This window comes from Hibiscus syriacus, unplaced genomic scaffold (genome assembly GCF_006381635.1).
Source record: "Hibiscus syriacus cultivar Baekdansim isolate YM2019G1 unplaced genomic scaffold, ASM638163v2 tig00110462_pilon, whole genome shotgun sequence".
Lineage (NCBI taxonomy): Eukaryota > Viridiplantae > Streptophyta > Magnoliopsida > Malvales > Malvaceae > Hibiscus > Hibiscus syriacus.
The window spans coordinates 1,885,340-2,137,893 of NW_024062747.1; the positions used below are offsets into that span (position 1 = coordinate 1,885,340).

General features: G+C 33.2%; 21 protein-coding genes, 4 non-coding genes and 7 pseudogenes across 28 annotated transcripts; 13 read left to right on the plus strand and 19 right to left on the minus strand.

The window, feature by feature from the left end:
• Positions 1–4,111: 4,111 nt before the first annotated feature.
• LOC120126910 lies at positions 4,112–5,570 on the minus strand (annotated as a pseudogene).
• Positions 5,571–6,058: 488 nt separating this feature from the next.
• Positions 6,059–27,121, minus strand: LOC120126837 (annotated as a pseudogene).
• A 5,402-nt stretch (positions 27,122–32,523) lies between these two features.
• On the plus strand, positions 32,524–35,192 carry LOC120126838 (CCR4-NOT transcription complex subunit 9-like). The gene is made up of 9 exons (XM_039144907.1): positions 32,524–32,652; positions 32,965–33,036; positions 33,414–33,503; positions 33,881–33,923; positions 34,040–34,146; positions 34,302–34,397; positions 34,546–34,745; positions 34,847–34,916; positions 35,082–35,192. Exons 1-9 carry the CDS (start codon positions 32,524–32,526, stop codon positions 35,190–35,192), a joined length of 918 nt encoding a protein of 305 aa, XP_039000838.1.
• Positions 35,193–35,483: 291 nt separating this feature from the next.
• LOC120126839 (probable inactive linolenate hydroperoxide lyase) lies at positions 35,484–35,888 on the minus strand. Its single transcript, XM_039144908.1, has one exon. It carries the CDS (start codon positions 35,886–35,888, stop codon positions 35,484–35,486), a length of 405 nt encoding a protein of 134 aa, XP_039000839.1.
• Positions 35,889–50,516: 14,628 nt separating this feature from the next.
• Positions 50,517–52,672, minus strand: LOC120126840 (fatty acid hydroperoxide lyase, chloroplastic-like). The gene is made up of 2 exons (XM_039144909.1): positions 52,392–52,672; positions 50,517–50,885 (listed from the first exon to the last, which is right to left on the minus strand). The coding sequence occupies exons 1-2, from the start codon at positions 52,632–52,634 to the stop codon at positions 50,517–50,519; spliced, it is 612 nt and encodes a 203-aa protein (XP_039000840.1). The 5' UTR covers positions 52,635–52,672.
• A 1,199-nt stretch (positions 52,673–53,871) lies between these two features.
• Positions 53,872–59,837, minus strand: LOC120126961 (annotated as a pseudogene).
• A 2,511-nt stretch (positions 59,838–62,348) lies between these two features.
• On the minus strand, positions 62,349–65,454 carry LOC120126977 (annotated as a pseudogene).
• Positions 65,455–65,891: 437 nt separating this feature from the next.
• Positions 65,892–67,201, minus strand: LOC120126842 (ribonuclease 3-like protein 3). The gene is made up of 3 exons (XM_039144911.1): positions 66,776–67,201; positions 66,307–66,453; positions 65,892–66,167 (listed from the first exon to the last, which is right to left on the minus strand). The coding sequence occupies exons 1-3, from the start codon at positions 67,199–67,201 to the stop codon at positions 65,892–65,894; spliced, it is 849 nt and encodes a 282-aa protein (XP_039000842.1).
• Positions 67,202–70,402: 3,201 nt separating this feature from the next.
• On the minus strand, positions 70,403–71,302 carry LOC120126760 (40S ribosomal protein S27-2-like). The gene is made up of 4 exons (XM_039144857.1): positions 71,187–71,302; positions 70,933–71,034; positions 70,804–70,832; positions 70,403–70,720 (listed from the first exon to the last, which is right to left on the minus strand). The coding sequence occupies exons 1-4, from the start codon at positions 71,187–71,189 to the stop codon at positions 70,594–70,596; spliced, it is 261 nt and encodes an 86-aa protein (XP_039000788.1). The 5' UTR covers positions 71,190–71,302; the 3' UTR covers positions 70,403–70,593.
• Positions 71,303–75,377: 4,075 nt separating this feature from the next.
• On the minus strand, positions 75,378–78,790 carry LOC120127069 (serine/threonine protein phosphatase 2A 59 kDa regulatory subunit B' gamma isoform-like). Its single transcript, XM_039145075.1, has 2 exons — positions 76,986–78,790; positions 75,378–76,062 (listed from the first exon to the last, which is right to left on the minus strand). The coding sequence occupies exons 1-2, from the start codon at positions 78,237–78,239 to the stop codon at positions 75,622–75,624; spliced, it is 1,695 nt and encodes a 564-aa protein (XP_039001006.1). The 5' UTR covers positions 78,240–78,790; the 3' UTR covers positions 75,378–75,621.
• Positions 78,791–79,652: 862 nt separating this feature from the next.
• On the minus strand, positions 79,653–83,847 carry LOC120127071 (annotated as a pseudogene).
• Positions 83,848–84,626: 779 nt separating this feature from the next.
• LOC120127070 (pseudopaline exporter CntI) lies at positions 84,627–96,944 on the plus strand. Its single transcript, XM_039145076.1, has 10 exons — positions 84,627–84,956; positions 85,519–85,672; positions 86,771–86,945; positions 93,990–94,105; positions 94,210–94,269; positions 95,272–95,422; positions 95,647–95,713; positions 96,327–96,398; positions 96,515–96,580; positions 96,778–96,944. Exons 1-10 carry the CDS (start codon positions 84,762–84,764, stop codon positions 96,910–96,912), a joined length of 1,191 nt encoding a protein of 396 aa, XP_039001007.1. The 5' UTR covers positions 84,627–84,761; the 3' UTR covers positions 96,913–96,944.
• A 1,327-nt stretch (positions 96,945–98,271) lies between these two features.
• Positions 98,272–98,362, minus strand: LOC120127190. Its single transcript, XR_005516523.1, has one exon. It is a non-coding gene; the product is annotated as a small nucleolar RNA snoR77Y (small nucleolar RNA).
• A 31-nt stretch (positions 98,363–98,393) lies between these two features.
• Positions 98,394–98,539, minus strand: LOC120127186. Its single transcript, XR_005516519.1, has one exon. It is a non-coding gene; the product is annotated as a small nucleolar RNA snoR2/U65 (small nucleolar RNA).
• Positions 98,540–98,725: 186 nt separating this feature from the next.
• Positions 98,726–98,791, minus strand: LOC120127187. Its single transcript, XR_005516520.1, has one exon. It is a non-coding gene; the product is annotated as a small nucleolar RNA U49 (small nucleolar RNA).
• A 1,054-nt stretch (positions 98,792–99,845) lies between these two features.
• LOC120126906 lies at positions 99,846–102,014 on the minus strand (annotated as a pseudogene).
• A 6,761-nt stretch (positions 102,015–108,775) lies between these two features.
• Positions 108,776–111,018, plus strand: LOC120127144 (glucan endo-1,3-beta-glucosidase 12-like). The gene is made up of 3 exons (XM_039145137.1): positions 108,776–108,884; positions 108,962–110,290; positions 110,761–111,018. Exons 1-3 carry the CDS (start codon positions 108,818–108,820, stop codon positions 110,793–110,795), a joined length of 1,431 nt encoding a protein of 476 aa, XP_039001068.1. The 5' UTR covers positions 108,776–108,817; the 3' UTR covers positions 110,796–111,018.
• A 6,003-nt stretch (positions 111,019–117,021) lies between these two features.
• Positions 117,022–120,216, minus strand: LOC120127168 (importin subunit alpha-3-like). The gene is made up of 2 exons (XM_039145155.1): positions 118,441–120,216; positions 117,022–117,146 (listed from the first exon to the last, which is right to left on the minus strand). Exon 1 carries the CDS (start codon positions 120,199–120,201, stop codon positions 118,474–118,476), a length of 1,728 nt encoding a protein of 575 aa, XP_039001086.1. The 5' UTR covers positions 120,202–120,216; the 3' UTR covers positions 117,022–117,146; positions 118,441–118,473.
• Positions 120,217–127,926: 7,710 nt separating this feature from the next.
• LOC120126843 (1-aminocyclopropane-1-carboxylate oxidase 3-like) lies at positions 127,927–128,773 on the plus strand. The gene is made up of 3 exons (XM_039144912.1): positions 127,927–128,044; positions 128,145–128,371; positions 128,449–128,773. Exons 1-3 carry the CDS (start codon positions 127,940–127,942, stop codon positions 128,771–128,773), a joined length of 657 nt encoding a protein of 218 aa, XP_039000843.1. The 5' UTR covers positions 127,927–127,939.
• A 16,901-nt stretch (positions 128,774–145,674) lies between these two features.
• On the plus strand, positions 145,675–148,757 carry LOC120126844 (zinc finger CCCH domain-containing protein 3-like). The gene is made up of 3 exons (XM_039144913.1): positions 145,675–145,746; positions 148,306–148,475; positions 148,605–148,757. Exons 1-3 carry the CDS (start codon positions 145,683–145,685, stop codon positions 148,755–148,757), a joined length of 387 nt encoding a protein of 128 aa, XP_039000844.1. The 5' UTR covers positions 145,675–145,682.
• Positions 148,758–156,711: 7,954 nt separating this feature from the next.
• LOC120126812 lies at positions 156,712–158,711 on the plus strand (annotated as a pseudogene).
• A 4,829-nt stretch (positions 158,712–163,540) lies between these two features.
• LOC120126845 (homeotic protein female sterile-like) lies at positions 163,541–165,818 on the plus strand. Its single transcript, XM_039144914.1, has 3 exons — positions 163,541–163,678; positions 163,769–163,974; positions 165,117–165,818. Exons 1-3 carry the CDS (start codon positions 163,561–163,563, stop codon positions 165,666–165,668), a joined length of 876 nt encoding a protein of 291 aa, XP_039000845.1. The 5' UTR covers positions 163,541–163,560; the 3' UTR covers positions 165,669–165,818.
• A 5,530-nt stretch (positions 165,819–171,348) lies between these two features.
• LOC120126846 (glycine-rich protein-like) lies at positions 171,349–171,876 on the plus strand. The gene is made up of 2 exons (XM_039144915.1): positions 171,349–171,467; positions 171,576–171,876. Exons 1-2 carry the CDS (start codon positions 171,349–171,351, stop codon positions 171,874–171,876), a joined length of 420 nt encoding a protein of 139 aa, XP_039000846.1.
• Positions 171,877–174,222: 2,346 nt separating this feature from the next.
• Positions 174,223–178,142, plus strand: LOC120126848 (dormancy-associated protein 2-like). The gene is made up of 3 exons (XM_039144916.1): positions 174,223–174,392; positions 177,607–177,698; positions 177,850–178,142. The coding sequence occupies exons 1-3, from the start codon at positions 174,223–174,225 to the stop codon at positions 178,140–178,142; spliced, it is 555 nt and encodes a 184-aa protein (XP_039000847.1).
• A 3,074-nt stretch (positions 178,143–181,216) lies between these two features.
• LOC120127139 (growth hormone-regulated TBC protein 1-A-like) lies at positions 181,217–184,283 on the plus strand. The gene is made up of 7 exons (XM_039145130.1): positions 181,217–182,007; positions 182,540–182,656; positions 182,951–183,129; positions 183,257–183,350; positions 183,470–183,547; positions 183,649–183,750; positions 183,982–184,283. Exons 1-7 carry the CDS (start codon positions 181,516–181,518, stop codon positions 184,114–184,116), a joined length of 1,197 nt encoding a protein of 398 aa, XP_039001061.1. The 5' UTR covers positions 181,217–181,515; the 3' UTR covers positions 184,117–184,283.
• Positions 184,284–184,657: 374 nt separating this feature from the next.
• LOC120127138 (fimbrin-5-like) lies at positions 184,658–189,443 on the minus strand. The gene is given in 16 exon segments (XM_039145129.1): positions 184,658–184,814; positions 185,198–185,289; positions 185,524–185,620; positions 185,711–185,856; positions 185,969–186,094; positions 186,097–186,167; positions 186,263–186,415; positions 186,717–186,928; positions 187,237–187,353; positions 187,466–187,534; positions 187,699–187,737; positions 187,847–188,018; positions 188,108–188,340; positions 188,525–188,695; positions 188,969–189,089; positions 189,361–189,443. Coding segments are annotated over 15 exon segments (1,800 nt in total). The 5' UTR covers positions 189,056–189,089; positions 189,361–189,443; the 3' UTR covers positions 184,658–184,799.
• A 1,010-nt stretch (positions 189,444–190,453) lies between these two features.
• LOC120127141 (fasciclin-like arabinogalactan protein 7) lies at positions 190,454–191,686 on the minus strand. Its single transcript, XM_039145131.1, has 2 exons — positions 191,638–191,686; positions 190,454–191,436 (listed from the first exon to the last, which is right to left on the minus strand). Exon 2 carries the CDS (start codon positions 191,417–191,419, stop codon positions 190,625–190,627), a length of 795 nt encoding a protein of 264 aa, XP_039001062.1. The 5' UTR covers positions 191,420–191,436; positions 191,638–191,686; the 3' UTR covers positions 190,454–190,624.
• A 4,509-nt stretch (positions 191,687–196,195) lies between these two features.
• Positions 196,196–197,437, minus strand: LOC120126777 (rho GDP-dissociation inhibitor 1-like). 2 transcript variants are annotated; one of them, XM_039144872.1, is made up of 6 exons: positions 197,290–197,436; positions 197,152–197,256; positions 196,992–197,058; positions 196,629–196,847; positions 196,427–196,551; positions 196,196–196,350 (listed from the first exon to the last, which is right to left on the minus strand). In XM_039144872.1, exons 1-6 carry the CDS (start codon positions 197,356–197,358, stop codon positions 196,270–196,272), a joined length of 666 nt encoding a protein of 221 aa, XP_039000803.1. In that variant the 5' UTR covers positions 197,359–197,436; the 3' UTR covers positions 196,196–196,269. The 2 variants fall into 2 exon arrangements, with proteins under 2 accessions (XP_039000803.1, XP_039000802.1); XM_039144871.1 differs by having other exon boundaries at positions 197,152–197,437.
• A 7,931-nt stretch (positions 197,438–205,368) lies between these two features.
• LOC120127185 lies at positions 205,369–205,449 on the plus strand. Its single transcript, XR_005516518.1, has one exon. It is a non-coding gene; the product is annotated as a small nucleolar RNA snoR35 (small nucleolar RNA).
• Positions 205,450–213,227: 7,778 nt separating this feature from the next.
• On the plus strand, positions 213,228–213,965 carry LOC120127160 (brain acid soluble protein 1 homolog). Its single transcript, XM_039145149.1, has 3 exons — positions 213,228–213,317; positions 213,519–213,875; positions 213,915–213,965. Exons 1-3 carry the CDS (start codon positions 213,303–213,305, stop codon positions 213,954–213,956), a joined length of 414 nt encoding a protein of 137 aa, XP_039001080.1. The 5' UTR covers positions 213,228–213,302; the 3' UTR covers positions 213,957–213,965.
• A 3,826-nt stretch (positions 213,966–217,791) lies between these two features.
• On the plus strand, positions 217,792–241,862 carry LOC120127159 (heterogeneous nuclear ribonucleoprotein 1-like). 3 transcript variants are annotated; one of them, XM_039145146.1, is made up of 5 exons: positions 217,792–217,798; positions 236,483–236,487; positions 238,335–238,559; positions 238,897–240,091; positions 241,246–241,862. In XM_039145146.1, exons 3-5 carry the CDS (start codon positions 238,341–238,343, stop codon positions 241,257–241,259), a joined length of 1,428 nt encoding a protein of 475 aa, XP_039001077.1. In that variant the 5' UTR covers positions 217,792–217,798; positions 236,483–236,487; positions 238,335–238,340; the 3' UTR covers positions 241,260–241,862. The 3 variants fall into 3 exon arrangements, with proteins under 3 accessions (XP_039001077.1, XP_039001078.1, XP_039001079.1); XM_039145147.1 differs by lacking the exons at positions 217,792–217,798; positions 236,483–236,487 and adding exons at positions 237,589–237,833; positions 237,974–238,071; XM_039145148.1 differs by lacking the exons at positions 217,792–217,798; positions 236,483–236,487 and adding an exon at positions 237,589–237,833.
• On the minus strand, positions 219,560–220,009 carry LOC120126849. The gene has a single exon (XM_039144917.1). The coding sequence runs from the start codon at positions 220,007–220,009 to the stop codon at positions 219,560–219,562; it is 450 nt and encodes a 149-aa protein (XP_039000848.1).
• Positions 241,863–252,554: the final 10,692 nt, after the last annotated feature.

Genomic DNA, 252,554 nt, shown 5'->3' on the forward strand with positions numbered 1-252,554 from the left:
TCCGATTAGATGCAATGTCAATGACTTTACAACCATTAGTATCAAACATGACATTGAATCCCTTATCGTACAATTGACTAATACTCAGTAGGTTATGCTTTAATCCATTCACATATAAAACATTCTTAATTTATATGGAAGAGGTATTACCTATAGTGTCTATACCTTCAATGTGACTTTTTGAGTTATCACCAAAAGTCACATCTCCTCCATTTTTGGCGTTGAGCTCTATGAACCAGCTTTTGTCTCCGGTCATATGTCTTGAGCATCCACTATCAAGGTACCATGAATTTGAATTTGTTTCCCTTGCCTTGTAGTAATTCTCATTTTCCTACAAACATAAATTAATTTTTTATTTTTGGTACCCAAATTCTTTTGGGTCCATATTCATTAGTTTCCAAAATCGTAGTCCCCTTAGGTATCCATTTGTGTAGGATATCTTTATCTTTAGTAGTAATGAGTTGTTTAGGAACCCATATACTTCGAACGATTTTTCCATTAGAGGTTCTTCGAGGACCTCTATGATTGTAGTTTTTAAAACTTTTTCTAACAAAGTTGGATTTTGATTTTTCTTCATTTTTAAAATGTTTTGTTCCAACTTTATCAAAAGAAGCTTTAAGATCATCAATTTTCTTTTGATGATCATCATTGACTCTTGAAAGTAGATTATGCAAATCAATATTTTTCTTTTCAAATTCATTTAGTTTGATTTGCAATTCTTTGATCTTACTTTCAAGATTATTGTTGGTTTTGGACATAAGTCTATTTTCACTTTTTAATTTTGAAATATCATTTTTGTATTTTGAAAATAAAGTCTTATAATCCGAAGTCAACCCATTATAATCCTCTAATAACTCATCATAAGATAATTCATCTGAATCGAATGAGTTAGAGGTTACCTTAGAATCTTCCCTGAATGTCATCAAGCACAAGTTTGTTACTTATTGTTCCTCTTCATCGGAACCTTCTTCATCGCTCCATGTAGCCACGTGAGCCTTGTGCTTATTCTTTGATTGACCCTTTCTCTTCAATTGTGGGTAATTATATTTTGACATGCCCCGACTTTTTACATTCATAGCAAATGATCGGGTCTTTCTCTTTTGGTTCATTCTTGAAGCCTTCATTTCGTTTGAATTTTCTTCCTCGGTTTGGCCTCATTAATTTTCTGAACCTTTTGGCAAACAATGTCATTTCCTCGTCATCGTCATGTTCATCTGAATCACTCTCATCTTTTGTTGATTTAAGAGAAACTCCCACGTTCTTCTTCTTCTCCGTCTCCTTCTTTGGCTTCTCTTTTCTCAAGGTCTTCCTCTTATTTAAGCATCATTTCATGTGTGAGGAGAGAGCCAATAAGTGTCAAGGATTTTAAGTTCTTAGCCTCGATGATCGCCGTCTTCTTTGATTGCCAAGCTTTTGGAAGAGAGTAAACTAACTTCCTTACAAGCTTGTCATTTGGAATAATTTCTCCATATGATTTGAGACTATTGACAATCATGAAGAATCTATCCGTCATAGCTTTGACATCTTCATCCTAAAAATTTTTATAGCTGTGAGTTAGAAGACTAATTTTAGATTCTTTTACCTCGTTTGTGCCTTCATGAGTGACTTTTAGTTTGTCTCATATCTCCTTGGCGGTTGTACAATATGAAACTCTCCCGTATTCATCCGGTCCAAGAGCACAAAATATAATATAGATAGCTTTGGAGTTGAGCTGGAACATTCTTGTCTCTCATTCACTCTACAATCTCGGGTGAGTTGAGGGTTTGATGTATCCATCTTCTATGACATTTCATGCTCCCATGTCACTTGCTTGAATGAAGTACATTATTCTATTCTTCCAATAAGCATAGTTAGCTCCATTGAAGAAAAGAGGCTTATTGACGGGCATTGAATCGAGAACGAAGTCGGAGTTTGAAGCACTGACCATTGATGACTTGAATATCAATGTAACTCTTCCTGAATCGACTCAAGAGGTGAATAAACCTTCAAATGAGTGAGGCTCTTATACTAATTGTTGAGTTAATCGATCGATGGAATTAGCCAAGAGGGGTGAATATGCAATTAAAAATTTCGGTGGAAGCTTTTGCAGAAAATTGAAAATAATTGCACAACAATTTAGAGTGGTTCGACTTTCTCAACCAAAGTCTACGTCTACTGCCTTAGCTATCCACACTAAGGATTTTCCAACAAATTCACTAATTTGTTCTTTCTTTTGAGGCCAAAGAGATAACCTTACAACTCTCTCAAGAATATACCTCAATTCTTGAGAACGCTATTTCTCAAAGAGAAGATTACAAATTTACAAACTTAATGAAAAACCTCACAAGAAAAATGTGTTTGCACAATTCTAGAACAAAGAAAGAACACTCAAGAATGAATACAATTGAGTACAAGTAGTATTCTTGAAAGCAAAATGAATATTGAATGAAAAATAGGCTTGAAATGCTCAAACAATGAGTTTGATGCTTTCTCATTGATTCTCTCTTGATTCTTGTTGATTGTTGTTTCTTGTTGTTGATCAATGACTTCTAAGCTTGTTTAAATACTACTTCAATTGATTCTGAACGTTGGGGATCATTAGTGGAGTTAATGGAGTCGTTATTGTGTGAAAATAATTAATAAAATCAGTTGGGAGTGTGGGTGCATCGATGCATAGTCAAGGTGAATCGATGCATAGTCAAAGTGCATCGATGCATCAAGTGTAAAATTCAAATATTTCGACTGCTGGAACACTTAGTGCATCGGTGCACTAAGGGTGCATCGATGCATAAATTGCTTTCGATGTTTCAAACTAGCATGGAGTGCATCGATGCATGGTATGCGCATCAATGCATAAAATGAATTTGATGTTTTAAAAAAATCCTGAGTGCATCGATGCATGACTGTGCATCAATGCATAAAATGCATTCGAAATGGGGTGTGCATCGATGCATCAATGAGTGCATCGGTGCATCCTTCACAAATTTGATATTTGGCTTGTTTTTTGTTCGAAATACTTTGTGAAAATTGTTTCAAAAATATTTTGAGTATAAAACACAATTTTACACTTTAGTAAGGATTGAATTTAAACTTTGAAAGACTTGGAGTAATATTTTGATATTTGAATAATTGTATTGAATATACTTAGAAAATCATTTGTAAAATCTTAAAATTCATTTAACTTACTTTGTTATATCGAAACGTCAAAATGTTTTCAACACACATAACACAAAATAATTGATGATGAGTAACTGCATCAGTAGGTTGTGTGCGTTTGTCAATAATTAAGAAAGATTATGAACTAATACTACCTTATAATCATCTCAAACCATTAAAAAAATAAATTACATGTAAAATTTAATTATATATATATATATATATATATATATATATATATATATATTCAATTGTACATAACACAAAATAACAGATGATAATTCTATTTATTTGATAATTTTTTTAAATATCAAACAATTTCTAACCACTATAAATATTTTTAATAAATTATGTTGGATAATAGATTAAAATATTGTATATAAAATGTTATATTTTGGAGTTGAACTCCGGAAACCTCCAAGCATTTATTAGACTAAATTTGTTAAAATTATCAATATCCTATCAGTCAAGATCTCTAACATGCAAAGCCACTAACAAAGCATATATCTTTCGAATATATATTTCTAATCGACTACAATATATAAATTTCTAATTTATTCACGTGGCTTACTAAAACATAATTCAAGATCTGACTAAATATCTTTAACTTATTAATCTACATATAATTATATTAATCTTATATCTAGTACATACATTAAAATTTATTATAAATATTTCTAATCAAAACTAAACGAGATTGATCATTATTTTAAAATAAAATAAAAATCAAGACTAAAAAGGGTTTGGTACCCTAACAATATATATATATATATATATATATATATATATATATATATATATATATATATATATATATATATATATATATATATATATATATATATTTAAGAAATAAATTTAAATGTAACCCTTCATCCAATTAAAAGAGATGATAAAATAAATTTATTTTCATTAATAAAATATTTATTGTATGTTATTAATGACATCATTAATAAAACGGCATAACATTAAATGTGAAGAACCACCGTTCGCCAGAGTTTCCCTACATTTATCACTTATCTTTTTCATTCTCTTTCTAACATTGCTATCTTGCTCCATTAACAATCAAATACCTTTCTCTATCTTCTTCGCCTTCACAATTTCAATCTCACCGTCATTAATACTATAGTCCGTTTTAATCTCCACCGCTAGTCCTAACTCTCTCACCATAGTCAACGAGTTCATGTGTTGGTCTGCTTTAAGCGGCCACGCTGCCATTGGCACTCCAAACCATATACTCTCCAACGTCGAATTCCAACCGCAATGTGACACAAAACCTCCTGTCGCCGGGTGACCCAAGATGGCCACTTGTGGTGCCCAACCGATGACTTTACCGATCCCGACAGTTCGATCTAAGAACCCTTCCGGCAACGCTTCCGCAACATTCTCGTAATCAGCCGGCCTTCCCATCATACCTTTACTTGCTTCGTTGGTTGCCGTAAGGACCACAAGAACCGGTGTCCACTCTGCTCGAGCGCGTAGGCGATCTCTGCCACTTGATCCGCACCGAAACTTCCTTCGCTCCCGAAACAAAGGAACACTACCGATGAACGAGGTTGTTCGTCGAGCCATTGCATTATTGCATTATAATTTTGATGGGGCCCGCGTGAGAATTCAAGATTCAACATTGGCCCCACCGGGTAAATAGGTGGAATTTGAAGCTTACCCCTAGAAAGGAAGTTAATCGCATGCAATTCCAGCTCTAAGAATGTATTTACCATTATACCCTTCATTTGTCTAAGCCCTTCCGTGATATCAAGGAAGAGAGTAAAACCTTCAGGCTTGAGCATTCCAGTGGGAAATAATTTAATGGAAACCGGGTTGACATACGTTGAAAAGTTGAACTCAATGTCCGAGCCTTGTAACTCGGCGAAATCAACGTTCTGCTCATCATGAAGAACACGAACGTCGAACAGGAAGCCAAGAAAACTAGCACCCGAAGTGTAAAACGAATAGCTAGGAACGCCGAACTCGTTAGCCAATTCCAAGAAAGGAGTTAAAAACATGTCAAGAACGAACCCGGCGAGTCGAGGTGAGTCGGGAACAGAGTTGGAGTGTTCAACTATGTTGGCGACGGCCTCTTTCACGAAGGGACCCTGGGTTTGAACTAAACTACTCATAAACTTGGAAGCATCGTCTTGGTCAGATTGAGGGAGGTCGATGAATTTGAGGTGGCTGGTGGTGGCGGTGGTTATATCGGCGGTGAGAGAGTCGATGAAGGCGGTGATTTTGGAGTCGTAGGGTGGCTTGATGTTGAGGACGGTGATGAAGAGGTTGGGGTTGAGATCCACTAAAAGCTTAGCCACTTGAACTGTGGGTACCAAATGGCCCATTTCAGGCAGTGGAATGAACACTAGCTCCGGTTTCTTCAGCATCGAAACTGAAAAGAAAAGTTAAATGTTGAACAAGGCAACAGTGAAGGAAGAAGATAGATGGATGGCAATGTTTGGGTTTGCCTGATTATTTATAAGATCACTAAAATAATGCGGTGTGTCGGTGAGTAAATGTTGCCAAGGGCAATATTAAACTCATGTCATTATCACAGTTAAATACAAGATCCAAAATTAGAAAGCCAAAAAATTCATGTTCGATCGTTAAAATTGGAAGAGTATTTGCATCTGTGTGGTGTCAACATAAGGGTGTCTATACTTCTTTATGGGGGCAGACGTCGGGCAAAACTGTAGACACCACACCCTTCATTTTCATGATACGTGTAACAATTGACTCAAAACGTGACCATCCATAAAAGTTAGTTATGTAACTCCAAGTCAAACTAGCCTCACCATTATTTAAAGATTAAGAAAAAAAATTCTTCCTCAAACGAATAAAAATAATAAAGAATAGAAGGCCATCTTAATTTATTCTAATTTGTAGCAAAATTACTGGAATTGCAGATTTTCTTTTGTTGCCATTGCTCTTGCTGTTACTGATAGAGTGGTGGTGGTAGTGGTGACATTGCTATTGTTGTTGGTGGTGGACGGGTTTGCACCGTTATTATTTGCGATGTTGCTGCTATGAGAACTCCCGAAAATAGAAGTGATCACGGCGGCCAAAGCAGCTGTGAAGTTAGAGTCTGCTGCCATAGCCGCGGTGGCTGTGTTTACGGTGTCGGCAAGTGAATTTTGCTGGCCTTGTTGCAGCTGGTGATTCATCTGAGGTTGTTCGATATCGTGAGACATTTGCATGCGAGAGAATTAGGATTGGTTGTATAGCGCCTGGCCGAAAATCTGGGGCAACAATGCCAACGGCGAGGCCTGGGAATTGGGATGCAACGGTGGGTTCGGGAATGAGACCTGGAATTGGCCTTTGGTTCTGGGGAACTATAAAGGGTTCGGGGACTGAGTTAAGTCCAAGGTGACGGTGGGGAATGGGGCGGAAGCTGATATAGTTGCCATTGCTAGAAGAGCACGGGAGAAGGGTTCTGATGAGGAAATTCGAGTTCATTAGTCCATCGGCACAGGACAGTGAACCGGACAACATCATTCATGCAGTTGAGGATGTCGTCGATGCCATTGCTGCCGGAGGCAAAGAGTGGTTGTGATTGCCCTCGTATGTTTGTCGTAACCGGTTTTCGCCCGTGCACGAATTTTGTACTTACTTGGCGGGAAAAGTGATTTGAATAAATTAATGATTTTGATTTAAAAAAAATATTTTGGGAGTCGCCATCGGCCTTTTGGGTCAGGTAGGTCGAATACCTAAAAATCATCCTTTAAAAGAGTTTTTAAGAAAACATCGATTAAAAGATAAACTGATATGCGTTTTAACCAAAAATTCATTCTTTTTTAATAATAAAAAAGGATTCGTGGTCGGTTACGTTTAGGGAAGGATTAGCACCCCTACAACGCCCAAAATTGGTACTTTTTAATTATAAAATGTCTCTATTATTAGAAATTTAAAAATTCAAAATATATTTAATTTATAATCCTATTATTTCAAAATTATAATTATGAGAAAAAAATAATTTATATAAAATATTTATTTAATTAGAAATATCAGAAAATGACTTCTAGGTGCCTTAAGACAGCTCTTTTCTTCGATAAATATTAATATAATAATTTAAATAAAATTATAATTTTTTTATAATATTTAATTTTAAAATACCAGAATAGGACATCGAGTTGTATTAAGACTGCCCTTTTCTTCGATATTGAAAAATAAATAAATAAATATTGAAATAATTTATGTAAATATATATATATATATATATATATATATATAAATTATTATTTATTATATATATATTTATATGACTATATAATAATAAATATAATATTTAAATATATAAACAAGTAAAATTAAAACAGTAAAAATACAATTAGAACTATATATCTAAAAACAGTAAAATAAATGAAAATATTTAAAATTAGTGACTAAATTATAATAAAATTAAAATTAAAACCTAATTCAATATTAATTATTTAAAATTATAGGGATTAAACATGCTATTTTCCTTATTTATTAATTTAGTGACTAAAATAAAATTATATAAAAATCGAATATCAGATTAAAATAAATTAAAAATATAAACTCAGGATTAAAATATTATTTAATAAAATTAAGGGACTAAATATGTTATTTATCCTAAATATTTATAAATACAGTTAAGGGCTAAAATATAAAAAAATAAAATTTAGAGACCAAATTAAAAGGTTTATAAATTTGATTTAGTGACTAAAATGTAAAGATTACAAGTTAGGATGGTTGCGGACGGAATTTAACAATTAGTTAATTACAAACAGACCCCTCCCCAAAACGGCGTCGTTTGGGGAGGGCTATTTAAGTCCAAAACCGGCTGGCCCAAAGGGCCAGCTCTCATTTCTCCTCTCTTCCCTCTCTCTCTCTTCTCTAAGAGAAAAAATTCTCTCGCTTCTCTCTAAAACCGAGAGAAGCACACCGGCCGGTAGCCGTTCGTCGGCGTTGACCCCGTCGTCGACCACCGTCAAAACCGCCTTCGGTGGCCGGAAAAAGTTTTTTTCTTACTAAAACGTAGATCGAACCGTCCTAATGACGGTTTCGGTGGTCTTTTCTTTTAAATAGCTCCCGATCATAGCAAATCTAAGAAAATACCTTCGGTTTTCGAATGTTTTTGGTGACGTTTGGAGGCCGGTGGTGACTCCGATCACGGCGTTGTCTTCCCCGGTAAGTTCTCTTCGTTTTCTCCTTGCTTTTTTCTTGTTTTTTTTCTTTGCTCTGTTGGTTGCCTCTCTTGCTCTCTGTGGCTCTCTCTTTTTTCTTGCAGGGGACGGTGGCTTTTATAGCCACCACCGGTGATGGCTTCAGACCGGTCCAAATGATGAAAGGCCCGGTGAGTCACCAGTGAGTCACCATAGCTATGGTGGTGACTCACCATAGGGCTCAACGTGGGTGGCTTCATGACGTTCTGGAGTGTCGGCGAAGCTGGTGTCGTGGCAACAATAGTGTCGACGTGGGGCGGCTGGAAGCTGAAGCAGCGCCGCGTGGTCTTCTGGAAGCTACGGCGGCGGCTGGGACGTGTCCCTAGGGTATCATCACCCTAGGGTTTCCTGCTGGAACCATCTGGACCGTTGGATCTAAGTTAGATCCAACGGTTGAGAAGCAAGGCGGCTAGGGTTAGATCAAACCCTAATCTGTTAGGGTTTAGTTGGGCCATTTGTAATTGGGCCAGATAATATGGGCATGTTTGTAATTATTATTATTATTATTATTTTTTAATAATAATAATATATATAATAATTATAATAATAATAAAATGGGTAAAAAATTTAGTATCTTCAGCTGCCCCTCTTTGCTCATTCTTGTATTAACAAGAATAGGGCAAAGACGAAAAGATAAATTTTTTTTATCCATTTGGCTTCACTTGATTATGATGGAGATGTTGAATAAATTCTTCTCTTTCTTCGGATGAGTTCTTCTCATTATGAACTTTTCGTTGGGGATGATGTTGACCTATTTCCTTCTGTGATAGAGTCATTCAAAAGGTTGAATAAGCTCTTCTCATTATGAACTTCTTCTTTCTCCTTCAGATGAGTTCTTCTCATTATGAACTTTCTCTGGAAAGGTTGATGCTAATCTATCTGCTTCTGTGATAGAATTATGCAAAAGGTTGAATAAGCTCTTCTCATTGTGAACTTTTTCTTCTTCAGATGAGTTCTTCTCATTATGAACTTCTCTGGAAAAACTGATCCATCAAGTGATGGATTTGAGCAAAAAGTTAAACAAATTCTTCTCATTATGAACTTCTTCTTCCTTTTTCAGATGAGTTCTTCTCATTATGAACTCAAACTGGAAAAGCTGATCCATCAAGTGATGGATTTGAGCAAAAGGTTGAACAAATTCTTCTCATTATGAATTTCTTCTTCCTTCTTCAGATGATGAGTTCTTCTCATTATGAACTCTACCTGGCAATATTAATCCATCAAATGATGAATTTAAACAAAAGGTTGAACAAATTCTTCTCATTATGAACTTCTTCTTCCTTCTTCAGATGAGTTCTTCTCATTATGAACTTTTTCTGGAAAAGTTGATCTTCAAATGATGGATTTGAGTGAAAGGCTGAATAAATTCTTCTCATTATGAATTTCTTCTTCCTTCTTCAGAATGATGAGTTCTTCTCATTATGAACTTTCTTCAATGTTAATCCATCAAATGATGAATTTAAACAAAAGGTTGAACAAATTCTTCTCATTTTGAACTTCTTCTTCCTTCTTCAGATGAGTTCTTCTCATTATGAACTTTTTCTGGAAAAGCTGATCCATCAAATGATGGATTTGAATCTTTGCTAAAATCTTTGAAATTCCTGTCAAATTTCAACATGGATGAGAATGAATGAAAATGCACCTATTTTTGCAAATACCTAAATATGATGCATGATTGTTAAGTTATTTGATTTCAGATTGGTGAACTGAGTATTTCTTCAGTTGTAGAAACCCAATAAATCTTTCTTCTTCAAATCAGAGAATCTATCATCTTTGACAAATGTAGATGTAGATATAATGTCACAAAACCTCTTGAGAATAAAACTCAATAGTATAGGCTCCTGAAAAGCTTGCATTCATGCAACATGTTGATTCTGATAACAACTCATCTGATTATGAAGTGATCTTTCAAGATGATTTCGCAGATATCGATAGTTCTTTTGATACCGAGGAAATCCTGAATTCTGATTCTGATGAGGAGAGTAAACTGTTATACTTGACAAAAATAGGATATTCAGAGGTTGAGGCTTCAATAGCCATGAAGAGATGTGGTTCATCATCAATTGCAAAATTGACAGATTTTATATGTGCTGCTCAAATGGATAAGGCTGCTGACGCATTTCTTCCGGTAAAAGATAGGAAGCCATTATGCAATGATCTAAATTACAAGAAAAGACGAAACCTGGGCTATGATTTTTGGGAAAGGAATAAGCGGAAGAAGCTTGAAAAGAAACTTCTTAATGAAGACGATCATGCAGTTCATCTTTTAATTCCAATAATTGGTTTTGTGGTTCCTACCGAACCAGATCAAATAACTCAAAGAACACTTCCAGAAGATGCTATTGGGCCTTTTTATTTCTACTATGAGCACATTCATCTTTCAAATTCAATGATTGGTTTTTGTGGTTCTTACCAAACCAGATCAGATAACTCAAAGAACACTTCCAGAAGATGCTATGAGCACATTCATCTTTCAAATTAAATGATTGGTTTTTCGGGGTTCATACCAAACCAGATCAGATAACTCAAAGAACACTTCCAGAAGATGCTATGAGCATATTCATCTTTCAAATTAAATGATTGGTTTTTCGGGGTTCATACCAAACCAGATCAGATAACTCAAAGAACACTTCCAAAAGATGCTATGAGCACATTCATCTTCCAAAAGATGCTATGAGCACATTCATCTTCCAAATTCAATGATTGGTTTTTGGGGTTCATACCCTAGATCAGATAACTCAAAGAACACTTCCAGAAGATGCTATGAGCACACGGCACTTGTTCCACTTGAATCTGATGAGGTGGAAATACTTCTAGGTTTCCCTAAAAAACCATATACAAGGATCTGTATAGAGACATGTTCCATGGTGGTATCAAAGTCCTGTCTCTTTTCTCTGGGATTAATGATGCAGAAGTTGCCTTTTACTGTCTTGGCATACTTTTGAAAATAGATGTGCAAGAACTGAATGATGATCGCTTGGAGCAATTGATGAGTAGTTTTAACGGCCTCGACCTTGTTGTCGGTGGCATCCAGTGTAACAGCCTTACTAGAAGAAATAAACATCATTCATGGGCTTGAAGATTCTTGTTGGTGCATTTACTTGCAAGGATTGCTACAACAAACTGTGATGTGAGCACGTTTAGGGCCGGTTTTCTCCATGACGAAAACCCCTCAAGGACGTTCTACCTTATTAACTCTAAGGGAGTAATTCCTTACTTTATTACTTATTTACTTATTTATGCATTACATTGCATATTAGTAATTAAGTTGTTTAGTATGTTAGAGTAGCTTTGCATATCATGTTTCACATTTTCGTTCAATCATCATTCATGTCAAGCATATTATTGTATCATATTAGTTAACCGACCATTTACCATCACATTTACCACCGTAAACTATCCATTTGTTACCATTATCTTATGCAGGTTGTTTCGCTTCCTTCCTAGATCCACAATCGATCGTCGAGGTCCGATCGTGATCGCGTCAAACTGTCTCTTCTGCTGCTCCAATATATTCCACTCTTTTCGAATCATGGAATGGTTTAGTTGACAGTAAAACTTGTCATCTTCAACTTTTGGAATACTGTAACCAATGTTACCCTATATAACCAGAGTGCAAATAATGACTTGTTCATGGCTTTATGATGGTGATGATTTGCTTACTTTGTATTCCATGCCTTTAAAAGTATTAACATAAAGTGATATTCAGAAATCTTTAACTTATTTCAAAATTATGTTAATTCATAGAAGAATAAATTAATTTTTGAAAATAAATTGAACTTGAAATAGATAGAATTGTATTCAAAGTTATGGCAAGCACAAGAATGATAAAAATTCAAATGACTCAACAAATTATTAGCATAAGTATTTCTAAATTAATCAAATTGACACAATTTAGAGTAATGATGTAAGCTTTTGTCTGGAAGATCTCAAACGTTGTCAAAATGCTTGTAGATGTGAAGTTTCTCCCAAACTGTCAAAATCTTAAGAGGGTTCAATTGCCAGATGTCTAATATCAATATGCATTTGAGCTGCCCATTCAGGTTTTCAACTCAAATCCTTCCTTTGGTTACAAGATGCCCTTTGCGAGTTTTCATCTTGACCCCCTTTTTTTCCTTTTTTTCTTTTTTCAAGCATAATATTTCTTGACAGAATCCGAGTTTATTGGATTTCTCAGAATTTTTCCATCCATTTCTGCCAATATCAATGCTCCTCCGGAAAAGGTCTTTTTCATAACGTATGGCCCTTCCCAATTATGCATCAATTTCCCGCGGAAATCTTTATGTATATGCAAGATCTTTTTTAGTACTAGATCACCCTCTTGGAATTCTCTTGGATGTACTTTCTTGTCATGAGACTTCATCATCCGTTTCTGATACATCTGTCCATGGCAAATAGCTTTCAATCTTTTCTCCTCAATAAGGTTCAATTGATCAAATCTAGCTTGGGTCCATTCGGATTCATCCAATTTTGTTTCTCTCAAAATTCAAAGCAATGGAATCTCAACTTCAATTGGTAAGACTGCTTCCATCCCGTAGACTAAAGAAAAAGATGTTGCCCCAATAGATGTTCGAACAATAGTTCGGTATGCATATAAAGCAAAAGGTAACTTCTCGTGCCAATCTTTGTAAGTTTCAGTGGTCTTTGTAATGATTCTCTTGATGTTCTTATTTGCCGCTTCAACTGCCCCATTCATCTTTGGACGATATGCCACTGAGTTTGCATGTTTGATCTTAAACTGTGCACAAAGTTCGGTCATCATTTTGTTGTTCAGGTTTAGAGCATTATCTGTAATGATCCTTTCTGGTAGGCCATACTGGCAAACTATCTCTTTCTTTATGAATTTGCAGACTGTGGACCTCTTAATATTGGCATATGAAGCAACTTCAACCCATTTGGTAAAATAATCAATTGCCACAAGGATGAAGCAATGTTCATTCGATGCTTTTGGTGTGATTGCACCAATGACATCTATTCCCCACATAGAAAATGGCCAGGGTGCTGTCATTACATGTAAAGGAGATGGGGGTACATGAATCTTATCTGCATATATCTGGCATTTATGACATTTCCTTGCATAATCAATGCAATCTGTGTGCATGGTAGCCCAATAGTATCCATATCTCATTATTTTTCTGGCCATGAAAAGACCATTTGCATGTGTTCCACATATTCCACTGTGTACTTCTTTAATGATGCTTCTAGCTTCGCTGGTATTTAAACATCTCAATAGCATTTGATCATTGCTTCTTCTATACATAATCTCTCCATCAAGAAAATATCCAGCAGCCATTCTTCTCAAGGTTCTTTTATCAATTTTAGATGCATTTTGTGGATAACTTTGATTTTTGATATATTGTAGGATATCATGATACCATGGTTTACCATCTACCTCTTCTTCCACACTATAACAATGTGCAGGAATTTCATATACTTGCATTTTGAGTGGCATCATATCAACTTTCTTAGTTGCCTGAAACATAGCAGCTAATGTAGCCAAAGCATCTGCCATTTGATTTTCTTCTCGAGGAAGATAATTGAAGGTGACTCTCTCAAATTCTTTCACTAATTCGAGGGTAAAATTATGATATTTCAACAATTTGGGATCTTTTGTTTCCCATTCTCCTCGTAATTGATACACCACTAACGATGAACCTCCATATATCTTGAGACATTTGATTTTTCTTTCTATAGCTGCTTTTAATCCCATTACACAAGCTTCGTATTCCGCCATGTTATTGGTGCAAAAGAACTCCAGTCTACTTGTAAAGGGATAATAAATATTTTCTGGAGAAATTAACACTGCCCCGATTCCTCGTCCCAAGGCGTTGGATGCTCCGTCAAAGTAAAGCTTCCAAAATGCAGATGCATCATTTGTTCTGACTTCTTCATTCATGGATATGCACAACAAATCTTCATCTGGAAAATTGAAACTCAAAGGCTGATAATCATTTGATACACGACTGGCCAGAAAATCAGCTATGACACTTCCTTTTATCGCTTTTTGGTTGACATATACAATATCAAACTCAGATAATAACATTTGCCATCTAGCCATTCTGCCTGTCAAAGCTGGTGATTCCATTAAGAATTTCAAAGGATCAAGTTTGGATATCAACCAAGTAGTATGATATAACATATATTGTCTGAGTCTTCGAGTAGCCCACACCAAGGCACAACATAATTTTTGTATTGGTGGATATCGAATTTCACAATCAGTAAATTTCTTGCTCAGATAATAAATAGCTTTTTCTTTTCTTTCAGATTCATCATGTTGTCCCAGTACACATCCCATCGAATTTTCAAAGACCGTCAAGTAGAGAATCAACGGTCTATCAGGCATTGGTGATACTAAAATGGGGGCATTGGATAAATATTTCTTAATAATATCCAAAGTTTCTTGACATTCATCATTCTAGACTTCAGGATTGTTCTTTCGAAGTAATTTGAATACTGGATCACATTTGTCAGTTAATTGAGAAATGAACCGAGATATATAATTTAATCTTCCCAAAAAGCCTCGAACTTCTTTTTTTGTATTGGGTGGTGGAAGATCTTGAATTGCTTTTACTTTATCTGGATCAATCTCGATTCCTTTTTTGCTGACCACAAATCCCAAAAGTTTCCCGGAAGTTACCCCAAAAGTGCATTTAGCGGGGTTGAGCTTTAATTGATATTTCCTTAATCTCTGGAAAAGCTTTCTCAGATTTTGAATATGATCTTCTTCAGTTCGGGATTTGGCAATCATGTCATCTACATATACTTCAATCTCTTTGTGCATCATGTCATGAAACAAAGTTACCATGGCTCTTTGATACGTTGCCCCTGCATTTTTCAATCCAAATGGCATCACTTTTATAGCAGAATGTGCCCCACATGGTTACAAATGTCGTTTTTTTCCATGTCTTCAGGATTCATTTTTATCTGATTATATCCTGAAAAAGCCATCCATGAATGAAAACCATGCGTGTCCTGCAGTATTGTCCACCAAGGTGTCTATGTGGGGTAATGGAAAGCTATATTTCGGACTGGCTTTGTTGAGATCTCTGTAATCCACACACATTCGAACTTTCCCATTTTTCTTTGGTACGGGAACAATGTTGGCTACCCATTCTGGGTATTTGGCTGCCTGTAAGAAACCTGCATTAATCTGTTTCATCACTTCTTCTTTGATCTGCAACAACATTTCTGGCCTCATTCGTCTGAGCTTTTGTTGGACCGGTTTATATTCTGGATTGATTGGAAGCTTGTGCATTACTATATCTGTACTCAAACCAGGCATATCTTGATAAGACCAGGCGAAGATATCTTTGAACTCTTGAAGAAGATTTATCAATTCTTGTTTTATATGGATTGTCAGAGTAGTACCAATTTTCACCTCTTTTATTTCTTCATCTGTTCCCAGATTTACAGTTTCAATCTCTTCTTTGTGAGGTAGAATTTGCTTTTCTTCCTTTTCTATCAATCTTAATAATTCAGTAGGAACATCACATTCCAGTTCATCCTCACACCCATTGATTTCTTCCAGACATATGGGCTGCTCTAAATTTATCTCTTGATTAAATTTAGGAATAAACATGCTATTAACATGGTGACACCTGCAAATTTAAGTCGGACATATTTCCGAAAGAATATAGTAAATTTATAAATAAATGGATGTAAAACTGTAAGAAAATGTAAAGAATGATTGTCATCTGAAAATTTTAAAGAAAATTTCTTATATTTAATATTAGGTTAACATAATTTCCTTTGCAAGATAACAAAAAGTTTTCATACTTTTGAGCTAAACATAAAGATTAGTTCTGAATATTACTCTGCGTTAATATTAAAAACTATAGGAAGATATTCAGTGGTCCAATTGTTGAGTGTTTCTCCAAGAAAACATGGGCGAATCCTATCCAAGTATTTGCCAGTCTTGTTGTCATTCATGATCATGTTGATAAATAATCCATTCATAGCTTTTTCAACTATGCTTTGATCTTTCGTCAACTTTTCTTCTTTAAAGGCCTCAACAAGCTGTTTTTCTATATTAATTGTTCCCCCTGATTTGAATGTGGTCTTCAACTGTGGGAAAAACATGTGTTCCCAAAGGATTTCTTCCCCTTTCAACCTTGTCTTTCTATCTTCACACCTTCTTTTCATCTCTTTGTTCTTTTGCTGAAAATTGGGCTTAAATCCAAGACCAAAACGATCTTTCTTCATCTTTATACTTACAGGAACTGAAATACCTTGAAGATTCTTTCCTAAACCTTTCCCAGCTTTAGCTCCGATGCCTAAAGTTTATCGTGTCGTCATCTTGGTACAATCAGATAATCTGGGATATGGAATTTTGCTTCCTTCTGCAATAAAGGTTGTATTGACAAATTCAAGAGCTCGAAAAGAGCATTCCAGAGCATCATCATTAGTTTCAATATATGGAACATCACTTATTACAGACGCAATGATTTCTTCTTCAGCTCTGACGCATATTAATTGTCCATCAACAACAAATTTCAATTTCTGATGTAATGAAGAAGGAACGGCTCCTGCTGAATGAATCCATTGCCTCCCTAATAAACAATTATATGTAGGGTGGATGTCCATCACCACAAAGTCAATATTGCGACTGGTCCAATTAACAACGGTATTTCTATTTTCCCAAGCACCTCTTTTGAGTACCATCAAAGGCTCGTACTACATTCTGATAACTCTTCATGTGTGATTTATCCACATGCATTCTTTGAAGTGTGACTAGAGGCATCAAGTTGAGAGCGGATCCATTGTCAATCAATACTCCTGGCAAAACATGACCATGACAATGTGTAGTGATATTCATAGCTTTTACTGACCCTATTCCGTCTTCAGGTATTTCATCATCCGTGAACGTTATGCAATTGTCAGCGGCTATATGTCCCACAATTCTGTCAAGTTTATTGAGGGATATATCTTCAGGGATAAATGTTTGATTAAGCATTCTCATCAAAGCATTTCTATGTGCTTCTGAATTCATCAATAGATCAAGAATAGAAATTCTCGCTTGTTGTTTATGTAGTTGTTCAACCACACTATACTCACTATGTTTCAAGAATTTCAAAAATTCTTGTGCTTGTTTTTCTGTTATAGGCTCATTGAATGCTGGAGGGGATTCATCATTAAATACCTTTTGGGGTATTACCATGGTTTTTCCTTTTGTTTTCACTTGTTCCGCGGCATTGGATGTTTCGGGAGAGTAACATCTCCCACTTCTTGTAAAGAAACCGACTTCACTCACTGCTTCAGATGTCGAACCCAGACTCTGTACATTTTCTTCTGTTTTTTCTAGAGAAACAAATCCTCATACCATTGAAACATTGGTAGTATAATTCCAAGGTACTCTGCGAGTATCTTTGTATTGAAATGGTAGAGGAGTGGTGATAACTACTTTCGGCTTTATTGGTGCAGGAATCACCGTAGATGATTTCACATTAATGATCACATGATCATTTGTTCTTTGACTATGTTTAGAATCCTCTAATGAGCAAACATCATCTTCTTTTTTCCCTGGTTTTTCTTCAAAGAATTCTATCTCTCTGCTATTCATCAATTTTTGTACCAAATCCCTAAACTCAGGACATAATTGAATTTCATGCCCCTTCTCTTGATGATATTCACAATAATTCTTGCCTTCATTATGATTTGGCCTGAATTGTTGTGGAATTATACCGGCTAAAGATAGTTGTTGGAATACCCAAACAAAAGGAGATTTAATTTCAGAAATGTCAGTTTTTGCTTTCTTTCTGTTCTCTTCCTGAATTGCATTCACGTTTTTATCTCCATGATTTGGCAATGGATGATTTGATGTAGATGGTGAATTGAATTCCAACTTTCCAGTGTTGATCAAATTTTGAACCACCCTTTTGAATGCCAAACAGTTTTCAATAGAATGACCCGTAATTCCTTCATGGTAAACACAGTGTGCCTTTACATCATACCATGGAGGGAATGGTGGTTGCATAGGAACCAAAGGATAGGGCCGTATGACATCTGCTTTTATCAGTGAATCATAGATCTCAGCATATGGTACTGGTAAATGTGTAAAAGACAACCTTTCATTTTCCTTTCGAGATCCTCTGGACTCTGCTCGATTAGTGTTTGTTTCCTCTTTCTTAACCCTTGGCTGGGTTATTGTAATACTTTTCGATGAATCCTTGTTGTAAGAGTTTGTATTGTTGATTTCATTCTCTTTTTTCCGGTACATAGGTCTTTTGGAACTAGACCCTTCATTTGATTCAATTTTGCCACTTTTCAAGACATTTTCAATGAGTTCTCCAGAAATGACCAAATCTACAAAATTTCTGGTTGCATTCCCCATTAGATGATTTAAATAAGGAGCTTTCAATGTATGGACAAATATTACTGTGGCCTCTTTTTCTGACAAAGGTGGTTGAACCTGGGCTGCCGTGTCACGCCATCTTTGAGCATACTGTCTGAACGTTTCATTATTCTTTTTCTCCAAATTTTGGAGAGTCCATCTATCAGGGACTATATCTGTTACGTGGCGGTACTGCTCTAGGAATGCTTTAGCCAGATCTTTCCAAGATCTAATGTTGGCTTTGGTCAATTGAGTATACCATTTTAAGGCTGGTCCTGTCAAACTATCTTGAAAGCAGTGAATTAACAATTTCTCGTCTTTCACATATCCTGCCATTCTGCGACAAAACATAGTAATGTGGGATGAAGGGCATGTGGTACCGTCATATCTATCAAATTCGGGAGCTTTGAACTTGATGGGGAGGATTAGGTCTGGAACCAAACTCAACTCACTAACGTCAAACCCATAGAATGATTCAGTTATTTCCACGGATTTCATTCGTTCTTCTAAGCTCTTGATCTGTCTGGTCAATTCTTCATTTACCTTTTCTTTTTCATTCAGCTCATTCAAATCTGGGATTAAATGCTCAGTATTAAAATCCCCTATTTTCACATCTGATATAAGTGGATTTTTGCTTGAAGATGCAGGATCCACTTGTCGATTTTCATGTGATTTGGCTTCTTGAAATGCTGATGTGCGAGCATTGATTTGTATAGATGTAGTACCAGAGTGATAAATTGGTTCTGGTGGAAAACCTAAAGGATACATAGGTTCTTGGTCGAAAGATACAGGATTTTCATGCATTTTTCCAATGATAGCCTGCCTTTTAAACATGTCTTCTATTTTCTGCATCATGTTGTCTTGTGAATTTGCAATACTGGCTTCAATTTTCTCTAACTTCATTCTCATTTCTGCTTGTTCTTTATTATGTTGTTCCTCAATACGTTGTATTTTATCCTCCATAATTCTCTTAGTAGCTTGTCTAGTACCGTAGTGATGTTGTATTTCTCTTTTGGCCAGAATAACTGTGATTGAAAAATCTTCTGATATTATTAAAATTTTTTTCAAATTTTAATTAATGAATTTTATCTTAATAAATAAAATTATACATAAAGAAAATAATGCAATGAATAATGAATGTATGCAAAATGCATGTATGCAAAAAGGTATTGATCCCAAAAAGTTAACTGTCATAGAACAACTTTCATTGGCATACAAAAGTTTCTTTATAATAGTTCATAACTACAGATAAGGCGTGGCTTTCCTATTAAGCTCTATAATTTCTTTCATTAGCCATGACACCTTCTTTCCGAACTTAGAAACTGGATCAACGTGATGCTCAATTATTTTAGTTTCAACAGCTAGTTCTCCAACATATCTAGCAACTTCGCTCATTTGTACCATGGCCTCGAATACCATATTACTTCTTTCTTCACTTCTTTCTACATAGAAATCAGTTGACTTTTGCCATTGTTCATTAGTTCCTTCAAGAGTTTGCTCTAATTCAGTGATTCTGACTTGACAATTGTACAGAGTTTTTTCAAGATCTCTAATGTGTCTTCGCAGTGAAGCACTTTCCTCATTACTTTCTTTGAGATCAATAGGTCCTAGACGAACCTTTTCTTGAAATAATGACTCTTCAAGTTGCAAAATGTAAGCATTAAACTCTGCATTTTTGTTTCTAGACTGATCCAGATCTTCTTCAAGTTTTGTTCGTGCTTCTTGCGTTCTTTGATTAAGCTTCTGGATTTGAACATTCTTGTTTCCGCATCTTTGCATCCAATTGCTAGCCACTTCTTGCTCTACCTCAAGTTTGGTGTTGAAATTCTTTCTTTCCACCTCCCATTTTTCTTTTTCAACATTGAACTCTTCAATCTTTTGGCCTCTGACTTCAAGTTCGGCAATCAGCTGGTTCATTTCAGATTCAAATCCCTTGAACATGATATTTTTCTCACCCTCAAATTTATCAAGAATATCACTCTTCATTTCTTCTAAATCTTTGGCTCGATCCCTTTCTCTTTGTATTTCATTCATGATTTCGCGGTGTTCAGCTTTGTGTTTTATAATTCGCTCTCTTCTATCAACCTCAAAATCTTCCATTTTTTGCTTTCCTTTCTCAAGGCTTTTGAGTAGACGGCTATTCTTTCCTTTCAGATCTTCAACTCGACTTTTCTCGATGTTCAATTCTCTGGTCATCTGTACTGTTGATCGGCTTGGTCCTGATGCTTTCTGGGATTTATATAACTCCTGGTAATTTTTCTTTAATGCTCTAAATTCACCATCAACTTTTTCTTTGTTTTCTCTCAACATTGCACATTGGGATGAATGAAAGTCAATGTCAACACCCAACATAGCTTTATCTCGTCTCATTTGCTCTAATTCTTTCGACCAGCCTTCTCTTTCTGCTTCAAACTCAGCTCTCAGTATTTCAATCTCTGATGGAACCACCTTAATGCGATCTTCCATAGAGATATCCTCATTTTGATCTGGTAGAGGAATATTTTCATTTTTCCTGACAGATCTCCATTCCTCATAATCAGGAGTTAGCATTTCTTTTGCTGCTTTAGCTCGGATACAAAAAGTTGTTTTCCAAGCTGTAACGGCTTCCATGATATTTCTTTTATAATTTTTACTGTGGAATGCGAACTCAGATGAATGTAATCCAGCGGTGACAGGTACAAATTGTCGACCTTCATACTGTCTTATGACCAGAAGTGGTGCATATCCAATTCCTCCCCACAATCCGAGCAGCATTATCCAGTTGTAATCACCACATTTGTAAAAGAATTCTCTTTGGATTTTCCATGGGGCTCGCCAAACAATGTCATTGCTTTGAAGATTTCGAAAGGCATTAATCCACATATCTTTCTTAATTTCCTTCGGCCATTCTTGCTCCAGGAATTCTTTTAATGGTGAGTAATCCGTATTAAAGCGTCGGTATGAAATCTTTTCTGTCCTCCATAAATGGCTACGGATCCAAACATATAACAACTGGGTACACCCTGAGAATCGTCCACCTCCTAGCTTTCTACAAGCATTTAACGATCTGAAAGTCTCTGCTAGAATTGCAGAAGCAGGATTAATCTTTTTTGGTAGCTGCTCAAACAAATCTACTACTACAGCTTCAATATATCCCAATACTTTTGGGAAGATGACCATACCATACATACCCAGAGCAAATAGATCTAATCGTACTTTAGTGTCTGGATGACTCTGAATAAGTTCTTTAATGTTGGTCCAAGCAATGCCTTCGCTTTCGCCCTTTTGTTTTGTACGGGATGCCACCCATTCTTCTCGTACCCCGGCAATCTTTGCTAATTTAACTCGAAAAGGTTGAGTTTTAATTGACTTTGAATAAATTCGATTCTCCAAAGCCCCTTCTATATGTAACAAAGTTGTGTACTCTTCAATAGTAGGGACCAAGTCCTCCTTATTGAGAGTGAAGCAATTGTACCCTGGATTCCAGAATTGAATTAGGGCTCGAAGTAAGTCATCATCAACTTCTACATAGAGCAAATATGGGATGTCTCCGTAAGTCTGATAAAACTGCAACTTTTTGTTTGAGTCCCAACTTTCCCAAATGCTTCGCAAATCTTGCATGTCATTTCTTTTTAGTGAAACTGGAGCATAACTGGTTAAGTCAGATACATAGTCATCTTGCAGACTGTCTCCTCCTTGTCTTTGTAAGTCCTCAGCCCACTGTCTTACTTCTGAGTTTAGAATTATTTGATTTGAACACTTTTTATCCATGGATGAAGGCTTTCCAATGAGACAATTAACACGAGGATCAATGCCTTTTATCCTGTATGATGCTATGCAAACAGAAAAAATAAAGAACACACAAAAAGAAATGAATTAGTTTACATAATAAAGAAATTTAATAATAATATATACCTAAATATCTTTATTTAAACATGCTTTTTTATAATTTAAATAATTTAAATTTACATGTAATTTAATCAGTAAGAAAATAAATAAATAAATTAAAAGGAAAGTTAGAATTCATTTCTCCTGTGTGTACACCTATTTTGGACAAAATTTCGGCATGGCTTCAGATCGGAAGGATTTCTAGGGTTATATGCAAGGTTTCAGATCTAAGAATAAAGGTACCCGAATTGTCCTTGTTAGTGCCCTCTTGGGTTGTTAACCCTCAATCCTAGTCCATCACAGACTAAAGTGGATCGAGTTCAATTCGAGGGGATACATTTCTCTATGCCTGACACGGAGAATAAATTCTCACGAAGACATAGAGCATATGAACCCCGAAAGTTACTTGCTAGGTCTGACACGGAGAATAAATTCTCACGAAGACGTCGCTTTCACTCCCACTTAAAAGGGACAAACTCAATTATAGAGCTTTATGTTATGCAATGCAAGTGTTGTGTGTGAGGAGAAACGTTCAAACCTCTGACAGAAAAAATAAATAATGAAATAAAATACTTGCAAATAAAATGAAATATTAATAAGAAAATATATAAATACTATGAAAATAATAAGTATATAAAAAAATTTGAAAAAGAAAGAATTATAAATCAAATATATGAATTTTTTAATTTATAATTAATAGAGACAATTTATAATTGATTTTAAAGTTTGACCAGTCCCCAGCGGAGTCGCCAAGCTGTCGTAACCGGTTTTCGCCCGGGCACGAATTTTGTACTTACTTGGCGGGAAAAGTGATGTGAATAAATTAATGATTTTGATTTTAAAAAAAAATATTTTGGGAGTCGCCATCGGCCTTTTGGTTCAGGTAGGTCGAATACCTAAAAATCATCCTTTAAAAGAGTTTTTAAGAAAACATCGATTAAAAGATAAACTGATCTGCGTTTTAACCAAAAATTCATTCTTTTTTAATAATAAAAAAGGATTCGTGGTCGGTTACGTTTAGGGAAGGATTAGCACCCCTACAACGCCCAAAATTGGTACTTTTTAATTATAAATTGTCTCTATTATTAGAAATTTAAAAATTCAAAATATATTTAATTTATAATCCTATTATTTCAAAATTATAATTATGAGAAAAAAATAATTTATATAAAATATTTATTTAATTAGAAATATCAGAAAAGGACTTCTAGGTGCCTTAAGACAGCTCTTTTCTTCGATAAATATTAATATAATAATTTAAATAAAATTATAATTTTTTTATAATATTTAATTTTAAAATACCAGAATAGGACATCCAGTTGTATTAAGATTGCCCTTTTCTTCGATATTGAAAAATAAATAAATAAATATTGAAATAATTTATGTAAAAAAATATATATATAAATTATTATTTATTATATATATATTTATATGACTATATAATAATTAATATAATATTTAAATATATAAACAAGTAAAATTAAAACAGTAAAAATACAATTATAACTATATATCTAAAAGCAGTAAAATAAATGAAAATATTTAAAATTAGTGACTAAATTATAATAAAATTAAAATTAAAAACCTAATTCAATATTAATTATTTAAAATTATAGGGATTAAACATGCTATTTTCCTTATTTATTAATTTAGTGACTAAAATAAAATTATATAAAAAATCGAATATCAGATTAAAATAAATTAAAAATATAAACTCAGGATTAAAATATTATTTAATAAAATTAAGGGACTAAATATGTTATTTATCCTAAATATTTATAAATACGGTTAAGGGCTAAAATATAAAAAAATAAAATTTAGAGACCAAATTAAAAGGATTATAAATTTGATTTAGTGACTAAAATGTAAAGATTACAAGTTAGGATGGTTGCGGATGGAATTTAACAATTAGTTAATTACAAACAGACCCCTCCCCAAAACGGTGTCGTTTGGGGAGGGCTATTTAAGTCCAAAACCGGCTGGCCCGAAGGGCCAGCTCTCATTTCTCATCTCTTCCCTCTCTCTCTTCTCTGAGAGAAAAAATTCTCTCGCTTCTCTCTAAAATCGAGAGAAGCACACCGGCCGGCAGCCGTTCGCCGGCGTTGACCCCGCCGCCGGCCACCGTCAAAACAGCCGTCGCGTTGGCCGGAAAAAGTTTTTTTTCTTACTAATACGTAGATCGGACCGTCCTAATGACGGTTCCGGTGGTCTTTTCTTTTAAATAGCTCCCGATCGGAGCAAATCTAAGAAAATACCTTCGGTTTTCGAAGGTTTTTGGTGACGTTTGGAGGCCGGTGGTGACTCCGATCACGGCGTTGTCTTCCCCGATAAGTTCTCTTCGTTTTCTCCTTGCTTTTTTCTTGTTTTTTTTTTTCTTTGCTCTGTTGGTTGCCTCTCTTGCTCTCCGTGGCTCTCTCTTTTTCTTGCAGGGGACGGTGGCTTTTATAGCCACCACCGGTGATGGCTTCAGACCGGTCCAAAGGATGAAAGGCCCGGTGAGTCACCAGTGAGTCACCATAGCTATGGTGGTGACTCACCATAGGGCTCAACGTGGGTGGCTTCATGACGTTCTGGAGTGTCGGCGAGGCTGGTGTCGTGGCAACAACAGTGTCGACGTGGGGCGGCTGGAAGCTGAAGCAGTGCCGCGTGGTCTTCTGGAAGCTACGGCGGCGGCTGGGACGTGTCCCTAGGGTATCATCACCCTAGGGTTTCCTGCTGGAACCATCTGGACCGTTGGATCTAAGTTAGATCCAACGGCTGAGAAGCAAGGCGGCTAGGGTTAGATCAAACCCTAATCTGTTAGGGTTTAGTTGGGCCATTTGTAATTGGGCCAGATAATATGGGCATGTTTGTAATTATTATTATTTTACTTTTTTTTTATAATAATAATAATTATAATAATTATAATAATAATAAAATGGGTAAAAAATTTAGTATCTTCAATGTTGTTATTAGAATTGTTCGATCTTCCACACATCTTTGTACCTGTAACATGAAGTTAACATTCAACGTTAGGTTAACAACAATATAATTTATTTATTTATTTTATATAACTTCTATTTTTTTTATAATTTCTTAAATTCTTATGTAAGAAGTATTGTTCGATTCTTTGTGTATGCAGAAAATCTTCGTTAGGAGACTCACTCATCACAATAAGATGTGCAACCGGATCGATCTGAATTACTAAAACCAAATACTTGAAAAGCGAAAGAAAAAAAAATTCTATCGTACCAATTTTTTTACTACAAAAAACTATCAATGATTAGTCTCTATTATGTTAGTGTTAATTAAATCCGGATTTTTAATTATAACTAAAATTGATTAGGCATTTTCAATATGATGACTAATGAAAAGTAACCTGCTTTCTAACAGGGCAACCAGCAACCATGGTACATCGATAATATGCTCGAAGACATGGATTTCCTTTTGCCATTTTCTGCCCATACTTTCTCCATTGGCATCCATCCGTGATCTTTAAAACCAAAAACAAATATAAGATCATAAATTAAAATATATATATTTATATGATTTGATTTAAGATAAAATCACGTCTACCATGGTAGCCTATGATCTTGCTCTAACGGAAACTCGTGCCTTCCTCATGGTAGCCTCGGTTTGATCAACAGTTTTCGAATAATTAAACCTTGGAACCTTATTACATCCTGACTATCTTCCCTACCAGTTTCCCGACCTTCTTCGCCACTCCCACACTTCCTCGATCTCAAGTCCTTCGAGGCTACCTTTGCGTTAGGCCACCCGGACTGATCCCGACTCCTTCCTTCCGTCAACGACAGCGACGGTTCTTCCGTATCAACTTCAGCTGCAGCAACGGCTAGACCAAGATCCATAAACTGTCCTGGGACCATTACTTCTCCATTAGATTTCTTTTTTTCATCGTTTTATTCACCTTTTCCATCTTGCTGTTGCTGCATAATGGTGACCAAATGTTTTCGAACCGTGTTGTAGTTGGTCGTAACCTGGCTCAACATCTCCCTTAATCTTTGATTCTCAGAGTTCATTCGTTCCAGTTAGATTTGTAAAACAGCTAGCTGAAAAAGAAATCAATCAAAATCACGAATTCTACAGATTTTAATCAAATAAAATACCTCATTTTTAGCTCTTTTATCATCCATGTTTGAAGAGATCCCATCATCCGCTGTGGATTGATCGCTGCTTGTCACAACTGAGATTAAAAAAAGGGAAAAGAAACTGTGAGCACTTGACTTACGTTAACGTTAAGCTCGAGAGCAGTTCAATCAATGGAGTCATTCATGTCGGCATTGACATGATCGGAATCATCGACATCATCAGCGAGTTTACGATTCCTTTCCGCAAAGAAATCCGTTTCGCCGGTGACCCTCCTAGGGTGTTCACCGTGAGAACAGTTGAGATTAATGGGGAACTGAATGGTGGTGGGTAGTGGAGGAGACATGTTTGCTGTGGAAGCATCATCCATGGCGGACACAGACACTTTGGGACAATAGTTGGAATTGTCGTTGATGATAATGATGGACGGTTTAGTGTCTTGTTGTTCTGGAAAAGAATTAAGGACAGTTGGGATGTGAAGGAAGAAGGAAAGATTGGGATCAATGGAGAGTTCACTGGGTTTGGCCATAAATCAAGAGAGAGAGGACGAGAAGAGAGAAGTCTTTGAAAGGGGCAACGGATCAGGCAATAAAAAGGGAGTTGAGACTTTAGAAGAAGACCAAACTGTAGTAAATATATTAAGTGTGTGAGTTTTTTGTTTTTCAATATTTCTTCTTCTTCTTTCCATTGTTTTAAGGTTTATGGTCATAAAATCTTTAATTATAACAAGAGAGTCAAAGTGTCAGACATAATATATTTACTAACTATGATAATAAACCTCACAAAAATTTCAATAAGTATTATAGGTGCGATTAGTCAACAACAACAATAATAATAATAATAATTAAACTATCTAAAATTTAATATTTAGAATTTAAGTGTAATGTTTGAGATTTTAAAGAATAGAGTTTAAAATTTAAAGTTTGTGACTTAAGGTTTAAAGTTTTAAATTTTGATATTTACGATTAAAATATATATATTATATAAAATTTTATATTATATTAAATAATAAGTTATAATAATATTTGACGGAGTAATGCAACACATTACACTTTTAATGTAAGAATTTAAATTTAAATTTTATAAATAATATTATTGAATGAGATAATATTAAGTTTAATATAAATTATAATATTATATTTTTTTGTATTTTTTTAAAATAAAGGAGAAACATGGGAGAGAAAATTGAGATAATGTATCTATATTTTTCTTTATTTTGATGAGTACATGAACCTCATATATATATATATAGGGGTGAAGAATGTTCTCTAATAATTATAATACATGTGAAGAGTTAAGTCATTTGACGTTTCATCTTCTCAATTCATTGAAGAATGCTAAAAGTCACATTAACTAATAGGAGTAATAATGGAATTCACACAACATATTTATAACACTCCCCTTGGATGTCCATTATCTAATTGTACCTCGTTAAAATTTTATTAGAAAAAACCTAGTGGGACAAAAACTTAGTGAAAGAAAAGAGCATATAATTGTACGCTTGACATGCTGCCTCATTAAAAACCTTACTTGGAAACCAGAGGAAAAAAACAAGGTTAAGGGAAAAAGAGTACAACGCGTATTTACTCCCCTAATGGCTACATCAGTTGAAATATCTAATGTGACACATTTCAATGTAGTGTATTAACTTCTAAAACACAGATGTAGGAAGTGCCTTAGTGAATAAATCTGCCAAATTCTCACCTAAACTGATATGATTAACTTATATCTCTTTAAGCTTCTGAAGGTCATGAATGAATAAGAATTGAAGTACAATGTGTTTTGTTCTATCACCTTTGATGTACTCACTCTTGAGTTGTTCAATGCATGTTGTATTACCTTCAAACAAAACAGTAGCAACTTCTTTTTCAAATGATAAACCACATTTATTTCGTATGTGTTGAATCATATATCTTAGCCATATACATTCACAACTAACTTCATGGATTACTAAGATTTCTGCATGATTAAAAGAAGTTGATGCAATCGTTTTCTTGGAGCGCCAAAAGATTGATGTACCACCATATATAAAAGCATATCATGTCTATGATTTACCATTATGAGGATCTAACATAAATCTTACATCTGTAAAACCAATCAACTCTGTTTTGGATTTATTATGGAAAAACAGACCCATATCTTTTGTGCCTTGGAGAAAACAAAATACTTGCTTAACTCCAGTCCAATGTCTTCGAGTTGGGCATGAGCTAAATCTTGTCAGCAAATTTATAGAAAATTATATATCAGGTCGGGTATGACTAGCAAGATACATCAATGCCCCAATTGCACTAAGGTATGATACTTCGGGACCAATAAAAACATCATCACCTTCCCGAGGACGGAAATGATCTTTACTTGGTTCTTACAACCATTGGGGTAGTAACTAGATGTGTCTTATCCATATAAAATAGTTTTAACACTTTTTCTATATACGTTGATTAATGCACAAGGATTCCATATTTTAGGTGCTCAATTTATAACCCCAAACAAAATTTTGTTTTTCCAAGGCCTTTCATCTCGAATTCTTTCTTCCAACAATCAATTTCAGTTTGAATTTCTTTAGGAGTTCCAATGATATTTAAATTTGTAATAATAATGTATCCAGTTCTAGAATTCTTAATAAAAATGCATGGGAAAACTGGATCATTCTTATAACCCTTTTTAACAAAAACTCGTTTAAGTGATTATAACACATATTCTCCCCTCCTTTTAAGAAAATTCGTCCTCGAATTTTTATTGCACACATTGATAAGAACATATCTTCTAATGTTCTCATGTTACTTCCCTTACTTAATCTTTCTTGTCATTATTAAAAACTTGCTTTTCAATCTTATAGCTTTTCAACTTTTACCACATGATAGTACCTACTAGAGTTTATTATTATTATTTGAATCTAATTTATTTAATATGTCTAACTTATTTGGTTCCCAATGCATATTCCGAAGCATAGTTTAATCGTTTCGATGGCTCTTCACAACAGATTGTCTACCCGAGACCATTTGCAAAATATGGGAATTATCACAGATTTTTTATGCGTTAACTGCAGAAACTCTCAAGAGACCCGGAAGCACTTATTTTATGATTGTTCACTTGTTGTCTGCTTATGGAATTCAGTTTTGAACCATAGTGGATTAAACTCTTCAAATTTGTCATGGGATGAAATGGTTGACAGAGCAAGCACATCATGGAAAGGAAAATCACTTATCACCTTCATTTTGAAGATAGCGTGGTCTGCTTTCATCTATTTTTTATGGAAGGAAAGAAATCAAATAATTTTCCAAGCTCGATCTAGATCTGTTGAACAATTGTTTACTGAAATTTCTGATGTTGTTCGATTCTGTCTTAGGGGAAAAGCTTCAACCGGCTAGATAGCACTAACCTTTTCCTTTGAAATGCTTGGGGTTTATAATTTTACCAATCATTGATTTTGTATAGGTTGTGCACTGATTTTGTATAGGCTGTGCAGATTTATTTTGTTTGGTTGATTGGTTTGTGGTAATAATATCTTAATTATCCAAAAAAGAAAGTGAATGTGAAAACACTAGTTTATTGTGGCTAATTAAATAATAGTTTCATTTTAAAACCTATTTTAAAATAATATGTATGGCGCCGGGATGAAATATTTAATTGGGTGGATACTAAAATTTTATTTAATATTAAAAATTATATATTATTTTTTAAATCACATATAAAAAGCCAAATATGATTATTACATGATAAAAATGAATAAATACCATAATTTTAATGTCGGTGATCATATATATATATATATTTGACCGGAAAAAAGAAGAATAAGAACTGAAGAAGAGTTGTTAAGTATGAAACCATTGAGTTAGTACACTGCTCGTAGTATTACATGCTTACAGTCCATGCAAATAAATCATTAGTCACGTAAAATTTAAGTTCACATTCAACCACCAACATTTTCCCCCCTTGAATGTGGCCATTTGCCGTGACCAACCACATTTAGCGTTTTCCACTTTGTAATAGGTTGATTATCATGATATAAGTTGCTAAAAAATAATAAAAATGGTTAGTAAAATAATAAATTATAGTTTAAGCATTTAATAAAAGATGAGTGATAATGGATAGATAAAGAGATTTTGTTTGGATATAAATTTTAAAAAATAAATTAGTTAATCAGTGTAAAATTATATTAGGACACATCTATTATTTATACGAGTGAAAAGATTAAAAAAATTCTGATACATCTATGACGTACAAATACTTGTATAAATTAAATGGTATATTTATTTTATTAATTTGGCTCCTATTAAATATGAAAACAATGAAATATGGACAAGCAAAACAAAACAGATTAACCTAGAAATGAGCTAAAAGATCAGATTGAAAAGAAACAGTAGCCCGTTTCATATCGGTTTGAATACATGCGTTGAGTAGAAGTCCAAGAAATTAGTTAAACAGTCCAACCCCCAATTTTCTCCATTGATCAACTTGTTGACCTTACATGTGCTAAGTTCACAATACCAGTTTACCAAAATAAAAACACATTATGTTAACAGATGTACACTACAATGATTAAGGGAAAAAACACAGTGTACGAAGATAAAATAATAATTTCAAATTTCAAATAAAATTTAGGATGAACTACATTAATATTACTTAATTTTAGAGTTTAAATAAATCTTATCTTAGATTTTTTATTCAATTATAATACTAATCTTTCGTTTTGCTTCAATACAAGCATTGAAGCGTTAAAATTTAAACAGTATAACGGATCTTCTATCATAGTAATGACATGAACAAAAATATAGTGGGGTTTTACAATATAAATAAATATATATATAATGACAAAATTAATTCTCAATGTTTACCTAAATGATTACTTTGGTCCCTATATATAGTGATGATGTGACATGTGTTGCATGACCAATTAATCACGTGTGAAAATGTCGTATCAGCAACATGTATCGACTATCAATCAATTAATGATTTTCATTCAACGGGGGCTATTTTGATCAAAAATTAAAATATTGAAGGCTAAAATCTTCAAAAATTAATAATGAAGACAAAAGTGATCATTTGAATAAATACCGAGGGCTAATTTTTTTTTATAGATCTAGGCCATTTTGGTTAAATTTAGAAAGAAAAAAGATTGAATTTAGATTTAAGAATAAATAAATCAAAAGATGTATTTTGTGAAATTTCGATCGATGTTGATGATAATTGATGATTGTGAATTGTGATTGACTTTGATGAACGTTGATAAATATGATTGGGCTTGACCGATTTTTAGACTAAGAAAAACGGGGGGAAAGAAGAGAAATAAAACGAAGAAAAAAATAGCATTTATATAATTCTAAAAAAACTTCATTGTTTTAAACATCAACAATCACATTAAAGTGATGTTGTTTTGTTGAACGTATATAAATATGATTAGTCTTTATCTCTAAAGTTCGAACAATTACGTCTTTAAGATATGTATGTATTATCAATTTAATTAGAAATTGTGTTGTTTAGATTTTATTGATTGAATATTTAAATTATAAAATTTTAATGCTATAACTGAAATTAAAAAAAAAATCAATGGAAAATTCAATTTAAAACGAGTGACGGTGTAGTTTAACGTAAAATCTAAACAAACAAACATTTACCATATCTGCTCCACTCCAAAGCGCCATATTCGATTCGCATTTTATTTTTTAAAAAAATAACCCTGAAATTGAGGTACAGCGGATTGAAGCAAAATCAGCGAGTCAGGTTATTTGAGTGTGAGTGGGTGCCTGTTCAAGAAAACGTACGACTCGCTCTCTTTGTCATTACTGTTTTCTACTCTTCTGTTTTTTCTTTGGTTATTTCCTTGTGCAACTCAGACTAATAAATGCAGTATTAGAAAATTTCATATCTATAAGAGAAACATATCACCCACAGATTTCACTCTTCTTTTCTAGTCTCTACCCAACGGAGGAAATGGTTTCAGGAGGGGCGGCTCCACCCTCATTCGACCCCTCCCACAACGATACTGCTGTCATCACTCGTTTGATTCGTGGCCTCCATTCTGAAGAAACTCGAGAGCAGTCTCTTGACCTTCTGTGTAAGGTATCAGGTTCAGCTTTCTTTGTTTGGTTTCTAGTAAAAAAGAAATACTCGATTCAATTATACACTTGAATATAAAGATTATATTATATGAACTAATCTTCAGATGATTGGTAGAACCATTTTTAAAAGACTCACTATTTTTTCCCCATGATTGTTAGTCTCTTTTTTCTAAGAAAAATACTTTTCAAGTTATTTTGACATCTTATTTCACCAAAATTAGGGCTCTGATTATTAGATAGTTATATAGCTTTCTAGTAATAATAAGTTCTTATGATATTTTGGCTCATTTGTAATCTTCTCTTATCTCCCCAGAATAGACAAACTTGTGACAAGTTGGCAATTTTATTATGGAATTCTTTTGGTACTACGAAGATCCTTTTAGAGGTAGGCCGTTTTGCTATTTCATTCTATGTTACTTTGATTTTTTATTTTTATTAATTTTAAGCATTAGGGTTGGCATCCGATTTTTCAAAGTATCAGTGTTTATATCATATTTAAATTTGAGTAACATTAAACACTACCCTAATACATGCTTGTAACTAACACTCGCCATCAGATTTGAGTAACATTGATCTCATTCATCTAGTGAGCATGTTTTATGTATCTATTCTCATGCAATAATCAATTCTCATGCATCTCTAGAATACTACTCTTTGTCTACCATACCAATGTTATTATCCAAGAAAATCATAGATTTGCAAGCTTTATTGAGGCCCACGCCAATTCAATACTAAATGATTGTTTACCTTTTCATTATTCAGGTAATAACTTCAGCTTACCGTCCGTTATTATCCGATAGCCTTAAAGAAAGAGCGGTAACACAAGTTTGCAATGCCATAGCGCTTCTCCAGGTCCATTCTTCTAGTTTCATTTTTGTGCATGAACATTGACAAGTTTTAGTCTTTAACTCATTGGTTCATTTTTCTACTTCTATCTTGGAAGAACTTTCATGGATATATGTTTTTCAGTTTCAGATATTATTTAATTTCATTCTTTTTCTGGTTCATTAGATTTATCTTAATTATCGCTGTGTTAAGTATTCAATGATTCTATCAATGGATACTGGTACAAACATGTATTATAGTATTGTATAAAATGAATTATTGTTATTGTAACATACTTTAATATCTTAAGCTTGGAGCTAAGAATTCGTTTCTGTATTTTTACATTATGCTAATTTCTATTTCTTTGAAAAACTTAATTACATCCATTCCTTGTATCTTCACAGTCTTTAGCTTCTCACCCTGATACAAAGATGCCATTCATTAGAGGTAATTTCACTTTTAGTCCTCTAAATACGTGAAGCTTTGTGTATCAGTATACCTTTTATAAAAATCTCTGTTGGTTGCATCATAAGAACTGCTCTAATTGAAATATTTCTTTGTAGCTACTCTGCCAGTGTATCTTTATCCCTTCTTGAACACTATGAGCAGTGAAAGGAACTATGAATGTCTAAGGCTCACCAGCTTAGGTGTCATTGGCTCGCTAGCAAAGGTACCCTTCCCTCACATCTTCTCTTCTGTTTTCGTGTCAATCTCTTGCAGAATAAATACATCATTAGAACTCATGGAATTTTATTGAATGGTTTTTCATTTAATATATTTTACCTTCTTTCGATTCGTGTTTTTCTGAGTTTTCAATTTATGCAGGTTGATGATCCAGAAGTGATTGAATACCTTCTTTCTACCCAAATATTTCCTAGTTGCCTACGCTGCATGGATTTTGGCAGAACGTTGTCAAAAACAGTGAGTGACTCCACTTTCTTCAAATCAACAATACTTATTGGCTTATAAAATTTTCAGGCTTGATAAATTACGGATGCTTTAGGACCAACATACTTTGCTATATTCTTGAAGCCAACATTATCAGCCGCTAATATAATGAACACTGCAGGTTGCCACATTTATAATTTACAGAATCTTACTGAATGAGGAAGGTCTCAAGTACTGTTTCACTCTTGCGGAGCGATACCTTTCGGTAAGCCAATGTCTGGCAAAATTAGTAGAGAGACTTGGTGAAGAAGATGAAGAAAATCTACTGCGCCTGCTGAGAAACGTCATCGGTTGCTATCTCAGGCTCTCGGAAAACCAAAGGTAGCCAAAAATACATGTTGTCCATGTACATGTGTAATATATCCATATGTACCAGTTTATTCTTTGATTGTTTGAATTTTGAAACTTCTTGTTACAAGTAGGACACGACCACAATTGTCAAGCTACATTCCGTGGAAGTTGATGGATTACAAATATGTCAATATCCTTCAAGTAAGCTTCAGAAACTTCATGTCTTGCATCGGGTTCTTGTGAAATCTCAAGCAGAATAAAAGCTTGGATTTGAGTGCGAAATGTGAATTTGGGATTTAGCTATGTGTTTCTAGAGAATAAAAACGATGCCTTTTGAACTATTCCTCGTACTATTTTCCTTTCCAGGGTGATCCAGAATCCCTTGGTAACCTGCGACAATTGATCTGCAATCTAAAAATCAGACAGAGCTCCACCACTCGATCTACCGGCGAGTCGCCGGGGCCATTCATTCGATGATGGAGTGAAAATTACCTTATTAAGGCTGGTCGAGGCACTCACTTGAAATAGACAGTACACAATATCAATACCCCATACATAACTTTTTAGACTTGTAGAAGTATCTATTGAACTCGAACATAACTTATTTCACAATTTTATCAGACAATTTGATTTTACAAATTTTATTATTTAATGTTTATGAATTTGACACATCAGAGTTTGAAGTGCCAATTACTTGGCCTTTTCAACGGCTGACTTTACCAGATCCTCCACTGATTGAATCATACCTTTGAAACACGTTAGCTAGAATTAACGAAGCCGACGGTGTCCGTAATCCTTTCCTGCACATTGCTTATTTGACTCACTAGGCGACCCGGTCTGAGGCCCGTTCGACCAGAACAAGCAACTCAGCAATTCCTTCCCTTTCCCCACGAACCAGTCCGGCTTGAAACTCAATGGCTCATCGAAAACTCTACCGTCTCTCATAGCTAACGGCTGATACCCACACAACAACTCACCCTTTTTTATGTCGAAAACCGAGTCATGAGAAGTGAGTTCAAAATCCTTCCTTGCTCGTGCAGATTGAAGCGTGACAGGCGGATTGAACCGCAACGTCTCGTAAACAACTGAGTTCACCAGCTCCATATCTTTCACCGAGTCAAAACTCAAGCTCGTTGATGGATCGGATAGTTTTCTCACTTCTTCTCTTAGCATGGCTTGTAACCCGGTTTTATCACTAGCCACAGTGTTAAGCAATGACGGTAAAAAATAGAAAAACCACCAAAGGCATTGAACCCAAGAACGAAGATCAAGTTACGGATTGCTTCCGATAAAGGAAGGCTGAACTCTTCCGCGCCGCGCCGCACAACTTCTCTGCCGTGCTGTTCGATGAAGTTGTAGAGTTTTTGGTAGTCCCCTCTTATGAAGGTGAAAGGGTAAGTGTTAAGAGTGAAGGAATATCTCTTCGAGGGGATGAATTTTTGAAAGCGTAGGTGGGCACTCGATAATTTATATAACTCGAACTATTAATGAAACGAGGTAAAATACGTTACAACGATGTTACCCCAATACTGCAATACTACAACACTAATTGCGGATAGTTTATAAACACAACTTCGTTATTCTATAACACTAGTTGCGGCTAGTTTACAAACATAAATTCACTATTTTTTGCTAAGCTTTACCCTCTCTCTAATAACTTTGTTAAGTTATCTCTCATTCTTTCTTTTCTAAGCTTTTCCTCATTTATATTTCTTGTATTTCATTCTAAACTAAAACTATCTAACCATATTTATAGAAGTATATAACCGACTAACTTTGCTGCTAATTTCTTCTTATATTGTCACGTTTTTCCCCTTAATTATTAAGTATGAGTATGTTGTCAAAACTACTAAGAAAGTTGTTGTCACCTCATTGTTGCTTGCTACAATTGAATACGCTTTGCCGCCTCAAACTTTCCTTCACATGGTCATTATACGTTGCTTGCCTTGTTGAAATTCTTCACTTTTCCATAGCCGTAATTTTTTACTTTGTTAGAATTAAGTTTGATTTCTAACACTCTCCCTCAAACTTGATTTTCTATTCCGAGTTTTTCTCCGCTTATCATCTCCAATTGATTCTTCATTTGTTATGAGATCACTCTTTTCAAAGAGACTAAATAATGAAACATTATTTAATTCATAATCATTGTACCTTTCTGGTATTCTTCTCTCTCTTGTGGATTTTCAAACTTCTGTGGGAGATGCTTCAAAATTTTCTATTATGTTGCTAGCACCGCTGCTGCTGCTTGACGACAATGGTATATTTTGTTGAGGACCTTGATCATCAACTTGTGCATCTTGATTGATAAGATCGTCATCTTTATCTTTATCTTCATTAAAAAATAGTCCTTTAACTTTCTTTTCTTCTTTGCTCCATCTTCAATATTCTGCTTCATCGAACTCGACATCTCTTGAAATTATTACCTTATTAGTAAGAGGATTATATAATCTGTAAGCTTTGCTTCTTTCATCATAGCTGTAACACCCCCAACCCGTACCCGACCCGGATACGAGTCTGAGGTGTCACATTGACTTTTCAAACTTTGACTCTTGACAAAATTCAAAGAAAATTTAAATCTTTCATTAAAGTAAAAGCGGTTCAGTTACATAAATTGACGACAATACCCAAAATCAATCAGAGCATAACTAATTCAACCAATTAGTACATGCCAACTATACTCAAAATAACCAAAAACATTTAAATCCTCTATTTTCTGATCTGAAATTTTGTAAGGGAGGTGCTGACCTATCTTACTCTTCTTCTCTTCTCTTCTCGCTTCTGTAACCTACGTGTGAAAAAATCACACGCTAAGTCGATGACTTAGTGAGACATAAAAAAACACATATAATGAAATTCATACCCACTAATCATGCATGACTGTTTTATGCTATCAAATCATATAGCTCATTTACATATGCATCAACATATATATGCACTTGTACCATGTCATGAGAAACACACATATCATTATATCAAAATATACATATTTATGTACAATCATTTCTATTATTATCAATTTGTACATTAGTCCTTATAATTTTATACTCTTATCCATAATATCCTTAATTATCACATCATAGCACATATATCAGTTCACAACGAACTAAACATATAATCATACCAACTTTATTTATCTTATTATTTTTATTAGCCCATGAACACATGTGAGAACTATAGATATGTGAGTTTATAGAGGTTGTGCACTAATGTTGTTACCACAGCTCGTATAAATGCACCGAAGTGCCACGTAGAATTGCATCGTAGTGCCGCGTAGAAATGCACCGAAGTGTCATATAATAATGTCCATAAGGACCACATATCATTCCTTAAGAATCATATACATATACTAGGGATCAAGTATGTGTCTCACAAGACTTCACACATGTTCCAAAGAATATATATATGTCCCAAAGGACCGCGTAGACCCTCGACTCTTGGCATGCCAACTATACCCCTAGCTCTCATGACACATAACATGGGCATTATCATTTGTCATTTCACATGTTCACATATTCATATTACATGGGCACGTAGTCTCATAGTTTTTGAACATAGCTCATTATCACATTTTCATATAATCACATAGTCACATAGTTCACTTACACGTAGATCATTTCCATATAATTCACATGTTACATATCTCAGGTTATTGTATTCATATAACATATAATCACATAGATTACTTTCACATATACATGTTCTCATATAGTTTCTATCATTTCTCACACAATCACATTTATTCATGTATAGTATTTCATCTAAACCGTATAATAATGGCATATACTCATATCACCGAATAACTTCACCTGAATATATCTTTTGTTTATTTCAATGCTTAAATCATATAACACATAAGTTTTCCTTATGTCATTGAAGCTACTTATTCATATAATCTTATGTTATCTCCTAGGTAAATGCTACCTAACTTATCTCATTTTCCATTTATACCAGTTTAATCTATTTATTTAGTTAAATTTTACTTAAATCCTATATCATAATTCTCTTTAAATATACTTCTTCTCTATAACACTTATCTTATAGTTTGGAATCATCATTTATACTCAATTCCCTTCACTAATATATTATTCTTATATTACTCTATAGTCTAATCTTATTTAACTCATCACCCTTCTCCTGTAGTCATATAAATCTATTATATTGATTCTTATAATTGATCATATTTACTATGTAACATGTATGGTCACCTATCATATAACCTATTTCACATTCTCATGTAATCATATAGATCATTCATATTAATTCCTATAACTTATCACACTGCATGTATTCACAAAAATCATTTAATACATACTATAATATATATATCACATATACCCAAATCAAACATATGCATATGATCATACATTCAGGCCTTCTAATATAGGAAATAGACTTGTCGCAAGTCTTATTTCCGTTAAACATCATAAACTAACTTATATGCACTCACCTGGCCTCACTAGTCAATTCCAATCTCTTATCTTTCCCCTTGATCGATCTTACTTGTCAATGATTCCAGAACTTGATTAGGCTCTGAATCTACATAATTATACATTTTAAGACAATTATTAGATATCTATACCTTGTGATTTGATACTAACAACTTAAACGAACTTATTAAACCAATATTCACAATTTTCCTTTAGGGGGAATCGGTTCCCTACTATGGGGGTATCGATTCCCTCATGACATTCTGGAAATTTTTGTTCGTTTGAAGGGGTATCGTTCCCCTTGAATGGGTACCGATTCCCCTTGCCCAGAAATCATATTTTTAGCTCAAAAATCACTTCATTTTCAGATCAACACTTCATACTTCACTCCCTTTAATATTCCTAATTTTCATACACATACTTAAACTCATTTCTACTCCATAATCACTTCTTTAAACTCAAAATTCTATCATTTACATGGCATTCAAGAATCACACTAAATTTCCAACATGTTCTAAAACCCATTCTATCACTTCATATCTCTTAATTTAACCCTTGACAAGTCAAATTAAACTTCAAAATCTATTAACTCCTTCTATTTCAAAAATTCACATAAAAACTCATTTTTCTTAATTTCTCATAACTTGCTAATCTTTGAGTTTTAAGACACCTAAAGCTTTCCTTAATCTTTCTTAACATCCCAAGAATCAAAACAAGCTTTAAAACGAAAGAATTAACCAACTGAAGACCCACTTACCTTATACAAGGCTTCACGGTGAAGAGGAGGAAGAAGAAGACTGAAGAATACTCTGGAGAAATTATCTCCTTTCCCACGTTTTTATATCCCTTAAAAGAGAATAAAAAATATCTTCTCTTAGAAAAGACCATAATACCCTTGTTATTTCCAAACTTTACCATTAAATCCAACATCAACTTTCTTCAATTAAATCCATGAACTTTTAACTTATTTCGAAATCGAGCACATAGTTTTTAAAATTTGCAATTTAGTCACTGACCCTGATTTAGGATGTTACAAATCTCCCCTCTTAAAAGAAAATTTGTCCTCGAATTTTCACTGCACACATTGATAAGAACATGTCTGCTAATGTTCTCATGTTGTTTCCTTTACTTAATCTTTCTTTCCCTTAGTTCTTCAACTACTTTTTTTACATCCCTTATCACGTCACTTATCATATAACCAATATCATCAGTTCTTATCACTCAAAATCATCAATCAATCAAATTCCTTATCAATCTTTAATTACCTTGCAGTAATAACGAACTTTTATTCCATCAACGCTTAATTACTTCTTAAATTTCCTTAATACATATAAATTATTCTTTATTCCTCTGACTAAATCTCCTTGACCAAGAAACATAACCTTTATCACATCTGATTCTTTAAACTTTTTCCTTTCATTTCCTTATTCCATTATTCCTTTATTCATTCAAAAATCAAAATCTCCTTATACACAAATCATATATATTTTCTTTCATGCTCACATACTCTTTTCCTCTCACTTATGCTCATCTCTGATTACTAATCTTTATCATCTCTTCATAACTTTGATAATCAACACTCCTTGCACATACATTATTCTTCATAAAGTCCTTATTCAAATCATAATACACATATACTTTACTTCCTTCAAACATGTTAATCCTTTACTCTTTCCAGTCGAACTAACTCAGCATTAATTTATTTGACTCATTCAACTCACATTCTTACTCATTCACAATGCAATTCCTAGGTTCAAACTCAGGCATTACAATTTCTTTTATCTTATAAATCAATCATCAATGCACCTATATCACTTGATCCTTTTTAAATAATTCTACTTTACCTATTTTCTAGCAGAACTTTTAATCCAATCCATTACTTTCCCTTCTGACTTAACTTTATATTCATTCTTAACTCCTTATTTAATCTTCCAGTACCAGACTCTACTATTCAAGTGTATCTGTCTTTCATCAAGTTTTGATCCTTTGTTATGGAATACAACTAATTCAAACCGAGTCTGTAATTGACAATCATAATCTATGTCTCTCTTCGATAATGTCAATTTTTATGAGATACTAATTCTCTTAATTCTTCTGAGATCTCTCTAGATCTTTAATACAATTCATCACTTCTTGAAAAGAACAATTTTAACATCAATAATATTCTTTTCGTCTAGGCACAAACCCTCCATACCTCACTTACATACATCATTTTTCCTTCAAATAACTTAACAATAATTTCTTCGACTTATCAAACTACATTCATATCCCTACACATTCTGATTCCTCTGTTTTCAAACTTAAGCATTCTAACTTTCTCTGTCTTATAAACTGATTGCTGATATATATTGATGCTTAAACTTTTCTATTACTTTATAAATTTCCTTAACCATACGAATCTGTTTCTCCTTCACTACATCACAATTACATGATCGAGATACACAACTATATCCATATCCGTTTCATATTCGGTTAAATTATCCTAACAATATATTCAAATCTTTTAACTCCAATACACTTTTCATCACATAATATGGTTAGCCAACGCTAACTCTTTTCATCTAGAATGCAAACCCTTATAATATCCACATTTTGGCTTATACACAGTACTATCTCTTTGTTTCAAATTCATCACACTGTTTGCATTTATCTTATAAACTGGTCATTGATTCACTTATTCTTGAACTCTTCTACAATTCTAGCCACATGCTTAAATCTTTTAACTTTCTTATGGTGATACTTGTTCACCATATTCAATCGTATCCATGAAATAATAAGAATACTTCATATCACTTTTTTAATTCAGACCTGTGAAAACTTTCTATCACTATTCTAATATGATTTCAACTTTCTGAAATCAGTATTTGATATTACGAGGCACTTCCTGAAGTGTCCGCTTTTCCCCCTGCCTGGCCAGAGCAGGTGAATTGCTATAACAATCAGTAATATCACCTCTTACTTCACTTCGAAATTACTATAATCATACTTCTATTATAACTTAGCAATCTATTTCTATTAGCAAGACAACACACTCCTTACACTATCATATCAGAATTTTTCACCTTATGTTGGCATGTACACATTTTATGACACTTTGGACTTCGGTTTATACCGAGAATCGGCTAAACCTTAGATCTGATACCATTAAATGTAACACCCCCAACCCGTACCCGACCCGGATACGAGTCTGAGGTGTCACATTGACTTTTTAAACTTTGACACTTGACAAAATTCAAAGAAAATTTAAATCTTTCATTAAAGTAAAAGCGGTCCAGTTATATAAATTGACCACAATACCCAAAATCAATCAGAGCATGACTAATTCAACCAATTAGTACATGCCAACTATACTCAAAATAACCAAAAACATTTAAATCCTCTATTTTCTGATATGAAATTTTGTAAGGGATGTGCTGACCTGTCTTACACTTCTTCTCTTCTCTTCTCACTTCTGTAACCTACGTGTGAAACAATCACACGCTAAGTCGATGACTTAGTGAGGCATAAAAAACACATATAATGAAATTCATACCCACTAATCATGCATGACTGTTTTATGCTATCAAATCATATAGCTCATTTACATATACATCAACATATATATGCACTTGTACTATGTCACGAGAAACACACATATCATTATATCAAAACATACATATTTACGTACAATCATTTATATTATTATCAATTTGTACAATTGTCCTTATAATTTTATACTCTTATCCATAATATCCTTAATTATCACATCATAGCACATATATCAGTTCACAACGAACTAAACATATAATCATACCAAATTTATTTATCTTATTATTTTTATTAGCCCATGAACACATGTGAGAACTATAGATATGTGAGTCTATAGAGGTTGTGCACTAATGCTGTTACCACATCTCGTACAAATGCACCGAAGTGCCACGTAGAATTGCACCGTAGTGCCGCGTAGAAATGCACCGAAGTGCCATATAATAATGTCCATAAGGACCACATATCATTCCTTAAGAATCATATACATATACTAGGGATCAAGTATGTGTCTCACAAGACTTCACACATGTTCCAAAGAATATATATATGTCCCAAAGGACCGCGTAGACCCTCGACTCTTTGCATGCCAACTATACCCCTAGCTCTCATGACACATAACACGGGCATTATCGTTTATGTCATTTCACATGTTCACATATTCATATTACCTGGGCACGTAGTCTCATAGTTTTTGAACATAGCTTATTATCATATTTTCATATAATCACATAGTCACATAGTTTACTTACACGTAGATCATTTCCATATAATTCACATGTTACATATCTCAGGTTCTTGTATTCATATAACATATCATCACATAGATTACTTTCACATATACATGTTCTCATATAGTTTCTATCATTTCTCACACAATCACATTTATTCATGTATAGTATTTCATCTAAACCGTATAATAATGGCATATACTCATATCATCGAATAACTTCACCTGAATATATCTTTTGTTCATTTCAATGCTTAAATCATATAACATATAAGTTTTCCTTATGTCATTTATGCTACTTATTCATATAATCTTATGTTATCTCCTAGGTAAATGCTACCTAACTTATCTCATTTTCCATTTATACCAGTTTAATCTATTTATTTAGTTAAATTTTACTTAAATCTTATATCATAATTCTCTTTAAATATACTTCTTCTCTATAAGACTTATCTTATAGTTTGGCATCATCATTTATACTCAATTCCCTTCACTAATATATTATTCTTATATTACTATATAGTCTAATCTTATTTAACTCATCACCCTTCTCATGTAGTCATATAAATCTATTATATTGATTCTTATAATTGATCATATTTACTATGTAACATGTATGGTCACCTATCATATAACCTATTTCACATTCTCATGTAATCTTATAGATCATTCATATTAATTCATATAACTTATCACACTGCATGCATTCACAAAAATCAATTAATACATACTATAATATATATATTGCATATACCCAAATCAAACATATGCATATGATCATACATTCAGGCCTTCTAATATAGGAAATAGACTTGTCGCAAGTCTTATTTCCGTTAAACATCATAAACTAACTTGTATGCACTCACCTGGCCTCACTAGTCAATTCCAATCTCTTATCTTTCCCCCTGATCGATTTTACTTGTCAATGATTCCGGGACTTGATTAGGCTCTGATTCTACATAATTATACATTTTAAGACAATTATTAGATACATATACCTTGTAATTTGATACTAACAACTTAAACGAACTTATTAAACCAATATTCACAATTTTCCTTTAGGGGGAATCGGTTCCCTACTATGGGGGTATCGATTCCCTCATGACATTCTAGAAATTTTTGTTCGTTTGAAGGGGTATCGTTCCCCTTGAATGGGTACCGATTCCCCTTGCCCAGAAATCATATTTTTAGCTCGAAAATCACTTCATTTTCAGCTCAAAACTTCATACTTCACTCCCTTTAATATTCCTAATTTTCATACACATACTTAAACTCATTTCTACTCCATAATCACTTCTTTAAACTCAAAATTCTATCATTTACATGGCATTCAAGAATCACACTAAATTTCCAACATGTTCTAAAACCCATTCTATCACTTCATATCTCTTAATTTAACCCTTGACAAGTAAAATTAAACTTCAAAATCTATTAACTCCTTCTATTTCAAAAATTCACTTAAAAACTCATTTTTCTTAATTTCTCATAACTTGTTAATCTTTGAGTTTTAAGCCACCTAAAGCTTTCCTTAATCTTTCTTAACATCCCAAGAATCAAAACAAGCTTTAAATCGAAAGAATTAATCAACTGAAGACCCACTTACCTTATACAAGGCTTCACGGTGGAGAAGAGGAAGAAGAAGACTGAAGAATACTCTGGAGAAATTATCTCCTTTCCCACGTTTTTATATCCCTTAAAAGAGAATAAAAAAATCTTCTCTTAGAGAAGACCATAATACCCTTGTTATTTCCAAACTTTACAATTAAATCCAACATCAACTTTCTTCAATTAAATCCATGAACTTTTAACTTATTTCAAAATTGAGCACATAGTTTTTAAAATTTGCAATTTAGTCTCTGACCCTGATTTAGGATGTTACAATAGCCAATAAAAATACATTTTTCATCTCTGACATCAAGCTTATTTCTGGTATGTTCAGAAACATGGGCATATGCGATGCATCCAAAAATCTTGAGGTGTTCATCTCCTGGTTTCTGTCCACTCCATGCTTCGTTTGACGTCATATACTTCACACTTTTTGTTGGACATCGGTTCAATAGGTAAACTGCACATCGAACTGCTTCAGCCCAGAAATTTCTCGGTAGTTGCTTACCTTTTATCATGCTTCTTGCCATGTCAATAATTGTACGATTCTTTCTTTCTGCAACTCCATTTTGTTGTGTCGTGTATCTAACTGTCAGCTGATGGACGATGCCATGCTCTTTACATAATTCTTCAAATAACTTTGATGTATATTCATCTATTCTATCTGATATGAGTATCTTCAAATATTGACCGCTTTGTTTTTCCGCCATTGCTTTAAATTCTTTCAATTTTCTAACGCTTTAATAATATCCCAAAATCTGGGCTAGTGACTAAAATAGAAATTTTGAAACTTTGGGGGTCTGATTTTGAAATATTTAAAAGTTCATGAACTAAATTGGAACATTTAGAGGATGATTGTTGGTAATTATTAAATTAAGTAAATGGTAATTTTGCAAGGAAAGATTTTTCTTTTTTTTTTCCTTTTAAGGGAGTAACCCACGTGGATGAAAGGAATAAATATCCCATCTTCCAGAGTCCTCTTTTTCTCCTTTCTTCTTCATACGTGGGAGCTCAAGGCAAATGTGAGAGTTCTTATTAGTTGATTTTCAGTTGAATTTCAAGTTTGGTTTTGATTATCAAGTGACTCTTAAGCTTAAGGAAAGCTTAAATTGTCATAAAACAATTAGAGGAAAGGTATAGAAATGATTAAAGGAAGTAAGTGAATAAATGAAATCTTGGTTGAAAGACATTTATTAGATTTCCAGACCAAATTTGACTTGTCAATGGTCTAATTAAGAAGTTAGAAACAATATAATTGAATTTGGAACACGTTGAAAATTTAGTGTAATTCTTGAATTACATATAGAGGATAAGATTTTGAGGTTAAAAAGGTGATTAATGAATAGAAATGAGTTTGAATATGTGTATGTGAGTTAAGAATATAAAAGGGAATGAAATATGAAGAGTTGAGCTAAAAAGAAAGTGAATTTCGTGCTCTAACTGGAATTTCTGGGTTGTGTGCATCGATGCACATTCAATGTGTACCGATGCACTCTTAAACAAATAAACATCGAATGCAATTAGTGCATCCATGCATAAGGAGTGCATCGATGCACCCTCTTAAGATAAAAACATCAAATGTGAATTGTGTACCGATGCATAGATAGTGCATCGATGCACTCGTTAAGGAATGCATCGATACATTATAGAGTGTATCGATACATACCTTCATTAAGAGATGAAGTAGCCTTTCTTTTAGTGTAAAAAGTGATAGTTTAAAATATATCAATTAGTATACTGATATGTATCAATGTATTGCTATATAGATTTAGAGCGTAATACTGTTCCGGAACAATCGAGGGAATAGGATCAAATCAAAGCAAGCAAGGCTAATGTGAGTGCATAAAATAGGTATAAGGTCATGGAAATAAGACTTGAGATAAGTCTATTTCCGAGATAAATGTCATAGTATAATAATATGAACATGCATATATTATAGTTTGGATTAAATGTGTGTAAGTTATATATGTTTACATATGATTCACCACATGTTATATGACTTATATGAATGTACTCAAATGCTTGTGTGGTAGAGTATGAGATGGATGATTATATGCATATGTGTTTATATGTTATAGTGAATGTTACATGATATAGATATGTATATAAATTTATGAACTTATATGACTATGAAATATGAATGTGATATGTGCATATAGAGAAGACTGAGTGATATGATCTATGTTATCATATTTAATATGTGATTACATGCACTTGTATTACATATTATATGATATGAGAAGAGTTTTACACATACATGTGGTATGTGACAGAAGAAAATAAATATGTCATTATAAGATCAATGATTACACGTACATGGGATACGTGATAGAAAAGAAGATATATGTGTTTATAAGAGAATGATATGAATAAGTGATGTTAATATGTGAATTGATATAAATGATAATACTCATGTTATGTGATTTGAGAGCTAGGGGTATAGTTGGCATGCCAAGAGTCGAGGGTTTACCTATGTCTTTCGGGACATATGGACAATTTACCTATGTTCTACGGGACATATGGATAGTTTACCTAGGTTCTTCGGGACCTATGGACAATTGTCGAGGTTCTTTATGACCTCTGGATAGGTCATTCGGGACATTTATACGAGCTGTGGTGACAGCATAGTAGTGCACTACCTCAATGTACTCAAATACCTTAAGTTCTCAGTAATGTACATGAGCCTATAAAAGATATGAAAAGAGTTTGTATGATTGTATTTTATCATGTTACCATTGCTTGTATTAAATCACGAATGCACAGGGATTAATAAGGAGATTAATAATGATCTATGCATATTTATTTATTTATTTATTTATATGTAATTTGAGATGATTTTGTTTGAGATAATGAAATGAGTTTGGATAATATGATAGAATATAGTATGCCTATATTGTTACATGTTATAAATGTATTATATGTTTTATGATGCCTCACTAAGTCTATGATTTAGCGTCTAAGTGATTTACACGTAGGTACCAAGAATCGGGAAGAACAGAAATATGAGTGGCAAGAACAGCAGCACTGCTAGAAGATCATATCAGAAGTAACTGATAAAGTATGTTTTTTGATGGTATATAGTGTGTTGGCATGTAAGAAAAGTGTTAGTAACAAATGCTCTGATCCTTTTTGTCTTATTTTGGTTAACTTGTATAAAGTAACAATGTTATTTTAATGAATATTTTAAATTTCCTTGATTTTCGTCAAGAGTCAAAGTTTGAAAAGTCAATGTGACACCTCAGACTCGTATCCAGGTCGGTACAGTTTGAGGGTGTTACAGCTTCTGACTTTTCTTTCATGATATAAATCCAACATTTTCTATTAAAATCCTCAATAAAAGTTAGGTAGTACCTGTTACCGCCAAGCGATGGTATATCAAAAGGACCTGTTATATTTGTGTGTATTATCTCAAGTGGTTTTCGGGCACGCCAAGATCTACCAACCTCAAAACTTTATCTATGTTGCTTTCCTTTAATGCAAGCCTCACATAATTGATTTGGAGGGTTGATCTCTGGTAGTCCTTTCACCATGCTTGTTTTTTTTAACAGCTTCAATCCAGAAAATCCAAGATGTCCATATCTTAGATGCCATAACCATGAATCATCTTTGATCACGGTCTTCATGCACTTGACTTCTCCCAACTCGATATCAATTGTAAAGAGACGATTTCGAGTCATATCAACTTGGGCTATCAATTCTCCTTTTTTATTTTTGATGGCAAGCGAGCGATTCTTTATCTGCACTTTATATCCTTTTTCCAGGAGTTGACCAAGACTGGTGATATTGCTTTTCAATGCAGGTACATAATAAACATCTGAAATGTATTTCTTTTCTCCATTTTTCTGAGTAATCATGACTTCGCCTTTTCCTTTTAGTTCTGTGTGCGAGTCATCTCCGAACGTTACTCGCCCATGGATTGTTTCATCTAATTTCACAAACAGTTCCCTTTGACCACACATATGGTTGCTGGCACAATTATCAAGATACCCAATATTTTTCTTGAATTCTTCATTTCCTTTATAAGTGATGAATACATGAGATTTTTCAAATTTTCTTCTTCAACTGCTGCTACGTTATTTCTTTCTTCTTATTTAAGAGCAGATCTACACGCATAACTATAATGACCATGCTTATTGCAATTATAACATTATACATGGGATTTATTTCCTTGTTGATATATGCATCTACCTCGGCCTCGGAATCTTCATCCACGACATGATGTTGGATTGTTTTCATTTATTTGATCGGTGCCATATGATCGACAACCACGTCTACGAGTTCCTCGTCCTCCTTTGTATCTTCCACGATAACCACCATGATTTCCTCGACCTCATGTATAGCTGCTGCTAGCTTCTCCTTTATTGACATTCATCTTGCTTTGTAGAGCTTGCTCCAAATTTTCAGAATCTTCATTTTGTTTCATTTTCTGCTCATGGGCTTGAAGTGAACCCACAAGCTCATCAATCAATATTTGGGATAAATCTTTAGATTCTTCGATTGCCACAACCACCTAATCGAATTTTCTTGTTAATGACCGTAAAAATTTTTCCATCACTCTAACATCGTCGAGTGATTAACCATTTCTTTTCATTTCATTTACGACTGCTTTCACACGACTAATATAATCATCGATGGTTTCTGTATTTTTCATTTTTAACATCTCAAACTCAGCTCTGAGAGTTTGTAAGCGTACCTTTTTTTCTTTTTCAACACCTTGTAGAGATTTTTGTAAAATCTCTCACGCTTGTTTTGCGGTCTTCGCATCAGAAATTTTTTCAAAGGTAGATTCGTCTACTCCTTGAAAAATAAAGAACAACGCTCTTTTATCTTTTTTCCGGGATTCTTTCAATACCTTCTTTTCTTCATTGGCCAGGGCTGCTTCTGCTACTACATTTTCAGGCTCAGTGTAACCACCCTCGATGATATCCCAACAATCTTGGGAGCCTAGTAACGCCTTCATTTGAATGCTCCAATTGCCATAATTTGTCTTTGTCAATCTCAGAATTTGAGGTTGAATCATGTTGGCCATCTTCTCCTCCACGTTAAACTCGAACCAAGCTCTGATACCACTTGTTGGAAGCATAGATGGGCTCTCAACAATTTTTATAACTCAAAATATTATTAATATTTGGTAAAATATGTTACAACGACGTTATCCCAATATTACAATACTACAACACTAGTTGCGGCTAGTTTACAAACACAACTTCACTATTCTTTTCTAAGCTTTACCCTCTCTCTAATAGCTTTGCTAAGCTATCTCTCATTCTTGCTTTTTTAAGATTTTCCTCATTTGTATTTCTTGTATTTCATTCTAAACTAAAACTATCTAACCATATTTATAGAAGTATATAACCGACTAACTTTGCTGCTAATTTCTTCTTCTATTGCCACGTTTTTTTTTCCTTAATTATTAAGCATGAGCATGTTGTCAAAACTACTAAGAAAGTTGTTGCCACCTCATTATTGCTTGACGCAACTCTTTGTCGCCTCAAACTTTCCTTCACGTGGTCATTATACTTTGCTTGCCTTGTTGAAATTCTTCACTTTTCCATAGCCGTAATTTTTGACTTTGTTAGAATTAAGTTTGATTTCTAACATGAATGACGTGGAAGGGCATGACGGGGAGGAGTTGGAGGGCGAGCCACGTGTTGAGGTGGAGGGAAGGGACGATGACTTCGGGGTCGATGGCGAGGTCGGCGCCGACGAGGGACTTGGTGAGGAAGTTGAAGATGAAGTTTTGGAGATGTGGGGAATAGGATGAGCTGCCTCCTTGGCAGTGTAGAATTCGATGGCGTCGAAGAATTTGTGGAGGTTGACATGGAGTTCTTTCACCCACACCTTGGAACCCCGCTTCAGTATGTCTATGGCAAAGCTCTTGATCTGTGGTGTTTATCAAATTATTTAAATGCTCATGAATTAAATAATAATAATACAAGTTAGTAGAAATTTTTAATTATAAAAAAATAATAGTTGTTATATTATTTATGTAAAACTGTCCAAACAAACATTGCTTTAAAAATTTATCTCATATAAGATGTTATAAAAATTATTATTATTATAAGATATTACAAAAAAAATCTTAATTATTGTATGATTCATGTATATTCTCAAAAAAAACTGTGTGAATCGGAACATTTTTTCAGAATTATGATATAATTCGAGCATCTTCCCATTGATACATTATATGAATCACACCGGATGAAGAAAATAGTTTTTTCACAAATCCCTTTCAACTAAACTTTTGCATGTCTTTGGCCGGACGGGATAATGAAAATCTTCATGTCTTTACTTCAGTTGTTTATCGTTCATCAATTGCTTTAATTATCTGCTTTATATATATAAGCAATTACATGTTTGATATATCTCTAAAAAAGTTTTAAAAAATAACATTGAAATTTGTCAATATATGTTTCATAATTCATATTAAATTATATTTTAATAAGATATTTGCAAATAATGTATGAAATAACTACTCCATTTTCCCATCCTTCTATTTCCCTTTTTTCCCTTGGCTTTTCCCAAGATCCAAGCAAGGTATTTACCAATCACATAGTTAACCTTACGAAAGGGTATCAATCTACACCTTTCTAAAAAAAATTTTATACAAAAACTAAAAATAAAATTTTAAAAATTTTAAAAATTTTAATACTCATAATTTATTCTTATTTGTCTGACAAAATATCTCTAGTTTTTTTTTTAATTTAGCATCATATATTTTTTTAATAGTTTAAAATGATTATGAAGTTGTATTTATTCAAAATCTTAATTAACTATTGATAAACACAAACTTAATCGCTTGAGCTCAATACCTCTAAAAAATAATTTTCTTTTCTTTTCTTTTTTTATTAATTTGGGGTAAGTATAATTTAATATATATTCAAAAATAACTCTCAATCTCTCAACATTAAACGCTCACACCCTGACATCCTTGATGCTCAAACTCAAATCTTCAAAAAATAATAATTCTTTTACCATATACCATTTGGTTTGTGTAAACTATTAAGACCTATTCCCAAGTTCTTTTAACATCTAAAATTTTCTGATTCGGCCTATTATAGCTAATGTTTTGTAACCAAAGAAACGAAGGGATCACCTATATAAACTAATGTGGTCCCTATAGGTAACAGATTTATCCATCTTTATCAATATGATTTATGAACATTATAAACTAGCTTAATACATTTTAATAACTATGATATATTCATGAAAAATATGATATTGGACTCATGTTTTTTTTATTATTCTCGAAACTACAAGAGATATTATTACAGTATTTGTGAGTGAACCGAATAATTTTACTTATTGTGTTATTTGTTAAATTCAAATTCTTGAAGAAACATCGAAGCTCTCAAGTTAAGTAAGGAGAAAAAGAAAATGAAGAAATACCTGGGCGTGTTTAGGTTCAGAGGTATCAAGATAAGCGCAAACCCTGGTGTCGCCCGTGAACTCGGTGCTAGGCATGAAGTCGCCGACCAAAACATCTTTTTTCTCGACAATTTCCATGTCGAAAAGATGGGAGAAAGACTTGCAGTCTACGATGGCGATGACGTTGGGGTTTACCGATCTCGAAAAGTAAGGGAAACTCGGGGGAAAGTTGGTACGGAAAACAGTGCAATTGTGCTTCTCCATTCTCGACCTGAAGAACGTGTCTGGTCCTTGAACCAGAAGTAGTCGAGATGGTCTGATATTTGTCCTATCAAAGGCCGGCCGTGTGATCCTGGGATTGTACGGCGTGGGAGCTTTGATGATGGTGGTGCTGATAGAGACTCAGTTGCCAACGGTGGTGCTGATGATGATGATGATGATGGGGTTATGTTCATCATCATGGTCGCCATGGCCACGAGAAGCAAGAAGGTTTAGTTTGGATAAAAAATATTGGTTCTGTGGTATTGGTTTTAAATTTTAATAATCTCATAACTGGAAATTGGTCTCTTTATAGAAATTGTGAAATAGTTTCTTTGTAAGTCGGACTCAGAAGGCAGACAAAACAAACAGAAAGAAAAGGACCTATCGAGACCCACCAAGTCTGAAATAGTTCTATCGCTGACAAAATATATACACGTATATAGTTCATCATGCCCACGTTTACTATTTTCACTTCTTTTTTATTAAACTGTTTTCACATTACATGCACGTGATTATCAAATATTTCTAGCCATCAAAAAATTATTTATTTAAGGGTAAATTATAAAATTTATCACTCAAATTTGTCTTTATTTTATTTTGATCATTAAAACTTGCTTTTTTAAATTTAATTATTCAACTTTTTAATACTATTCTTATTTTGATAGTATGTTAAATAGAAAATTAATGGTTAAGTTTCTAAACTATTGCTGTTCGGTGAAGATAACATAGCACAACTCTTCTTTTCTCTAAATTTTTCGTCTTAGCTTCAATTTTTTTTATCTTAACATTAATTTTAATATTCATCTTCCATTCATAATATTACTTTTTTTCCTCTTTGTCTACACTTTTATTTTAATTTTAAATAATTTTTCTTTATAACACGTTTTTATCTATTTTATGATACGCTTTCTTTAATTGTTCACACATTTTTTAATAGTTCCACTTTATTTTTGTCCGTTGTTCTTAGATGTCCTAGATTCAAGTAATCGTATATACAATATGTATGTTTTGTGAATAGTTAAGAAAAATTAACACAAATATCGCTTTTAATCACCTCAAATTTTATAAAAATAAAAGTAATTTCATTCAATTAGTAATTAATAAAAATTATAAAAGCTATTATTAGTCTCATTCACAATTTAATTTATCTCAAAATTTTAAATATATTCAATTATTTTTAATTATTTACTTAACCTTAATTATCCTACATAGTCATCTTTAAGATATGCGCGGGAGACGAGTATGAACAGCACCGTGTTAACTTTGAAAAGGCAGAGGCAATTTAAACAGTTTAACCTCCCAAAGACCTAAATGTGCAAACTACAAAGTGAAGGAAATATGATCAAAGATTAAAGCATTTTCGGGTTTTGAACTTCATGAAGGGAGGGAGAAGGACGATCCACCATGTTTACTAGAAAACGGCGTAGATCTCTTAGACGTGCGTTTCGTAGAGATGAGGGAAGGTTGCTCTCCCACTCTTCCATGGCTACATCGATGTCGTCATCGTCGGAACTTCTGAAAAACGGGTGCATATACGCGTTCTGAAGGAACCCTTTCAAGTTCAAATTCGGTTCCCTTGCTCGCTCCAATGTATCCTTCATCATTGCTTTCTACAAACTCAAATAACAAGTGTTGGACTCGGGAATGTTTGAATTACTTCTAGTCATGTAAGATGTGTTTAACAGAGAGCAACCTGTAAAGGATATCGTACAAAAGCCGGTTCGTAACGCTCTTTGCAGAATCTGTGGAACCATATGGTCAATACAGGAAGTGTGATAAGCCACGGCGTCGATGAAGCAGCTTCTTTTGTGCTCAATAATCCCATTAGTAGCAGCTGCGAGACGATTAATGCGACAATGATACGCAGATGAACATTGGGCCAGAATGCAGCAGCACTTTCGTATTTTTGATTGTAGACATTTATGATCTACAAAAGTTCATTTAAGTAAATATTACAGCAGGAATTTACAAGAGAAGATAAAATAGATAAAAATCTGTGGTTAATCAATTGGAACTATTTAACTTTTCTTCTATAATCTCGATATCTCCATGAAGTATCTTCATGTTGACTTAAGATTGAATCTTAAATTTGATACCCAGTAAGTTTTAATCGAAATACACAGAACAAGTTCGTGATCACTAAATCAAGCATTGGTATCATTGTCTTTTCACTACCGATCCTAAACATAATGATCCTACTCTGGAAAGATGTAAGTTCTCACCTGATGGCGGAATACGACATAAGCCAACCCAAAGAACACGATTATGAAAGGAAGCAGGATAGGAGTAACTACAGCATAAACAAGACCGAGTAAGAAGTAAAGCTGTATTTGAGGTTCTCCTGTATTGAAACCAATGGATCCAGGATCCATCGCCTCTTCCCGGTCCTTTTCGGTTTTAACCAAGAAGAAATTCTTGAAGTGATAGATTATCAAGGGTTTCAGCCTCAGTATCTCGGCAGCAACTCCAGCCCAACCGTCGACCATTATATAAGTAATGAAGAATGTTGCCTTCATTGGAATTGAGGCACCAATTGTCTTTGGTATCCTACAAGTAAGCCATATGATATCATATAAGAGAAAACCCTTGAATGAGAACTTAATATTGCTGATAAAACATACAAGTATTGTATGGTCTCATGATCCACACAAACAACATAGAAGTTTTTGGATTACATTGTAGAAAAAGTAATCAGAGTAATGATGAAATGAAAGAGCAAAGAAACTTCTTGAAGCAATGGTGTATTCAGGCATTGGTATGGAGCTTTTGACCCTCAAGTACATAAAAAATCATTTTAAAATACTGAACACATCCGTGATAGGCACAATCATATCCAACATTGACACCCGGGTCCAAATAAATAAAGAACTAGAAGCCACTAGATGAGATGAATGGCAGGAATGAGCAGTACTAGAGCAAATCTGGCTGTGTTAGCAATGTTATCACTGCTAAATTAGATCCTAAACTCTAAAGCCACTAATAAGGATAAAACAGACAAGATAAAATATGAAAATAAATACTACAACTGCGGATGCACATAAACGTAAGCTTGTCAAGTGATAGTGCTAAAGAGAAGAAGGCCTGTATGAGAACATACTCGTGAGCAGACTGATGTATCAAATGATTTAGTTGCTGAAATGCAGTTCCGGTGATTATGCTCCCAAGAAACACGTTGTTAAATTGGAAGAAATAATATCTACTTGCTGATCTCCTTTCCAGAGCAGATAGGCTAATAAATCCTTCAAACTTCGACATTATCATCAATATTGTGGGCAGAAATATAAGAAATATCTTCAGAACAATCCCAGGAAGAAAGCCTTGAATGAATGACTTTATGAATTTCCTGTTGTTATTTTTTTGCGATTGAACAAAATGTTTAAAACAATTGTATAAGCTAAAGAAAATTCTAGCAGCTACAATAGCTATTTGCTAATAAAGCTTGGCCTAAAAGTAATAAAAAGACAGTAACAATTTCCTTTGTTCTTCAATGCAAGGTGAAGAAATATTATAACAAGGAAGAAGAAAAAGAAAACTCACACTTCAATTATAGGTTTAAGGAAGGGAAGTGCTTTCTCAATGCTCTCTATATTAGCAAGGGACTGTACGATTGCGATAGGAATCATGAAAAAGAATGTAAGGAAGAAAAAAGCAACTGCAACAATGAGCCTCCGAATAGTGAGAAAAACAAACGGAATTGCAAGGTTTTCCCAGTACACTTCTCGTGGTTCCGGGGCCCAGTCGGTCAACCATATAGTTGGGTTCCTACATTGTTGAGTTTGTGCACAAACAGCAGCTCCCCATCGAGTTTTGAAGGAAACAAAGGCTGTCGGCATGATGGATTTAGGGTTGTTTGTAATTTTCTCCCTCTCAATGGATATCTGGTAGTCATCGGGTGAACAGAAGATTAACAACACACCTTCACATTACACATTACAATGTAAGCATGCGTGCATGCAGTTTAAAACTAAAAGCTTTTGAGCATGCTTAATATTCAATAATTATCATAAGCTCTAAGTAACAACTAACCAGTACATTGGTCAACAACTTGGGGATGTCAAAAAGAGTACTTGGGGTTATTGGCAAGTGATAACTAACCAATGAATGGAGAAGCGGAACAGAAAATAATCAGAAATGTGTACTAAATGCATAGGCCAGCTTCAAATAAAACTCGGGGAAGATTAGCATGCAAGAGTTTCTTGATTGGAAAGCAAAAAAAAATTTGAAAATAAAACTGCAGTCAGTAGAGATGCTATAGAGCCTATATTACTTGGTTTTGTTGTGAGTATCCGACATAGATATGTGCTCGAAACAGGTATGCTAAATCTTTTAAAAAATAATAATGTATTTAGAGTCTTTGGGGGATCATATCCCTATACCTATGTCTAGACATTCAAGCATACATCAATACGATGTTGGACACAGGTACTTCAAAAAAAGAGTGCCAGATCAACATAGTTGATCTTCTGAGTTTCAGGACAAACAAAATAAAGGGAATAAAAAGAAAAGTTACTTACGTCTCTAGATAATCTCTCAATTTTCGCTGTATAAAAGTCGACTGCATCTACACTTTCTCCCCAAAGGCCAAGGAAACCCGTCTGCTTGATGGAAGAGAAATTCATCACAAGATGTCAGATATCCAGAAAAACACACACACAACTATGATCTCATCAGCTTTATTTTTAGTTGAATTCTAAAAGTTAAAACAAATTATTGAAGGCAACTTAATAATGTAAAAAGAAAGCTTAAAAATATATTTTCTAAATGTTAATAGTCACGTTATTTGCAAGAAGTTTACCTTCCATAAAGGTCTCTTCGATTGATTCCTTTCGTATTTATTTTGATAGAAGTCAAGCCAATTCTGAATTTTCTTCTTCTCCTTGACCAATCCTGAAAGCTTGTCAGCATTATAAACAACCTGCAAGCATAACGATTATGACAAAAAACCAGAAAAAGATATATTTCAGCATTCAAATGGGTTAAAATGAAGCTTATAAAGTCTAAATAAATATAAGGTTATCTTGATGTATATGTATAATATCAAACCTGATGACTGAGATAGTGATCTGGATGGTTGACAAGAAAGAAATGTTCGACAAACTCACTAATTGATTCATTGGGATCGGGTGGGACATTTCTTACCAGTACCTTCACCAACAAAATGGTGTTAGAGAAAAATAAATAAATTTCCTAACCGGCAGAAAGAAAGAAAAAAAAGATTTAAGATGATAAATCTTCAGCAACAAAAAGACCATCTGACTGGCTTTTTCTATTGAAATCAATAATATAAATCTCAATAATTGCTTGGGGTATGCAGAATTCGGAAAGAGGAAATTCAGCTTCATATATCACCTTACGATCAAAATAATAGTTGAATTGTTCTTACTGTAAATTGGTCCGGGCGCCGATGTTCTGATGCAAGGAAATGCAATCTCATTGCTGCCACTATCTCATACTCCTGTTTCAGTGCATAGCATGTCCAAAAAGTAAAGGCATAAGCCATGACCAGATGTATCCAATATCTGCAATCAAAAAAATGTATTAAGAATGTAAATAGTTATGGAACTATGCCTGGTATTTTGTAGAAATCATAAATTATGTCAAAGAGTTCTTTTTAAAGCTAAAGGGAAAAGAAAAAGATAAAGCATGGAATGAGAATGTTCTACATACCTATCTGATCCATTTGGAATATTTGATATCGAGAGCTTATCAATATCGCTGAATGTTAAGCCTGAATGTTCCAGGGTATTATTGGTCCAATTAACTGGCACCATGATTGCAAATGCTAAGAACGCAATAGGAACAAAAATTTTCAGCCTGCACTTAATGAGAAAAGAAGGGGGAAAAAAGCACATTAGTCCAAGACATAAAAGTAATACAAAATATGTCTTTGCAATAGAATTACAGATTTACGGCTCAAGCATCCATGGCTATAGGATTCTCGTGCGTTGTGAATAGTTCAGATTTCACTAAAGGCAGAAAATCTTGTACACAATGTATTCACTAAAGCCAACTTATGGTCTATAGAGCTGGAAAGGAATTGACCAAGCAAGAACATACATACCCCAACAAGTAAATCCTTAAGTAAACAGCGGAATCCAATCCGGCATGGTCGATCAACTCGGTCTCCGGTATTTGGAGTGCGGCAGGCATCCAGTTGAGAAATCTGGCGTATGACCTGAAGTCCAAATTCACGAACTTGCTTGCAAACGCACCATTGGCCAAAGGTGAGTACCTTAAACCTTTGATATACCATTTGGGGAAGTAAACTCTGTCATTCATTGGTTGAATCCGAAGAACTGCAAATGCCAAAAAGAAGGCAAATGCACTGAGAATGTTGATAGCCGCTGCAAGTCCAAAATCACTTAGAGTAACCATGAATTTGCTTCAACGATGAACAATGACTACTTCCCTGAAAATAGAAAGGAAATTTTCTTTTTTCAGAAAACAAACTTTTTTTCTCAGAAAATGGGTAAAGCTTAATCTATGCAATTTGAGGTAAAAGGAGTCCCAAAAAAAGTAAAATTTGTAGGCCAAAAATATTTATTGTTGTGATGTTTAGCTACTTTTGACTTTTGTGTGATTTTGGGAAGATCGCCCCCCCCCCCAAATCCATTGTACCCAAAACCAGCAAAAGTTGAAATCAGATTTACTATGATTTATGAACAATAAATCCAGTCACACTTAAATCCAGAATTGAAACAAGAATTTATGAACAATGAACATGTAAGCATGAATAACCGAACAACAGTATGATTAAAAGGATAAATGAACTGTCGATGTAACGTGCAGTGTTTGAAGTCCCACCCTCTCAGCAATGAAGCAGACACTAAAAAGATAAGACTTTATTACCCTTATTTAACCAAAAAAAAATGCGTTTGAAGTCCAATACAGTTTTGAACTTCTCGCCAGAAGAAGCTGAAACAGCTGAGAAAACCCAGTAATAAACAATTCAAAACCCTTCTTTTTCAGCTCCTATTGAGGGGGGGGGGGGAAGAAGGAAAAAAAAGGAAGAAAATCCAGTTTTTCTTCCTTCTAATTATGAGGTTAAAAAGAATCAAATTGAAGTTGAAGCAGATTTACGACTGGAATCGGCACATAAATTCCTACTCTGTTAGCGTTGTCCAAAAGGGCGAAAGATCAAAGAATAAAAGGAAAGTTGGATGGAAGGCAACAATTACTGTTTAAATATACAGAAAAAGAACCAAAGCAATCGTAAAGGTAGAAGAAACTATTTATAGTCATTTTGTTTATTGATTGCATTTATTTGTAATAGAAGTCGTTTGTCGGTAAATGGCATGTAATAAACGTACGATATTTGTTATTGTAAGTAGTAATTACAGCATCTGATTTTAATAGAAAGAAATAATGACACTTTCTATTTCTCATATTTTTGTTCTATAACTTTCACGTTTACGTGCTTTATTTAATTTTATTTCAACTCTAAATTACTTTTGTGTTTTTTTAATAATTTAATTCAAAACGACCAACAACATTTGAAATTTTTCTCACAACTTTCTTTTGAAGTCATAATATCAATCTTCATTAATAAAAAAATTGATTCAAATTAATTTCTTACCTGATGTATTTCCTTACTTTTTATTTCACTATTTTTTTTATATAAGCCTATTGTATAATTAAGTAAGTACACAAATGGTGCCCGGAAGTGTTATTTTGTTGAGTCACACGACTACTAACAGTTACGAAATTATTCCTTGATTATAGAGTATTACTTTTTTGAGTCCTCCAATTATTAAAAGTTACAAAATGATCATTCGACATTCATATGTTTTAAACTTGTCATTCTCTATTAAAAATTTGACGACAGTGTGAGCTTGGACGTTAACCTGCTGACTGTGATATGATAAAATTTAATCTCAAAATTTCAAACGACTGTCAATGGAATAACGTCTAGCTCAGGCTGTCACTAATTTTTTTAATAAAAAATGACGAGTTTGAAACATATGAATAATCAGTAGATTATTTTCTAACTTTTAATAATTAGGAGACTCAACAAAGTAGCGGTCAATAATTGAGAGATTATTTATGTACTTTATCCTGTAATATATTATGAGATGGCTTTTATTAATAAATTTGTAGCTAATAATTATTTTGTTTATATTTTTGTTGAAGAAAAATAGTTGAATTAATTTTTTCCCTTGATTGAAGCAGGTTTTAGAAATCCGTCCTACTATCAAATGGGACAAAGGAAGAGCCCTAGAATTTTGTTGGAAGCATTAGGTGACCATTTACTAAATTTTCAACCTTTAAAAATTATTTTATTACCCACTAAATATTATAATAATTTTTCTTTTATTAATGTTTTAAATTCTTTAGGATATGTCAATCCACCAGATGATGTTTTATCTATTTATATTAGAGATGATAAAACAGACGAAAGATGCTTTTAAGGTATCTATAATTGTAATTAAATTAAAAAAACATTTCATATATTGTCATGTAAGATTAAATAGATTATTTATGAATTTATTATAATAAAATTATTAATAAAATAAAAAAGATATGTGATTGTATTTAAATATTATGTGTGCAATTAAAAAATAGGGTAAAGCACACAAATAGTCCATGACTATACGATACTATTTTGTTAAGTCCTCTAACTATTAAAAATTATAAAATGATCCTCCGATTATAAGGAGTTGATTTAAAAATATTAATAAAATAAAAAAGATATGTGATTGTATTTAAATATTATGTGTGCAATTAAAAAATAGGGTAAAGCACACAAATGGTCTCTGACTATACGATACTATTTTGTTAAGTCCTCTAACTATTAAAAGTTACAAAATGACCCCACGATTATAAGGAGATTTTTTTTGAGTCCATCGACTATTAAAAGTTACGAAAAATCATCCGACTATTCATTATGTTACAAACTCATCATTTTTTGTTAAAAAAATTAAAGGTCGTCTGAGCTGGACGTTAACATACTGAGATATGATAGTCGTTTGAGATTATGAGATTATGAGATTATATTTTATCATATCTCAATCAACATATTAACGTCCAACTCAAATTGCCATTAATTTTTTAACGAAAAAGTACGAGTTTGGAACATAATGAATAGTTGAGTGATCATTTTGTAATTTTTAATAGTCGAGAGACTCAACAAAGTAACTTCCTATAGCAAGCAATTTTATAACTTTTAATAATCGAAAGATTCAATAAAACAGTATATTATAGTAAGAGAATTATTTTTATACTTTACCCGATTAAGAAACATATTGAATGTTTTCCATCGAGTCAAGATTGTATTATTTTTTAAAGAAACTTTTTTACGCAAATCCAATTTTTAAGTTTTATAATTTATATTATAATAATTTTTTAAATCTATTTTTTTATTTTTAATATCTTTTTTTTTAATATGAGCAATTAGATTCAGTCCTTGGTTTATTAGTGCCAAGATTAACCGGTCTTACATCATTGTATAAAACGATGATTTGTTGAAAATTTGACAATTGAATTATTGATGATTATGACATACATACATGGGAGTCCAACGTAACTCATCGTTAAGTACCTGAATGATTGATGGTTATGACGTATATTGTTTACACGTGTACCAGTTTATTTCTCTTAAGAAAAAAATCATTGTGTTGCCAACGCTTACCAAAGCAGGATTTAATCAATGGTTACAATAATGATGTTTGTATTACGATCTACTGTATTACTATTTAAAATATGTTAACAAACTATTGATATATATTACACATCTTTTGTGTCGTTTTTTAATTTATATTTAGAGTTGACGATCAGTTCTCCTGGTGAACGGCGATCTGGTGGATGTCCATGTCTTTCAACATTACGGAACGTCCACAAGAATCACATGGCGCGGTCCTTGAGCCACAAATGCTCTCATGCTCTGAAAGTCCTCTTAATCTGTCGCCAACATCTATGGCAGAGCTTCCAGCTTGAATCATGTCTCCACAAAACCGACATGATCAAGCGAAGGGGCCAGCCCGAGGCTTAGTGTTGCACCTCTCCATATCAAATCAAAGTTAAGTTTTATCTAAAAGAAGTGCATAAAACCAACTAATCACTTCCATCAATTGGTCTAGTGAGATGACATATTAATTTTTTTAACAAGATCATGATTTGAATCTTGACGTTGTAAATGAAGCAAATTGGACTAAGATGGTCACTCTCGTAATATGGACTTCTACAATATCTGAATCATATTAACAATACCTCAATAATAATGCCCTAGTTAATTCAAATAAAAGTAAATTGAAATAAATTTACTACAAAAAGGAACGTGGCTTACCATGTCTTCCTTCTCAAGGACTACTCCACAAGGACACCTAAGTGGTTCATGAAACACTTTCATGTGCTTTTCCATCTCTCCTGATTGAAAAGCTTGCCCACATTTGTTGCAATGCACATGATTTTTGGCCTCATCCATCCTAAGAACTATTCCGCAACCAGCATGTGGACAAACAACATTATGTCTACTACGGTATGCTTCATGCAGCGCTATACTCCTACTGAGTATAAAATGCCTGCAATTTTGACACTCCACAGTATCCACCTCCAATGAAAACGAATGCATGGCTTGTTGACCCACCTTAAACTTGATGTTCTCTTGAACATGCAGCAATACCTCGTACTTGGTGGTTCCTTTGAATCCATAGACCGCAACGCTGTAAGTACCAGTACCCAAGTTATTATCTTTGGAAGTGAGGATCAAAGTCTTCGAAGCAATATCATGGGAAGACCATGCATGTTGGTGCCGGTTTGGGAATATTAGGGGATGTCTGGATACATAAAGGTCAGTATCTCCACCATTTGTCTCTGCATCTTATCTTAACCTCTATTTTGACATCATCAGAAACATTTTTTCCCATGTATCATCATCAATTGAGAACTCATAATACATGTAATTTCCCTCCTCAACCGATTCAGATTCTGATGCATCAAACACAAGTGGTTTTAGGACATACTGATCTATCCTCTCTGATTCAACACCGGGGTAGACAATATCCACCTCAATGTCAGTTTCCAAGACAGACATGCTTGAGGAGGGTTTCAGCACAAGAACACATAAACGATATAGGAATTCCCCATACTTAACTGTAAGAACATCATCTTGAGAAAGGGCAGCATGCTGACGAAGGCTTGTTTCAAGGATAGCCTTGTGATTTGGTAAGTCAGAAAAGCCTATTCCATCATGTTGAAGTTTAGTATATGTACCTTTTGGAAGTCGAACATAAGGACCCTCAACCAAGAGAACCTTTGGAGTGTCCACAGGGAACAAAATACTATATACATGGGGTGGAATCGCGACAGAACCTTCATCTGCAGTGAAATCCAAAACACCTGAATGAGTGGTCCTATTGTTTTCCTTTTCTCCACCCTTAGCATCTGAAGAACCCACTTGATGAACCAGCAACAACTGAAAGTACAGCGGTTCCTTGTCAAATGCACCTTGATTGGACAATTCTGTGAAACAGGATGGTGTCAATTTGATCTTATCTCCACTACCCTGAAAAGGTACAGCTTCTAAGACTTTATAAAACACTATTCCTCGTCCCGCAAGTAAACTTGCTTCCATATGCTGTTCAGCGTTGTAGGGATAAAGAAAGTAAAATATTAGAAATGGCATTACTAAACAGTAAATATACCAAAAAATATCATAATGCAAAATTATTCTACTCATTTTTTTAAGCATCTATGCAAGCAGCCAAAAACTAAAAGATGTCAAAATGCAAACTAATTTAACTCATGTTTAAATCATCTATGCAAGCTCTCTACACATACATTGCATGAAATCTTTTAATCATTATAAAAGTTCATACCTAAACCATGGTAGATCGGAATATAAAAACAGAATAGTTAAGTCAAGATATGTTTGAGAATTTAAACTTAAAATCTTCCAAAAATGTCATAATCCAAATTAGGGTTTATGGAAAAGACGAATACCTTTAAGCGGTGCAAAGAAGGCCGAAGCCTAAGAAGGAGGGTAGAGGTAAGAAATGCTAGGAGGGTACAAAGAATGCTACATATTACTAATACGGGTGGTTGCACAAACCAAATGAGCTAAACCTGGTTGTGGAATGACGAAGATTGCTCCTTACTATTGTGTAAGCCAAAGAATGATGGGCTTTCATATTCTTTTTTTTCCCAAAACCAACGCCAACATATAATCAGTTACAACATTATTTCCGTACTAAAAATTTGATAAAGATTCTTCTATTTCAGACCCAAGATTCTAGAAATTTCAAGTAAAGCGTTTGCCCTATCGAAATTTTGATGCGAATCCACATGATACATATGACTTCAATAAAGCAAAATTAACTAAATAATTCAACAACTCACCACATAAAACAGTTTCCATCTAATTGCCTAACAGAGACAATGAAATTTAATTCCAGATCAAAAAAGAATTACTCGAAAATTCAAACGACGGATCAAAAGATATATACGAAGAAACCCCAATAACATGAATTGGAACCGGAAAGCAAGGATAGGGGATAATACCTTGAGCTGAGCTTCAATGGCATCAAGCCTTCTGGATCTTTGAGCAGCTTCAATGGCATCTCGTTGATTCTTAGCCTCTTCTTTTGCTTTCCTCCCTCTAATTTCAACTTGGCCCTTTCCTTCCTCTCCCTCTCCCTCTGTTCTTTATCAAGCTTCTCCCTCGCTTTCCTTAGCTCGAAATCCATAACTCTAAAATATTTCCCTTAATCTCTTCCAAGTTAGATCGTAAATTATGGAATGAGTTTGCGTGTGCCTGGGATTTTCTTTGTTTTACAAAGATTGTTTGAAATTTGTGAAGTTTAATCAATTTATAAAGGAGTTGTAGAGTTGGATTCGGATTCGGATTCGGTTTTGATCGGGATTTCAGTCAAGGAGTAACCGAAGCGTAGAACTGTTTGGCTTTTTGGGCTTCTACATGAGTTCGAGAAAGGTCTGGGCCTTTCTTTCTTGATATTAAAGGTTTATAATTTTTAGTAGATCGAAATAATTATAAGATAATATTTATATATTTTTTTTTTCAAATTTATTATAAAATATATTACAGATATAACTATTCAAACGTAGATCATTTATAGAGAATAATATTTCTTTTTATAGAGAACAATATTTCTTTTTATTATTGACGTCAGTTAAGAGGTTCTAAAATTATAATATAAATATAACTAACATATATAATACTTTAAATATAATTATAAAAACATAAGTGGCTGGCATGTGGAAATGTACATAATTAAATACAATGATGGGAACAAAAAACATGGATGATCAAATGGAGTGTACATCCTTTGCATCCAAGATTTTCCAAATATTATCCAAAGCATCTTTGGCAGCTCTATTGAGCGCAATATCCTTCTTGTCTCTACATGAGCCTCTCCCTATGAATTGGTTGTCTACGAACACATCAAAACTCGTCTCTTCTCTCCATGAATCCACAAATTTCACCTTCAAATTCCTCTTCTGACACACCTCATACAATTGGGTCACCGGATGTATTTTTAGGGTTTCGGGTCTAATTATGGGCTCTAACAAATATTTGAATACCTAACATCCAAAACAAATTTCATTATTCATAAATAAATAATTTTACGTATTGAGAAAAAAAAACACTATTATCAATCGAAAATTCATGTTTAGCCGCTTTATATATATATGACAAAAAAATATTACTACATATACGTACCTTCCAAACAATATCAATGGAGGAATTGCTGTCAATGAAAACAGCACCAATTATGGATTCAACAAGGTCTGCTAATGCCTTTGGCACTTCAACCTGTCCATTTGAATGCAAAGGATATCGCCGTATTTTTTCAGAAAATTGTCGAATCTGTCGCCGTATAATTATTATCTTAATTAGTATCGGTTTTATTTAAGCAATAATTTTGATTATGCTATGCACTGATAAATAAAAAATTATAATAAAGAATGTTTATTAACTGCTCGTAAAATCGAACGTAATTAAAGTAAAATGGTGAATGTATTTTAATTAAACCTTTACAGAATATTTGAAAGTCAACTGAGCGAAAGTCTAAAACACCATTAACGTTGACCTTGCTTTGTTTTGGTATATTTTGTCTATAGAAACTATCATGGTATATCTTTCATCTGATCTGACCTAAATATAAACCCTAAAGGACAAAACGACTTACTTGTTCTTCAAGAAGAGGTTTCTTATGACGTAAAAACCGATGCAGACCGTGTTTAACGGCGACGCGAGCCAGCTTATCGGAATCGACATTAGCCGCCCTCAGTCTGGTCAAAGTCCCCGGCGACAAATTGGGGTATTCAAAGTACTGCTCTTTAGTAAACACCAGATTAAGAACGGAATCGCCGACGTACTCTAGCCGCTCGTTGGAGATGCTTTCGCCAAGAGAAGCATGCGTGAAAGCTTCTTCCAACAACTGTTTGTTCTTAAATTCATAGCCCAAGATGGTTTCCACTTCATCGAGACTCGGCGGCGTTGACGATTCTATAAATTTCCGGGTTGACTCAGGCGAGTCGTTCGTGTTTTCATTAACACGCAGCTCTTGTAGAGCACCCGTTGTTTCTTGCTCTAGGTTTTTCGTGGCTGTCATTGGAAAATACAAAAAAAAAATATTACGAGATTGAACTGTTGGTATGATTATTTATATAGAGAAACTTGAACGAAAAGAAACCATCTTGTCATATATATATATATACATATACTTATCACTACTAAATAAAATTACTTATCATTTAAAATTAATTATAAAATATTATTTTTAACTTTTTATGGATTACAAACTATTATATAAAAGAATTTTTAAAAGAAAAAATACACTTCTATCTATTGTACTTGTACAATTTTCTATTTTAACGAAATTAATAAAGAAGAATAACTTATATTGGAATGAACTCACCCACCAACAAAATCATGTAAACTCAAAAAAAAATTGAAGGACATAAATGCACTACTATGCATTCATCCATGTCTAATGCATCCTCTTAAATCAATTTCACTTCAATTAAATTACTTAAGAACAATGCTTCAATCCCCTTTAAAAACCCAAATAAATTTTTACTTTTTAAATATTTATTTAAAAATATAATTGGAGTTAAATTCAGTTAAGAGACTATAATATGGATGAATATAATATTGTTTGTCTTTAAAATTTAATGATTTGATATAATTTTAATTTTAATATAAGTAATTCACAATAATAAAACTATGTTAACGTTTTTATAATAATATTAGCTCGTTAAATATTTAATTTTAGTCCAATTAAACCTGTGAAATAAAATTAAATCCTTTAATTTGAGTATGAAAGTGATAGGATAACCGATAATGATTATTTTATTAAAAATTATCTTTCTTCACAATTAAGACTTCCTTTTTTAAGTTTAATTTTATAAGGTCATGCATTTGAAAAGGCTGCCAAAAATGCTTATAGCTGAATTTGTATTGATATATACAATAATATTTTTAGAAAATTGAAAAGATATTTAATTATATTTGTTTAGTTGTGCCGAAGGAATGGAAATGCTGCAAAGGACCACAAGCATATGAGCTCAGTTTGGTGTGTATTTGCATCAATATAGATATAGAGGGAGAGAGTGTTTGAACTTTGAAGCTTTTTTTTTTTTTAATTTTGTTTTATCTTTGTTTGAAGCTTTCTAATAAAGGCAGCAAAAAGGCATGGATAAATGCAGTATAAATGGATTAGAACATTAGAGATGCATCATTTTGATTTGACAATATGTATATTTACATTATTCAATATTTCTATATAATTTTCAATAATTTTTTTATTTTTTTATTATTAAATAGAGAGATATTATATTTTCAAAGTAAATATCGAGATTTAAATTCACACAAAATAAGATAACATAAACAATATTAATCACTCTATCAATTAATAAATTCTGTAAATATTATAGATCTAATTACGTCGTGGGGCTTAATTGGAGAGAATGAAAAGTGAGCGAGATGTGATTTATGCAATCCAAGTCACAGCAAGTTGGATGGATTGAAAAATAGAAATTACTTGTTTATTTTAAATTGATACGTTAATTGGATACATCGAGCATTTTGGGACGGCTGGTGTGTACAATGTCATGTGTGGAAGTACCGATGAAGCTTTCCATTACTTGTTCCCCAAGGACAACCAAATCTATGGTGCTACACATCTCTATCGCAGCCTTTATTAATAGCCTTTTCCTCTTTTATTTATTTTTATCTTATTCTAAATAAGTTAAAACCCTCCAACCAACAATTTTATTAAAATCAATTTTATTTATCCATCAAATCATCTTAGATCCTTAAATACTTCTTGGATCATTAGCTACGTATTTTTCTTTCAAAAATAGTATTTCTATAATGTTGCTTTCCATATAATAGTATCTTCATAAAAATTGAAGTCAAATAGTCATAGTAGACGATAATACGATTAGAGATGAATTGAACTCAAAAGAAAAAGACATAATGATTTGATATAAGTGAATGTTCGATTAATAATTGATTGATTTGGGAGTAGAAACGATGTAACAGGAAGAGGAACATGGGCGGCAAAAGATCGACAGTAGAGAGTCCAATTCAATGAAAAGATATATAAATATGATATTATTAATAAAATATTAGTTAACAGTTGCATGACAATTCCAAAATTAATAAGAAATGCCAACAGAGTGCCATGTCGCTAGAAAATAACTGAGGTAGAGAACTGAAAAAAAATGCAATGTTTAATGATTAAATTATTTTAAAAAAAAAATCTAATGACCGAAATAGAAATGAGAAGATACTTGGGTAGTAAAATCTATAATTTACCCCAAGTATAAAGCCAAATTCAAATAGAGTCGACTAACATCAGTAGTCATGGTATAATTTTAAAAAATATAAAAAGGCTTCTAACTGAGCTCTTTATTTAACGAATCAAATTTGAGTGAAACCAAGAAAAATTGACGAGTCAAATTATTCAGTTAATTTGCAGAGAGCAAGCAGAAACATAAAAGGCAGGTTCAAACGTTAGATATAACCACAGGGTGGGGGTGCACAGAGCAAAAAAGACATCTATCATAACACCAATGCTTGCAGAAACTGATAATAACAAACATGGCACATGTACAGAGTTTACTACATTTCAAGCTATATTTAAAGTCTCCCACTTACAATTACTCATTGGGTCATACAGAATCTACAATGCAAATAGTACTCATGAAAACTCTATTCTACCAGGAACTAAGTGTAGACATGTCAATTGTGATCTTAAACGGACTCAACTCGATTTGACTAGGAAAAAAGTAACAACCAGAACCCAAAAATGATCCAGACTCACAATGATCCAAATTCAAAATGATCCCATAACTTTAAAACTAAAATGACCTAACCAGTCTAACTGATAGGTATGATTGTATACGGGCATGCAAGTAGGAAAAACAGAAGCAGGCTTTATCCACATGGCAATTGTAAGGAAACTGCAACTAAAATGTCTTCTAAAATAAATCTCCGAGTGGATCCCCCCATATGCTTCTAGCATACAAAGGAATAAGTAAACAGTCAAGGATCAAGAAGGCTTTACAAAATCAGGGGTGAGTGGAAGTGTACAAGATTGCCCTTGTACCGTGCCCAAAATAAAATGTGCAGTCTACTTAACCAACCTAAATTGTCACTATCTACCAATCATACAACCAAAATCAGCCATTGCAATGTCTTTATAATGCAATCAGAACAAGAAAACAACTTTGAGTTAGTTAACCAAAACAAGAAAAATATTAACAAATTATCAGGACAACAATGGGAAGACTCTAAACACGGCAAATAAAGATATTAATGTTTATATAAAAGATCATAAAACCAACCAAATGTAAAACCAAATACTCATTTAAACAAAAAAATCCATGGCATTAATAAAGAAGTAGCATAATCTTTATAAAGCATTGATAGTGCTATTAAAATAAAGGCATTTTAACAAATCAAAAAGATACCCAGAATGGGCCATATGAAACAGATTTAGTCACCCTTTTTCCTAAATGAGCACCCTTCGGTAAGTCTAGCTTTGCCACCAGTTGGTTGGCATAGAACTGTCTGGCAATTACCACACACTACCACAGTTTGAGAGTGGCTAAATACAGTTGTGCTGCAAAAAAAAAGTATAAACCCAGAATTTAATATACGAAATACAACTTACAAAGGTAAATCTAAAATCCAATGTAAACGTACATGTTGAAGCAGCCTTGACATTTAACATCCTTTGGAAGAGAGAACAACAGAACGAAAAAAAAACGTTAATATACCATATAGACTAAATTGTTGACATGGAAATGAAGAGAGAAAGGTCAGATAACTTACCATGAAGAATGAATTGGGAGACTGAACGAGACGCTTGAGTTTGTGCTTCTTCTTCTCGATCTCCGCTGGGGGATTCAACAAATCTATATCGTTTTGGAGAACCTAAAATCATAACAAAACACAAACAACAATAACAACCCAAATCCAGATGTTATCGGTTCAAACATAAGAAAAAAACAATGAATTAACGAGAGAGGAATTGCAGAAAATGTATAACGTTAAGTACAAGATGAAAAAGATGAAGGGAGATTTACCATGTTGGGGATGTGGTGACGGATGTGGCGCTGGGACTTCGAAATTGAAGCTGCGGAGTGAGGAGCTTTTTCAAGAGACGGAGCGCTTTCAAAGGATTTTAGGGTTTTGATAGTTAGAGGCTAGGAGTGTTTTTATTTTTTATTTGGGCAAATTACTTTAAATACCATCAACTTTGAGCGTAGATTCGTTTATACTATTAAAATTTTAACACTAATGTTTGTTTTTAAGTACAATTATATTACTTCGACGTTAATAACTTAATAAGATGACGTCGTTGTTGACGTAGTTATCTCATTAAACGATCTTTTTAACACGATTATTTTAATATTTAAAAAAACTAAAAAAAATTATTTTATTGATGAAAAAAATACTTTTTATATTAGTTGAACCATAAATCTTTAAGAATTAATGTTAAACACCCAACCTTAAACTAACTTAAAAACTAACTTGTTATATTCGTAACAAAACTAAAATATATGTTAAATAGCGTTTGGATTAATATCGTCTATTTAATATTAGTTTTATAATTTAATTAAGTAGTCAGAATCATTCAAATTCAGAGTTTCTTTTATTTTTTTCCTCTAAAATAACCTAGCACTACTCTTTCCTTTGCTATTAATGGACTTCAGTTCTTCAACATTTGCTTAACTTTTCCTTGTCATCATTAATCTTTCCTTCTTCTCCCTAGAATTTCACCAATTCTTTCCACCTGTACTCTTGGGGAAGAAAGGAGTGTTTCTTGTAGGTCTATAACTCCTAATCTTAGAAAATATAAAAGAATAAAGATAAATAATTTAGTTAACCAATCAAATATACTTACTATTATTTATATAAATTTTAATAAAAAAGTTCATGTAGTTTTAATTAATTCGTTTAATTGTATCTTATCATATTATTTATTTTATTTTGTATTTTTTGTGTGTATACATGTATAAATTTTCATGGGGCATCGGTTGTAATCTCATAAATATAAAAAATAGAAAATAAGGAAAAAGTTGGAAGGTTTTGCCGGCCGTAAGGATCCCACTCTAACCCCTTCTCTTTTACATTTCAACATCGCATCATTTAGGACAAGAAAAAAATTCTTAACTTTTCTATAAAACAACTACTTTTTAAAACCAAAACAAGTCTGTGTGTTGGCTTTTGGTCAGTGTACAATAAGTTTCATATATATATATATATTATTCAAGGTTCGACTCTATTTATAATATATAATGCATATTCTAAGAAAAATTCATTATTTATTACAAAAATAATCCATGAACAACTGAAATAATTATTTATTATTTGAAAGGTATAATTATGAACAAGATTTATATAAAATAAAGATATCTACAAAAATGTTCAAAGCATAATTATGATATAGAGTGACGGCCTTTGAAAAGTCTGTACAAATCGTATGATTCAAAGTCTCAAATACTGAAACTCCAATATCCATGCATTTATAGTGTCTACACTGTGCAATGGTCAAGCCTTTTATAGTTTTCCTACAAATATAATAATCGAGTGCGTGGGTGTAAAAACATTGACCTTGATTCATGATCTAGACCAACCCAAGATGCTCTGATTAATAAACTTTTTCAATTGTCAATTGGTCATAATCTAAAAGCAAGATTTGGATTTTAAAAATACATATAAAATTATATCTAAACCTTATGATTTATGTTGGAATAAATTATATTTGACGGCGAACGTTTTTCTTTCCTTCAAGTTCTTACATATTAGGTCGGGTTATGTCGATTTCTGGTTTCCTTGTCCCCGTCTCATATGCTTGATCCCTCGCTGTCCATTCTTGCATTTCACCGTGACAAAGTCTTCCGGTCTAAGATCACACACACATATATATAGTAATAGTATGGCTAAATGCTACATGAGCCTAAAACTACCTTTCCATATTCTCAAGGAAAATATGAAACGCATTCAACTTTGGCACATCCCTGTGATTCTAATCCTTGTTTTGAATCACCGAAGAAACGTGGTAACATTCGAATCATCGGGAAGAGGAACCGTACAAGCTGGCCGACGGGTTTTTCGTCCACGGTTTAGGGGCCAAGCGCGGAGGCAGTTCAAGGAGAAACAAGAGTTCCGACAGGTTCAAACCCACTGCACAACAGGTGATTATGGTTATAGGCAAGAAGACCCCAACTCAAGGTTGATCAGATAACACGTATGAGCTTTGCAATTCCAGCATCTTCTCTTGTGCTATATTAACATAAATTTAAGGTGATTTATACATATTGTATAGAAGGTAGTAAAGATAAATCGAGGGCCGACGGAATCGAACTTTCTCTTATAAAATTTTAAGGTTTTTTTATTTGTTATTAATAATTTATTTTACTTTATGAAACTTTATACATGTACTATCCTAATATAAATGCGTACATCACTAAAAGTTAGGAAGAATGAATGATCGACCGTTTATATATATCTATATCGTCATCTTCATCTTTTGTTGGTAAATGTATGCAAATTTGATTTTAAATTTAAAATTCGTAAATAGATTTTGCAACGGGGCAAAAGCTCATAAATTATCATTTGAAATGATCCGCTCTTGTTTTTCTTTCAAGAGACTCAAAGTGTATGTTTCGAGGGAGTGAGTTGGGCGGTTTCTCCTAACTCGCTGACTCGGTTCTAATGACAGTTTAATTGCGCAACAACCATGTCATTAAGTTCGGATAACATATCTCTACAACAATGGAATGTAAGCCATTGGGCCATTATTGACCGTTCACATTTATTGCTTCTGCATCTTATTTATTAAGCTTACTTTTATTTTAATTTTAGTCTAGTTATATTTTGACCCTTCAACTTAAAAAAAATCATTTATTAAGGTTTCTTACGGAATTGTCAAAGAAAAAGATGTGTTAACAACACTCCTCCCCATTATTATTAATTAAAAAAAATGAAAGCCATCAATTTTTTAGATTACACAAAATGACTAGTTCACATGATCAAATTAAGATAATTTTCTTGGAATGCAACTAAAAATTAAGAAGAAAGTTGTTGATTGGACCAAATAGGATATAACAGTGATAATCAATTTAACTCTCTTTATTTGAATAGGGAATTGTAGTGATAAAAAATTAATATTGGTCGTTTTAAAGTACTATCTCTATAAGAAGGTAAAATAAAAGAGAATAATGATGAGATTTAGTTGAGGTCATATTCCTTCTCTCGGTCTCAATTGAAAAATTTTATAATGAATGTTAGAACTGTTGTTAGGTGTAAGAATATGGTTATTATTCATAAGTTAACAGATTAAATAGCTATAACTAGCTGACGAAAAAATATGTCAATAAATTTTAATTTTTTGAAGAATTGTTAAATATTCAAAGTAGTTCCTCCGAAGATGTTTCCTTTATGTCTTGTGGAGTTCTCAAGTTGTTATAAATATAAAGATGTTGATACGATCCTTTAAAATTTCTCTAATACAAAATTGTTGTGCGGAAGATATTTTAATGGAGTATAATATTTGTCCTTTTAATTCAGAGAATACCATGTAATGTGTATGAGCAGTCATGTAAATAGTACCCCTTAGACTTTATTTGCCTGTTTCTGTAAACCAATGGTGGTTTTGATGGATACGGAGATATCCCATTGAAGGGTCTCAGCGAAACCATCATCATGGTTCCACAAAACAAAATGAAACTTCTAAAATTATCTGTTTTTTTAAATATCATCAATCCTTTCAAAATGGAACGGGCAAGTGTAAATTGCCATGGGACGGTCAAGTTGATCAGATGGTTTACATTGAGGAAGGGGAAGTAAGGGTCGTCCCTGAAGGTAGTGATCGTTCATGCAATTTGTTGCTGGGGATCTTGTTCGTTCTCCCATGTGGTTCGAAGCTGATATTACTTCAATGGTCCATACCAAAAGCCCTATAGTTTTCGAGCTTATGGAGATGTTTAGTAATAGCTTTATATTTACACATGATTTGATGCTTGTCCTGCATATGTTCAGTTAGGTAATCTTTGCAACCAACTGTTTTGTGTCATGTTCGTATTGTGTTTAAACAGTTATTAGGACAACCCTAGTCTCTTGCATTGAATTCAGACCATCTTCATATAAGAACATGGATTTTGAATCCCTACAGTGAGCAAACAGAGGAAGAAATATATATCCTTGCATCATTACAAATAACAATATCTGATCATAGTAAATCGAAAGAAATGTTTTTTATAAACTAAATCCCTTATGTCATCATACACGGACTTGAAACTTAATCAAGGAAGAGGAAGGAGGTAGGGGAAGAGAGAAAAAAATGAATAAACCCAGCCAGCACATTTAAAAAGCCAAAGAAGAAGCAATCTTGATAGCCAGCGAACCTCACCACTTGCCATTCAGGAGGTCAGAGGCTTGCTGTAAAAAACAAATGCGACATCAACCGATTCCAATGGTGCTGCACCATTTCGGTTACACCCTGGGAGGATCATTTCATGATGATGGATTAGAATTATTTCCTACAAATTGAATTCGTTGCACCTCTAATTTACCTGCCGTTGCGTTTGGAGTTGGGCTCGTGTTGATGGCAATGGAAGAGACGGGTCTTGAAACCAGTACAGCATCATTACTAACAGCTTTAGATGCAGCCACATCTTCCAACTGCTTCCAGATTAGCTCTCGCTTCTCCTGAATCTCTTTTTCCTTCCCTTCACTTTCTTGGAATCTGGCTAAACATTCATCAAAGAGCGCTTGATCAGCATCCAAGAATATCTTCCGCACATTCAGTGTAAGGCTCTGAACTGCCAGATTCCAATGATCACATGTGTTTCTCTCCAATGCTGGGAAGATTATAGGGAGTATTACCCTGCGGTTCTGAGTGATTAGGTTTCTTATGTGAACATTGTTCCACAAGAACAATGCGCGTTCAGCTACCTGCCAAAGTAACATGTTATAACAATTTAAAATACTCGAACCAGGGTTATAGGCCAAAACTCACTGGCATAGAGGATTTAGAGGACTAAGTCTCTTTACTATAATTTCATCATTCTGTCAAATAACTTGACTTGGTGATGTAGCCTATGCACCTTGTCCTTTTTTTGTACAGTTGGACAGACATTACACCTTTTTCTCTCTTTTCTAAATGGGAAAAGAATTGTCTAACTGTATAAAAAACGCCAAGGTGTATGTGTCAGATCATCTTACGCTTTAAAAATAATTCACATCAAATTATTTAACGCAATTACCCGGACAAAGTAGGTCTCAAGACTAAAGTTACAGATTTGAAAAAGCAGACTAGAAATGATAAAAAATTACAGTAGAAGGACTAAGTCAGCCAAAAACACATGGTCCAGGGGCCTTCTGAAGAATTTGGCCAAAACATATCCGGCATTATTTCTTACGTATAGAAAGGTTGAAGATTAGCAGATGTGCTTTCTTCATGAATGTCCTTCTTGGGCTAGATGACATGTCTTCAGGGAGGATCAAATACACATCACCCCCAGAAATTAAACCCATTCTCTCATTTACAGTAAACACTAAAATCCATTACTTTCAAAGACAAGTCAAATTGATAGAATTTTCAATATTTTATTATCTCATCAGGACAAAACTATTGGTGAATCATATTATACTAATAAACTATAAAGTACCAAGTGTAATAACCCTAGTTGGAGGGGATCATCATTCCATTAAGGTGCGCAAAAAACTCTAACAACAACATTTGGGGAAGAAAAATACAATAAAAGACCTCAAACAATGGAAAAAACATATTGCTCAGTGACTAATTATGGTGAAATTAGTCACAGAAGAAGGAAAAAAAGGAATAACAAAGTCTGACAAGCAGATGCTATAAGTACCTGCAAATGTGACCTGTTGAGGCACCGACCAACCTGACGGAAAAGAGGAACCATACAACGTTGGAATTCTGCTGCCTGAGTAGCTTCAAGAACTTCTTCCAACTCTCCAAGGAACATTACCTCCTTCGAGCTATTAGTTACAGGCCAATACTTTAGAAGGCCTCGGATGACTGTATCAGCCAGCTTGAAGTCTTTCTCAACAAACTGAATAATGCAATAAGCAAGTTGCTGATGATACATAGAAACACACTTGGGCTTGTGAAGAGGAATCAGAGCACGAACCAAGAAGAGCTTGTGCTCTTCCTTCAAAGGCAAAGCAAACCCATTGATTATACTCCCCAAGATTTCAAGCAATTCAGCAATACCGTTGTGTTTCTCTGTCTCAAAAATAAACCTGTAGAAGACATTGTTGATGGCTTTTCTAATGTATGGCCGATGGACCATGAACTTCCCATAAATCCGATGTAGAATCGTCTTTAGATATTCCCTCTCTCTTTGATCATCCGAATCAAATAAATCCAACAGTTTCAACAAGAATGGATGGTCAATATATCTCTTAGCAATCTTAGCATCGGTCTCCGGTGAGACCACAAATCTAAGAAAAAGTTCATAGACAATCTGAAGATGAGGCCAAGCAGGATCCATGGCCGGCTCTTCATCTTCCGCATCATACATTTCTAGAATCTTGCTATCATGGTTCGGGGATGGAAATGTTCGAAACAGATTAGCAGCCACCATTCTTGTAATCTCTTGCATTGCAACCTCATTGAACTTGGTTGAAACAGATGATACATAATCAACAAGCTCCAACAATGTCTGCCTCTTTATTTCCTTTTCTCTAAGGTTCTTAGATGGATCACTAAAACCAAAAACCGCATAACACATTCCCAACTTCCTAAGGAAAAGACCATGCTTTTCCGAGTTTGGGACATCCCGGAAACTAGGCAAAGCCTCATAAGCCCCTGCAGCTAATACAAGACCAGCTTGGTTTGCAAGAGGATCTGTTTTGTTCCAATGATTCGTTTTATTCGAACTGGATGAATGTGAATTAAGCGGGCCATTATTCGAACGTGATGAACTGGAGGATTTCGAAGATGCTGAACCAGGTTTTGAGTTGTTCAAAGAATTAGGGCCTAGAGAAGAATTCAAAGAGGAATTACCATGGACTCCTCCATCTCCTCCATCACCATTTGTATCGTTATGGGATGATTTCGATGGTTTTCGAGGTAGCTTTCCGAATATCTGTTTGATCATATCTACAAAACCCCTAAAACTAAATCTAAAATTATCTAAGGTTCCAACATGAAAGACTTAAAATTATAAACATTTCTTTTATACGTCATTTACACAACCAAGCAATGGAAAGTGAAGATTTGTAATTAAAAGAAAACACTGCAATAAATATGTACAAAACAGAAGATCTACTCAGAATCTAATGCCTTTAAAATTACGATTCTCTGGATTAACACTAGGATTACAGAAACGAAGGAATCGTAAAAAGACGAAGTTTTTTTTTTTCAACTTACAAATGATTAAATAATCGAATAAATCCAAAAAGCGCAAGAAACGAGCTAAAAGAGAAAGTTAAAAAAGAATAAAAGAAATTAAAGCCCCCCAAAATGATCTATGATCATATAAACCCTAGAAACAAATTCGATTCAAGAGACGAAGAAAACTAAATGCTACAGAAAAAGAACGAAAATGTAGGAAACAAAATCAGAGAATGCCTAGCAAACAAAAAAATTACTATAAAAACGGTAACGAAATTAACATCCTTCTTTCTGCTCTATCTAAATCGGATTTCAGTTCTCTGTTTGGATGAAAAGAAAAAGGAACAGAAAAATCACGGGAAATTGAGGTTTCCGGCCAGACATAGGAGGGCAGAAAAGAACTTTTTGAGACAAAAAAGTGCTATTACAATAATAGCCTTGAATTTGATTTAAGCTAGACCAGTGATGTTGATTCAAATGCACCTATTTTAGAGGCGATAATGGATCCGACTAGATTTTTCGTATTTTGAAGTTCTAAAAATAAATAATGGTTTAAAAAATAACATTTTTGAAGAATATTATTTTAATTTTCCTTTTGCAGTTGGGAATTCATTATATTCCATTCAAATTCACACAATAATTTTAAAGGAATTTTGATTTCGTTTCCATCGTAATATGGATGCAAAATATTTGTTGTATTAAAATTATATATTCTAAAATGTATTAGAATGACTTTTTTAAATGTTGAGAAATTGCTTTAATAAGTAATTAAATTATTATTTTATGGAAGTCTCATTAAAATTTTTATATGGTTAGTATTTCTATGCACAGTACTTATATTAGACCACTCATTTTTATCTTTAAAACTAAAAATCTTAAATGTTTAAACATACTTTATCTTATATGTTAGACTAAAAACGATGTCAATCGAATTAAACATAATCTACTTAGATTATTTTAGATTGATGCATAGCTTGTTAGAGAATGAATAAATTTTAGGACAAAATTGACAAAAACGAGCCATCAACAATAACGAACTTGAAATAAACGACGTCGTCCAGCTCAATATTCCCAAATTTTATATGGCACAGGTATTGTTACAAACTACCCTGATTTCCGGTTATTCGGTTATTTCCGTTTAACCGAACAGAAATAACCCATTAACCAACCAAGCTTCCATAAGAGACTAGAAACTTCGACATAACCAAAGTACAGAGAAGGTTTCCCCAATTCTTAAGATCAAGCAGCCATTGTTAAAGGTTCAGGGGTTATAATAAGATTAACATTTAGCCGAGACTGCACTCACAAGTCCAACCACACATACAAACGTGAGAACATGGCAGATTATGGAAGCCCTTTTTTTTTGGGTGGGGGGTGACTGGGTGAGGGGTGCAAGCACAGTAACTTCTCTGCACTATACAAATTCCACCAAGCAAACAAGATCATTGTTCGAAATGTTCAAGAAAATCAGTGCATCCTCGTTCCACATTTACCATGATGGGGTTATCTTCTCCTACGCTTTGGTTCCACCTACAAGATCAAATGCATGGCCATATTTTACATTGCTAAGACGGAAAAGGAAAGAGAGAGAATAGTTCATCGAGAAGTATTAGATGGCGGTGTTAGAATCTAAATTACAACCGAAAAGTGTTAATTAATTAACATGAAGAGCGTCATCAAAGGATAACGGATGTTGGTCTAAGACAATATATAGCAGAATATGCCGATAACTAAACGGAGTAAAACAAGAAAACAAGACATATTTATGTATGCATGCTGAATATAAATGCTCGAACCTTTGCCTCAAGAGATGGTGATACTGAGAATGTATTCAAAGATCTTTTGGCATCATCCTCCGAAGTACAATCGGAACATAAAAATTGATCCAATCTTTTTGCTTCTTCAACGGTCATATCCATGCAGGAAGGATGAAACCTACAAACATAATTATGCTTGGTCAGGAATATATGATAATCCAATTTCATATACAATCAGGAATATATATACACACACAGTACAATGGAATCAGTGGCAAAGAACTGAGAAAATACTAAACATTCTAACAGAACATGAAAACATGTCTCTTCAGATCAAATATGTTTTCATTTCTAGCAAAAAATAATCGGCAAATAACTCATGCAAAGTCCCTTGAAGACAACATTGAATCATTGATAATCAGACTGATTAAACCAAAATCTACTTATCAACCAGTCAGTAGTAGTTCCAACCCATATGTGCCCAAAAGTAACTAGAAGTACAACTCGATGTTGAGTTATACTGGTCAAAACTAATGTAAAATTAAAGCTAGGCAATATAAGTTTCTAAAATTTAATAGATAACACCCCTAAAGGCACACCAAACAATACGTTACATTTGGTAACATTATGAATTTCAAACTCATTATGTTCTTAGTGAAGAGGAGCATTAGAAACCTCCAAAAGTCTCCTTTCTTTGTCTATGACCAAGAAGAAAGACAACTTTGTTGCACTTTTCATTGTAGTTTTAGATTAAATAACCTGAAAGGCTAATCTGCAACTACTTTAGAGTTAAACTGTCAAAAGTAACATTATTTTGCAGTGTACGCTAAAACTTTTGAGATTTGTTCACTTAAGGTATTTTCAATAACATAGTGAACTCCAAAGTTTTAAGGAGATCTAAGACAACAACACTACAGTGATTTACGTGAAATTCTCTACACTCCACTACTGGCTGCATTACCAGAAGCTAAATCCTCAATTGCAGCCACTATTTTTCCATAAAATGTCAATCAACTAAAACCTTATTTGATTCATTAGATATGAATTCAGGGTTTTAAATAGCGTCCGCAGTCAAGTTTTCGGTCGCGTCGCGTTTATCCCGGTTGCGGACTTAACGGATGCCATCGCGGTCACTGCGGGTGTCGCGATCTTGAATTTTTTTAAATTTTGCACAACTTATCTTAAAACATAATAAAAATAATTATAATTATAATTATAATGATTTATTTTAATGATTTTTAAAATGTTTTCTAAGCGAAATTGGCATATATATAATATAGTTTAACAAAGAAAACAAAAACAAAAACGTAAACAATGTAGATTATTTGATTTTTTAGGTTTTTCTAAGTAGGGTATTTATTTATTTTAAAATATCAGAATATAAGGCCTAAAATAAAATAGTTCAGAATATTAAAATATAGAACTAAAATGACTAAAATATAATAAAGTAAAGCATAGAGATCAAAATAAAATAATAACAGTGAGTAGATTATAAATAAAAATAGTGACCAAAATAAAATAAAATAAAAATATTACAGCTAATTTCGAAATAAAAAATATAAATGAGTGATTAAAATAAAACTAATGAAACTAGAGCATCATATTCAAAATAATTAAAAAATGAGGAAGGAGTGACTATTTCATAAAAAGACGCATAAATGTTAGGGACCTAAGAAGGATTAATCCTAAAACTTCTTAATAAACACTTCAACAAAAACAATAAGGTAAATTATCATGATCAGACCCTATGATCCAAAATAAAATTCATAATAGTCCAAACTCAATGACAAAAATACAAATATGCGGCTAAAGATGGGGGACTTAAATGAAATTAATCCAAAAGTAAATTAATATAACCTAAAACAATACCCGTGTACTTCATCTCTTCTATTTCTCTCCCTCTCCATCTCACGAACGGCGCTCACCACCATGGAGGCTCTAAGCCTCTCGATCGTCGGCCACCGTTATTAACGGTATATAACAGTAATAACATCCCGTTATCGGCACTATTCACGGTTACCCGTTAGATTGCGAACGCGATCGGCCGATTTTGGCGTGAATCCACTACCCACTGTTATTTTCCCGGATTTCGGTTTCGGACGACGGCGCTACCGCGAAATGGCGGACGCTGTTGCGTTTTCGTCCCGCTATTTTAAACCCTGTATGAACTTTCATCAAATTGTAAATCATAAAATCGTTACCATTTCCATGGTGAATTAGGTGATATGAAGACTAAAGGAAGATATTACACATTGATAGTAGCATGTTAATATGGAAATGAACCATGTCCATATAAAACAGAGCGGTTAAGTAATATCAGGCGGCATTAACAGACAGCTTAAAGATTCTGAATGGTAACATAAAAGTTTTCTATTTTCAAAAGGAACTGAAGGTGATCTAGCTCATACTTATCTGTGTCTTAATGAGTCTACCATTACAGCTCACTAGAATGCCTTACATTTAATTGCTTTCAGTCACAACAAAACTACAGCTTTATAAGAAGTTGATTTTCAAAGATATTATACCAAATAAAATAGGACACATATAAATCATTATTGGAAAGTAACTTCGGAATGCTAAGATATTATTTTGACAAGCATTATTAAGTAAATCAGTAGTGACTTTACTAATCCTTGTATCCCTCGCATTGCACCATGAGGTCATCCGGGTTATATGGCATCTCACGCTTGCAATACCTTCAAAACCGAAATCCTGAAGAATTAATAAACAATCTCTAAAAACATAGTACAAGGCACTGGGAAAAATCTCAACCCAAAAACACGAGAAAAATCTAAACTCACACTGCCACCGGGTCCGGAGTGAAGCCGCCAGTGGCAGCCTTATATTCGAACCTACAAAAGTAATCTTCAGCACCAACATTTTCAAGCTTAGTATAGTTTTTGAATGTGTGGACCACACACTTCCCCTCAATAGTGTGTGCACTTTACACATCATGATGGTCTGATAAAAAGAGCTCCTTCGCGCCATGGAACTGTCTTCTCCCTCCAATAGACTCCTCCGGCTGATAGTACCATCGAACTCGAACCTTCACTTTGTTCCGATGATCGGCCTCAATATTCTCCACACGAGCCACGTACGGAGGCTTATCGGAGTCCGACGGTCTCATTAGCACACAGTCACCAGCTGCAAAACAATACCAAACATCAAAAGCCAAAATCATTTTTGGATTTCAAATTTAAAGACCCGAAAGGTCTTCAAAAGAACGAAACTTGGGTTCTTTTGAAAATGTAAAAAGGAAAACAAAGAGATGGGTTTAAAGAGAAGCGTACGACGAACAGCTTTGTTGGTGCCTTTGATAGTGTAGGAATCAAGGTCCTTCTTGCCAGGTTTAGTCTTGGCCATGAAAAGGTTCAGAATTGTGAACAATGAATGTGAATGGAAATGCGAGGAAGATGAGGTTTTTGGAGGCTAATTTTGATTTGAGATGGTGTAATGAAGGGAGGATTGAGGGGATTAAAGTGAAGAGTGTAATGAAGGAATCGATAGAGATGGGGAAAGGGGGACAAAGGAACAAGCCCTAGCAACTGGGAGATAAAAAGGACTGTTGAAAGAGAAGATCCGGACGAGGTCGAGAAGAATAAAGAGACAAACTAGTAATTAGTATTTTTTGTTGTGACACAGGAAATTTGTTATATAATCGATTCTAACCACTGAAACCATCCAGTTTCTTTTCTTAATTAAAAGTATTTTATCATTTTATTTTAAATGTGTATTAACATATGATATTAATATCATATTTTTACATATATTTAATTGATGATGTAATACATATAATATCATCACTTTAAATATCTCGATACATATTATATTGTCATTCTGAATGACGTGGTATATATTATATCATCGTTTTGAGTAATACGACATATATTATATTATCAATTAAACTTATATAAAAATGTCAGATTAATAATATGCGTTAACTGTCAACCAAAAGTTCTATTAAATTGAGATATTTTTTTATCAAAAATTAAAACGTTACAGATTAAAATATTCTAAATTAAAACGTTACAAATTAAAATATTCTAAATTATTTTTTTTATTCTTTTTATACATCTAAGATAAATATAAAATCATATATATTCAAAAAAAATATTAATCAATTAACAATAAATATTCATACCAATTACTAAGATCTATGAATTCTAAAAAGAAATAACGAATCTCGCAGTAAATTCGTGCTAACATCCTAATTTAAAATATATAAAAAATGATTTTTTACTTGTTTTAATCTTCAATTCCCAATTAAGAATTTTACATTCGTGCCACACACTAGTTTGACCGTTGACACGTCACTTCCACCAACGAACTCCCAAGGAAATAATTCATTAGCCTCTTATTTTTATTCCAAGTGTTTTATTCGCTTTTGGGGAAATGAAAACCAGCTTCATGGTTGCCGGAACAGAACTTTATAGATTCGCTTTTAATTGATACTCCAGATTACATAACTACAATCTACTTTACGGTCTCTTTAGGATCTCTTTTTTTTTTGGACCTTTTGATGCGCGGTGATGGCGGCTTCAGCAGATGCCAGTACCGATGACGGCAATCATACTGTGGAACTGATCGTGCTTGACAACTCAGAATCCGCAGCTAATGGTGGCTCCGTCGCATCGTCTTCGGAGGAGATAACACCTCTCTTGACGCAGATCGAGAGGCCAAAGATCAACATCTTTTCGGTCTCTCGTTCCCGAAGAAAACCTAGGGTAAGTTAAGTAAACCATTGATTCTATTCTTTAGGGAAAAAAATTAACTTCAAAGCTATCTGTTTCTGACTGCCTGAATCTTTATTTGTATGATTTTGTTTTGCTTGTTAATGGTAGCAAGTTGTATTGAAAAATGACTGCTTAGCTTGATAAACTAATTGTTGTTCTTTTTTAACTATTTGTTTTTGAGTATTGGAGGACTTTGTCCACATTTTGTTGTTGAACTTCGAATTCCCCCTAGAGGAAAAGAAATTAGCTAAATTAATAACCAAATGGATCAAACTGAGCATTAACACTATCTTTGCTATTTGGTTTTCTTAGAAATGGAAAATCAGATTCCTATTCTGTAAAATTTGGTATAGATTTAAGTGATAGTGATGCTAAATTTAAATAAAAATTTTCCTGTTGATTGAGGTTAATGTGGTTGTTTGAAATTTTTTGTCAACCTTATTGCATATGCTTAAACTGTTATTAAATTTTGCTTACCTGGAATGTAGAAGGTAATGCAGAAGTATTATAGTTTTGTACTGAACATAGGTTACTTGGTTTAATGTGCTTGCAGGAGCTAGTTATAAAAGTACCAGAAACAGAGATATCTCCGTTTTCACAGTTTCTGTCATGGGCATGGAATGGATCCAGATACTCTGGTCTAGTATGCATGGCCTTTTCATCTATAATTTACTTTGTCATGGAAGTTCTGTCTGATAATTTCACTGGTTAGTAAGTTTCTGCTCATTCATGACTGCTGCCAGCACATAAAGGATGTCTTATATGTCATTTCCCACGTAAATTTGACCTGTTTCTGTAGTAAATGATCTTTTGTGGCTTCCCATGAACCTCTAATTATGGTAAATGGAATTCCTGATATAACCCTAGTTAATCTAAATAGACTGCATGTGGTATAATAATAACTGAGTGGATGTGGATTAATCAAGAGAGGGCCAACTTGAATGTAATGTTACAACAAACACAAACTTTATTGATGTCTGATGACCTGAATTAATAATATACTCATGTGCAGTTTCCCATAAAACAACCAAGACAAAGGTACTATCGTGTGAACCACAAAGCCAATTTACATTTTGGTACCTTTTCAAGTTTTTGTTTGTCTAACTTAGCCAGTTGGCTGTAACTATACAGAGTTCATCATAAATCTAAGACCAGAATGAAATCTAGAGTGTTTAAGTGATACATGATAATGATACTTTGCATTCTCCTCGTGTTTAGACTTCATAACAATTGAGACAAATGAGGGCTTCGTTTGACTGTGAAAGCTGGCCAACAAATGCCTAGGTGGGCCAATAATTTGAGCCTTGATACCATGTTAAGCGTCCAATATAAGATAATTGATAGTAGTTGTTGGAGAGGTGAAACCTGAGTATCAGTTTGATATAAATTCCAATCTTGACTAATGTGGGACAATACCGCCTAACATTAGAACCAGAATCTCTCTATCTTATGTCATTCACCATTTTTGTAGTATGTAATATTTTATCATCACAAACATATTCAGGAGTTCTTATCTTTATGTAGTGGGGAAGAGATGGAGTTCTTTTCTCAAAATCTATTTGATGGTTTTAAATGCTATATAAGTTTGATGAAGTAGAGTTTTAACAGTATAGTATTGTTGTTGAGATACAGATAAATGGAATATTGATGTTATATGGTGTCGGTTTTACATGTTTTGTGCCTTACCTTTTTCTAGCTTCTGGTATCTCTTTTTCACTGATTCCAAATTATTCTGGCATGAGATGTTTTTCATAAAGTTTCCGTTGATTTAACTATCTTCTCCATTGGTTTCTTAATGATGGCAGCTCAGCCAATTCCTTTATTTGAGACTGCATTTGTAAGATGTACAGTTACCTTGATATTATCATATTTATGGTTGAGAAGAATTGGGCAGTCAATATTTGGAGCAACTTATCCGAGGAAACTTTTAGTTTTAAGAGCTCTAGTGGGATATCTCACATTGTTGAGTTTTATCTATTGGTAAGTTTTAGTTCACATTCCTGCTTCCCTGCCTCTTTTAGAGTTTGCTTAGGAGACAGTTTTCATCATGTTGGACTATTCCCTCTGTATCTATTTGAAACTTTTATTCTGCATCTTCATCTTGCTAAAGTTATAAGCTTCTCTTTTATTGTTGCTAGATTATATGGACAGTATTGTTTCTCCAGTGATAGGCATGCTAGATTTTCTTTAGTGGTTAAGATGGTGCTGGAATTACATTTTTCTTCTTGCTTATATCTGTTCTTACAAGTCCCATCTTTGTAATGAATATAAGGATTTATCATTTTATGTCTGCAATGCCATAGTTTTTGCTTAATCTATTTGAAACAGTTCTTTATCAGTGATGGCGAGAGAGTTGGGTCGTCCATCCTCCGATGAGGAATGGACTGTTTTTGTTGATAACCTTAGTAAGAGAGTTACGAGAAGTGAGCTTAGAGAGATTTTCATCCAGTATGGTAAAGTAGTTAGGGTCTATATTCCAAATGTTATTTTTAAACCGAACTACAAATCATCCACGTTTGCCTTTGTGCAATTTGCGTTAGAGAAAAGCTGTAGTAGAGCAGTTCAGAACGTGAATGGAACGCTGATTGATGGGAAGCGAGTGTCAGTGGGGGTGGCAAAGTACAAGAAAAATAGTAGAGGAGGAACAGTGGGAAATAAGCTTCAATCAGCAGGTAACAAGCAAGTCATAGGGGACAGGGGTTGGCAACAGGTGAAAACGAAAAAAGCGAGTAGTTTGAGGAATGGCAGAACGTACGATGAGGTGGTGATGGGGGATAGTTCGAAGAACATGGAGCAAGTAATAGTGGAGAGTGAAGGAGGTAAGGGTTTGAAAGATAATGAAGTGAGGAATGTATGGGATATGCACATTCCCAATGATGATTATGGTTGGGTGAAGTATTCATTAACAGGGGTTGTCAAATATCCCCTGCAGCCGAACATGGTGAAGAAGGCTATGGCAAAGGAGGGGTTCCAGGTAAAGATTGTAAGCTGGGGATTCGTAACGAATGCTGTCATTGTTATGTTCAAGTCAAATGAAGACTTCGTTAAGGCGTGGTCGAATTACCGAGACAAATTGTTTTCCTGGTTTCAATGGTTATCACCGGTGATGAGTGAGGATGGTGTTCCATTGGCGTATGGCTTGGTAGAGTTGGTAGGGTTACCACTGCTTTGCTGGAATGTACCATTTCTGGAAAAACTAGCGGGAAGGTGGGGAGATCTTGTTTGTATATTGGACGAGACTAGAAATAAAGAAGATCTCTCTTCGGCGAGATTATTGTTGAGGGCTGCTAGTCCTTATGACATTCAAGAGTCCATCATAGTAGGGTCATATGGAAGATCTTTAAGGTTAAAATTTCTTTGGGAGGTAGCTATTATGCAGCCACAGATGTTTCCGGAGAAGAGTTACAGGAAATTCCAGTTAACGGTGATAGCTCAGGGAAGAAAGTAGACAGTCGGGGAAAATCTGCAGAGGTAGTGGGGACAGAGGTGGGCACGTGGGGGCAAAAAGTTGTAGAAAGTGGGGGTTTGAGGAAGGTGGGGAACATTCTCTTGAAAAGTCGTCCTACACGAAATCCTATGGTTATGGGCTGTCAGGGAATCTGGAATGTGTAATGGAGCCAGTTTCCAATAAGGAGTACGCGGGTCTTGGGCTGAGAGATGTTGTGGATCAGAGTTGCTCAGCCCAATCTGATTCTAACTGGGATTCCTTTTCACCAGTAACTAAAATTATTCCTAAGGGGCCGGCTGTTAAGTTGAAGTGGGATGGTTTAGAAGAGCATAACAAGTGTCAGTCTCTCCATGAATTAATAGAGGTGGACAGTGGTGGTCTTAGAGATAAAGAAGGTGAGGGTGTCCAGGAGGAGGAAGAAAATAGAATGCAGATGAAAGTTGTTAGTCAATCGGTGAAGGAGGTAAACAAGGAGATTAGTGTGAAGAGGAAGAAAAGAGGATTTCCAGTTACTACTTGTATGACTCTGCGTGCAGCACAGGATGGAAAAAGAAAAAAGGTCATTATGCCAGAGTTTACAAAAGGTCGAGGAACAGAAGAATATGGTTTAATTCGAGTAATGATGCTGTTTTTACTGGTTCAGAGGCTATTACGATTCAAGATCAGAAGGGTTCAGACCGCACAAACTGTCATCAGCCTTCATTAGAAGACGTGGAGTGCGTGGAAGCGGATATCTCTTCCTCCTTAAAGTTCAGGAGAAATAGCAGGAAGAACAGAAGAGGTTTAATTAATCTTGCCTTGGAGTTGGTCAGTATTAACACTGCCTTCTCTCCTGTTTTTTCTAAACTGGTGGAGGAAGCTATGGCCACGTGGGAAGTGAGCATATTGTTAGGCATATCTTTCAAGGATGGCAAGGAGACATTTATTGAAAAGATTTTATGCCTTGAGAAGGGATCGGAGGTTGTAAAGGATGATGGTTATGATGGTTAGGTTTTGTGATCGGTTGAGTTTGGTTTGGGTGGTTGGGAGTGATATTTTTAATGCAGAATTTTAGTATACTGTCGTGGAATATTAGAGGTTTAGGGAGGAGAGAGAAGATTGTTTCTGGCGCTAGACTGGTTAAGAAGGTCAAACCAGTAATGGTTTTTATTCAAGAAACCAAGCTCGATCATTGTAAGGGGTCTATTGTACGGAGATTAGGTGGGGATCTGTTAAAGGGAGTGAAGGTTTCTCCAGCACAGGGGTCTAAGGGCGGATTGATCTGTTTATGGAATGAGAATATGTTCAAAGTCACTTTTCAGCATGTGCACAGCAGATTTTGGCGCTTGTAGGGAAATTTATAAACGATCATAAGGAGTTCGTTTTTATTAATGTATATGGCCCTGCAATTGAGGATGAAAAGGAGGCCTTTTTTGAGGAGCTGTTGTGTTTCGTTGTTTCGATGAATTTACCGGTTTGTATAGGGGGTGATTTTAATGCGTATATTGATCCGGAAGAAAAGCTAGGGAAAGCTCAGAACTGGCACACAATAAACATCTTTAGAACTTTTGTGCAGCGAGCTAAGCTCATTGATTTGCCCATGTCAGGAGGGACTTTCACATGGAGTAGCAACAGAGAAGTTTCAACATGGGTTAGGCTTGATCGGTTCTTAATAAGTGACACTTTCCTCAACTGTTTTCCTAAGATTACACAGAACCTCCTTTCGAATTTTGTGTCAGATCATAAACGGTGTTGTTGAAAGATTTTTGTATAAACTGGGGCCCAAAACCTTTTAGATTCTTCAATTATCTTTTACAAGAACAAGGCTTTGATGATTTTGTTGTAAACCTTGTGGGAGATGAGAAGAATAAGAGGGATTATGGGGGAATTTTTAGGACGTTACAGATGGCCAAAAATCAGATCAGAAGGTGGCAGGGAATTAGTAATGTTGGGCTGTCAGACTCCATTGCGACTCTTGAAGGGAAGATAGATAATTGGGAAAGGAAGTCGCAAGTGGGATCCTGTCCAAGGGGGAGTGGGACCAGATGGTAGAAGGGAAAAAGGAGTTGTGGAGGCTATTAAGGATTGAGGAGAGCATTTGGTGTCAGAAGTCCAGGAGTAGATGGATTAAGGATGGAGACAGAAATACAAGGTTCTTTCACTTGAGTGCTTTGACGAGGAATAGAGCCAACACTATTCATTCGTTGAAAATTAAGGGAGATTTTATTTCGGATATAGGAATGATTAGAAGTACTGTGTTCAATTTTTTTAAGGCAACGTATAACACCAAATCAGCAATGGAGGTTGAGGGCTTAAACTTGGAATTTGCACAACTAACTGCAATTCAGAGTGCATCTTTGGAGGTGGAATTTTCTGAGCAAGAAGTATGGCAAGTAATCTCTTCTTCGGATAGTACTAAAGCTCCGGGCCCGGATGGGTTTACCATGGGTTTCTATAAGAAATATTGGGCAAGCCTAAAGGAGCAGATCATGGAGTTTTTCTCTGATTTCTATCAGGAAAGATGTGGGATCATGGAGTTAATCATACGTTTATAACTTTGATTCCTAAAAAATGTATTCCCGAGAACATTGAAGATTTTCGACCCATTAGTCTTGTGGGCAGCATGTATAAGATCCTTTCAAAGGTTCTCTCAAAAAGACTTATATCTTGTGTCAAGGATATCATTAGTCCGTCTCAGTTCGCGTTTATTCCGGGTAGACAATTGTTGGATTGTGCATTTCTAGCCAATGAAGGAATTGATTCTTGGAGGAAGCAAGGACTTAAAGGGGTAGTTTTCAAGGTGGACTTCAGTAGAGCTTATGATACAATAGAATGGCATATTATTCAAAGGCTTATGAGGGAGATGGGTTTTGGAGAGAGATGGTGTTCTTGGATATCACAGTGTATCTCCACAGCTTCTATCTCGGTATTAGTGAACGGGTCTCCTACTAAAGAGTTTTCTATTGCTAAAGGCTTGAGGCAAGGTTGTAGCCTTTCTCCTCTTCTGTTCAATTTAGTCGGGGAATTACTTCATAGGATGCTGTCTAAAGCAGTGGACTTGGGTCTGTTTCAAGGTTTCTCTTTTGGTAAAAATCAGAATCCCTTCTCTTTGTCCCACCTTCAGTTTGCAGATGACTTAATTATTTTCTGTAGAGCGTCTATTACACAGATTAAGAATGTTAGAAGAATTTTGAGGATTTTCGGCTTAATGACGGGGCTCCATTTAAATTTAGTTAAAAGCAAACTTTATGGAATTAATGTGGAAAGTGACATCCTTGAAGAATGGGCTACGAATATTGGCTGTGCTATTGGTTCTTTTCCAACGGAGTACTTAGGCCTTCCTTTAGGGGCAAGAATGAATTCGGAAAAGTTGTGGGATCCGGTTATTGCCAATTTTAATAAGAAATTGGCTGGTTGGAAAGTTACTTCTTTATCTTTGGCTGGTAGATTGGTGTTAATAAAGTCGGTATTATCATCGTTACCTATTTTTTTCCTATCTATGTTTAAGATGCCTGCTACTATTTCTCAAAAGTTGAATTCATTGATGTCGGATTTTTTATGGGGGAGTAGGGAAGACAAGAAGAGAATGCATTGGGTGCGCTGGGATTATGTATGTAGGCCGTTGAGTGGAGGAGGATTGGGAGTGGCGGATTTGAAGGTTACTAATAGAGCTTTGTTGGGAAAGTGGGTTTGGAAGTTTGCCAATGATAAGAATTCGATGTGGAAGAAATTTTTATGTAGTAAACATAATGTAAGCTGTCATTCGATGGATATCAATAGAGTTTTTTCTTTAAAGGACTCTTGGATATGGAGGGGTATTGTGAACAGCTATTTAAAGGATGATGTCATTGGAAGCTGCCTTAGATCTCACGCTAAGCTTCAAATAGGTAATGGTAAGTCGATTTACTTTTGGAGTGATACGTGGAATGGGGATTTTCCTTTGAAACTCTTGTTTCCCAGAATATTTGCTCTTTCCTCAAATAAATTGGGTAAGGTAGCTGATTTTGGGAGTTTCGGCTCGTCTGGGTGGGTTTGGAACATTATGACCAGGAGAAACCTGTGATTGGGAAGTTGAGCAGTTGGTTGGGTTATTGGACAGTCTTAAAAACATCAATCTGGTTCAGTCTTTGGAGGATTCTTTGTTGTGGGTCGGTTCGGAAGATGGGCAGTTTTCTGTTAAAGCGTGTAGGAATTCCTTTTCTGTTTTATTGATGAATCAGTTCAGTGGGAGAAAGTTGTTTGGCTGGGGTTAGTTCCACCAAGAGTGGAGACTTTTCTTTGGCAGTTGTCTCATCAAAAGGTTGCTGTGAGAGTGGAGTTGCTGAGAAGGGGGATCGATGTAGGGGGGATCATTCTCTGCCCGTTGTGTAATCAAGGGGCAGAATCAGTTCAACATTTGTTTGTCTCTTGTCCTGTTTCTTGGGAATTATGGATGAAAATTATAGGGTACTGGGATATTCAGCTTACTATTCCACAAGACCCCCCTAAACTGCTCAGTTCATGGGCTGTTTGAGGCCAAAATCAGTTATTTGGAAGTTCATTCCAGGGGCAGTTTTTTGGTCCATTTGGAAGTTAAGGAACGAGATCATTTTCGACAAGGGAAAGTTAGACAGAATTTCTTTATCTTTTACTGTTCGTTTCAGACTAGCTAAGTGGTTTGTTGCAAAGTTTCCTCGGTATTCAACTCAAGTTGATTTTTTAATTGGTGACCCCTCTGTGGCAGACAACTTTCCAGACTTCAAGGTTTTGAACAGCATGGGTCTTGCTGGATTCCTCCTCCTATGGATTATTTTAAAATGAATGTTGATGGAGCGGTGAGTAGTTTGGGGATGGTGGCTGGTATTGGGGGTATTCTTAGGAACTGGAATCGGGTGATTCTGACTTCTTTTTCGATAAATGTTGGTCCTAATACTCCCATCCTAGCAGAATTAAAGGCTATCAAGAAAGGCATTGACATCTTTGTTTCATCTGTTTGGGCTTCGAAGGGTAGGCTTATTGTTGAAAGTGATTCAAAGACAGCAGTGGAATGGATTAAATATCAAAATTCTGTCCCTTTGTACCTATCTATTTTTGTGAAGGAGATAGTGTCTGCTGTTTCTCGAAATCAGATCGTTATCAGGTGGATCCCTAGGTGTTGTAACTGTGAGGCGGATAAGCTGGCTAAGGAGGGTATTGGCTGAGTGTTTCTAGTCTTTGGTATTTTAGTTGGAGTGTGTTTTCTATGTGGTGAGGTATTGTAGGAGTGTTTCTTGTCTTAAGTATTTTTGTAGGAGTGTGTTTTCTTCTGTATGTTATTTTTGTAAGTGTTTCATTTCTAATAAATTGATGTTCTCTTTTCCTCCTTTTTCTAGAGGGTTCTTGCCTTACGGCAATGGACTACTTAGAAGGAGGTTTTAAATGAGACATCCTATTCCTATCAAAAAAAATTATTTTCTCTTTCCTGCATTCTCAGTTTCCAAATCTGAATTTTTCTGTTTTCTTTTTTTCTCTAGTCATTTTAAACTAGCAATTCTTGGAATCACTCTTGCTATGGCTTGCAAGTTTTATCCTTGTTAACATAAATAGTCATAACTCATTTGCTCAATTTTTGTTTTCAGCATTCAAAGAGTACCTTTCTCTCTGATTATTTTATTGAGCTTTACAACTCCAATAATGGCTTCATTCATGGCTAGAATTATTTTGCATGAGAAGTTGAAAATTGCAGAAATTGGAGGTCCGTTAACATTTCCTCACCTTCTATCTTCACTTATGCTATAAAAATTGAACTACCTTACAAAGATAGGGTTAATTAATTTATTGATTATCATACCTTTCCAGGTCTTGCTTGCAGTTTCTCCGGCCTGCTTTTTATTTTTCAGCAGATGCTTACTACAAAAGGTACAGAAGTGAGTTAACAGAACCTTCTCGAATGTGCTCAGAACGAATGCCTTGGATTTTTCAAGTGTCTAAATAGAGTTGGAATTTTATGTTAGATTGCTACTATATGATAATAGAGCATTTCCATTTATGCTGATGCATGAGAGGTGGTCTCTATTCACTATGCATCCATCTAGTGATAGTATTGAAGACTAAGGATCTGAACTCTTTTGATCATTTAGTGCCCCTGAATTTTCTTCTTTTGTCATCTGTTTGTAATATATGGATTATTTTGCCCTTTTATGCTCTACTCTACTATAGATTAATTTCGCAATTAGTTAATAACAACTAAAAGTGATTTCTCTTTTCCAACAGCAAAATTCCCAAACCTTGACACATAAATATTGAAATTTCAGTGTTCTCATGTTACTTCCATCCCTACCAAGTTTCAGACACCTGGTGCCTTTTTCAGGTTTCAGAGCCTTAAATTTGTAGACTTTTCTCAACACCGTCCAATTTGATCAATTAATCAAATCATAAGAAACCTCGAAAGTCAAAACTAAATTCATCTAAACGGTAATACCATTCATTATATGAAATCATCACAAACCACAACAAAGAAGTTTGAGGCTGTTGGTTAAATCCATTTTAAAATTATTATTATTATTATATTACACTTGAATTCAATTTTTTTATTCATGCATCTTCCTTCTTTTTTCCATGAAAGTATTCTTACTTCATTGAGGAACATATTGCAATTTTCTATAGAAAGGTTTGAAAACACTGATTTCATTTGGTGGCAGGCACATCAAATGGAACGCATATACACATCTTTTCTTTAATGAATTATTTTGAAGCTAGTGTGACGTATGTTCAATTCTTTATAGTAAAATTGTGTCCTTCAATATTGTTATCTGCTTGGCCCATAGAGTTATTTATATAATTTCCTGTAATTGTGCATTACTGATGGCTAACCTGTTACCGTGACCATGAGTCTTTTTTACCTTTTTCTGGATGTGGCAGGAGGACTACATAAAACCGTGGAAGCAAGCAATTCAAGTTTCGGAGGAAGTAAACACATTTATGCAATCTTAATTGGTTGTATTTCATCAGTAACTGGTGGAATTAGCTATTGTCTCATAAAGGCTGCCGCAAAGGCATCAGATCAGCCTGTGTAAGTTTGTTGTTAACTGAACTAGGATGGACTCCTTAAAAAATTTCACCTTCTTCATTTCTTTCAAAATTTTCCATGTTTTGAAGTATTGTTTACCATAAAGCTTGCTCCTGAGGTTTCTTTTATCATCAGTCCAGTATTTGTGTTCACAAACCTTATTATGATATCTACCTCCTTTTCTCTGTCATTCAATTAATGCTTGTTGCAAATAATCCTTTTTTTAGGGTGACAGTTTTGTCATTTGGAATACTGGCTAGTCCTGCTGCAGGAATATGCACATTAGCCTTTGAGGTGAGTGCCATAATATGATCAATTTGTAAATGTTTTGAGAGGCGTTTTCTATATGCAAATAATTACAGTTTGACCACTGCTAATCTAATGTAACAAAGCTCCATTTATTACTCTTGAAAAGTGCTGATTTTGGAAGTAAAAGAGATCTCATTGTAGATTCATTGGTCCAGAATCCCTTGCTTACCTTATACTCGGATATTTTTAATCATTTCTTGGCAAACCCTTGTTTTGCTTATAAAATTACCAAGTGATATCAACAGCAGTAACTGACAGTAGATTGAATGCTTTGTCCTAGCCTAAACATGCAAATCTTCGTGCATGGAAAGTGCCTTTTGATATGAACATAGTTACTCCAAACAAGTAAACCACATCAAACTAGTACTGCAGAATTTGCAATGTTTAATATTTACAAACTCTATACTTTTCATAGGCTAATGCAAGTAGAAATTGATTATGTAATTATATTTCTTGATTTCTTTTAGTTAATAAGTATGCTAAAATTTGATTGCTTTCTGGTATTGACTGCCAAATATTTGAATGCTTGTTTTAGCAATAGATGGTAGATACCACTGAGTGGAGCTAGAAATAACTATAATTTTTATTTACATCTCAGGAGTTTGTGCTGCCAAGTTTCTATTCACTGTCTCTGATGCTTGCACTTGGTATTCTGTCCTTCTTAGCAGAGGTTTGTTCGACATAACAATCAATAAACACTATTGCACCAACAATAGTTGTAATAACTCTTTTTGTCTCCTGACGCATTTGCTTTAGCCAAATATGCCTGAACTTGTTCCGCTACAGGTGTTTTTAGCTCGTGGACTACAGCTTGAGAAAATTAGTAAAGCTGCAAATGTCCTCTTTGTCGAGGTACCCTCTTCCGCCTGGTTTCAGTTGTACTTATGGTTTTTTTGATTGATTGTGTAACCAGCAGCTCAGAGGAGGTTGAAGGTTCTTCGAGCTTGAGTAGCTAGAAATTAGAACTGAAGGGAATTAAGCATGTGTTTAAAGCTTGAGGTTATCAAATAATACAATTTATTGTTGTTTTCTGTGGTTTTATGTTACAGGCTGCCTTTTCACAGTTATGGGGCATAGGTACCTCAAGCATTGCTTCTTCGTTCGGTCGACTTGTTGGGTGCCTCCTTATCTTAATCTCTGTTTCTTTTACCATGTATTTTGGACCGGAAAAGGAGATTGAATGAGAATTGTCGGTACTGTCCCCTTCTGTTGTTGCAAACACAACCAATTGTTTTCTAAATACTTGTTGCTATTTAATTCAATTTCTGCTTTTTTCAATTGAGCAAATTCAAACACCTAACAAATAAGCTACAATTCCATTACATTTAATAAAGCATCTCACTTTGTCGGACCTTGTTTTCACATTGGCTTCAGACAGTCGATACAAAATAAAAGTTGCATAAATGTAATTCAACATCTTTTTCACGTTTGCAAATTAAATTTATTCAATATATGAGTTGGAATACTTGAGATTCAGTTCCTTTCAAATTTACATTTTAAATTAAAGTGAATTTTAAATTTTATCATTTTCTCAATCTTATTTTAATCATTCAAGTTTAATAAATTTTAACTAAATTATTGAACTTTTGAATTGTTTATACTGACTAATCGAAACTAAAAGCACATTTTTTTCCAGAAAAATGAGTGTTTTTTATATGAATTTAATCAATTTTATGAGAAAAACTATCATAAATTTAGTTTGCACCGTATGCTTTTATCATATAAATATATAACAACTTGAACAAAACAAAACAAAAACTAAAATGAAGCTTCTTTATTTATTTATAGTTGTAAAACCAGGAAAAGAATATTAAATAAAGTATTGGCAAACCTCAACAAAAGAGAGATTTATATTTAGGTTAAAGTATCCTATTTTCACTCGGTGTCGATCAATAACCATCGACAAAATTAAAAGATAAAAATCAAAAGCGTATAAAATCTAGGCTCAAACAAACATTAAATTTATATTGAGATTAAAAGATACTTGGTAAAAAAAATGAGAATTTATTATCCATCAACAATAAAGATCAGCCCTGATAAACAAATGCCAGAAACTGAACATAAAGAGAAAGGGGAAAAACGGAAATAATAATTTTTATAAAAATTAATCAGCAGTAAAATGAGAAAACAAAATTAAATAAATAATTAAATTAAAAACATTTAAATTTTAAATGATAAAATTCATAATTTACCATCAAAATAAAAGAATTGTAATTTCGGTTAAGGTAGAGCAATGACAGGCTTGGAATCGAATTGTTAGGCGTGAATTTGTGCAAGTTACTTTTCTAGAATTTTCTCTACTTCAAATTCCTATGATATTGAATTGCACCATGGTCCATGGTGAACTCTCCAACCACATGTTGTCTGCAAATATTGGGGTTCCTAGTTTATGATAAAAGTAGTTGTTGTACTTCTCAATCTTACTCGTATCCTCAGACCATTCAGAAGATGCAAGAAGCAATGGGGTGAGTTAGACACCATTTGACGACCCCAATTAATATGAAATTTTCAATTATAAAAACCAAAAGCACAAACCAGTTTATGTGAAGCCTCAGACAGCCAGTAAAATTGACATCAAAATAAATGAGAATTCAGTCGGTAATTCCAACTATAAAAACAAATCCTCATCGGCTTCCGCAAATGAATTACTTAGCATTATAAAACAATATGTAATCGCCGAAAACGGCTCCGTAGATCACAATCAATCAGATCAACGGCTTCCTATCAGCAAGCGAAACATTATATTTATTTCGGTCCAATCATAGCATCGCCGGTCACTGCTCTTGGCTACAGTCGACGTGGCATCGGACCAAACACTTTAAATTAAACCCAAAAATATCGAAAGAAGAAACCCTCAGAGACCCGTTTCAAATCACTCACACAGGGTAACAAGCTTCCATGAAGCCCCGGAAACCCAGACAAAGCATCAAGCACCTAAGAACAAGAATCAGAGGGCTGAGGCTTGGCGGATGGGAATTCGGGAACATTCCTTGGCGTGTTGCCGCTGCCTGATTAATATGTCATACGGCACTTCCTATCTATGGGAATTCTTCCTCATCGGGACTTTCGATTAAAAACCAAAAACACTAAAAGACCGGGGCGGGGGGTGAAACAAGTCCACAGATAAACCCTAGAATTACATGTTCCTGATGAGAAAACAACTTAGGTAGGCATTTATAAGGGAATTGAAACCCTAGATCTCTGAATTGGGACATAAAGGGAAGCCTCAAACCCAGGAATTAGGTTAAGTTTACTAACTTGGGCTTATTTTGAAAAAAACCCAAAGGGGCTTCAACAAGCCCAAAATGCTCGTGGTAGATGATACAACCTCTACCGCAATCTTTTCCTATGTTTAAAAGTTCTTAAATTGATTTGTTCTTTAACCAAATCCAAACCTTTCACTTTAATGGATTTTGGTTTGAACTCTTTTTTTAATAAATTAAGAATAAAATCATGTAAAAAATAAAAATTTAATAAGTTAAAAAATAATGTCGTCTCAAAACATTGATGCACGTTATAGTACTCGGATATTCTTCCAGTAAGCCGAACACAAGTACGGATTTGTGCTTTCAACCGAACGGTTGCTTAGTGAACTAAAAGAGAGACAGAGATATATAGTTTCATTGGTTATTCGAATTTCTGCAGAAACAATTTTCTGAACTACTAATGAAGGTTGCAAGTGATTATGGTGCATTGACAGCGGCTGTTACTGATTTCCATTGGAGTCAGATCCATCAGTTTGGCTTAAATATGCATTTGGATATGCACCTATGACATCTTGCATGTCTTCCCTGATTCTTTTCTTTTCCTCACTCGGGAATACGATATGAAAGGCTTTTATTTTAAATGAATGGTTAATGACTTCTTTGAATACAGTTTCAAATAAAAGACTACATAGTTGTAAAATTTCATTACCATTAATCATTTCTCTTATACTGTTTGTCCAAATAGAAATTGTTAAAATAAACTTTTTTATAGAACCAGTAAACTAAATTCAAGTAAACATTTTTACAAAATGTTAAAAAATAAATCACATTAAAAGCAACGAATAATTACTGACGAGATAGCTAGAAGCTGCTAAACAAAGCCATCAAAGAAAAGGTTTAGCTCAAAAAGGGAGGTCCAAATCCCATCTCATCAAGTAAAACAGCATCCATAAAAGGCTCTTCAAGAAAGAGCTAGATATTTCAGAACCACACCACGTCCATAACACTCCGTGGCCATGACCACGAGTCTATATATACAAATACATCATCTACATAATCAGACAATAATTCTACCCTTCAAATGCTAAGAACAGTAAAGCTATAACTTGCATTCACACAAATGGGAACATTGTGAAAGCATTTGCTCCACCGGTTTGGTGCAGCATAGCATCAATCTCATCACCATCCTCCATTTCCAGCTGAACCAAAAGAGAAACAAACGGAATTTTTATTATGTGTTTGAACATACACTCCAATCTGCAATGTGCAAATGAGGTTGTTCTCTTAAAAGAGAAAACGGAATGATACCTCATCAGGAGTTTGCTCGCCTCGAAGGCGGCGGCCATCAAACAAAAAGGCAATCGAGTTGAAATCCAGACTGTCGATCACAATATGCATTCATAAGCTTCTTCAGTTGTGTGCTTCTTTTGATCCTAAAGAAAACTTCATTCCCGTCCTATGCTTGTCATACGAAAAAACTGATAAATTTAGTCCAAATTAGAAGAGGAAGCATTGACCTGAGAATTCATTATAAATATCAAATTCAATTCAACAGCAGGAGAACCTTAATCCTAAATAGTTCTGAAGTTGATCTGATTTGCAATAGACGTGAGGAATATATATATATATATATATATCATTCATTCAATAGTAAATTAACAAAGTTTTAAATCCAGAATTTTATTTAGTTGATTCATACTGTAGTCTTCAAAAAGGTGGTTCCAAGATAGATACGTCAAATGAAGGTGTGTTCATGGCCACAACAAAAAATTCAGATCAAATATGCAGTTCTTTATCAGCACAAAGAACAGAAACTATTTGACCCTTGAAATTTAATAAGCCCATAACTTGACAAATAATTAACATCACATTAACCATATCTCTCACTTTTATGTGTTTCCAAATTGGATTGAAATTAATAACAAGAAGCACAAGACTAGAAATAAGTTCAAGATTGATGCAGTGAAAACGGATATCATTCCAACATATGACTACAAATGGAAGGGATGTATGTAAATGTGTCAGCCAATTTACAAAGACTTCAAGAAAGAAAACTATTTAGAAACCAGCAAAGTCGAAGTGAAACAATGGTGTTTCCTTTTGCCGAGGAAAGGGTGTCATTATCACGTAACAAAGAATCGATGAGAAAGACAATAGCTAACCAAAGAACATATCCTAAACATCTTAGATGAACTAGAGAGGCAGTATCTGGCATTGGTTTGTTATACAAATAGCGAAAGCGAAATATCCACTACGTTAAAAACTAGCTAACATCCATTTTATACTGTCAATATAATTGAAACATATAACAGAATGAGCTTGAAATTCACAAATACCTATAAGTACTCCGAATTCAGCATTACATAGGATTCAACAAACCCATATCATAAAATTCATAATTACATGTTTTTTTATGGTAAATTTTAATACTAATAGAAAAATACATCCATTCATTTTTTTTAATATCAAGTTACCGAAGCCAATCTAAACTCAAAAGCATGCAAAAACCAAAAAAAAAGTATAAAAGTTAACATGTCAAAAATAGATGGGTAGAGGGAATAGGGGTTGAAATAGTTAGATAACTCGGACAAAAGAATTACAGAATCAACTTTAATTTCAATTAAACTCCATGAAAAAAATAACAGGAATTGCAAAGAACAAGCTTTAAATTTACCCAATCGCAATCAATACAGCATCTTATTTAATCCCAAAGTTAAAATATCAAACACATAAATTACAACAAAAAATTCTTTTTGAATTATGAAATCAATATTGATCCGTCTTAGCATACTTTTCTATGTGGCGGATATTTTTCTAAACAGCCAAACAAACAAATTAAACGGAAATCGGAGGACAATTAATCTCTCAATATTAAGTAAAAAATGAGAATTTTAAAGACCTGGCCTTTGACTTTGAGGTTGATGTGGGCGGCGGACTGGTCGCCGGGCTTCTTATCTTCCTCTTGCGGTTCCGACATTTTCTTCTTCTTCTTGATGTTGTTTTGGTCTAAGCGATTTCTGGTTCCGATTCCGCACTAATTCGATCCTTTATAGAATTAGGTTTTCTTATCGATATATCAAATACCTGATTTCAAGGCACCACCGCAACAGTCTATTGTTTTTTAATCTTTAATTTAATGACGTGTAAAAGTATTACTGGACCATCTTCTTTGTATTTTCCTTTTTTTTAAAAAAGGAAAATACGTTGTTCACTCATTAACAGAAAACATAATCAAAATATAACGACACAGAATTTAGAAACATGATTAGCTAGACTGAACAACGCAATCCGCGTACTTAGGAATGATAGTCAAGCAATCGGCAAACCTCGATAAGATAAAAGCGAAGCACCGAGCAATAAGATTTTGGATTTTCCAACTGGCGTACCACATCCAGGGAGTCGCTCTCGACAACTATACTTGGATACTCCATTTTGACTGCAATCCGAATCTCATGACAAATCACGTTAGCTTCAATAATACCAACGTCACGGGGGCCTGAGAGCCAGCAACAACTGCACCAGCACAGTCACGGACAAGGACCCGACAGTCGGGGAACTTCCAAGCATCGGACATGCGCCGTCAACATTTATCTTAAAAGTCTCGGGAGGAGGTTTTTTCCATCTACACGCATAGAACGATAAGGATGTCGATGAGACCACTAGGGAGGGAGACGTAGTAGCAGACTAGCAGCAGCGTTGGACGACTGTAACGCCTCAGCATATGTAAGAATTTGTCCGCCTGGTAGGTATTGGCCTTCATGTAAATAGAGACCGACAATACCATATCTTCCAAAGTAAGACAATGAAAGTAGTGAATCGGGATATATGAGTAGGAGCAACAGTGGAAAATTCAATAAGCATACATATAGATTGAACTTTCAGGCAATCACGCAAAACGTGATACACTGTCTCCTCCGTCGCACCACGTAAATAGCAATATGTGTTAGTCAGACCAACAAGGAATAGACGGCGGCCAACTGTAAGCGCTTCTTGCGCAGCTCTCTATCCGAACAAACGAGCTCGTGGTAGCGTAGGTAGTCGATATAAGTAAAGTCAGAGGCTGGAGACTTGAATAGATTCACTATGTTACCGTCATAGTAGTTCATAATCGAAACGAACAGAGTAAGAGCCAGATGAGTGTCAACTCCAAAGAAGAACATCTGATGCAACCGGTGAGATAGGACAATTCAATATCGCTCAGGTGTCCAAAGGAGAAAAGACCCGTTGAATCAAGGATGCATCCCAACGATCAACATCGGGAATCATGAAATCCTTACACAGTCAGCTGCGAAGGGCTACTGATCTTGCACTGTAGAAGTGGTGAGAAAAAGAGCAGAATACATTAATAATAAGGAATCTCAATTTGATTAAACGTATAAAATTTTATTAAAGTATATTTTTATTTTATTTAATTTTTCTTTGTAATCAAGTATATGTTTTTATAAATATATATTAAGGATCAGAGTTAAAAATCAAGTTTTCTTTTATTAAAACCTTCTTTTATTTTATTCCTTCATATTAGTAAAATTATTTTTTTATGTTTGTGGTTTTTCATTTTTAGGTTTACTACGTAAATTTTGATATTCTATGTTTTTCCTTTTCGATCGTATTTATTTGTTTATTCATAATCGTCGTTTCGATATTATAACAAACTGGTATCAGAGTTTTGTGTTCAAGATTATGAACAATGAAGTATGATATTCCGCTGTTGGATCGAAATACCATGTTCTCGTTATGGCAAGTGAAGATTTGGAATGTTCTTGCACAATTATATCTCGACGATGCAATAGAAGGATTTGATGAAAAGTCGGTAACACAATGGACGAATGAGGAAAAGCGTAAGGATTGTAAAGCCGAATACATTAATCAAGAGGAATCTCAATTTGATTAAAAGTACAAAATTTTATTAAAGTAGATTTTTACTTTATTTAATTTTTCTTTGTAATCAAGTATATATTTTTATAAATATATATTAAGTATTACAGTTAAAAATCAAGTTTTCTTTTATCAAAATCTTCTTTTATTTTATTCCTTCATATTAGTCAAATTATTTTTCTATGTTCGTGGTTTTTCATTTTTGGATTTTCCACGTAAATTCTGGTATTATTTGTTTTTCCTTTTCGATCGTATTTATTTGTTTGTTCATAATCGTCGTTTCGATATTATAACAAACTGATATCAGAGTTTTGGGTTCAAGATTATGACATTCCGCTGTTGGATTGAAACATCAGGTTCTTGCTATGGCAAGTGAAGATTTGGAATGTTCTTGCATAATTATATCTCGACGATGCAATAGAAGGATTTGATGAAAAGTCAGTAACACAATTGACGAATGAGGAAAAACGTAAGGATCGTAAAGCTTTTTCTCAGGTTTGTTTACACTTATCAAATCAAATTTTATAAGATGTGTTGAAAGAAAAAACAATTATATCTTTGTAGGCGAAATTAGAGCAACTTTACATGTATAAATCATTGATCAGTATGTTGCACCTAAAGCATCGTCTTTATTCACTCAAGTTGGCGGAAGGTTCGTCTCTTGAAGAGCATCTGACCACATTCAAGGAAGCCGTCTCTGATCTAGAGACTTTAGATGTGAAGTATGATCAATAAGACTTAGGATTGATCGATCCTCCTATGATCAAGTAAACGTGGACGAAATGGGCACAGGTGCGGTGCTGAAATCATAGCGTTGAGATAAAAAAGTTGGGTTTGATCGAGTCAAATTGATTAAATTTTTGAGAAAATCGCCTCAGTGACCAAAAATACCTTATAATATACGATTTTAACCAATTTTTTTTGGATTTGCCAAAATGACCAATAAAATCGCAACGCGATATCAAAATCGCAACGCGATTTAGAAATCGCAACGTTAAAAAGAAAATCGCAACGGTCAAAAGAAAATCGCAACGCGAGCTTCCAAGTTCGCAACGCGATTTAGAAGAAAATCGCAATGCGATTGATTGAATCGCAATGCGATTTATAGAATTGCAATGCGATTGAGAGAGTCGCAACGCGATTTAGAAGAAAATCGCAATGCGACTGAGAGAACTGCAATGCGATTGAGAGAATCGCAACGCGATTTAGAAAATCGCAACGGTCAAAAGAATAGTTAAAAAAATTTTGTTTCTTAAGAATTTTCTCTAAAAAGATAGTATCCGCGCGGACGTGTCGAAGACACGTATTACCACGACCACGACCACGACCACGACCACGACCACGACCACGACCCGACCCGAGACGAGACGGCGGCGGCGGCAGCGCGCGAGAGTCCCCCTTGTCCTCTTTCACTCAACAAGGAAGTGCAAAATACAAGCCTTAAATACCATTCCCAATAGTATTTCCAATACTATGTGGGATTGAGCATTACCAACACTTGTTCCAAATATCATTATTCTTCATAAGTTATCATCCATTACAATATGAATTAGTCGTGTTAATGAACCAATATACCTCATTAATATATGGTATTGTTGAACAAAAGAATGATGATGATGATCTTATTAAAGACCATCTAATACGAAAGAATCCAATGCATAACTGATACCTTATTGTGAAACTAATTCACATAGAGGTTGTACGTGAAAAAAAAATCTTTTACTTTTATAGTAAATATCTATCTCAATAATTTTAATATAAAAAATATATTTTTTATTTAATAATAGAATTATTTCATGTATTTATCAAGTTATAATTTTAAATACTTATTAAAATGAATTAATTTATTATCGATAATTCATATTGTAATGGATGATAACTTATGAAGAATAATGATATTGACAACCGTTGCGATTTTCTTTTTAACGTTGCGATTTTCTAAATCGAGTTGCAATTCTCTCAATCGCATTGCGATTCTATAAATCGCATTGCGATTCTCTCAGTCGCATTGCGATTCTCTCAGTCGCATTGCGATTTTCTTCTAAATCGCATTGCGATTCTCTCAATCGCATTGCGATTCTATAAATCGCATTGCGATTTTCTTCTAAATCGCGTTGCGAACTTGGAAGCTCGCGTTGCGATTTTCTTTTGACCGTTGCGATTTTCTTTTTAACGTTGCGATTTTCTAAATCGCGTTGCGATTTTGATATCGCGTTGCGATTTTATTGGTCATTTTGGCAAATCCAAAAAAAGTTGGTTAAAATCGTATATTATAAGGTATTTTTGGTCACTGAGGCGATTTTCTCTAATTTTTTTTAAGTTTTTCGAGTTATTGAGTTTTATTTTATAATTCAAATTTATTTTATTTATTCGAGTTAAATTGAGTTTATATAATTCGAGTCAAGTCGAATTTTTGAGTTTATATTTAAATTTAATTATAAATATTTATAATATTATGATACTATTTGATTCTAATTTAAATATTTTTTATACTCATATATAAATATATAATACATATATATTTCTTCATATTTTATTTAGATATAATATACATATATCAATGCAAAGTTGAGGTCCTAGACTCAAACTTGAAAAAAATCTATTAATTTCTAAAATTTTTAAGTTATTCGAATTGTATTTTATAACACGAATTAAATTTGAAATATATTTAAATCGAGTCGAGTTTATAAAATTATAACTTAAAATCAATTAAAGTTAAATATTTTAAATTAAGTTAAATTAAAAAAATAATTTTTAGATTGAATGGAATTTTGCTCTCCATAAAAAATACATAAATAATGGTCGAGCACGTTGAGGGGCACGTGGTATGTTGCCATGTTTTTCAACTTCAAACCTCTGACTAGTGTCTCCGTAATTCTCTAACTACGAGAATGTTTTATATAAAAATAATTAAAATTTAAAACTAACTAATATTAAAACTCATTGAAATCTTAATAATAAAATATTCTATCGTCTTCTTTAAGAATTTTATGATTGAATAATTAAGTTTGTAAAATATGTATATTAATAATAATAAGAAATTAATTAGATATTATTTACAATCACCTTAAATTATTTAAAAATATATTAATTAATATTAAATATAAATATAAATATGTTTTTCAACTTCAAACCTCCGACTAGTGTCTCCGTAATTCTCTAACTACGAGAATGTTTTATATAAAAATAATTAAAATTTAAAACTAACTAATATTAAAACTCATTGAAATCTTAATAATAAAATATTCTATCGTCTTCTTTAAGAATTTTATGATTGAATAATTAAGTTTGTAAAATATGTATATTAATAATAATAAGAAATTAATTAGATATTATTTACAATCACCTTAAATTATTTAAAAATATATTAATTAATATTAAATATAAATATAAATATGTTTTTCAACTTCAAACCTCTGACTAGTGTCTCCGTAATTCTCTAACTACGAGAATGTTTTATATAAAAATAATTAAAATTTAAAACTAACTAATATTAAAACTCATTGAAATCTTAATAATAAAATATTCTATCGTCTTCTTTAAGAATTTTATGATTGAATAATTAAGTTTGTAAAATATGTATATTAATAATAATAAGAAATTAATTAGATATTATTTACAATCACCTTAAATTATTTAAAATATATTAATTAATATTAAATATAAATATAAATATAAATATAAATATAAATATAAATATAAATATAATATTAAATATTAACATAAACATAAACATAAACATAAACATAAACATAAACATAAACATAAACATAAACATAAACATAAACATAAACATAAACATAAACATAAACATAAACATAAACATAAACATAAACATAAACATAAACATAAACATAAACATAAACATAAACATAAACATAAACATAAACATAAACATAAACATAAACATAAACATAAACATAAACATAAACATAAATATAAATATGTAAAAACTCAGATAAAATATTAACATAAACATTTGTAAAGTAAAATTCTTAATGCAACCAATACATATATAAAAATCAAACTTAAAATCCCCAATACTATATAGTTAACTTTTTAAAAATTATTTATTTAAATATGAAATATTTAAGTTATACATTTTATTTATTTTAGGAGTTTATATTTTATTAAAATATTTATTATTTATTCTGTAATCTTTTTCTGTTCATTCATAAAAAATATTTTGACTGGTGAGTTTTTCAATTATTGTAACTTTTTCACTATGCCAGTGTTACAAGTGAAATCAAAGTATTTTGAAATCGATTTTTAAAAAAGTTGAAATCTTGATTTTATTTTTACATGGATAGATTTTCCGTAATCCAAGTGTTTTAGACAAATTTATAGGACACAATCTATATTAAAAAAAACATAAAAATGAAGAAGCATGTATCGGATTTAATGCATCAGAAACAAAAAGAATTATCAAAATATTTTTGACTTTGGATTGTAGAAGACGAACAAATTTTTAAAAATTTTCCTTTATTTTTAAGTTTCTTTCCCCAGTCAATCGAATGATAAAAAAGAGAAAGATGAAAGAATATCATTTATAACATATTTATTAGAAAATTTTAATAAATATCATATAATTTTTTAAAAATAAAATATTAAATATATGTATATTTACAAAAAAAAACTAAACACTTGCAAATTATAATTTCAAGAATCATATTTAAACAAACCAAAAAATTCTAAAAAAAGAAACCTCTTCAAAAAGCTTTGCGAAAATATAAATTTCCGACACCAACAGCGAAATGAAGATTAAGAAGTGGGGGAGATCGTGGTCCGTGCAGAGTCTGCCGACTGCCGGCCCGAGTTTCCTCTCTCATGTAATTGTCGATTACTTCTGACACATGGGTCCGCCCAACCTTCTCGATCTCCTAAATACACTATTCACCCACTCACACACCCGATCTTCTCTTTAGTTTTTTTTGTTTTTTAATATCAAACCCCTACCATTTACCCTCTTCAAGCCTCCGTTCAATTTCTGCTCAAAGAACAATAGAGCATGGCAATGGTGCCCTCTTTACTTTCGTTCTCTCTTTTGCTCATTTCTGCTTTCTTCAGTAGTGCAGGTAACCCTCATTTCCATCTTTTCTTTTTTGTCTCTCTGTTTCTCCCAGGTGACGCATTTATTCTTGCTGTTTTGTAGATTGTGGTTCTATTGGAGTTAACTATGGAAGAGTCGCCAACAACCTCCCGCCTGCAACCAAGGTAGCGGAACTACTCAAATCCCAAGGTCTCAACCGTGTCAAAGTTTACGACACTGACCCGGCTGTTCTCCATGCATTATCCGGATCCGGAATCAAAGTCACCGTCGACCTTCCAAACGGGCAACTCTTCGCCGCCGCCAAGAGTACTTCATTCGCTAAAACTTGGGTCCAGCGAAACGTTGCCGCTCACTACCCTCACACTGAAATAGAAGCCATTGCCGTTGGTAATGAAGTCTTCGTCGATCCACACAACAGCACCAAGTTCCTCGTTCCTGCCATGAAGAATATCCACGAAGCTTTGGTTAAGTTAAACCTTCACTCGGATATTAAAGTCTCTTCCCCGATTGCCCTTTCCGCTCTACAAAACTCTTACCCTTCTTCAGCCGGATCTTTCCGACCCGAACTCATCGAGCCCGTTTTCAAACCCATGTTGGATTTCCTTCGCCAAACCGGCTCTTTCCTCATGGTCAATGCTTACCCTTTCTTCGCTTATGAGTCCAACACTGACGTCATCTCGTTGGACTACGCTTTGTTTAGAGAGAACCCGGGTGTGGTGGATGCGGGTAACGGGTTGAGGTATTTCAGTCTGTTCGATGCTCAAATAGACGCCGTTTTCGCCGCAATGTCTGCTTTGAAATATGATGATATTCGATTGGTTGTCACGGAAACGGGTTGGCCCTCGAAAGGGGACGAGAATGAGAACGGAGCTAGTATTCAAAACGCCGCCGCTTATAATGGGAATCTGATCCGTCGGATCCTGACCGGCGGTGGGACCCCTTTGAGACCCAAAGCAGATCTCACAGTTTTTCTGTTTGCCCTTTTCAACGAAAACAATAAATTCGGACCTACATCGGAAAGGAACTACGGGCTTTTTTACCCGAACGAGGAAAAAGTTTACGACATCCCTTTCACTGTAGAAGGTTTGAAGAATTACCACGATAGACCGTCTCCGGTGACCGGGAACCAACCAGGGGCAGGGGATACAGCCAAAGGAGGAGGAGGGGGCGTGTCGAAGAGTAAGACGGGGAACACGTGGTGCGTTGCGAGTGGTGAAGCTGGAAAAGAGAAGTTACAGGCAGCTCTAGATTTCGCTTGCGGGGAAGGAGGTGCAGATTGCCATCCGATCCAGACTGGTGCCACGTGTTACAATCCCAACACAATAGAGGCCCACGCATCGTTCGCGTTCAACAGTTATTACCAAAAGAATGGACGGAAGATGGGAACTTGCTATTTTGGCGGGGCAGCCTTCGTCGTCACTCAACCTCCTAGTGCGTATTATATCACTCTCTCCCTTTAAAAAAATTATTTATTATTTAATTCGGCGCAAAAAAACTGTTGAATTTATAAGGTCCTTGTTATTGAGATGTAAAGTGGAGTAGCTAACGTGCACAGTGCGGGAGCTTGAGGGGGGGAGTGGTCCACAACTCCCCTAAGTGCGTACTGCACGCCAGGTAAAAAAAAACCCACGTGATTTGTGGTGAAAGTGAATTCGGAGCCTTTCAAATGCTGACGTGGTGTTTACCCATTGGGTTCTACGGCGGGCCCCGCTGAGTTTAACCGTGTTAAATAAACATTAATGGTACAGCTGCGCTGCGAGTGAGCCACTGCTATAATTGTTGTCCTATTTGAGTCGGGCACGTGACACAATAATTAACTTAATAATTTGTTGCCATTCAGAGTATTTCTAGACCTTATATTTATATTTTTATCGAATTAAGTGTGTGATATTTTTTTCCAGAGTACGGAAATTGCGAGTTTCCAACCGGATACTGAAGCGAAACCCGAAATAGAGGGAGCGTAAAGGGTTTGGAAGAAAGGAGTGGTTGAAGATCTGAAAACAGGAAACCTAATTTTAGTTTTGCTTCTGTTCAATTATTTTTAGTTTTTAGGGTGGGGTGATGATGACTGTTGTTATGTATTTTGGTTGGGTTTATTAGGAAATTATTCCGACTTCTGTTGGTGTATAAATTAATCTTCTTTTTGGACTTTAATGTTATCATGAGTTAGTTGCAGCTACTCTATGACGAATAAATAAAGTTTCATTGCCAAAGAACCAATAACCTAGTTTAGTTGAGAATACTTCTAACCAATGCAAGAATTCTAAAGGTAATATCAATTAGGTTTGGCTCGTGATTTTTATGGGTTTGTATCTTATGTACTATATGCTTTTATCCAATTAGGTAATATCAATTCAACAAGAGTTGAATACAAATAAATTATATGAACACTATCGGTTGTATTCCGCATTGTATGTTTCATGAAATTTATAAATATAATATTTGTAGATACAATACAAGTTTATATATTTTTTTGGTGATAAGCATGTTATGGAATCATTATTATATGAAAATTTGTTAAAAGATTGGTCAAAATCTAAAGGTCCGATCTACACTCACTCTTGAAGTATCAATATTACTTGTATAATAACTATAGCATCAAGATGATTCGATATTATTTGGTTTAGTGCAATTCTTGTATGCTAATTTGATATCGACGTCTTAATAAAATTAGCAATATCACCCGTTCAATATCAATTATGATGGTTACGAAAGCTTTAAAAATATTATTAAATACCTCCAAAAGATCCATAATTGTTATATGAGTCTTAAAAAAATTGACAAGAATAAAAGGGTCGAGAATCCTCCAACCATGATGCACACTGAGCTTAACGTTCGAATCGTTTCTGTTCATATTCTAGGAAGCAAGGGACCATCAGCACCTTATGCTCATAGTACAATACTTGCTTCTTTAGTAGGCACATGTGTATTTATAACCCTTATTTGTATTAATTTTATAACTTTGTTACTGTCGTTATATTTTTAATTAATTTTAGTTTGTATCATATTAGGAAGATTCGATTTTGATAAAAAAAAATATTTTACTTATCTATGGTTTTTAATTAACATAGATGTTTTTAAGATTGTATATGTTAATAGAAAATTTGTAAAATTGAAATCAAAATCGTTCAGAAATCTCAATATAATATCTTAAATTGACCATATATTATAAGTGGATTTTAATAAAATATATAACATGTTATCATTTCATATAATATAATAAAAATGTACAAATAAATGAAGAGGTTTGGTTTACATTGGATTCCAGCGAAGAGAACATTAGGAAAGACGCCCAACTTTGTAAGCCGAATATTGATCGTCAACAAATTTAATAACTCAAAAGGTGTGGGGCATGTTACCAATAATAAAACGTAAACCCCATTCACATTGAAATATTTCGACATTATCAGCTCAAAATCACAAGGAATGTTGATCAAAAGAATGATTATGTCCAAAAGTAAAAGCTACCTTGGATCCTCATCTTCTGCGGTGCTTTGCTTTACTTCTTTGATATTTTCTTTTACTAATCATATTGAAATTTGAAATATGAGTTAAAATTAACATTGTTACCTGCGATTTTATATCCAAATCAATTATTTTTGGAGGGTAATTTGTGTTAATCTCCTAATTCTCAATTAACTATGGTTTATATTTTAATTTATTTACCGGAAATAACATATACAAGGTGTCATGATAATGTGGTGATAGAAGGAATCTATTTTGTCGATATAAATACATGGTTTAAAAAGCAGAGGATAATGTTGTTAAAGGCAGCAGAAAAGTTTGGAGGGCTGATTCCATGTGCTTTTAAGGTCCCCGTCCATCTCTGCTGTATAGGAACAAAGGGTTTTTGTCAACTTGCCTGCCTATTAAATTCTAAACAATCGACTCCATATCTAGATTCTTTTAGACCAAAAAAATGAAATATTTATAAATAAACACCATAAAGTTTGATAATAAAAAAAGCATTTAAAAGAAAATTCCAAGAACTTAAATGATGTTGAATATTTGAAACAAAACAAAAAGGATATAACTCCTTAAACAACCTGTTATTGTTTTTGTTTGTGGAAAAACGCAAGAAAAGTAGGGTGGAAATTCAGTCACCTGAGAAACCCAACTATAAATTTGAGACCAGTAGGTGATGCACCAAAAACCAAAGAATTTAATAGCAGCAGCAATTCAATGTTCTTTCTCCTTTGATCCTCTAACTCCTGTTCCAGCCTCTGAATCTCTTCATCATCTTTGTACTTGGGATTAACTTGACGCCTTTCAAAGATATTATACCCATACTTCAACAATTTATGATAGAATTCCACTTCAGATTCCAAAGATTTGTCCTTAAATGTCATCAAGAATTCAATTATTTTGTCTGCACCAGCAGTTGATGCACCAAAAAGCAAATATTTGTATTTCACCAGCAATTCCCTGTTACTTCTCCTTGTATCCTCTAACTTCTGTTCCAGCATCTCCAGGCTCCTAATTTCCCGTATCCCTTCAACTTGTTTCTTCACCGGTTTAAATCCATAACTTTTATACAACTTTTCCATTTCAACATCCAAATCTCGTCTATATGCCAATAACTCCTCCACTGATGTCATTGTTTCTGCTCTAACAATGTATTCGGATAGATTGTCCAAAACTACAAAATTAAATTTTACAATACTGAGAATCAATAAAAAATAATATTATATTACTTTATATAAGTAAATAAATAAATAAAAGGAAGTTTTACATAATACGAAATATAGTAAAAGACTTGATTACTTTTTTAAAATGAACTAGAATTCAATTATGATAGGATATTTAGTCAAAGTAAATTACAGAATTTAATTAATGATTTGATCATTGATCTCAACTTTGAATTACCTAAACTATTTTCGAATAGTTAGTTATAGTTATTCAAAGAAACACCCTAATAATATAATCTCTTTGCCCAAATAATTAGTTCACTTGTTCATAAAGACGCTCACATGATTTAATCTATTTAAAATCTACCTACAACTACAATGAGAAGATTTCAATTAATAATACAATGAATATTAGAAAATCTCACAAATCACCGAATTAAACAATTCATAAATCCATAATAAACAAAGAAATAAAAGAACGTTAAAAAACAACAAAAGAAACGAAGGTTAAAAAAACTTACAGATCCTTGAAATAACGTTAACTAGATGGAGGCTTTTAACAGCTAATGAAGAAAAGGAATGAGAGATATATTGTATACCTATTCTGATGATCCTTTATATAGTAGTGATCATTCTTATCAAGTAGGAGAAGAGATAAAATTTGAATTATATATCACTTTTTTTTTTTATTATATTACAAAATAATGATAGAGTTCAAATGAAAGTAGGGGTATTTTGCTCTTGAAGTTATTAAAATCTTCGGTTTTAGTTTTAGTATATCTCAAACATAATTTTTAATATATAAAATATAATAAAAGATAAATTTATAGATAATGGAGATCTTTGTGGCGGAGAATTTTTTTAAAAAAGGGGTAGATGAGTTCCATGGATGGCGATAAATGTGGAAGAAGGTTGGTAAAACGAAACCGATACTCCAAAATCCGCAAGCTTCACGCAGTCATTGGGGCCCAACAAGGTATTATATATCTCTAGTCCGTTGCCCTTTGTTGTGAACATCGGACAATGCCTTAGATGATAACAGACAAGTATCATTCTACATTAGAATCATCTGTTTATCATTCTTCTATTTCTAATTTAAGATGTAAAATGAAAATAAGATATATTTCATGAGGGGAAAAATATAAATTATATAAAAAAAATTTACTCCTAAAATAATTCATATAGAAAGTATTGCACCTCAACATTCCATGCAAAGGAGTAGTTTGCCAGTGAGTGATAACTGATAATGATCGGGAATGGTATTTTTTATTGAAATGTTTGCAGTTTGTAATGTTGTAATTGTATGTTAATAAGTTATGTGATTTTTCTTTTTTGCACTCGTGGTTTTGTCTAGTTAACTTACAATTTATACTATAAATAATTTTAAAATTATATTATATTCCTAAATTATTCATAGAGATGCGTGTACAATATATATCATCGAAATATAGAGGATCGTAATTCATCAATTATCTTTTTATTCTGAATTTATGTATTGTCATTTTATGTGAATAATCCACAGTTATATAGAATGATAGAAAGAATATATTAAGTTTGTAGACATGGATTATAGGAAGAAGCGAAGAGTTGGGAAAGTAAAGAAAATGGGAAAAAGGGTGAATTATAGATGCAAAGAGAGAACCTTTACAGGTTGTTGACACACCGTCTATGAGACGAGGGTATCCGCTTGCTGGAAACAGGTAGGGTATTTTCATACCAATCTAGCTTTAGAAACTATGACAAATATATTATACATTTTCATAAACAAAATTAACATTATAAACAAAATTAAGATGTTATTCCGTAATTAAAAACAAATAATATCCTTACAAAATCATCATACCATAATATTAATAATAAATTAAAAATTTATTGAACTTTATATCGTTTTTCTTAAAAAAATAAATTAATTTTTCATTAAATTTTTATTTTATATTTAATTGATATATCATGTCATCAAAACATTAATGGTGTGATGATATGGTCATTTATTGCATGTAAATTTTAATGTGTATCAATTTTTGTAATAAATTTTTAAAATGTGTCAATTTTAACTATCAAACTTTACTTTCTATATTAATCTTGTCTCTAAACATTAAAGTATTTCAATTTTAATTGTTAAACTTTAGTTTACGTATTAATTTGATATTGTAAAAAATTGTCAACTCATACTATTATTATTGTCAAATTTAGATAAAAATTAGTATTTAAATTAAAGTGTAAAGTATATAAAGGGTCCCTCGACTATAGAGTATTGCTTTATTAAGTCATTCAACTATTAAAAGATACAAAATGATCTCTCGACTATAGTATGTTGCTTTATTGAGTGTGTTAGTATTAGTGCCCTAGGCATATTGTATGCACATGATATTTTGATTATTAGTTTTTTATTATTACCATTTGCATGCAATTTTATTATTAATATCCTAGAATCTAAAACGACTATTATTATCTCAGCCATCATTTTAACGTCCACCTTAGACAATTGTTAATTTTTTAACGAAAAGATACGAGTTTAGAACATATGAATAGTCATGTGATTATTTTGTAACTTTTAATAGTCGATGTATTCAACAAAGCAACATGTTATGGTCGGGAGACCATTTGTATTCTTTACCCTAAATTAAAACATTTTAAAATTCAATAACAAAATCGATACATAATAAAAAAATCAATGATACTCAATGTAATTTACCCTTCACATAAAAATCTGAATTAACAAAACCCACATAATCGCACCTAGTATACATTATCATTTGACTAGCATGAAAACCGACTGTCGACCATGAATAAATTTATTCATGAGTTGCACACACACTTGGCAGTAAATAATTTATTAATGCAAAGTTATGGCTCGGTTTTTGTTTTGAGATTCTTAATGTCACTCCAGGCCATTCTCCGTATATACTTGATACTTCCATTTATTTTACACCTCTAAACTAAGTGGTACGTGAGATTAAACAAATCTTCATCATGTCTGCTTCCCTAAGCTGAACATTCATTTTCAAGATTGCATACAGAGTGTGGAAGTAAAGAACCCACAACCCATCATTACCAAATCTGAACCCACTACCCATCATTACCAAATCTGATGGACGAAAATGACTCATCATCTTTACTATGATCATCCATAACCCCTAAACCAATTACAGAAAAGAAAAAAAAGAGAAGCAATTTCGTCATTTGGAATCAACCAACATTAATAAAACTACTGCAAGCATAAATGAATGAGAACTGCGCTCTTTTTTCGATATTTGGAAAAATTACAAACAAAAACTAGTAATTTACAACTTATAATAAAACAGAGTCCATTACATAATAAAAAAAACAACGAGGGTAGTAAACGTGACAATCGTCATAACTTCCCTCTTACAGTTCATCTTCACGAGTGAATCAAATATTAAATAAAAAATAAAAATGAAAAACATAACGAGGATACTCCCTAAAAACCGCATCCATGTCTTTTTTTTTTGGGTCATCATATAAAATTTAAAGATAACATTAATATTTTATATTTGCATACCTTTTTTCTCGAAAATGGTATATTATGACGTAAAAAAGTTTTATGGTATAAAGTGGTATGGTTGGTTGCATTTTCCTTCAAAGTAGCTCCTCATCCTTCTGACAGTTAGAAAATTCCGAACGAACTTCTGTTCCTGCAATATGATTAATATCATGGTTTTAAGAACCGAACCGAACGATCATAATTATTTAAAAAATTTAAAAAAATATCAAAAATATTTAATAAAAAATAATTTTTTATATCACAAGTCATATTCAAAGCAAGTCATAACATATATAAGTTAAAAATCATAAAATCAAGTGAAACAAAATGATTCAAATTAACTACAACATAATATTTAAGGTAAAACATATTAAATAATAAATATAATTATATAACTATAATTAAAAAATAAATTTGGGGCTAAAAAAACCATAACAAAATGATATTGTTTGTTTTAATTTTTTTTTAAACAATATCACATGACTAAGAAACATAAAAGAGCATTCTAAAAGTCTAAAGAGTAAAAATATGAGAACAAAACAATCTCACATGGCTAAGAAACATAGAAGAACATCCCAACTATCTTCTATAAATAATAGAGGTAATTTAGCATTCAAAATCATGGAGCCTGGTGAACATTGAGTGAACTATTCTTTCACTAATCAAGCTCGAATTTTAGGCTTCAATCGGGCTTCTAATTGTTTTTTGAGTTCAAGCTTTTTCGAGTTCGAGTTGAACTTGATAATTTTTAGCTCGTGAGTTTGAGTCGAGTTGAGCTTACTTTTTAAGTTTTCAAGTTCGAGTCGAGCTCAGCAATACTCGAGTTCGACTTGGCTTGTTTAACAAACGACGCCGTTTGGTTTAATTTAATAAAAAAAATTGACGATTTTTCCCGATTTTCAACCGGTCCGGTTTGAACGATTCGACTGTTCCGACCGGTTCACTAGTAACAGTTCAACCGGTGTAGATTGAATCAGACTAGATAACGATTCTCGATTGAACCGGTTGAATCGACCGATCCGGACCGATTTTCAAAACACGGATTAATATGAGTCACGGGAAAAAATTAATTAATTTATTAATATGAATTTTTAAAAAATATATTTTACATGAATCACGGGGAAAAAGTTTCACTTTCACGTGCCACAACCGTATCTACAATATCTGCTCCGTTAATTTAGTTCCTAGGCAATTTAAAACGACATCGTTTCTTTTTACATATTATTACAAAGTTAATTTGAAGTCATAAACACCTTTTAGCTTGAAAGTTTTAGTCGTAATATTTCTTGATTAGAACATGAGCAAGAAAAGGGTAACGTAGTACTTTTAATGCGAATGAATGGCGCTAAAATAAAGGACAGTTACTGACGCGCTAAAAATTAAGTATTCATGAAAACCCTAGCAGAATACTAATTTCCAATTATAACCTCGTAAAAGGGCAAACGTACCTTCGTTGGCGCGGGGTTAGTATCTTTTTCTGGTTAATCCCTCCAAGTCCGGCTGAAAATGGTCTTGAATCTACTCCTAGCAAGTCTGTGAAGCGCCTTCTTAGCTCCGGCGACTTCCATTTCTGTTAGACTCTGGAGATGTTTAGCTGCTCCGGCAGCCACAAGTCTTTTCCTACAACCATCGCTTCCTCCGCCTAACACGGCGGTCAACACCATTAATGGGTACTTCTTAGAAACAACCTCATTATTCGGATCCAACATCTGCACTAATCTCATCACACTCTTCTCATCTCTAACCAGCTCCTTCCTATTTGATCCGACAGTCAATAGGGAAACAATTGCTTGCACCGCCGCGTCTTGTAAACCCACTGGCTTTGGAGATTCCATTAACTTTACCAAAGAACACATACAACTAGAGATGGCTCGCTTGTTTCCATCACTAATTGACAATTTTGACAATAAAGAAGCTGAAATCTGTTGTAAAATCATGTTTCCGTGCATGATAAATTCACCTAATTGGATAATGAAGACTGTTGAAGATGATATAATCCTTGAAATGGAATCTGTAACCGAAAGTGAACTGATTGTACGGAGAGCATGCTCGATTGTATCTGAGCTTAATGAATCTTGAATCGCATGCATTAATCTCGGCACCCCTTTTTCTTGTATAATCAGGGCGCGAAAATATTCACTTGAGGAAGCGAGTATTGAAAGGCAATTGGCTGCCTTTTCTTGTGTGGCGGTGGAACCCGAGACTAATAACTGGACTATAACAGGAACCGCGCCTTCTTCACCAAGCGCCATTCGAATATCTTCCATGGAAGCCACGTTTCGAAGAGCGCCAACCGCGTGGATTTGGGTTGGTTGGGAGCCAGACCGACAGGCTTCTATCAAGACGGATACGCCGTAAGCTGAAATCGCCCAGGCGTTTTCAGGATCGGTGGTGATAGCTTCAACAGCAATGGCGGCATTTTCTTTTAAAGGAATGGAACCTGTTTCTAGAATTCTTAACAAAGGCCCTAATCCACCTTCTTCGAAAATGATTTTTCTTGAATCTTCACTTGAAGAGGCCAGAATCGACACTGCTAAAACAGCTTGTTCTCGGATCAAAGGTTGGCTGTTAACTTCGAGAAGACTTATCAAATATCCAAAATTTCCTTCTTTAGCAACAACAGCAGTAGATTTCTCATCCTTGTCGAGAAGCTGGAGAAGTGATTCTAGAGCTTTCCTTTTGAACTCGATTCCTCCAATCTGAAGTCGCGTGAAGAGGTCCCTGATGAAAAGCACCAAATCATCCTTATCAGAGCCAGGTCTCGGCTGAGACAAAACAATGGCGTTTGACTGGTTAAGAACGCCAGATCTGAGAAGCAAATCGAGGTCATGGAGTTTGCTAGAGAGAGAAGACGAAGCCATGTCGAGGTCGCTTTGCATGAGGAGTTTCCCGCCCGCGAAGGAAGAGAGAGTACATTGATCGGAGAGAGCTTTCAAACGCTGGAGAGTGGAGAGAAGGGAAGGAAAAAGAGTGTGAAGCAAAGAGTTGTCGTTCCAGTGAGGAGATTCGGAGATAGAGGAAAGAGATGATTGGAGAGTGCAAAGCTTTGATCGGATGACTTGCCATCGTCCGACGAAAGATCGGACTGTGAGGGAAGAAAGGAGAAGGATAGAGAGAACGCCTATGATCAAGTCTAGAAGTGTATGCGGTGGTTGAGCTTCGGACAGTTCTGGCGGCGGCGGCGTTTGCGGTGGTTCCGATGTAGGCATTTGCGGGTGAAGAGCGGAATAAGGATGAAATTGAAAAAATGAAAAGATCTAGGATTTGCTTGGAAGGAAAGGAAATGGACAGAAAGAGAAATACACGCAGAAAGAGAGAGAAGAGCAGGGAAAGGGTAAAAGTGTTTTTCTACTTTTTTTCGAGGGCGAGAAAAGCGTTGAAGGGGGAATAAATTTTGCTACTTTTTGAAAGAAACAAAATGTACCCAGCTGGATTGCATTCATGAAACACAGTCAGTTAAACTGTAAATTCAAGCCCCTAAACCATCCATTACAATATACAGAGGGCCTTATTTCTACTTGAGAAAGTCAAAACGCAGGAGTTACGTCACGTTTTAAATATTATTGTCTGTAATTATTAATTTCATACCTCTCTTTTATAAATATTTAAAACTTGATCAAACTATTTTTATTTATCGTAATCCGGTCTCTTTACTGTACAAAATTGAACAATTAGTTAATATCAGTCTGTCTTATTATTAAATTGCTAAACTTTCTGAATTATTAATATATCTTGTTCCTTTTATATCTGTTTATAGCATATGTTTGGATTTCATAGATATTTCTTTTAATAATTAGTTATAGGCTCGGGTTAGATCTAGTTAAATTTTTAGCTTTTTTAAAAAAATCAAGTTATAACATCCACCTCAAACTTGACTAGATTTGATATTTAAGTCTATATCCAATATGATCTAACTCAATATTTCTTTTTCCTTTCTTAAACCCCAAACAAAATTAGTTCATCATACCAATTGTTTTTCTTAATTTTAATTTATTTAATATTTTCTTCATTTCAAATTATTACATCTGTCATTATCATCTGATTGGAAGAAAATATATTAAATAAATTAAAATTAAGAAAAACCCTTCAATCAAATAGTGATACATGTGATAATTTGATTTAAAAATTAAATTTATTAAATAAATCAAATTTAAGATTAATTTTTTTAACTATCACGTCACAAATGACAGATGGCATGATTGATATACAGTTAAATAATCTTATTGATAAAAATAAAAGATCGATGGTAAAAATAGAATCTAATGATAATTAAGTTGTAATGGTTGTAGTTTACCCTAAAATAAAAGGGTGCGTAAACTCCGTGTAGGCTAATGGGTCAGCCACGGTACGTTGACAGTTAGGAATTCGTTTTACACGTTGAAATTTTAAATCTATTTTTTAAACGACCGTTGACTTGTAGAAATAGAATTTTAGTTCGACTCTGAAGATGATTTAAAATTTATTTTAGGATAAACTACAAATTTAGTATATAAACTATCAATTATATTTTGATTCAGCACCAAAACTTTCACTTATTTTAAAATCATACATAAAATGTACTTTTTGTTTCACTTTAGTATCTATTGTTAAAATCTTAATGAAATTGTTGCAGGTGGCATTTCTTATGGGTAAATATATCTTTTGTTACTTAACTATTTTTTCACTCCTATTTTGGTCACTAAAGTTTAAAATTTTTAATTTAACTATTCAACTTTCAAATTACTCATGTTTTAATCACTCTAATTTATTTTATTAATAATTTTTATGATGTGACATTTTTATCATTATTTTATTAATATATAATTAAAATAAAATAAAAAGAAATTTGGAAGTTAGAGTGATTAAATTATGAGTAATTTGAAAGTTAAGTAATTAAATTAAAAAAAATTAAACTTTAGTCACCAAAATAGGAGTCAAAAGATGATTGAGTGATGAATGATGTAATTTACCCATAAAAAGTACAATGTTTTAACAATTCCACAAAGTTTTTAATGGTGATATACCAAAACGAAACAAAAAGTAAATGTTATGCATGGTTTTGCAATAAATTGAAATTTATGTACTAAAAAAAACTATTAGTTTATATACTAAACATGTAATTTACCCTTTGATTTATTGTTAAAACTTGCAATTATAGCTTAACTGTTTCTTTTTATTATATCATTAAAGTAATCAGTTGTTTGGAGGTGTAATTTCATATTTAAATATTTTAATTTAATATATAAATTTGATTTTAATATTTATTTACGTATTGAAACTTAGTCTTTATGTTCAAATTGACATTCAAATTTACCTTTACAGTTTAAATTATTTCCAACAAATAATTTATTATACATATTAAATTTCATCAACAATCTGAATTTAATATCAATAGGTAAAATTTAAGTGTTTAATTAAATAATATATATATATATATCAAATTCTACACTAAAATCAATTTTGGGTACCAAAATATGATTACCCTAATTATTATTTTTTATTACATTATGTGATTATAATATTGTATCTATTTGAAAGATTTTTAATCATTTGACAATAAATATTCAAACATCTATATAAATATTGTGCTCGAACCAAGATTTTTAGGGATAACAAATATCTTTTTCACCACTGAGATCGTTTAATTCGTGTTATCCTAATCATTATTAATACCTCTAAAAAATTAATAAACAATTTTTTAGGAGGCCAGGGTGGGGATAATTTGGCAAGTACACGTTGGCAAAGTTGGTGAAGATAATCATAATCTTCTTTTTATGGGAAGAAACGTGAATTAAGACTTTTTTTTAATAATATTTCTTACTTTATTTGAATGGTGGGTGAAAATGAAACCAGTTTTTCATGGCAACACATTAACATTTTAAGCTCAACGATAAACTCAACATTAGAAGAATTTTTTGAACTATTATTATGTAAAGTTGCTAATGGTGGAAGTTTGACTTTGATTTTGATGGGTTATAAGGTTAATGGTAAATTATACTGGCTAATATTTCCGTCAATAAAATATTGAATTTTAAGTTTAGATGATGAAAAATCATTATTATTATTTTTTAATCTCTGAATATTAAAACAGGAAATGCCGAAGCTGAAAACACAACGTATAAGTGTAAAATAATACATGTAAGATTTATTTTTTTGGAATATTAAGGAGGCCAGAAGTCAGTACAAGAAGGATAATGTTTTAGATAAGGAGGACCAGGACAGTCCTTATACAAACAGTCGGTTATGTGCAACGGAGGAGACGGAAGAATACATAAGGAACCATTAAGGTTGGGAGCCATTTTGGCTATGGAATCAACACCAAAAATTTGCTTCACAACAAATTAGGGTGTAGTCTACCATCTAAGCCTTTCAGAATTATAAAACAATTAATAACTTTAAATACTCTGTACTTATAGAATAGTCACTTTGAAAATTATGAAAGTTTTTTTTACGTAAATGTAAGCAGTTAGTTTATTAAGAAATATAAAATATCACAAATTACAATAAATATTTACAACCATAAACGTAAGCAAAATACACAATTAGAATATTTTTTTATAACCCTTACACAATAAACTAATCACTCGATATCATAAACTAACTTTTATAAAAAAAAGGGTTAAAAACCTATCAGAAATCTCAAACAAAAGATCGATACAAACAAATCTCTTTGCATTTATAAATGAACCACAACAATGGATGAAATTATTAGAAAACCACTGACAATCGTAAATTAGAATCAAGCATCGTGAGATAATTATCTATGAACGCAAGTCGCGTACCCTAATCCAATTCAAGGTTCTAAAGCAAGAAATATCAACAAGATAACAAATAAGTAATATATTGATTAATCGAGGCGACGTCAAATCTAATTCTACAAAATTAAATGAAATAATAACCAAACAAAAAGTAGAAAAGACTAAAAACATGTAAAAAGAAACACTATACAAACATAATACAACGTGTCATAAAATAGAATAAAACGTGTTATAAATATAAAATTATTTAAAAAGTAAAAAAATCAAATAACATCAACAGCCGGCGACCAACCTTAAAGATAATGCAAAAGATAGCAAGTGACCGGCGCTAAAAATTCAAGAGAATCTGATATGAATATAAAACATTTAAATAACTTAGTATTACTTTAAATAAATATCGAAATATTTAGATAGAGAATTATCAAAGGAAGTGATTTATTAAATTAAGAGTAAAATAAATTATCCAAAAAAAAAAAAATAAATTAAGAGTAAAATATTTTATCATTTTCTGAATTCCGATTCCGTGAGATGGGGTAGGAACTTGGTATATGAATTGTGTAGGGACAAAATGCAACATATCATATGCGAGATTGGGATTTTAAGGAATACTTGCACGTGAACGAGGTCCATTTGTTGGAAATTAACCATTTTAATTACTTCTATTTATTGAAATAATTATTATTTGTATGCATTATGTAACTAGAAAATGATATTTCACTTTTTTTTTTGGTGTGGACGAAGGATCCTATTCACAGGAAGTATGAACTACTTGTATTACACATTTCATTCTTTTTTTGTTAAAACCTTAAGGTTATGGATGGATTTTTATTTACTTTTCATCTAATCTATTATTTTTTAATGAAAATGATAATTTATCATAAAATAAATTTAGATAACTACCAAATATAGTATTTTAAGAGTATTTTTAAGTTAGTTGAAATGAGTTTACAACTATAAAAACATTTAATGTTAATTTTTGAATTGATTCTGATTTAAGATGCGATTCCTAAATAATTTAAGATTTTATTATTTATGTTTATAAAAAAAAGGGTTCAAATAAAATCACTTTTATAAAATCTTAGAATTAGCTTTATTTGTAACGAAAATTACAGAACATAGAATACAGAATTTCAAAAATTATATTTAATTGAGTTTCATTCAATTTAAGGTTCGAACCCACATAAACTAAATCATCACAAACATCTTTAATCACTCGATTAGTTATTGAATCTCAAATTGACAATATGTTTTTATTTATAAAACAATTCATTGGAAGCCCATCAATGAATTCTGGACAACTTTTAAGGGCCACAAGGCCCTACAGTCCTATTGATGATATAATTCCAGACCTGCCTCAATAAACCCAATTGACCCAGTTATAATATTTTTTTAATAGTGTAAGGTGATTAGGAATATGTTTAGAATATTTATTAATTATTAATAATATATATATTTTTGAACGCAACTGCTCGACAGAACCTCTGTTGAAGAAAAAAAATGTAACCATTTACTTTACGTGAGCACCACCTGTCATTTCCCATCCGATTAGAGCCCCCAACCACTGCAAAGCCCATCACTCATCTTTCTCTTTCGTGTTAAAGATTGTTTATTGATTATTTATCATTTTTTTGGGTGTTTATTTCTTTGTGGTTTCTGATTTTTACTTGTGGGTTTTGTTTATCTAATGTAGTTTTTAAGTGGGATTGTTTTAATTATCTTTAAATATTTAGTTTTATAGCAGTATTTATTTAGTTGCAATGGTGGATTTTGTTATGAATTATACGTGATACTTAGTACATGGGATTACTGAGAACAATTTAAAATATAATATGCGAACTGCTATATTTTTACCTAATTTATGTGACCAAAATTCATTTTGACAACTTCAAATAAAGATATATTAAATCAAATTCTAGTTTTTTTAATCATTTTGTCATGCTGTTAATAATCTGACCATCTTAAACCAAGTTCTGGTTTTAAAAATCTGTTAATGCATATTGCTAACTCAACTCGTGGACTCCATGCGCATGATTTTCACGTGGGTTTTCCACCAAATAATCTAAGGTGATTATGAAATAATGTGTTAAAAAAATTATAATCATTAACAATACGCACATACCTTACAGACATAACTACTCGAACTCATGACTTTTAAAAGAAACAACATTGATTTTTACTATTAAAACCACTCGACGAGTTCTCACATGAGTGTTTTATTCTTCTCATGGTTTAAATATTCTAGGCAATGCAAGAAACCTGAACATTTCCCCTGCGTTTGACCAAATTACAAATAAATAGGATGAAAAACGAAATAAGTATTGCCTAATTCTTAAAATTTCATAAAATGAAATGATTAAGGGTTGAACGTTTAATTTTAAACATTATTACTGCGATGTCGTTTTTGACATTTATAAACAATGGTCAATGGATAGACTTGTTAATAGTACATGTGTATTCTAGCTCGAATCAATTGCATGAGATTATTCTAGCTTAAGCAAAGGTATTTGATTTGTGATTTTAAAAACAAAATAGTGTTAAATATCTGATGTAAAAAATATATATGTCATAATTTTATTCGTTCGACGATATTAATTTTTGTTAGATATGTAGGATGTGGGACATCCATAATTAAAAAAATATTGACAATGGTAAAGAAAAAATATTGTTTTCTTTTTCCTTATATAATATTTCACATCACACATTAAAACATATCTATTTTTCTCACGTTTTTGCCCCCAAGACGACGACGACCACATGGCGGCTAGCAATATGTAGAATGGTTTATTTCAATAAATATTGTAGTTCGTGCGCATGTAGGTTGTTGTTTTTCATATAATAATGATGTTAGAATTAAGGGTTGTTTGATAAAATAAAATGATTAAGTGTTGAATGATTTAATGGATTGAATGATTTAATGGTTTGAATGATTCAAAAGCTCTGTATGAATTGACTATGAATGTGACATGATGTTTGATAATGATTCTTAATGTACAATCTGAATTATGAATATTTTCATTTTATCTTCATAATGATTTACTGTATTATAAGATATGATTGTTTAATAAGACAACATGTGAAAAATAAGTATTATGATAAAATACCAGATGCTTAATGATTAAGAATGTACTTTAATGTTGAATCATTCAACAGTGTTTTGCTGTTTCATTCAGCATAGTCTTCATTCAGAGGTGAGAATCAAACACACTGAATGCTGAACGGTTAAACATTCAACGTTAATGATTCTATTAAGCAGTAAACAAACGGCCCCTTAATGACACATTAATTCAAATAAAACAAGATAAAATAGAAGCGTGCTGCCTAAAATTGAGTCAACATTTATCTATTCTAAAATTGATTTTTTTTTTACTTTTTATCATTTAATATTAAGGCCAAGAAACAAACCACAATTTTAAGTGGGAACGAGTATTAATTTTCGCAGTTTTGAAAGAAATTTTATTTGTAAAAGAAGTGGTTATCAATTTACTTTGGATGTTGGCTGATGTAGGGAACAAGGATCCGTTTTTGAATTTGACAACCCCAACATTAGCCCAAAAATTATAAGACAAACTTATAAGAATCAAGAATATTTGATCATCTTAACATAAAAATTATAAATAATTACTTAAAGTTATAAAATAATTATCCAATATGAAATTTTAGACAGACATTAAAGTAAAATTTAATTAAACTAACATTATAAAATATTTAACATTAATGTTTACATACTATTTTAATTTGATCATAACTTTTAGAAAGTATCTCTTAATATTTTAATATTATACAATTAATCTTAACCCATTTCCAATATTTGTTTCCTCCATCTTTCAAACTCATACATAAATTTTTAATCAACGTAAAATGATTATAATTTTTTTTTAAAAAATTAAAAAAATGAAAAATACTTTTCAAATGAAATGACATTGAGCCTAACCCAAACAGCATCTCCGTCCACTTTTAAATGAGTTTTTTTATTTAATTAATCATCCATAATTGTACTATTATTTTCCCATTTCCCTTCTTTCTTCGTTGAATTTGGCACTCCACCCTGAAACTTAAGACCCTTGGAAACCTCTATAAATACCCCCCACACCTTCATCAACTCTGCATCAACAAAATATAAGCTTTCTGCATAACACCCAAAGCAGAAGAGTGAGACTTTGAGAGATTTTCAACGTAAAAAAAGAAAAAAAGGAAAGCTCTGTAAAGAGAAATGGCGACTTTCCCAGTGATCAACCTAGAGAAGCTTAACGGCGAGGAGAGAGCAGCAACCATGGAGCAAATCAAGGATGCCTGTGAGAATTGGGGATTATTTGAGGTGTCTTCAAAAGCTACTTTAGCTTTTAATGCTTTCATGGTTGTTTCTGTCGTTTGTTGTGCTGATACAAAAATAACTGTTTCTTTTGTGGTTTTTTTAGCTCCTGCACCATGGGATTCCCCATGATTTATTGGACACTGTTGAAATATTGACGAAAAAGCATTACAAGAAATGCATGGAGCAGAGGTTTAAGGAATTGGTAGCAAGAAAGGCCCTTGAAGGTCTCCAGGCCGAGGTTACTGATATGGACTGGGAAAGCACATTCTTCTTGCGCCATCTCCCTGAATCTAACATGGCTGAAATCCCGGAGCTAACCGATGAATACAGGTATAAATACACACACATATTTAGTAGATGGGGATTGGTATGGAAAATAGTGGTTCAAATTGAAAAAAATAATGCAGGAAAGTGATGAAAGAATTTGCTCTGAGATTGGAGAAACTAGCCGAGGAGCTCCTGGATTTGTTGTGCGAGAATCTTGGACTGGAAAAAGGGTATTTGAAAAAGGCATTCCACGGGACAAGAGGTCCGACATTTGGAACCAAAGTTAGCAACTACCCGCCATGCCCGACACCGGATAAAATCAAGGGACTCCGGGCTCACACCGATGCCGGTGGCATCATCTTGCTGTTCCAAGACGCCCAAGTGAGTGGACTCCAGCTTCTTAAAGACGGGGAGTGGGTGGATGTTCCTCCTATGCGCCACTCCATTGTCATCAACCTCGGGTGAATCTCATGTCTTTTGATAGAAGAAACAAAAGAAATATAAAAAAAGGGAGTGGTCGGTCGCATGATTCTAAGCAAACGTATTTGGATTTGGGTGGAGTGAACTGCATTTTTATTTTTATCCATTTCCGAAGCCCAACCTTTGGTCCTGTGGAGTTACGTAGTAGGTTCTAGTTTTTAATAATAAAAGCAAAGCCCATATGAGAAAAGCACATGCATCTCCAATACAGAAGCTCAAATTGTTTCTTCTTCTTGGTTTTTTGCCCAGGTGACCTTCAAATGCAGCAATGAGATGGCCATATGTGAAATTGTCTTTAACGACGTTGGGACGATATAAGGAATCATCGTTATATCAAAGAGAAAACCAAGCATTCAACAAAGGAATCAATGTGGAACTAAAAGATCAAACATCTTTTTTGACCTCTATAAAGCTACAGATGATAAAAACGTATTAAACCACTGTAATCATAATTTGTTGCTGACGGAGTTTCACTTTTCATCTTTTGCAAAACCTTTAAGGGATCGTACATAAAGTCAGCCACCATGACTCAAATTTATAATAGATTCAACGCATCTTTAATTCTCTCTTTCGAGCCACAAAGGAAGATAACTCAAGGTTACTGGTGTTACCTTTGTCGTTAACATTTACTGATTTTCTAGCAACAATATTCAATATATTTAAATCACGCCAAACATTACGAATCAAAATAACGTCTATATATTGTTTGGAATTAGCATAACATCTTCAACTCATCATCTTTGGAAATGGTGTGTGCCACTATGGAATCACTGATAATAATATAAATGAATCTTACATTAATTAGATATTAATATTTTTATGTATTTGGAAATAAAGACAAGACTCGTTCATATATTTTATCAATGACTATTTGATTTATGTTTATGTTGGTGTTCGAAAGGCATATATTTTTTTTGGATTTTGTAAATATGATTTTTATGAAATTTTCATTTATTAGACTTTTATCTTTTTAATATTAAATCAAATTGATGAAAATATTAAGGGTAATTTTTCATATGTTGAGATTTTTATGAAAATCATTCTCTTCTTATTTTATGAATATGCCTATTCATTTTCTCTTTCATTCTTATACACATTAAAAAATATATTTCTTCCTTTTACTTTTTCTCCTTTCTCATTTTCGTTACTTTCATTCTCTTGAAAAGAGTAATTCACTTAAATTTCATTTTTTTAATTCATGCGTATGAAAATAAAAATATTATGTTAATTTAGAAGAGAAAAAAGCAACTTTCATTTTACGATTACACCGGTTATGAGAAAAATTATTTATAAAAGTAATAATCTTTATCGTAATTCAATAAACTTATCTTTATTTCTTACCGTTTATTTATTGGTTGACTTGTTATTAAAGTTTTTGTTTTAGAACACTGATTTTACGTACAATCATTAACTAAGACACAAAGTAGAATGCCTTATCTCGCACCCAAAACTAATTATATAAATAAAAATCAAATATCGATCCTATACATTAGTATGTTACATATATGTTTGATAAATGACTAATCAACTAGAATATCCGTAATCTGGATTCTTGCTAACGGTCGAAGATTGTATAAATAATGTAAACGAAGCTTAGAGTAATTTTCAATCATATATATACGCCTATTGTTGCGGAAGACGACTATCGGATAGAGCAAAATCGCAAAATGATAATTTGATAAAATAAAAATAAAGATAAAAAGAGACACAAAATTTACGTGGAAAACCCCTAAATAAATAGGGTAAAAACCACGGGCAACGGTAGAAGAATTTCACTATGAGAAAATAGGAATTACAACTTCTCTCGATCTACCAAGGAGAAAACAATGATAATTCTCTCTTAATAAAAAGGAGAAAACAACTCTCAAGAAACTCTATAAATTCTCTCTAATATTGGAAGAAAGCTAGAATGCTTTGGGATGGTTTTGAAGCTAAATGAGATAAGGGTATTTATAGCTAAATCTTAAGGACTTAATCTTGTAAATACCCTAAATTTTAGTGACTAGAGTTTGTAATTTGACCATATAAAAATAATAAAAAATTATGCACCTAATTTTCGGTGCCAATGTAACATCCCCAATCCGTATCCAACCCGAATACGAGTCAGAGATATTATATTGACTTTTAAAACACAACTCTTACAAATAATAGCAAAATACTTGAACTTATATTAAGAAAAATACAATAATATACATATATTAATACAAGTTTATCAAAATACTCAGAGCATACACAACTTAACCCTTTAGTTACATGCCAACATCCCTTTTCATAACAAAATGACCTACTGATTAAGTTGCTTCTGATCTGATAGTTGCAGGAGTAATGTTGTCCAGCTGCTTAACCTCGATCGTCTACTTTATCGGATCCTACGTGTGAAACACTCACACGCTAAGTCATCGACTTAGTGAGGCAATATAATAATAATATCAATAAATATAAAGTAATTGCCAAATTGGGATGGGTTGCAATGATAAGATGTATGTAAACAATGCAATAACCAGAACCATGTTTCTTACACATATACTTATCAAATTCACATTCATAAGTTCACCTTAGTAAGTTCATTAGCCCATGGTACCATAAAGAGAACCTAATGTATGTGAGTATTGTGAGGTTGTGTACTATGCTGTCACCACAGCTCATATAATTACACCGAAGTGCCACGTAGAATTGCACCAGAGTGCCGCGTAGAATTACACCGTAGTGCCATATAATAATGTCCATAAGGACCACATATCATTCCTTAAGAATCATATACATATACTAGGGATCAAGTATGTGTCTCACCAGACTTCACACATGTTCCAAAGAATACATATATATCCCGAAGAACCACATATCATTCCTTAAGAATCATATACATATGCCAAGGATCAAGTATGTGTCTCACCGAACTTCACACATGTTCCAAAGAATACATATATGTCCCGAAGGACCACATAGACATATTATTTTCATACCTTTATCACATAGTTCTCATTTACATAACATGGGCTTTCATAATTTGTATCGCGTAGACATATTATTTTCATACCTTTATCACATAACTCATATAACTTTTTCTTGCATATTCATGTCCCATAATGCATATGGTATGGATTCATGTCATATATCATAATATGAAATACTATCATGTATCAAAATATTGAATCTAGACTTATCACAAGTCTAGAACTGAATAAAATACATATTCATGCTATGCATATGCACTCACCTAGATTTCTTTGTCTTTCTCTCGATTGATCCTACTTGTTGATGGTTCCGAAACTCGTTTAGGCTCGATATCTACATAGTAATTCATTGATACTTATCAGTATACTAATTAATATATTCTAAACTATCATTTCTTAGGCTAAAAGAAAAGTCATTTTCATCTTTTAATGGAGGTATGCATCGATGCACTACACCATGCATCGATGCATAAATCCAAGTCGATGTTTGTATTTAATGGGGATGCATCGATGCACTCCTTATGCATCGATGCATAAATCCTATTCGATGTTTTCTTTTTAAATTAATGCATCGATGCACTGCATGTGCATCGATGCACCTTAAACAATTTCTGGGCTTTATCATCGATGCATCGGTGCACAATGAATGTGCATCGATGCACATTGCCCAGAATTGTCATTTTAGCACGAAAATATCTTCTTAGTCTACTTAACACTTTATATTTCCCCTCTTTATATATCCTTAACTTGCATACTCTTACTTAAACTAATTATTATCCATTCCATACTTTTTGAAACTTAAAAATCCAATTCTCCATGTAGAATTTAAGAATCTAACCCAAATTCCAACATGTTCTAATTTAAATTCTAACACCTCATACTTCTTAGTTAGCTTTATGTCAAGTCAAATCCCACTTCTAATTCTTATTAGGAACTCTAATCCAAGATTTCACTTTTCTACTTCCTTTCTTTGATTCTTCATATTCTCCTCATCTTATGGTTTTAAGATAATCTAAGCTTTCCTTAAGCTTAGTTATCAACTAAGGATCAATAAGAAACCTTAAATTCATCAAGAATTTAATCAATAAGAAAACTCACCTTTAGTTTGGTCTCTCGATGGAGAAGAAGAAGTGAAGAAGAAGAGAAATCTGGAAACTTTTGTTCTCTTCATTTGCCTTCCACGTGGATTTAAATATCCTCATCTAATATTTAATTATTTCCCCTATTAAAAGACTCCTTTACCCCTTTAGTTCCTCCTTCTTTGTTAATTGATCCTACACAATACATTCCCATTAAATCTTTCAACTATTCAATTTATCTACTTTGGTCATTGAATTTTATAATTTCACAATTTGATCACTAACCCGGTATGGAGGATGTTACAGCCAACCCATTTATTATTTTTGACTTTCTACAATCTCCCACTTGAAGATTTGATTGGAACAATAATATCTTCACACCATTCTTTCTACCTTGTACCATCATGTTGCTTACGTCTCTGACAGGCCACAGGAGGATCGACACCAAGTAAATTTATCAGTATTGATCACCTTCGTCATGAAATCTGCTATGTTGCATTTGGTATGAATTTTCTGCATATCTATCGTCCATTCTTCCACCTTTTCACGAATGAAATGGTACTGAACTCGTATGTGCTTTTTCCTTGAATGAAATGTTGGATTCCTTGCTAAATGCAAGGCGCTTTGACTGTCACAAAACAGAGAGACATACTCTTGATTGTGCCCAAGCTCCTCCAATAGCATCTTCAACCAAATTGCTTCTTTACTGGCTTGTGTAGCTGCTACATATTCTGCCTCTGTTGTGGATATAGCCACAACTGACTGTAATTTTGAAACCCAGCTTACAGCTCCACCAGCAACTTTGAACACATATCATGTAGTAGATTTGCTTTTTTCCAAATCTCCTGCATAGTCAGAATCTACATACCCATTGATTAGTAAGTTTGATCCTTCATAACATAATGCAACATTTGAGGTCCCTTTGATGTATCTCAGGATCCTCTTTATTGTATTCCAATGCTCTTTGCCTGGATTCGCCATGTACCGACTAACCACGACCACTGCTTGTGCAATGTCTGGTCTTGTGCATATCATAACGAACATTAAGCTTCCCACTGCTGATGCATACGGTACTCGAGACATCTCCATCCTCTCTTCTTCACTGCTAGGACTCATACTGGAGGATAATTTGAAGTTAATAGGAAGAGGGGTAGAAATTGGCTTACAATCTTGCATGTTAAATCGTGACAAGATTTTCTTCAAGTAATTCTTTTGTGAAAGCCAAATCTTCCTATTACTTCTGTCTCGGTGAATTTGCATCCCTAGAATCTTGTTTGCTGATCCCAAGTCCTTCATTTCAAATTCCCTAGCCAGTTGTGCCTTCAATTCTTCAATATGATCTTTGTTGGGTCTTGTAACCAACATGTCATCCACATACAACAACAATATAACAAAATCGTTATCACCAGACCTCTTGAAATAAGCAAAAGGGTCAGCATTAAGTCTGTTGTATCCAAGGCACATAATGAAGGAATCAAATCTTTTATACCAACACCTCAGCGCCTGCTTTAGACCGTACAGAGATTTGTTCAACCTGCAAACTAAGTTCTTCTTTTCGTCTTCTTCAAAACCTTCAAGCTGGAGCATATAAATCTCTTCTTCAAGATTTCCATGAAGAAAAACTGTTTTAACATCTAGTTGCTCTAGATGTAAGTTCAATGTAGCACACATTGCCAAAACTACTCGAATTGTTGTTAGTCGAACCACAGGAGAAAATATTTCATTGAAATCAATACCTTCCTTTTGAGCATATCCTTTGACCACCAGTCTTGCACGATACCTCTCAACTTGATCGTCACCATTTCGCTTGATTTTGAAGACCCATTTGTTACCAATTGGCTTCCTTCCTTGTGGTAGTGACACAAGGTCCCATGTATTATTTTTATGAAGGGCTTCAATTTCTTCTTGCATCGCCATCATCCACAGTGAAACATCTGAGCTGTTTATTGCCTCCTGGTATGTTGATGGCTCACCGTCCTCTGTTAAAAGGCAATATGCAATATTACCTTCTATAACATAATCTGAGTGCCAATTGGGACGTCTTCTCACACGATCTGATTGATGAGTTGTTGGAGTTTCAGAACTCTCTGGTTCTTGTTCATCATGTGCTGGTTCTGCTTCAGAATAATCTCATTGTTCAACCTCCTTTTCCACATGTATCTATGTAGTCTCTGACTTTTCAGCGCTATCATCATATTCTTTTATTTGTAGTTTATCTTCTACAAAGATAACATCCCTTCTGATGATCACTTTGCGGACAGTAGGATCCCACAAGCGATACCCCTTTACACCATCAACATACCTCAAGAATTTGTATTTCCTGGATTTTGGATCCAACTTTGAAATTTTTTGGGCGTTGTACATCACGTACACAATACTTCCAAATACATGGAGGTTTGAATAATCAACTGGTTTACCAGTCCACATCTCCATTGGTGTCTTCAGCTCTATTGTAGTTGATGGAGCTCGATTCACCAAATAACAGGCGGTATTGACTGCTTCTGCCCAGAATGACTTTTCTAGGCATGCGTCTCTCAACATTGATCTAGTTCTTTCTAATAAGGTTTTGTTCATCTGCTCTGCCACTCCATTTTGTTGAGGAGTGTTCGCCACTGTGAACTGTCTTTTGATGCCTTCTTTCTTGCAAAAGTCATCAAATTCTTCGCTTGTTTATTCTCCTCCATTATCTGTTTTGAAACACTTGATCTTATTTCCAGAATCAAGTTCCACCCGCGCTTTGAAGTTTTTGAAAGTTGAAAACACGTTTGACTTCTTCTTAATAGGGTACACCCAACATCTCCTGGAGTAGTCATCAATAAATGAGACAAAGTATTTTGCTCCGCCTAGGGATGTAACTGGTGCTTGCCATACGTCAGAGTGAACCAATTCTAGAACACTTTTGCCTCTAGAATTTGATGTGTTGAATTTCAACCGGTGCTGCTTACTTGTTATGCAATGCTCACACAAAGTAAGTGATACATTCGTTAAGCCTGGAAGTAGCTTTTGCTCCACAAAGACTTTCATTCCTTGTTCTGACATGTGTCCAAGTTTCTGATGCCATAGCATTGCAGAACCTGAACTACATGAGGCAACAGAGGCTTCTGCTTCTAGCAAAGTCTCTCCCTTCAGCATGTACAAGTTTGCTGCTATCTTTTCGCCTTTCAGCACCACAAGCGCTCCACGGAACACCTTCATGATTTTTTTTCGTGTTTCAATCTTGCTTGCATTATTATCCAACAATCCATAGGATAATAAATTTTTCTTCATGCCTTTCACGTGCCGCACATCTCGAACAACTTTAATTGTTCCATCATACATCTTCAATTTGATGGTTCCAACGCCAACGATCTCTAAGGCATGATCATTGCAACTATACACAGATCCTCCTGAGACAGGTTCATAATGATGGAACCATTCTCTTCTTAAGGTCATGTGATATGTTGCTCCTTAATCAATGAGCCATATATCTGCAAATCTTTTTCTGCCTTCCACGGTGGTTGACGCTTCACAGCATAGAGCATCTCCATCATCTGAAGTGTTTGCGGTATTGCCTTGTGGTTTGAAGTTTTTATTTAGACTCCAACAATCCTTCTTCAAGTGACCCTTCTTTCCACAGTTGTAGCACTTTAAATTCTTCTTGTTTCTCGACTTCGATCTACCATGTTTGTGACTGTTGCTTTGGTCACGTTCTGTTGATCTCCCTCTCATCGTTGTCATCGTTGTTAACGCTTCTGCTTGTTGCAGATTTACTTGTCTGTCTTCTTTGTTCTTGCGCCGATTTTCTTCTTGTAGAACAGCAGCTGCAACGTCATCGAAGACTAGACTGGTGACATTTGATCATACGAATCCGATAGACTTTAAAGTAGAAGTTCAGCACGTTTTTGTTCTCCTATTTTACAGCTTAAAGATGTAAGCTGAGAAAATAAAGTGTTCAGTGTATTTAAGTACTCCGTCACTGAAGTAGATTCTGGCATACGGAGAGTGTACAATTTTCTCTTAAGGAAAATTTTATTGTGCATCGATGTGGCCTCGTACAGTTTGGCGAGATGATCCCCATATCTCCTTAGCTGTCTTTTTCTCCTCGATGCTTGACAATACTTCATCTGCTAATGCTAGATGAAAGTTTGCCATAGCATTTCCTTCCATTTCGATCCATTTGCTGTCATCTGCAAAATCAATCGGCCTTTTTACTGATAGCCGCTAGACACCCGTCTTTCCTCAGGATGGCCTTCATCTTTAATTTCCACAATGAGAAATTTCTCCCATTGAACTTTTCAATATCAAATTTCGTTGCCATAGCTTCTTTTACGGATAGCTCCCACTATTTCACTATCGTGAATAGTTCTCTGGAACCTTCAAAGAATGAGTAATAACTTCTTACTTTCTTATGTTGGAGGATCCACCTTTTGGTGGCAACCACAAAGACAATAAGCAGATATTACACACTCTAATCTAGCTCGGATACCAATTGTTGCGGAAGACGGCTATCGGATAGAGCAAAATCGCAACTGATAATTTGAGAAAATAAAAATGAAGATAAAAAGAGACACAAAATTTACGTGGAAAACCCCTAAATAAAATAGGGTAAAAACCACAGGCAACGGTAGAAGAATTTCACTATGAGAAAATAGGAATTACAACTTCTCTCGATCTACCAAGGAGAAAACAATGATAATTCTCTTTTGATAAAAAGGAGGAAACAACTCTGAAGAAACTCTCTAAATTCTCTCTAATATTGGAAGAAAGCTAAAATGCTTTGGGATGATTTTAAAGCTAAATGAGATAGGGTATTTATAGCTAAATCTTAAGGACTTAATCTTATAAATACCCTAAATTTTAGTGACTAGAGTTTGTAATTTGACCATATAAAAAAAAAAAAATTATGCACCTAATTTTCGGTGCCAACCCATTTATTATTTTTGACTTTCTACACCTATTAGTAGGAGGTACAGGTCAGGTTGTGTTTTAAAATTGTTAAGTTCATATAATTTCGAGTTTAAAAATAATTTTTAAATTTAGAATTATTTTAGATTGAGAAACATTTTAAGTTTTAATATAGACTTATGTGAGTTTAGCTCAGAATTGAACAAACACGTATCTAATTGGATAATCGTTGTATATCCCACCAGGAACGAGTAGGAAATTTGAAGAAATATATCACTAACCGAAGTCAAGTGCAGTGTAGGCATATGAGAATAGAAGAAGCAAGAAGTGACAAGAAACCAACTGGACATGTCGGCCTCCTGCTTGATTCCATTTCTCATTATTAACTCTAATGCCAAAATGGAACTTGTTGAACTCTAAAGCAGACCTAATAATCAAATAACTGCTCGTCAGAGTTGAAAGAAAAATCCAAGTCCGAATGGCCCTGGCCTTAACTTTGGAACCTACAAGTGCTTCAACTTTGGCCCATAATCATTCGGCAAAGCTATGACACATCTGTGCTTCCAAAACTTGGATTTCTGGAGAACTTTCTCTTATAAAGAGAAGAAGAAAACAATAAATAATTGAACAAGAGAGCGTTAGTGATGCAAAGTTCCAGCTGTGTTGGGCATTCATATATGCATCTTTGGAAGCTGGCTTTTACGATCTATGGAAGTGAGCAATTTGCTGTTATTTCTATATGGATTTCAAAGTCAAGTCTTGTCATTTGTTACTGTGGAAATACTATGCTTAAGTTCCATCTTTAAAGAATTTATGTTCAGATCACCATTATTTGGCATAATAAGCTGACCCAGCAAGACCAAAAGAGAGGTTTTACATCAACAATTGCTTCAATTTATATACTAAAAGATGAGTCAAATCCCATTTCCCAATAGATAGTATGAGTTAGTATTTAGCAGAGCAACAATAGATTAGATACATACAAATTTTGATGAGAAAAATGTCTTTATGTTGCCTGCTCTGCAAATTTCTGGCTGTTTACAGATGAAAACGAAAGGTTTCCCTCCGGTCGTCAGTCCATAAATAATAACAATAAAAAATAATGAAATTTAAACTTTGAAATCAAAATAGGATTTGGGCACCCTGACAGTAAGTAGGGAGGAATGAGAATAAATATAAACGTGAAGTGGGGTGTGAGTAATAAATGGGTGACGTGAGAATGGAAGGTAATTATGACTATTCATAAATAGCTGCAAATGCTTGGTAGGTGGCCTTGCTTAATAGCTGCTCTCTCTCACCAATGCAATGTCACAGCTTTGAAATCATTTTAACTCTCAGCCTCATAGCAACAAACCATGACGACTAGCCTGTTTCAGAAATTCAAAGCATCGATACACCAAACACATGCTGCCATTGCCAGAACATTCAATGACCATCTCCTTGCAATGCCATTGCATGGGGTGACCCTTAGAGAAAGCATGTGGGGGATGAAGTAGAAGTAATAAATAAGAAGGGGGCCATCTGAGATTGACTTAACAATGCAAACACTTCTCCGTTTTCAGACAGTCGCAGTTAACATACCTGCATATATATATAAGACATGGGAATTAGGGAATTAAGAGTGCCTTTTTTTTTTACTTTTATACGAGTTTGGAAAAATGCAGAGAGGGACAAAAAGGATGGTCAAATAAGGTGCAACATTGCTGCCACACTCCTATTTGTAGCTTAAGACTCCTAGGGTTTTGTTTTCGTTACATCCCTTTCTCTTTCTCTCTCTCCATAAGCAGCAGCAACAAAGGAAGAAGAATGCAGAGAGATCCGAATAAGATAAACTACATTGATAGTCACTGAATTTTTAAAACCCTAATTTTAAAACTTGTATTTATAATTTTTAAACTTTTAATACACTTTTGTTAGTTGTCTCTAATAAATATTGACATGACATATTAAAATTTTCTTTAAAAACCCTAATTTTCTAATTTGAGAGTCATCGCAAAGATCGAGTTTCTAATGAATGGATTGGTTGTTGATTAATTTCAACGGTGAAAAGACTTTATTTAATAAAAAAATTATATAATTTGATTTAAAGTTTAATTGATAGTTGATAGTGACTGATAAAAAAGTTTTAACTTTTAGTTTCTATTAGGATTTGAAGATATTGAATTTTTTTTTGATAAGTTTAAATTAAAAAAAAGAAAGAGAATAGAAAGAATAATTGTAATAGTTTGATGATTTTTTAACCATAGTAACCACCAAATAATGACAAAAATAACACGTAAGGAGGCGATGATTTAATCAAAACTAAAAAGCTAAAAAAAAATCAATATGTCCTTGTTAACTGTTGGATCAACTTGCAGTCAAAATATGTTCATATTATGCTCAAATGAAGTCTTCCTATTATTGGGATTGACAACGATCGCTCTATTCATCAAAAATTCAATCCTTACGATGAAATTAATTTTTTTAGGAAGATGACTTTAACATGTCACATCAATATTTTTTTAACAACGACTAAGAAAGTTAATGTAATGAAAGCAAATAAAATGTTTAAAAATTATAATTCAAGTTTTAAAAATTCGATGATCAAAATAAGTGTATTAAAAGTTCAATGACTGCTAGCGTAGTTTACTCTAAGCTTTATAGTAATAGGCGGGTGCGTCAAGAATTTTATGTAAATATATATATTCACATCCCAAATTCAAAGTTAAAAATAGTGTTCGGTGAATTGGTGGTATTCTTTGTGATTCATATAGTAAAATCTTAATGTCATTCTCTGAGTCTATTGGACCGGGACCTCCCATTCTAGCTGAGCTAGAGGTAATTATGTTCGGTCTAAACATGTTCTTTTCTTCAACTTTTAGTAGGAGTTCTAAGCTAATTTTGAAGAGTGACTGCAAGAAAGCAATGAATTGGATTTTCGTTTCGAGTGAGTGCACCGTTTCATTTTATGCTATTTTGAAAGACATTTTGACAGTGATTATGGAAAAATCAGTTATCTTGCGTTTTGTTAGTCAAAGTTGCAATACTTTGGCGGATGGTTTGGCAAAACAAGGGATTGGCTAATGCCTGAAGCATGTTTCTTTTAGTTATTATCGATGGTGTAGTAGGATGTATTTTATGTTTTATTATGTTGTACTTGGACTATTAATTTATATATAATAGATGAGGTACTATTTTTCTTCTTCTGCTACTTATTGATATATTCTTCCATATATCGATAAGTTTAATGAAGTTTTTAATGAGACTTTCAATTTCTATAAAAAAAAGTTTTAGCTTTAATAAATCAAATCAATAAATCTTTATAATCAAGAATTTTATGTGAATATAATTGTCATAGTCTAAAGTCGGAGCTAGAAGTTATTTCATCAAATTTAGGGGTGGCCTTTTAAATTAGAAAAGATTATATTGAACCATTAAACTATTACTATAAGTTATGGTTAACTAGTAGTATAATATAAAATGAGAATAAAATATATATCATTTTTCTATTTATCAATGCTAAAAATCTATAATAAATAAATAAATAAATTATTCATTCACTTAAATTCAATTATCGGGATAAAATTGGGTCGAAGTTCAGTTCGAAACATATATGGGTAAATTAAATTCGGATTGCTTTCATTTCAGGCTACTTTATGTTCGGATATTTCGGGTTTCAGATCAATTTTGGGTCATCTTGTTCAGGTCTATATTAGGTCTTGGATTGGTTAAATCAGTTCGGGTAATCAGATACGGGTCAAATTTGTTAGGTCTTTATTATACTCCATCTGTTCCATAATTCGTATCTTATATTGACTATGCACATAGTTTTAAGAGATATATTTGACCAAGGGAAATGACAAAAGTATCCCTAAAAAGTGATTGATATATTTAATAGATTTATTTTGATAGGTATAAAAGAGTGGAATATATAAGGATAAAATAGTAAATATAAGTATTTTTGTTTGTTGAATTTTCTAATATCACATTTTTTAAATATATAGGACAATATTAAAAATCAAATGGAATAATTAACCGGAGTTCAAATTAAATATTAGTTAAAATATACGTAATGGTAAATCTTCGTTCAATGTAACTGTGAAGGGTCAAAAGCTGTAAATTAAGTATTATTTAATTTCCTAACAAAGTAAAAAAAACATTCTTTAATTTCAAAGGAATAATCAAGAAGAGGTAAAAGAGTGCATTTAATTAACAAAACAAACCCTTATTATAAATCTAAATATTTCATTATGTTGTTTGAAAACGACACAGCAACCAAATCCGTTGTTATTACTTTGATAAACTTCCGGGCCACAAGCCAGAGGCTGTATATAAATAGGTAAGCCTAACGAGCTTTTTTCTCATCTTTCATGGCACTGTTCCTCTTCCTCCATAGCCATTTTGTACTGATCAGTCCCAAGGCCGCCATTTTCTACTGATCAGTCCAAAGGCCGCCATTTTCTACTGATCAGTCCAAAGGCCTTAACCCTTCTTCATTGGCTTTCCCAGCCATAAGCTCCTCCTATCTATGACTCGACGACGGCAATGCCCGTTGCCACTCTCAGTCATGGACCTGATTCGTCCACCGGGTCGAAACCACAGATTATTTGTGTTGTAAAATTCGTGGCGATATCTCTCCTGAGCTTATTATTCTTACATCTTTTCTTCTTTTTTCTCAGCCCTTGGATGATCATTTAAGTTTTCTTGACCTTGCAAGACCGTAAGCGATACAATTTCGGCATCGACCGGTTTCGAAATTCTTAAGAGATTCCGAACATAAGAATTATGTCAAGGGTTCGAGAAAATTCTTATTGATATACTATCCCTCCTGAGCTATTTCTTCTCCTTCCTTGTATCTTCTGGTCTCATCTCTCTTTAACTTAGTTAGGGTTGGCTTCCACCATATCTATGGAGTAAATTTGTTTAAAATATTTGTTTTAGAAATAATAAAGTAACTTTTTTATATGAGTACACTCTATGTACGTATAGTATGTCCCGCGTACGTGTTTGTTCTTAAAAATTATGTATTTACCAGCACTAATAATCTAATATTATAGTTTCCTTTTGATTCTTGTACAAATTCTTTGAATACATGCTCTTATAATGAGCTTGGAAATTAAGCATAGTTGTATTCTAAGAATAATTGAAAGAGTTGTAGATCACAAAACTGGAATGCCATTGTATATTATGTTTGAAAGGGATAGGATGATTCAACCAAACTAAACTCGAGTTAAGCTTATTTGCATAACATTAGTGTTCTGTTTTCAGATGCCACGCAACACAAGCAAGTTGGTTTTCAGACAATAATTTTACATGCGAAACTGCTGTTTTGGGGCATACTAACCACGTGAAGTGGACTAGTGTTCTATCAACAACCGCCGTGGGATTTGTCCAGGATAATTTCCTAGGATTCCTCTTCCTAGGATGATTATTGATTAGGCTTACTCTACAGGACTTATAAATTTAGTTAACTATTAATGTTCTACTTTTTACTATTTGTTTGTGATTCACGAACCATCTGTCCAGATTTATTTGGCGTGGGCCTTTCTTTGACTTTTTTATTAATAATTGTTGTTGAGGGTGAGATAAATCTGATTTGGTTGAATATATTTTTCAAAAATTCATTTTAATTCACTTCAGTTAGATTCTTAATTTATATTAATTTCTATTTTATTTTGATAAAATGATTTTTTAATAACTTTCAAATGAAAACCTTTGTTTTGTTACAAGTAGACGTAAAGGAAGGGTCGATCTTTTTGGGTAGTAAGGTCCTAAAGAATTGGCTCTAGCCATTTAGCATAAACGGACCAACCTCCTAAAAAAAAGAGATTCATCCGTTTATTTGAAGAAACGATCATTTAAACTTTTTTTAAATTGAAAGATGTATTTTACGTTTAAACTTGTTGAACTTCGAATTGGATAATAGAGCATAACTAATATTAATAAGAAAGATTAACGAGTTCTCTAAATATACAGTCCTAGCGGTAATATTATATTGATTATAGAACATTGGTGATGTCGTCGTATCAAGTAATTAAATTTATTAATTTTATTATGAATATATTTATACAGTCGTAGTGGTACACATGCTTATACAACCTTGGCGACACATGTCTTTTATACGACATTCATGATATAAGTACGGTTGAAATACCTCATTATCGATTATTTATTTGTGCACGTATGTTTTTTTTAAATATATTCGATGTACAAGTAAACAAAATGATATATGATAAAATGACTAATATGAATATGATTTGAGTATGGATATTGAATAAGGGTTGATTACATGTCTTAATGTAACGTGTAGTAGTATCGGAGTATGAGTTTGAACATGTGTTAGTTATACTAATGTTTGATGTATGCATGTGTGAGTTAATAATAATATCATTTTAAAAATGGTATGGTTCATGAATAACGGCTATATGATGTGCCCGGTATATTAATGAAATAAATGAAGCACGCTTGGTAATTTTGTTGGTAATGAATATATTGTGATTAAACTACATATAAGAGGAATAAGGGACTCCTCAAAGAACATAGAATCATTTATTTGTTTAATTATTGACATATATTTTTTTAGTCAGTCAATTCAGATGGAGTATTGTAGAGATCTATTTTGATGATGACTATTCTAACTCAGTTTGCTCTATTCATAATGTCAGAATTGAGAATATTAACTTTGCTTAAAAAATTAGTGTCTCATACCATTAAACCAATTGATTGTTGGTAAATCATATAACATTTTAATTTTAAACATTATATGCAACTTTAAATTTTTTTTTGAATTTTTTAAATGTATTGTTTATATTTCAACTCTTACCTTATTTATAAATTGTAATATAATATATATTTAGATTCATGTTTCTTTATTTATATTAAAATAGTATATATGTAAATGTGGCATTGAAATGATAATATTAAATGCAAAAGCTAACTTTCATCTAACCACCGGTATAGATGATTTTGAGATATTTTGCATTGAAATGTGGCCTTTCTGTTTTTTTTTTTAAAATTTTCGTAAAGGAGAATAAATAAATAAATTTAAAGAGATTTCGCGTAGTGTTTGAAATACTACTAAGTAATAATATATGAATGAAAAGACAAGTTTACCCTTATAACTGATGTTATTGTTTTGTTTTTCCTGTGTGAATGGCCGACTATGGGTCCCACCCGCACAAAATCTACTGGCCCAGACGGCACCATGCTGACGTCGACGACTTGTCGTATTTCGTTTTTTCTCTCCACGGAAATCAGTAAATAATTTATATAAAATATTCACGATACTGTTTAATGGAGTTAAGATAAAGGACTGAAAAGACAATTATGGTATATCATGATACGGTATTTTAATTATAATAATAAATTTATATTTAAATGTATATTTAAAGATTAAAGTAGATAGAGATATTAAAATGCTTTAAATACAGAATTAAACACATGGTGTGGCCTGGTTTTTATTTTCCAACAACAAACCACACGTTGCGGATAATAATATTAATTAACTGAGAAAGGGGTTGTTGCACTTGCGCCTTATGTGGACAAATTGGCAATAATGTCTTTCACTTCGCTAAAACCTAGCTGAAAGAAATTTTTGTCATTTGGAAGCTTGCTTGGAATCCTTGTAAAAAAGAATACATTTTTTCTTTCTACACACAAATATGAAAATCCTAAATTTCCACTTACATCACTAAAAGGAGAATCATATATATATATATATATATATATAAACAAAATCGAATTGGAATATTTTCTATGATTTCGCTTTTTTATTAGTCATATTCTCTTCCTTATTCCACAAGGAAAAAAATAAGAAACATCTCTCTTTTCACTCTTGATCTTCACAATCTTCTTATTTAAATCCTTCTCGCTTTTGAAATTCATGAAAGAGAATTGTTTTGATTTATGCATATGAATTGAAATTGTTTTTTTTTTCTATTGTTGATCGTTTGATTGGAAAGGAAGAAACGGTTTCATAAATTCGCTGCCATGAAACCGATGCCTGATAATCAGAAAATTCAGAGCAACGGTGTCTCGAATCAATGCTCTGATAACATTGTAGGTAGTGCTCGATTCTTTCCATAATCCTTTGTTACTTCAAATATAGGAAGATCTGATGCCTCATTTATATTTTATCTGCTTGTTAATTTAATTGTTTTTCTACTTTGAGAATATTTTCTTTGTGATGATCATTCTTCATTCTGATTGTAGTACCCCAAATATCATATTAGAGACTTTATTGAAAAGATTTAAAATTGAGTATTTATTTGAATAAATGATAAAATGTGAGAAAATAATTTGGAATAGTATTTTAAACTAATTTGTAATAATGGATGGATAAATATGATATTTTGGTCCTTTAAGGGGAAATGAATTTAAAATTCATTTTTATTAGAGTACTAAAAGTATAAGAAAAAGGGGCAAGTGAAAAACACTAAGTTATCTATTCTTCTTCTCTGTGTAAAGGCTCTCCTCCATAGCCAAAGGTAAGGTTTTATTTAGCTAACTTTTCCTTTCGTTTTTGGTTTTTTTAATCTTTGAATATTATAGAGACTTAAGGAAGGATTAAATAAGATTAAAACTAAAAGATGGATGAAGTATTTAAGATGTAAGAAAATGGGTTTTTGAATGATATGTTAAGATATGAGTTTTTATTGATGTTTACTAGTATATTTGACTTCTCAAAGAAGTAAATAAGAGATTAGAAGCATTGGATAGGTTTAAAAACAAGTTAGAAAAAGTAGTATGATTATTGGATTGGAATGTTCTTTGGAGATTGTCAATGTTTTAAGGAACTAAATGAAGGGAAGTTAGTTGGGATAAGTATAAATGTTTAATAGTATTGTTGGGAGTAAACATAAGGAAATTTGACCAAATTTGGGAAAGAATCAGTCTGAAAAATGGAAAATCTGGGCAAGGTATTGGTACTGGAAGAACAATATCGATACTATATGTTAAATTTGGGGAAATCAGTTGAACGGTATCGATACTAATGTACTAGTATCGATACTGAAGTGAGTATCGATACTAAGAAAAAGGTATCGATACCTAGGAATCCTAAAGGTAGAAATGATATCGATACTGAAAAGGAGTATCGATATCATAGTATATAAGTATTAATACTAGGAGAAAAGTATCAATACCATGGATCCAGAATGTAGAAATGGTATCGATACTGAAAGGGAGTATCGGTACCATAGTATAGAAGTATCGATACCATGGTAGGAGTACTGATACTATTGAGCCAAAAATTTTAAGATAGGTTGAGATTTTTATATAAAATTAAATGATAGTACTTTTGAGTATTTTTAAAGTATAAATGTTAGGGAATATACTAACATTTGGTATGGTATGTGTCTTTAATGGATGTTTGAGTAGATCGTAATTAAGCTCCCGAGTCAAGCAAACCGAAAGGCAAAGATAAAGTCGTTGAGTAGTCGGATTTGCATTTTTGGATATAATAGTTAGGCAGGCCAGGTGAGTGCATTTATTATGTACTTATATGTTATGATAGTCATAGATGTATTTTGCTTAATGTGTGTATTGCATTTACCCAATTAGCACTATGTGTGCAACCTAAGAATTTCATAATAAATTTATGAATTTCCGTATTGACACTATTTGTGCAACCTAAGAAATTCATAATAAGTTTATGAATTTTCGTATTGGCATTATGTGTTCAACCTAAGAAATTCATAATAAGTTTATGAATTTCCGTATGAATTTCCGTATTGGCATTATGTGTACAACCTAATAAATTCATAATAAGTTTATGAATTTCCTTATTGACACTGTGTGTTTGCAACCTAAGAAATTCATAATGAATTTATAAATTTTCGTATTGGTATTAAATGTGCATCCCACGTAATTCTTAATGAGGTGGTGAATTATTGTATTGACACTACGGTTGCAAACTATAGAATTTATAATGAAATTAAATAGTTAATTGATATTTGAATTGTTGAAATATACTCGTGTTTAGAATTTACCTTAAGACTATTATGCCTCACTAAGTGAATTTCACATGTAGGTTTTAATACGAGCGGAGTAAGAAGTTCGTCCGACATCACAAATCAAAGAGCGCCTCATCAGTAATTGTACGGCAACCATGTTTATTTTTTATGTATTTAGTTGGCATGTAATAGACTTAGGAATAATGCTCTTAAAAGTATTTGATTTACAATGATGTAAAAATATAAAATGTTTGAACATTACTTTTTGTTTACCTATGTAAGTTTAATGAATGTTTTATTATTATTAAATTAAAATAATTTATCAAAATAAACAAAATTTTACGGATTTTCAAAGGAGTAAATATTTTAAAAATGACGTGACATATGTATCTCGTGTACGGAAAGATATACGTGAAATGGGTGTTACAGTGATCATTGTTTCAATTTCTTTTAAAAAAATTAAATTCTTATTCATAGTTTTCTATATCTAGCTTTAATAGTTTTTGAAGTATCTAAAACGTTGTTTTTTCAACAACAAAATTTACCGTGTTACTTGATTTAGTAATTTTTATTTAGTTGTTAAATGTGATAATCAAGATGTATTTTCCCCTTTTGAGAGATTATAGCTTTGGATAATTTTTTGTTTCCGTCTTTCCTTACTGTTTCAGAAGCAATTTTGCGGTTGAAAATTAATGATAATAATCAAGAGGTGGGTGTTTCTAAATCAGCCTCGTTCCCTGATCGTCCTGGTGAACCGGATTGTTCTTATTATTTAAGAACTGGATTATGTGGTTATGGAAATAACTGTCGTTTCAATAATCCGACATTTGATGTTAAGGTATTGATGTTTTTGTACAAGTGACTGATCATTAATGATGTAAAATGAGTGGATTCAGATCTGGCCTTTAAGATATACAAAAAGTTACTCTGCGGTTGTAGCTGCTGATTTTGTTAGTATTTGGTGCAGGCTGGCCAATATAGAAAAGAACTCCCTGAAAGAGCTGGACAGCCAGATTCAGCCATCATCTCATTTCCGATTAATGAATTGCTATATAATTGCCTTCTCTGGATGATGATATTTACACGAGTTGTAACAATATGTGCGAGAATGTTAACTTGATATATGGCAAAATGAAGTTTTCTGGTTATGCCACCAGTCGTGACTTTTTTTTTTTTGGATAAGTAGAATTGCATTTATTCAAAAGAATGCAGCCAAGCTGCTACAAACAAAACAAGCCACTATATCAGACCCCAATCTATACACAATTGCCTATTTACAATATCAATTCTATTCATGGGGCTCCTATACAATTTAATTCTCACAGATTCTTTAACACAACTAACAACAGTATCAACCGAGTGATGCATCCCTCGAAACTGCCTACGATTCCGCTCCTCCCAAATACAGTAGATAAAACCAGTCCATGCAACTTGAGCATATGCACCAGCAAGGATTTGCCTTTAAGATTCAGCAACAACCATTGCAGAAGATTATTCCATCCAAGAGACGCCTGGTTAAGGCCACACAGAAGCAAGATAGCACACCAAGTTTCATTTGCAAGGTACACTCAGAGAATATATGATTACGGGTTTCCAGACCAGAACTACACAGACCACAAACACCATCTGTAGCTATACCAAATCTAGCTAATCTGTCCTTTGTAGGCAATCTATCCAAGATTTCCATCCATGTAATCAGAGAAAATTTTGGAACATGGCCAGGGAACCATACAAGGCGATGCCAGCAAACCTTTTCACCCCTACTTCGAATCCTATCCCATATCCACCTGGCTTTGATTTGATCCCAATTACTGTTGGAGCAGAATAAACTCGCAGCTTCATTCCTCATCTTAAGCAACCTAGCTATGATCCAACTAAAGTGAGCCTTGTATTCAACATTTCAGAAATCAACAGTTCTGAAACAATAGGCATTTAACCAAGCAATCCAGAGAGAACCATCACCTGCCAATATTTTTTTGATAAGTAGGAGGCAACAAGCTTTACTTCAGTCAGTCAGACTTCTTAACCCCAAGCCTCCCTCAGATTTCAGGGAGCAAATCTGGTTCTAGCAGACCCAGGCACCTCTAGCTGAGGAATCACTACCTTTCCAAAAGAATCTCATGCACAATCTTTCCACGTCTCTTATGACCCTTTTAGGCAAAATGAGGTGCCTACTCCAGTATCTAAAGACACTAAATAGGACAGATTTGATGAGCTGAAGCCTGCCCCCATAGCTCAGCTTCCTATCAGACCATTTGCCAAGTTTCTCTTTAATCTTAGTCAATAGAGCATAGCAGTCCTTACAATAAAGCTTTCTAGTGACCAGAGGTACCCCAAGATACTTAACAGGAAGCATCCCAACTTTAAATCCAGTACCAGATTGAATTAGTTGAAGAACAGGGTCAGTTAAGCCACAAGCAAAGAGCTCAGTTTTCTGGGCATCAAGCCTAAGACCAGATAGATCATAGAAAGCCTCTAAAGTTCAATCAATCAAACTAGGCTATGTATCCTTGAATTCATCCTCTCGACTGCTATTGCTAACCAACTTATTGCATGTACCACAAATAACCAAAAATTTGCTCTCGGTGTCAAAGCTTACTAGGGATAATAATGTCTTTCTTGAGTTTCATGCACATGAATGCTTTGTTCGTGATGAGAAGTTTGGAGTAGTTTTACTTCGAGGCCGAGAAGATGGTGGTCTATATTTCTTTGGTGTGCAGTTTGTAGTTGCTAATGGTGCTAGGGCAGAAATTAATTCAACACAGTTGTCAAAAAATGAGTATGATTTGTGGCATCAGCGGTTATGACATCCCTCGCATGATAGCCTAATTAAAGTGTGTCAATAGATGAATGTAAAACTTCCTTCAAGAAATAATAGTTCAACTTGTGTTGCATGCCATATGGGAAAGAGCCATAAATTACCCTTTCCTGACTCTAATTATGTGTATGACACTCCGTTTCAGCTGGTTTTTACAGAATTGTGGGGGCCCTCTCATGTGGTCTCCAATGGCTACAAATAGTATGTAACTTTTGTGGATGCATGTACAAGGCACTCTTGGTTGTATATGTTGCATGATAAATCTCAAGCATTTGTTGCATTTAAAATGTTTCAGCAGATGATCAAGACTCAATTCGATCTACCTATAAAAGTAGTCCAAAGTGAATGGGGAGGAGAATATAGAAGCTTATCAAGGCATTTACTTCATTGTGGCATTGATCATCACTTAACATGTCCACATACATCAGAACAAAATAGAGTAGTTGAACGTAAACAACATCATGTGATTGAACTTGCCCTGGTTCTGCTTGCACAAGCCTCATTGCCATTCAAATTCTGGGCATATGCTATTGTTACAGCTGTATATTTAATCAACAGGCTTCCTACACGGGTTTTAGAAGGGATATCTCCTTTTGAAAAGTTATTTCAAAAGAAACATGACTATAGACAGCTAAAGGTGTTTGGGTGTTTGTGTTTCCCTCATTTGAGACCTTATATAAAGTACAAGCTTGAATTTTGGTCTAAACCCTATACGTTTTTAAGGTATAACCCACAACATAAAGGTTTTCAATGTATTGATTCCACTGGTCGAATGTATACATCCAGACATGTAGTCTTTGATGAGCTACAGTTTCCTTTTGCAAAATTGCATGAGAAGGTATCTAATGAGTATAATACTCATGCTTCATCTAGTTCTTTGCAGATTGTGGCAGTTGTTCATAAATTTCAGCATGTGCTTGCTGAGGGTTATGATAATAATTCTATGACCAACAACAGTCCAGCAACAGTGTCAAGTAATTACTTCAGTTCTAATGTGGCAGCAACGAGCAATAGTCAGAATGAAGCACAAGAAGATGTGGTTGATAGTTCGAGTGCTACACAAAATGATGCTACACAAGATGATGATGCACATGAAGAAACTGTTGTTCCACAGTCTGTTAATGAGTGCACTCCAAGTGAAGGTGTCAACTCTGATATGCCCACAAATACACACCACATGATGACCAGAAGCAAATGTGGTGTGTTTAAGCCAAAGGTGTATGTTAGTTCAATTGTTAATGAAGAACCACGTGATGTGTATAAGCTTTAACATCACTAAGGAGGAAAGAAACAGTTCAAGCAGAATTCGATGCTCTACTGACAAACAACACTTGGACTCTTGTCAAGTTACCTGAGGATCGCACTGCTGTTGGCTGTAAGTGGTTATTTCGAATAAAAAAGAACCCTAATGGGTCTGTTCAAAGGTATAAAGTCAGATTAGTGGCAAAGGGTTATTTGCAAGTTCCAGGTTATGACTTCAAGGATACTTACAACCCTATTATCAAGTTTTCTATATTGAATATTGTGCTGTCAATTGCAGTGACAAGGAAGTGGTGCATTAGACATGTTGATGTAAACAATGCTTTCTTAAATGGTAAGTTAGCAGAGGATGTTTTTATGCAACAATCACCTGGATTTGAAAAATATGCTGTTGATGAAAGTGTTCTTGTGTGCAAACTAAATAAGGCATTATACGGTCTTAGACAAGCACCGAGGAATTGGCATGATAAACTCAAAACAAGCTTAATTCGATTGGGGTTTACTGAATCCAAGGCTGATGTTTCTTTATTTGTTAGAATTGATGCAGACTGTCGTATATACATACTTGTGTATGTCGATGACATTATAATTACAGGTGACTCATCACCTAGTATTGATAGTATTGTTCATGCTTTGAGTCGTGATTTTTCTTTGAAGGATCTAAGGAGCCTGGCCTACTTCTTGGGAATTAAGGTTAAACGTACAGAAGAGGCGATGTTACTATCTCAACGCAAATACATTATTGAATTGCTGGAAAAGATATGCTTGTTGAATGCCACACCTACAGTTACTCCAATGATTGGAGCCTCGAAAATGACTCAGGAAGTTGGTGCATTATTAAGCGATGCTCGTGAATATAGAAGCATTGTTGGAGCTCTTTTGTATGTATGCCATACAAGACCTGATATAGCATTCAGTGTCAATAAAGCAACACAATTCATGCATGCTCCACGTGAATTACATCTAGCTGCTGTTAAAAGAATACTCAAATATCTGGCCAGTACTCTAAACTATAGCCTAACTTTTTCGAGCAATGATGTTTCACAAGATGTTGTAGCATTTACTGATGCTGACTGGGGTGGCAGCTTGGATGACAGGAGGTCCGTCTCTGGTCATGCAGTATTTCTTGGTCACTGTCTTGTGATTTGGTGTTCTAAGAAGCAGAAAATCATTTCGAGATCTACCATGGAAGCTGAGTATCGAATTATAGCTGATGCTGCTGTAGAAGTAATGTGGATGAGTTCATTGTTATGTGAGCTTGGCGTTAAACATCGAAACATGCCCGTTGAGTGGTGTGATAACACTAGTACTGTGGCCTTAAGCACCAATCCTGTCTATCATTCACGATCCAAACTTGTTGATATGGATGTACATTTTGTGCGTGAAAAGGTTGCAGCAAATCAGCTTCAAGTCAATTATGTGCATGCATCTCACCAAGTAGCAGATGGTCTTACAAAGCCACTTACAAAATGAGCATTTGAACTATTTCGAGAGAAGATGTGTGTGTTATCTTATTAAAAGCAGAAGATGATGAAGCGGGGTGAATATTGGAATATGTATTCTAGAATACTCAGAGTTCTAGAATATGTTGGATAGTGTGCATGTGTTCCTATTGTATGAGTGAGTGAGCTGTTATGGTTGTTGAGGGATGTTAGATTCTGTTATGAAAGTTATTATAGAGATTGAGTAAACTTGAAGGCACAGCTTCTATATAAGCTGGTTGCAATGTAATTGAAATATTGAGCAATGAAAATAAACTGATAATATTCATTGTACTTCACGTTTTCAACACCTTATAACTTAGTGAATCCAACCGAGTCAGGTTCTAGTGGACAACTGCTCTTGGATGCTTCAAATTTTCCTGAAAGACCTGATCAACCAGAATGTCGGTATTACATGAACACTGTCACTTGCAAATATGGATCTGATTGCAAGTACCATCATCCAAAGGAAATGATTGCAAATTCAACAATAAATGGCATTGGTCCACTCTGGCTTCCTTCAAGACCTGTAAGTTTCCTGTCTAATTTGCACATGGTCAGGTATCTAACTGGATATTCATTAGGTTGAGTCTGTTCGATTGCATTGATCATTATTGGTTTGGCTGCCATATATATATATATGTTTCGTTTTGCCAAATAATTGTTTTAATTTTTCATGTTCTTCTACATGTAGGGCAAGCTGTATGTTCTAGCTACACTATGTATGGATATATATATACATACATTTCTTTTTGCCAAATAATTGTTTTAATTATTCCGTGTTTTTCTACATGTAGGGGCAAGCTTTATGTTCTAGCTACACTATTTATGGACTGCAAATATGGGCCTACTTGCAGATTTGATCATCCTTATGTTGGATATCCTTACAACTATGGCCTAAGCCTTCATCTGTCTTCGATTCATCTGCTCTAACATATCAAAGAATGTCACCAACAGCCCATTTGTCTGAAACTCCTTTGCCATCAAAGCTTACTGATTGGACAGGGAACACTGAATCTGTGAGTAAGAAACATCAGAACACGGAGATGAAGAATTCCGATGATCCTGCTGAGCAGGCTGCTTTAACACATTCTTTGCAGATTTCTTCGAAAAATTCACAGGATGATTAAACTGATTTAATCTATCATTTCGTTATCTTTTAACTTGTTTCTTTTGTTAATTGATACCTGTGAGCCGGCTGACTGCTATAGGTAGTTTAAATATTCACTACGAGCAAAACTCTGGGGGGCGGGAAGACATTTTCCTTTTTTGTTGTGAATAAAACGCAGGTGAAAGTTATAAGATCGTTTTCCTATCTTGGATATTATCACTCAGGATTACTGCTTTTATATTGATAGTAGTTAGAATGATTTTGGTTTGATCATATGATGGTTGCTGAGCCTTAGAAGCTTAGCCGGAATTGAATCTGTTAGGAACCGATGGTTGGATGGAATTGTGCATTTCCAAACGTCTGGGGCTTTGTGAGAGGACAAAACCACTTTGTATGACATTTGAACAGTCTGGGAAGTCTGTTTTCGCCCTTTTGCTGTTATTTTTTCTGCTTTAACATTGACTTTAGTAACAATGGATGACTTCATGTCCATTTATAGGAGCCTGGATTTTTGTTAGTCGTGTATCTCCAAGAATTGAGTTCACGCGGGTGAAAAATTATGGTATGGTTTGGTCTGTTCTGGTCCTAGTAGAGTGATCTGAACCAAAGCTAAATGTTTGTTATGACTCTTTGGTAGCAGGTAGCTCCTCTGGATCCAATAAAACGATTATCAACGAGGATAGAAATCTGTAGCCTGTCAGATCACATATGAACTGATCCACGGATAGAGTGGTGCATAAAATGTTGGTTTGATTCAAAGAAAACATTTCAGTGTTTGGTTTAGAAAAAAAAACCACAAGTTCAACGAAATGGAAAAGGCAAGTTTTCAACGTAGGAATTGTTTCTTAATTTTTCGTGCCGAGTATTGACGATCAAATCAATCACTGCAATCAGTGTTAATGATTGACGATATGTAAATTGAGTGTCTTACTCTTATTTCTGCTTCGTCGAACTGTCCTACCTTTTTTAAGTAGATTTTTGCTATTGAGTCTCTTTAACAGAGGCTACGTATATATATAATTAAATTAATTAAAACGAGGACGGTAAATGAAGAAATAGTGTTAATACCGTAAACATATTTTTAATGAAAATCTCCGAATAATAGTAAATTGATACCTTCCTAAAATAATAATAATATTTTATTTTTCTTAAAATGTAATATCCTTTTCATCGACTTCACGGCAAAGGCATCCATAACTCTGTAACGCATCCTCTTCAACATTAATTTCAAATAACCTCAGTAGGACCGCTTGCTAAATAGCCATCATTGTTAGCGGCTACATCCTTTTTTTTATTAAGCGAAAAATATTTACACTTCAAAATAAATGTCATAATTTGAATTTATATAAGATGAGATAATATAAGTATTTTGATCACTTCATCAATTAAATTAATTAAAATTTTGTTTATGTAATTATATAAAATTTAAATTTATATATCACTTTACATATTTGATTAAAACTAATGTATAATTTTAATATTTGATTCTCATTTTAATTCAAAGTAAGTCATTGATTACCTTTTCTTACATTTTAGTACTATTTTATAGACCGGCTTATAGACCGGCTTGAATTAAATTGAAGTTTGAAAAAGAAAGTATTAGAATCTTGACCTAAACTTAAATTAAGTTGATCTGATTATTCAATATTTTATTAATTAATAAAATAAAAAAAATATTTTTAAATTAAATAAATTTATTCTCATTAGATTTAAAGAAAATATTATAAAATAGTTCGAGTGAAATTAACCTGAATAAAGAAAATCTATCTAATATTTATTTGTCTATTGAATAAATTTATGTATTGTTTGATAATCATCAGCATTTGAGTTTATGTTTAATGATCACTTAGTCACAATTATCAGGTCCAACAGAATAAAACATCAGATATTGTAAAAAGAAAAGATTGAATTGAGATTATCATCCTCAAAACATGTTTGTTTTACATCGTTTATTTCCAAGTTAGTTTTCATATACATTGCCATCACAACGCCTCATTGATTTGACATATGATTTGTCATGCACTGACATTAGATGTGTTTCATCTCCAAAGCAAGCTGCTATTTTGGAGCTACGTTTTCAGTATCCTCTGATGGAGACAAACGAAAAACAATATATGTCATAGAATGTTATTTTCTTTTCTGCAAATATGGTTATTCTCTTCAAATAAAAACACTGTGAATTAGAATTGTTAATTAAGGTATCGTGGCAGTTTGGGAAATCTTTCAAAAGTTTATGCATCAAAATTTTGAAAAAAATGGCCCGTTTGATTCCTTGTTATAGATCAATTTGTTTGTCTGTTGACAAATTGATGATCTCAATATGTGAATGCTTTGATTTTGTTCTTATTTGGATTTTCCGCTACTATAAAATTGCAGCAAACATTGGGGGTTGTTGAAACAGATATAAAAAACATATATTATGGAGGTAGCCAACAGTGTAATAACATGCATTATAATTCTACTGGTTCTTCTCTGTGGTCAGAAGCTGGAAATAGAAAAGCCTTGAAAGCTCAAGAGACTGGTATTGGGATGGTTGCAATGGCTCCTTCATCTGATGAAGGTATTTGCAAATCAATGGTGGAAACTCATGGTTATGAATGTGAAGAACACACGGTAAGCGAGTCCCTGTGTATTTATCAAGAAGATATCAACCGTTGGATTTTCCTCGGTTTAATGGAAGTTTCTTATTGGGGTTTTATAGGTAACTACGGAAGATGGTTACATTCTCAGTGTGCAAAGAATTCCCATGGGTCGGTCAGGTGGGACACGAGGAACAGGAACCAGACCACCAGTTCTGTTACAGCACGGGCTCTTAATGGTTTCTTGTTTTATCATGTTTCTGAGATTCTAATGCAATGAATTTCCGCAAAAAAAATATGTATATTTGACAAGGGTTTTGCATGATGTCAGGATGCCATAACGTGGCTGTTATTGCCTCCGGAACAATCTTTGGCACTTGTCTTGTCGGATAATGGCTACGATGTCTGGCTTGCTAACTCACGTGGAACAAAGTACAGCAAAGGCCATACATCACTCAGTCCTAACGATCCGGTAATTGTTTCACTTTTTTTTTCTCATTATGTTTTCAAGCTTTCTGTTATGGGTTTTGATCATTAGGTTGATTGATTCTTTACTGATTTTTAGGGTTACTGGGATTGGTCGTGGGATGAACTGGTAGCTTATGATCTTCCTGCAACAATCCAATATGTTTATGATCAAACAGGACAAAAGCTTCACTATGTGGGACACTCGCAGGTGATTTCTTCTTCTTCTTTTCAATAGTTTCTTAAGGTGGGGCAATGGAGAAGTTTGATATTGTTTTCACTTTCAGGGAACATTGATGGCTTTGGCTGCGTTCTCAAAAGATGAGGTGTTGAACATGTTGAGATCAGCTGCTTTGCTTTGCCCTATTGCTTATATGGGTCAGTTGACTTCCCCACTTGCAAAAAATGCTGCCGACGCCTTCATTGCTGAGGTAAAACCAATTCCTAGTTTTTCTAGTTGCTGTTAAAAATTTCTTATATATTTTAGATATATTATTTATATTTTATATTGATAAGTTCCCCTAGTATAAAAATATGTCCGTCCCTGTCTATGTTCATATTGAAGACAAGAGACAACAATTTCTTTGTAATTTTCTTCTCCTTTGACAGACAGTCTACTGGTTAGGCCTCGATGAATTTGACCCACGAGGGTAAGAACCCACCTCTATTCTTTGGTGGAAATGAAAGTTCGAGTAATGTGGGATTTAAGTTCATATTTGTTTCCAATGAACAGGGAGACAGTAGTTAAACTTCTGAAAGAAATCTGCAGCAAACCAGGCGTTGATTGCACTAACTTATTGACAAGTTTTACAGGACAGAATTGTTGCTTGAACTCTTCCATAGTAAATATGTTTCTAGATCATGAGCCTCAACCATCGGCAACAAAGAACATGGTCCATCTGGCTCAGAGTAAGTAATCCATAAAACCCTTTTGAACAAACCACAAAGATTCCAGTTTTAAGAACATCTCTGCTGAAAATTTTCTGGGGTTAATTAACCAGTGATTAGGCAAGGGACCATAACGATGTACGATTACGTTGACGTGGTCGAAAATATGAAACATTATGGGCAACCGACGCCTCCGGCATACAACATGACCGGCATTCCAAATGACTTCCCTCTTTTCGTCAGCTATGGAGGGGCGGATGCTCTTGCCGATGTAAATGATGTGAAGCTGTTGCTGGGAAGTCTGAAAGATCATGATGGAGACAAGTTTGTGGTTCAGTATAGAGATGATTACGCTCATGCGGACTATGTCATGGCAGAAAATGCTAAACAAGATGTATATGATCCTTTAATTGCCTTCTTTAGGCTACAGTAGTCAATATATATACACAGAGAGAGAGATTAAAAGAAAAAGCTTCAATCGATCTGCTTTTTTTCTTCTTTTCACCTTTAGTTAACTGTATGCAGTATTAATTGAAGATCCCATTATTTACAAGTCTAGAGAGCAGTACTGAATCTATTGATCACAGAAATCATAAATTATAAAGTTATACAGTAAATTATATATTATATAATCAGTATTCGAGTATGTAAATCATAAACTATATGAAGTGTGAACAAACAATTTGGTGCGCACTTACGAGAACATTGGAAGTGGCGTTGTCGTAGACGGTCCAGGCAGAAGCTAAGGTAACACGGTGGCGAAATCCGAGATACTATATGCAGGATCGAGGTAAGCAGGAATGTCCCCTTTTAGACCAAACGCCTACAAGATGAAGTCGGTTTCGATTTTGCCATGGCAAAACCTTACCGCACCATTGAAATCACGACCATAAGGCTTTATATTGATCCTAGCAATGGTGGGGATATAACTGCTGTTCCCGACATCGAGCACGAGTCCCCGAACACTATGATTACCGGGACTTTGCCCCATTTATATAGTTAGTTCAATACAAGTTAAATATTTTCTTTTATTAGTATGAGAAGATTATAATATAATATCTATTTAAAATTTTCTTAGTCAATTGACAACAAATGTATACATACCCTACAGACATGCAGTTGCACAACTCGGGATGTCAAGCGAGAATAACACTCCTTTTTACACTCAGGTAACTTAATGGGTCCAAAGTTAAATTTTGTATATAAAAAGGTTGATAAAGTTATTATCCGTGATTGGTATGCTGTCGCCGGACATATTCTCCGATAGAGCAACCGGATTTCCAAGCGTATGGCCAAGTTGACTCTCACGGACCATGCCTCCAACTCTATAACTCTCATTCACCGTCTGTTTCGCAGGTTGTATTAGAGGATACTGCTGATGTAGGGTTCCCACGCTTAGTACCAATTGTCAAGTATAGCTGTATAAGGCTTTTGTTACTGCTAAATTTTAGCAAAAGAAATGAGTAGATTTCTTTACAAATGAAGCAGATCGAAAAAGGCGAAAACATTGATATTGAAATTACAATTAATGAATCTATATATATGAATGAACAGCATGCATGAAAAAGAGAGGTGTAGTACGTGGTTGCAGAGAAATGAAACATGTATGCTAATAAGAAAACATAGCTAAAAGAGGTGGAATGAGATGATCGGAGATGATTTTGTTGGTCTTTTCAGTGGGATGGAAAGCATCCCAGAATACATATTTATTGGCTTCACTGCATGTAAATGGATTGTACTGATTACATAGGTAACTCATCTCGAATGTCCCCGTCGAACAACACGCCACTCCCGTCACCTCAAACCCTGCAAATAACATTTCTCTTTTTATTCGCAGGATCCTCTAAAATATAATACCCGATTACAAAAACGCTAAATGATGTGATCCATTTTAATCCAATCGTATTGCAGAAGATTTTATACTATTTTAATTAGTTTTCAAGTGACTATAGTTAATGCAAAAATGATCAAAGAAGTGGTCCAATGAGCCCATTAACATCTTTCCTTTGCCGGTACAGTCAATATATAAACGAAAATGCAATGAAAGAGAAACTTACCGAACTGAGAAGGTTTCGTGATAATTTGATAGAAAATACCATACGCAGGTGCAGATACCATTCGCAATCCAGGAAGTTGTTTGTTCAGTTTTACCACCAGCCCTTCCAATTTCCTGTTGAATTCGGATGCTTCATTGTTGTAATCGGGTACACAGTCGTTTTGGCCTAGGAAGTTACCGGGTCGACCTGAATCTAGTCGAATTCATACTAATATGGATGATCACCAAAGAGAGTAAGGTCAACCGAGACTTTGTGGGCAGTGCAGAGGTGAAGGTCATAACAGAAAATATTGTCCACATCTTTTAAAATATCGAGCTAGATGCTAAAAATAGGCGTTACAAAATATTATGTACTGTAAAACCCCTAGTTCCAAACTATTAGTAAAAATTTTATTTCTTTTTCAAGGATCAAGAGTAATCTCTGGAAAACCACTAGTTATTCAATGATTATCGGTAGAACCTTTGTAATTTTTAAATAAATCTAGTCGTTTAAGACCGTTGGGCTAGACAGTATCGATACTCCTCTTTATGGTATCGAGACTACTATGTAAATTAGTATCAGTACCCCATGAGTATCGGTACCTATTTTGCATTCTGGAGTTTGACCTGTTTGGAAAATACTGGTAGTATCGATACTACCAAATGATATCGATACTTCTTTTACCTTTAGTATCGGTACCAAATGAACAATATCAATATTGTTTTTAATTGAAAATGGAGAAGACAAATTTGTAATTGACAATTTAAATTTAAATTTTAAAACTTCATTAAAGTTTTTTAATTGAGAATTTACTCAAAATTAATCATCTTGATAACTATAACTTCTCATTTTAATGATAAATAAAATTTTGAATTTTAATGAGACAATAATTAATTAATAAAGACAACGTCATTTATAAACAAAAACCATACAAATCAATATTTGAACATTTGTCATTTTTTTTATTTTTTTACATCTCTCTATAATTCGATCTTCCTTTATCTTCTTCTTCTCAATTTCTATACCTCTTTTAATTTTTCTTCCCTATCAACTAGTCGTTTGCTACGCTACTTCGGTAAATCTTCATACTTCTTCTTCTTCTCCTCTTTTATTTTCATTTTATTCTTCTTAAGCTCCTCAACTATGTACTTTATTGTCTCATTTTCCCACTCTTCATCTGAAGAATAGCTTGAATTCGAATCGTCGATCTCCGAATTGGTGTTGTGAAACTCATAAACATCGTTAGTCAAATCAATCCCAAAATTTTTCCACGACCACATATTTGATATTCTCAAGGTTTTGTCACTTCTCATACATCATAATCTTCACCCTAAACCCTTATTTATACTAAAATTTTTAAAATAGTCGTTGGAACTCGTCACACCGACGTGACGAGTATTTTTTACCGTTCCACAACGGTCACTTCACCACAAGGTAATGAAATGTATGCGTTTCGGGCCTCCAATGCTCAATCAAAGCCGATATTAGTGCCGACATCACCTTAAATCCATGAAGAAATGTCGCTCCATATAATCCGGATTGTGAAAGATATATCACCATCCGCTCATGTGGCTCTTCATTCGTCATTCCTCGATGACGAATGGCTCGTTCTTCTCGCTACTATTTGAAAATAAATTATTTAATACAATTACATAAATAATTATTATTAAAAATATCATTTCGTTAAAACTACAATGAAATAAAACAAATTAAATTTACCGTTGTCAACTCAATCGACGAAATATGAACATCATCAAGACGTAACATTTCTTCTTTTGAGGTCATTTCAACACAAAAGTTTTTTGCTCTCAATAGAATGTTTGATTACAAGTGAAAAATGAATCCAACCCAAATCTCTATTTATACTACTCTACCCAACGACTAGTTTTTTCAAATAGCCGTTGGAACTAGTCACGCCAATCTGACGAGTTCCATTGAAATTAAAAAAAAAAATCAACCGTTGAACAACGGTCAATCCAGGGGTCAAAAATTCAAATTTATACCCGTTAGAACTCGTCACACCGACATGACAAGTTCCATGGGCATTAAAATATTTTTTTACTTTTTCTTTTAAAAAAATTTAAAAAATATTTTTTATTGTCACTCGTCACGCCCATGAGCACTGTTGTAATTGCCGTAGATCTAAAATTAAAAGTTAGGAGCCCTATTCGGCCAAATAATCCACCCGCCCCAATTTGGTCCATACAAGTCCCTATAAAGTTTATAAAATAATAAATTGATAATGAAATTGGTCTCCCTGAAATGATAAAATAATGATTTAATATTTTTAACATTATAAAATTTTAAATAAATACAATGATATATTGATAATTATTCATTAAAAATACATATAATTCGATGTTGACCCAATTTTTTTATCATCTCCTAGAAAGTGGGCTTCGATGATCCATTTATGGTTTCATTATGTTGGATATATTTTGGGCTTTCATGGGCAAACCATTTCCATCTCTAATGGATGCTTCTACCGAGTTTGAGACAAACATATAATATATATAGATATACATCAATAATTTCACCCAAAAACAAATGTCAAAATCCACTTAAGTGCAATTTATGAATCGGATACAATATAATATCTTTGCTTGACAAGTGTTAGTGAGTGTAGACATTTGTGTTCCAGATTGAGTGACCTAAACAACCACGTTCAGTAGTCAAGCCATTTAATCTTAGTTTGAGAAGGCTCCTAAAATTCAAACTTCGGATAAGAGTTAAGCCACTTCTAGAAGGCCAGGCCACATGAAGTAACTTAACATTTACTGCTCTAAACTTCCATTTTCAACGTAAATACCCTAATCTCAATGCAACTTTGTCTTTATGTGCAAGTGGCCCATTAACATCTTTCCTCTGCCGGTACAGTCGATATGTAAACGAAAATGCGATGAAAGAGAAACTTACCGAACTGAGAAGGTTTCGTGATAATTTGATAGAAAATATCCTACGCAGGTGCAGAGACCAACAAAGGTAACTTTATTATTCTCTGGCTTCATATTAATATGTATGTATATTTATGTAGTGGCTAACAAGTTACAACTTACAAGCACTTTGGAGGTTGCATTGTCGTAGGTGGCGAAATCCGATATATTATAAAATTTAATAGTTTGTCCAGTCTTCAACACCCAACTACTTCGTGGGGTCGACTGCCACATTACACGTAATCAATGACATAATCCTACAGGGTCTTTCCCCTATGCATGTCGAGGCCTATAAATAGAGAAGGAGAATATATGCCTTTGTTTTGAGCATCAACAAGAAAGAAAATCAAATATGGGTTCCATTTCCAAGAGCTTCCTTCTCCTCGCTCTTTTATCTGCCGTCCTTCTTCTCATATCTTCAGAAGTGGCAGCTCGAGACCTTGCTGAAAAAACAGCTGAAAAGAAAAATGGTCAGCAGCTAGCATGGCTTCTTAATACATTTATTTATTTTTCTTCTAAAAGTGAAACATAAATGTTCAATATGGTTATCGATTTTGCAGGTGAAGTGGATGGACGTGGAGGTTATAACGGTCAACATGGTGATGGCTATGGAGTACACGATGGACATGGACACGGACACGAACACGGTCACGGCCACGGCCACGGCCACGGACATGGGCATGGACATCACGGAGGAGGCTGCTACCACGGCTGCTCCCATGCTGACGAGGCTGTGGACTCTGAAACTCATGCCGATCCTGAAAACTAAAATAACGTTTGGAAATGGGACGAATGATGTATCTAAATAAACTGGCATAGCAAATCTTACAATTTGCTTTACGTCCTAAATGGAAATGCTTCCTTAATGTAGAAATATACGAGGAAATATAAATTATATAAAATTTTATCTACTTTTGACTTCTTGGAAAGCATGCTCTTTCTCAATCACACATAAATCTTATTCTGTTTTTTTTATTATTATTGTTATTTTACTGATGAATGATAAGTGTATAATTCTTAGCGACGGTAATATATAAAGTTTTCAATCAATTTGATCTGAGTCAGTTTGAATGAATATTGGGGACAATTACATCCTAAAATTCATATAATTTAGATACTTTTTATTTTATATTGATGATTTAATTTCGCACACCTAAATTTCTAATACAATTTCTTAAAGATTCACACCTTGATATAAAATTTTATGTTCGTCCCTAAATAGATGCTTACTCCTTCACTCAAGCTCCACTCAAGTTTAGGAAGGTCTCATTTGATTTGAAATTCTATTCAAATTTTTGAAGTAAAAAATTATATTTGATTCAACTTAAATATATATAAAAATATAGAGAGGGGAGTATTATAACAACTATCTCTAAATATAAAAAGAAAATTAACTATTAGCTTGAGTTAGGTCAAGTCGAAGATTTTTACACTAAACCCTAACTTAACTTTACCTCATTTTTTTATAAAATCTGATTCGATCCGATCTAATCTCGATTTTTTTTAAATCTAATATTATTTTGTCTATTAAGTAAATATCAAATTATCATACTTATAATTTTATATATTACTAAATATCAAATGATATCACATTATAAAAATATTTGAAAAAAAAATTAATGTTATAATTATATATAAATATATATCTAAGTTACTGCTAGTAAGCGGAGATATTTGACTTGGAGATTGAGTGAAGTAAAGAACCACGTTAGCCATTTAAACTCACATTGAAAAGAGTCTCCTAAAATTCAAAGTTTGGATAAGAGTTTAGCCACTGCTAGAAGGCCAGGCCACATGAAATCACTTGACATTTATTGCTCTAAACTTCCATTTTCCACGTAAATGCCCTACTCTCCAAGTATCTTTGTCTTCACGCATTTTTCTTGAAATATAATACGATCGGAATAGTTTGTTCAATCTCCAACAGCCAACTACCTAGTGGGGTCGACTGCTACATTACAGATAATCAATGACACAATCCTTTGGATATCGAGGCCTATAAATGAGAAAGGAGGGTGCATTTGTTTTAAGCATCAACAAGAAAGAAAATCAAATATGGGTTCCATCTCCAAGAGCTTCCTTCTCCTTTCTCTTTTAGCTGTTGTTATTCTTCTCATTTCTTCTCAGGTGGCAGCTAGAGGCCTTGCTGAAACTACCACCGAGGCTGAGGTAGAAGATGCCAAGTACGGGCACATCGGATACGATGGACGTGGTGGTTATAACGGTGGGCATGGAGATCACAGAGGATATGGCGGGTATGGAGGACATGTTGGACATGGAGGTCAAGGAGATCACGGAGGGTATGGTGGGTACGGAGGACACGGTGGACATGGACATCACGGAGGAGGCTGCTACCACGGATGCTGTCGTCCGAGTTATCACGGAGGTGGTTGCAAACGGTGCTGCTCTTACGCGGGTGAAGCGGTCGACGCTGAAACTCATGCCGATCCTCACAACTAATGTTAGCCTTTAGGCATGTATGGTGTATCTAAATAAATTGGCATGGCAAATCTTACAATTTGCTATACGTCCTAAATGAAAATGCTTCCTTCATGTAGACATGTACGAGGAAGTATAGATCGAATAAAATAACTAAGATTCCTTTGAGAATACAACTCTAGAGGTATATCCCTCAGCTTATTCAAATCAAGACTAAAAGGCCATAGACTAAAAGTAATATTCACCGATCATCTTAAAGGAGCATTGTTCTTTCTAAAGAATCCATGTTTGAGAGTAAAAAAATTCTAAAATAATACTACTTTATAATTACTTTACCTTATTAAAAAAAAATCATTAGAGCCTTCACGACCCCAAACCCTATTTGCAATGGACTAAAACAAGCTGAGACTATGAGACTTTCCAATAAACCTACCAAAAACCGCATTTTCCATTGGGAAGATCCCTCAGTAATAACCTATTTAGGATGATTAACAAGAATTTTACCATTTTTCTCAACGCGTGGAAAATAGTGAAGAGATTGATTAACAGAGGTGTAAAAAAAGGGATTTGCAGTTCAAATCTTCATGAGAAGATTGAACGACGGTAGATTTACTCAAATCATAAGCTTATAACTTTGGAAGGAACATCACATCTAACAATAGATATAACCAGATCAGAAACTACCATCTTTGAAAGAACAAAACAAACATTTAAAATTTAGACCAAAGTCACCAAACTATACCGGATGTTTTTACACCGAAATTTTAAAAATTATAAAATAGTCAATAAATTTAAAAAATATTATAAAAGTACAAATGCAATGTTATTATTCTTTCGTCCTATTTTTTGTGATCAATTTTTTAATTATAACTTTTAATTATTATTTTTTGAATAGTACGAGGATTATTCAGAATATTTCTTAATTATTGATAACAAACACTTTGTAGACACAATTGCTCGAACTCAAGACCTTAAGGATAGCAACACTCCCTTTGACTACAAAGACCACTTGATGAGTTATTTTATTACTTAAAAGTTTATTATTATTAAACATATAAAAATATATTTATAAAAACTTTCACCAAATAATTTTAAATCTACTTCTATAAAATTTAATTATTTAAAATATTTAGAATCATTATTGCTGAAGTTTAAAAAAATGACCATGAGAAAGTTAATAAGTAACAAATTCAATGGGATCCAAAAAATAACAATGGTAACAAATTGATAAATTTAATCATTATTTTATAATTATTTAATAAATTTAGTGATCCTTTTGTAACTTTTAAAAAATTTATAATCTAAACAACCATTTAAGCTTAATTTATTGATTTTTAATGTGCTTTACCCTTAAAACTTTTAATTAAGGTATCACAAATAAAATTATTTTATTTTGAGGAATTTTATAATTTCAAAAGATTATTTCTTTTGTTAATATATTATTTATATACTCTATCTATCCTATTAAATCTATTTTTTTTATTATTTTTGTCAATTTTTTAATTTTTACTCATTATTATTTAAAATTTATTATTGATAAAAATATAAAAAATATTTTAAAACTACTTGTTTTAAAGTTTTTAAAATATATTTTTATATTTTTATCAATAATAAATTTTAAATAATAATGAGGAAAAATTAAAAAATTTAATTGTTTAAAATATTTAAAATAATCATCAATAATGGTTGGTTCAAGTGGTAAGTAGCTAGATAAAAAACTTAAGCAATATATCGAATTTGAATCCTTGTAAATGCAAAAAAAAAAACTCTGGTGGAATACTCGTCCAATTATAAAATTAGATGTAATAACACGAGAAGAAAAAAATCAATAAAAGACATCCATACTTAATGGAATAAATGGAGTACTAATATAACAAGATACATTTAATAAAGGGTATAAGAGGTAGTGGAGTATTAATTGCACCCAGAAACACATGTCAAAAACCGTTGAATATTACATGCTAGTTATGAATAACACATAACTTAATAATTTTTATATATATATATATATATATATATATATATTTATACCTCGTGAATGAATTAGATGAGAATATATGATTATAGAATTATAAAATTAATTTTATTTAATTTATTTTTAATGATATATCATAATGCTATTTATTAATAATATATAAAATTATACATCACTGATGATAAAATATAAAGTTATAATATAATAATATCTTTGTTTGAATGCATGGAGTTAATGGGTGGTGGACACATTAGATTAGCATTGACTTTGAGAATTGAGATTGTGAGTGATCTAAACAGCCACGTGTATCTGGGTCTCACACATGGTAGATAAACTTTAATTTCACTCTGGTAAAACCTAACAATGAAATGAATACTGAAATTTATTGATTCATGTGATAAAAAAAGTGGATGATTTATGTAATGTTTGAAATTCAAGTAGTCCACCTACCCTGATGAAAAAGGTATTTACATTTATTGCTCCCAACTTCCATTTTTAACACATTTGCACGTAAATGACCTAATATCCATGCAAAGTAACGATGGTGGGGCACTCATCAACAAGTACTTTCTTGACTGAATCAGTCTTGTTCCTCTTTCTCGCTCTCTTTACCTCATGCAAAGTTGACATGAATGGGAACGTAGTTAATAGGATTGAATAGTTTAGCTACTCTTCAACACCCAACTACAATGCAGGGTCGACCAATATATTATTGTTTGGATACTGATCGATTGGGGGCTATAAATAGATACACACAATGTTGAGAAACAAAACGAAAACGAGTAATTTTTCTATAGCTCAATTAGTGAGAATGCGAAATAAAAGCAGAAAAATAAAACCTGAAATTGATAACGGAGTTCAGCCAATTATACCTATGTCTCCGGACTGCTGCATATCTTTTACTGAAGAGAGAAAATTTATAAGTGTTTACAAAGCACTCACTACTCACAAGAAAACTCTCTAGTATTGGGAGAAATAAATGATTTGGGATGATTTTTAAGCTAAACGGGTTAGGGTATTTATAGTTAAAGCTTAAGGATTAATCTTGAAAATACCCTAAAGTACAATGATTAAATGTGTGATTTTACCATTACTAAATTGTCAAAAATTTCAGCTTAATTTTGACAATTTGTTGCTGCCACCGAAAGTGGCCCCCAAAATCCAGCAAAAATTCCCACCAATTTTGGCTTCCAAAATCCACCGAAAATTGTCCACCAATTTTGACTTTTTCATTGGCTTTTCCAATAATCTCCCACTTGAAGACTAATTTTAATCTATCTTCACACCTCGATCAATGCAGCAGCATTTCTGATTTTGTTATTCTAGCATGCCAACTGAAGCTGAACACAACTTCAGTTTGTCTGTAGTCACCGCCCTGTAAACCCACTTGTTATTAGGCAGTTTCTCCGTGGTTGCCTTGTCCCTCAATGTCTTGGCTTCCTTCGACTCTTGTCTACTAGTCTTTGAAGGATTGTTCTTCACTTGAACATCTTCGGCAAGCCCTTGCTTCGACCCTTCTCTTATGATGGTCTCTGAAGCCATGTTCTCTACGCGAAAATGCTCGGCAAACTCCTTAGACACGGACAACTCTTCTTGCACTTGGCTTCTACTTGCCTTGGTAGAAATGAACCTTATTGAGCCAACTCTCAACGCCTCTTCAATCATGGGTTCGTCCTCTTCTCTGGACAACTCGATCTTGGGCTCATCCATCACCTTGGATGACTCAGCTCCCCTCGGCTAATTTTGCAACACTTCTGGCATCTTAAGTTTGCGCCCCCTCATTTACTCGACTCTTACCCTCGACTTAGCATCTTTGACACTCGAACTTGTGCCAAGACTGCACACATCTTCCCCAGACTCACCATCTGGTTCATCATTAAGTGGATTTTCTCTGCCACTCAAGGAACAATATTCCTCTTCCTCTGACTTGCCTTCATCACGGAATCTCTTGCCGCTACCGTCGGATTTCGGCTTTACTTTGGAAGTCTTGTTCTTCTTGACTCCAAAATCTTTGATGGACTCAGCGGTTGTCAAGGCTTTAGACAACTCCTTGACTTCCCTTCACTCCAACACTCTCTTCGCCCTTGGCTTCAATCCGAACATGAAGGTGAAGAATTCATCTTCTTCAGTCAAACTTGGGACTTTGAGCATGAGTTTTCTGAATCGACTCACATACTCCTTAAGTGTCCTTTTATGCCTGAGACGCCTCAACTTGGACCACGCCTCCATCCTAGCATACTATGAGCAGACTTTGCTTACTTTGCACCCTCGGCTTGACAACTTTATCTCTTGACATCACATCAAGTCCTTTATTGTGCTCGACTGCTTTGACACCTGCAGTCTCGTCACGTTTTCTTCTGGGTTCGGCTCCTTCAACATCAACAGCCTTGCCTCGTCTCGATCCTTGCTTGGCCGTATTGATCCCCTTAATCGGACCAAGTATTTTTCCTGGCTTGGTAGCTTTAATACTTGTGACCGCGTCAATTTCCGCTACTTCTCCTTCTCTCATCCTCTTCATGATGGTTGTAAGGCGACGCTTCTCGAAACATCCTCTGATCAAATGAGGACCATCACAGAAGTAACACTTAAGTTTTTCCTTGCTCACCTTCTTTTTTGCCCCGGACTTAGCCTTGTCATTCTTTCCCGATAGCATTCCTTGGCTACGAATAGTCGATGGCTCTCCTTGGCCATTTGAAGAGCTTTCTCTACCATCTCCCTGCTGCACATTTTCCCGGTCTCCTTCACTGTTGCCACTATCTCTGGGCATGGGTCTGGACGACACATCGCTACTTGGCTTGTCACCTACAAGTTCAGTCAGTTTTCCTGCTACAGCTATGGCCTCTAAAAGTCTTTGGGCATCTCCTTGCTCTCCCCTGAGGATCGCCCCTGGTTTAAATCATTCCAAGAAGGTCTTGAGCGCATCTTATTCACTCATTGCTCCCTTGCATATGAGCAGCTCCCTCTTTAGCTCATCAACATTGTTTCTCAATGCCATCGCTTCCACTCGAATCTGGCTTCTTTTGGATCGTTTCTAACAATTTTTGCGAATCATCGTGTATTAGAACACCTCCATCGACAAGCTCGTATCGCCGACCAAATTTCACTATTCACGTGAATTGTAACCTCATAGAAAAATTGACAAAATTCACAACCAAAAGCTCTGATACCAGTTGTTGGAAAATAAAATGAGAACGAGTAATTTTCCTATAACCAGATTAGTGAGAATGCGAAATAAAAGCGGAAAAATAATACCCGAAATTGATAACGGAGTTCAACCAATTATGTCTACGTCTCCGGACTACTGCAGATCTTTTACTGAAGAGAAAATTTACAGGTGTTTACAAAACACTCACTACTCACAAGAAAGTTCTCTAGTATTGGGAGAAAGAAATGATTTGGGATAATTTTGAAGCTAAATGAGTTAGGATATTTATAGTTGAAGCTTAAGGACTAATCTTGTAAATATTCTAAACTACAATGACTAAATGTGTGATTTTATCATTACCAAATTGTCAAAAAATTCAGCTTAATTTTGATAATTTGTTGCTGCCACCGAAAGTGGCCTCCAAAATCCACCGAAAATTCCCACCAATTTTGGCTTCCAAAATCCACCGAAAATTGGCCACCAATTTTAACTTTTCCATTGAATTTTCCAACACACAAGGCCTTGGTTTAAGCATCTTCACTTGTTCGAATACTTTCTGTTTCGTAAGAAAAAAATCAGGTATGGGTTTCATTTCCAAGAGTTTCATTCTCCTTGCTCTTTTATTTGCTCTTCTTCTTCTCATTATTTCGAAAGTAGCAGCTCGAGACCTTGATGAAACTACCACCGAAAAGAACAATGGTCAGCTTCATTTTATTGCATGAAATGAAATGAAATATACATATGAACAAGTGGTGTGGAACATTTTTATTTTAACATAAATGTTGAATATGATTATTGATTTTGCATTTGAGGTGACTACTGAAACAACCGAGGGTGGGCTAGAATATGGTAAGGAAGGGTACGAAGGATACGGTGGACGTGGAGGATACAGAGGGCGCGGTGGGAATGGAGGATACAGAGGACGCGACGGTGGATATCGTGGACGTGGTGGTTATGGAAGAGGTTGTGTCTATGGCTATTGCCGTTCTTACGGAAAAGGTTGCCAGAGGTGTTGCTCTTACGCCAGTGAGGCGGTTGATGTGGAAACTCACGCCGATCCTCACAATAAAATGCAGTCTTCTTGGAGTGCATGTATCTTAAATAAATAAATTGGCACATGTATATGTATATGTATATATATGTACAACAAATCCTACTGTTGGCTATGTCCTAAATTAAACTACTTTCTTACTAAAGAGGAAGTATAAATTAATAGAATTGTGCTTTTTCTTTATTCCTAATTGCGTGCTATATAAAGCGATGTTCTTTACGTACCATTTTTTATTGGCAAACAAAATTTTATTAATATGAATTTACTTGGTGTAACGCCTCATGAAAAACCCTCCTAAACCTAATGAGGGAAAAGAGTATAAAACACCAAGACACGAAAAAACACAACGAAGTGAGCAAAGACTGGACACAAACATAAAATTTGATACAATAGTCGACCAACTGAAAAACACATTGCACCAAACCAGACAGAAACATGCCACCTACACGCATAAAATTTAAACAAAGCATAACAAACAACTAGAGCATGCCAAAAATAAACAAAACAAACCGAAAAAATAGTACCCTTAAACTATGAACTTTGACCCAGAGGAGCAAATGCCATAACCGAGAAGCAACCGCCTAAGTGACTCCACTACCACCAAGCACATGTTTGAACAAGGAAAGAGCAAGTAACTTATCAATCATCACCAAACTTTAAACGATTCAGACCTAACTAAACCCAAGAAAGCCAGTCAGTCCACCAGTGACGACAAATTTGAGGACAATGAACTGAATTTGACATAATTCAAACAGCTTAATTTGACATCAATCTCTCTAAACATGAACTACAAAGATGTTGGGCAAGAGAGGGGGTTACTAATCCAAATCAAAGTAACTTTAGAGGGAGAGTCCACAACCAAGCACTTCATCTCCCAAAAATTGGTTTCTTCGACAATGGATAATGCTAACTTTATTGCAAGGACATCAGAACCACCAACGATATTGGCCAGTCCCGGGAAAGAGAAAATTACCCTTATTGCACCAGATGAGGATTTGAAAACCCCACTACAACCACTAAATCCCACCTTAACCACACTAGACACTGTGAAGATCCATACGTCTCCCCTTGAGAGATGCTTGTAACAAAAAGAAATAGCATGAGGAACAATGCAGAAACTCGGATTTGTCCACCACGCCTCCTCGATAATGAGAAGGTTACCTTTGATTGCCTTCAACTAAATCAAGGCACGAATCTTTGTAAAAAATAACAAATCCTCCACAGAGTTGCGTTTGCCTTCAAACACGTACTCATTACACCCTAACCAAATACTCCACAACACACCCACAAAGGCTACCAAGCATAATTGTTTTACCTTGCAATAGAGAGGAACTGTAAAAATCCAGTCAAACAAGCTATCAATATCATTCAAAACTCCCCGAGGTAAGTTCCACCACTTGGCGAAGGAGTTCCACAAACATCTTGAGAAATTGCAGCCCACAAAAAGGTGATCAACATCCTCCAAAACAATATCACACCAGAAACAAGAGCACTCAATCCCTTCCACTTTAATACCCTAGTTCTTGATGAAAACTTTTGTTGGCACTCTACAACTTTTCAACATCCAAAGGAATTTTTTACCTTTGGAGGGATGAGCAATTTCCATACCTTGTTAAAGTCAGAATCTGAATCCTCCACATTTGCATCAATAATTAGTTGGGATAATTTCTTAACTAAAAAATATTCATCTTTGTCATGTTTCCATACAATCCTATCATTTATGCCCTCCACCACCTTACAATCCTGGAATAACGCCTTCATAGTATCTACCATGGCCCATTCACGGTCAAGTAACGCTCTACTAAAAGCCGACGACCAACCAAAATCACCTGCATCCTCACCACCAATCACATCTGCCACAACAACTCGTTTCTCTCTTGCTAGCATGAAAATCATGACATTAATTAAAATGGATCATTTTTAAGGGTAAAAATTAAAAACTTATGTTCTCATTTTTAGATTTATGTTAAATTATTTATGAATCAAGTGATTTTGGTATTCAAGGAGTTGTTATTCTTTGAGGTCTCGGATTCGAGCATCATAAATTGTAGGGGTGTGAACGTTCTATGTCAAATGATTGAGAGTTATATCTTTGAATAGATATTGTTTTAAACTTATCATAGATTAATAAAAATAATAATTTTTAATACTTTTCACTCGAAGTACTACTACTTTGAGCTTGAAAATAAGTAAATGTATTATGCAACATATGTTAATTTAATGGAAGGACTCTTAAATATTAATGCCTCCTTTGGTTATATAAATATTAATATAAAAATTATTTATTACGTAAGCATAAAATAATTTATTTATTTATCTAAGCTCTCAATCGTATTGCATGCAGTTGAAATATATAAAATGGGACCGAGTAGAACATTTATATTCTATTTATTTCTAACATAAGATGGCGTGTATGGATATTGGTTTTGCAGGTGAGGTGGCTACTGAAACAACTGACGCTGAACTTGGAGATGACAAGAGGTACGGTTATGTTGGACGTGTAAGTTACGGTGGTGGACGTGGAGGATATGGTGGACATGGAGGTTACGAGGCGGCTGAGATGAACAATGAAGAGTGAGTGAAGGTGCTCCTCTGGTAATGCAGCCTTTTCAAATGGCACGTATCTAAAATAAAATGCTTCATACAGAGGAAGTATAAATTAATAAAATTATGCATTTATTTAGTCTTAATTTGCTTGGTATGGGAATGTTTCTTAATTTATTATCTCATGGAATTACTTAAATTGGACCCTAATTGTCAGCTCAAGATCAATGCATTGCTTAAACATAACAAATCAACTAATTCTTGAAACCAGTGCACCTCACCATCATCATCAACAAATAACCTCAACTACATCTCGTTAACAGTGAACATTGAAAATACCAAACAAGTATTCCACTCGTAATTCATAAACCTACAAAAATAGCAAAACCAGAAGGGGGAAAAACCCACTAAAGAACAGACGGTCGGTGACTTTTCGAGTGACGAGGTTTGGGTAGAAGTTTTGAACATAGTTGAAGAGGGGTTTCATCGGACGGTCAATTGTGGTGGATCAAAAGGTTTATGCATTTGACTTTGTTTTGATTACAAAGTAGTTGATGAACAAAGGAGTGTCAATGGCAGTAACAACATGGAACGTCCACTTGGACGTGAAGAAAGGTGGAGATTTTGAGAGGAAACTGATAAAAACGAAAGGAATGGAGAAAATTTTGAGGGCTATTTTTTTAGGCATAATGGTTTAAAAAAAAAACATTTAAAGCTTGTCACTTTTTTAAAATGCGACTTTAAAGTGTTTTTTATATAATTTTAACTATAATATTTTATTTAAAAAATATTTTTTAGACGATCAATTATATATTAATATTTTTCTGACATGGCATGATAACGTTAAGTACGTAATTAAAAAACCAAACAAATGCCAATAAAATTTTGTTATTATGTCATTTTTTACTCTACATTTATAATTTTATTTTGAATGTGCAAGATCATTTTATAATTTATTTGTTTATATAAACAATGTTATTCAAATGATACTACAATAAAATTTAAAGTAAAAGAAGCATGCTATTATAAATGAATAAATAAATATGATAGATGAGTGAAAACATATGGTTGAGATTAATAATAAAAAATGAGAAGATATTCACTAGAAAAAAAAATAATGATTTAATCTCAGACATCTATTTTCACTCATCCAACGGAATTAAATTTGTGTAATACTAAAAGAGTTTTACATTGTGTAAGTGAATCTTAACCTATAAAAAATCATGAATCATATTCTAATATTATTTCTATTTTATTTATTTTAATAACAAATATTTTTATTTTTAAATATTAATATATTATTAAACTTTCATAAATTTAAAACTAATAAATATTAGATTTTGTTTTACTTAATATTTGGATGAAAAAATATTTTATATAAAATTGTGGTTGTAGAAAATTATTAAGTGGTATATGGATGCATGGATTTAATTTTTTTTAAATAAAAACCTTGGAAATCGACTTGGCAACAATATATTAATGGAAAGATACAAATTTGAGTGAGGCCGAGCGTATTTTAGTTTATTGAAACTTTTACCATTATTCAGAAACAACATAACTTGATTGGGCCCCCTCAACTAATAACCAACCCACAGCCATAGTAATATTAAACTGTTTCCTTAATGCAGAAGAAGAATAAATTAATAAAATTATGCTTTTCTCATTCCCTAATTTCTTCCTATAGCCATTCTTCTTACATATTAAAATTATGCTAATTTCTTCCTTAATGCAGAACATTGAAATACAAAGCAATGCATTTGCTTTTAGAAAGTTTGAATGGGTTTTAACTGCAGCTTTTTATTAAATACATGCATGTCTTTAAATATTTAAAACAAATTATTAAATGCAAAATCTAATATTATAAAATTATATTTTTAAAAAATGCGTACAAAGAAACGGGGATATGTAATGTTTTTATAACCTTTGTTTTAACATATTCTAACTTGAATAATCGTAAATAATAACAAATAATAAAAAGTTTGATAAATTATGGCATAATATAAATATTTAATGAATGCATAAATACTTTTCAAATGAATTATTATGGTTAAATATATACAAATAATATAAACATGACACATACACGTAATTAATCATACTTTTACACAGTAATTCTAACATGAAAATGATGAAAAAAAATAACACAAGCAAAACACATAAAGACCTCACAATATGAAGGGGGAAAAACCTAAACAAAATAAACTTTAAAAATATAAAATAAATTAAGATAACAATTATAAGAAAAAAGAACATAAATATAGCACAACTATATAAATGTACTAAAATCACATAATACAATTCATTAATTATAGATATATGTGAATATAAAGTTATTTATTATGAAAAAAGATATCTTTTACTATGATTGATAAAGGGCGAATAAAATTCAATTTGATTTGAAAAATTATGTCGATTCGAGTTTTATACATTCCGTTTTACTCAAAAAAAAATTAATGTTAACATATGACTCTTCAACTTGACTAACTCAAAAAATATAACTCGAATAAACTCGATTAACTTAAATAATCATCCCTAATTCCTACTACCCTTAATTCCTCTATTATTTTAAGTTCATTTTGACCAAATTTAAATCACACATTCCTCTAACACTACATAATATCTATATATCTTCAATTTTATTTTTAACAACAAATTTACTCTTTTTATAATCTAGTCTATCAATTTTTATATTATTCAATTTGATTTTTTATTGTAATTTTTTTATAAGTTCTTTCTTCTTATAAGTTCTTAGATTCCTCTTCCATATTTTTCCTTAATAGTACATTCTTTAAAAAAATACGAGTATATTTTATAATTGTAGATGAGATTTGATTTATTAAACAATGCTACAATGTGAAAAAAATATGAAGATATATATATATATATATATGGTTAAAGAAAATAATTAAATTGAATCAATTTACAAAATAACATTGTAAATATTTACAATTAAATTTGAACATAAACTCAAAAACTCGACTCGACTCGACTCAAATTTTATAGACTCAACTCGACTAAAAAATGTCAAATAAAATTTGAATCCTAAAATAAGACTCATCAATTCGACTAACTGAAAATTATTTCACTTAACTCGTTCGAATACTCACCATGCCTATTATATATTTTATCTTAATATTAGTTGTCTATAAATAGAGATAGAGAATGCCTTATTTTAAGCATCTCACCTTCTTCAAGTACTCTGTGTATCATAAGAAAGAAATCAATTATGGGTTCCATTCCAAAGAGTTTCCTTCTCCTTGCTCTTATTTATATCAGCCGTTGTTCTTCTCATTGCTTCGGAAGTGGCAGCTCAAACTACCACTGAAATGGACAACGGTCAGCAACTACCATAGCTTCTTATTTATTTATTTATCTAAGCTCTCAATCGTATTGCGTGCAGTTGAAATATATAATATGGGACACAGTAGAACATTTATATTCTATTTATTTCTAACATAAATTGGCGTATATGGATTTGGTTTTGCAGGTGATGTGGCTACTGAAACAACTGACGCTGAGCTTGGAGATGACAAGAGGTACGGTTACGGTGGACATGGAAGTTACAGTGGTGGACGTGGAAGTAACGGTGGTGGCCATGGAGGGTACAAAGGTGGACATGGAGGGTACAAAGGTGGACATGGAGGGTACAAAGGTGGACATGGAGGGTACAAAGGTGGACATGGAGGGTACAAAGGTGGACATGGAGGATACAAAGTTGGCCATGGAGGGTACAAAGGTGGAGAGCAGAACGAGGCTGCTGTGATGAACAACGAAGATTGAGTGAAGGCGCTCTCTTATGCTGCTAATGTAGCCTTTGCAAATGCCAAGTATCTAAAATAAATTGGCTTAGTAAATCCTGGAATTTGCTACGTCCTGAAATAAAATTATGTTTTTCTTTAGTCTTAATTTACTTGCTATGGGAATGTTCCTTAATTTATTATCTCCTGGAATTACCATAAAGGGAGAGCAGTAAATAGTAAATACAACAGCAGCTCACAGTCGAAATCCACATCACACCAAAACAAATCAAAGTCATTTGATCACAAAACAATCAGCTCACCCACTACAAGTATGAGTAAAACTTGAATCAATTTAAATATTTTTAATTTTAAGTTATTTGAATCAAAATAAATTATTAAGTTAATTTTCAAGTTTGAGTCAAATTTAAATTTCAAAAATTTGAATAATTCGAAAAATCAAAAATTTGGATAATATTTTAACATAATTACAATTTGGTCTTTAATTTCTTATTCTTCTTATTCATCCTTAATTTTAAGTTAATTTTTTTATCAAATTTGAACCACGTGCTCCTAGACCATCATATAATCAGTACTTTTGATTCCGCTTTTTTAATATTAAATTTTATATTTTCAATTTAGTCCTTCGACTTTGCATGCTTTATTTAGTTCTTAATTTATCCTTCATTTTAAGTACATTTTTGACCAAATTTGAACTACATGTTTTCTTAAATAGGGATGTGCAAATTTAGATATCAGAGTCGATCCGATCCAAAAATTTCGAATACCTACAATAGTGATCCGCATCCGATCTAAAAAAATCAGATACCTTAATTTCTGGATCGGATATATGGATATCCAGATCCGAATAATGTAACTTATTTGATAACTCTATTGTATTTTATATATATTTAATTACTCACACACTATAAGTAATTAAATATCATAATTTTTATTGGATTAGAGCTTTAATGGGTTATTGTGTTACTCATTTATTGGGTTAAATACTATTTAAAATCTAAAAGCCCATTTTTGGATTTTCAGATAATCCAAAATTGGAATTTATACGTACCGCATCTGATCTAATTATCCGAATTTTTTTTGATATATGATCTTAATTATCTGAAAATCAAAAAATGAATCGAATAATCGAATTTTCGGATCAAATCTCTTCGCACACCACTACTCCTACCATTATAGAATACCTATGTAACTTCAATTCCTATTTTCTTTTTTATAAAAATATTATTATTCAATTTAGTCCTTTAACTTGCATTTTACTCAATTTAATCTTTTGACTACATTGTTTGCAATTTTTTTTCTTTTGACTCCTTTATACTCCTATCAATCTTTTACTCTCAAAAACCTAATTGAAATATAATATTATAAGTAGAAAACAAATTGTGTTAAGCTCAAATCTTCACTGTTAGAATCAAAATGGACCTAATATTTTTACATTTAATTTTTAAGGTTTGTATTTTTTGTTAATGGCGTCTCGCGTTTTTGAAAAACCTTGAAATTTGAACGAGTAAATCGATGCTTTAAACATGTATGGGTAAGTTAGAGACGAAAATAGAGACGTTTACAATATAGAGGTGGTTTAAGCTTAATACAAAAGCAGCAGCATACGAGAACAGTGCAAGTGACACACATATCCATTCCGAAGCTGCTGCCCAAGCCCAACCATCTGATCTGCTTTCTCATCCTACATTCACTCTTTATCTTTGTCTCTACATAAGAATTGCATAATCCCTTCAATTTGATTATAGGGTAATGTGTTTGATTGAATCATTATTCATTCTGAGATGAGTTTGCTTTTTTTTTTTTTTTTTTTGTAAACAAGTTTGCTTCAAACGTGGAAGTGTAGGAGAACGGCAATGGTGAATACAATAAAGAAATAAGCATTGGACTTTCTTGTTTATGCTTAACAAGTGGGGACACACCTGACCGCCTTCATTTTTCCTTTTCTTGGTGGAAGCCATCGCCGATTTCATAAAACATTACAATTGTTCATTTATCATAAAAGCCTGCATTTTAAGAAAAATGATATCCACCCCAAATTATTTATTCAAATACGATGGATGAACTTTAAAGTGTTTTACAATTTTTTTTTACGAATGTCAAAACATTAAGTGTTAAAATCATCACACATTTTATTCATTTATTTTCAACCTCTTGTTTTTTTAGAAATAAATTGACAAATTTCCTTCTTCTAAGACATTATTTTCTTTTGAACCAACATCTAAAATTATTTTTAAAGCATACAATGGAAATTTATATTTTTTTAACAGAAAAACTTGATCTTTATGTTTTTGGAGTCGGTGGTTAACAGATACTACGTGTTATGAAGAGGAACGCAACGTTAGAGCTTTCATTTTCTTAGGGCCCATGGATTTGCCAGCTCAGCTCCTCACAACGTCCAACAATCATTTCTACAGTTTTTATGTATCCTTTTTGTATGTCAACATTGCAGTGCCCCATCATAGTTTTGTAATAAAAAACTTTTTTGGAAAATGAGAAAATATGAACAAGGGTTAATTTAATTTTCATAAATTCCGGAATTACATATTTATTTTTAAAATAATTTTAATTTCAATCATTAAAATTAGAGTATTTTAAAATAAATTGTTAAACTTATAAAGAGCAGGGACAGTTTTGTCCATAAAAAAGATGGATTTATTTTGAATGCTAAAGTCTAAACCTACCCACCGCATGCACATCATGTCTTTCCAGATTCAAAGCCCCGGTTAACGCTCCATTTATTTATTTATTTTAAAGTATAAAATCAAATAGTTTATTTTCTCTATTTTTTTAAATAATTTTTACGGACAGAGAAAAAATTTTTGCTCTAAAGTCATATTAAAAAAATATCAATTAATAATTTTTAATCACTTATGTTATAGATTGTTTATTAGAACTTATTTTCTCTTTGTTATCAAGAGATCAGTTGGAGTATATGTATAATTGAGAAGGTGAGTTGAAGGAAGGTTACTCCCACCTCATTGTTATCCTAAATTTTCTACGTATATTTCCCCCCCAAGCTTTAGTGTGAAATTATTTAAACAAAATCTTTTTTCTGGATTTTATTTTCGTTTATTATTATTATTATTTATGTTAAAACTTTCTCATTTCTGGGTTTTTTAAATAATTTCATTTTGTTTATTGAAAGGATCTTCCTGTCATATGATCCAAAGGTTAGAGTTTTTGTCTGTCTTGCTTGTAAACTCATCCTCTTATTTTCTTTACATAAAACCCACTCTCAAGACTCGGCTTTTCTTCAAATCTCCAAACCTGCGAGCTTCAAAAGATTGACCCTTTCATGGTTCAAAGCTTGTAGCTTCCTCTCATTTCTTGACAAAACCCCTAATTAACCCTTTCATTCTTATTCTCTTGATCTATCAAAAACGGGAAAAAAAATGTTCAGTACCCAAAGCAAAACCGACCTTGCTTTGGAATTGCAAACACAGTTTCCAATCTTAAGGCCAAGCATCCATTCAAGAAGGGCTAATCTCACGGTGAAATTCCAAGACCTTTATGGGTTTACAGTTGAAGGCAATGTGGATGATGTTAATGTGTTGAATGAGGTAAGAGAAAAAGTAAGGCAACAGGGTCGAGTTTGGTGGGCACTTGAAGCAAGCAAAGGAGCCAATTGGTATTTGCAGCCACAAGTTTCTTCAATATCTCAAGCTATTGTGTTGAAATCGTCACTGAAATTGTCGGCTTTGGCTAATTCTATTACACTGAAGAAGCTTATTAGGAAAGGTATTCCCCCTGTACTTAGGCCTAAGGTTTGGTTTTCGCTTTCTGGTGCTGCCAAGAAGAAGTCTACGGTGCCTGAAAGTTATTATAATGATTTGACGAAGGCAGTAGATGGTAAGGTCACACATGCTACAAGACAGATCGATCATGTAAGTTCTTACATTAATGTTTATTTTGCATTTGCTTGATGAATTTTGTTGTTTTTATTTTCCTTCCTACTTTTGATTGAATATTTGTTTAGATTGACATCTTTTTCATTTGATGTCTGTCTTGTAGTTTTCTAGAGATTTGGTTTAGTTTGCATAATGAATTTGGAATTGAAACTACATATCTGATGATTGACCTGCATACAAGGATGGTTTCATAAGTTAACATTGGGTTTTTGGAATGTAATTCACTTGATCATCTCTTCTATTGGTGAAGTTCACAGTGCTCTTTTCTTTTAGGCAGGAGCCTGTGAATTTTCTTGCTTATATGTGTACTTGGCAAGGTTTTGTTCTGTCATTTGAATCGATTGAATCAGAAATAGAAGAATTGACCAGTGTATCTTTGAAATGTACTTGTGAAAATTACAATGAATGTGATGGTTGTGATTGTCCGGCATGAAATTGTTGATTGATATAATCTGGAATTGTGACTTTTGAGAAATATGGTTTGAGCATTTCTTTTATATACTTGCAGGACCTTCCACGAACCTTCCCCGGTCATCCATGGTTGGACACTCCAGAGGGCCATGCTGCTCTCCGGCGGGTGCTTGTGGGGTATTCTTTTCGCGAATCTGATGTAGGCTACTTTCAGGTGAGTTTATCAAGAATATCACTTGTCGTTCAGCATTTTCTCAGCTTCTAGTACCATTGGCGTAGAAAGGTTGTGCTACAAAAACATACTGCACTTCTTTATTTTTGACTAAATAATTCACCATTTTCTATTGAAGTTAACATGGCAATACTAGCTTATGGCTTCAACAATTTTAAGATGTCCATTTTATTCAATTCTGTTTTTTGATTGTGGCAACAAAACTAGTCCGGTGTCATGTTTCTTGCTTACCTTTGCTTTTACCGAGTCACCAAAATTTATATGTTCTTGGTGTAGGGCCTAAATTATGTTGCTGCACTGCTATTGCTCGTTATGAAAACGGAGGAAGATGCATTTTGGATGCTTGCCGTCCTCCTCGAGAATGTTTTAGTTAATGACTGCTATACAAATAACTTATCTGGATGCCATGTTGAGCAAAGGGTTTTTAAAGATTTGCTTGCCAAGAAGTGCCCGAGGTAGTTGAGGATTAAACTATTTTAATTTTATTTATTTGTTTATCCTTTTCTTTATGTAAAGTAATATGTTTAAGCTATACGTTAAAGTCAAAGTTTATCTCATTAAAAATCGGATCACAAAATACAGGATTGCTGCTCATTTGGAAGCATTGGAATTTGATGTCTCCCTCGTCGCTACCGAGTGGTTCCTTTGCCTCTTTTCTAAAAGCTTGCCTTCAGAGGTTTGAATGATATTTCATTACCATTTACGTCCTGCTGGCATCTCACATATGCCGCTTCTATTCGAAGTTGTTTTCTGACTATATTATTCTTTTTCCTCTTCGTTGGGCTATTTGTCCAGACAACTCTGCGGGTGTGGGATGTCCTTTTCTACGAGGGGGCAAAGGTTCTTTTTCATGTGGCATTGGCTATATTTAAGGTACCAATCTCATCACCATTTCATTCTTCACATCAGGAATTTTCTTTGACGTGTTTTCCTACAAATCGTTAAGTTAGTTTAAGTTTTGATCGGTTTTGCAGATGAAGGAAGATGAGTTGCTTGTAACACATCAGGTTGGCGATGTTATTAATATTTTACAGAGAACGACTCATCACCTTTTCGATCCTGATGAGCTATTGACAGTAAGACAATTCATCATTTGTTTTTCCTGTTTTTTTCCCCCTCATAACATTCCATTCTTCTTCCTCATTATCCATAGGAAAATCAGACCTAGTTCCGGTCAGACAAGAAAGGAGATCATTTCTATTTGTTTTACCATGACATTTCAATAAATTGACCCATGGAGTTAAACATAATTTGGCAATCTAAATATGTTTGCTTTCCCATGACATGGACCTTGTTGATCTCTTTAGGTTGCATTTGATCAGATCGGTTTTATGACGACAAACACCATATCAAAGCAAAGGAAAAAGCAAGAACCAGAAGTAATGAAAGATCTTGATCAGAGACTAAGAAGACTGAACTCTCTCAGAACTGATGATAAATAACAGTTTCTTGAATGTGAAGAATCTAGTCGTAAGTCGAAGGATATGGAATTAATACTATTGTGTCCTCACTGCCAAAGACCAGGTAAAATGTAGCTTTTGTAACCCATAGGCAGTTTTAAACAGTTTAAGTTACTTTGCTAATGAATTCAGTGTTGTTTTTCTCTGCCCCTAATGACCTTGTGATCGAAATCAATTTGTTTTCCACATTTGAAAGGTTGAAGAAGAATATATTTTTACAACCATATCGAAAATAGGAGAAATACAGACTACTACAGAGAATTGAATGAAGGCTAATGTTATATAATGTGCATTATTCAAGCATAATCAACGCAATCCAAAGAATATTAAATTTATATCTCATTTCTTTGTCTCTTGTCCTGTGGTCTACAAAAAACAATGAGCCAGAACTGGACTAGGCACTCCAGCTCTGGTTCTTTCGAGCAAAAAAAAAAGGGAAAATGAATTAGAAAGCTCCCTATGGTTATTTATTTCATTAACATCCTATTCTTCAGCCTTTGATGACTCTGAAACCGAATCATCCACAGCCAAATCGGACATTTCACCAGAGGGTGCAGTCTCGCCTTCTATTGGCGGCTTGGATAACTCATCCAGACCATCACCATTTCCCTCTGCTACCTGCTTCTGCAGGCTCCAGTACATGATGCTGGCAGTCAAAGTAAGCATCATTTCTGGTTCACCTGTTAATGACAAACATTAAGGTTACAAGTTGCATTAAAAAAAGTAATGCCGGATTTAACCCGGTTCAGGCATGAATTAGTCAGTTTAGCTCAGTAGCATTCATCTCAACAGGTTGCTAACCAAAAAAAAAGGAACCCAAAACTATTAACAAGAACAACAGACATGAGATTTGTCTAGGTTACTGACATTGTTCTAAATATTCTGTTCCTCTTATGAAACATGACGATCTAACATAATGAGATATCAAAACAGTGGAAAACTAAACATCATGTTGACCAACCCACAAGCAAAAAAACAGACCCATGATATGGCATATCATCTATAATTTAAAATCAGAGAAGATATAGAGGGGATTATGAATATTAATTTAGGAAATATATACCTGTATGACATCCTCAGGTAACAAGAAAATAGAGCATCCAAGCTTCCGTGCAACACTGATTATATAAGTAGCATTCATCTTCTTTTCTTCGTCTGCAAGGTGATGACAATAAACCAACACTTATATTGGTTATGGTATAGTCTATTTATTCGTAAGAGTGAGACATGAACATAGTTTCCCACATAAAGTTCATCAACTTCCCCCAACAAAAAGCGAAGCGAAGCCATGGCAGGTTATTTATATTGCAGAAGTGTCGTATAACATAACGGTCGACTGAGTTGCAAAGGAAAGGGACGAATTAATATAATAATGAAATAACACCATACCAGTTTCTCCCTTGGTAACAATACCCCAGTTAACAACCCTCGGTTCCACTGCACTAAGCAGCTCGAGGAAGAATTTTCCATTGGAAAGGCTTTTATCCTAAGAGCAATAGTCCAGTAAAAACCAGTGTGTCAGTCTGTGCTACGATCAAAATATTAAGACAAGGTTTTCGCTTTGTTTCTTATATACCTTGAAGCTCTCCATTTGACATTTTCGACCTGCCTGCTTTACTTTTTTGTTAGCCCAGTTCAGAATGTCGGCGTCGGTAATTTCTTTTGCTCTCAAGTTTTTAAGGAGTTGTAGCATAGAAAACCTCATCAGTTGCCACAAAAATGCTGAAATTGAGGTCAACAAAACAAGAAAATGAGAATACTAAAGTCTTACAGAAGAAAATAGAATCCTCAACTTTAACGAAGAAAGAGAAGAATGGAAGCCGGAAGATATTACCTAGTATAAGTTTTTTGTTTCCAGCCACAATATCATTGCCAGCTACGTTGACGAGTGATAAGTTCAACTCCTTGCCAATCCGTACTATTTGATTGCAATTCTCAACCTGTTTAAATGGCATCTTATAGGAGGCTTATTCGCAAGCTTCCAGTTAACCGATCCAGGGTAAATTTTCTCCATAACCTCCAACAGAGTCCATCTGCAGCCAGAAAAGGATGAATACCAAAGAAGATTTGAGGACCAGTTGATACTGCTGGGAGATCCCATATTTGAGAAGAGAAAATAGCTCGTTACCCGTTTTTTACATCTTCGTAAACATTGTTGACATACGAATCAATACCAATACTGTTCATCCAAAAGCGAAAGCATCTCTCTTCACGTGATGTTTCTGCATCATCAGTCATCATCTCAGCAAAGGTCGACGTTTTGCTGTCTGATAAGCCATTCCTGCAGGATATATCATATGCTAGTTAAATATTTTATACAATCATATGTCCCCTAGGGAACATGCCAGTGCTTAGAGCTTGAGATTTCAACTTAGAGGTCTCCGGATTGAATATTGAGATAGGATGGCTGTGATTCATGGGCTGGGAGAGGGCTATCTGATGTTCGTTTTAAACCAAGATCACATGTAAGAAATAAACATTGTACACGTGTGTGAGTAAGCTTTTCCGACAACATATAAGAAATAAACCAGACTGTGGAAACCTAGTTCAGACTTAAGGCAAAAAAAAACATTGTTTCTCACCTATGCTGGAATATTTGTGCAACAAATGCAAGATTGAGATTTGCTGAGCCCTCAACAATATCCTTAGGAGTGATATATCTTTGGCAGTCCAATTTTTCTGCTAGCTCAAGAACTTTGTTTGCTCTTTCTGTTGGATCCTCTGTCTCCAAAGTTTCACGTGTACTATGTTCGGGAGCAAGTGCATTAAGAAGATGTGCATATGCCTCTCCATCCTACAAATATATAGGTTTATAATACATCATTCACTCTAGAAAACTGAAAATGGTAGACGGGAGGCAATATATACACTTCACACAATAGGAACTATGGACCGGGAATCAAATCCTTTTCCATAGGAGGAGGTCTAAAGTTTAAGACAATGAGATCCTTAAACATCCTGCATTTGTTTCACCCGTTCATGGAACTTGAGGCCCAAATCTAAAGATTAATACAACAGTGAAACCCATGATAATAAATATATTTTGTATATAAAATTGACATTACACAATTAGGATTAATCGAAATCAATGAGTTTTCCCACCTTCAAATCTGTAGTGAAGTTTGTAACCTGCTTCTGATATCCAGCTTTCTTCAAATGAAAATTCATCCATTTCAGTAAAACCTTCTCAGGTCCTAAAGTCATAAGCTCCTCCACCTCCTACAAAATTTATACCCAAGGTTAACATAATCTGTTTCCAACCTGCAAAACGGATATTATCCAGAATCTGATATCATCACAAAGAAGGCATAACCAATTAACATTCTCCAACCTTGCTGTCATTCACCAGTTCCACAAGTTGAGGAGTTTTCTTCAAATTGAGGTCGGCTAGTAGTTGAATCTGATCTCACAACCATGTAAACATTACTAGCAATATAACAAAAAATATGTATCCCTTGAAACATTGATGGTTGAAGGAAATGGATACAATTAGTATGGCTTCAATGATTCGAGAATTACAAAGACAAAAATTAAATGAGTTTAAAGGAAGTTCCTGATGAATACCTTAATAATTTGAGATATCAATCCGAGTATCAGATGAGGCTATAAGGGGGCAAAAAGAAGAAGATTGGAAAAGATCAAATATTGTACAAGTTAGATTAAAAAGCAAGTATAACACCTAAATTGGTATTAGAAAAGGAGAATCACTTACTCTTCCTTCAACAAGGTCTTGTGTGCCAATATTAACCACGGTGCAACCAATAGCTTTTGCAGAATTAAGACAAAGAGTATGATTCTCATTCCTCTCCCAGGGATTAAGAACCTTTTTTGTGTTGATAGCTCGCTCATCTATGGTCCCAGGAACAGCTATATTGATAAGCTTGCTGCATGAAAGCAACTAAAGGCGTCAACAAACATCAAACAATGATTCGATAACGACTAATGCAAAGGAAAGTAGGTTCAGTGAACCAACCAAAGAAGAACTCCATCTTTTGCAAGCTCAAATAACGCGTCTGTGGCTGGATCAATTGGAAGATAATCTTTCAAGAATTTATCTTCTGCCAGATAGTGATTGATATGTTGCACATAAGAAGATTTCTCAGATTCATTAATAGCATGGTGAAAAGTGGTTGTGGTTGACTTGATAAATGAAGATCTAGTCCCGCCTGATTTTTCGATTGCACGACCTTGCAAAGTTAAATAAGCCTGACAATTCACCAAATCCAAGCGTTGCCTCTAAGCAAGATATAAGGATAAAATATGTGCAAAAAAGAACAGGGGTACCGTATCACAAGCATCAGGAAACATTAATCCACAACATTTCACATATTGAATAATTAGCAATGACATACAGGAAAAGCACATCAGATGCTATATCAAAAAGCCTTACTCGAAGAAAGGCCTCAAAATCAATGTCCTCGCCCATGTCACTGTGTGCCTCTTCCAAGGTAGTCTTAATCTCATCCTCACTGAAAATTTCACTGAAAGCCTTCAAACCGGCATAAACTGGTGGCAGCTCAGCCAGAGTAACACGGCCCTCTTGAGTCCTCGCAGAGAGAAACTAAAAGCAACAAAAAAGCAATCCAAGTTCCATGTCAAACAAAGATTTCCAATACACCGTATAATCTTGTAAAATAAGATAACCTACAATTTGTTATTTTTGCTAGTTGCAACAGAAAAAATGCGAACTTTGAAGAATTAGGAATCAAAATTGTAATCTTTTAGAACAAGATACATGGTTTCACTATCATACAAACCAATTATGTAAAGAATTGACCTTACATGACAAAAAAAACGAAGACGAAGACGAAAGGAAAAGAAAGGAAAAGGTTACCTTGGATTTGAGGGTTCGGAGCTCGACTTGAGTGAACTGACTTTGAAGCCATTGATCAGAGACAAGCACTCCTTGATAACTAGACATGGTTTGCCTTGTGTTTTACACCAAATTCTAAGACCTACCTACACACCAAAACAAACAATATTTACGTCCATATTGCATACTAAAAGCCAATGGAAATTCAACAAAACCAGATCCAACAAATGCAGAAATCAAAAGAAACCCGATAGAAAAAGAAGAAGAAAAAACCGACGTGCATGCATACACTAACTGAATAGGAAAATGAAACGATCAACCTTTCTATATGAAAAAAAAGACATGATATATATCGGAACACCCATGTAAGGAAACGAATGCAAAAGACAGAGGAAGAAGGAAGGAAACCAAACCTTAAGAGAAACTAAGATCGAAGGGTGGTTTCCTCCATTTTTAGTGTTTGGTTGGTTTGTGGTGGGTATGGGAGTTGTAAGAGAGAGAGGTGTGTTTGAATGGGTGAAGGGAAATGAGGATGAGAGAAAAGCGTGAAGCCCCTTAGTCCTCAGATATCCCGCGAACACTGCCGATTCCAAATGTGGATAGGACAGAGTGGGAGAGAGAACGATAAATAATAATATGGCTTTCATTTTATTAAACAAATGAGTTGTTAGCCCCACATTGCAAAGTTTCAATTAAGCATATACCCAGAGAAGGGAACATGATGACGGATGCTTTGGCCAAATTTACATAGTGAGAGTTGTAAGAATTCTCCCAGATGTGATTTTTATTAAATAGAATAAACTCCAATGTAAACTAAGAAAATAGGGTATACAAACAGTCCTTTTAAAAAAACAAACATGCTTTTTTAATAAATATGAATTAAACTAATTCCTTATATTTTAAAAATGAGTAATAAGGTCTCTGACGTTACCTACTTTTAGTTTTATCTGGCGTGGCACATTAATTCCGTTAAACCCCCTGCCCGGTCTTATTCTTCTTCTTCTTCACAGATGAAACATGTCTCTTGAAGCTCACAAACCAAGAAAACAAAAGAAAGGCTTTTTGAAAAAAATTTACTCTTCTCTCTTTTCATGTTCTTCAACAGCTACTGCTATAGTATACTATACTTTATACACCTTATCAATGAATACGCACAGTTTGCATAGAGGAACGGGGGATTTCAGCTCTCGAGGAAGGACGAGCAAGAAAGTGCCTCGCCCAAGCAATTGCAATGCTGAAAGTTTCATCCACAGATTTGCAGGTGTGATTAAAAACAAAGTCATTTCTGCGTTTCCATAATTGCCAAAGTAAAGATTTAAGGTTCTAAATTGGAAGTCATCACAGAGGTTAAGATTTTGATAAATAGAATGGTTATTAGTCAATTCTAACGATGAAAAGGCTCCTTTCGATAAAAAAAAAAAAAAAGTAACATAGTTCAATTTTAAATTGATTTATCAGTTGAAAATAACATATCAAAAAGTTAAAAAAAATTATAGTAATATTTAAGCAACTAACCAGAGATTCGTGCAAAACGCCATTTAAATTCAAATAGTAATAATAACAGAACAATTCCCCTGCTTCTTAACGCATAATCTTAATAACATAAAAAAATGGTTATAAAAATCAATGTAAATTGAGAAACTATGAACATAAATTACACTCAATCAAGTCTGTATCTTAGGAAAGCAGAATCAACCCACCGAAGACTGTCAAAACCAGCTGACTCCAAACGCTCAACCTCAACTCCACAATCCCATGAGAAGATGAACTCGAAGGCAAAGACTTGGACGAAGAACCGCCTTCTTTCGAATCCGCAGCAAGGCTAACATCAGGAGCTGGAGCTGGAGCTGGAGCTGGTGCAGGCATCGGAGGTACATCAGTACCGAAGATAGCCTCAGGAAGAAGTACCCTATCCACCTGATATATAGCGACAGGATCGGTGGAATGTACAGCGCTGGTGACTTTGGTTTTGCTCCATCCCGAATCGAGGTGGACCGTGCCGGAGTTGTCGGTGAAATTCAAAGTGTATTGGCCACCAGCAAGTGTGCTGACAGGACCCTTTGAACTGAGCTCATTGAAGTCCGCAAGGGCGTAGTATTTGGGCAAGGCATGGAAAAGGATGAGAGATTTGAGCTGGTCGTCACTGAGATTGGACAACGTTGGCTTCTTAAGACCCTTGAATGAATTGTCTTTGGGTACGAAAACGGTAATGCCTTGTTCGGTGTTGTTGGCTTGGTTTTGGAAGGTGTCAATGACTTTAGTTGATTCGAGGTAATTAAGGAATGTGTGAAATGGACCAGCCACAGAGAGTAAGTAAGTGAGGTTAACGTATTCCGGTGCCGGTGCCGGTGCTGGTGTCGGAGTCGGGGCCATTGCAACCGGAGCCGGAGGACTAGCTTTTTGCCCATATGTCAACGAGGAGCAAAGGAGCAATGCAGAACAGATAATAAAAAAAGTCCTGGGAAACTGCATTTTTTCCCCTGAAATTCCTACAATAATTAAATTCTTCACAGTTAATGGCTAATGCAGCTAAATGGCGAAAAAAAAAACAATAAATCTACAGTATGAACAAAAATGTATAAAATTCCCTAAGATCAAAAGCCCATTTCACTTAAATATGGAACCAACTTGAAATAATGCAGCTTTAACATAAGCAATAGAAGAAAAACATACAAATGAAGAACAAAAACCTGACAAAAGAGGAATTCAGAGAGAAGGCTCAGAGCTTTGGAATTTGGATGCCAATGCCGCAGATTGGAACTAGCTGAGAGAGACTATATAAAGAAGACATAAACCCACACCAGAAAGTTAAAAGGAAGACAAAGTGGATGTGGTCCTGTGGCTATGATGATGGCATGCATCAGCTGTTCTATTTAAAATGGGTAAACTCTCAAAATGCTCACTTTTATTTTATAAATGTTTAATTTTGGTCTCTATTATGTTAAATACTGTTTTTGTCACTTATATAATCAATTTGTAAATCAAATATTATTTTTTTCAGTGTTTCAAAATTATTGTCATTCTATGTTTCAAAACAAATTAATATTCTATTGTTTTTAGTTAAAAGCTTACATATTTGCTTCAAAACTAAATGCATAATCATTAAATCAATTAATGTTACAATATAATAAGTAATTTACTCTTATTATAAACTATTTTAGTCCATGTTTTATCGATTCATACAGTTAATTTAATGAAATAGATGTTGGATTTGCGTTCACGAAATTGAAAAGAGACGATGGCCTCATTTAATATCGCTTTGGTATGGGATTTTGTGTGTTTTATATTTTTTACAAATTTTAAATCTAATCATAGTCCTATCTAGGGAGAAGAAATGGGAGAGAAAAAATATAGTATTTTTAGTGGATCTAAAACATATAACTTAAGAGAACGTGAGGAAATAAAGGTGAATAGTTTAATCAACCGATTAAATGTATTTACTCAAGATTTTGCGGTTAAAATTTATGATTTATTGTAAAATATTTTTTACTAATACTGTAGAATACTATTAAATAGGATACATAATTTTAATTTATAATTAAATTTATGTTTTGATCATCTAAAAATTAAAGAAAATAATTTTACCCTTCCGTGCTTTCTTTTGAAAACATATCAATTTATTTTAAAGACATCGGATGTAAGTAGTTATATCTACAAAGTATATGTTGTTAATAATTAAAAAAACTAAAAATATATTATCTTATAATTATCCTAAACTATTAAAAAATTATTGGTTATGAACTTTTATAACTAAATTCGTAAATTAAATTAAGTGTATATTTTTATTTTTTAAATATATTTATAATAATATCAAGTTTAAATCAAAACTTAAACATATTTAACTTTTTAAAATTACAGTATAATTCGTTAATATAACAATAATGATAAATATCATCTATCAAGTATTTAACGATATTATGTTTTTAAGGTCTCGAACCTAAGATTTTAATTAAATTAGAACAATCTATATAGGAATGGCAGTGGGTTGTATATCTATGATTTTTAATTATCTGAATCTAAATATGTAAATTCATCTAAAATTTTGAATTTATTTTTATTTGTAAATTATTTGAGTATTATTATTTGAATCCTAACATGAATTAATTATATTATCTGCCATGCATCTGAACTTGCAAAAATAAAATTGAATTTAATATTTTAAATCACATATCTAATATTCAAATTCATACAAATTCAAACCAAAATATATTAAAAGTTAGATAACCAAAGTTTGAATCCCTTAAAAAGTAAATATATTTTCTATTTTGTAAATTAAAATCGATTTTTGATATCCAAATCTATAATTCACATAAGTAATGTAAATTGGTATAATGAATATAAAAAAATATTTATATTTATTTAATCTAGACTTGTTTTGAATAATAATTTTAACATTCAAATTGTAAAAACAAAAAAAAAGTCAAATATCCATCAGCATGTACAAATACAATCCAAACTAACATTCTCCAAATGCTTAGTGGTTCTAAGACAATTTAATTACATAGACTAATACATTCTCCAAATGCTTTATTGTTTTGATAGGGTGTGGATTAAATGAGAATGGGGAATGATCACGTGTTGTAACCTTAATATACGGTTAAAAAAATGTTTTATCAATTTTGTTATTATTTAAATAATAAAACTGGTAAAAAATTACCGGGAACATTATTAATTCTACCGGTTTTGTTATTGTTGGACACTTTACCGGAAATGTTAAAAAAATATTGATGTTTTAGGTAGAAATAATAATATTTTAGATAATTTTTTACCGATTTTATTATTTAAATAATAACAAAATCGATATCGATTTTCTTTAATTGTATATTAAGGGTGTCACAATGTAAAATTTTCCCTTGATGGAAACTAATGCATTTTTCTTTTAATATTTGGCAACTCTTTCAAGGAAAGTGGACAGGTAAGGTAGCCTTTCTAAATCACTTATGAACTAATTAATTTTTCTAATCTTTTGAAACACCGGCCACTGTGCTGCCCACAATATATTTTCTTTTATCATTTTATATCGCATGAAAAGATTTTCCGTATGATCTTCTTAATATTAAATATCAATTAAAGAGTTAAATGATATTTTGATCTTTAAAATTGTATATTATTATTATTTTGATATTTGTCTTTGTGGTTTAATTTTGATCTTTAAATTTTACAGCCGTGTTGTACATTATCTCAATTTATTTTTCTGTTACAAAAATAAAAATAACCCGATACTTTATAAATGTGTCACGTGACATATAATATATGTTAGATTTAAAAATTTTAAGAAAATTCATAAAAAGTTATTTTTAAATATTCAAAAAAATATTTGAAAAAACGTCCTGATATTTTACAAATTGAGAATTTAAATTTTATTATTTATTGAATTTTATTTTTTAAATTTTTTGAACTTAATATATATTATATGTTATATGATTTTTAGAATTCGCATCGCTTTTTTGTAATAAATAAATAGAATGAGTTACCTACATAACAGTTGAAAATTTCTGAAACCAAACTTAACTAAAAAAATCGAATATAAAATGATAATAAGATACAATTTCAACATCAAAATACCATTTATCTTTAAAATGAAAATAATTCTCATTGTATCTATTAAGCTTAAAGTTCAAACTCCAAATTGTGTTTTTTTTCTTCTATCTTTTAATTATGATTTATTACAATAAAGTGGAAACAAATCGTACAATTAAATTTATTTGTATTTAAATTGTCAATTTTTGAAGAAAATTCAAAATATTAATATTAATTAAATTAATATTCAATCAACATCTATTAATATGTATTTATTAAAAATTAGGTGCAATGACAATATCGAATTCAGTTCAACAATTAATGCTTTCTTTTTAAGAGTTGCTGAATTTTCACACATGAACATTGTATTTCGATGATTAAATCATTGGGTTAACTTAAATCACCATCATGGATTAATTATCAAACAAATCTATTTGATTATCGACACCCACTTGCTTTTAGATTATCATATATCTCAATCAACAATAAGATTTGCGTCAATTAGTTATAAAATTTGTAGATGCCAAGGTTTAATCAATGCTTATTCTTCTTTAAGTTAATTTAAAGTTTATGAATAATTGATCGACCGAATTTTGATGTATTTAATGTTATTATTAGAACGCATCAAGTGATATTAGTGATAAAAGAAAACATTGTTCTTCATAGAGAAAGAATTTAAGTAGTTATGTCTGGAAGGTGTATGTTATCAATTGATTTAAAAAAATTCTAAACAAATATTATTTTATAATTATCTCAATTATTCAAATAATAATAATAATAATAATAATAATAATAAATAATAATAATAATAATATAATAAATAATAATAATAATAATAATATAATAATAATAATACAACATGCATAAAGATTGAAATAAAAACAAGGAGGCAAATTGCAATGATGCATAGATTTATGGAAGGTTCTATGAATATTTAGTTGGTGTAAAGCAATGTCGGCGAAGAAGGGAAGTTGAGAGGTAGGCATCGAATTTGGATGCCATTTCCCTTTCAACCTGATCTTTTGCTTTAATATTTCGGCCTTTGACTCTTCGGTCCTTGCTTAATCCTATGCCTCTTTTTGAAAGTGAAAATGAAGACTGATTCCTTCAGCTTATAAGACGATATTTTAATTATGTTATAAATAAAAATGATAAATAAATATAATTATTGATCTAATCTTAATTTAATTGATATCATTACGATTATAAATATAAAATAATATAGCTTCGAATATGTTCAAGACACAATATTCTCTAATTTATAAGTAGAAAACATCTTAACTCAATCCGTCTAAGTTATTTATTTTTTATTTAAAACTAATAAAAAATATTAATATTAATATATTTTTTAATTAAATTTAATATATATATATATATCTTAAATCATTTATTTTTTTATCTGGACCGGGCCAGGTTGTTCTTGTTTTCCTCCTCCCTGCTTCTGCTGCTTTAGGCGTTACCTATTTGGGCTAGAGTTAATTAGGCATTTAGTTTATTACTTTACTTGGATTGGGCCTTCTCGATCCGTTTGTTTGTTCTATTACTCATCTTTCTGAAGTGTAGTTCCAGCTACGATGATTAGTTGGTTAGCGTGCATATTATATCAGATACAAGCAGAATTGGTTAGGATCAATCTCATTACTGTATGCTTTGGAAATCACAAGAATTGAAGAAGAATATCTAGACTTATCATTGTCAAACAACAATAGAGGAGATGGTTAAGATAACTAGCTGGAAAATTGTCTTTAAAATATAACAGCATAAGAACATTGATTGATTGACCTCGTCATCAGGTTGTGTCTTTAATCCTTTGAAGCCCAGTCTTTACGGATGTCGAATGTGTAGTTGATCTCCAAGTGGCACTTGTTATCATCGTCAATGAACTGGCAAGAACAATTTCATAAACCGTGTCAAAAAAAAAACACTTCATATGTATGTATATAACTTAGTTGAACAAACCTTTGATTTTGCAGTATATGATCCTCTAGCAATAAAACCAGATGGGGCAGTCTCTTCTGGCATTTCATGTGTGTAAGGCTCTTGCTGAGGACTGAAAGTTCCAATCATATCTTTTGTACTGAAAACTGAAGAACAGATTCGTTTTAGGCTTTTTGAAGCGTTTTTTAGCTTCAATTTGTTTTGCAAGAATCAAGAGGCTTACCCCTGAGACCCGATTTCCATACGGTATTGGTGTACCTGAGACCAGACACAATGTTGTTGCCGACTTGGAAAGAGAATTTCAATCGATAATGGCTACCTTCTTTCAGTGTAAACCATAAGCCCTCGGGCTTTCCATCTTCAGGGATTGAAAGAAGTATGTCTGGCCTTTCCGGTGACACGATCGCCACGCTAAGGAACTTCACTTCAGGATCAAGTGTTTCTGCAAAATCATGTCCAATTCTATCCATTTTTATTCATATGAAATTCTGCAGGTATTTTGGATTAGCTTTTGTATTCAATTCCATGCACTTACACGAAAGATTGTTCCAATTCAACTAGAATCAAAATAAAATTTTAGAGGTACCTCCAATGTTGCTAATATCCACACTTCCAAGAAGTTGTTCTTTCCATTTCCTTAAGCTCTCGTCATCCTAATGATGTCCGACAAGTAACAAACAACGGTAATTATAAATGACATATTCTATACATCCATTAGAAACAAAGCTGATAAAATGAGTGTGAACCTTATCGTTTTCAAGCTGTTCTTTGAGAGTGCGCTGAGGACCCAAATGAAGAGTCCTCTCGTCATCGTTATCATCGTCCTGATCAGTGGTGTAGAAAGATGAATCATCACTGGTGTTCTTGCTAGATACCCTGGCTCCTCCTACTTCACCGTCGCTTTCTTGAGGGGCATCCTTCTCCTTGTTCTTGTTGTCATCGACTAACCCCATATTTACAGGCGCTTGGTGAAAAACCTCCCGATGGGTAAAAACAAATCAACTCATCATCAGCGGAGATCAGTTTCGACCCTTAATTTATTTTACCCGGGAACAAACAGACAAAAATGGAGAATTGAAAGTGGAAGTTGTAGCTAGAGAGTAGAGGGAACAAAGGTAGGAATTGTCCTGGGCCAAAGCAAAAGGACGGAAAGAGGGACAAAGACAAAAAAGGAGGGGAGGGGGGATAATGGTCCTTTGTCTGGTGTTGAAAAACTCAAAATGGAGTAGAGGGAAAACCGCAAACAAAGTAGGGCGGGGGTTTGGTTTTTTGGGTTTTGCTCTTTGCTTCTCGCCCATCTGTTGAATCTTCAAACTTCAAAGGTCATGTAGTGATCCGACCCTCAGGAGATAGTGTATAATATTATCTATTCATTCATTCAGGGTTTTGTACATTCATTTAGGGTTTTGTATTTGATGTAGGGATAATATATATATATATATATATACTTGAGGGTTTTGCAATATCTTACTTGTAAAGTGACATTATAATAATAATTTTCTTTTTTATTCATAATTTTTCATTATTTAATTTTTTTTACGTAAACTTATTGATGTAAGGCTAACCAGGCTTCTTCAATAATGGAGAAGTTGGCAACCTTGTTGTTTCCCGATCTAGGAGAGACACCAAATGCTACACGTTGAATTGGAAGTAATCTGCACAAAGAATAAGAAGTTGTTAAATAAATGGATAATTAAGAAAGGAAATAGAAATGGAAAGAATTGAAATGGAAATAAATGTTATCAAAGATGGTTGCGGAAGTATTGTAGAAGAATCCTTCAAGAATTGATGAATTCGGCCTCCAAATAATGTTGATGGACGAATGCCTTGATGATGAATGAAGGATGATTGAATGATGAATAGATGGTAAGGGATTGGTGGTTATATAGGCGTGAAATGGTGATAGAAGATGGTGATATTATAGGCGTGAAAATGGTGATGGAAGATGGTGATGTTTAGGTAGTATCTTATAAAACTAAGAAGGAACCAATGCTATAAAGGAACAAAGACCCGTTTCTTATAAGTCTTACAAGGGATGGTATGAAAAGACTTTGACCCACTAGTTATATAAACTAGGAACCAGAAGTATCAATGAAGGGATTGACGCCACAAACTTTAGAAAAGCTTGCTTAATCGATATAGTTCTAAAAAGAACTTGAAGAGAGAATAATCTCACAAGAGTTTAATTTTTCAAAAGGGTTGAGTTACAAATGAAATGCCAAAGCCTATTTATAGGCTTGCATAGGTTTGGCCGAATAATTAGGTGTCTATTCAGCTAGATACATGTCTTAAAACGAAAATAGATGATGCTTGGATGAGGGGAGATGTCTTTGGCCGAATGGTTCCCTTGTCTCTTCATCTTGGCGCCAACTTGAAGCAATATGATGGTTTGGCCGAATAGAGAAAACCCTCTTCATTTTGGCGCCTATTTCATCCACATGCATAGCACATGTGTGGGTTGGTCATGAGACATTCACATGGGCGGCATAGGGTGCTTATGGTGTGGCTTCTCCTTGGCGTGAAGTTTAGCAGCAACTAGGTGTGACTTGGCTTCCATCTTGTATCTTGGTGACATGGCATCAATGGGGCAACAACTAATTATGAAAGGGCACATTTGTGTGAAGCATCCTTTCATCATTTTAAGCTACTTCCCATGTGTTTGAGCTGAAGATGAGCTGGTCATAGATGAAATACATGAAGATGAGTCTTAGGACAACTCCTTGTGAAAGGGCACTTCTCCGATTGACAACTCTTCGCGAAAAGGTACGAATTCATAAAATTTGACCTAGACCATATTTGTAGTGCTCTGTGTGGTGAAGATTATGGTGCAACTCTCCAGCTGAAAAGAGGTCTCTAGCTAGCTCAAAAGTCCAGCTCAAGTGAGCTATGAGCTCGGGGGTCAACTGATAACTTTTCACCATTTGTTCTTCATGATCTCCCGAGTCATCCTATGTAAGTTTTCCTAGCTCCTTATCCTTAGTTAAGCTCAAATTTAACTCCCATCATGTGGTCGAATATGCACCTACAAAAGAAAGCATAATATAAGCTAAGTATTATAAGATATAATCATGTAAATATGTGGTTCATAATAATAACTTCATACATTCATAATATCATCATCATAACTATAAATATAATGTATGTAAGTTATTATCATAACTATGGTATAAAGAAAGATTAAGTTAAAGAAAATCCCCCTTAGATTATTAGAAAGGTTGGAGACGCAAGTCCATTTTTTATGCTGAATTGGATCACATCACTTATTATATTCTTAAAAGCATTTAATAGAGGTATATATCTAAGAAAGGCATGAAAACTGTATTATGTTATAGCGGTTTTCATAGTTGGCATAAACATATTTTCTTAAAAGTTAAGTGTAAATAAAATACACTAACTACAAATCTTATTGATTAAACAAAGTATTAACTACTTAGAAGTATGGAAAATTTCTCTACACTGAATATTTATTTAAAAACTAAACAAAATTAAATTAAAGTTACTTAAATTTATATTATATATATAATTTTATTCAAAATCGAAAGTCATATATTTTGAATTTATATTCATTCAAATTAAATCTTGGAAAAAGTGCAACAAAATTCGGACCGTGACCCTTATTTTTGGACATCTTTATTTTAAATCATTCAAAAGATTCATCCATGATTCTAGAAAGAGAAAATAACCTCAGTGAATAAAAATCTCAGATAATATACGATTTTGACCAACTTTTTTTGAATTTGCGAAAATGACCAACAAAATCGCAATGCGATCTTTAATTCGCATTGCGATCTCCACTATCGCAAATTCACGTTGCATTTCGCGTTGCGATAGTCTACAATGTCGTTGCGATTTTTCAAATTCGTTGCGATAGTCTACCGTTGTCGTTGCGATTTTCCAAATTCGTTGATAGTTAAAAAAAAGATTTTGTTTCTTAAGAATTTTCTCTAAAAAGATAGTATCCGCGCGGACGTGTCGAAGATACGTATTATCACGACCACGACCACGACCACGACCCGAGACGGACGGCGGCGGCGGCGGGGCGCGAGAGTCCCCCTTGTTCTCTATCACTCAACAAGAAAGTGGGAAAGTCAAGCCTTAAATACCATTCCCAATAGTGTTTCCAATACTATGTGTGATTTGAGCATTATCAACACTTGTTCCCAATACTATGTGAGATTGAGCCTTAAATACTGATATTATTTTTGAATGTTTTGCTTAAAATTGCAATAATCGCGATTGATTGTAGATTGACTTTTAATTATGACATATTTAATCGTATAATACTAATGCAATTGGTTGCTGATTCAGTTGTTTTAAGGTGCATGATTGTTAATTGTTTCATGAATAATCACATTGTATTGGAAACAAGTGTTGGTAATGCTCAATCCCACATAGTATTGGAAACACTATTGAGAATGGTATTTAAGGCTTGGCTTTCCCACTTCCATGTAGAGTGATAGAGAAAAAGGGGGACTCTCGCGCGCCGCCGCCGCCGCCGTCTCGTCTCGGGTCGGGTCGGGTCGGGTCGTGGTCGTGGTCGTGGTCGTGGTCGTGGTCGTGGTCGTGGTCGTGGTCGTGGTCGTGGTCGTGGTCGTGGTCATACGTGTCTTCGACACGTCCGCGCGGATACTATCTTTTTAGAGAAAATTCTTAAGAAACAAAATCTTTTTTTTAAAACAATATTTATGCTTTCTATATAAAAAATGACTAAACTATATATATTTACTGTGTACGAGACTCTATTAAAGCCCAATGGAAAACATGTGGGAGTGGGTACCGGCCCAATAAAAGCCCATGAAGTAAAAACAAGGAAAAAAGGCTTAATAAAAAAATAACTAAACTATTTATATATTTTTATTTAGGTGACTAAATTTTTCTCAATCAACGTCGGTTCTTAAACGTTATAAATATTAACATTTTAAGTTCCTACATCATAACGTCCGTTAAAAGATATCATTAACCACTCAAAATGTGACACGTGGTGCGTTTATATTTTTTAAAATTATTTTTTAAAAAATAAAAGTTCAAATTATTGTTTAAAAAACAAGTAATATTTCTAAAATCTAAAAAAGTCCAAAAATCCTTAATTCTAAATAACCAACCCCATTCGTTGATCGTTTCTTGTCGATGTCACCTCCGCCAACTGCCTACCTACATATTATTGGCTATGTTTTGAAAACCGGACCGGACTGGCCGGTTCAACCGTTGCTTAGTCCGGTTCAATCTAAATCGGTTGAACCGCTATTAGTGAACCGGCCAGAACCGCTATTAGTGAACCGTTCGAATCGGACCGGCTGAAAACCGGGAAAAAACCGGAAAAAAAAACGGGAAAAACCGGGATTTTTGTTTTTTTTTTTAAAAAAAATTAAACCAAACAACGTCGTTTGTTAAACGAGCCAAGTCGAACTCGAGTATTGCTGAGCTCGACTCGAACTTGAAAACTTTAAAAGTAAGCTCAACTCAACTCAAACTCACAAGCTAAAAATTATCAAGTTCAACTCAAACTCGAAATATAATATTGAAACTTGAACTCAAAAAGGCTTGAACTCAAAAAAAAATTAGAAGTTCGATTGAAGCCTAAAATTCTAGCTTGATTGAAGTGAAAGAATAGTTCACTCAATGCTCACCAAAAGGCTCCATGATTTTGAATGCCAGATTACCTCTATTATTTATAGAAGTTAGTTGTGATGCGCTTCTATGTTTCTTAGCAATGTGAGATTGTTTTGTTCTCATATTTTTACTCTTTAGACTTTTTGGATGCTCTTCTATGTTTCTTAGCCATGTGGGATTGTTTTTAAAAAAATTAAACCAAACAATATCATTTTGTTATGATTTTTTTAACCCCAAATTTATTTTTTAATTATAGTTATATAATTATATTTATTATTTAATATGTTTTACCTTAAATATTATGTTGTAGTTAATTTGAATCATTTTGTTTCACTTGATTTTATGGTTTTTAACTTATATATGTTATGACTTGCTTTGAATATGACTTGTGATATAAAAAATTATTTTTTATTAAATATTTTTGGTATTTTTTTTAATTTTTTAAATAATTATGACGTCGTCCGGTTCTTCCGACCGATCGGACCGATTCGACCGGTTGAACTAGTGAATCGGTAACATGACCGATTCGCTAACCGGTCCGGTTCTAAAAACCATAGTTATTGGGCACCACCTGTAGTTTAAATTCCCTAATATCTCTAAACTCAATCCCCAAGTCTCAACACACATAAATCCCGATCAACGACTGAGTGGTCAACGAATGACGGAATTGAAAATCCTAGGGTATTTTTTGAAAAATATAAAAAAAATGAGTTTATTTTGAATATTTATGAAATTTATATTTTAAAATTAAAAAAAAAATAGTCCACGTGTCAAAATATTGATTGATTGAATGAACTTTACCATTTTTTAACGATCATTATAATGTAAGTACTTAAAATAATAATTTTGTAACGTTAAGTTTTTATATTGATCAATAAAAAATTTAGATACCTAAACAGAAAAAGAGGTATAATAGATTTTTTTATAGTAATAAAAAATTAAACAGAAAAAACATGGATGCTGAGTAAAAGAACAGCACCCATCACTAGTTGAATCATGTTGAGGTCTTCATCGGTTAGCCTTCTTTTTAGATTTTTTAAAGAATTTTTATATAGATGAGGTAGAATAAAAATTTTGCCCATAATAAGTATTAAATTCACCACCTAAGAAAAATGATATAAGCATAGGCAGAACATCATTAGGGTGTGTTTGGTTCACGGAATGTAAGATTACCAGTGGGAATAAAAGATTACCAGAGAATAGGATTACCGGGAATGTTATATTACTGTGTTTGGTTGGTTTGGCAGGAATGTAAGATTATAATGTTTGGTTGAAGGAATAAAAGATTACTAGAATGTATATTTTACTAAATTGTCATTGTTCTATATTTTTTAACAAGTGAAATTCTAAATATTTAAATAAAAATTATTTATATAAAAAATCTATTTATTGATAATATATTACTTGAGTATTTAAATATATCATGTATTATTTTAATTTTAATTAATATTAAAATTTACATAATTAATGTAAAAATATATTAAAATTTTACATCAACATTTAACAAAATGTTTACATTGTGAAAATTCTTCATAGATATTCATGATAATAAAAAGATGTAAATTATTTTTGTTATCTAAGATATAATATTTATTATATCTTCTATATACAATAATTTATTTATTTATCTTTTATATTTATACTTAATTATGCATACTTTATCATTGTTATTTATCTCATGAATTTATATTACATAAAACTAACGTAGATCACTTGCAAAGGAATCAAGCCTCTCGCAAAAGCGTTCCACTGCTTCAGCATTGAACCAATTCTTTTTCATCAACAATGTAAAATGGGCAATTAGTACTTATAATCCACATTTGAAAAAATATGCTTCATAAATGAAACGAGATTCGTACAAAGAGTTCATAGATGTTGATCTACACTCACATCTAAGCTAATCGATCACATAAAAAAGGCTCATAAAAAATGTCATTTCTAAAGTTAATAAAAATCACATGCCGGAGAATCGAGCCTCTCACAAAAGTGTTCCACTTATTCAGCACTAAATCAGTCCTTTTTAATCTGCAAATTAAAATAGGCAATTCGTACCTCATCATCATACTTATAATCCACAATCGAAAAAATACACTTTTTAAACTAAACGAGGAATGTACAAAGTAAGGGTAGCCTTCAATGCTAAAGTTCTCCAGGGCGCTTTCGACAAATGACTTTATGAAATAGAGAACAAAGTTCCAACATTCTTTACCATTTCTTTGTTGTGGCACCTGAAATGATCAAGGGTCTCTGATTACAGTTCATATTTTCAATGAAAAGTTGCATATTTGGTGCATAATTCTTCCAAATATAGCTTCATAATCACACACATCATATGTTTTCAATATTTTCAAAACAAAAATCAAATAATAAAAAAGAACCAACCAAACATGTCTTTAACTGATAAATCAATGAACAACAGAAACAAAGGAAAGGAAAGGAAAGGTGGTGGGGGGAGAATAGAAGAAGTAAATAATGGAATACCAGGATGCGAAGAACCAATTTTGATCGGTATTGAAGCATCATCACCATGTTTTTTCTTTCCCATCGACCGATTTCTCTACCAAACACAACCGAAAAAAGAATACAACCTTTCAAAAACAGAGCCAGATAGACTCTCATTTAACTTTAAACACAGCCAAGAAGAAATCTACACGTAAAGGCTTTCAAAAATCAAATTGGTAACACACAGCCAAGCAGAAATCAACAAGTATGAGGCTATCACATTGATTGGCATCTCCAATTTAACTCGTTGTTAAGGTAAGCCTTAGCTCCAAACAATTAAACTGTCTAAAGTCATTTCAAGCAGAAAAATCCATTTATGTTACTATTAAATCCAGGATTTCCTACAACACTAATACCTCCCCTATTTGTTACTCCTGAATGTCCATGGGAGCTGCCATGAGATAACTGTAAAATGACATTCATAAGAAAATGAAGTACATGTTACAAGAATGTAAGATTATATTCCTTCCTATTGATTTTCATTTTTTATTTGTTTTTGTCCCAAAGACATGCATGAAGGGTGAAGGAAACATAAATAACTTCTGCTACAACAATCATAGGAAGTCAAATCACAGTATGATGGGAATATTATAGGCACCTGAGAAAGAGAAACAAAAAGATTATTTGATGCAAATCTTCCACCAGAAAAGCTCCCAGTAGGTTATTGAACCCCAACAGTTAGAACATTACTTAATGTTGAGTTTCTTGATACGAGTGTACAAGGCATGTCGGGAACATTAAAGCTACCATGAATATTATGTAAGCCCTGAATATTGCCTACAAAACAAACAATACAATTGCATGAGTTTCGAAGAACTTAGTTGTGTGGAAATCCAGTAAAATATACCCATCAGCATGATAGAAAACGGGAGAGGCTGCACCAGACTGACCAGAGAAAGATGTTGCAAAAGAACGTCCACTACTGTCTGGAAGATTTGTTGCTGATCCGTTGATAGAAGACTGCAACCAGATACACATTATAATTTCCAATTGATAGAAGACAGACATGTAATGCAACTAGATACCAAATTTGATTTTAAATTTCGATTAAAAAGACAGTAGACGATAAATGGAAGAATATTTCCAAACATTCCATCATTAATGATTCGTAATTACTAATATTTCGAACCAATTAACATTTAGCGGAGCATCATTGACCTATAATCAATACATTTCTACTCTAAGTTCCTAAGACAGTACGCCAGAACGTACTGATATGGGGAAGCACATACACATATGCGTAAAATTAGAGACAACAAAATCCAATATGTTGCTTCTACAAACCACGAAAATATAGATCAGGTTATTATCTGCTAAAACAACTAAATGGACCTACAGAAGATACATATTTCATTTAGACAAATTAAAAAATGGAAGTCCGTAAACAAGATTGATGTTAAAATTATTGCAACTCCAAATAAACTGTTCTCCGTAAACAATGTAGCATGTCATACTATTTATGAAGTTTTAAAAGCGGGGAAAACCATAAGAAATTAATTCAAAAACTTTGGGCCTTGAAACCATTTCACAGTATTCAAATTAAGGAAATTTTGCAAAGTAAGAAAAGACTACAATCCCTTGACAAACCATCCAAATAACATCAATAAAACAAAACCAAATTCGCATCAGCCATGATAATGCAAAAGTTTTTAGGCCAAAAGATGAGAGCAAAAGAAAAATAGAAATAGACAGTATAAATGATTCAGTATCATCTTAAATAAACTAATCTTTCGTATTTCATTGAAGAGGAAATGTGGAAAAAGGGAAAGACAACTACATATCTGATATTCTCTGTGGAGCTATAAAATTCGTTTCCAACAACTAAGTTTTCAATAATTATAAAAGAAATGAATGGAAAAAATACACTACTATTCAGGTCAGTTCAGTTGAGCTAATCGACCGTCTCTCCACGTTTTCCACGGTTTCTCAGTAATCAAACAGAAAAATCAAGCATAGAGTTCACTATCCTACTAAAATCGTTAAAATAATACATTCAAGAAAAATCATAAGATCGAATTTCAGCCAAAAAAAACTTAGTGCGATTGGAGAATGAACTCAAACAAGTCAAGATCGAACCCATGAAATAGTGAAAAGAAAAATTAGGTGCTTGAAACCTGGAAAAGTTAAACAAGTAAAACATTGTAAAGAAAGGGAGAGGAGAAGAAATCTTACTAGGAGAACGATAAATTTTTCGTAGGAGGAGGCAAGCTCTCACGGGGAGAAGAAGACATTGCAGAGGAAAAGAATACCTAATGGATGTGTGGGAATAACATTCCTAGGAATAAACACACTTGGGAAAGAAATATTACCCTCATTTGGGAAAGAATACCCAACCAAACATGGGTATCATTAGTCAGGAAAAAAATACGCCTGTCAGGAATCCTAAAATACTTGATCCAAACAGGCTCTTAGGGTCAAGAGGAGCCTTGGCCCTCATCAATTATTTTTTAAATATTAATTAATATTAAAAAATATATATTGTTAAAAAATAAATAAAGAAAAATTTACCCTGTCCCCTTAATTAAAAATTTGTATTTATGAAAAATAAGAAAATACTTTACCCCGCTTTAATAAATTCCTAATTCCGCCCCTCAGATGTGTCAACTAAAAGTTTATAATTGTTTACTCTATAGCTTTTTGACTATTTTTAAATTTTTAAATTTTCTTCAAACAATCGAAATAGACTAATATTTACATAAATTAAGAAACTTAACTAAAAAATAAATATTTAAACTAAACATTAAGATGATATAAATTAGATAATTTATTAAAATTCACAACACAAACTCCGTTGGTGAAAAATATATATTTTTCAAGTAATATTACACGAAGGTGCTTTAATTTTCTCCGTATTTGCCAACTTTCTCCGCTATAAATCTAAAAACGTTACTAATCAACGACACTTTGCTTTGTATATATTGTTTTATATTAATTATATTGTAAAATATAAATTGAGTTTAAGTAAAATAGAAAGAAACACAAATCAATTTAATTTAATAGTTAAAAGAATCGTTATTGTTTATTGAGGTCATGGATTAGAGCATCAGCAACTGTAAGAGTGATTAAATGTTCATTATCAAATGGTTGAGGGTACTTAGAACAGATTCTACTTTGTAAGTCATTCATCCTTATTTTTTGTCTTTGTTGATCAGTGGCGGCACCAACTTTAATATTGTTTGTCGACCGCTGATATTCTTTATTATCATTTTATTTTATTATATTACATATCTATTTTTTAATAAGTCTGCCTTAATGACACATTTTTATTTACTTTTATGACACGTTTTCTACTGCCTTTTGACACATTTTTTGGTCTTTTGGTTGTTGTGTTCATTTATTTTTTTTCTACGGGTTGATTAGACATCGCCACGACTTATCAAGATGACAATTGTCTATATTATATTGTTGATTTTCCCTGCTTTTGACCATTGGATTGAATTTTGATACCTATTATGCGTTAGTTAATAGCTTTTCACGTCTCTCGAGTCTGATTTACAGTTTGTTAGTGGCCTTTCAGTAGCATGATTCATTTTTATGATTCGTTTTTCGATGCGATTAAAATTTGATTGTATCTATATTTATTCGAGTTTTCCTGGTTATATTTTAATCTTTCATTGTATGGTCTTAAGTGATCTTAAGTTGTTAGTTTTGTTTTAATGATTATAAGAAATTATCCTAATTATGTGCTTAATTTACGATTATGATTGTAAATCTTTAGTGTAATTCGGGATATTTGATATTTTGAAGAAAAAAATAGTGATTTCTAATAAAAAAGAATTAACACATAAGTGAAATATATATATTTTTATAATCATTGATATTTTATCTATTAATTGATTAATTCGGACATAATATTGTAGAGACTAATATAATTCTTCCAATCTAGTTTGATTTATTCTTAAATATTATTTTTTAAATTCTGATCTTACTTAAAATATATAATACATCATCCTATTAAACTAAATGATTGATGTTCGAGTGAAGGTACCTTGTTGATTGCACCGAATTAACACATAACGAAGGCGGCTTTCGAAAAGAGTGCCATTGAATTTCCTCAAAAATGACCGTCACTTTCTTAAACCCTTGAACTGGTTAATTAGTCGTAATAAACGATGAAACGATTAGTTAAATCAATCGAAATTGTCAAAAGCACTTTAAAAACACTTTTATAATTGTAAATAGAATTGTCCGGCCATGATTCCATCCTCTCTAATCACTACCCATAACTTGTATTAAATTCGGACAAATGTTCCATGCGCTTGCAGAAGTTAGTCATCTTTTAACCTCCTAATAAGACAGAATCAGCTTGGTTAATGAAGAAATTAACCCGGAAATAATCATGGATGAGTTAATTTAATTACTATATATTTTATTAATTATTTAATTAATAATTAATAATTAAACTATAATCATTAGTTTTCATCTTGGTTAATGAAGAAATTAACCTGGAGTCTTACTCTAGTTTCATCGCTGATTATAATATTAGTTTTCACAACAATTATAATTTTTTTTACGACAGTAATAAAATGATGATAAACACAATCAACGCGTGTCGATAAAAATAAGGAAGGCATCGTTCAAATAAAGAATGTGAGGAGAAAGGTATTGGCGGCCAGAGAATTCATCAAATTCATGCATTGATGGGTGTGGGTCCCAAATACCACCATCACGGAGATCACCCCATCAAAATCAAAAGGACATCATCTCACGTGGTATGTGATTCCACGCCAGATTGTCCCCACGTCCACGTGGGCTCCATGACGGTGGAGGGGCCCTCCCACCGCCCAAGCAGAAACTAGCAAAACCCCGCTTGGCCTAACTCTAACTTTCCATTACCACGGCTGCGTCCAATCAGCAAAACGACGCCACCACAAAAACGACAGTTTTCTTTTGTTTCCTTCCCTGTTGTTAGGTCTCGAACTCAAATGGAAATAACCATCATGATAAGGGGGCGTTTGTTTATGGTCATATTGGATTATTGGAGAATGAAATGTTATTTTCTCGTTTAATTGGTAAATATTTTTAATTTTTGGTAATAAGTTATTTCTAACAGTGGTCTTTTGGGGATATATTATCGGGAACGTGATTAGTCATTCCCTTTGATATTGTTACATTCCTGGCATTTTGGACTAAAATACCCTTAATTTTTTTTTCAAAAATATCTTTTTTTTCGTTGAATAAAAAAATCTACGAAAGTTAAAAAACAAAATTATCATTAAACTATTTTAGATTTTTTTAAAAAAATCCATAATTAAAATTTTATATGAAGTTCAAGAGTTAAAATAAAATTTTACCCTTTCATTAAACCTATTTATCTTTTAATTTTGTAAAAAAAGTATATAAATTTTATGAGTTTAAATTTTTAAAGAAAATATATAAATTAAGTATAGTAAAATTATAGTATAATTTAACTTGTTAAAAAAACAAATATATAATAAAGACAATTTGGTAAAATATACATTCCAATAATCTTTTATTCCTTTAACAAACACTGTAATCTTACATTTCTGCTAAACAAACCAAACACAATAATGTAACATTCCCAATAATTTTATTCACACCGATAACCTATTTCCGCCGGTGATCTTACATTCCGTGAACCAAACGTACCCTAAGTTCATGGGGCCGGAAGAATAAAACACATAACTCTAACTCTAATATATGGCGTTACATTTGAAATAAGAAATTTTGCATGTTCAGTTATTTGAATTTCAAATCTCCGATTTTTGGATTACATATTTGGTGATATATGCCAAGTGAACTAAGGGCATTGAGAAAACAACAATGCACAGCAAATGGATAGCAGTGGTAATGTGATTGTTAGGGATATGGAGATATGTCCTACGATCCAAAAATATTTTTACGAATAAGTTACGAGTGTATATATATCAATAATATAATTTTTTTAATTAGATGAACATAAATTATTTTTCAGAATAAACATTATAAATACAAAAATAAATAAAAATTTTAATAGACATTTTTCTACTTTATAATATACTTGCATCCGTCACTACCCATGACCTCCTATCAGAGGTGGAAAGTCATAGTCCAAGTAATCAGCCAGATCAGAATTTGATTCGTTTCCTGCAAGTAAATTACATCCATTGGTTGCCCCCTTTTTTTGGCATGGTCGGCTCAAACTTTTTCTACATCACCTTTGAACTTAATAATTTTTGCTGTGCATCTTTTGTAAAAATAATGAATAGAAACCATAAATGAAAAGAGAAACTAAATAAGATTTTATCTAAAAAATTTAGACATGTGGATTAAAAGAAAATAAATTTGTCATCTTAAAATTATATAAAATAATTATAAAATCAAATCAAATTAAATATAAATTCCAATCTCTTATAATGATTAATATTGATATCAAATTCCACCACTTACTTTTGTGCTAAATTTCAAACGGGTCTCTTTTACTTCTATGAATAGTCACTCTCTCTAAGCACACTTAGAGGTGGGTATATGGGCTAAGGTCCGCGGGCTATCCGTTTAACCCGCGACTCGTGCGGGTTTTGGACATCAAAAATTGAAGTTCATTTAAATTGCGGGCTTTTTAGTCCGGATCGTTAAACCCGTAGGTTTAATGGGTATAATCGCGGGTAGCCCGCAAAAGTCCGCTTAATTTAAAATTTATAAAATTTTAGAGAAAATAAACTTAAAGAATTTTATAGAAAAATAAAATAAATTACCTATAAATATGATGTTACTTATAACCATTGTAGTTCTTAAATTTATTAGGGCATTTTTCATAATTCTACTATTGCTTGATATTTTTTTTCATTTACAATGTATCAAATTATTCTTCATTTTAAAAAACAAAAGTTAAAAGATTTATATAGTATTTTAGTCTTATAAAATTTACATCATTATCACTTTGGTATTTAAAGATTTTTTTATTTAATTTTGACCTTTATTTTTTTTCATGAAGTATGTTATTCATTTCGTTCTTTAATTACAAAAAGTCACGTGATATTCTAATAATATATCATATGATACGTAATATTTAGATTAAAAATAAGAAATAAAAGTAAAAGAAAAAAATTGAAAACATATTTTTCAACTTTTAAAGGCTTTTACAAAAGAAAAATTGTTAGATTTGTATAATGTTTGACTTTGTTGAATTTTTCTATTTGAATTTCTGCTTGCAGACACTCATGTGTCTTCATATTATAGCATTGAATAATCGTGTTTTATAAAAGTATATTGCGGTTATTGTTTTATTTGTTTTTCAATTTGGCGATATAAGTGAATCTTGTTTTTTTTTTAATTTGAGTTTAAGTAATTATATTGTTATATATATTAATGATTAAAAAAAATTAAAAAAAATATTATTTTATAATCATTTCCGGGTATTTAAAAAAATTAAATATTATTTATTATTTTGACGGTGCTATCTTCCTTTTCAAGTTACTGGATCATTTTTAAAGATGTAGCAAGTTAGAACATTATTTTTTTATTGCATTTAAAGCATTTAAAATTTTTTTTATTTAACGGGCCACGGGTTAAACGGACGGACCACGGGCCTTAAAATTCAAAACCGTTTATGATTGCGGGCTTTTTAAACCGCTCCGTTTAAACCCACACTGTCAAAACCCGCGGACTAAACGGGCGGGTAGCCCGTATACCCCCTCTAAGCACACTTTAGAACCCAAAATTATGACTTACCTGATAATGGCCTCCATTATTTCTCACGCAAAACAAATTAAGTTTAAATAGGAAATAAGCACAAGCATCAATTAAGAATGGAATTATTATTTTAATTCTTTTATTTAACACGTCACTCACACTCAACTGATTTATTTTTCTATCTATGGTTGATAAAATAAAATTTCTACAAATAGATTTAGGATACTATCCTAAGCAATTTTTTATACTAATAAGATAATTAATTTTACATAATGTAATTTTATACTTATACGTGTAGTTTAATGAATTAATTTTTAATGTACTAATAATACATAAATTTTATGGATCATCAACATATATGTGGACTGTTGAATAGAAATTGAGAGGTAAAAATTGAACATGTATTTTGGAAAGATAATCAAATTACGGATGACATGACTAGATTTACTCGAACAAATGATGGAAGATGCTACCTTTACGCATCGCCACCGGATGGTATAATGGCACTACTCCAAGAGGAAGAAGAAAGTTAGAGTTACTGCTTAAGGGTTCATCTATTTTGCTCACAAAAAAAAGTTCTTTATTAATCTTCTAATAATATGTTTTATTTAGTTTACATACAACACATAAAATTATACACGAGATCTATAGGAAAAACAACACTAATTTTAATCATTAAGATTATTTAATAGATTTTAATTTAAGACTATTAAACATATCACTCCTATATAGTCAGAACAAAAAATATATTTCCTAAAAAAATAATTTATTGATTACATATGGCATCGAATACCATTAAACAAAAAAAAATATTTCCTAAAAATTAACAGATCAATTACATTTTCCATTTCAAGATTGATTTTCCATTTGCTGCATTAACCTAATTTCTAAGAGAAACGTTAAAACGGGTAAAAACTTGAGCCAGATAAGCTAATGAGTAAGTTACCTTGTACTCCGTGAGATGAGTTGTCAAATCAAAGATTCTTGAATGGCACGCACCACCTATCATCAACCTTTACGCCTCTATTACCTCTATATAAGACACTCGCTTTTCATACATCCATGTATAACAAATTAGAGCAATCTTTCACTCCAATTATTTCCCCTTCCATAGTTTTCTTCCCAGTTCTAATTTCATCTCTTTGGGTTTCCTATGGCTACTGCTGAGGTATTGGCAAATTCTTAATCAACCCCTTTGTGTTCATTCATCACTAATTAGCTGATCATGATCTTGGCGTCTGTTATCTAAAACCCTTTTCTATCCACGTTTTCTTTTAGAATCCATCCTTCAGAAACTTGGTTTTAAGCTTTGAATACTGTTTTCATGCTTTGATGCATAATCTTATTTGATATGTGTAATGTGTTATAGGTTGTATCCGCTCAAACTGCACTTCATGAGGAGAAAACTGAAGAAACAGTCAAGGATCAAGAAACAACAGTCGAAGAGGTAGTTTCCGAAGCACCTGCGGCGGAGCCTGTTGCCGAAGAGACGAAGGAAGCCGAGCCTGCAACAGTTGTAGTGGAAGCGACGGCAACCGAGGAACCTGTGGCTACTGAACCTGAAGCCTCAGCTGAAGTTGAAACGAAGGAGGAGGCACAAGAATCCCAGGTTGTCATCGAGAAGACAGTAGAGGAGACTGAGACTCCTGAGGAAACAGTGCCGGAACCAGTTGCCGAAGAGGAGAGCAAGGAAGCCATTGAGCCCACCGTTGACACCAAGGAAGCTACAGAGTCTAGTGAGACACCAGCTGAACCCGAACTCGAAACAGAGTCCGCTATCGAAGCACCCAAAGAGGAAGCCGAGTAGGAAGAAGAAGAAGAAGCAAAACCAGCTGTGCGTGTTATGTCATGTTCTCTTTACCTGTAAAGGGTTGGGTTTGTTGAATCTCGAACCAGCTTGGGTTCAAGTTTAATGTTTTAGATGTTATGTTTTCATTACATAAGGCAGTGTGTATAGCCTGCATGTTGTCTTGAATGTCTTTTGCTTATAATAAATCTGTCCTTTTGTTCAACGTTTGTTCAATGTCAAATTTCTTACTATTGATCCAATATTCCCAAATATCTGATATCTGGTTTTTGTTCCATAGAATCTGAGATCATCCATTTTCACTTCTCACATTGTTTCTTCTCTTAAAGTTGGTACAAAATGTGGTCGCTGATCACGTTCTAATATGGTTTGATCAAGTTTTTCGTGAGTTATGTTACTGTACTTTAATATTTTTTTAGAGTTAATTGCATCGTATATTTTTAAATTATAACTTTTATTTTAAATTGATCATTAAACTTTTGAATATTTAAATTTCATTTTCAAACTAGACTCTCATTCTAAATTAATCCTCAAACTTTTAAATTTCATTATACTTACATAGGCCATCGTTAGAGTAGAAGGCATGGGAGCTAGCAAGTACCATTGATGGAGCTTGGGGAAACGAAAAATACAAGCACTGGAGCTATTGTAGGAAGACGTCGTGTCTTCCGTACATCTTTCATCAAAGATGCGTGTCTTTCATACGTCTTTCCAAAGACGTCAAGTGATTCATGCAACTACCGATTGGTATTATAACACTCACACTATTTGAAAAAAAAAAAATCTACATCACTCCATATGAACAAATTCATTTTCTCGTTACATTATCCCAACAGAATTGCCATTTTAAAGGATAACTTCTTATATGGCTAAACTCTAAAAGGTCACACTAATTTCCTCTTACTCTTTTATGTACATATAGCGATGAATGTTGATTTTGTGTTAAGGAGATAGAAATTTTAAGTAAATATATTAAACAGTTTGAAAAAAGAAATTTTGAAATTTTAAAAATTATGAATTTAAATTACAAAAGATAAAAAAATTAATAAATTATATAAAAAAACATTTTCAAAAATTATAACTCCAATGCTCCTAGATCCATCTATATATGAAAACTTGAGAGTTTTATGAAAATTTAGGGGAAAAACATTTTTACCCCTTGTCTTCATATAGAACCACGTTAGATGTTGATAATGAAAAATGGGCCCAGGGGCTAATGAAAGTTTCACAGGCTATTATGTTTGGGCCTAATCAAAGGTCACTTGGTTGATTTTTTTTTTACATAAATATATATATTTTGATCAAAGAAAGTATTAGGGGTTTATCTAAAAAAAAGTATTAGATGTAATAATAAGATACATTATATTTTTAGAAAGAGAATTCAAGTTCAAATCTTAAAATATTATATAAGTTTTATCATCTAACGAGTTTGTCTTAATTTTCTCTCTTTTCTTTGGTCATCATTAGTATTTTTTGTTTTTTTTATCATTGTGATTGGTGATGATACCAGTCTGATCGTCGATGTTTATCTTTTTATTTTATTTTATTGTAGTATATTTTTATTTTTTTATTTTTTAATTTTTAATAACTCTACTTTTACGATACGTTTTCCTCTGTATTTATGACACGATTTTTGTTGTCTTTATGACACGTTTTTCAGTCATTTGACTTTTGTTTTCGTTTATACTTTTTTGGGATTGGATTTGATATCACCACGACTGATCAAGACGACACTTATTTATTATTATGTTGACCTTCTCTGTTTTGGACCCTTATATTATATTTAGATACATGATTTGTGTTCGTGAATACTTTTTTCACATCGTCCGACTCTGATTTGCAATTTGTTCGTGGTATTTCAATACATTTATTCCTTTTTGTGGTTCATTTGTTGATGCGGACAGATCTATTAGTATCTACATTTTGTTTAAGTTTACTTTGTTAGATTTTTAAGTTTTTTTCTTCTAGTTTTCTTGTGTTAATGATTATATGAAAATGTTTTTATTATGTGTTTAGTACATAATTATAATTATAAATATAAACTACCATTTGGGATGATCCTCCAAAGGAGTTATTACTCCAGCTGGGGGCATATCTTAGATGGGATGAGGTGTTAAGGATGTAACTTCTTTCTTTAGTCATCTTGTGTATTGAAAAGGGAAATAGTTTTGAACTTTTGTTATAATTTGAATATTTTTTGTTTTAAATAAAACTAATTTGTTATTAAAAAAAATCAAGTCTTAAAAGTGATATTATTAAGATAAGAAATCACGAACTTTGAACATATACCATAAGACATGAGGCCAATATGACTGCAGATTTTATGGCAAAATCTGTCGATAACTTCAACGGTGTACTCTCGACCTTCAGCAGTGCCGCACCAGAGCTTCTTCTTATTCTCGCCTAACTTGTTTCTAGGCTCCTTTCAATTCGAAAATATATATATATATATATATATATATATATATATATATATATATATATATAGTGCTTAAATTAGACTTTAAGTTAAAACGTAAACAATTTTGGGTTGAATAAAAGAAATCAGACTTAAGCATCTATTCGAATGATGAAACTAAATTTGAACACCTAATTGAATATTAAAATCAAGTACATGTAAGAAAGGGATGCTTATCTTATTTTTATGGGAAGTAACGTTGAATTTAAGATGAACTTTTTATTTATAAATTTTAAAGATTAAGATGTACATTTATCCACCTTTAATCTTATTTACATCCGCCTCGGGACCTTTCGCCGTCGGAAGGGTTTTTATGTTGGTGTCGTTGCTAATAACCAAATGCTATTTCTTCCTGTGGGCACGAGGAAAGAAGCTTCTACGAAGAACAGTGCAAGTGCTCCTTTCATTAAATTTAATATCAGTCTAAATGTTTTAATTTAGGACTGAGTATAGCAATCAATTACCTAAACATTACATTTTTTATACTTAACGCGTCCCATCCAATAAGTCATAGTCATAGGGTCATAACTGGAGAAAGATATTTTTATCCCATTTTGAAGACATTCAAAATAGTGGGCTTTACCAATCATTCACCAATATCCTCTACATTTTTAATAAGATTTATTTCATCAAATTAATTTCTAAAATATTGTGGTTAACATAAAAGTTTCTAGAACGCACGCTTACATTTTCTAATTATTATTATTATCATTATCATCGTCGTTATTATTTAATTTAAGTTATCAAGAATTCTTTCTTTTTTATTAATTCTAGATGATTATAAATAATATATATTTTAAATATTTGACAATAAAAGTTTAGAATAGTTCTGGGTCAGGCAAAAGGGACACCACCCAGGACCCACAAATTAAAAATATTTTTAATATAATATTTTGCTTTTATTTTAAATAAGAAATTAAAAAATTGTAAAATAAGATATAATTTTTTTAAAAAATTATAAAATAAAATAATATGACCCATAAATATATGAAGATGTAAATTGTAATTATTGAATTTTTATATTAATGTTAATAAATAGTTACACTTCACAAAAAAAACTCTAATTAAAATTTTATATAACATTTTTTATTTGTTTTTGAATTAGGGGCCCAATTTTTAATTTCGCCCCTGGTTAAAAAATAGTCAAGACCGATCCTGTAAAAGTCGAAACACCTTTACAATTTTTTATATTTAAATGCGAAACATCTATGATAACAATTGTTCATTTAACTATTGATGTAGCTTGATTAATGTAGAATTCAATCTAAGTTTTCTTTAATTCAAGAATTTATGCTTAATAATCGGTCCATATTAATCTTATATAATGTATATTATATACTTTTATCAAATCTTAATATTTTACTTTTAATTAAAATTTTCAAAAGTAAAGTTCGTGATTCACGAACTGCAATGAATATATGTAATAATTTAAGAATATGATAAAAAAAATAAAAACAAAATCAAATTGCTATTTGGTCAATGACTTTCTCGTAACTATATATTCTCAATGTTCACTATATGGCGTACAGTGTGGGCTGATACCAGATGGCGCCATGAAAATGACAACACATATAAGATGAAAAAAATGATGTAAGAACCGTGATTATTATAAGCCTAAACTATGTATTTAGTCATTTGACTATTCAGGTGGTTTTGTTTTAGTCACTTAATTATTTTAAAAAAAATCATAGTTAAACATATATTTTGATCATATTTCGTTTAAAAATAATGATTATGTTGATGTGTCACCACAATGAAATACTATATCATCATTGAAAAATGTAAAAGAAATTGTCACATAAATAGTTATGCTTATTTTTTAACGATGTGGGATCAAAATGTAAATTTAGGTATGACTTTAATAAAATAGTTGAATAATTAATACAGAATCACATAAATAATTAGGTGATTAAATACATAATTAATCTTTATTATAATATAATTAAATTTCAAATACGAACTCGATATGTATTTGAAATGCATAAATTACATCAATTAAATTTAGATGCATCTATCATGTTTATTAAACTTAATACATTTATATTATAATTAAATTTCAAATTTTAATATTCGTTTTATTTTAAAATTACGAAATCTTTTACGGAGAAACATAAGATAAATAGGATTCGATCCAAACTATGAAAGAGTGATGATTCCATGGACGAGACATCTAGGGCAATAATTGGGACAACTCAAGCTCGAATATCGAATGAAAGATATTTTCCGGCTCAACCTTTTGTCTCTAAGGCTTTAAATTCGGCTGCTCTTCGTACGTACTGGAATGAACATTGTATTTGCTACAATAAGATTATTCTCCACCACTGCAAAAAGACAGAATGAAAATGAAAAAGAGAAATTCCTCCATTAAAAAGCTTTGTATTCAAGCGTGCAACTTTGTCGGCATGCTGGCCATAACCATACCCCATAATTACAGGAAAAAGTGAAAATCTCGAGTGAAAACATGGCCTTAAGAAAGGAACCCGATGAACCCTTTGTGATAAACACCAGCACTTCCACCAACTTGTCATTATCATAAACCTATCTACAAAGGGGTGGCCCCTTAATTCCATTTCTAGCTCTCAAATCTCTTCATTTTGACTTCCTACCCACAGCCGGAAACACCGAGAGAGAGAAAAAATGTGGCGTATGCTGGTGACTTTGCGACGGAACCTTCAAAACATCAAGAAAAGCCACCGTGTAGCGGATGAGAACATGGTGGTCGGAGGAGGAGGGAACAATAATGGAGGCGAGATGCCGGGTTTCGAGGATAGGAGGTTGAATGGTGTTTCTGTGATTTGCAGCGTTGTTAGAGCTCCTTTTACACTGGTTTCTTGCTTCTCCCAACCCCATGTTAATGGCGCTGATGGAGTCTGGGTTTCCAGCCGTGAATTTACTCAAATCTCAGAGATGAATCATTTGATGGTAAGTGATAGTATGCGTTATGCAATCTTGATGTAAAAGATCATAGAGAAAAGGATTTTAGCTACTCTATTATAGAATGGTTTTCTCTTCTTATTTGATCTCTTGGGATACTCATTTTTTTCTGGATAATTCAATCATATATTACCCAAAGAGCAAGAAATGCTACAAAACCAGTGTTCAAATTACAGGTTACAAGGAATGCTAATTACAAAATTTACAGCAATCAAATAATACCCCAATTGTTACAAAGAGTGATATTAGTGGGATCTAATCTATTAATGTTTCTTCCCCTTAATTGAAAACCAACTGTTTCCTTAATGGCATGAAACAAATCTTCAATGGTTATTGAACGTTCTTGAAAAATCCTTTTGTTTCGTTCCTCCCAAAGAGAGTATATAAGGGCATTGGAAGCAATCTTTAGAATGTATGTGAGAAGGGATTTACCCTTCCATTTAGCAGCAGCCCAAGCAAGGAGATCATTCCATGACAACAGATTGTTTTGCAAACCATTAAGAGAGAAGACAGCAGTCCATAATGAACTAGCTGCAGGACATTCGAAGAAGAGATGATTCCTAGTTTCCATAGCAGCACCACATAAAACACAATGACAATCATTAAGAAGACCCATGCGTTGTAACCTTTCTTTTGTTGGAAGCCTATCAAGGAAAACCATCCTAGTAATTAAACTGTGTTTGGGACGTGAAGAGGGAACCATATCAGCTTATGCCATTGGACTTTGGGGGACTTAACCCTGTTAACATTCCAGATTTCTTTAACTTTTGTCATAGAATGTTGCATAATAGAGATAGCTTCTGATCTCATTTTCAATATTTGCCTTATGTTCCAGCTCATGGAAGACTTTATCTCAATATTCCAGAAATCATTGACATTGAAGATGTAGTTTCTAAGCCATGCCACCCATAAAGAACCGTCGCCTGCTAAAATCTGTTTAATGAGAAGCATCAGACATGCCTTATTCCATGATCTTAAGTCTTTAAGGCCAAGACCCCCTTCAGATTTTGGGAGACAAATTTTCTGCCAATTCACCCTTGCACCAGTAGCAGATTTGTCAGTCCCCTTCCAGAAGAACCTTGAACAGAGCTGCTCGATCTTTTTAATAACAGAGGAAGGAAGAATTAATTGCCTGCACCAATAGTTTGCAATGCTATATAACACTGCTTGGATTAATTCCAATCTGCCAGCATAACTGAGTGATTTACCAGACCAGAAATGTAATCTAGCTTTAATATTATCAATGAGAGAAGAACAATCTTTTTCAGAAATCTTCCTGGTGACTAAGGGGATACCTGGGGATACCTAAGTAACGAACAGGGAGACTGCTAAGCTTAAAGCCAGTAATCTGTTTAATTTTCACAAGATCAGCAGAGGGGATACCAACAGTAAACAGATAACATTTAGAAGCATTAAGGCTTAACCCAAACATCTCATAAAAGAGATCAAGGACAGTAGTAACACCAAAAACAGAATCCACAGACCCTTTGCAAAGTATTAAAAGGTCATCAGCAAAAGAGAGGTGAGTAAGAGCAATTCTTTTGCATTTTGGATGGTAACCAAAAGCACCTTTAGTTGCTGCCATGTTGAGGAGTCTTGAAAGAATATTCATTGAGAGAACAAAAAGAAAAGGAGAGAGGGGATCTCCTTGCCTAACTCCTCTTGCACCTTTGAAATGACCAATTAAGGTCCCATTAAAAGAGATAGAGTAGGTAGCAGTAGAAAGACAGATTTCAATCCAGTTAATGAAGACAGGAGGAAGACCTAGAGCTTTTAGAATAGCAATGATGAAATCCCAATTTAGAGAGTCGAATGCTTTGTGAAAATCAATTTTCAAAGTTCATCTAGGAGAGATACTATTCCTGTTGTAGCCTTTGACAAGTTCCTGAGCCAAAAGGGTATTGTCAACAATGTTTATGCCTTTGATAAAAGCAGTTTGGTTGAGAGTGATGAAGTCAGGAAGAAATCTGGAAAGTCTGTTGGCCAAAATCTTAGAGATTGCTTTGTAAACCACAAAGCAACATGAAATGGGTATGAAGTCTTTGACTTTATTTGGATTTGGAATTTTTGGAACCAATGCAATGGCAGTGGCATTAAAAGCATGAAGCAAAAAAGCATCCTTGAAGAAATGTTGTAGGACAGCAGTAGTGTCTTCAGCAATGATAGGCCAGGACTTTTTGAAGAAAAGAGGAGAGTACCCATCTGGGCCAGGGGCTTTGTCATTCCCTTGGGTAAAGAAAGCTTCTTTAATTTCCTCGTTTGAGATATTTTTTATAAGATCAACAGTAGATTCAGAAGGGAAGGAAGACTGAAGGAGGTCCTTTAAGAGATGAGGATCATGATGTTTAACATTTAGGTCAGGGGAACCTAACAGATTTGAGAAGAAGTTTATAACTTCAGAGGAGATACCATCAAAAGTTTCTAATCTATTCCCTTGATCATCAACCAGAATTATGATATTGTCTCTTTTTTTTTAAAAGCAACAGCATAGTGAAAACACTGAGTGCATTTATCACCCTCCTTAATCCATTGAACCTTGGCTTTTTGTTTTAAGAACTTATTTTATGCATCTTCAAGAGTTTTTAATTCTTTTTGTAATTTAAGCTCATCTTCAAAAACAACCTCCCCTTTAAGAGTTTTAATTTGCTGAAGTTCAAGTTCTGATTTCTTCTTTTTTACCCGGTCTGACAAGTCACTGTAAAAAGTCTGGTTAAGCTCCTTAAGATGAGGCTTAAGTCTCTTCAGCTTAGTGAAAAGGATTTGCATAGGGTTGCCAAATGAAGGAATTTGCCAAGAGTTATTGACAACATTAAAAAAATGTGGGTCTTGGGTCCAGAAATTAAAGAATTTAAAGGGTTTAGGCTGATTAGCTTGGGTTTCTTTATAAAGCCATAAGATAGAAAGACAGTGGTCAGATGTGTCAGTCTTAATTAGTTTGATATCGATACATACATATTTATATGTATATGTATTGGTACGAATGAACAAGTACAGAACACCTTAACTTTGAAATATTTTCAGGGTTTAATCTTATACTTAGTCTTTGTATTGGTTGTTTATATGTATTTATATTCTGGTTTCTCACGATTTCTTAATTTGTTTCATGAAATTACAAATCAAGTCCCCCAAGATAGAAAAATATCGATAAACCCTAATCTTTATAGTTGAAACAATAGAATAATGGCACTAAAAGGGAAAATAAAAAGAGGAAAGAGTTTGTGGTTTTCTTTGCAGAGCTTTGCCACTGCCGGGTATCAATGCTACAAGTAAATCATTAATAAATTGGAAAAAGAGATAAGTTGGAATCATTTTGTTTTTTCATCTTTAAATTAATTAATATAATTTGTACTTCTAAATCTAATAAACAAATATAATTTGTTTTTTCATTTTGAATGATGACAACATCTCTTTGAATTAATTAGTAGGATATTAGATTTGATTATACAGTACAAATAAAACAAGTTATGTCGAATCAATTCTAAAACTTCTACTTTCCCAAACACCAATTAACTATGATCACATCATTGATTCCTGAAGACATATTTGAAGAAAATTAAACTTAAAAGTTGAATTTATTTTATTAATATTATGTCTTCAATTAGTGATGATTGAGTAAGCTAATTAATTAATAGTTTAATACAATAGAGTGTGCAACATCTGCATTCAATACTCAAAATGAATGTTGATGGCACTGGTTTAAAGATGGGAAAAATTAGGGACAACAGTTTTTTTTTTGGGTACTTTGATTACGACCATAACTTTATAATTATCATTAGCTTTTGAGCACTATAATGTTACTGTTAAGGAATATACAAAGATTTGGATTAGTTGGGTACATAAATAAAATTTCAATGATTAAAAGAGATATAATAAAAATTTAGGGGTTATTTTTTTAAATAACTTGATATAATTATAAGATATTATATGTTCAGAATTTTCTTAACTTATTAATCACACACATCATACAAACTCAATTATTCGAACCTATAATCTCTAAACAATAATATCATTTTTTACCACTAAGACCAATTATAAGATCTTATTTATGCAAGATTAAGCATACACATTTTGAACATAAATGAATATTTCAGTGTTTAGATATTGTTTAAAATTTAGGGTAAACTACACTATATACTACCATACTTTAGGCGTTGTATCGTTTGTACCATTGAATTTTAAATTTTACAAATTATAGCATTAACACTACAATAAAACTGTTCTGTAGCGGCATTTGGAGAGAAAATGCCACAAAAGTGTTACATTTAGCATCGTTTGCAATCCAAACGCCACAAATTGAGACTTTAGCGGCGTTTTTTGTGAAAACGCTGTAATAGAGTTGAAATATAGCGGCGTTTTTGGCCATAGGGTGGTATATAGTGGTGTTTTTCCAACAAACGCCGCAATTAAGAATAGTTTTGCATCGTTTTTAGACAAACACCACAGAAGGGTTAATCAATAGCGACGTTTATAGTAAAAATGTCGCAATAGAGTAGACATTTAGCGGCGTTTTAGCCCAAACGCCGTAATAGAGTGTTAATGTAGCGGCGTTTATACCACAAACGCTCCAATAGAGTGGTAAATTAGTGGCGTTTGTATCTAAAACGCTGCAATATGGTTGTTTAAGTGGTGTTTTTTGTATAAACGCCGCAAAAAACATGTGATACAATGGCGTTTTTTAAAAACGCCACAAAATGTTAAATATATTGTCCTCCATTTTCTCCCACCCAAACCTTAAAATCATTTCAACTCTTCTTCCCTCACAGTTTCTTCTCTGGTACAACAACGACCCTCACACGATTCCAAGCGACATCGTCTTTTGTCTGTCCCGACGACCAAATCGACCCTCTCACTGATGAACTATAACATAATTCCACGGTTTGATCCCTCTTATCACTAATGATCTTTTTCATTTTTGTTTTGGTTGGTATTCTGAAAATAGGGAAACCTCAGAAAGCTAACGTATTTGAGAGAAAAAAAAGCAGGTCTTGCATTGAGTAAGAGAAATTATTGTCGGAATGACTACGTGGCATCTTTGCTCTGACGATGGATCAAATTATTGTTAGGAGGCTATCGGTCCGGTCTCGCCGTCGAAACTCGATGATGACTCGAAAGGAACTCATATTGCTCCATACCCTTCCATGGCCGATCTCCTACTTGAAGGTAATAATCTACGATTCTTTATGCCACTATATTTCCCTTTTTGTACGCTCACTCAAATTTCATAGATCGTACACATTTAGGATCTTCGAAGCTTATTGAGAACGATGATAGAGGAATGGATAAATACCTTATGTTTAGAACCGAATTTGGTAACTCTATGGCGTTGAAAGAATCTTCAATTGCAAAAGCAGTATCGATCCTCAATGAAGACGATATTGCCTCTACTGCTACTCCAAGTAAACGTTCATATCATTTATTTAAATTTATTTTAATGTTTGATTCAATTCCCAAGCCACCTCCAATCAAGTTTCATACTATAGGTGAAGGGTCATTATCTGTTTCAAGTGAAGCACTGAAGTGCGCAAGGAGTCTTCTTGGTGAACCAGAGGTAAGAGATTTATTTGGTGAAAGGGATGAAGAGTTTCTCCATATAGAGTTTACACGGAGGAAAAACTTGACGATGCGTCGTCAAACAAGGAAAACAACTTTCCTACGTTCTTTTCCCATGAAGGAACAATGAATACTAAATTGTAGTGAACAATATGGTGAAGACTGTTTATGCATAACTTTAATGTTTCTAAATAATAATGCATTTTGTTGTTAAGTAGTTTTATGCATAACTTCTGTCTTAATTAAAATGTATGGTTGTAAATTTAGGTTATGTATAGATGAAATGAAATATTTAAAATATGTTAATCTTATATAAATAAAGGTATTTAGCGACGTTTGTATAAAAAAAACGTCGCTATACTAACATTTTGCGGTGTTTATATCCAAAAACGCCGCTAATGAGTAGTACATTAGCGGCATTTTTATACAAACACCGCAATAGGTGTAATATATAGTGGCTTTTTTTAACAAACGCCGCAACATATTTGTACTTTAGTGGCATTTTTAAACTCAAACGTCGCAAAAAATTTAGATAGTAGTGGCGTTTATAACAAACGCCGCAGTAGGTGTACAATTTAGTGGCATTTTTCACCAAACGCCGCAATATATTTGAATTGTTACGGCGTTTCTAGACACAAACGCCGCAATATATATGGACATTAGTTGCGTTTATTAAAAATGCTACAATATAGTATAACTATAGTTGTGTTTGGATTACAAACGCCGCAATTGTTATCATCTCATACCCTTTAGTGGCGTTTGTATTTAAAAACGCAACAATAACTATATAATTTGCGGTGTTTATTTAAAAAACGCCGCGTTAGTGATTACTTAAATCCTGCGAGACCATTTCCCCCATTTCCATCTAATTCTAAACCTAATTTCATCGAAAACAACTATTCCCCGTTGCCATTCGAAGCTGTATGCTTTAACACCGTCGCTGCCCGGTACTCAACTGCTGCTGCTTGTCGCCGCTTGAAGCCTTCAATCCTGCTGCTGCTCGTCATCACCTACACCGTCGCTGCCCGGTACTCAACTGCTGCTGCTCGTTGGCGCTTGAAGTCGTCGTTCTTGATGCTGCTCATTATCACCTCCATTGTTACGCCATCAACGCCGAACTCTGTGATTTGAGGTAAAAAATTCACCATTTTCACAACTACATTCCTATGTGAACACATTTTATACTCTTATTACCTTGAACGTGAAAATCCTTTCTGAATTACCTTGAATGCAATTTCGTTTCTCCGATGGCATAATTTATCCTCTTATTATTTATATTTAGTGTTATTATTCTTGAAAACAGAACCAGAAAGGATTACCTGAGGAATTGTTTGCTGTGAAGATGTATGCTTTAACAACTGAAGCACCAAAGAAAGTTCGTAAGACCCGATCTAAGGTGCAAGCCAACATACCCACCATCATTAAATGATTTGTTGCTATATTCTTTTAGTGTAGAAGCGCTTAGTTTTCGGCTTTTCGCGTCCTGCATGCATATCACTGTATCTTATGATAGGGAAATTTTTATCATTTGCTTTGAATGATCATATATTTGCTTCCCCCTGGTTGTTTTTCATGTTTTTTCATCTTCGAGTGTAAGAAAATGCTTTTTGCTTGATAAGAACAACTGTTGGATAAATGATATATACATGAACAACTAGTTGAGTTTATGTAAATTGCCACTAAAATATGTTGACACATTTGTTTCTTTCACTATGTACGAGAGTGGACTTTAGCGGTCATGTTGTAAATCTTACCCAAGCTAAGTTGCCTGCATGTTTGGTGATCAACACACATTAAGCCAATGCATATTGTCTGTCTGGCTTGATCAAGTGTATTCTCAGTCAGTTTCATTTTCTCATCAATCACCTTGTGCAACTTTCCAGGGTAAACCATTTTAACATACTCGACGAGTCCTGCTTCGTCCCCTTCAAATTTTACGAGAATCAAATTAGCTTTTAACCTTATGAGTGATTCATACTACCACTCAAATTAACTTAACTTTCTGCTGCACCAAATTAGCTTTTAACTTGGTCATGTACACTGTAGTAAATAAAAAATAATCGCCACATTTTGGGCATGCCAATTTAAAAATCTCATTCAAGCTTAGACAATAATTCAATCATTGAATATATTTGAAATGTTGGGAGCTAATTTTGTTGTGAATTGATTGCAGATAATGCTCCAGTGACAAGAAACTTTATTGTTGCATTTGTTTTCCTTCACCGTATTTTTTGGGATCCAACGCTGTTCGTTTAAGCTCAGATTGTCGTATCAGGTGAACCCCTCACCTTGTTAAGTAGTTTTGCTTTATCTGGATTCAATATTCTGTTTGTAGGATTTGTTCATTTTCTTAATTTAAACATATTCTTTATGAATTATGATCCAATGTTACTTCGTTTATTGCAATGTCCTAGGATTACTACCATTTTCATCAGTAATATGTCTAATAAAACTGAACTTATTGCTGAAGTTGAATTCAAATACCTTTACTAATCCCATGTATGTTGATAACTTTTGAAATGCTCAGTGTTTCCTCATATCTTGCTCACAATTGTTTCTTTTCTTTGTTTATTTTTGCTGCATGCTTCTCAGACTCTCCGCATCATCACATTCTATTCTACTCAGCTGCCAGGACCAAATTATCATTGCCGAGAGGTATAGTCTTGAAATTATATGTTAGCTTGCACTTGAATTTATGTTTACGAGTTTAATTTTAGGATCATTTAGTAAATAATTATGCTTTTTTACACTTTTGTAGGGTTCAAAGCTTGTGAGGCTGCCAACACCGCATACTGCGTTAGAAGTACTCTTAATTAATTATATGTATTCTTGTTTAATTGAAAATTTCAATTTTTTGCTTTGAAAGATATACACAGTTCTTGAGCAAGAAGATCTTTGTTAATATTACTCATAATTTGGATTTTATTATTTTTCTTGTTTGAATGTGTCTGCTTTTAGAAGTCTTGTTTTATTTTCAATTTGTTAATGTTAATCCTGTAATGATGTTTGATTTGCATTTGTGTTTGTGAATTCAGGATTTTTAAAACTTCGAACCAGTGAATACTACATTTGTGGACCCTTTGTTTGACATTTCTCTACTGTTTTTTTTCTTGAAAGGTTGATTCTCATAGAGTTTTAGTGAACATTACCCAGGTTTGTTTCTTTGAATAATTTGAACCTTGTTTTTTTATTTTGTTGATTGTAAAATATAAAATTTAATAAAGTATCAACATATAAATATTTTAGGTCACTAAAATATAAATATTACAACATAATATACTATTGTCTTCAAATAAAATATTAAAACATAAACAAATCGAAGTTTGAGAACATATAAATCACATAAAAACAATCATCTTAAACCACTACAAGAAATTTAGATTATTTTAACAAAATTATTTATCACTAAAAGTACTAAATTTGTCACGATATATTTATTATGACCAATATTATTTGTTACCATGTTTGTTAGAACAACCTTGTCATGTAAAGTATATTGCGACAAAATTGTGTTCGTTACCATAATATAGTATTTATTGTAATAATGAAATTTCGTTACTATAATTAACTTATCGCAATAAAATATGTCACAATCAATTAACAATTTCGTCACGAGAAGTATATTTTGTCATAACTAACTTATATTTAAACATCACATATAAAAGATTTTTGTGACGAAAATACATAAGGCAACAAAAATTATTTTGTCGCAGTTGCTATTTCGTCACTAAATGTAACTTACAAAAACAAAATATTTATTAAAATAAAATAATTATTTTATCATAAAAAGTAAATTTCGTCACAATTAAGTTAAATTATAACATCAAACAAAAAAAATTTTCTTGACAAAAAGACATATTACAACAAAATTTATTTTCTCACTACTTTTATTTCATCACTAAATATTTTTTATAATTTTTTTACTGTGACTAGATAATTTTGTTACAATTTGTTATTGTGAAAGAATATTATTTGTCACATTTTTTTATAAATGAGAAATTAATATTTGTTACAAATTGTTATTTTGATTAAATAAATTTGTCACAATTTTTATTTTGACAAAATATTGAGACGAAATAAATTTGACATAACTGTTTACTTTGACTAAATTTAACGTGTTATTGTGAATAAATCATTTTGTTACAATTTGTTATTGTGAAAGAATATTACTTGTCACAATTCTTTATGATGAGAAATTAATATTTGTTATAAATTATTATTTTGATTAAATAAATTTGTCAGAATTTTTTATTTTGAAAAAATATTGTGACAAAATAAATTTGACACAATTTTTTATTTTGAATAAATTTATTACGTTATTGTAACTAAATAAATTTGTTACAATTTGTTATTATGAAAGAATATTTTTTGTCATAATTTTTTATATTGAGAAATTAATAATTGTTATAAATTGTTATTATGACTAAATAAATATCGAAATCCAACAGAATGAAATAAACGACAAGGAAACAAACGGCAATGACACAAAATATTAGCAAACAAATGGAACCGAAGGTCGAGATAAACCATAAACTACATAATGAAACGAATGATTGTCAATAACTTATAAAAAACATGGTAAAAAATCTGAAATTAATATCTAAAAATAAAATAAAAGCATCATCTCTCTTACATTGATTGTTAATTGTCTCATCATTTGTATTGGATTTTGAGGGTTTAGGATCAACCACAGTCTTTGAGGTAGCTCTCACTCTCTTGCTTTTATACATGATTGCCTAGAAAAACAATATAAGTATAACCATAAACTATAGATCATATTAGATTAGATCAAATATATATAAAAAAACTCACTGTTTTTTGGTCATGTAGTTGTCCATTGATGCCATTGCTATATCGGCTTCTATCCTTCCAAGTTCCACCTGCAAGGTTATAACTGATTTGGTTCTCCATGGATCAGTCGGGAACTTAGTCATGTTCATAACAATTCTATGGCTAAAGCTAGTTTAACATTAACACAAACACAAGCATCTCAAGCAGCTCAGGGTACCCCCACCCATCTTCGTGCCCATTGTTTATCACATTTATAGTAACTAATTAAACTTTGCAGAAAACCAAAGAAACTGAAATCACTCTTATCTTGTCCAACAGAACAACAGAGATCTTGTTGCGTAAACCAAACCACAAAGAGTGGTTGTCTTGATCTTGTGTTTCAGTTCATGGTCCATAAATCACTTCTTCCCAAGCGTTCTAAAAAAATGAATCTACAGCTCTTTTGCTCTCACAACTACAAATAAAACATGGAAAGTTTTGGATGTAAAGGAAAGGAAAACACCAAATATAGACCAGGTTAAAGAGATTGGTATAGTCATAAGGAAGATGTTTTCAATCAACTATCCAAGCATCAGAACCAAAACAGTTTCAAGGGTTTAGACACAACAACAACAATTGTTATTCCCATAGATTTGAGTACAATTACTACACTAAGAATTATTAAATTTAGCATTGAATGTTACTACCCAACATACCAATTCCATACACTCATACCCTGACAATATGAAGCTTGGTGGAGAACGCGATGGCCACCCAATCAGGTTGGGAAGTTGACCACTGTAACTGCTCAATTTCGGCCCCGGCGGTGTAGGCGAGGATTGGGTCAAATCCACCCTCCACAGGCTGACTCATGGAGGACAAGTCCCAAATCAAGGCATGGGAATCATCCCCGACGGTGCAAATATGGCAAGAGTTGTGGGGTGCCCACGCTATGGCATTGACACTAGCCTGGTGCCTCTGCAGCTCAACCACCGGCAGTGTAGGGAAGCAGATATCCAAAACAACCACCTTAGCACTATCCATAATTATAGTGGCCATGTATCTTGGGTCCGCTTGTTTCACCCCAACCGTACAAGCGGAGTATCGGGCTCCGAACTCTCATAAATAATATTGGAGTGCTCATTGTCGTGAAGGTTGAAGACCCTAACTGACCCATCAGTCTAGAGAGCATATCACAATAATTGAAGTAGTTATTGTTCTCATGTTTCAAAGCACCTGTTATCAGGGAACACATTGCATCGGTTACTCTTATCATATAAATACCAATCTGTGTTATAGTGTATTTTTTACTTCAATAACTGCAGCCTAGTTGCAAGTATAAACACCATCATCCCTAAGTTTTATTTGAAATACCAGTTATTTTTATCATTCGTATAAACACTTGTAAATTGTGAAATTTGTAGGGTTTAAACTTTTCGGTGATTGCTATAACAATAGATTAAATATTAAACAAAATCAGACTCATCAGACTCCTATTAAGAGTGTTAAACGATTATTATTATTAATTAGAATATCTTTGGATATTTTCGTAAGATAATAATAATAATAATAATTAAAGCATAATCTACAGTAGGGATAGGCATGGATTGGGTTGGGTCGGATTTTTGGTCCACCTGACCCGACTCGAGAACAAGAAACCCTCCACCCGAGATCCGACCCGACCCGATCAAAACGAGATTCCACCCGACACGAACCCGACCCAGCCTGAAATAATAAAAAAATATTATTTTTATTCAATAAAAACAATGACTTAATTGGAAAAATAATATATAGAGGGGTATTATTGTAATTATTCCTAAATATACAAGGTAAAATTATATATTTTTTCGGGTCGGGTCGGGTATTTTTCACCCTAAACCCGAACTCGACCCGACCCGAACATTACATAAAAAACCAGACTCGGCCCGACTCGAACCCGAATATTTTTTTTAAAAAAACCTGACCCGATCGAGTCGGGTTCAGGTCTTATTCCCATACCTAGTCTAGAGAACATGATGAGATTCATATAATATTAAAATATAAAATAAATAACCATTTTATAATAACATTAATAGAAATGATAAAAAATAATATATTAAATTCAAGTATTAAAAAAATTACAGTTAAACTTCGATGTCTTATAATTAATAAAATAATCATAATAATTTTTAAATATCTGACTATACTTAATAATATGAAATATAAATTTTATTAAATACATAATTTTTTATCATCCGTATTAGTTAGGGGTGTTTATATTTATGTGCTCGCCTTTTCAAGTATTTGAGATTTTCGAGTGCCAAAAACTTGGTCCATGTCTTAGCCAGTAATATGTGAGTACCCGTAAGTCGAGTAACCATAAAACCCAGTACCATTATTTGTTTTTCAGTTCATCGATACTCGATTAATATTTATTTTATTTCTTTAATTTCCAACAAAAAGATACCTAAAACTCTTGTACTTTTGTGAAAAGATCAATTTGACAATCGAATTATTGTTGCATTTAATGTGACCCTCGAATTTAGAAAAACAAATTAACGTGACCCTTTAATCAATGATTTCTATCGTTAACCATTATGAAACTGTATAATAAAAAAAATTAAAAAGTAGTTATACAACTAAGAAGAGCTTTGTAGTGAATATAACATGATTGATATAAGTAAACTTCACCTAAACTTAATGTAAAAAAAAATAATAGAAAATTTGTCCTACTTTGGTTAATATATATTGCTCAATTTTTTAGAAATTTAATTTTAATTTTCATTATTTTTATATTTATTTTTTGTATATTTTAAATTTAGAATAATTATTTTTAATAAATAAATAAGCCCCTGAAATATATAACATTTTTGGCACCAAAAAATAGGAATAAATATTTTTATAATATAAATTTTCATAATGATTAAAATATTCAACTACAAAAATAATTGATTACAAAAAACTTGAATTTTATTATCTGATGTGAAATTTTTTTCTATAACAATAATTATAAATTATAATTACAAAACTTATTAATATAGCTTTTTGAAACAAAAAAGTGGATAAAATATTTATAGCAATATATGTTATCGCTATAATTAAAATTTATAACTACAAGTATAATTTCTCGCAAAAATGTGAATACCATTCTTTTTGGTGCAAAAAATATGGAAAAAAATCTTTATGACAATATATTTTGTTACTATATAACATTTTTGAAAATAAAAAATAGGGATAAATGATTCTGATAGTATAATTTTTTATAATGATTAAAGTATATAAGTACAAAAATAATTTAATACAAAAACTTGAATTTTATTATTTGATGTGATAATTTTTTCTATAATAATAACTATAAATTATAATTATAAAAATTGTCAATATAACTTTTGAAACAAAAAGGTGGAGAAAAATAGTTATGATAATTAATATATGCTATCACTATAATTAAAATTTATAACTACAAATATAATTTGTCACAAAAACGTGAATATCATTATTTTTTTGGCGCAAAAAAATATGGAGGAAAATATTTGTGACAATATATTTTGTCACTATAATTAAAACATATAACGACAACTATTGTTTTTTACTAAAAACTTGAATCTCATTATTTGTTGTGACAATTTTTTTGTAAAAATAATTATAGCTTATAGTTACAAAACATGTCACTATATGATTTTGTTTTTTTACCAAAAAGCGGAGATAATCATTTGTGACTATACATTTTGTCACTATAATTAAAATATATAATTACAAACAAAATTTGTCACAACAAATCTAAATCTCATTATTTGTTGTGACAATTTTTTGTCATAGTTACTAAAACTTTTAGTTACAAAAGTTGTCACTATATGCCTTCAAATTGACGCCAAAAAAATTGGAGGGAAACATATGTGACAAAAATTAGTAATAAAATTTATTTTGTCACCATATATTACACATGTTTGTTAATTGTGACAAATTATTATGACGATTTTAGCTTTTGTCATAATTGTATATCTTTTTTTAATCTAATGCGACGATTATTTATTTTGTCACCAAAAAAACTACTAATGACTTGAATTATAATCAACATAACGAAAACACAGAAAATTATTATATATGATTCTTTTTCAAAATCTTCATCAGCATCATGAGCTTAAGATTCCCCTTCTCTCATCTTATTATAAAACCCATGTATGATTTCTAATGTGTCGGGAGGAGGAGGCACATTAGAAATCATACTATTGCCTTCTCTCATCTTATTATAAAATCCATGTACGATTTCTAATCAAGGTCTTGTTAATATACTATTGCCTTCTCTCATCTTATTACAAAATCCATGTATGATTTTTAATCAAGGTCTTGTTAATGATGATGACATTGAAAACTGAGCTATTAATGACGTTTTGGGTCCTGAAAGATATGGTCGGGTGTGTTGTCAAGGATCATTTGTTACTCCCACCAAATATTTTGGATCTAGTTCATCACAGTACATGTCATCAAAGTCTCAATCTTCCCAATTAGAAGTTAGTCATTTAAAACAAAAGTTGGTTGATATGGATCAACAAATGGCTAACATGAAAGCGGAAAATGAAGTAAGTGATGCAGCGACAACACAGAGAGAAGCAACATGTCAGCAGAGATGTGAATAATTTAAAAAACGACTCAATGATATGATGCATATGATACAGAAAACTCAACCTCAAAATTCACCATCGTAGTCTCATTTATGTTATCAGCATTATGTTAATGTTACTGAACCATGTTTAACTGAACTTATATTACGTTAATGAAAACTTTTATTTATTATATTGGATTTGATGTTGCTTGTTATTGATATAGAGTTTGATGTTATTGCTATCATGTTTGTTGGATAATGGAACAGGGTGAAAAAATAGATTTGGGGTAATCGACAATAATTTTTTATTTATTTAAATTATGTGTTATTTAGCGGCGTTTGTAACAAAAACGCCACAATATATCACACATTTAGCGGCGTTTGTATCAAAAAAACACTGCGAAATATTAACACATATTGCGACGTTTTTATAAAAAAAACGTCGCTATATACCAACCTTTAGCGGCTTTTGCATAAAAAACGCCACTAAATCTCAACACTTATTGCGACGTTTGTGATAAAAACGCCGCTAAATCTCAACACCTATTGCGACATTTATAAGACAAATGCCGCTAAATATCAGTACCTATTGTGGCGTTTGTTTAACAAACGCCACTATATATAGTTACATATTGCGACATTTTTCATTAACAAACGCTGCGAACTTTAGCGGCGCTTTTTGTGGCGTTTGTCATAACGCCACATGTGTTTTTTGTGGTGCCTAAAAACACCGCTATAGGTAAAAAAGCGCCGCAAAAAGCCAGTTTTGCTGCAGTGTAAACTTTGTTTTTCGTTTCAATTATACCACTGGATCGTTAAATCGTTAACAGTCAGATCAAAATGATGTTGTTTTGGTGAGGTGTCTGTGTCTGTGTCGACAGCCGTCAATCACGTCATCGTGCCGTTAAAGATTTAACAGTTTAGTGGTATAATTGAAACAAAAAACAAAGTTCAATGCTATAATTGGTGAAATTGTAAGTTCGATGGAATAAACGATACAATACCTAAAGTTGAGTGGTATCTGATGTAATTTACCCTAAAATTTAATGCTATATATTATATTTAATTGATGAAAGGGACGAAAATAACTACATACGCAAATATAAAGCTTAATCCAATTAATCAATGTTGGAGTGATGATGAGAAGGGTGTAATGCATTTGCATAAGTGTGCAGATGAGGCAACACTACCCTAACAACAAAACACATGGTTGAGTTCTTATACATTTTTAGTGGGACAGGAAAGAAGAAAACGAGTCAACAGCTCCAACTCCATGTTCCACACATATACATACATACATACATACATGAATATGGACGATGATAATGTGCATTAGTGGTGTTGAGTGCTATCCTTGATTAGATAAAAGAACTAATTCTATTGGAAACATTGGTTGGTTTCATATTGTTGAATTCTCTTCCAATTTTGTTGGCAAATCAATCACTGTTTCATTGGGTTGACATATTAGTTTGCTAATCCCGTTTTAGATATGGACTCTATTAATTTCAAGGTCACCTCAAACGTTGGCAGGTTCAACTCTTGGGGGGAGAACCATATTTTGTTCAGTTTGAAGATGCACCACATGAACCAATGGTGCATATATATACAACACAAAGGCACTCCACCCATAAAAATCGTATATGTATATTATCCATTAAATTAAATATTCTTATTTAAATTTATCAAGCAGATGAGAAGAAGTTGATTGAGTGTCTAAATGGACTGTTTGTAAAAGTAGAATAATTTAAATAATAATAAAAAATTATTTTGACTCCATTTATTTTTAATTTCAAATTATTGAACTTTCATTCAATTTTAAAATATTAAAAAAATATAGTAAATTGAATTTGAATTTAAAAAGTTTAATAATCAAAGAAATTAAAAAGTAAACACAACATCATTTTGGTATTTAGATAAGTAATTTGATTTTTTACTCAATTATTCAATTCTTTATTTTTTTTAAATCTTCTTTCGTTTTAAGTCAATTTTTAAATCAAATTTGAAGTTATAAAATATTCATGTAACTCTATTTTTTTTAATTTATACCTTCAATTTTATATTTTATTTAATTTTATCATTTGACTGTATTTTTTAATAAATTATTTATTCTCATAAATTTTAAATTATTATATTCAGTTGGAGGATAATATGGGTTGATAGGATAAAAGTTTGACAGATTTGGGGGCTGACCCAGGTCTGGAAATGGGTTTAGATCAGGCCTGAGTTTAGGAGAAAAGGTGGGTTAATGGGTTTAAGACTTCGGGTCTAGTTATTTTATTCTGAATTTGAGTTCGTACGAAATTAATGTTTATAATTCTATTTTTTTAAATTAAAAAATAATATGATTCTTCTAACATAATTTCTCCAAATTAAATTTATAAAATATAATACATAAATAAATAATAAATAATTATAAATATTTTTTATTAATAAAATTTATCTAAATTATCATAGATATATTATTTTCATTAATTTGATTAAATGGATTAATTTGACCATACATAAAAAAGTAAATTTTATATGAAATTGTTTGTCATTTTTTCCTAACATTAACACCTAAAAACTTTTTTAAATATTCATTTTAAAAAACCTTTTTAAAATATTGGCTTAAACTAAAAATAAGTTATTAAATTATATATATATATATATATATATATATATTTGCTTTAAGTTATTAAATTATTTTTAATCAAAATAAATCCTTAAACTCTTATATGTAGTCACTTTATGTATTTAAACTATTTTTAGTCAAAATAAACCTTTAAACCATGTTTCTTTTTTGTTTTAAATCTTTAAATTATTTTTATCAAAATAAGTATCTAATTTTGTGAGATATGTCAACATCTCATTTTTTATTTAATTTAAAATTGATAGGACTTAAAATGGTTACATACAGTAGTTTAAAGACTTATTTTGATTAAAAAATTATTTAGGGACTTAAATAAAACAAAAAAGTATAGTTTAGGGCTTATTTTTACTTTAAGCCAAAAATATTTTGTGTAAATAAAAAATAAAATATATCAAACTATATTTATTAATTTTGTATTAGTGTTCAAAATAATAAAATATATAACGATTTCATATAATTTGCAAAATTTAAATCGGTTAATATGCAATTTTTAATTTTATTTGTTTTAATTTGATATATAAAAAGAAAATAGTTATATATTTTTTTCTTGAATTCAATTTTCACTAAATGTAGTTTTTAAAATCGACATAATATATATAGTCTCCAAAATCTCAAACTTTTTTTTTACCTTTTTAGGCATTTTCTCTCTCTCTCTCTCTCTCTCCAAACAAAACTTTTTTTTTTCTTATATTTTGCTCGTTGCATTTCTATAAGACAAATTCATATGAATATTTTTAATTGAATTTGCATTTTAGGTGTTAAAAAATTTGAGATTTTTACCATAAGAAAGGACAGAATAAAATTGAAAGAAGGAAATATTATTTGAGGGGGGCAAGGCAAATAGAAGAGAACAAAGAGGATGAGATTAACCTCCTCTATTCTTATTCTTATCGTGCCTCCTTTCAGATCTTAGTTTTTTTTTGCAAGTTTTGGCACTTGGGTTTGCTTTGATCGGTGGGTTTTTTTTTGAATCTGGATTTATGTTTTAAACATTTTGCTAAAACTTGCAATAAACTTTTACAGCTAATATCAGGTTTCTGATTGATCAACTATCTGGGTTTTGGTGTTTTTCCTCTTTCATTTCTGAATTCCAGGTGAAGCATTGACTGTCGAAAGATCTGTTTGCTTTTAGCTTTCAATCGGAGAGAAATTTTCATTGTGTATCGGATTACACGTTTTGTTAGATAAAAAGGTATTGAATTCTTTCAGCATTATTGTGATTAGATTGCTATAGTCAATAAAAGACATGATTTTGATTTGATATTGTTAATTTGATTCATGAAGAAGGAACATTTTGGTATTGGTTTTTGACTGGTTTATTGTTGTTGTTGCTATGGAATTTTCATATATTGCATTTAATCCAGTAATGAATTTGACCGTTAAAGATTGTATTTGGTTTAGATTTGCGGATGGTTTGGACTTTGTATTGATTAAACTAGTTTTTCTGTAATGCAGAGAAATATGTCTGAGAATGGTAAGCTATTTATTGGTGGAATATCTTGGGACACCAATGAAGAGCGCCTCAAGGAGTATTTCAGAAGTTTTGGTGAAGTGGTAGAGGCAGTGATCATGAAGGATCGGACCACAGGGCGTGCTCGAGGTTTTGGTTTCATAGTTTTCTCTGACCCAACCGTTGCCGAGAAAGTCATAAAGGAGAAACACAATATTGATGGCAGGATGGTAAGTTGTTGATCTTTAAGTTTAAACAAACCTCTTAATATGAATGTTGTCCAATGTACTATTCATTGTTGCTGTTAGCATACTGATGAAAGAGGGGGGGGAAATTCAATTCCTTTTCAAGTTTATGAAACTGATATTATAGTTGCAGGAATTCATATATTTCTGGTTCTGTGTCCAACTAATTAAGCCAAGTGTAACAGTTTCACGTTCCACTTATTTATCTTTTCCTTCACAAAGATAGTGGTTGTGTTTGTAATTTAGTGTAATCATCTACATTGAGATGAAACAGTTGTTGCTCTAAAGGATTAATTTTCATCATCGAGTTACTCTTGCACAGGTTGAGGCAAAAAAGGCAGTTCCTAGGGATGACCAGAACATTACGAGTAGAAGCACTAATAGCATCCAGGGTTCACCTGGTCCAGGCCGCACAAGAAAGATTTTTGTAGGAGGTTTAGCATCTACAGTAACAGAGAGTGACTTTAAGAAGTATTTTGATCAGTTTGGGAATATCACAGATGTTGTAGTGATGTATGATCACAACACTCAAAGGCCTAGGGGTTTCGGATTCATCACTTATGATTCAGAAGAGGCAGTGGATAAAGTGTTGCTAAAAAATTTTCATGAACTGAATGGTAAAATGGTCGAGGTTAAACGAGCAGTTCCCAAAGAGTTATCGCCTGGCCCTGCTCGTAGCCCCTTTGGTGTATATAACTATGGTTTGAATAGGGCCAACAACTTTCTGAATGGCTACACTCAGGGATATAATCCTAATAGCCTTGGAGCCTATGGACTTAGGATGGACATTAGATATAGTCCAGCTGCTGGTGGTCAAAGCGGTTTTCCTCCTTTTGGTTCTGGTTTTGGAATGGGCATGAACTTTGAGCCAGGTTTGAACCCAAGTTTTGGAAACAGTGCAGATTTTAATAACTATGGACGAGGAATAAGCCCCTATTATATTGGTAACCCGAATAGGTTTGGTAGTCCTATTGGGTATAATGGAAGTAATGGAGGTGGAGGTAGTACTTCCTTTTTCAGTTCAGTGACCCGGAATCTTTGGGGAAATGGAGGGCTCAACTATAATGCAAATGCTGCTAGTTCCAGTGCCTATGCAGGATCTGGAAGTGGGAGTATAGGAGCAAGTGCCTTTGGGAATAGTGGAATTAATTGGAGTTCTCCAATTTCCAGTCAAGGTGGAAGGAATAATGTCTCTAACAATAGTGTGAATTTTGGTTATAGAAGTGGTGATAACAGCTTCGGGTTGGGGACTGCGGGGTTTGAGAGAAACATTGGGACCAACGTGGTGCCAACATCATCATATGCAGCATCAAATGGTGGTTATGATGATACCTTTGCAGATGTTTATGGTGGTGCTTCATATTATGGGGATACCAATTGGCCATCATCAATATCCGAGCGAGATGGTTCTGGTTCCTTTGGTTATGGGCTTGGTAGTACCACTTCTGATGTTCCTGGTAAAAGTTCTCCTGGTTATGTTGGCGGTTATAGTGTTAATAAGGAACAATCAAATAGAGGTAAGATTTTGTACTTGTCCTTGCCTTAGTGGTATTTATATTCAGGGGAGTTTAGTAGCATATTCTTGTTCAGGTGTTATACAAGCATTACCGAACAAAACTTAAAACCTTTCATATGAGGCTCCGCTAGCATTTACTTATTTTGGCTGGGCTTAAATTTTGCTGCATTCGTCTTAGTAATATAAATATTCTTTTGGTAATATCTGCATGACTGGTTGCTATTTTTAACCAGAATGTCAGTCAAGAGTGACATAATGATCATATGTAATGTGTAACTGAAAGGTAAAGGTGCTACCATTCTAAAATACAATTACTTAAAACCTTCCATTTTAAAACCTTCCCGTCTTATTGGAAGGTTTTAAGTAATTGTATTTTAGAATTGATAGCACCTTTACCTTTCCGTTTTAGTAAGCTATAAATAAGAATTCTTGTTGATGGATTGCTAAGATATTCAGTTGTTGAAGTCTAAGATCATATTTAATGGAGAGAATACAAGAATCTTATAAGGACACATTTCTTCCGTCCTCTGCCTTCTGTAGTTCAGTTTCTAGTCATTCAATTTTTTTTTTTTTTTTGTTCCTTCTTTTGAGCCAGGCCAGTAAAGCAATTGCTTTTGCTCTTCTTTGGTTTTCTCCTTAAAACATAATTAGTTGGTGGGTCTAATGCCTACTCTCCTATTTTCCTCTTGATTGTGATGTATCATGTTTCAAATCATAAAATGGATAATGATCTCTCAGAGAAGAAAGATGCCAGAAACAGAATGGCAAATACAAACGGGTTGAATTTGGGCCTTGCACATTTAGATTTAGCACCGGAATTGACAGAGGGGCTTCATTCTTGTTTCTTGACTTGTCACTATCTTCTAGACTTTTCTTTCAGTAGACATGAGACCCCATAATTTGCTTATAAGTTTCTTTTGTCACTCCTTCCTTTCTCTTTAATCTAAGGTCATGAAAACACAATAGTTACTACTAAACGAGCTAAGTTGACTGTATTTCATTGTCAAAAGGAAATAGTTTGTATCCAACCATTGTAGAACATGCTCTTATACCATGATACCTGTAACAGCAAACATGCTTTTTAGTGCACTCCCAAAAATAGTTATAAATACTTAGTTTCTTTGTACTGACAGATTTTGATTTCTCTTGCTTCAGGAATTGCTACCTAGAAGTTTAATTTGATTATCAGTGTACTGTAGGTGGAGATAACTTGTGACGCAAGTGATCTGTGAGTTCTGCTCAATTCCGTCGTTTTCAATATGTTTCACTTTTAAGAAAGTTGGTAAGCTAGAGCTAAATGAAGTGCCTGTTTTTGGAGAAATACATTTTTTAGAGTTAGGGGTCACAAAGTATTTTGTGTTGAGGCTTGAGTTTTGAGTTGCATTTTAGGGTTCATTTTTGGTATTCGAGTGAGATGTAAAATCAGATTCCGGGATATAGTCAGAAAATGTATCATGCATCTCATGTAAGGCGGTGATGCACAAGTCATAACAATATAGATTGTAGACTATTTCTATTTCCTCCTTAGATATTATGTTCTGTAATGGCTCTGACAAAGTTGTGGGTTCTTGTCAGGCATGCTTAGCTTTGCTTCTTTGTTTCTTTTCCCTTTTCTTCCATTATTTTGGTTTGTCTTTCCGCCATAATGTTCCTCGGAATAAGTTACAGACATATGATCGTTCATTCGTGGTTGAAACTTTTGTTCTAACAGGGTTGGAACTTTCTTTCTGAAATACTGAAATGAATGGTTTCAATTGATTTTTCACACTAAATATGGAAGCCTTGTTGGTAATTAGTTATGTATATGCTATTTGTTTGTGATATTATTTAAAAATCATGCTTGCAGTTCTTGTTTTATTCTCTTTTTTCATTTCCATTTCCTTTTCCACTTGAATTTAAATATAAATATCTGCAAATTGTCCAATGCATGCCATGATCCAAGTTGATCCCCTCGTGCATATGAATACTGTTTCTATATTATGATAGTGACACCATAAAGGAGACCATTTGGCTTGCAGTTTTATCAAAAGAGGCAAATATCTGAAATAGTCTCATTCATTCTCCAACTGCCATTTCTAATAACTCCACAGGAAAATTTGCTTAAACATTACATAAAATCACAGAACAAAAACTTGTTGCTTTTAATAATGCGAAGCAACATATCTCAACATGTATTGAGCCATGATGGCTCCCATCGGTAGTAATATTCCCTAGGAGATGGCACGTTAAAGATCCCGAGAACGAGCTTGAGCATATCCATGTTGTGCTGTGTAGCGGCTGAACAAGACAAGACATCGAGTGTCATTATCGTGGAAAGGTCTTTAAACCTCTGGGACGGATGGTTGGGGGGTAGCCTTGGTCATACAATCCTCTGTTCCAAACATTGTGAATCTTGGTCTTGTTCGGTACAAGTTTCACCGTGGCATAAATTTGAACTGTTGCACCATTGTGTATGGTATCCATCTTGCCACCATACAAGGTAGCCGATGAAGAAATCAAGTGGAAGTCGAGAGAGGAGCGGTGGTTTTTGGAGCTTGCCAGACGGGTCTAGAATATAGGGCAGTAGTACCAACTGTGCGGAATTAGGGTCTGGAAATGCAACGACGGCGTTCGTACCAGTCGTATCAGTCATTCACGAAATGTAAGTGCCGAAGAAACGAATGTCTAATGTGTCATTGTGCCGAAGAAATGAACAGTTGGGGCATATTACCGTTTGTTAATATATATATTTAGACATATATTTTGTCAATCACAAACCAAACTATATGAACAGACCAATTACCAAATATTGATAAAGGTTTTATGAAGCATCATTGTTTGAATGAATCAACAAGAAATATACGGAATATGGGTAAAACGCATTAAACTATATTATCTCGAAATTAATGGATGAAACATCAAAACTTGGAATACGAAAACACAATGTCATTGCCACGTATTCTGTATATATTTTAATAAATTTAATATATATTATGTCCTACGTATTATGTTCTTAGAGTTTTACGTATCATATTCTTATAATATCACACGACTTATTTTGATAAAAACTAGTATTGTTATATCAAAAAAGTAAAAAATAAAAAGGTGAACTAAAGTAATGTACATTATGATTAGAAATTTTATGGAATAAATATAATGAAAAATTCTTCAAATATAAAAATAATAATAAAATACAATTTTAATAGGCTAAACTCACGATATAATGCACTCAAAATAAATAAATCACGATCTGATGCACTCCCTATATTATTTGCTGAAATAGGGCGAAATCAACAGTGTGGCCGTAGGTCGCCATGCCTTCCGGGCGACCTACTACGTCGCCAGCTTCCCGGGATAGATAATGGACGTTTGCATGGCACATACACGTCCCCAACAGGTCGCCATGCATTCCCCAACACCCCTACAAGGTCGCCAAACACTCCCAGCGACCTACAAGGCCGCCATGCACTCCCAGCGACCTACAAGGCCGCCATGCACTCCCAGCGACCAAGCCTCGACCAATTATCCTGGCGACCAAACTTAACCCTGCTCCCTCGTGCATGGGTTGCATCCATAGCTGGCTCCCTCGTGCATGGGTTGCATCCATAGCTGGGAGATTGTAGCCAAGCTTTAACCCTCTGTTCCCTCATGCATGCGTTGCATCCATAGCTGGGAGATTCATGCATCCATAAGCGTTAATTTAGCTGCTAAATGCAGCAAATATTGCTGTTGAATTGCAGCCTTTCAACGCTCAATAGTTACACGATTCAGTGCTCAATATTATTTGCTTCAACAATCAAATTTAATAACGTTCTCCAACGCTCATTTTCTTTATATAGAGGATATGGAGGTTTAGGGTTTAGGGTAAAAATAGAAGCAGCACATATAGAAACTTTATCGAGAGAAAGAAAATGAAGAAGAAGAAAAGAAGATAAAGGCTCAAACATTTTTTTGAGGTAATTTTTTATTGTTTAATTTAGTTTATTATATGAAATTATTAGTTTGTTAGCTTAGGGTTTATGGTAAAACTAAAATTTAGTTAATTAGTTTGTTAGTTTAAGTTATATTATATTAGTTTGTTAGTTTAAGTTATATATTATATTATATAAAAAATTCGTTAATTAGTTTCTTAGTTTAAGTTATTAAATATAAAAAAATTAATTAATTTGTTAGTATCTTTAAACGTATATTAGGTTGTTTGTTGAAGTTATATTATAAAAAAATTAATTAGTGCTTAATTAGTTGTTAGAAAGGAAAGGAGGAAGACACAAATACGCGGGTAATTTATTATTTTTTGTTGTCCATTTTTAGTTGTTGTGTATGTGTAAATTAGTTAGTTAGTAAGTTTATATTAGATAATTTGTGCGAGATAATTTATGTTTAAAAAAAATATTGTGTTTAAAAATATTTAGTGTTGTTTTAAAAATATTTTGTTTAATTTATATTATATGTGTAATTAGTAAAGAGTAAAAATTAATTGAATGAAATAATCCGGTCAACGCATTATCTCACTAAATATTTCTTTCGAGAACAATATTTCGACAGTTCTGCCTAACAAATTTGTTTGATATTTTTAAGAAATAAAAAATATTATCAAACTAATCATTATTATTAGTAATAATTACTAAATGATTAGTATAAAATATAAATCATTAAATATTTATAATAAATAATTATTAGTAATCATGACTAAATCATATTATTATTAAATCATTAAATATCAAATCATTAGATTAATAATAATTATTAAATCATTATTAGTAATATTAGTAATCAATCAATCAAATTAAATAACAAATTTTATTTGATCATTAATATAATAGTATATTATATTATATTTAATGATTTATGAAATTATCTTATCTAATTTTTTAATCTAAATTAATTTATTTTTTTATTTGTAGAGAAAATGAGCAACAACTTTTTCACAATTGTCCATTATAATGGACATATTATGGAAAATGAGGCCGGAGTAGTTTTTCAGTCTGAAAAAACAATAAATATGATGTTCAAAAAAGACATCACATTTATAAAAATTAAGCATAACATAGAAAGAAAAATTCGAGCTGCAGTTGATGGTTTGAGGTATATGTTTATGATATGCCCCAACCCAGTCAGATATGCTGCAGTTCCATTTGAAGAAGATGATGATATTAGAACCATGGTTGGATTACATGAGTCAACCAATATAGCAGTTATTGAGTTATTTGTTGATGTACGTAACATATGTGATGTTCCTGGGTCATCAAGAGGCGTGGCTCAAAATCCATCTGAAATGGCTTTATATAGTCAGTTTGAGGAGCCGACATACAAGTTCCCGAACAGTTTTATGGCACTATTGGAAAGTGTAAATGAATTCGGGGGGACATATGCAGCAGCAGAGTATGAGGCGAGAAACATACCGGAATTGGTTGTTGATATTAACGCTGAAAATCGATGGGGAGAAATTCATGATGATTCAAGTGAAGATGAAGAAACCGAAGAACCCGTTTTGGGCGGCGACGAAAATATTTTTGGTGGAGGTGCAATTGATGAAGTTCCGTCACCGTATGAAACTACTCCTCACATGTACGAGATAAACTATGATGCGATGAGGGCACCTGAATTCTCAGACATGCTACATTTACCTCCATACCAAATGACTGAATCATTCGATAATTCTGGTGAATTTTCAGTTGGGGTGCAATTCAGAGGAAAAAATGAAGCTACCCTGGCGATTAAAGAGTACTGCATAAAATGCCATGTTGATATCCATGTTGCAGAGTCCAACCAGAAAACCCTATACGCGAAGTGTGTAAAATATGGCCTAGAGTGCAAGTGGAAGATCAGAGTGTCGAAAAATCAAAGGCACGATGTTTGGGTCATCACGAGGTACAATGGTCCTCACACATGTTTGCAAAACTTCATCGAACAAGACCACCGACTATTGGACTCCGATGTAATATGTGAATACGTGAAGGCGATGGTTGAAAAGGATCCAAGGATATCTTGTTCAGTGTTAGCTGCATCTATTCGAAGCCAATTTGGATATCAAGTAAAATATGGCAAGGTGTGGAATGCGAAGATGAAGGCAATGAAGCTGACGTATGGAGATTGGGATACATCGTACAATGAGCTACTACATTTGCTACAAGCAATGAAGCGATTTATCCCATGAACCATAGTGAAGTCTCAAACCATGCCCGCATATGACGAAGAAGGTCAACTTCTGCCAGGGAAGAAAATATTTCATAGACTATTTTGGGCATTCAAGGCATGTATTGAAGGATTTCCATTTTGCAAACGTATGATCCAAGTAGATGGTATGTGGCTGTATGGTCAATATAGGCATGTACTTTTGATGGCAGTTGCTCAAGATGGTGAGCGAAATATCTTCCCAATTGCATTCTCCATTGTTGAGGGAGAGACAACAGAGGCTTGGGATTTCTTTCTGACCAATCTACGTCAATATATCGTTCGTGAAGATGGAGTTTGCTTGATATCCGATAGAGGAATGGGTATTTTGGCGGCAATTGAACGACCAGGAAGTCGTTGGATACCTCCGTATGCATATCCGACATTTTGTATCCATCATATTGGCAATAATAGTATCGACCAATTTCATAACGCACACATTCGTAGCGAGATAGTCAGCATGGGTAAGTTTTATTTTCAATATTTGTGCATTTTTTACATGGTTTTTTTAATTGCGGTTTAACACAGTATATTATGAAACAGGATACGAACTACGTCGACCAAATTTTGACAAGAGATTGGAGAATTTGAATGTATTTTACGATGATCAGCGTGTTTGGAAGTGGGCTTCAAAAATACCACGGGAAAAATGGTCCCAAGCATACGATGAAGGTCGGAGATACGGACATATGACCACAAACCTTGCTGAGGCCATTAATTCGGTACTAAAAGGTACACACCATCTCCCAATTGCGAGTGTGATGAAAGAGACGTACTTTAGATTGGCTAAAGTTTGGTCGGACAAAGGCAAAGAAATAGAGAGTCTTATAAATAGAGGTAAAACTTGGGCTCCTACAGTGGTGGAATCAATAGAAGCAAATGAGCGATTGGCAACATCAATGGTTGTTCATAATTTCGACCGAGTTGGTCATACTTTTGTCGTGTCGTGCATACGCCATAACGTCGGAGGAGAAGACCAAACATTTAGAGTTGATTTACGACAGAAATGGTGTGATTGTGGTCGTTTTCAGGCATGGAAATATCCATGTGCTCATGCAGTCGCTGCATGTATGTATGCTGGTGTAAGCGCATACACTTATGTTGATGAGTGCTTTCACCTACGTAGGATATTAAATGTCTACAGCTATGCGTTCAGACAGATACCGAATGAATCATATTGGCCCAGAAAAAATCATGATGAATGGCTGCCAAATCCAATGCTTCGCAGAAGTCCAAATGGTCGACCTGAGTCCACTCGTATTCATACCAGTATGGATTTCCATGCTAGAGAGAGAGGTCAAGCAAAGAGATGCGGATTATGTAGGGGTGAAGGCCATTTAAAAAACAATTGTCCTAATTTACCAAGATATAGGCCTCATCATTAGTAATGATATATGTATTTCTATGAATTTCTATGTATTTATAAGATTTAGTAATGATTAGTAATGATGAAATTATTATTAATATTTAATGATTTGATAGTAATGATTTAGTAATGATTAGTAATAATGAAATTATTATTAATATTTAATGATTTGATATTAATGATTTAGTAATGATTAGTAATAATGAAATTATTATTAATTTTTAATGATTTGATAGTAATTATCAGTAATAATGAAATTATTATTAATTTTTAATAATTTGATAGTAATGATTAGTAATAATGAAATTATTAGTAATATTTAATGATTTGATAGTAATGATTAGTAATAATGAAATTGTTATTAATATTTAATGATTTGATAGTAATGATTTAATAATGATTAGTAATAATGAAATTGTTATTAATATTTAATGATTTGATAGTAATGATTTAGTAATGATTAGTAATAATGAAATTATTATTATTTTTTAATGATTTGATAGTAATGATTAGTAATAATGAAATTATTATTAATTTTTAATGATTTGATAGTAATGATTAGTAATAATGAAATTATTATTAATTTTTAATGATTTGATAGTAATGATTAGTAATAATGAAATTATTATTAATATTTAATGATTTGATATTAATGATTTAGTAATGATTAGTAATAATGAAATTATTATTAATTTTTAATGATTTGATAGTAATGATTAATAATAATGAAATTATTATTAATTTTTAATGATTTGATAGTAATGATTAGTAATGATTAGTAATAATGAAATTATTATTAATATTTAATGATTTGATATTAATGATTTAGTAATGATTAGTAATAATGAAATTATTATTAATATTTAATGATTTGATATTAATGATTAGTAATAATAATTTATTATTAATATTTAATGATTTGATATTAATGATTTAGTAATGATTTGATAGTAATGATTTACGACTTAAACAATGAACAATGTTTGGTTCAATTAACCATATTTTCGTTACATAACTAGTAATGAAATTATAATAATGATTTGATATTAAAAATCATTATAAATATGTCGAATTTGTTAAGGTTTGAAAAAACTAGTCCAATTTCAATATTAAATTTGTAATAAATAACAAACTAGTTTACAATTGTTCCCGATGTCGGGGTGTTATTGAATGATAATGTTGGGGCGGACGTCTGATGCGTTGTGGCCGTTGCGGTTGCTCAGGAGTATGGTACCCATCCTCCTCATTTGTTGGGGGCATTTGAACTGACATGTGTTCAAAGTCATACGTCGACGAAAACATGGGAGAGTAGATGGATGCATCAGGCTGCACAAACTCTGGTATGTATGCATCGCCGAACGGTTGTGGTGCGCTAACTCCCACTCCCACTTGGTAGAGAGTATTCAACTTTACCAAATCTTTTCTTAAACCTCAAAAATTGTTGCCTCTCTACAATTGTTGTCAAGAATGGCTTTCCATTATCCAAAAAATAAGCAAGGTAAGCCGAAGTCTCAAAATTAAAGTCGTCGTCTTGAATGTCGTCAAGAGTTGGCATGAATGAAGTCCTATTGTTCCAAGCATTAATGTAGGTTGCATGCTTCTCAACCCAATTAACATTTTCTTTACGACGACCATCAAATCTGTGCAGTTGGTCATGCGTCTCAACTCAATTCACCTGATGGCGATCATCTAAGATTTGGAGGAGGTCATGATCCCACGGACTCCGCGAAATAGGTTGGTGGAAGTGGAATTGCATCAACACTCTATCCCCAAATTGGATCTCAACAAACGCAAAATTGATCAATGGTGTAACAACACACCAATATTGAAACACATCTACAATATTGTGCGGTATCAACGCAAGTATTTCTTCATTCATGTATGGTCTCCAATTAAACTGTAAAATTACAAAAACAATAAAATTTATTTAAATCAAATAATATAGTTAATTTAAATAATAGTTAAAAATAACAGATTATACATATCTCCTTTTTTGCCTTAATGTCGATCTTCAGCCTGACCTCTTTAATGTTGTTGTGCACCAACCCCGTGCCTTCAATTTTATGCCTCCATCTGTATATCAATCAAAACAAAAATATGGTCATTTTTATTTTATAATTAATATTTTATATTAAAATAGAGAATTCATATTACCTTCCGGCAAGCGGAAAGTCAATCGCAGTCCGACTAATCGATGTCAGAAATGGAAGTCTATGCCAAGCCCATGACTGTAGCAGCAACAGACATCCACCGATTTCTGCTGTATTATTATCATTCACGACTAATGACGCCTTGCACATCTCACGATACAAGAACGCCAATATCGCCGATCCCCAGCTATATTGCCTACTATTCTCAAAATTTCTTAAAAAAAGAAGATATTGAGTGTGAACATAACTACTGAATTTATCCGGCATTAAAATACCCCCAATCAACTATAATATATATGCTCGTGTTGCATATATAATTTCGTGCTCCGTACTATTTGATTGAAGCTGAAATTCATTCTTCAACCATGACAACCTCACACGCCACCCTTTACACTCTGGTGGTACGGGCGTTTTCCCAAGAAACAAGCTACAAAGTTGTGCCACATTATTAAACTCATGTGACATTACCACTGGCATCCCATTTTTTTGGACCCCGAGTTGCAATACCACATCCTCCAGAGTTATCGTACATTCGCCACACGGCAAATGAAACATGTGCGTTTCTGGTCTCCAACGCTCAATCATGGCACTGATCAAACATGGGACCAACTTGTAATCTCACACAAATGTTACATACCAAAATCCAGCCTCCTGCAAGTTTTCTTCTATCAATCTGTGTGGCTTGGGCACTTTATGTAGCCGAAGACGAAGGACTCGCTGCTCGTCCTCCTGCAATTAAATATTTCAAAAAATTTATCACAATCATAAAATAATATTCAAATATTTATTAATTATAATTCATTAAACAAATATTTTATTCACCATTATTCCCAAATGATTTGAAATATGTTCATTGTCAAGCCTCAACAGTTGAATTTGGTCATCCATTGGATGAATCTGCAAAAAAAATTAAACAACAATATTTAAAAAATCATTTAATATAATCTAATATAAACTAACTAACTAATTTACAACACTAAACTTTAATATAATAAACTAATAAACTAACAAACTAAACTTTTTAAAATATAAGTTAAACATAAACGCTAAACCCTTAAACAACTAATAAAATATTCTTTTATATATAACTAAAACTAATAAACTATTTTTTCATTATAATATACTACTAATAAACTTACTAACTAATTTTTTATATAATATAAATTCAACAAACAAATATAATTTAACTATTTAACTACCACAAACTAATTAAATAATTTTTTTATATAACTAACGATTAACAAAACAAACTAATTAATTATTATTTAACTATATAACTATCAAACATACTAATTAAATAATTTTTTATTTATGTATAATATAACTTAAACTAACAATCATATAACCCTAAATTAACAAACTAATTAACTGATTTTTGTTTTACCATAAACCCTAAACTAACAAACTAAACATTTATAATAATAAACTAATTTAAATAAAAAAAATTACCTCACAAGAGCCTTATCTCCCTTTCTTCTCTTCCTTTCCTTTCTCCCTTTCTTTCTTTCTCGGTTGCAATTTCTTCTCCCTTTCTTCTGCTGCAATCTCTTCTCCCTTTCTTTCTTTTATGTTCTCACTATAATGCACACCCCATATATAATTTAGGTGTCATCGGCTGCCTCAATTATTTCACCCCGACTGCCTCAATTATTTCACCAATAATTGTGCAATTGCAGCAGCTGATTTCACGCTGCAATGGTTCAATAATTGAACCAATAATTCACGGCTTCACATGCATGCATTGTTGCATGAAGCAGGTGATTTCACGAGCAGGAGAGGAGCACGGGAGCAGAGGGGCACGTGAAGCTTGGTCGTCGGGACTGCTTGGCGACCTACAAGGTCGCTGGGAGTGCATGGCGACCTTGTAGGTCGCTGGGAGTGCTTGGCGACCTTGTAGGGGTGTTGGGGAATGCATAGCGACCTGTTGGGGACGTGTATGTGCCATGCAAACGTCCATTATCTCTCCCGGGAAGCCATGGCGACCTACGGCCACTGTTGATTTCGCCCTATTTCAGTAAATAATATAGGGAATGCATCAGATCGTGATTTATTTATTTTGAGTGCATTATATCGTGAGTTTAGCCATTTTAATAACCTAAATATCATTTAACCCTTGAAAACATTTCACAACCCGAAAGCATGTACAGATGAATTAATCAAAGAATACAAGCTCTTTTACAGAGAGCCTTTTCAAGACCGACTTCTTTGCAGTTCTGTGGCCACTTTTATCTATACTAATTTACTAGAATTGAAATTCTATATATATATATATATATATATACCTTGTTGTTGAGTTCTAGAGAAGTTAAGACAACAAATTACCTTGAAAAACAATTTTTTTTTTCTGAATCTTTTTATTTCTCCAAGATATCGATCCTGGAAACTTGTCTTTGTAAGGTAATTCAGTTTCAACATGGGTATCAAGGCCTGGAACTTTGTCTTGTTTTCATGTCTGGTTTTTTCTTTCTTGGATTCATCCTCGTCTATCCGGCCCCGAACCTGTCTTTCTTAAACATTTTCCAACGGCATGCAATTTGCCAAATGCATTGATCTTCCAGTTCTGAACAGTTATCTCCATTGGGCATACGATCTATCGGACGGGAAAGTTGAGATGGCTTACCGACGCACCAAAAGCACCTCGTCACAGTGGTCAGCTTGGGGAATCAATCCCAACGGACCAAAAATGGTGGGTACACAGGCTTTGGTTGCCGTCGTCAACCCAGATGGCGTGGCTCAGGCATTCACAACCTCGATTGATAGAATGAGCCCTTCCCTTAAACAGATGCCGTTGAGCT

Coding starts and splice junctions, on each gene's coding strand:
- LOC120126760 (XM_039144857.1), bottom strand. Junction 70,833..70,932: donor CTCCCAATTCATTCTTCATG/GTAAGTTATCTG, acceptor TCTCTTCCAAAG/GATGTTAAATGTCAAGGCTG. Junction 70,721..70,803: donor TGTCAAGGCTGCTTCAACAT/GTACGTTTACAT, acceptor TTTTTTTTGCAG/CACAACTGTATTTAGCCACT.
- LOC120126777 (XM_039144871.1), bottom strand. CDS start 197,358: ATGGGGTTAGTCGATGACAACAAGAACAAGGAGAAGGATGCCCCTCAA. Junction 197,059..197,151: donor AACAGCTTGAAAACGATAAG/GTTCACACTCAT, acceptor GGACATCATTAG/GATGACGAGAGCTTAAGGAA. Junction 196,351..196,426: donor CATATACTGCAAAATCAAAG/GTTTGTTCAACT, acceptor TGTTCTTGCCAG/TTCATTGACGATGATAACAA.
- LOC120126843 (XM_039144912.1), top strand. CDS start 127,940: ATGGCGACTTTCCCAGTGATCAACCTAGAGAAGCTTAACGGCGAGGAG. Junction 128,045..128,144: donor AGAATTGGGGATTATTTGAG/GTGTCTTCAAAA, acceptor TGGTTTTTTTAG/CTCCTGCACCATGGGATTCC. Junction 128,372..128,448: donor GAGCTAACCGATGAATACAG/GTATAAATACAC, acceptor AAAATAATGCAG/GAAAGTGATGAAAGAATTTG.
- LOC120126844 (XM_039144913.1), top strand. CDS start 145,683: ATGCCTGATAATCAGAAAATTCAGAGCAACGGTGTCTCGAATCAATGC. Junction 145,747..148,305: donor ATGCTCTGATAACATTGTAG/GTAGTGCTCGAT, acceptor TTACTGTTTCAG/AAGCAATTTTGCGGTTGAAA. Junction 148,476..148,604: donor ATCCGACATTTGATGTTAAG/GTATTGATGTTT, acceptor TATTTGGTGCAG/GCTGGCCAATATAGAAAAGA.
- LOC120126838 (XM_039144907.1), top strand. CDS start 32,524: ATGGTTTCAGGAGGGGCGGCTCCACCCTCATTCGACCCCTCCCACAAC. Junction 34,398..34,545: donor GCAGAACGTTGTCAAAAACA/GTGAGTGACTCC, acceptor TGAACACTGCAG/GTTGCCACATTTATAATTTA. Junction 34,746..34,846: donor AGGCTCTCGGAAAACCAAAG/GTAGCCAAAAAT, acceptor TGTTACAAGTAG/GACACGACCACAATTGTCAA.
- LOC120126842 (XM_039144911.1), bottom strand. CDS start 67,201: ATGACAGCCACGAAAAACCTAGAGCAAGAAACAACGGGTGCTCTACAA. Junction 66,454..66,775: donor AACCTCTTCTTGAAGAACAA/GTAAGTCGTTTT, acceptor ATACGGCGACAG/ATTCGACAATTTTCTGAAAA. Junction 66,168..66,306: donor CCATTGATATTGTTTGGAAG/GTACGTATATGT, acceptor TTTGGATGTTAG/GTATTCAAATATTTGTTAGA.
- LOC120127141 (XM_039145131.1), bottom strand. CDS start 191,419: ATGCAGTTTCCCAGGACTTTTTTTATTATCTGTTCTGCATTGCTCCTT.
- LOC120126849 (XM_039144917.1), bottom strand. CDS start 220,009: ATGGTTTTCCTTGATAGGCTTCCAACAAAAGAAAGGTTACAACGCATG.
- LOC120126846 (XM_039144915.1), top strand. CDS start 171,349: ATGGGTTTCATTTCCAAGAGTTTCATTCTCCTTGCTCTTTTATTTGCT. Junction 171,468..171,575: donor ACCACCGAAAAGAACAATGG/TCAGCTTCATTT, acceptor TGATTTTGCATT/TGAGGTGACTACTGAAACAA.
- LOC120127168 (XM_039145155.1), bottom strand. CDS start 120,201: ATGCCTACATCGGAACCACCGCAAACGCCGCCGCCGCCAGAACTGTCC.
- LOC120127159 (XM_039145146.1), top strand. CDS start 238,341: ATGTCTGAGAATGGTAAGCTATTTATTGGTGGAATATCTTGGGACACC. Junction 238,560..238,896: donor ACAATATTGATGGCAGGATG/GTAAGTTGTTGA, acceptor ACTCTTGCACAG/GTTGAGGCAAAAAAGGCAGT.
- LOC120127070 (XM_039145076.1), top strand. CDS start 84,762: ATGGCGGCTTCAGCAGATGCCAGTACCGATGACGGCAATCATACTGTG. Junction 95,714..96,326: donor TATGCACATTAGCCTTTGAG/GTGAGTGCCATA, acceptor TTTACATCTCAG/GAGTTTGTGCTGCCAAGTTT. Junction 96,581..96,777: donor CAAATGTCCTCTTTGTCGAG/GTACCCTCTTCC, acceptor TTTATGTTACAG/GCTGCCTTTTCACAGTTATG.
- LOC120126848 (XM_039144916.1), top strand. CDS start 174,223: ATGGCGTGTATGGATATTGGTTTTGCAGGTGAGGTGGCTACTGAAACA. Junction 174,393..177,606: donor GCTGAGATGAACAATGAAGA/GTGAGTGAAGGT, acceptor TCCATTCCAAAG/AGTTTCCTTCTCCTTGCTCT. Junction 177,699..177,849: donor TACCACTGAAATGGACAACG/GTCAGCAACTAC, acceptor TTGGTTTTGCAG/GTGATGTGGCTACTGAAACA.
- LOC120126845 (XM_039144914.1), top strand. CDS start 163,561: ATGGGTTCCATTTCCAAGAGCTTCCTTCTCCTCGCTCTTTTATCTGCC. Junction 163,679..163,768: donor AACAGCTGAAAAGAAAAATG/GTCAGCAGCTAG, acceptor TCGATTTTGCAG/GTGAAGTGGATGGACGTGGA. Junction 163,975..165,116: donor CTCATGCCGATCCTGAAAAC/TAAAATAACGTT, acceptor CGATCGGAATAG/TTTGTTCAATCTCCAACAGC.
- LOC120127069 (XM_039145075.1), bottom strand. CDS start 78,239: ATGATCAAACAGATATTCGGAAAGCTACCTCGAAAACCATCGAAATCA. Junction 76,063..76,985: donor TCAACAGGTCACATTTGCAG/GTACTTATAGCA, acceptor TTACTTTGGCAG/GTAGCTGAACGCGCATTGTT.
- LOC120127139 (XM_039145130.1), top strand. CDS start 181,516: ATGTTCAGTACCCAAAGCAAAACCGACCTTGCTTTGGAATTGCAAACA. Junction 182,008..182,539: donor CTACAAGACAGATCGATCAT/GTAAGTTCTTAC, acceptor ATATACTTGCAG/GACCTTCCACGAACCTTCCC. Junction 183,548..183,648: donor TGGCATTGGCTATATTTAAG/GTACCAATCTCA, acceptor TCGGTTTTGCAG/ATGAAGGAAGATGAGTTGCT.
- LOC120127160 (XM_039145149.1), top strand. Junction 213,876..213,914: donor CCGTTGACACCAAGGAAGCT/ACAGAGTCTAGT, acceptor CCCGAACTCGAA/ACAGAGTCCGCTATCGAAGC.
- LOC120126839 (XM_039144908.1), bottom strand. CDS start 35,888: ATGCTAAGAGAAGAAGTGAGAAAACTATCCGATCCATCAACGAGCTTG.
- LOC120127144 (XM_039145137.1), top strand. CDS start 108,818: ATGGCAATGGTGCCCTCTTTACTTTCGTTCTCTCTTTTGCTCATTTCT. Junction 108,885..108,961: donor TGCTTTCTTCAGTAGTGCAG/GTAACCCTCATT, acceptor GCTGTTTTGTAG/ATTGTGGTTCTATTGGAGTT. Junction 110,291..110,760: donor CGTCGTCACTCAACCTCCTA/GTGCGTATTATA, acceptor ATTTTTTTCCAG/AGTACGGAAATTGCGAGTTT.
- LOC120126840 (XM_039144909.1), bottom strand. CDS start 52,634: ATGGAGAAGCACAATTGCACTGTTTTCCGTACCAACTTTCCCCCGAGT. Junction 50,886..52,391: donor CTGAACCTAAACACGCCCAG/GTATTTCTTCAT, acceptor TAAACACCACAG/ATCAAGAGCTTTGCCATAGA.